Below are 244,902 nucleotides of genomic sequence, written 5' to 3' on the forward strand. Positions count from 1 at the left end.
TTAGTTTTCTGTCAGCTTCTCTAAAGATCCAGGGATAGAGTTTAAATTAAGGATACATTCAAGAGTACCCTTCAGGGGAGGAACTAGTTCTGCTCCGATTTTTATTTAGCGACAGCTGGAGAGCATTCTGAAAAATGTGCATAAGTTATGTAATTAGTCACTTAGGGCCCCTGGCCTCCTGTTAACCTGGCCCTCTTGAGAAGCAGTGCTCTGGGAGCAGCTGGGTCAGACTCAGTGCTGACTAGTGCCGTTGCCTAGCAGTCCCAGAGGAGCAGTCATAAGGGGTTGTTGCCGAGCAACTAGGGGGCCAGGATGGTGCATCATCCCCCATGGAGTTTTAGAGTAGTGCCCCCCCTCCCATGGACGAAGCAGTACGGTTTGGCAGGGGACGAAGCCTCCCTCAGAGGCACAGGGGTTGTTAGCAGTAAGTATTTGACCTCAGAATCAAAGATGATAACTTCTCTTCTATGAACATGCAAACACTATCTGGAATTACTGATGTGAACTGAATTAAACCTGAACTGAAAGCAAGTCAGGTAGCTGTCGCAGCTAGAGTTCATTGCAAATCCTTCTTTCTCCTTCAGGCCTAGTGGCAAGGTAAGGTTTCTGGGGAGTGGAAAAGTAATTTTTCTGTACACCTTGTGAAATATGTAACTTTCCCTATTAGTATTTAGCCAAAGCAAGTATTGGAGAAAAATCAGCAAGCTCACTCTGGTCTCGTAAGTCAGAAGATGATTCACCAGGCCCACATCTTATTTTATTTATAATTTTTATCCCGGTCCATAAGTGACTCTTTAGGAGAGTTGATAAAATGTCAAAACTAATCAGCTCTCATAAGAAGACTGAGTTCTGCTTTTAGGGTTTAAAGTTGCCAGTGTTGAGCAGGCCTTAAGATCCAGGCGCATATTTTGAAGGCCAAAATTGAGCTCTTTCAATATCTTGGAAGAGCACATGGTTGCATCAAAGGCTAACATGTGAAGCAGAGGAATGTGCATCTGTCAGAGTTGAAAAATAAAACACTGACCAGCTAGAGAGAAGTGATACGAACCTTATTTCCCTTCCTCCCACTTTGTTTCCATCTAATACTTCTGGCCTTGAGCTTTCACTGTTTGCCCGCTGCTGTGAGGACAAAGGGGGGGCTTCTTTGTTGTATTAGGGTCTGTATTCCTTGAGGGAACTATATTCTTTAAAAACAACAAGAACAACCAATTAAAAGCTTAGAAATTCCTCTCAAGAATTGCACACAGATTTTTGTTTGACACACATATATGCACACACACTCAGGTGTCTGAGCCAGTCAATTAGGGGACTACTTGGGTATTTATATCAATACTAAAGAGAAAATTGTAATGTTTCTCTGAGATACCTTATTTATAGCTACTTACCATTTAAAAGTGATCATTTTGCTCTTTTTACCATGTATATCATTGGTAGGAGCATTCGATTTATTTTTTTATAAAGTCATAGAAGAGTAGAGCAAATCTAAAACAGTAAGCATAGTGTGTACAGGGCTTTATTCTTCGAAGTTGTATGACTTTGATTAAGTACACGGCATTAAAACCTTCCAGTATAACTGTATGTGATAGGTAATATTATTAAGAATATTTTACGTGTAGGGAAGCGTAGGCCTGCCCAGAAAGGTTAAATAACCAGGCCAAATATACACAGCGAAGATTTATAATCAGAAAGTACGCCTTTAGACTCTGAGCTCTCCATCATTACAGACTACTCTGAGTACCGTGTTATTTCATGAGGGCAACCCAGTTGGTATTCACAACAGGCTTCTTTTAGGTTCTAATGATACAAGAGAATGCAAGAGAACGCAAACGATGAAATCATTTACATAACCAAGTTTGCTTATCTTATGCTATGGGCTTATAGTCCACAGAAGGAAGCCTTTTTAATTATGCTTCTTTACATCCACCCAAATTCTGTGAACGTGTAAGATAAATTCAGCAGACACTTGGCATTGAAGTTGTTTCTCTTCAGTATAAAATGTGAGGTATATATATATATATATATATATATAAAATGTGAGGTATATATATATATATATATATATATATATTTTTTTTTTTTTTTTGGTGTATGAGATGTGCAGGAATGGGAAGTGGTTAAAAGAAAAATCAAAGGAAATGAATAAGTGAATTGTTTTTGAATCAATTCTCCAAAAAATTCATATTTCATAGAGCTTTGAAGCAAAATAGTAAGTGTTAAGGACCTACTGTTTGGTCATAAGAGAAAAATAATATAGGGGAAAAGTTATATATACCAGCCAGGTTAGTAGTCCCAAAAATATTGTGAGGCGTCATGGTGCATAGTAGATCAATCATAAGCTTTAGAGTCAGAACAGAATTTGAATCCTGTCTCTGTGACTTATTCGCTATGTCACCTTAGGGGTAGGTGTCTCGCCATCTCTAAGCTTTGAAAAAAAAAGCTATGTGGTAGGTTAGTTGTGAAGATTAAATGGGATAAAATGCTACATGTCTAGCAAGGCTTATGACACAGAACACTTTTTATTAAATTTTAAAATTCCTTTGTCTCCTCTCCCACCCAGCAGCAGCAACACTGACAACGAAGTAAAAAGAGAGTTTTCCTGGAACATAAAGGATCAAGGGAATTTCACAGTGGGATTACTGGGGCAGAGTTTGTCAATTTTTTTTTTTTTTTAAGATTTTATTTATTTATTCATGAGAGACACAGAAAGAGAGAGAGAGAGAGGGAGAGAGAGAGAGAGGCAGAGACACAGGCAGAGGAAGAAGGAGACTCCATGCAGGGAGCCCGATGTGGGACTCAATCCCGGGTCTCAAGGATCACGCCCTGGGCCAAAGGCAGGCGCTAAACTGCTGAGCCACCTGGGCTGCCCCGTCAACATTTTTAAAACAGAGTTGGTCAACTTTGGAATTCGGCAAAGTTGCCCAATTCCTATATAAAAGCAGTTGTACAATGCAGGCAGCTCATTTTTAATTAGAAAACTTGGTTTTTGCCTTTTAAAAATGTTTATGATACTTGACTTGAATCTAAGAGGACAACTGGCTGTTTAACTTTTGTATTGACTGAATGGGAAACATGAATAGATCTCTGATTCTTAATCATTGTCATCTGTTTCTCTTACTTCATTCTTCAGCTACTGAGGCTTCATCCAAAACATGTTTAGTAATGTCTGATAAATTAGAAATAGGACATTTAGGTACAATTTTGGTTTTGGTGATTTGTGTGTATTTTTTATCAACTACTCTAGCTGTAACCCTCTCCTGAAATGGTCTGTGTCTCTTGTGTGGTGTCTACCGCATGGTAGACAACAATGATTGCTGCCTGAATGGGGGGATGAACCAGGGTATTTAGAATTTTACATATGTACGATAGCTACTCAAGCTTTTGCATAGCAGTTGCCAAGGATTTAGTTATTAGGTTGGTTTAAAAACTGTTAGAGAAATCAAGCATATATAGTAGGAAAAAATAGAGAATAGGTTGAGTTAGTGAGAGGGAAACTTAAGAGTAAGTAAGTAAAGGAATTTGAATAGAATAATGCTGATTTTATTGTGAAGGCTTTTTATAAATGAGTACATGAGTTTTCCATATTTTCACATTCATGGTATAAGTTCATCTTTTTAGAAATACATAGAGCAAGAGTGAACATAAAACATTTGCAAATCTTTATTTTGAAGTTATGATATATCTTGTTCCCATGCAAGTAAAGATGTGTGAATTTTCCATTCAGTAATCACTCATTGAGTACTTACAGTATGTCGTGCTAAGTCCTGTGGTTGGATGAGTAAAACATTGCCATTCAGGATATTCACAGGCTGCCAGGGAAGACTGTCACACGCAGTGCGTAATGTAAAGCTGACCATGGTCCATGCATTAGAGAGCTTTGCACAAAGTGATTTAGTGGCAGGAATTATGATTCATATTCCAAAGAACTTTAAAAAAGAAGCTGCATTTGAGTTGAGATCCTTGAAGGATGGCCCTGTGCCTGCTAGTGAGAGCAAAGGAGGATGTGCATTCAAGGCCGAAGAGCAGGGCGTTTTGTTTTTGTTTGTTTGTTTGTTTGTTTTGTTTTTTTTTTTTTTTATGGCCTGTATATGTAGTTCTTTTGGTATTTGTTGCTTGCCCAATATGGCCAAGGGGTTCAAACCAGAACATCTTATCACATCCGGTGCAAAGTCTCATGCATGGAAGGCCCTCAGTAAGTATTGATTTTGAGTTTCTGAATGAATAAATGAACATACAGATACTCCTTAATATGTGACAATAATTTTAAAAAATTATACTTCATGGAGGGTTATTTTCTTCATCTGATTATGACTATGCAATCCAAAGGAAAATTTAAACTTTGTAAACTCTGATTAACATTCATCTCACCAAATTTTAGGAAAATAGAACCGTGGGCCTTATTCCTATCACTTGGCCCTTCTCTCTATATACTTAATTTCTATACTTTCTTTGGTTTGTTTAGATGCATGAGTTTAAATATATCCCCCCCCCTTTTTTTAGTCTAAAATAAGAACTTCCTTGAACTGAGCCTTCAGTGCTGTTTATATATGAAGTGATGTTTGGGTTGATATTTTGTATTTCCTCTTTAGAAGCAAAACAGACTCATTCTGTTATACATATTCCACATTCTCCTGTTAAAACCTACAACACAATGATAAAGAATAGGCATATATTTCATATTGGAAAGTGACTAGTAATGTCTGGAGTGATTATCTGGGTTTTTTTTTTTTTAATTTTTTTTTTTATTTATTTATGATAGGCACACAGTGAGAGAGAGAGAGGCAGAGACACAGGCAGAGGGAGAAGCAGGCTCCATGCACCGGGAGCCCGACGTGGGATTCGATCCCGGGTCTCCAGGATCGCGCCCTGGGCCAAAGGCAGGCGCCAAACCGCTGCGCCACCCAGGGATCCCCGATTATCTGGGTTTTAAGGAGAATGCATTTTAACATTTGTGCCACAAATGGCAGTTGGGTTATTTTAGTTATGGTAGTTTTAGCCAGTTAAATTTTTTTACTGTTTTGAGCCCTTTCCCCTTTCTTTCCTCTTCAGATTCAGCATGTCTTGGAAATCCAAATATGTTAGAATATGATTCCTTTGGTATTTTTCCCCCTTCGGGAGCCAAAACAAAACTCTTTAGAACATCACAGTCCCAAAAGGAAGCTGCAAGACTTAAAAGTGTGATCACAGCTACCTTTTCTAGGAACCCAATCTGAATCTAGAGTTAACACACAAGAAGCACAGTTTTTATCTTTGCAGTTAGTTCTTCGGGGAAGGTAACAGCAGCATTGCATATTTGGTATTTTATTGTGTGTGATCACCCTTGATTCCCAGAGCAACGTAGAGAGATAAGCAAGACAAATATTTCCATCCTCATTTGATAAACATGGCTCTGCCATTTACCTAACAAGAAAGGAGATGACTCGTCAGAGTCAACAGGTGATAAATGGATGAGCTGTAACTAGAACTAAGGTCACTTCTGCCTTTTTATTACAGTCCCCCTGGGACTCTCTTGTGCTGGGTTATTTGTAAGCTATGAGGAAATATGGAAAGCAAAGAAAAGAGAAGAAAAGTGAAATTATTTGAAAACTACCTTAAAAGATGGCTAGCATAATACTGTCGGCATTTGGGAGACAAGATAGTTTATTTGAGATTAATCGTTCAGTATTTCCACTGTGTATAATTCTTTACAAATTACAAAGTTCAGCGAGTGTCCCAACATGAATGATATGTGGAATATGGACTGGAAGGGGCATGTGTCAAACCAGGGAGCCTAGTGAGAGATGTCTTAACATCTATAAGAACTGATGGGATAGAAGAAGGTGTGGGGCTGTGAGAATGGAATTGGAAGAGTGAGCTGAGGATCATTATGAGCCTGAAATAGTCAGAATTTGGTGGATTATGCAGGAGAGGGCAGAGGAGAAAACAGTAGATAGCACTGGACTCTTTTCTGCTCTGAATAACCCTTATAAAGTTAGCATATACAAGCATAGGAATATTGCTATTACTGGCCCCACACTTTGTAGAAAAAGGAACAGATAATCTCTGTAACATGAAGCATGGTGCTCTCATCTAGGACAAGTAGGCATGTACCATGTGCTCAGATGTGTAGACTTCCTGAGCAAAAGAGATCTGGTTTACCCAGTGAGCAGTTGTAGCCACCTCCATCGGGAGTATATGAGGAAATGAAAATAACCCAGTTGTTTTCTGTATTATTAGTTGTAAAACAGGGCTTTTGATATATAAATACGTAAAAGGATATGAACAGGAAAACCAAGCAAGTGGGTCGGATGCCTATTCACAGCAAATTTTCAAGTTACGTCTTGATGTCAAGGCATTCCATGTGGGCTGAATTCTATTTGGTTCGTTTTCTCTTCCAGAATTCCAAATACTATGGGGAAAACGATGTCCTTGCTCCTTGGCATTGGAATTCAAAGACAAACTGCTGCAGGGATTTATTGCTTTTAAAATCACACATTTGAGAAAGGTTGTCACTCAGCTAGTGAATCTATTTTCAATGGAAATTTAAAAAGCTGGGAAGAAAAACATATATCTTGCTATATTGTTGTTTTTACTATTTAGTAAGAGTGCATGTGACTGCTCATGTTACACAGTCTTAGAAGCAAAACAGAAAAAAGATTGCTCAGAATACAGTTGATGAGTTTGAACAGTGAACAAAATAAGAAGAAACACACTCCTCATTTATAGGGGAGTATTGAGCTGCTTACTCAAGGAAATTTATCCTGTTCCTGCTATAAATCAGAAGAGTATAAAAGAGAAATCAGGATGAGGAATGAAAAAATAACCATGTTGTTTTAAAATTGTGTGGCATTTTCTTGTTAAATTAGACAGTATTATTGCCCAAGGAACCATTTGTTCTTTTCCAAAAGAGACAAGGAATAATAAGGACATCTTTCCCCCATTTGTTTCCTTCAGAGGTCACGGTATACTGAAAGGCACTCGATCAAGAGAAATTTGGAGAAGCTGGAAACCGTCAAGCTATTGAGGCCACAAAGGGGGCAGAAAAGATAGAGGTAGGTATACTTTTGATCCCTTGATCCTGCTATTGAGGAGGTCCCTAAGAATATCTTTGTTACTATAAAGCCAGAGAACATCAAAGAAAAGATACAGTAGTAGGTCTTTATTTTAGAAAACCAGTCAATACGGTTTAATCGAAGCTCGATAGAATCTATTGTCAGTGTCAAATTAATAGCAAATAATGCCTACTGAGACCTTGAGATAGACATTTTCATCCTGTGTTTGTCAGAGACCAGTGATTAGTACGAGACTGAGTTTGGTTTGATATTTACATTCTTAGCTCTGCTTATTTAAGTTGTTCTTAGCCTACCAAAATATTGTTGTAAATGTATATATAGCCTTTAAAACAGAAGAGAAACCATTGTATTACCAATCGGGTCAATTCTAATCTCCTGAGAGGCCATAGTAAATACAAGCAAATATTTCTTGATGACACTGATTGGTAGACATAAATCTGAAGTACACCTTTTTTGAGAAACAGATTTCTTCGTGCTGGTGATATATATCTATATATCCATATATATCACATATTTCATATTTATAAATAACATATATGACAATGACGTATATATATATAAATGACACCCGTTTGTGCAGATGAATATGAATATATATAGATCTCTGTATATACTCATATGTATGTATATCTATATCTGTATATTCTTATATTCACCTACTGTGGGTCCTTTAAAGTGAGGCTGCATTTGTGTTGCAATCTTAATATTTCATGAAAATTCTGTTATGGTGGGAGGACTTACGTTTGAGGCCACTTCAGTCTCTTGGTGCTGCGTTTTCCCAGGCAGAGAGAGACTGACCCTCCTGTTGCAGTTCAGATGGCCCATCAGAAAACGTGGAGTAAGCTTCAGCTTGTGTGAAGGTTCTAACATCCACCTCCCACTCTCAGATTCCCATGAGAACAAAAAGCTCCAAGGGAACAGGAAAGAGTGGAAGACATTAAAATTGGTTTAGGCTCATTGCCTGGTTTTCTCGAAACCAGTACAACGTTTTTTAATAACCCGCAGTAGTTTCATGTAGACAGTGGCCATGTGTTCATTTTCATGTATTATCAGAACATTTTTACTTTTTCGTCCACTTTTTTTTTCTCGTCCACTTTTAAATTTATGACTGCAGAGAGTAACGTGTCTTAATTGAAATGTACCTTTTATTAAGAAGCAATTTCATACCAATAATTTTATCAAAAGCATGTGTCTTTCTATATATATAAATAACTAAAATCTCCATACTAAGAAAATATAGCAAATAAAATTGTAAACATTAATTTTATATTTAAGGAAATTGAGACTAATGTAAAATAATTTATTGTGTCTTTATTGTGGGTGGAGTGTATAGTGGTTTATAAACATAATCTCCTGTAATCCTCACAAAAACTCCACGTGAGAAAGGTAAGAAAAGTATGGTTTTTCTCTGTGATAAAAATGTACCTTGCCAAGTGCACACATTTAGCCAGTGGGTGGTGAAGTTAGGATTCGAGCCTAATTTTGTCTGATGCTTAAGCCTATGTTCTTGACCAGCTTGGCTAGGAAGATTTGGCAGGAGCTAAAATATTCTGTTTATATGAGCAAAGTATCTTGTTTTCATCAGGTATTATAATCAGTGGCTGAAAGTACACATTTTTCGGGAACACGTTATCCCATACCCAATGAACTCTACAAAAGAGATGAACATTTTTCTGATTCATTTAATAAAAAGTGTAACAGGGCAGCCCAGGTGGCTCAGCAGCTTAGCGCTGCCTTCAGCCCAGGACCTGATCCTGGAGACCCGGATCGAGTCCCACGTCGAGCTCCCTGTGTGGAGCCTGCTTCTCCCTCTGCCTGTGTCTCTGCCTCTGTGTGTGTGTGTGTGTGTGTGTGTGTGTGTCTCATGAATAAATGAATAAAATCTTAAAAAAATATAAAAAATAAAAAGTGTAACACTAAAAAACAAAACAAAGAAAATCCCCAAAACACTAATAAAAGGACAAAAAAGAGAATCATAGAAATTCATTGAATCAACTGGATATAGGAATACAGAAATAAAAAAAATAGAACAATACAACCAGTGATGTTTATTCTAGGAATGTACAAGTGATCCAATATTGAGAAATTTATTAAAATAATTTATTAGTCATAGGCTGAAGAATAGAACCCCTCCTTTTTATTTCCAAATAGCATTTGATAAAATGCAACTGTAAGAAAATACACATACATACAACATAGTAATTTAGGAATAGAGAGATATTATTAAATTGTGAAAAAGCAATTTCAAGAAAACAAATGTTTGAGGCTTACTGGGTGCCCAGGATCCTCATTTACAGTTAATATCATTCTATACATTCTAGCCAGTACAATACATTTTAAAAATGGCTAGCATTCTTACTGTATGTGCTAGAGACTGTTCTAAATACTTTATAAATATTAATTCATTTAACCTTCACAGCAATCCTAGGATATGAACTATCATCATTCTCATTTTATGAATCAAGAAGCTGAGGCCCAGAGAAGCTAAGTACCTTGACCAAGGTCACACAGCTAAGTGGTAGAGCCGATTAGAACTAAAGCAGTTTAACTCATGTGTCTTTAATCTCAAATTATATGGTGTGCTGCCCCTTAAAGGTTATGATTATTAGAAAAGAGGTGACATCTTTTTCACTTGAAAATACATTTTTGAGATGCCTGAGTGGCTCAGTGGTTGAGCCTCTGTCTTTGGCTCAGGTCATGATCCCGGGGTCCTGGGATCAAGTCCCTCAGCGGGCTCCCCACAGGGAGCCTGCTTCTCTCTCTGCCTCATTTCTGCCCCTCTCTGTGTGTGTCTCATGAATAAATAAGTAAAATCTTTTTTAAAAATTATATTTTTTACTAATAATCCCAAGAAAATTAACTGAAGAACTATTAGAATAAGGAACTTTGTTAAGTGGCCATACAGAAGATAAATATGAATAAATCCATTGACTTTTCTATAACAGCTAAAACATGATGAAGAAATCCCATTTACAATAGCAATGAAATATGTATATATGATTAAACTGTATAAGAAATGTGTAAGACTTAAATGAAAACAATAATAACATTTTATGGAGAAACACAAAATAAGATGTATGGTAATGGTGTTGGATTTGCCCAATTAATTTACAAAGTTCATGTAATTCCATTTAAAGACAAAGATTTTTAGAGAGATGTTAGCAAAACGATTATTAAAATTCATGTGGAAGAATGGGAAAGGACATTTTTGAGAAAGATTAATGAAGAAAGAATTTCATTTCCAAGTACTAAAAAGGATTACAAAGTTACAACTACTAAGACGGTATAGTACTTTTTACTAAATAAAATAGAAACTTAGAGGAACTACGCTTGAAAATTCCCCAAACAGATTTAAGCATATAAAGGTGATGTATTAAAAGACAGCATTTCATGTTGGTGGAGAAAATACCGACTATTACCTGAACACAGTTCCAGTAGTTGGTTAATATTAGGAAAAACTGTAAAGCTGGATCTTATTCATACCATATACAAATATCTATCAGATTAAAGAAGAAAAAACAGTGTCACACATCTGGAGGAAAACAGGTGGTCGAACATTTTTATAATCTTGTCTAATATGACATCAAAGGTGGAAACCATAATTGAAGCTCAATAGACTTGAATATGAACATCAAAACTTCTGTACATATAAGGAGAAAAAAGACTCAACCAGCATGCCTAACAATGTGGAATTTGAAATTTATTTTCTCTTGATTTTTTTTGGAATTAATAAATCAGCAGGTTCTAGCTAATATTCCAAATACACTACTCTCTGAAGGCTTAATAAAGCAGAGCCCATCCTGGAATAGTAGTCATTTGGTATTGTAATTGCTGTAGGCACAGAATATTACAGACATGTTTGCAGGGTGAATATATAGTATGTCTTAGCTAAAAATAAAGATTGGATTCTAGAGATGACCCAATAATGACCTAAAAATTAGAATTATTCCACCTAAAAAGGTCAACTAAATTTGAGTTATGCCATCCAAAATAGTAAGGGATTTCAGCCAGACAGTTTTAGAATTCTTTTTTTTTTTTTAAGATTTTATTTACTTATTCATGAGAGACAGAGAGAGAGAGAGAGAGAGAGAGAGAGAAGCAGAGACACAGGCAGAGGGAGAAGCAGGCTCCATGCAGGGAGCCCGATGTGGGACTCAGTCCTGGGTCTCCAGGATCACATCCTGGGCTGAAGGCGGTGCTAAACCGCTGAGCCACCCGGGGCTGCCCCAGTTTTATGATTCTTAACACATGCTGAGGCATTTCCTTTCAATAGAAGTTACTTAGAACATCATTGAGTAATGTTTGAATTTATATAATGTGTTAAAATCTATTATTTCTAATAAAAATGAAATCATTACAGTTTCTTGTCTTGGATTACGGTATAGTTGATAATTGATAATTGCAGAGGATGTCACAACGATCAAATTTGGAGAGAAGTATCTCCTGTTTTATTGTACAATATGGCCCAAGGAAGATTGTTTTCTTCCTCTCCCTCTAGAGTAGCTTTGCTCCTTCAATGTTGGGGCCCTAGAGCAAGTGGGAAAGCAAAATTCATTGTCATCAATGGACAATGAAATAATAATAATAATAATAATAATAATAATAATAATAATAATAAAAAAGTTTTACTTCATGTTAAATATCCCAGGTGATATCAGCTTGGACTATGACAATTCGCACTAATACTATCAAAACAGTAATTTTCTTTCCTGGAGGCTGTTAGAAAAATTGCTAAACTCTGAGCCCCAAATAATCTCATGAGAAAGAGGAACCAGCAGGCCCATGAACTTCCTGGTCTTTTTTTGTTCACATCCACTTCTTCTCAGAGTCTGGTCAATGTGTTGCTACCTGCCACTGCTGTTCCTCCAGAGGCCACCCCCTGCCCCTCATTCTGTAGTGGTTCCTTTGCTCACATGCACAGTCTTCCCCGCTGCTGCCTCTTCCTCATCTCTGGTGGCCTTTTCACTCTAGGGTCAAATAGCTCAATGTTCTGCACTCAGCCACCTTTCCTCTCCTTTCTAACCTGACCATTGCCCTTGGATCAGGTTTGTTTCTTCAACTCTCTTTAGTTACCAACTCTAAAGAGGCTTCTCCTTCTCTTACACAAGGGCTGGGACTGTTAATAGGTGGCTTTTTCTCTTGGAGGTCTTGGTCCTGGGGATTGGCTAACAGCTGTTATCAGTGTCCTTCCTATAAAAAACTTTTAGATACTCATGAAGTTATATCCTTGGAAGAATCATCCATTCATCCTGCTAGCTCATGAGACATGCCTGGAAATGTCTGAATCTTAAAAAAAAAATGTTTCAGCATGTATCTGATTTGTTCATAGGCATATACTTAGTATGTATATATTATTGACCATCCTCAGAGAAAAGCCTTAGTATGTATGTATTATTGACCATCCTCAGAAAAAGGCCTATAGAATGTTTTCTTCCCATAATAAAAGCAAAACAGAAGCTTAGCCACTTTGTGTTAAATAAGAGAAACAAAACCAGACAAGCACAACCCTAAAGATAGATAAATCTTGTTGATTCTCATGCTAGCCAGACTGTTATCTTTGAAGATTGTTAGAAAACTATCTGTAAGTGGTCAATTCTAGAGGAGAAAATGGGCAACGAAGCAGATAAAACAACCAACCAACAAAAGAGCAGAACCAACAGACACCCCTGTAACGGGGAGGAAAGAGAATATATACATCAAGTGGAGGTGGTCATTGATAGTTTCGTTTCACTTGTTAGTGATCAAAATAATAGTCATTTAATGTCCATGGTGTTTGCAAAACTCATTTTCTCACTCCTTGGTTCAGTGAGTATTTCCTGAGCACTTACCCCACTTACCCTGGCCAGGCACTGTCGTGAGCATTAACCATACCCAGTAGATGACACTTTGCAATTCCCCAGGGTCTGGGAACTGCCAGAAGGGTGAGGAGACCCAAAAGAGAGGCTGACGTTTATTTGGTAGTTTGGGGGGCGGGGGGTCCTGCAGATGACATGCTAAACTTTCTTCGGTTATATGAGGAATATCATCTATTCTGTATGATTGAGAAGGAAACTAGGTTGAGTGGACAGGAAATCAGAGGAAGACCCATTTTTATTTAATCAGAGAAAAGCTACCTGAAATAATAATAAGCTATCTCTGGTAATTGAGATGGTTCCAGAAGTTTGGTACTGGTAGGAATTAATATATGGGATGGTAAGGGGCTAGCGATGGAAGGTTAGTAGTTAACTTATCTCTGAGGACAAAGGTTCCAGGACCTGTTATCGAGATTGTTCTTATAGTAAGGGCTCCCCTGAAGACAATACACTTAAGGCCATTTTGGAACCTGGCCTGTCAGCTTTGCACTTAACTCCTAGATCTTGGCCAAATTTCCCATCTCTTGGCCTTAATTCCTACATCAGAATTTTGGGGATAGTATTAGTATTTATCTCATAGGACCATGGTAAGAATTGAATAAAGTAAGTGTAAATGAACTAATTTAAAATGTTTAGTCTATAATAGGCACTTGATAAATGGTATGGTTATAATGGGAACCTAGAGTCTTATCTTGGGCAACACTCGGCCTGCCTTAACAATCCAGAAAGTAAAAATGAGGCCCATTAATGTAGGAAGTCCCTTTTGCCCTATCCTGGGATTTATAAAAACAAAATCTTCCTAAAATGTGCAGTGAGAAATAGTAAACACACACAACATCACAAAACACATTGGGTTAGTTGTTGCATTTTGTTAGTGTTCGCTTATTATTTATCTGTTCTCAGATGCTCAAAAGAATCTTTTTTTTTTAGCTCAGTCTCTCTTTTTGAATTATGCTCCGGGATATACTGTCAACCTCTGTTAGATCAAAAAGGATCTCGGACAATGTGATGTGAACTGTTCAAGGAGAGTCTGCTTATGCACTTTGGAGGACTTTGAAAGTTGCTGGGCCTTTGTCACTACATTCCTGTGTTATAGTCATGTAGTTGACATCAACCATTGAATAATTTGAATTAACTTAAGAAATCCAAAAGAGGAGGGCACCTGACGAGATGAGCACTGAATATTATACTATATGTTGGCAAATCGAACTTCAATTAAAAAAATACGTGTATCTAAAAAAAAGAAAAGAAAAGAAATCCAGAAGAACCTCAGATGATTATACTACAGTCAGCTTATGCCCACATGAGCCAATAAAGCGATTAGTGATTGCCTGTACCACCAACTCAGCAGACTGGTTGACTGCAAGTTCTTTTTACCAGCTGCAATCAACAAACCATTCTAGACGCTTACTTTTCTAGGCCTTTGATTAGCTCTACCTTCTTTTGTTTCGGTAACCCGTGTTCTGCAATTTATATATTAAGGCATTTAAAGAATGCAGAGAATAAAATCATCAAAGAACAAAATCCACTCCTGTCTCTCAGAATGATCACATTTCATTTCATAAATATTTGCAGAATCTTTACTTTTAAGGAAATAAAAAACTACAATCAGTTAAATCTCCTTTCAGAAGCATCTGCATCAGTGTCTGTTGTTCCAATCCATTTTTTACTTTTACTCATGTATTTATGCAGCCATTTCAATAGTTAGTCTGGTTTGTGTTTTTAAATTTACAAAAATAATATCACACTGGTTTTCACAAAACTATGTTTTTGAGACCTACGCGTGTTATATATATATATATATATATATATATATATAGTTCTAGCCCTGTTCTCCCTAGTGAAATTGGTGTTTTCCTTGATGAGACATTTACCATTCAAATCTGGTGGCTTCCCTTACTCCTAAATCGGGCTCCTGGATGACAGGATGTTATTGCTGGACGAGTTAGGAGAAAACGTCATTCTAACTTACGTCTGTCTTCATGTGCTTGTCGACGCTGAGATCTTTTGAAAATGACAAAACCTACGCCGGATGGGAAGTCAGGAAAATGTAAATAAACTAAGACTTTCCCAGGCAAATCACAATGGAGAAATTAGCCCACAAATGAAAACCAAACCAAACCAACAACAATGAACAACAAAAAACAAGGCTGTGGGAGGTGAAATGACTTCCTGGATCACACAGCTGGTTAATGGAAGTCCTCGAAATACCCAGCCCAGATCTCAAATTCAAACAACTGCTTGGGGTAAGATGGACAAAGTTTTCCAGTCCATTGTTCTTTTCATCATGTTTTCTAATGTTTAAGAAAGACAGTGAAAAGATAATGGCTTCTTAGGGTCACCTCATCAGAAAAAATTCTGCTACCCTGTCTTCAGAATGGCTGGTTACAGTATGGCTTTAATCCACCATTTAGCAGAATGTGGCCAGGTAAATCAGCTTTCACTGGTGATCGGAGGTCATTCATTTTCCAGTTATATGTCAGCTTTGCTTTACCCTATAGTTTTCTTGTTAACAGCTGGCAAGTTAATGAACATGGCATGTCTGTTTCTGCAAAGTTTGGGTGTGCCAAGATTGTACTGGAAACAGAGAACTCGCTCCTAATTAGCCAGGGGTTTTCAGTTCCAACTCAGGTCTGTAGTTCTCTTCAAACAGGCTCAACCTCAGGTGCTCTTCACAGTGAGGTGGTATTGAACTAGTTCATTTATGGTACATGGAGTTAGGACAAGTAATTCATTGTTTCCTTTTTATTTCACTTCTAATACACCTCCTTGGATTAAAGGCTTGCAAGTAGTTTTTAAATTTTAACTTGTTTCAAATCTGTCGTTGTTTTTCCAAGATAATTTATACAGTTATAAGATAAATAAAACCAGTATTCTTGACTACTTGCCGGAAAGAAAACGTAATTGCTAATGTTCTCTATATAAATTACATGACATTCTGGAAGTGAAAATTTATCATGTGTTAAGTATCAAGTTTCATCTAAGTAGGTTCTTAATAAAATCATGTTAATTTGATTATTTTACAAATAAGTTCAGCCTGTAAAATTCTAATTTATGGATGCACGGGAACACATTTTTTATTAGTCAGTCTATTATCCTACCTTGTAAATAGCATAGAAATTGTAACTATAGTCATAAAAAAATAAAAATCCCTTGATAGGGAAGTGCTTGTCATTGTTTTAAAACACAATTAAACGGTCAAAGATATAACTTTTGAAAAGATGAAATCATTGTTCAAAAGCTGCACCTGACTTATTATTGTTACTTGTCTCAGATGACGTATCTTCACATTGCAGGAGGACGTCGTGAATATTTTAGTTGCTGGTCATTATTAAAGTCTTCAGTGTACGACAGACAGTTCCACATATGTGGGCATGGCGGCTGCAGGGTGGCTGAAAGGACAATGTTCCTCAGTCCTATCCACGTTGCCTACCTATGAAAGTTCCTCTTTGGTTTAGTTTGGTTTTGGTTCTATGTTATTTGTCTATTATGTGGAACATGGCTCAGTTTTGGGAACTGATTGCCAGGGGGCCCCCCAAATGAGCCACTTCACTAAAAATTACTAAATGTTAGTTTGAAAAGTCTGTTCTTAGTATTTAAATGCATATCATAGCTTAATCACATCAATTGCAATTTTAACAGTACTTCATATATTGTTTGGCTGTTTTGCTTGTGGCAGTTTATTTACTAGCCCACCGTAATGTGATTTCAGGTCTCCCTGACATTAGGTGGACATTTGGATAACAAGAACGATTTGGTGGAAAGAGCACTGAACTTTGGAAGTGAAATCTCTTTTTTTTTTACCTTGCTTTGCCACCTTCTGGCTGCGTAAGTCTTAATACGTCATCCAGAGATAGAGCACCTGCAGGGGATCAAATCACTGATTGCCAAATTTCAGGCTTGCTTGTGCTGTGTATCAGCTGTTTGTTCTGGGGCAAGTTACTGAACCTCTCTGTTTCAGGGTTCTCATCTATAAAATGGAACTAACAATAACATCTATCCTCTAGAGTTATTAAGAAGATTAAATTAACTGGTATTTATAAAAAGTCTTGGTGGCTATATGACAATTTAATAAAACTTTAATGTGATTGGACTTCATTGGGTTTGATTTCTATAAGAGTATCTCCAATTTGAAGACTATATCATTTTAAGTTTCTGTTTCTTGCTTTAGTTTCAACATCTTTAACTCATTAAACTTATACTATTAAAAACATTGTTTCTGTACAGAGTATTAGTGGCTCGGTAGTCCAACTTTGATGATTTTTTTTTGTCATTAAAAAAATGTTTTTGGGGCACATGGTTGTCTTGGTTGGTTGAGTGTCTGACTCTTGATTTCGACTCAGATCGTGATGTCAGGGTTAAAGTCAGGGTTGTGAGATTAAGCCCCACATCAGGCTCCACGCTCACCAGAGATTCTGCTGGAATCTGTTTTCTCTTTTCCTCTCCCTACCCCCACCTGCATACTCACGCTCTCTCTCTCTAAAGAAATTAAAAATAAAGTCTTATAAAAAAGGTAAATAAAAATTTTTTTAAAAGATTTTAAGTAATCTCTATACCCAGTGTGTGGCTTGAACCCACAACCCCAAGATCAGAGTCACATACTTCACTGACTGAGCCAGCCAGGTGCCCCTGTCATTTGTTTTAAATTAAATCACATATGCATAACTAAAAAACTGTTTTAAAATCTAGGAAAAATATCTATTCATCTCAAAGTTGTATACACTGTGACACCTCTATAACCGAGCTTAGAACCTTTTTTTTTTTTTGCATTGTGTAGACATTTTGTTTGTTTCCCTTCTAAAGGGTAAGTGTCATTTATTTCATTTTTCAATTTCTGTCTTTATTAATGTGCTATTGGATGGAAAGCTGTTTGGAAAACTGAATTTGATGATAGTTTTTTTTTACCTCTGTAGTATCAGTTGAAAATATTCCACTGTCTCTCAGGTTTCTTGAGTACAGACTGGTACATGGCTTCTATCTTTTTAAGCTTATCCTACATACATAGCTCTTTGCTAAAGAATTTGCAATATCTTTTAATGAAGCTTGAAGCCTATTAAATTGAAATATTTTGTAGGGCATAGAGCAGTCTAACATTAGAACAAGAGCTTGTTGGTAGATGGATGGATTAGTTTGTTTGTTTTTTTTAAAGACAGGACAGCCATGTGTACCAGAGGGAAAGAGGCTAGAGGCTATTGAAGTTGGAATTTCAGTTGTTGGGAGAAAGTCCAGTCAAGCTACTGGGCACGTTACCTAGGGAGGATGATGACAACTACAGGAGACTGTCCTGACAGGCAGGGGGTCGGAGTCCGGCAAGGTGCAACAGATGGTGTCCCAGCAGGTGGGTGTGCCACGGTGACACAGAGTCTGGAAGCAGGTGATATGCAGGCAGATAAACAGAGGAGGCTGATCACAGTAGTAGGGCCCCAGGGTTAGGGCTGGGGCTGTGGCCTGAAATTCAGACCCTGGGAAAACAGGGTAGACTGGTGCGCAGGCCCATTTTGGAGGGAATAGTGTGAGATGCAGGACCATCAACAATGGCTCCATTATGGGGGGGAGAGGGGAGAGGCCCCCACAGTAAAGAGGACTCGTGGCATCCTTACTCTGGGAGTTGTGTGGCCTGGAGGAAAGCTGGGAGCCAGGCTCGTCTTTACAGATGCTGACTTTTCTTAGAGTCCTTACAATAGACTCATGTGACTGTCTTTTTGAAAACTGTAATACTCAAGCATATTAATTACTAAACTGTGCTTTATTTCTAACGAATTAGATTAGAAGGCAACTCTGACATGATGAACCTTTGCCGTTGTTGTTTTTTGTTTTAAGGCTTGCAGTACCCTTCAGATAAGATTGAATTCCATGCAGTTGAAACTGCTCACATGGGGCCTAGGTTAAGTGAAACATACGGTATAGAGGTGTTATTATTCTTTCCTCTCCTTGGGTTTATTCTGAGAGGTCATATATCAGAGAAAAGAGATAAAATGAGAGGATTAGCAAGTAGCTGTTGGTTTTGGCAGAGCTTACTTGCAATGGAGGAAAAAAAATCGTGTAGAAGCTGCTGAAATTAATTTCCTTATGATGACACGGAGTGTTAACTGGCCTTTCCCTGGCTGTCATCATTTAGGGGAACTCAGGCCAATTTATATTACAGTGGGAATGTTGTGCTTCAAACCAAGACCTCTGATTCCAAGGACTAAAAGAGAAAATTGGAAATTGAGTCTTTTGTCTGTGTCTTAGCTTTTATCAGTTTTCTCTAAAAGTGTCCTGTTCCTTACATTTTGAATCAAGTCTTATGCTGATGCTATTTTCTGTTAACTTGGCTATTATGAAATTATGAAAAGCTTCAATCATTATTTCTCCAAGTACTGTTTTCAGTAGAAGAAAGCCCATGGCTCCTTCTAATAGATTTTCTTTATAAAGGTGAATAGTGTCTACAGAAACTTCGCATGTATTTATCAAATGAGATTGCTAGTTGATTGCTAACTGTGAGTGATTGGTACCAGTGAGGAGTGCCACCCCCATTTCCACCCCTTGATTCCTGGACTCGTGCATCCTAGCTGGGGGACAGAGTGTTATAAATTGAATGTTGATTTAGAGCACATGTAGCTTCTTGGAGGATCTTGCCAGAGTCCAGCCAGGTCCTGCTACCTCACTAGCATGGGGATGGTCTTCAGAGGCCATCCCACTGTTGTTCCATGCCACCTGCTTCAAAGTACTGGAGAACATGGCATCACCAGTGAGTGGGTATTGCTGGTCTTCATTTGCTGTGAACTCCTTGATCAGCAGAAATGTAGTGTGGAGTATTGGGACAGTAGATGAAACATTGTATAAGCCCATGGATGGCAATTTTGGCAGAAATATTGCCCATCGCAAAGGAGGCTCTATATCCAGAGTATCTGTTATGATAAGAAGAAAACAGTGCCCCTCCCACGGTGGAAGCAGATAGCTGGCTGAGCATTCTGGGGATGGTGCACTAGTGGAACTCAGTGTGTATGTCCTGAGTCCGATTGGGCACCCAGAAGTGGCTGTAGCCAGCTCGACCTAGTGCCGTCTCGTGTTGCTGAGCCCATGTACAATCCTCACCTCTGTTACCATGGCACCTATTGATGAGTCCATCGGGCAACGACAATAGTGGCTGGGGAAAGAGGCACAGCATCCGCACAAAGGTCCTCCTAATCCGTTTGATTATTAAAATCTTCCTCCACTGAGGTCAGCCTTTGGTAGGCATTCACATGGGACACAAACATCTTCCGTTTTTTGCCCACATAGAGTGGTCTGAGTGCCTCTATACCTCTTCCTCCAATTTCCTTTTCACCAATTTTCTAATCTTTTTCTTTCTAAATTACTGACCATTCAGTCAAAGCATTTGCTGCAGCCCAGGAGTCAGGACAGTTTTATACCTCTGGCCATTAGGCACCTGGTAGCACTGTTCAAGTGCTCCCCCCTGGGAGGATTTCATCCCTTCACCATTGTGCTTCCAAGATATCTGAGAAAGGGGGGCTGTGGTGCAAGAGCTGTCCACTTTCAGGTGGTACCTGCATACTGCACAGAAACACCTGGAAGCCAGGCCCAAGTTTTCTCTTCCACAGTGAACTAACTTTAGCGAACTCCTCATGAAGCAATAGGTATGGACGGGTAGAGATTAGGTAATGTAGCAAGAGTAAGGGCCATGGGCATTTGGGTCACTTCATCCTGTGATTTATTTATGCCTCCAGGGCCTGCTTGACCGTGGTCTCATACGTGCCTCTTCCAGTTGATCACCGGAGTGCTTCTGTGCGTGCCCAGCTTTATGGCTTGCTGGGTCAGACAGCAGCCAGTTTACAATACGCAGCTCAGATCTCATGGTAATTTGGTAGCCCATGATTAGGTGTTCATTTTCTTCTAAGGCCCCGTAGTAAGACAAAAGCTGTTTCTGAACAGGAAAGCAGGTATCTGTAGAGGAAGGTAGGGCTTTGTTCCAACGGCCTCAGGGTTTGCATTGTGATGTACCTACAGGGCTTGCCACATCTCCAAAAAGCATCCCTGCCGACCACTGGCACTCACGGGCTGGAAGAAAGATCCGCAATATGAATTTTGGTCAGTACGACATGGAGTGGGCCTCCCCTTCATTCAAAGGGTTCTGGGCCTGTAAACTAGGTCAAGGCTAGGAATTGACTGAGAGGTTGTGACTCTGATGATTCAAGAGAGACTTCTGTTTACTAGTCCTAGAACTCTTAGGCTTTTATTTTTTAAATTTATTTATTTATGAGAGACACACAGAGAGAGAGATAGGCAGAGACACAGGCAGAAGGAGAAGCAGGCTCCTCACAGAGCCTGATGTAGGACTTGATCCCGGAACCCCAGGATCACACCCTGAGCCAAAGACAGACACTCAACCGCTGAGCCACCTAGGGGTCCCTAGAACTCGTAGGCTTAGAGAGATCAAGTAAGTATTAGATTGCCCATCCACTGTCCGGGGACACCATGATCACATACCCAATGCCACTGGCTTCTCTCTGCAAGTCAGGCTATTCTAATTACTGTTTTGGCTCTACTGTCCGTTCTGGTAACCGTATCTACTTTGTCTCCCCTCCCAAATGTATTTCTCACATCACAGTGAAAGGTGTGTCCTTTGGGCCCTCTTGGGGTAGGTAAGCAGGTATTACATAATAAGCCAGTTTAACATTGGACATTATAGTATACAAAGGCAGTCAGTATACTATTGGCTTTCTGATTTCATTTAATGTTGGTCCATGTTTCTTTTTTATTTTTTAAGATTTTATTTATTTGTTAATGAGAGACAGAGAGAGAGAAAGAGAGGCGGAGACATAGGCTGAGGGAGAAGCAGGCTCCCTGTGGGGAGCCTGATGTGGGGCTCAATCCCGGGACTCTAGGATCACACCCTGAGCCAAAGGTAGATGCTCAACCACTGAGCCACCCAGGTGTCCCTTGGTCCATGTTTCAACCCACCAGCCAAAATGTTAGACCGCTTTCTAAACCTTGACCTAAAAGACTGAATCCAACATCTCTGCTTAGTGAGCCCATATCAATAAATTCATTCTGATATCTGACTTTATGATCCTGCTACAATTATCCAACAAGTTAGAAAAATAGTGCTTCTTCTTTGGTATGTAGCATACTTTCTCATGGGCCACATTTTGTGCTTTATTTAGATTCTGCTACAACAGAAGCCTAGCTATTGGTTAATTTAGAAGCAAAGAGGGGTGGCAGGGGTAGGTGCTGAGGAGAATCAGCAGTGTCTTGCAAAGCATCTACTTTAGGAGAGACTTACAAGTTTTTTTCAAGGAAAGCAGGCAGGGACCTCTTTGGATAGGAGTGGAAGAGTGGCTTCCACTGGCAAAGATGACTCAGAGGAACTTAGGGGTTTGAGATCCTCAACTTCGTTGGAATTTCTCATATGTCTGTATTTTTTTAAATTTATTTTTTATTTTTATTTTTTTTCATATGTCTGTATTGTAATTTTCAAAATCCCATTCTTTGCCAACCAATGCCCTCGCGTTAACAGATGTTCTGCAAGGTTGGGATTTGTGTTGTAATTTATCACCTACAGCTACAGGAGACAAGGGTTTCCCTCTGGGGAGACATAGAAGCTTTCAGGTCATTTATGCAGAGCTTGAATTGGGAATTTCAAGCCCCGAACTCATCCCTTTGTTTCCCTGTAAGTTCCTGCCAAGAGAGATATTATATGATCATAGTTTATGTGATTATGGAGGCTGGCTAGGCAAGTCCAAAATCCACACGCCAGGTTGGCAAGCTAGAAACTTGCAGCTTCAGTCTACAGGTGGAATTTCTTCTTCCTCAGGGAAACTTGTTCTGTTCTTTCAACTGATTGGGTCAGGCCCATCTAGATTATTGAGGATAATGTCCTTTGCTTAAATAGATTATATGCTAATTACATCAGTAGAATTTCTTTACAGCAGCACCTAGATTAGTGCTTGTTTCTGTTTTTTTTAAAGATTTTATTTATTCATTCACGAGAGACACAGAAAGAGAGGCAGAGACACAAGCAGGCTCCTCAAGGAAAGCCCGATACGGGACTCGATCCCAGGACCCCGGGATCACACCCTGAACCAAAGGCAGATGCTCAACCACGGAGCCACCCAGGTGTCCCTAGATTAGTGTTTGATTGAATAAGTGGGGACTATGACCTACATAGTGAACGCGTAAGACTGACTGTCCAAAGAGTTCAATTTTGTTCTTGATGACTCACAGCCTTCACACATATCGATCGACAAATGTAAATGATGTGTCCACAAGGATTATGGCTAATTACCCAAGCACAGGCTCTACAATTTGGTTTCTTGAAAAAGTTCTAGAAAAGGTTGCCTTTTTAGTCTTTTATTTTTCCTTAAAAATAGAATGAAGTATTGCAGCTACAATATTTTCTTTGGTAGCATGACATAGTGCTTCGTCGTCATCGTCGTCTTCTTCTTCCTTCTTTTTTTTTTTTTTTTTTTTTTTTTTGCAGAGAGGTAGCTGTAGTGGCTTTTCCTCAACAGATTTTCTCACTTTCCAGAAAATCATCTTATTTGCAGTCTGTGCCTATTAGTATCTTTAAATGGCTACACTTTAAAACATCCATAAGAGAGTGGGTCAGCAATGATCTTTGAGTCCAGGAGTCTTTTCTATTGTGTTCATTTATTGCTGCCTGTTGTGGGGCTGATTCTTTTTAACAGGTTTGGAATTTACTTTTGTTTGTCTAAGAATTCTGGAGTCTGAAAATTCCAGAAGGCTGGTCCCTGGATAGCTGAGCTTTCTCAATATGTTGTTTAAAATGTTTAAGATGTACTTCAAAAAAAGAAAGTTAACATGCGACTAAAATTGTATCTCTTCTGAGGAAAAGGAGCATATTCCTGAGGCAACATTTGGTTATCAATCAACAAACAAGGTGACAGGTTCCCCTGGATTGGTTTTTCCAGGTGACTATTACCTTTAGCCGAGCTCTTATGACTCGTTTACTTGGAATAATAATGTGTGTTAGGCCATTCTGACTCCTGCATTTGCTCTGGTGGCCAGAAGTCAAGATGTAAATTGCTCTGACAGGATTTCAGGTGCAATCTATGACTGTGATATTTTCGTAGGAAACCTTTAAGGGCAGCTTATTTGATGCTTTACAGTTAAAACTGGGGGGTGGCAGGGGAGGTGGCAGGGAAGTAGGAGGCAATGGGAGTAAGAGGAGTCTGATTCCAAATCATGTACTTCTCCCTCTATATTAAACTCCCTGTGTTTCATTTAGTACAACTGGAAAGGATTATTTGAAGGAAAAAAAAACCTGGGGTGGAGGGGCTGCTTCCTGGTAATCAGCAGAGCCCTCTCTTCCACCGGGTGCCTTTCCCCACCTCTATTTATGATCGGCAGGACATTACCTGTGTTTTAATTTAGACCGGATCATTTTAGTGCTTGAGGACAATCAGATTCCCTCCTTTGCCCAATCTCCAATCCCAATGTTCCGCCCTGGCAGTGTGACATAGTGTGAGGAATTTCACCTCTGGAGACTAGTTACCCCAGGTTTCAGATTCTTACTGTCTTTAGAGGTCAAATTTTCAAAACTGTGGTTTCCTTATGAAGAAAAATGGCGATGATTCAGAACATCGTGTTGGAATAAGTCATATGTGTGAAAAGTGCACGGTACAGGGCAGGTACTTAACAATGTGTTCTTGCTGCCCTCCCCTCTACTTTCTGAGCATAGAAGTGTGTACACAGAGGGTGGAGATGAGAGCTGTCATTCCAGACATTTCCTCCAGTCCTTCAACTGTGCCTCCATTTTGTATTCTAGATACAAACCCATAATCATTACCCTTTTACCTCTAGAATGTTGTTAGTATTAGCAGACTTTTACTGAAAGTCTGTGTTCAGGGTGGTTAACCAAGGCTAAGGAGAACCATAAATACCAACTGGCATTATGGTGTGATTGTGGATTTTAAGAATGTAACCTACATTTTGGTATTCTATTCTCAAACTCTCAAACAAGATGTAAGCCTTGTTCCCAGGTATTAGTGTTCTGTTTTTCTGTACTGATTTACTCATAACCTGTTGAGATATATTACATTATCTTTTAAAAAATTTTATACTCTTTCACAATTTTAGTGTTGGGAAAAGAAATTTTGATGTCTAAATACTTTAGATTTATTTTCTCATGTAGAAGAAAAATATGGCTCATGTCAGTTTACCTTTTTGTTTAGACTGCTAATATAGTCAGAGATTAATTTATTTTTATTTTTAAAATTTTATTTAATTTATTCATGAGAGACAGAGGGAGAGAAAGGGATAGAGAGAGAGAGAGAGAGAGAGGCAAAGGGAGAAGTAGGCTCCATGCAGGGAGCCCAACATGGGACTCGATCCTGGGTCCCCAGGATCACACCCTGGACTGAAGGCGGCCCTAAACCACTGAGCCACCCAGGCTGCCCTGAAATTTAAATAACTTTTGGTCTCCATGTGTTCTTTCCTGCGTTTCACTCAGTAACTTTAAATTCTTATATATAAATACCATATATTTGATAAAAATATATTGAGGGACTCTTAGGGCCTAAGGACTTGGAACAAAAGTGGAAATTACCTGACTTCATGGAGGGGTAGTAGTCTAGCAGGGAAGGTAGACAAAGAAGCAGGCGAATATGCAGCTACAAATTGTGATGAATGTTATGGAAAAAAGTGTAAATTGCTAGAGAGAATAGACTTAATCCTTATAGTGTTAAGAAAAGTAATTTAGTTTTTTAAAAAGGCTGTACAAGAAAATTCCTAGGAAAATAGTCATTGTAGGCTTGATTCTATCTAACAAACACTCAGGAAGAAACAATTATTTGTGTTTGGTCCAGCTATAGGGCTTTGAAACTTAAAAATCTAAGGAGGTACTTATTTTAGTATCTTTCTCTGTCTTTAATAGTAACTTGTCTTCATGGTATTGTGAGGTTTGTTTTCCCGGATGCATAATATTCTTAGGTTTTTTTTTTCTTTTTTTCTTGCTAACTAGGAATCTCAGATTTAACACCTGCAAATGTTTATACCTAAAAACAATAGTTGGTTATTGAGCTATTGTGTGTGCCAGGAGAATCTGACCAGGGTGATGTTTATCTCCATGAAATACCAGATCTGGTAAATCTGTTATATAAAAGACTATTGTGTTGTAGATATTATATCATCAAATTTTAAATGCTCTTTTAAATAGTAACAATAGCATAAACCTCATTTTTATTTTAGGTGAACATTAAGAGCTCCAGCATATTCCCAAATAATTGGAATCAGTTTATAGAGAGGTGAAATTTGCTTACTTAGGTTTTTTTTTAAATGTAGTGCTTGAATTTGAGAAAAATAAATTTTGCCTAGCTATTGTGGCAAGGAATTGCTCCTATAATGTTAAGAAAAGCTTTTTATCCACACTGACTTGTTGGTGCTGAGATTTGTCCCCATGCATACAGATCACCTGGTTGGTTCTCATTCCTTTGGCGCTCACTCCAAAATGCAGCAGGACCACAGAGCTAGAGCGTTACACTTACAACCAGTCAGGAGAAGCCCCGCTGGGAGGTGTAAAGGGGCAAGGAGGTTGATGGAGAAGCCATGACTCCAGACTCTTGGGAGTCAAAAAGAAGGGAAGCAAGGACATCCCTGAATTGTAGACATGGTACTGAAGGTGCAGAGGCAAAGCTGGCATGTAGGCAAAGACACGTCATTTTATCAGTGAAGACAAGGTCACTGGGACCCACACGTTTGCCTCATGGTACAGTTGGGGTATTTGCCACATGCGGCTCTACCAAATTTGCCTCACAGCACTGTCTCTGATCTCTCCACCTGATTTAGATGGTCTTGAGTTCTCATTTTCCCCTTCATAACCCTCATCAAAACTGTAAATTAGTAGGGTATTGTCTTTCTTGTTTCCTGCATTACCCGCCTCTAGGTTCTAGTTGTTCAGTACAGATTTGTTAAATGCATGAATGACAACCAAAGCTTTGGATTGGTTACTCTCATCACCAAGATGCTTGGAAATGTTAGTGTTGTTGTTGTTGTTTTCCCTTCAGAGCAATTATTCAGTTGGCTTGCAATTAGATATTGGTGATTGTTTACATCCAAAATGTAGCTATTCATCCTTACTTAGTATCACCATCTATGTTAATATTAATTATTTTTATTGGTACTAATCACTGATGTTAAGATGATATTTTGGAGCTAATTTAGCTTTGTTTTGAGGGTAGTATGTAGAGTTGGTAGTGAGGAGAATTTATGAGTGAACAACTGTAGAAGTATTTGGATTATTTCTTGTTTGGGGGATATCTGTATGCTGCTTCCTTCTTCATCATCGTTAAGTAAAAGCCTCTTGGATCTTTCTTACATTAATGTTTTCAACAAACTATATTGATATTTGTTGAGCTCTTTTTCAGCTGTGTGTTTTTAAGGTTTGAAAGATTAGGGAGTAATGCAACTTAAACACTAACTTTCAGCCACATCTCAAGGCACTCAAACAACCAATAAAAGTTCCTTCAGTCCAGCTTCACAGATGCAGGAATCTGCAGCCCTTGCTGGGGCAATTAAGGGACATGAGTAAAGATAAGAGGCTGGTCAATGATCAGATATGTGGTGATACGTATGATAACCCTAAGGAAATACAAATCGTTTTTTAAAAAAAGATTTATTTATTTAATTGAGAGAGAGGGAGAGTGCCAGGGAGAAGGGATAGAGAGAGAGGGAGAGGGAAACTCAAGCAAACTCTCCACTGAGCATGGAGCCCAATGTGGGCTCAGTCTCACGAACATGAGATTGTGACCTGAGCTGAAATCAAAGGTCAGATTCTTAACTGACTGAGCCACCCAGGTGCCCCTTAATGAGATATTTTTATGAATGGATTTGGTCAGCTTTGAATGTGATAAAACATGAAAAATGCAATATTTTTATTTATTTATTATTTTCATTTACTTATGCAGTAAGCATAAGGCACTAACATTACTAAGGACAAATGGAAGAGTTTATATTCCATGAGAAGGTGGAATGAAAACCAATCAGGTTACCACCAGTGGATTTCTTGTCCAGGAACTACTCTGGGTCTGTTATGGAAAAGAATTACAGAAACGTGTTAGTATTGAGTCCAGTCCAAACACACTAACCTAACCCTTCTGTCTTTATTGCTCTGATGTATGATTGAAATCACAGTGGCGAAGCTCATAGAGAAGAGGCTGCTCTTGGGGAGCAAGTTCGGGAATGGGTAAATTTTAGTTTGCCAAAGTTCTAGGAAACTTTTTATCCCCAGAAGACGAGAAGTACCAATAATATTTGGTTAGTGTGTTTGGATTGGACTCAAGACCAGAGGTTGACTCTTGACCATGGCGCTAACCAGCTTGTGGTTTGGGCAACCTCTCCTAATCTGTTTTCTCATCAATGAAGTGAGGTTTATCTTATCTACCTTCAGAATCTTAGGAGGACTGTGATAATAAGTCACATTAGTTATCTAGCATATTTAGTTGCTCAGTAGAAGCTATTTTTATTATATGTTTATGCCTTAGCCAGAGTACTACCAGAAATAGTGGAACAAAGTATGGAAAGACTGTAACTATATTTTTCTTCTTTGGCTTACTACTCAAAAAAAAAAAAAAAAAAGCCATAATAAAAACAAGCCTAATGATTGGAAATAAGGGGGAACCAAAATAACAGGCTCTGGCAGCTTATCCATAAATTGAGAATTGTAGTATCTGACTTATAAGAATGTTATAAGGATTAGGTGAATTAATGTGTGAAGGCTTAAAACCATGTATAGCACACAGAGGAACAGCTCAACAATATTATTATTATTAATTACATCATTGCTAGCATTATTAGTACTATTATTATTACTATAGAGTAGAGGTGAAGGTCATGCTCTGCAGTCAGGGAGAGCTGGATTTAAGTCTGTAAACTTGTTCAGAGGGCAACCTTGGGGATTTACTTAGCCTTCTGAACTTAGCCTCATCTGTAAAATGGAGGCGATAGTAGTTTGTCTCCAGTTGGCCTGTTAGAGGATGAAACCAATAAAATAAAGTTTAGCACAGTTCCTGGCACATTCAAAGCACTTGGTAATGTTAGATGTTTATGTTAACAATGATATTTGTTCACTTATTTAGCATTCTTTGACAAATTTTTATTAAGCACCTACTTACCATCTGCCAGGCTCTCGTCTAAATACTGGGAATGTAATGTTGAATACAATGGAATCATAGCCTAATGTTACTAAGATTTTATAATAATATATTTTTAAGATTTTATGTATTTATTCATGAGATCTGAGAGAGAGGCAGAGACATAGGCAGAGGGAGAAGCAGTTTCCCTGCGGGGAACCCAAGGCGGGACTTGATCTCAGGACCCTGGGATCACGACCTGAGCCGAAGGCAGACATTCAACTACTGAGCCACCCAGGCGTCCCTTTTTTTATGATAATATTAAACTATAACCTCTATTTAAAATTTTTAATCAAAGCAATTTATTTTCATGAGGAAAAAAAAACTAGACTTCACCAAATAGAAGTCATATGGACGTTAAATGAATAAAATGTTTTTATTTTATTACTAACACGGAAATAGGTACTTCCAAATACTTTTAAAAAATTCTTTTTTTGGGGATCCCTGGGTGGCGCAGCGGTTTGGCGCCTGCCTTTGGCCCAGGGCGCGATCCTGGAGACCCGGGATCGAGTCCCACGTCGGGCTCCCGGTGCATGGAGCCTGCTTCTCCCTCTGCCTGTGTCTCTGCCTCTCTCTCTCTCTCTCTCTCTCTCGAATAAATAAATAAAATATTAAAAAAAATTCTTTTTTTGGACAAGTTTGAAGATCTCTATTTCTCATTAGAATTTATTTACTCCATAAATGCACATAGCAAATTTAATGAGACTTTATATATACACATAAAATATACTTGAGTGTAGTTTTAAATTCCAAGCCATAGAGTTATTACAGTTTCAAAATTACTGGCATCAAGAATATTCAGCCGTTTCCATGCTGTTTCCCTCAGAGATTATGCAAAATTTAATTATGGTTTTAAAAGACATTGTGAATCATGAATCTATTGATAAATCAAACAACGTGTGAAATCATTCTGTAAGACCATTTGGCTGTTATATGATTTATCTATAGGTACTTGGCTTATTTTTTTTTCACACAAGCACTGAGTAAACTTTAACTTAGTAGAGGAGAATATTCTTATGTCATCCTTACAGCTCATGGAAAGAAGCTCACTGTTTGAAAGAAGTCATATTCTTAACTAGTATCTAAAATTCTAATTTAGTAGAATTACTGTCTCAACTTTTTTTGGGTAAAGTTGTCTATGTCTGGCATTGATTAAATGAAATAGCAAGAGGAGAATCTGTAAATACAAAAGTGAAGTAATTTGAAAATCTATTAGCTGAGGTATTTCTGTTCATACTATTTTTAGAGGACACAAATAAGGAAAAAAAGTAAGATGCAAGAACCTTTTATATAAAAAGACACAAGAGAATGACAGTCCGCAATAGAAGGCACTGCACAAAAGAAAAAGAGAAAAACATTTATCCTGTGCAGCATGATATTAAAATATTCTGAAAGAACATGAAAGTTAATTATGTACTTCAGTTTGCCTTTACAAATGAATTTTAGAGATGTCAAATTTCGGGATGAATGAGAAAGCTGAACACTGAATCATTTGCAGGTGTTTTCTGAACACTGCAGAACCCAGAGGACTCTGATGTGCATAAGAAAAGCCCCACAAAACACGATGGGTTTATCATATTTGTATGCACAGCATTGTTGTTGACAACACGGTCAAGAGAAAAGAAACCCAGTTGTGTTATGCATTGAAAGACAGTCTGATGTAAAAAGAACACTGGGGAGGAGCTCAGAAGACCTGAGTTCTAACTCGGCCTCTGCTCTATGTTTTGGCGACCTATACAGGAACTATGGCGTGGAGTGCCTCTCTTCTGAAATTAGAGGATTGAGATTAAAGAGTTAAATATATATTTTTTCTAAGGCTCCTTCCAACTCCAGCATTCCATAGCTCTGGGATCAGTTTTTCTCTTAGAAGCTAAAAACCATAGACATAGCCACGTTCTCCTTGCATAGACTTCATGGCTAAGAAAGCTTGCTGTATGTTTAGAAATAGTAATTACTGGAAATCATGAAAGGCATGAATATCTTGGAATAAATAAGCACATGGCTACTTACACCAAAAAATTCCTTTTCCATCAAGCACAGATTCTTGATCAAAATAAGATAAGGCATCCCGTTCCCTAGACTATGTTATGGTGTAAAGGATGGTTGTGTCTGTGATTAAGAGACCAAAGAGAGCATACTTTCATATGGAAATGTGTGGTTTCTTCAGGAAAATAGATTTGGAACTGAGTTGTAAATAGAAGAGAAAATCTCAGTGATTTGTGCATTCCTGCTGCCAGTATTCCCACCTATCCAAAACACCCCTTTAATAAACGTTTCTATATACATTTACACTTGTAGATAGGATATTCATATTAGACCTTTCTTCCTATCTTAGAAAAATAATCGAAAGGTAAAGAACACATATGAGATATGTTAAATGTGACAAGCTGGGATCCTTATTCTACATTCTCTTTTTCGATACAAGAATCAAGTTCAAGTTGAGATCTTTTTTTCAAAACTCTTGAAGAAACAGCTGTATGGATAAACGAGTGATATATTGCACATAAATCTTCCCTCTTATTAGTATTCACACTGAACATTAACATCCTCTAAGGATTTTTGCAATGAATTTAACTTTTTTTTTTTTTAGAGAGGTGGGGGGAGAGAGAGGCATGGGGTGGGGTGAAGGATGGGGGAGAGAAAGAATCTTAAGCAGGGTCCGTCTCAGTGTGGAACCTGATTGGGGCTGAATATCATGACACAGAGATCATGACCTCAGCCAAAATCAAGAGTTGAACACAACTGACTGAGCCACCCAGGTACCCCAGTAAATTTATTTAACTTAAAAAAAAATCTTTGTTGACATATAATTCACATACCATAAAAGTGACCCATTTAAAGTACACAGTTCAGTGGTTTCTAGTATATTCATGAACCATCACCACAAACAGCTTTAGACCATTTGCATCACCACACAGAGAAACTCTAAAGCCATTAGTGTGATTCTTCAGTTATCCCCAAGTCATTCCCCCCCCACACTAGCCCTAGGAAACCACAACTCTTCTTTGTTTCTATGAATAAGTGTATTTTGGACATTTGATATAAATGGAAATGTACATGTACTTTGTTTCATTTAGCCTAACTGTTTTCTGGTGTCATCCATGTTATAGCATGGATCAGTATTTCATTACTTTTTATTGCTGAATAACATTAAATGTTAAGAACAGACTATATTTTATTTATGCGTAGATAGGTTGATAGATAGTTGGGTTGTTCCCACTTTTTGTTTATGATGAATGACATTGCTGTGAAGCAGTGTTAAACTGTTAGGCCTGCATGAGTTTTCACATGAGTGTAGGCTTTTATTTCTTTTGCGTGTATACCTAAGAGTAGAATGGGCGAGTCGTATAGTAACGATGTTTAACAATTTGAGGAATTGGCAAACTATGTTCTAATGTGGCTACCATGCTAACTGGCGTTGGATGAGGCTTTCAGTTTCTCCATATCCTTGCCAATACTTGTCATTGTCCATAGCCATCCTGATAGAAGGTGGTATTTCATTGTGGTTTTAATTTGCATTTTCCTATTAGATAATGATGTTGCACATGTTTTCATGTGCCTTTTGGCTATTTGCATACCTTCTTTGGAGAAATGTCTATTAATGCCTGTTGCCCATTTTCTAAATTGAATTATTTATCTTTTATTATTTAATTGTAATAGTTCTTATATACTCTAGATACAAGTTGCTGATCAGATATATGATTGGCAAATCATTTCTTCACTTCTGTGGATCACCTTTTCACTTTTTGAGGGTATCCTTTAAAGCACAAAAATTTGGCTTTTTTTTTTTTTTAAGATTTTATTTATTTGAGAGACAGAGAGAGCACAAGTAGGGGGAGGAGCAGAGGGAGAAGCAAGTTCCCTGCTGAGCAGGGAGCCTGATGTGGGCCTCGATCCCAGGACCCCGAGATCATGACCTGAGCCAAAAGCAGACATTTGACCGACTGAGCCACCCAGGTGTCCCATAAAGCACAAAAGTTTTTAATTTTAGTGAAGTTCAGTTTATCTATTTTTTTCTTTTGTTACTTGTGCTTTTGGTGTTATATCTAAGAAATTATTGCCTAACCCAAAGTCATGAAGATTTACTTATTTTTCTTCTAAAAATTTTATGATGTTAGCTATTATATTTAGTTCTTTGATCCATTTTGAATTAATTCTTGTGTATGGTGTGAAATGGATTACAATTTCATTTTTTTTAAGACTTATATTTATTTATTCATGAGAGACACACAGAGAGAGAGAGGCAGAGACACAGGCAGAGGGAGAAACAGGCTCCATGGAAGGAGCCCAATGTGGGACTCGATCCTAGGACTCCAGGATCATGCCCTGGGCTGAAGGCAGGTGCTCAACTGCTGAGCCACTCAGGCGTCCCTACAATTTCATTCTTTTGCACCTGGATATATAGTTGTCCTGGCACCATTTGTTGAAAAGACTATTCTGTTGTCTTGACACTCTTGTGGAAAATCAAATGGCCATAAATGTGTGTTATTTTTCTAGACTTTCAATTCCATTCCATTGATCTGCATGTCTATCTACACATGTATATCTATATCAGCATCACACTGTGTTGGTTACTCTAGCTTTGTGTTAAGTTTTAAAATCAAAATGTGTGAGTCCTCACACTTTGTTTCTTTCTCAAGAATGTTTTGGCCATATTTCCTGCTTTCCAGCTGAGTTTTAGAATCCGTTTGTCAATTTCTGCAAAAAAACAAGCTAGGATTTTGATGTTGCTGATACTTGAATCTGTAGTTTGGGGAGGATTGCCATCTTAGCCATATGAAGTCTTTAGATCTAAAATCCTTCTATAAACTTTATATTTCTTTCTTGAATGGACCCATTTCAAGGTGGAGAAAAATCTCTAGTGATACCCTCCTTAACACTGCTTTTGGGTGATCTCTGTTTAATATTAGAAGGCATTTTTTTTTCGTCTTTGTTGAAGACACAATATTGGGAGGGGCAGCATTTGGTAGGAGTGATACTTAGTTTCAGACCAGACTGGTGAACTGAAATAGAAAATATTAAAGTTGTCAGCCTTAAAAGTAAATAACTATATTTAGGTTCAAAAACAACTGTTCAACATGTTGGAGGAGGTTTTAAAAATAATAAATTATATATTATATATATTAATTTGAGCAGAAAGAGTTAAGGCATGATAACTGGCATTTTAGATATCTGCAATTCTACCTATGGAAGAAGATGAAACAAAATGAAGAAAAAAAATAGGATGATATTATAAGGGGATAGACTTAACACAGTGAGCATGCTTTGTACATTATAAAAGGCCATTTTGATACATTTATTAAAGCATTATGTAAAAAAGATCATCCTATAATACTTGATATTCAGAATACATAATGACCGTCAAGCACTGCATGAGGCTCAGTGATTAAAATAGTAGTGTCATGTCCAGTATCTTCCACTTAACCACCAGGATAAAGGGATTAGAATATATTAGAAACATTCTTATCAACAAGGTTTGCAAAAGATGTACTCTTTCTGTCCAATTGCATGTAGTCCAAGTGAGGCTGTGGCACTATGGGCACTTTTTAGAGTTGACCTATTTTGCAACTGGCTTTCTTTCTTTCTGGTTTAAAAATAGAAGGCAGAGGTGTGGAGGCACATCTCTTCCATGGATGCAGTGGCAACTTAACATACAGACTAGTAGTAATAATAATGGCTAATAATTACCAAATGGTTTCTTTATAGAGTTGGTAGGATTATTAGTCTCATTTACTAATGAGTGCATTGAAGTTGAGAGAGGATATGGAACTTGCCCAAAGACACAGAACTCATTAGTGGTGGAACTAGTGTAACTCAAGGGTGTCTGGATCTAGACGCTGTGTTTTTCTACCTTTCAAGAGAAAAACTTAAGCGAGAATTACGAAGATTTAATTTAATGGCTTAATCTCTTAAGCATATTTCTGTCTTTTATCCTGATTGTGCCATTTCTTCTGCACTTCTTTTGCTTTGAAAAACTTCATGGAAATAGATACTCTGGTGATTCTAATACATCTGTTCATTTTTTTTTTTTCAGTGTGTTGGAACTTTTAAGCATGAGTAAGTGTGCTGACAGCTTGACATCTGTTAATACTGACAGGTCATGAGATAACACCAGGAACCACTAGAAACACAAGGTGTTAGGAGATACTTGGTTCATCTCAAGCTATTTTTACATATTTTAAAATCTAAGATCTGTTAGTCACGTCCTGATTTTGTTTATCCTTGGAATTATCTACACACTTAAGGATGCTTTAACTTGAGAAAAGTCTCTAATCTGAGTAAATGTGGCCTGTAAGAAAATTCTGTGTAGGCACTGTGGCTCCCTGGGTCAGCACTGTTTGTACCCATGCCTTCCAAGAGCAGCTGATACTCTTACACCATCCTCAGATCGATGCCCTAAAAAGGCTGCCATAACAAAGTACCACAAACTGAATGTTTTAAAAAGTGCAGAAATTTATATTTTCATAGTCTGGAAGCCAGAAGTCTGAAACCAAGGTGTTTGCAAGGCTGTGGTCCCTCCAGAGCCTCTAGGGGAAGACCCTTCCTTGTTTCGTCCAGCTTCTGGTAGCGCCAGGTATTCCTTGGCTTGTCAGTGCATAACTCGCATTTCTGCCTCCATCTTTCCATGACATTTGCCCTGTATCTCTGCATCTTCACATTGTCTTCCCTCTTTTTATGAGGACACACAGTCATAATGGATTAAGGGTCTGCCCTAATTCTGTATAACCTCATTTCAACTTTTCTAGAGATTCTATTTCCAAATCAGATCACATTCATAGGTACTGCGCATATCTCTTTAGGGGACACAGTTCAACCTGTGACACCAAATCTGGTATTTGTGACACTTGTGGCGTGTGACAGACTGAGGCCCATCCCTCAGAGAAGCACAGAAGTGGGTGGACTCATTCTACTAAAAATAAATGCGTCTCTTAGCAGTTAGAATGACTGAGTGCTCTTTCACCACCTCCTTCACAGAATGGTTGTATTTTCATGATGATGTGAATTTTCTCATATTTGAAGGGTCCCCAAGATGATGTTATTTCAACTAGCGCAGCATGATATGACAACAGTCATACTGCAGTGCAACGCAAATATCAACAACCACGAAATCAATAGACTGAGCAGATGATGTGACTCAACTAGCTGTGACAATCAGCAAATGATTGATGTGAAGAGCACAGCTTTCGGCAGCAGCTGCTTCACTGAGAATTGGTTTTAGTGAATCACCGGCAGCTGCCATTTTTCTCTGAGCCAGATAAATCCTGTTATTGGAGATGTAAATTCAGCTAGTAATAAATGTCACTGGCCTAAGTCTGAGGCACGTAGTCACTCTCACATTCAAGGAAGAGGCTAATTTTGACAACTATATTTTTGTTGAGTTTTGTCTCTTTTTTTTGTCCTGTCCATAACCTTGCATTGAATCTAATGTCTTAATGTGACGCATATCTAAATAAGCAAAGGGAAGCATATGTGAATACGTTAATTCATCTTCTAAGAAGCAAATGTATTTAATATGAGGAATTGTGTGGGTCTAGTAAACAACACTCTGGGAAAAAAGAAATCTTCATAAAAAGTGTATTAAGATTTTCCTTTGTTCTAAATTTGTACTTCAATAGCATTAACAGTATTTAGCTATGAGTGTGGAACTACGGTATGAGTGGTGGTTGTGAAGCCTGGTCTATACGGCCTAACGCAGTGGCCTGCTCCAAATACCGCTCCAGTTCTAGACAGATCATAAATTAGAAAAGTGAAGTTTTTTTTAGTTGACCCATATACCTGAATTATAAAAAAAAAAAAATTTCTTTAAAACGACAGTGACAACAGGCAACAACAGTGTCAAAAAGAAACAAGACTAGACTGCATCCCTTAGGGAAGATAAATAGGAAAACTAGAAATGAGCATTTCTGCCTAAGTCTCTTCACTGATGAACTGAGTATGAAGTCTTTACTTGGTCAGTTTGCTTTCAGAGATTGTTCTGACAGTTGGTGCTTAAGAGTTACTCTTGAGGGACACCTGGGTGGCTCAGTGGTTAGCATCTGCCTTTGGCTGACGTCATGACCCCGGGGTCCTAGGATTGAGTCCCACATCGGGCTGCTTCTCCCTCTGCCTGTGTTTCTGCCTCTCTCTTTGTGTCTCTCATGAATAAATAAATAAAATCTTTTTTAAAAAAGTGACTCTTGAAAGACCCTGCAAGAATGGATTTATCTCAAAATGCTATTTCAGAGTCTTTATTTTCCTAATATAATTCTAAAATCTGAAACTGACATTCTATATCTTATTTAGATAGAACAATCTAAATCTGCAGCATGTTAAATAGTTAGCAAGGATGCAGTGCCTTTTGAATAATGCTCCTCTAATATGTTTCTCTTTCCTGTGTGCTTTTCCAAGACTAGAGGAGAAGGAAATAGCTATAACTGAGAATATCAGGACAAAGTAGGTTCAAGAAGGAGACCTTTAGCCCAAGAACTAACAGAATCACAATGACACAAGAATCCATACTGATTTGAAAGGAAATGGAGGTCAGGAAGAGGAAAAAAGCGTTGGCTGGAAAGTCAGTTTTGTTAATGAAAAAAATAATTAAAGGACATTTGAAATTTTCTCAGACCTCTTCTGGCCCTATGTTGGTAATTGGTTATTTTTAAATTTTTTTAAAAATACGTATTTATTTATTTGAGAGAGAAGGCAAGCGCGAGCAAGCACGTGTGCATGTGAGGGAGAGAGGGAGGGAGACTTCAGGCAGACGCCCTGGTCAGCGCAGACTGGCCCCTCAGGGCTCTGATCCCACTGCCCATGAGATCATGACCTCACCCAAAACCAAGAGTCAGATGCATCATCGACAGCCACCCAGGTGCCCTAGTAATTGGTTATTCAGAAGCAATTTGATTTTAGATGAAGCTGAGTTTGTATTCCCTTCCCCCCACAATAAAAATGGCTCATGGTCTTGTGCTTGTCACTGAACCTTCCAAAATACAGTTTCTCATACAAGACGATCATTTGGTGAGCACTCACTACGTGTTAGGCATTATACTGGGGCCTTTTCAGATATTGTCTCACTTAACGTTCATAACATGTTCTGTGAGGCAGAAGTTTTCTTTCCACATTAAAAACTAAAGTTGGGGCGAAGTTATCCAAGTTATAGCTCTCAAGTTCTGGAGACAGCCTGGCTCCAAAGCTCATGTGCAGAGCATTATACTGTCTTTAGTATTAGAATGTCTCCCAGCTTTAGCCTTCTCTGACCAAACCTTTTGGACTGACTTCCTTCGCCCAGGGTTCTCGCCTTTGGCCCTGTCTCTCTTCAACACTTGAGAAGGTTTGTGTTGCAAAAGCCCTGAAAGCTCTCAGGCTATCTGTGCAGGTATGGGAACTGAAGTCCCAAGGGCTTACTGCTTTGTAGGAAGTCATAATGTCCATTTCATAAGAGCGTCTTGTCTTACCCAAAAGGGCACTAAATTATAATAATAATATGTATTTATATATCATTACATATTATAATATGTTTGCATTTAATAATTTATATGTTATTTAAAACTGAGGATCTATTTATTGGTCCTCCTCTTCCACTTTCCAACTGTTAGTCTAAGAGTCTGTGAAATCACTTTCTGGTAAATATGGGAGGATGGCAACACATTTTTTTTTCTCTGTTGGTAAATTTGTCTTTATTTTTTAATTTAGAATCAATTAATTAGGGGCACCTGGGTGGCTCAGTGGTTGAGCATCTGCCTTCGGCTCAGGTCACGATCTCGGGCTCCTGGGATTGAGTCCCACATCGGGCTCCCCACAGGGAACCTGCTTCCCTGTCTGCCTATGTCTCTGCCTCTCTCTGTGTATCTCTCATGAATAAATAAATAAAATCTTTAAAAAATAAATTCAATTAATTAACTCATAGTGTATTAGTTTCAGAGGTAGAGGCCAGTGATTCATCAGTCTTATATAACACCTAGTGCTCATTACATCACGTGCCCTCCTTAAAGTCCATCATCCAGTGCTGTCCTGAACTGCCTTCAAGGATATTGCTGTGCTGCTAAAAAAAAAAAAAAAAAGCTGGCTCCTTTGAACAGGTTACTGATCTCATCAAGGTGAGGATGGAGTATCTGGTATTAAAATACAATGCTAATAGAATGTCCTATAAAAACCGCTTTGAAAAAAAACGTGGTATATTTTCCACATATTTAGTTTTTGCTGCTCTTATGGGTTGAATTAATCAAGTTACGCTGCTATTCTTGAGACAGTATGACTTGGTGTCAGGCAGATGTGTGTTCCAACCTTGACACTCCTTGGTGTTGGCTCTCTTATAAGAACAGACTCTTTCAGGTGTCCAATAGTATTAATATCTCCTTTTGAGGGCTTTTGTGTGAGAATGTTAAGGGCATTTGGAAAATCATGAACACTCAGCAATTGTTAGCTCTCTTCCCTCCTGAGTTGGTATAGTCACTTCCCTATATAACATCAGTTTCATTGACTTTCTCTGTGGACATAAACACCCAATCTAAATATGCTAGTATGAATATAAGAGTATTGGGGTTAGTACTTACAATTTTATTCTTTTATTAACATTGAAATTACTTTATTAACTGTAATGCCTAACAGTGTTCTCTTTAGCCTAGTTATACCTATTAAGATGCTGTAAATCATTTGGAATGCCAAAGGCTTACGAGATGATTTCCTGATATTTGAGGATTGTGATATAAGCAAGAGGGTAATATAGGCTAAGAAGTTTAATGTTGTTGGAAAAATTTAAAACATAACTTCCTTTACTGAACACTAAGAAACAGTAGTAAGGAGGTAGAGAAAGGAGCTTTCCTAAATAATCAGAGTGGCTTTCAGTTTATATGTTCAATGCCAGGAATTTTGGAACCACACAAGCCACATCTGAGGGATGGGAGTGAAGCATGACAGTTCTGCATGTTGTATGCTGAGTACCACGAGACACAATCCTCTTTCCTGCCCCCGCCCCTGATACACGCACACATTCTTCTCTTATATCAACTCAAAATTAGAAAAAAAAAGTTTTTTGCCTTCAAGCTAATTTGATGGTGTACAGTAACTTTTGTTCAGATATTTTGCAACCATTTATAAGGAAGAGGTCATTTTAGGGCAAGCCTTTCTACCTTGGTTTCCTTGGAATATATAGTAATGTCTGGTCATTACATCTAAAAAGGGAGGAAGGTGGAATCCTACAACTTGAGGCAGTATTAAGAACTTAAATATTATGAAGCTCACGTGTAATGCTAGAAACAATAAGGGCAAAAACTAACCCCCATGCAGTTTAAAGACCATGGATAATGCGGTCACCATGTGAAGAGGAAAAGATGACTAACAGACTTCTCTTCAAAGGAAAGGAGGGGAATATCAATTCCTCATACAAAGGAATTGGTATGATTGGTTTCAGTGAAAATATAATGGTTAAGAATCCTGGAATTTTGATGTCCTTGGGTAGCTACAATGTACATTGTAAGCTAGGGAGAAAATAATATTAAGGAAAAGCTACTATCGTTACTGCCATCAGTCTGAAGTGGACGGTGGTGGACAGTGGAATGAAGAACAGAAATCTCTGGGCTGATGGCTCCCTAAAAAAATATCCTCCTGGGTGGCTGGCAGAGGTGAGGTGGGGAGGAAGAACTATATAAGAGCAGGGCACACCACGTTGTCTGAATACTCCGGAATGCTGGTGATCTTCCAGTAATTGAAATGCATGTAGCAAGTGCCTCAGATTCCCAAACTCTTATAGGGCACAGTGGACTTGCATGTTGCCAACTTTGTATTAACTTCAAAGCATAGATCTAGATCCACTGTGACTTAAATTGAGATCCAAAATGAAATTTAGATCCACTGTATCTTTGAGCATAACTTAATAAAAGTTGGGAGGAGGCGTTCATTTTATTTTGTAATTTCCACTTATGGACATCAGCCTCCTAGAAAGGAGAAAAACACTTCTGCTTCCACTTCCCTTTACTCCTCTCATCTCGTTCCTTCCTCTACTATGAGAATAAGGAAAAGAGAAAATGATAGAAGTACCTATTGCTTGTTTTTTTCTGTCTTGGGATTCTGGACATTTAAGTGGAAACTGCAGCATGATTAAGACCTGGCTTGTTCAGAACCCTGATCAATGCTTTCTTATTTCAAGAACTGTTTGCTTTAATTTCTCATGAGAACTTTAAACAGATTTAAGAAGTTTAGGCTACATCAAATCCCTTTTAAATTTGTTTGTCTTCTTGGATTAAGGTTAATTATTCCATGATTTCAAATCATTACCCTTTTGTTATTAAGATAAGAAACTTTTTTTTTTTTTTCCCCCTTTGCTGATTACTGCTTCTTCCTCCTGCCTTCTGGGAGAACACCTGTTACTCAGTTTTTGACACACTGGTCTCTCTGGGTCTGAGATTTTATCCATTCTCACTTTTTCAATTATGTTCTATACAAAATTGTTGAAATTTCCATTTTCAGTTTTCTCCTCTTGCCTGAGTCCCAGGCCCATAGTGGCAGTGACTCACGGCGCACATCCCCTGGACTCTGTGGGGACCATGTAAACGTCACCAGCTCTCCTCCTCATCTGTTATTTTGTTAGTGGTTCCACTCTCCTAGTTCCCTACACGTGAAACCTTGGAGTTGCTTTAGCTCACTGCTTTCCTTCGTTCACTACAGCTATCACCACGTTCCATGGATTTTTCCATTTTGAAATGTTTTTTAGATTAATTTCTATTTCTATCAGTTTGCCACTTATCACAAGGGGCAAAAATAACTGGATCAAACACCATGTAAGTTTAGTCCTGTGTCGTGTACAGCTCAGGGAAATGGCACAGGGGTGGAATCATGGCATGGCCATGTTAGGAATGCAGGCTCCTTCCATCACATTGCTTTGTCACCCCCAAAGTCTTGATTGTCCTTGTCTGCTTGTCAGCTCAGCACCACAGGCACAGACCAGTGTTCAAGTCAGGGGCGAGAGGAGACAGAGGCCACATTCCCCTCTCTTTTAGGGTACAACCAGGAAATGAAATACGTCACTTCTGCCCACAGCCCATGTTTAAATGACAAAATCCATTTGCATGGCCTTATTCAGTGCATGGTTCTGTGGTCCTTAGCATGTGCCCAGCCAGCCTTCCTATTTCTACAGAAGACAAGGGAAACTTTGGGAGCCAACCAGCAGCATCTGTCACACCTTCCTTTCTCCAACTTAACCGTCTTTACCCTTTGGTAGACCTTTATCGCCCATTGCCAAGATTATTTCTAGAGACTTTTAGCTAGATTTATAATTGGCTCACTATCAAACCACCCATACTTTCCTTTAAAGATCCACTTTTTTTTTTCTTATTTAACCTCTACTCAACAGCCCACAGCACAATGTCTCTGTTTCAGAGCTCTTCAAAATCTGGTCCCATTCTACCTATTTCTCCTCTTTTTTTCCAAAGTTCATGGATTCATTCATTTATCCAATAAATATGTGCTGAGTGCCTACTGTGTCAGACACGGAGTCATTTATTTTCCTAAACTAGTGCATGTGTGTTCTGTGGATGGAAAACATCTTCATGAAGGTACAGACTTTCTAATGTCACAGTGATTCATTTCTTTGAGGCTTGTTTTCACCACTGTCATGCTTGAGAGGTTAACTACATTTTAAGAACAGCCTTTTAAAACTAGGTCTTGCCGTTGAAGTGGCTAATGTGCTTTTAGGAATCAGCTGATGTTCACTTGGCACATTTCAACTTTCAGGTTTTTATGCATTTTATTTTTTTATTTTTATTTTTTTAATTTTTTTTATTTTTATTTATGATAGTCACAGAGAGAGAGAGAGAGAGAGAGAGAGAGAGAGAGGGCAGAGACAGGCAGATGGAGAAGCAGGCTCCATGCACCAGGAGCCCGACGTGGGATTCAATCCCGGGTCTCCAGGATCGTGCCCTCGGCCAAAGACAGGCGCCAAACTGCTGCGCCACCCAGGGATCCCTTTTATGCATTTTAGAACAATGATTTGCTTTTAAAAACTAAACAAAAATGGGAACATGCTTATTGAAGCAGCTGTAACTAGATTTAGTAGCTCATTGAAATTGTAAAATTGCTCAAATGCAAGCATGAACTAAGTAGTACCTCCTGTGTTACACTTGTCCAGTTGGGTATTTGTTCCCAAACACCATCACTTCATTTTCAGTCCTGCAGACGGAGATGTGAAGGTTTGCACCTTGTTTGGGCTTTGTCCTCCAGACTACATTTTCTTCTTTTTCTATAATCCTAGGTAACATAGACACAGATGTTTACTTAATACAACTAATCTGACATGATTTTTATATTTGCTCTTTACTCTTTCAGAGAAGTTGCTGGACCAGGTCCAGGTCTAGAGTGAGATATATGAGGCTGAGTTGTACAAATACAGGGTCAAATCTTTCTTTAAATTTTTGATGTTTTTTTTCCCTTTCATCGTAGAGTTTTTAAACTAATATTGATTTTTTTAAAAATTACATTAAAATATTTACCTTGATTTCTGAGGATTCGGGGACCTCCTGAAATCTCATGATTGAGGTGCACTGGATCCTTCTTCTTTAGTAAGTTATTTGTATGTCGATATAGCTGGCTGCTTGAGTCCTTAAAACTTTCAAGTTAGGAAGTATACATTTCAAAGAAAATAAATATTCATTATTTTATCAAACACCAGAAGTGAAAATTATCTTAAATGCCATTAAATCATCATAGTTTAAGTATGTATATGTACAACTGAGATCAGATCAGGATACACAGGGAAGCCACTCCATGAAAACAAGGCAGGGGCATTGAGAGGGATGATGCACAAGTGCCCAGTTTGAGTAGTTTTAGCTACTTTATTATAGTCTGTCTTGAAATGGCTGCTCCCATTCCATCTCCAGCCTGGTAACCTCATCTCTAAAATGTCAGTGCAGTCATGTCATTTTCAGACATGACCTTCCTCTTTGGAGGAGGAAGAAAAGAGGAAGAGGTGAGAGGGGGTAGAGTGGGAGCTGCTGTAACCAGAGCGGTTCTGCTTGTATCCATCTTCCCTGTTGGCCATCTTGTAAGGAGTCCAATTTGAAAAAATATATTTAAAAAATAGTTTGAAAATCACTGGACGAGATGATTCACAATTCTGAATGTACATGTGGCTCTAATATGATGGATTCCTGTTGGCCTACCTTCTCCTCAATCTGCTCCTCTTGTCAGGCATGCAAAAAACACCCTTTGGTGAGATTACTGCTTTCCGCCTTGGGTATCTCCTAGCCTTCATATGATCCTATGTTCTCTCTAGATTTATTTCTTTTAAGATTTTATTTATTTATTCATGAGAGACACACAGGGAGAGACAGAGACACAGGCAGAGGGAGAAGCAGGCTCCATGCAGGAGGTCTGATGAGGGACTCGATCCTGGGATCATGACCTGAGCCGAAGGCAGATGCTCAACCACTGAGCCCCCCAGGTGCTCCTGTTTTCTCTAGATGTAAAAGTCCCAAGAGAGACAGTAGAGAGAATTAGACCATGTGCAGTAGCAACGTCTTACAGATTCTGAATCTTGTGTTGAAGTTTAGGAAGAACATAATAGAATACCCAGTTATATGTTTTTTTTTTTTCATTTTAAATTTCTGTTAATGCATTTCACATATATAATAGCTATAATACATAACTTATATTAGTGTATTAGTATAGTGATACTTATAATTTATAAAAATAAGTATTTGTAAATAGGAGATGTATGCTCAAAATGATCTTTCTGTTGTGGTTGGGTCATGCCGCTGTTCTTGAAACCTTTTCAGAAATTACTGCTCTTTTGTTAGTAAAATTGTTGATAGTTGATGACTTACGTTAAGTAGAGGCTCTCCCAGTCTCTTAATCTTCAGCATATCCCTCATAAATCTAAATTTTGATGGATGTGAGTTATCAAAAATATGTATGGAATATTATTTTCAAAATCCCATAGGTATACTGGATTAACATAAGCTGCAAAGAGTTAGAGAGGGAAAAATAACTCTATCAACATACTATTTCTTTTTTTTTCTTGGTTCTAGTATAATGGGCAGAAATGGTGGAAATTCATAAAATGAAAACATTAGTATAGTAAAGGTATACAATAGGGATTTTTTAAGACATGCATTTAAAGACACATATGACAATATGTGTCTTTAGTTTTATCAAACTGACTTTAAACTGGGTTCCTATTTGCAGTTTCTTCTACTATATCTTTGCCAAGAGCTATATGCAGATGTTTGAAAAAATTAGGACTACAAAAGTATGTTTTCTTAAGCTTGTTTTTTAGGGTGAATATTTACATTGCATACATTTTGAAGCTTATAAATTTTTATTTTATTACTATTTCCCCCATGATCGTGTTTTCATTTATTTTTCTCTTCCTCTTCTCAGTTCCTTATATTTGGTGTGAACAAATTGGACTCAATTGAAGGGAAACAGTCCCAGATTCAGAGTGAGAGGAACAGTGAAAACCATATGGGAAGCTGGGTACAGGAACAAGGTTAAATAAAAGATGTCCATTTTTGGATTTTAAAATTCTTTCACAGTGATAAATTATGTACTCAGGAACCCCTGAGTCTGAAAAATACCTCATACACCTTGGCATTCAACAGATATTTATTTTATTCCTCCTACCATGTACAAAATGTTGTGCAAGAGGAATGAGTCACAATCAATGTCCTCAAAAGGCTTTAAAAAACTGTGAGGTGGAGATGGGAAGGCACTAATCAGAAATTTGTAAGTTCAGTAATGGAGATACACGTGAGTATTTCAGAGCAGAGAGGAAGGTACCCACTAGCCTGAGGAGATCAGAGAAGGCTTTCAGGAAAGGGGTGTGCCCAAGTTAACCGTGAATGGATGAATGTATGCTAGCCAGGGATGGGGAGGAGATTGAGGGCAAAGAACCTCAATCACAGGGACAGTATAAATAAGGCATAGGGGTGCCACTGGCTGGATATGACTTCAGAGCCTTAGGATTAATGCAGGTTGGGCATGGGTGAAAAGGAAGGAGAGGTAGACTGAGGCCAACTCTTGGAGGGCACTATACATGCTGTTAAAGGGCTTGGACTTGATCCTATAGGTGAGGGGATGGCTGTGAAGGGTTAATTATAGAATGACCATGGGCACATTTACTTTGAAATAATTCCATCTGACATCTGAGTAAAGAATGGGGTTGCAGGAAGCAAGAATGTGTACAAGAAGAGTTATTTAGGATGTTGTTGCAATAGGCCCAGGAGAGTAAATGGCAGGCCGGCTGAGGGTAGGGGGAATGTGGTGGAGGGAATTTGCAAAGCGCCCTCTTGCTTTCCAAACCAATGTGAATACTGATGGTTCAGAGATATGGGGCCCATTCCGTGAACAGGAATTATATGCACATGGTTTACCTTTGTTTCCAGGAGCAAGATGGTTAGATTCTATCCAGATGGTCCCCATTTGGGTAGTGGGAATATTGGCACAATGCCTCAGGGACATAAAGATAAAAAAAATTCTACAGTCATTCCAAAAGCATAACAAGTTTTTACAATTTCCCAGAGGTGTAGTCATGCCAAGTATTTTCTTACAGTAATTTTTCTATGGTTACAAGTATTGCCGTGATGGACAGTCACGTATAGACGATGGCTTTCTCAACCTGACATTAATCCCTAATAGCACTGATGTAGTAATTATCCACTGCATTTGGTAGCTGGCAATCCTTGGCACTAACACCTGTTATTTGAAATGAAGCCCTTTTGACTTTTAACAGAAATTTTATTTTTATTTTTTTATTTTTTTATTTTTTAAAAAAGATTTATTTAGGGGTGTCTAAGTGGCTCAGTCAGTTAAGTGTCAGCCTTCAGCTTGGATCATGATCTCAGGGTTCTGGGATCAAGCCCCCAATTGGTGCTTTCTGTTCAGTGGGTTATCTGCTTCTCCCTCTCCCTCTGTTCCTCCCCACTGTTCATGCTCATGTTCTCTCTCTCTCTCTCTCTCAAGTAAGCAAATAAATACTCTTTTTTAAAAAATAACTTAAGGATTTATTTATTTATTTATTCCAGAGAAAGGGGGGATGGGCAGAGAGGGAACCTTGAACAGACTCCCTGCTGAGTAGACTCCCCATTGAGCACCTTAACAGAAAATTTTATTGTAGAATAGGAGGTCCTGCTTTTCTCAAGAAAGCCAAGTCATGGTGTTTACCAGTTGTAACTCTATAAAAACAAAATGATTAAAATTTGTTAATCTAACTGAATTTATTCCTTTTCCTTTCTTAATAGCTTTTTCTTATTAATTTACAGGAAAGAAAGTTTATCAGAGTTTCTTCCTAAACCTCTTTGAAATAACAGCATATTTTAATCAGAAACTTGTAAGTATCCTTTTCTTCTTTATGTAGAAAATTAGATATTCATTTTGTGGAAGAACCAGCTCCTTCAGAACACTTGACAGGATATAGCTATACAATCTGAGTTGGCATGCAAAATTTGAATGAGAGTGAAGCACACAGAAAATCACCTCTCAAAAAGCAAAAGAAACTGACACCTCAGTCAGAAAACCTTCATCAAATCTATCTACAGCCAGTGAATGTTTGACTTATTTTTTGGCAGTTTCTCTTTGTTGACGTCATTTTCATTACTTTTTCCTCTTTTTGGAAATATCTGTGTGTCCGCATATTTCAGAAAGCCTGTAACATCAATAGGAAGGAAGAGGAAAAGGGTAGGGTGTGAACACAGGAAGGGGAAGAATTTGTATTCTGTTAAAAGCTACATGGCTTTGGGTGACTTTGTATTTTCTATTTACACTTTCAGTGAATTTTTTTTTTTTAACAAAATCAAAGCTAGGTCTCATAATAGCTAAGGTTCAGTCGGTTTTATCATATTTTTGAAATGCCCGTTACAGTGCTAAATCCCCAAACGGGGAATCAGGGAGACCCTTTCTGCTTCAGTTTAGCAAGAGGTCAAGACAAACACATCTTTTCACAAGCAAGTATTTTATTAAATAAATTGAGAAGACTCAATGAGGAAAAAGAAAAAAAAAAAAAAAGCTTTGTCCTAAAAATGTCTGTAGCAACAGCATTTAATACTTTATTCCCTGAAAGTTATTTGAAATCTAATGTAGTCCTGTTCTAGCACTAAGGCAGATAGTTGTCATACAGAGTCTAGGGCCCACACAGATTAATGAATCATTCAGGTAACCAAGGTCTGGAGCCGGGTGGGTTCTTCATTAGGTGGGTAAAACCGTAGCATACTTCTAGGCTTCTCGACACTAAATATTTGTGTTTGAAGGTTGTTGACTAGAAATGATGACTACCCTGGATCATTTTATGGCTCTAGGACATCCCTGAAACACTGTTGCTTAGTAGTTAATAGTCATTTTATCTTGGGTAATCTATGATTAGTATAATGACATTAACATTGGTGTAGTGGCTAATAAAACCAACCAATAGGAACTGAGACATATTTCTAGCTTGCTTCATCAGATAAGATCTCAGCAAATTGTTTAATTAAAAGGTGTACTAAAATCTTAATTATACATTCTGTCACAATATAGGTGGTTTCCTAGCTACATGACATTAATTTTTAGTTCCAATGTATCCATATTGTGAATCTTGCGTGTGTGAGCCAGTTACCTGAATTCTCTAATGGTTTAATTTATCAGTAAAATGAAATTAAAAATGCTTATATTGTAGGCTTGTATGGGGATTAAATGAAATGATGAAACAATATGATATGAATAATAATACTGAAATAAACCTATACTGCAATCATAATTTCCTATCTCTTCTATATTATTTCATAGGCTTTGAGGTTTTGCCCACAGAATGATTTCATTTGTCCGTGTATATAAACTATTTATAAAGTCACTGAAAGAATGGTGAGAAAGGAGATTTTTGGCCACATTCCCAGATATTTTTAACAAGCATCTCAGATAATTCACATGAACATGATCCACAGGCTACCCTTTGAGAAACACAAATTTTTCTTTTAAAAATGAGCCTTGAAGTAGTTGATTTATCAAATCACATGGGAGCTTTCTAAAAAAAAAAAAAAAAAAAAACATATTTGTAGGGCTCCATCTTGGAGATTCCAATTTGGCAGGTCTGGAACAAGGCTTTGGAAGTTGTGTTTCAAACAATTTTCCATGCTGATTTTGGTTTTGCAAACCACTGCTTTACAGCCTCACCATATCTCTTAACTTTCTATTGATAAAGCTTATAGCGTGCTTACTATATGGAGATGACGGGATACCATTATGGGACGGTGCTTCAGCTAGTCCAGTTCAAGTTCCAGGAGTGAAGAGATGAAGTAGGATGTCTGTATTTGTGTACATTAACCAGATTAACAGTCTTCTCTACTTTGGTTGTGTAGCTGCTTTAAGTAAATCAAGGCAAATCCACAAATTGTGGAGCCCCCAATGAGAAAGGACTGTTGGAGACTACCTAGTTTAAACCCTTTGTTTCACAGAGGAGGAAAACTAGGCTCAGAGGTCTGCTGAAGGCCATAGGGCAAGATCAGAACTAACACTTGGATTTCTATGCTCACCTCAGTTCCATTTCCACTGCAGTTGGTTGACTGTGATGCTGTCATTTCAATAATGTGCAGCCTGTGAAATCAGCTACCCCAGAGCTGGCTGTAGGCTTCCCAGGAGGCATAGAAAATCTGTATGAGCCAGCCTTCCTACCTAACTGTTCAGCTGTCTGAAAGTGACAGCTTTTTCCTTTCCATCTCCAATTCTCTATCCTGAATAACAAAGAGGCAAGAAGGCCAGGGAGGGCCTGAAGGACTCCCCAGGAGAGGCGGCCTGTTCTGGCAGTGACACAATCTTCTCAGTTGCCTTCCTGATTCTTTATCTTAGCCAGAGCCATCTGCTTTTTCTCCAACTCTCTATCTCTAGATGGCAGAGACATCATTGCTTTAGTCTGTCATTTTACTCTTGCATCATTTTCTAGTACTACTGTGTCTCAAGAACTGTCTCGGGCACCAGAGATGTAAAATGAAGCTAGCTTGGTCCTAGTTCCAAAAGAGTTTACATTATCATGGGGAGAGAGATCAGTATAAAAAATCTGCAGGACTGCTTCAGAGTGTTACAGCAGCCACGGCTACTACTCCCAAGAATCTTGGGAGAGGAAGTGACAGTGGTCTGTTTTTGAGTGAAAAAAATCGTTACCCACAGGATAAATATGCAACATTTTGCAGCCACATGAAGAGAATGTTTCCAGGGCTTAAGGAAGAGAGCTAATGAAATCAGAGATTAACAAGGTGGGTGTTGGCATGATGGTGGGAAAGGGACACTACAGCCTGTAGCAGACCTAGGTCTTCTGCTCATACTACCAACTCCAACCTATGTTACTTGCACCAGTCCAGTGAGACTCTTCAGGCCCCACTTGAGTGCTCAACTCAATTCATTCAAATAATGAAGTTCAAGTTGTAGGCTGTTGTATAGTCTTGGTAGACAGTCAGGTGGAGGAAAAGTGCCTCCCAGACAAAGTGCTATTTAAGCCAAAGCCTCAGTTTTTCAGTAGGTATTAATCGAGTGGAGAGAAGCTTTGGAAGAAGAATGCTCCAGCTAGGAGGAGCTCGTCCATCAGTGAAGGGAGTATTTCTGGGAGCTACAAGTCCTGAGTAGGGAGCAGTTTCTTTCAGCCACTGGACCACAAAGGAGGAGAACCAAGAGGCAAGGCTGGGATGTAAGCAGAACGTAGATCGTGCAGGGTGTTGTTAGTCATGCTAAGGAAATAGATGACTTTTTCTTGGCTTAAGGAGAATGGTTGAAGAGCTGAGACAATAAGATTTGCATGGCTAGCATAAAGAATGGAAGAGAAAAACAAAACTGATCATCAGTGAAGGGGATAATCCAATTTGGAGATGCTGGTGACCTTAACTAGGTTAGTGAAAGAGATTGAGCCCAGAACAGTTGGTCCATCAATTAAAGAGCTATTTAGAGAATAGAGTTTATATGCCTTGATGGTCATGGAGGTGAGGGAAAGGATGCCTGCTGGGCCTCTGACTTGTGCAACTGGATGGATATTAGTGCTGTTCATGGAGAAAGAAACTCAGGAGGAGGAACAGATTTCAAAAGGAATTCGAGAATCTCTAACATGAGGGGATGAAACTAGCCGATCAGTCCTGGGGCTCTTCATACTCACTGGCCTTCCACATGCTGAGAATATCACACACATTGTCACACTTAGTCTTCTCAGCTGTTGGAGATAGGATTATGTGCTCAAAAGATGTGAAAGCTGAAGCTCAGAGAGCTTAATGCCTTGTCCCTTAGATAATAAGTAGTGGAGCTAAAAGTTCAGATCAGAGCTAAACCAGGTTCATTTCATTCTAAAGCATGTGCACCTTCTATTTTATCACTCCCCTTTCCCTTTGAATCTGATACGTGTATTCCGTGAAAATAGGTCACTTGTAGAACACAAATAACTTTAGACTTCATGGATTGTTAGATTGAAGGCATAAACTCTACCTTCTAACTGATCATTATCTCTCACCTGGAATACTGCAGTTGTCTCCAAACTCTTCTGAATCCACTCTTCTTTCCCAGTCTGCTCCATCTGCTGCCACCAAAGTGATCTTTTAAAGGTCAGTTTTAATCATTGTGCTATTGCTTCAAAAATGTCAATGACTATCTATTGCTGTTAGGATGGAACAAACCCTTAACATGCCTCAATGATGTAGCCCCTGTTAACTGACCCACTTCGTCTTGTGCCACTTTCCACCTTCTTCTCTGTGCTTAGGCCACACTGGCCTTCACTCGTTTCCTGTGCTGTGTTCTTCTCCTCTGCATGAAATACTCTTCTGCCTCTATATCAACCAGCTAGCTTCTTTTCTTCATATCTCAGCTTATGTTGTCAATGAATCAGGTTCTGATAGACTCACAAAACAAACCACAGTTTGTTTTTTCATCTAAGACCACAATTTGTATTTATACGTGGATTTGTGTTCATTAGTTTTTTCTCACCCATTAGATTCCATGAAAGTAGTTATATAACTGTTTTGCCAGGCATATAATTGGCACTCAATAGATAGTTTCCAAGTCAATTAATAAATTTATAAAAGAATGAATGCAATCCTGGATTAGCTAAGTTATATTTGATTATTTCTTTGGTATATTATTATTTAGAATTGAAAAAAAATATTTTCTTTATTCCCATAAAATAAACTTAGTTTCAGTTATGTACAACATTGTTATTTAATATCTTGATGATATAGTATTTCCCCTGGTACTATATTATAGTTGTTTTTCCCTTTCTGAAGTCGATTTTCTTTCACATGATAAATGAAGCTAATTCTAACAGCATAGTGGTAATTACTGAATTGACATTTTTTGGATTAAACCAATTAAACCAAAGCAATTAAAACTTGGAAATGGCAACTATAAAAGAACGATATATCATCATTCAGTGTACCAATGAAGAATGGAAATGTGTTATAATTAGTTTGTAAATGTCACATCTTTATTGTACTTGCTAATTAAATGATACTTTTCCATCTCAGCCTTGCTGAAGATAATTTGGAATTTTCATGAGTGATATTTTGTTTTTTTCACTCAGAATGATTCTCTGTCATGTGACTATCATAGTCTAACAAATGAGGCTTGGATAAGGCCTAGTGTAGAATGCCACTAATGTGCCAGCCCTTAGCCCTCAAGTAGTGGTGGGCTTTCAGTGCTCAAAATAGGCTATCAGGACTCTGGACTGAACACATGATTGAGATGGATTAGGATAGAATATAGCATAAGAGATCTTTGCAACTTTGCAATCTATTCTATGGATATATTGCTGAGACCTCTTAGAATTGTCTGTGAACATTGACTATGGTTACCTAGCCTTTCAATCTTAAAGGGCCAACTGTAGGGATTAGATTACATGAGCACTCAACAAAGTTCTTTATCTTGAATAGCCTGTAATTCTACATCGAAGAAGGAGCAAATTGAAGATGGGTGGAAGAAGGCTTACATATTAGAGATGAAAGTTCCAGGAGGCAGTTTTTTTGGCCACTAGGGTGACAATTTATGATCTAGTCCAGCCTTTACCAACATGGGGATCTCGATCTCCTAGGATTCTATAGAATTATTAGAGGAGTCCACAAGCCATATATGTATCTGTGTCTAAATAAACACTGTCATATGTCATATATATATTAACATTTTCCAAATGTATATAGATTGTTATAAAAATGAGAATTAGCTGCTTTGAAATATTTATTTCATAGTACCTTTTCACCTGGTGTATATTTTCTCAGTCAGATATCTAAAAGATGTAGGTTCTTCAACCTTGAGGCATCATCTTGCATCAAACCTCAGTGAACTAGTTGTATTTCCCATTCTATGGGCTGTACAAACTTTTTTTCCCCCCACACCTAGTATTTCTGAGATTCTTCAGATTCCAGGACTCCATCCTGAGTGTTACCTGTTACTTTTCTCATCTGATGCTCTGGTTTCTCTGCTCACCACTTTCTCTGTTTTCTACGACTTTTTGATGCTACTGCAACTCTTTCTGGTTGAAATCAGACTCGGATTGTCCTCAGCGTCCTCTCTGTTGCCCAAAGCAGAGATATCATTAAGATGGTTGCAGTGCATAGTAAACTTTACCTGAGACTGGAGGATAATGTGAGGGAATTATAGTGCAGAAATAGGAAACATAGCATTAGATATTCAACATCATTACTACTAGAGTCCATTAATTATGTCCATTCATGGGGGTCCCTACTGGTTGGCTCTGTCCTTATTGTCCAGCCTTGTTTCAAGTGTCTACCCTTCTTCCACAGGCAGAGTTGCTTCAATATTGTCCTGCCTCCCTGGACTCTAGGCTAGAATCCTTCTCCTGAACATATAGAAATTAGTACATGTTATGATTTTATATCCTGGACGTTATTATGCAATTCAGACCCTAAAGAATACAACGTTAAAATTACAATAGTAAGTAACTGTTATTGTCTAAATATCATCATTCCAAGGTAGGATTATCATTTAATGAGCCTCCTCTACCCCAACAATCTACTTCCAAGCAAGAGGGCTTTCCAGTCAGAGGGATGAATGATCCTTTTCACAAAGCCTTAGAAGAACATGGATTGATGTCTAAGCATGGCACAAGGTCAAGATAGGACATGTCTTTCCCTAATAGACTTACAATAAGAAACCTTCTCCTAAGTAACATAAAGGTCTGGCCTTCATAGAATGGGGTAGCAAAAGGTCTAACTTCCTCTCCCACACATACCCAAAGGCTTGCCTTTTCCTATTGCAGATTAACATCCACCATGTCCACAGGTGATCTAATGTTTAAAAATGGTTTTATACTTGAAAAAATTAGAAATCATCATTATTGTAGTAGGATAAATGCTGGTCCAGGTGTTCAGTGACATGCTGTCTAGACTCAACTCTGAAATTAATAAAATCTCGCCATACCAGCAATCTGGTCTTCTTTTCCTCGTGTTTGGAATCAGGATTGTTTTGTTAATATAATTTTTGTTTGTTAATTTGCTGATAACCAAAGCTCCTTCTAGCTCCAAAACTCTCAGATATCCCCAAGTCACTTATGGAATGTCAATTGTTTTGTTCTTCTCTTGACTGTCTTCAGTAGCATTGATTAGTTTGGCTTTGCATCAATTCTATGAATTGTAAAATAAGAAAAAAAATTGGATTAGGTATGCTGTGATCAAAATCAGACATTTGAGTGTCTTGTGGAAAATGTTACATCTCGATTTTTTAAATTAGCCTATTGAAATATTTCCACATATCCTTAAAAGCAGAAAACATACTTATTAATTTTCACCCAGCCACTGAACTTCACAGGTCATTAAAAATGTGTTATGAAAAATTAGTCACTTGCCCCCCGGTTATAGATGGTGATAGAATTACGAATTGAATCCTATGTTTCCATCACTCTCCTTAATTTAAGAAATGAGAGTTAGCATTAAAATAAATTAAAGAGAGAGACTTTGTCAGAATACAGATATTTTAAAAATATGCTATTAAAAAGACTGAACATTCTATTTACAGCTATAATTACTGCTATGTATATGAGAAATAGAGATGAGAATATCTCAGTGTATGTTCCCTAGATAAATCTTGAGGCAAGTTACAGAAAGTATTAAAAGAGAAAGAAGATTCTTAGACTCCAAAGAGTTTACTGCATGCATTAACTAGAGGTGAAATGGCCGCTCAACTTGGCCTCAGTTGAATAGATGCCTGTAAAAAAAAAAAATACACAATGAAAATATTATGTTATGAATGGGCTAGCTTAAATTAAAAGTACATCAAAGAAACATGATATTTCAGACTATAGATTTAGAATTTACTGGGAAACAAGTTTTGAATTTTAATTTTGGCAATTAATATTTTAAAATATGAAGACTATTTAAGTTAACAGAAGATAAGCAACTCTGCTTTCCCTCCATGATTCATGGATGATTTGCTGGGGAAGGTCACACACACGTAGATAAGAAAAAAAAAAAACAACAACCCATGAACATTTGTATTGTTTTCATTATTTCCTAATAGGGGTTTCTGAAAATGCCAGGATGTTGCTCTCTCCATACAATGTAATGTATGATTTTTATCACTGTCCTGCCATTCCCAACATGCAAGGCTTCATAGTGTTTAGAAACCTTAGTACTCCAAGGTGGAGTATGTAGCTTAGAACTAAAGAGTCATCTTTTCTGAGACTAAAAGACCCAGGAACAGTCTCCTGGTGACACAAGAGTGACTTGCACAAGTCTACATTCTTCATTCAAATAAAACAAGAGCTATCATGTACATACTGGTTAGTTTTTCTTTAAACTCACTTTTTAGTGCAAGTAAGATATATTTTTAGTAAAATTTACCCATCTAGCTCAAAAAATTTTAGGTTTTGAGGTTATTGCAACAAATGCATCTAGTCCATAGGTCTTAAAAGTGAAACAACTTGCCTTATAAATGCTTATAATTAGAATATACTTTAATGACTACTTTTCTTGTTAGTTTCTGGCTGTTTTTTATGAGTGGAAAGTTTAGGTGGGTTAAAGCAGATTTGTAGGAAGGTAAAAGGAGTGAAAGAGGTGACAGCTAAAAGTTACTTCATTACCAGAGAGAAAACTAAAAGTCTAGGTTCTCCTGCCTACACTGCAAATGGAAAACAAAGGGACGTAGTCATTGAGGAAACATAACAAGACAGGGTCAAGGGAAACTGAGGCTCAAAGAGGTTGAGGAATCTGCCCAATGTTATATACTTGGTGGTGCTAAACACACAGATGTGACTGCTACCTCCCTGCCCCAACCTTAAACATAGGCAGAAGATAAAATACTGACAATTCAGGAAAGTCTTACACACACATACACACACACACACACCATCTTTCTCAAATAACACTTCTGTTAGCTAATTTGCACAAGTGCCACCATTAACGATGGGCTTCTTTGGTCTAAGACCTTGTCTGGATTTTTTCTTTAGGGAACCTCACATACAATATAATTCTGTGAACTAATTAAGCAAATATTTGCCAAGAGCTGATCTGAATAGGATGAAGAGGAAGAGGACACTGAAAGGTCTACAGCAGGAGTGGGGTGGGGAAAACAAGAGAAAATTGAGGAGGGAAGACTGTGAAGGGGGCAAAGCTGTTGGTCTGGGAGAGTTTGCAGTTGACCAGAGGCTATACTGATTATGTAATGAAATTGTGCTCTAAATGTGTTCTGATGTAGGGGAGCCTGGGTGGCTTAGTTGGTTAAGTCTGCCTTTGGCTCAGGTCATGATCTCAGGGTCCAGGGATCAAGCCCCAAGTTGGACTCTCTGCTCAGCAGGAGTCTGCTTCTCCCTCTGTCTCTCCTTCTCTCTCTCTCTCAAAAAAAACAGTCTTTAAAAATAAATACATATTCTCTGATATGATCGTGTAATGCTTGTTTCCCTTACGTCACTGCTTTCATATATTCATTCTCAGCATTTGTCCTCTTACAAGCAGCTGTTTTACATTGATCACCTTTCAAAATATTTTCTGATATTTTTATTCTGAAGATGCACATCTATAAATTAATGTCTCCAAATATTAGTTGAATTAAGTGAGATCTTCTTCAACCTTGCCTGTTTCTTAGTTCATTATTTTTTATGGTCTCTTTGAAAGACCCAGAAATATCTTTTAAAAAAAGATTTTATTTATTTATTCATGAGAGATGCAGAGAGAGAGGCAGAGACACAGGCAGAGGGAGAAGTAGGGTCCTAGCAGCAAGCCCTATGCGGGATTCGATCCTAGGACTCTGGGATCATGCCCTGAGCTGAAGGCAGATGCTCAACCACTGAGCCACCCGGGTGTCCCAAGATCCAGAAATATCTTGATCAATGTCATCCAGAATGCTCTGACCCCTCAGGCTGACTTTCCCAGGTAAATAAGCTGTGGAGAGCAGTTGTTTCTGCTATATTCAGTGTATCCATGTTTCCATACTTCCTTCCTCCTCAGCTTTCCCTGCTAGTGAAGATCTTCAGGACTGTCTATAATTACACTAACTTTCAGATTATTACAAATGAATCAGCTTTTTAGTATTTTCTTCAGTTATTTTAATTATGATGGATTTGGGGGAATTTTTTATACTAAAATTCTTCAGCATCCTTAATCAAATGTCGAGGGATAACAATGAGATATCTGATGTGAAATGGATCAGTGTGGCAGATTGACTTGAAATGTCTTTCTTGGTTCAGAAATATTGCCAGGCCTAGGGTTTAAATGAGCTAATGTTTAAAATGCCAACAGAGCATTTTCAGGTTTGATGACGTAAGCTTCCTGTTTGCTCAGACAGGATCTACAAATGATGTGGATTGCACAATCAGATCGATGTGTGGAGTTCAATGGGAAGGTATTCATTGAACAACTACTATCCACTGTCCACATGTAGAACCTATTTGTTCTTGTCTCCCAGGAGGTGTGATCTTCTAGGGGTAAAACAGTCACCCACACAGAACTTTTTGTGAAAAAAATATTAAACTTGTTTAGTGGTGGACTTCAGGGTCGACTATTGGAGTGAACGGTGAAAAAGCCTAGGGGGTGGCTGATATAGCCAAGGCCCTCGGTATATGTCTTGATTAGAGCAGCTCTGGAAAAAGTTAATTTTGTGATGTATTTCATTTTTAATCTACTACAGGAAAATTTGTAATAACCTTGGAAATTGGATGAATAGATCTCTCAGGCTATGCATATGCATTGGTATACTTTGCTAAAACAGTCATTCTTTTCGGTGATACATGCTGTTAGGGAAGCCCAATAATTTATGGACTTATGTTTGTGGGGTTTTTTCAGTGTATTGTTAGAGAACCTGACCTCACACCTTTACGACAATTCAGTCATTTCCAAATTTGTGTGGCAACGTGAATCTCCTTGAGTGCTTATAATGTACATGGTGTCAAACACACTGAGTTGGAGGTTCTAGTCTGTATTGTTAACAGACGACCCAGGTGAGCCTTATGAACAGGCAAATTTTGGAATCTCTAGTTTATCTGGCTTAAGATTAATTTTAGGTAAATTGGCTTTTTACCCACCCTTGCCCCCTCTCTTCCTATCTATTTCTCTCCCTCTCTTCTATCAAGACTTAAAAACAAACAAATAAACCTTAGCAAGAGCTAATTTGCTTTAAATGTACTTTTAGTTTCCAGCCTGGCATAAGTGAGATACATTTTTCCCACAGACCTATTTTTTTGGTCTTCTTTCCGCTATTTAATCAACAGTTAAGGTGAAAAATCTTGTTCTTCTCTGTGAAGTGGCTCATAAGACGGAAGAGGAATTAATTTACACTGCCTGGTGTCAGGATGCATTATGATTATGTTGACAAAGCTATAAAAAGAAAGTATCCAAAGCTTATTAAAAAATTCCAAAGAGGTCCTGTTAGAGCAGATGGATGAAGCAGAGTGCTTGATCATTTAGCAGCTACTGAGCTGAAGGATATTCGAGCCAAAGTGTACACAGCTAGGGCAGCTTGGAGAAGGTCACCAAATCATAGTTATAGCTTTCAAGGGGAAAGTTCAGAATTTTACAGTACAATGTTATAATTATTTTTCTTACTCTATAAAAATGACTAAAAAGCCTGGTAAATACATTGCAGTCAATAGTGAATTGCCTCCAAGAGGTCTTTTTTTTTTTTTGTAAGATTTTACTTATTTATTCATGAGAGACAGAGAGAAAGAGAGAGGCAGGGACACAGGCAGAGGGAGAAGCAGGCTCCATGCAGGGAGCCCGACGTGGGACTTGATCCCGGGTCTCCAGGATCACCCCTTGAACTGAAGGCAGCTGCTTAAGTGCTGAGCCCCCCCAGGCATCCCTCCCCTAGGAAATCTCATAGTGGATTTCCTTTGTTGTATTCTTTGGAGCTTCCTCTCATTTATAATCAGAAAATATCTTTCCACAAAATGCAAACCAGAACTACAATAGAGTTCAGGAAAAATAAACAAATAAATAGTCGAGAATTACACCCCCCCCAAAAAAAGTCTTACGGTTTCTAAATAAAAGTTTATATTGACTTCTTACTATTTTCATTGAATTCTGCTAATTGTGATGTAAGAAAAATTGGAAGGTAAAACTAACAACCTGAAAATAGCAGTAATTAATTTATGGAGAATTATACCACCAGCAATGGAAATTTGCTTTCATCTTACTCTGTGAAGGAATTTTGAGATCTCTGAATCTGTATGGTCACAAATCATGTAATTATACCATATATGTATATCATATAATAGTTACTAGAAGTCTAAAGAGAACAAAAAATTTTTATTCAGTGTGCATATTATTGCAATCATATGATCTTTGTTTTTAAGATTCAAAACAATGAAAATTTTCATATTAGACGAAGTGTTTGAAAAATGTACTGAGTTTGGTTCACCAGTATGGAAAATATGAAGTTCAAAGCAAGAAAGTATTCTTTTTTTTAAATTAATTAATTTATTCATCAGAGACACACAGAGAGAGTCAGAAACATAGGCAGAGGGAGAGAAGCAGGCACCCTACTGGGAACCTGATGTAGGACTCCATCCCAGGACCCCAGGATCAGGACCTGAGTGGAAGGCAGATGCTCATCGACTGAACCACCCAGGTGTCCCAAGAAAGTATTCTTGATAAAGTGATTCATACGTATGGTAGATGGTGTAGTAGGTGAATTTTAGGTGACATTTGGTCCCTAGCTTTATAATTCTGAACATTTCTATACTATCTAATCTCTCCTAAACTTCTAAGGGTGTGACTCTAGGAGGGAGGCAGTAAAATGAAATGATTAACCCATGTTTTGGAATCACATGTAACGGCTTAAATCCTAATTTAGAGCAAGTTCCTAATATCTGGAAGATTCAATTTTGTTTGCCTCATTTGAATTATGGATATAATTCTCACCCTATCTCACCTGACCCTGTATCTCTAACATTTGTGGGAAGGATTAAATAAAGTAAGGCATTATAAAGCAATACCTAGGTAAGTAAAGGCTCAATTAAGAGCAGCTGTTTCAAATGTGTATGGCTGATACTTAAAATAATCACTCCTTTACACTTCCTTTGATGCTTTTTATAGACATTGTTTGTTGTGCAATAATACAGGTTCACTTAAATTTCTGATTAGTTTTTTTCAAAGATTTATTAATTTATTTTCGAGAGACAAACCACAAGTGGGAGGGGCAGGAGAGGGAGAGAGAATTCTAAGTAGACTCCACGCTGGGTGTGAGATCTTGACTTGGGGCTCCATCTCACGACCCTGAGATCATGACCTGAGCCAAACAAAGAGTGGGTGACTTGACCTACCATAGCACCCAGGCTCCCCTGATTAGTTTTTTTAAATGTCAGCAAAAAGCCATAGTCTTAAAGGTCAAAGTTGTTTCTGAAAATAACCTTGCTTTTGAAAGAAAGGATTTTTAAGCTATCTATAACTGGAGAACTGGGAACAGACTTTAGAATGGGAAAGAGTATATGACAACATAAAAGTTACTTTTTGCTTCTGAGAAGAGAATTGAATGATTCAGTAGCTGGTGAGAGAGGAATTCAAGATGTGATGAGGCCCCCCTAGTATTATCTGAGTCTCTGGGAAGGTGCCCAGGATCCCAGTTCACTGGGTCGAGCTGGAGGGGAATTAAGCAATAGAAATTTGAATGAGGTTAGGAAATCCAAGTATAGATGGAACAGGATTTAATTCTCAGGGAAACATAGCATCTTAAAGAAGCTTCATATTTAGTAGAACCCTAGAAAGGTAGACAGACAATGGTGAGGAGAAGTGCCTCAGCAGATGAGCCACATGGAAGTTCCCAGACCCTCCCAGAGGGGTGCAGGAGAAAGATTGAAATGACCTCAAGAAAGGCACAGGATAGTTTAAATAGGCCATGGGCCCTAAATACCCCAGGATTGGAACAAAGAGGATGCAGATGTGTATACTTCTACCTGAGGTTCTGGTTATACATGAGACAATGGCAGTGGATCTCAGTGCACAATAGTGGACAAGTGGTAACTCCGTCACGGTCAGCGTGGTCACAGGACATCTGCACACCTGATGCCTGTCTTCCCTATACCTAAGACTCCCTTTCTTTTTATTTATTTATTTATTTATTTATTTATTTATTTATTTATTTATTTATTTATTTTTTAAAGAGATTCTTTTTTTTTTATTTTTATTTATTTATGATAGTCACAGAGAGAGAGAGAGAGAGAGGCAGAGACACAGGCAGAGGGAGAAGCAGGCTCCATGCACCGGGAGCCCGATGTGGGATTCGATCCTGGGTCTCCAGGATCGCACCCTGGGCCAAAGGCAGGCGCCAAACTGCTGTGCCACCCAGGGATCCCTCCCTTTCTTTTTAAAAAAATTTTTTATTTAAATTCAATTTGGCAACATACAGTATAACACCCATATACTCATGTATATGTGCTCATCCCATCAAGTGCCCTCCTCAGTGCCGATCACCCAGTTGCCCCAACCTCCCACCCTCCTCCCCTTCCACAACCCTTTGTTTCGCAGAGTTAGGAGTCTCTCATGGTTTTTCTCCTTCTCTAATTTTTTCTCCCATTGAGTTTCCCCTCCTTTCCCTTATAGTCCCTTTCACTATTTCTTATATTCCATGTATGAGCGAAACCATATGATGATTGTCCTTCTTTGATTGACTTACTTCACTCAGCATAATACCCTTCAGTTCCATCCACGTTGAAGCAAATGGTAGGTATTCATTCTTTCTGATGGCTTAGTAATATTCCATTGTGTATGTTTATGAGGTTCCCTTTCAAGAGAGAAAGGAAAGTGGGATTGGTGGTAGGTGTGTTAGTCACCTCCTATTCACGATTTCTACCTGAGGATTGTGGGGATGATAAACCCGTGACACCTGACACTGAACAGATGTGGTCAGATGCGATCAAGAGCTGTTTATTAGTCACATATACTCATAGTCATGGGCAGGAAGACACTTTAGGGCTACACAGGGAATGTACTTGGGAACAGAGTAAACAACCAAGGCTGTGGGAGGCAGGCTTTGTAGTATTAAGAAGGTGGCACGCCTCTGGATTCCTCTGGGAGGATATGATTGGCTTGTTTGGATAATCCTTCAGGCAGTCAGGAAACTGAAACCTGCTACTTAGGGATGAGCAGGAATTACGCATGGTCCCTTTGATAGGGAACGCTGTTTGGCAAAGGGACCTTATCCATGAGGGCAGTGTGAGGAGAGGAACTTGTGATTAGGCCATCTGAGGTGTATTTTTACCACATGTCAGAGCAGAAATCTGTGTGGCATTAGTGTAGGGAGTGGATATCCTCAGGGGTGGGCATGAGTTTTTTACTTTGTGACTTAAATAGTACTTGAGGAGCCCATTCGGCATCTCAAACCTGCTGCCTAGGACTGGCTATGAAGGAGCTGAAAGTTTGACTGATTGCTTTCTTCAAGATCCCAGTATTGTGCATTCTGCTCAGTGAAATGAGTGCCTTGGTCACTATTAGTGTATCTTGAACTCCAAAGGGGATAAGGAACATCCTAGTGAAGCTTTATATTGTAGTCTTCGTGTATATATGTAGAGAAATGGGTTACCTTGATTTTTATTTTGGGTATTTGTGAAGTGATTCCCAGAGTTCTTTACCCCAAAGGGGGCAACTTGTAAGCAATGTACAAAAATGTCCAGATGGGCCCAATTGTTATTATCTGAAGTATGCCAATCCTGCTGACCCTTGGGTTCTCATTTTATCAGAGACATTCTGATTAAGGGATAAAAGCAGCAGTTTTCCACTGAGTTCCATCATGTATAATGGTGGAGATATCATCAGTAAAATGTATGCACTCCCATTGCCGGCCATTCATTTAATTCTAACGGGCTCCCCAAGTAGTTGGCTCTGGTGAAGGCATGGGCCTCCACCAGCACTGTGGCATCTGTTGAGAGACTGAAGACAGGACAGGCCACCCCTTCCGCAGGTAGATTATATCAGGGGTCCCAGGTTTGACTATATCCAGTAACAAAGAAGGCTCAGAAGCTATGTTGAGCTTTTGGGGGTGCTGCTTTAATAACTGAAGGCGTAATGGCTAGCCAGCTGCAAAGGGTCACAGGCTTAAGGTTTATGAGAGCTGTATTTCCAGAAAAGTCCATTGTATGGCCAGTAATTGCCACTCTAATGGTATATAATACCAAGCCAAGAAAGGCTTCAGAAGCCCATGGGCAACTCATGGCCAGCAGACGTGGCCCAGAAACTCCAGGAGCCATGAAAGATGATTGCTGAAGCCCCTGTGGTGAAGAAGCTTCTGAGGGCACAAACTGGAGTGCTTGCTGATTTCAATTTAAACAGTGTTAGAGCCTTTTATTGGTGGGATCCCCCTTCAAAGTGGGCTAATTTGTAAATAACATTAGTGACATTAAATGAAATTTGTAAATGAAGTATATGCTACCTTCCAAACCCAAGAAAAGACTAAAGATGTTGAAGTTGTCTGAACCATATGAGTGCTGAGATGATCAATACCTATTTCTTTTTAAATTTTTTTTAAGATTTTATTTACTTACTTACAGAGCATGAGTAGGGGGAGGGGCAGGAAGAGAGGGAGAGAGAATCCCAAGCCGACTCCGTTCTGAACTCCAACAGAGCCAGATGCTCAATCTCTTGACCCTGAGACTTGAGCCAAAATCAGGAGTCAGATGCTTGACCAACTGAGCCACCCAGGCTCCCCAAAACCTTTCTTGATAATTTCAGGGCTGGAGCAACTGTCAAGTATCAAGTATCAAGTATCTTTCAGAGATTTAATGGATGCATCAAGGCCTTGCACTATGTGTGGAACAATGATTTATCCCCTTTTTATGAGCTCTTTTGTGACTATTTTGTGTCTTTCATGAGTATGTCAAACAGATAATGTCATACCTGTGCTCCTGGAGAAAAGTTAGTGTAGTTAAGATTTTGCCTATAAAGATTGTGTACAATGGCGAGGCTGTTGAAGTATCCCATCGCTATTCCTTGTAAAGGGGAATTGTGTCCCATCAGTGGTAAAGGCAAATTGTCTGAGAGTCTGTTTGAAATAGGCATTGAACAGAAGATATTAGCCAAATTTATAGTAGCAAAATATTTACCAGTCGCTGATTGGATAGAGTCAGTGATTTCAGGAATTAGGTTATTGGGTGTAGAGGTCTTAATGGGATGGGACCGTGGCATTACAATTGTAGCAATCCCCTGTAGGCCGCCATTCATGTGTTTGAGATTTAAGGAACAGGTCAAATAAGGCTGTAAAATGGAATAGCAATGGGATTAGGGAAGGATTCACTCATGACCTGTTACATAACAAGTTTTTAATCCTTGAAGACCTTGTTTGAATTACATTCAGTCATGTTAACTATTTTAATGGGGTGGGGAGAGTGAGGAGTGGGACATGGGTCATGGGTTCTTATTTTGTTAAACCAGTATGTGTTGAAAACTTAATTTTCATTTTCATTTTTTTTGGGGGGGGTGTCAGAGTGTCTGTGCCCACTATGGGATATTTTAGGGCAATGAGTGCTATAGCCATAGGGAATTTAAGCTACACAAAAGTTCTTGTAGTTAAAAGTGAGTCATACCTATTTGCCTTCTACCTAATATTCAGCAACCCCTTTAAGTAAATCCTTGATTATGGGGGATACCATGTTTTGGTTAAGACCAATTGGTGAATTTCTGCAGATATTAAAATTAATTCAGGGGTGCCTGGGTAACTCAGTTGGTTAAGTGTCCAACTCTTGGTATCAGGTTGGGTCATGATCTCATGGGTCATGGGATCTAGCCCTGGGTCAGGCTCCACACTCAGTGGGGAGTCCACTTAAAGATTATCTTCCTCTGCTCCCCCCTGCCTCAAATAAATAAGTAAATCTTTTAAAAAAAAATAACTCAGAACTTAGATTGTAAAGGCACACAAGCAATCAGTGTCCTTTTATTTTTTGCTATATAAATTTTTCTAGTAAATTTTGGATTTCCAATTAGGTCAAATTATGGACCTCTGTTTTAAGTTGTTTTTTATTGGTTTTCTCTCCTTGTATTCAGAATTATTTCTTTGTTTTATTTTTTTATTTATCTTGTAATTGTTGTTGGTTGAGGATGCTGCTGTCCAGTCCTCCCATATTTATAAGTTTCTTCCCCCAGAGAACCTCAAATCAGTCTGATCAGGTTGGGGGGTCTCCCCAGTAGCAATAGTTTATGGTTTGAATTAACCCCTTCATGGTGCCACAAGGGTGCCATGGGTGGGTTGTAGAGGATTAGAATCTTTGTTGCATCAGAGACAAGGAGAACAGAGTGGCACCAGGAAGGGTTGTGGGCCTACCACCAGACTTGATGGATAAAAACCTTCCTCTGCTGTGGCCTCACCTCTTCTGTCGTGTACTTCCTCCCCCCATCCTCCCCGTTTAAATTCCCCGTGAATATTTTAGGTTTTTAGGCACATAAAATTGCAGCTTTCAGTTTCTGTCTGCACAAATCACCTGCAGTACAGACATTTTGGATATTTATGGGGAAACATTCAGAAGCTTGGTAGCCTCCTTTGTAGGGGGTTGCCTTTTTATCCAGGAAATACCAGTCTTCCTGGGATCAAGGTCCATGTCCAATAAAGCCATTTTGTCTATGGCTTGTATGGAGACCATAAAGCCAATAATTGTAGGATTTGCCCTTTGGTGTGCTGGTAGGCAGCAATACTGAACAAAGCCTAGGTACATTGGCTATGAGTTTTGTTTTGGGAGAGCAGTTGAGTACCAATGTTCCTTCCTCCCCCTACCTTTTTTTTTTTTCACCAGCCCCTGGGCCACAGGCCACGATGGATGTGCACCTCGATACTCCTGAGGGTCAGGAGAGCGCAAGCAACAGTGGCAAGGGAAGCAGCGGCACAGGAAACCAGCAAGGTCACTACCCTTGCATGAACAACAACAACTGGGATGCCATGCTCAATTCTCTACTGGGTGGTGATCTCCTTTCTTTCCACAATCCTCACAAGAGGCTATCTATCTCTGGGCCTGTCCTGGAGGTGCACAGTTCAAACAATGTCTGTATAGCTTCCCTCAGGCAGCCGGTGATAGTCACCAGGCCAGACACGGTGATGTAGGCTGATCCTTGGTAAGCAGGGGCCACCTGCCAAACAGATTAAGCCCAACATCACCAGGTTATACTGGGGTACAGTGAAATAACAATTCTCATCTTGGGGGCAAGAGAGTTTTAGGGTGGGAAGGGATGGCAATGGCTGGCAAAGACAACAGAATACCACACAGGATGTGGCCCAAGCCTGCCAGAAATTAGCTGTTCCATCTCAGGCAGCCTCACCATATCACAGAATCAGCTGAGTTAACCAAGTGCAATGAATTAAGGCTGACCAGGTGTCCTTAGTCATAGTGGAGCATATCATGTGGTTTGGGACACAGTGGTTTCTGTTGCCTCTTATCCACCCCATTGGTAAGGGAGAGATTCCTGCCTTGGGGACCTGGGGATGGCTAAGCACACAGCACTTGACACTGTACAGGTGAGATTGATAGCTAATTATTAGTCATACATATTTATAACTCATGGAGAAGGATACTGAAGGCCATGCAGGGCCTCATAGGGATGGTACTGAGGAACAGAGTGAACAACCAAGGGACTATAGGAGGCATACTTTGTAGTAACAAGAGTGCGTGGTGCCTCCTGGTTCTTACAAGATGAAATGATTGACTGGTTTGAATAATTCCACAGGCTGGCAAAATCACAACTTAAGGATAAGTAGGAACTGTGCCTGGTCCCTTTGATAAGGAGGATTGTTTGGCCAGGGTACCTTATCCATGAGAGCAGAGTGGGAAGAGGGAAACATATTTAGGCCATTTGAAGCCCTCTCAATTTTCCCAGATGTAAGGGCAGCATATAATATTGAGCCTTAATTTTAGGCCTTACACCACATGGAGAAATGAATTCTGTGTATGATTGTGAATTGGTTGGAAATTTACCCCAGAGAGAATAAATTTTAATGTGGAAGTGAATGATTATACTTGAAATCAGAAGACTGTTTTCTTCTCTGAAAGAAAAATGGGGATCTGTGAGTTAAAATAAGTTCTGTTAAAGAATAATATATTTACATCATTGCATATCTTTTTTTGTTTTGTTTTGTTTTCTAAGTAAAATGAGTATCTTGCTGTTACTTGAGTAAGAAATCATTGAAGGGAGCCTGGCTGGCTCAGTCAGTAGAGTATCCAATTCTTGATCTCAGGATTATGAGTTTGAGTGCCATGTTGGATGTAGAGATCACTTTAAAAAAATATAAAACAAAACCCTTTGTCTCCACCACTATACCATGAAATAAGCTAGTAAACATTATTAAAAAAATTATTGAAACTTAGCTAGAACTTCCTTTTATGGAATAATAGAAGACTTAATGTCCTTTAGAAAACCTTAGTACACAACACTCTACAAAGTAGGATATATTTTCAAAAAAAAATGTAAGCTTTTATTTATTAATTTAGAGAGAGAGAGCGTGCACACACATTGGGAGCAGAGCAGAGGGAGAAGGAGAGAGAATCTTAAGCAGGTTCCATGCCATTTGCAGGGCTCAATCTCATGACCCTCTGATCATGACCTGAGCCAAAATCTAGAATTGGACATTTAACTAACTGAGCCACCCAGGTGCCCCCTCTTCAAAACGTTTTTTAAATGTATGCTTATGTTGGTAAATAAGAGAATGCTTCATAAGCCCTGAACAATGAAAAATCACAAATCTAAAGGCTTGTGAGTGGTGTACTCACTGAGTTCCCCAGTAATTCACAATATCTGTTTTTAAAAAGCCATGTTCTGGGGACAGGAAAAGAAACTTAGGAACCACTCAAGTTGAAATATCAAATTGAGTCCTCAGCATAAGCCTTAGGCTATGAAGAGTGACATGCTGAGTCGAAAGGTAATGTGGGAAAACCCTAACCTTCAAGGGAAGACAGTAAGGATACTTGCCTGTCTTGTCCTTGACTTGGGTGGAAAGGGAGGGAAAATTTTCCTGATCATTTATTACCACAGGGGGAACCTTATATAGGTTTGCAACTTTGTAGTCTGAAAATTTTCCTGCTGAGAATTTAAAGCTAATCAATTGGGTAGTGCTCCTAGGCCCCAGTGGAGGCAAATTCAGAGCCTATCTAAAGAAGAACACTTTAATTAGGGTCTCAAGTAATTTGAAGTAAAAAGTTTTTAAAAATATAAGTTTACAATAAAAAAATCATAAAACATGCAAGGAACTGAGCCACCATGAGATAGATTATACAGAAACAATATAATCAAGTATAAAGAATTCAGATATTAGGATTATTCATGCAGAATTTTAAAAAATAGACTTAATATTTTGATAGGATAAATGAAAATATTTAAGTTATGTATGCCCAAAGAACAAAATACTGTGTGATACAGTGAGGCAGACTTGAAAAAGAGCAAAACATACTGTCTAGAAATGGTAAATATAAACTAAAACTTGATGTGTAGTTTATGTAGCAGATAAGACACATGAGAGACCTAGTGAACAAGAAGATAGTTCTGAATATATTATGCAGAATACAGCATAGAGAAACAAAAGAGATGGGAACTATGAAAAGCTGAGAGACATGGTTAATAGAGTGTCTATCTCATGTGTCTATTTGGAATTCCCAAGGATATAATAAAGGATAAAAGGTAAAAGTCAATGAAATACCACCTGAGAATTTTCCAGAATTGTTACAAGTCTCAAATTCAGGAATACTAACAAATCTCAGGAAGGAGAAACAAAAAAAGGTGCCTAGGCACCTTGTATGACATTCCAGAACCCCAAAGAGAGAAATCCTCAAAATAAACCAGAAAAAAAAAAAAGACTCCACAAAACACCAAGGATGACAGATATACCATCAGTGTATTAGTCAGGGTTCTCTAGAATAACAGAACCAATAGGGTATGTATTTATTATAAGTAATTGGCTCATGCTATTATGGAGATTGAGAAATTCCACGATCTGTAGTCAGCAGGCTGGATAGTTCCCTTTCAAGTCTGAGGGCCTGAGAAGCAGAGAGCGAGAGCGTACTTTCCAGTCCCAGTAGGAGTCTGAAGGCAGGAGAGAGGCTGATGCCCCAGCTCCAAGATAGTCAGGCAGAGAGAGCAAATTCTTCCTTTCTCAGTCTTTTATTATACTCAGGCCTTCAGTGGTTCGGACGATGACCATCCACATTGGGGAAGGCAATCTTCTTTACTCAGTCTCTCGATCCAAATGTTAATTCCAGAAACACCCTCACAGACATACCCAGAATATTGTTTCAACAAATACTAGGCACCCTGCAGCTCAGTTGACACATAAAATGCTCATATTTAGTTGACATAAAATGCTCATATTTAGTTGACACATAAAATGCTCATATTTAGTAAACCTTTTAACAGCAAAAATGGAATAAAGTAGGATAGTATTGTGAAGTGCTTGTAGAAGGTAACCTTCAACCCAGGCACTTCCACAATCTCCTTTTAATGGCAACCTAGAATAGTGTCTCAAGATTAAGGATAAATTAGATTTTTTCAGACATACAGAAACCACTAATTCCTAAAAGGAATTTCTAAAAGCTGTGCTTTAGGGAAAAGGGAGAATTATCTCAGAATTGCAATGTGCAAAAAAAAAAAAAAAAAAAAGACCATTGTGGAAATACAGTAGTATTATGGATATAAAGAAAAATGTGGTCCTTAGAAATGTGGTCCTTAGATACATGCTAAAATATTTGATGTGAAACGTTATGGTATCAGAAGCTTCCTTTCAAATGGTTGACAAAAATAGTGTGTGTGTTTAGAGAGAGAGAGTGAATATAGCTGTTAATTCTTAAAATCAAATGGAGGTTACATACTCTTCTTTCGACTTACTGGTATGACAATATTTAAATACAAAATTCTGAGAGAAGACACTATAGCATGAAGTAATTTATTTAATAATCTTAGAATTTTGTCACAAATTATTATAAGCCCCACCTGTTTTTTTCCATGATCAACAATCTTCCCATCAATATCAATATCAGTATCAATATCAATATCTACTTTTCTGGCATTTCCTCTCTGTGAATCCTCCAAGATCACCAGCAATGGATCAATGACCACATCACCAGCTTTGCCCTTTTCACGAATCAAGGGCCCATATGTATATGTGCCTATTTCTGGAATCTCTGTTTTATTCTATCAATCCTTTAGCATGCTACACTAGCTTAATACCTAATACTTTGTAACGAATCTTTATATCTAATGACCTAAGTCCTTAAGCTTTATGAGTCTTCATTGTAAGTCTTTCTACCTTTTTCCTTCCTTTTTAAATAAAATGCTATTCTTGGGCCTGTTGCATTTACATATAAATTTTGTAGTCAGTTTATCACTCTTATGGTGGATTTGCTTACAGAACTTCCATTTTTAATAGCCTTTTAATAATACTCCTTCACATCAGTCTCTATTTGCAGACAATGCATCTTATGTACACTTTTATTATGTGACTTAGAAATGTTCATGATTCCCCAGTGTTCAGAGGAAGGAATACAATCTCCTTTAAAAAAAAAAAAAAGATTTATTTATTTATTTGAGAGACACTATGTGAATGGGAGGTGGGGGGGTTAGGGTCAGAAGGAGAGAGGGAGAGAAAGAGAGAAGCAGACACCCTGCTGAGTGCGGAGCCCAACACACGGCTTGAACTCACCACCCTGAGATCACGACTTGAGCTGAAATCAGGAGTATGATGCTTAACCAACTGAGCCGCCCAGGAGCTTCCACAATCTCCTTTTAATGGCATTCATTTTCTTTGCAATATGGGTTCCAGTGATGACTATGCTTCAACTAATTTTTCCAACTCCATATGGCTTAACATTCTGTGAGAGCTAGATGTTTCCTTTTCTTTTACTTGGAGGTTGCCTTTTACTTTCACTTCATGAGTTAGATTAAATTATTTCCCTTGGTTGGTAAGCCTTTTAATGTCTTTTCTATCTGTATGAATCTCCCCCTCCCAAATATTAGGGCCCCATGTGTGTTCCATAGCTTCTATGAAGTCTCAGTCACCCCAAAATTCAGTAGCTCTTTACCTTTTATATTTCATTTTTCATTTGTACCACTTACTAGAAGATATCAGATGTTGACTTCTGTTTTTACATTCCCTTTAATGTGCATGTATTTCATCTGTACAATTAGGTCACACACTCTTTCACAGTAAAGACCATCATTATGCATTCTGTGTGTGTCCCCTACTTTGGTAATTACAGTGTTTGGTCTTATTTCTTTAGAATTTTGCACTGGATAAGGGTGCTCAATAACAGTTGGCTGAATGAAAGCTGAGTCTTTTCAACAAATATTTGGTGAGGTGTAATAGGAGTAACGAATGAGGTGTCAGATGAAATGGGTTCTGGTCTTGCCTCTACTACTCCCTAGTTCCGTTGCTTTAGCCAAATCATTGTATTTTTATGATCCTCAGTTTTCTAACCTTTAAAATGAAGATAGTAATGACTGCCCGACAGTACAGAATTACATGCACTGAATCTCACTAAAGTGATTTAAAATGATGTATGCTCAACACATGTTTATGCTTTTTTTCATATAATGAAAATCATCATAGGAAATTTAGAAAACACAAAGTTCAAGGAAAAGAATAGAAATCATGTAAAATAACAGCACTTACAAAGCACTGTTAAAATTTTGGATATTTCCCTTATGTTTTTCTGTGCATCTATTTTGAAAATTATTATATATAACTGGTTTTGAACTTTTTTATTATGCCTATTGAATATATTTTAGACATATTTTCATGAAGATTCATTTTTTCTAATGAACTTATGTAACATTAAAGAAATATAGTAACAGAATTTATTATTTTTACAAAGGCTTTTGTAAAGTTAGATACATCCATATAAATAAGTTTACTTCTTAACTTAATCGTAGACAAATATCAATATACATAATTTTATGAACAATAATATTTCAATGGTATGACTTTTCTTTCTGAAGTTATTTGCTATTTGGTTGGGAATTTTTTTTTTTTTTTCCTAAGTGACCCAGAAAATCCTCAAAACAACTTTAAAAGTTTTGCTACTGTGATTTTGATTGAATTTCTTGCTTGATGAAACACCAAAATGATTTCTTCTTCTGCAAAGAAAAATAAAATACTGAAGAGGACTTAGAAAACAAATCAGAGCTTGAAAAAGCTCAATCATTTCCCCATTTTTCTCAGTTGGAAGAAAAAAAAAGATGAAAATTAAATCTATTCAAAAAGAGACCAAAAGACATCCCAAAGAATTTTTTTTTTTTTTTACTGATGAAATAGAAGAAAAAGATATTACTGGAACTTTTAAAGCTGTACACTTAAACACTTTAAAAAGCATCTACCTATAAATCAACTTTATCCAATTTAATTAAGGAAAAGTTTGTGAATGATTTCTGTCCTCAGTTATGTTTTTCACTTTTACCATTGTGTTTGAGCTTTTGGCTATGTCTATTTTACATAGTTGGTTTAAGCCCTGAAATGTTAGCTTTCTAGAAAATTTTCTTTTTTCAAACTTTCACTAAAAATTTAGAATTATGTTGGCCTTAAAACAATTATATTTTAAAAGATATGATCAAACAATTTATAAAAGATATAATAAAATGATATTAAATAAACCTAACATCAAAATATGGACATGTAAGATATTTATGTGCATCTGTGTAATGTAGCACACAAAATTCTGGATGGATATGCACCAGAATTATAATAGTGCTGTCACTGGATAATGGGTAAAAGGCAATTTGCTTTTTCTGCTTCTAGAAGAATTGTCATTTTTTTTCCTACAATGAGCGTGTATTATTTTCATATGCAGAAAAAAAGAATTAATTTTGAAAAAGAGATGTGAAAGAATAATTGTTTCATTCAGTAAGTAAACTCTATTAGAGGACCTACTAAGTGAGTGCCAGGCATGACTTAGTGCTACAGATATATCAATGAAAAACCTATAAAAACCTATGCCTACAAAACCTTATAAAATCCCATGCCTACAAAAACCTATGCCTTTGTGGAGCTTACATTGTAGTAGGGCGGATAGTAAACAGCAGTGAAATTGTAGTAAGTTGTAATGTGTGTTAAAGCTACTAAGTGCTACAGGAAAATAGAGCAAGTTAAGGGAAGTCAGGAGCTACAGGGAGAAGACGTTTTAAATGGAATGGCAGCCTTACTGAGAAAGAATTGTCTCAACATATTTTGTGACCCTCACTATATTGGGTCTTTATTACTCAGATTAAGAATTGTTTTTCAGGTGACATGACAAAACTGAGAATTTCAATCCTATTTTAACTAGTAATGGAACACACAAACATGGTTTGTTGCTGAAAGTATACAAACACTTTACCCTTAGGGAGAAACCATGATGGAATGGTGTGAGGGAGATGCAGGCTTCTGTGACAGGTGGCTTGTCTGGAACAGATGTTGCAGAAAGGTAGCCAACTTTGAGATATTTGTGTGGAGGGGATTCGGGGGGCAGAATGTAAATTTTTTATGCTCTTTTTCCCCCCTAAACACCAAGTTTCAGGAAATACCTCGGTGTTCATCTTTTCTTGTCTTTATGACTTAAAATGTCAGAGACTGTCTCTACAGCCAAATGAAAGGCCTACTTTTAAAAGGATAATCAATGTTTATAATGATAATCTATTATAGTGCCTATAAGTTAATATGATTGATTTCTAAACAAATTTCATTTGTGTGGTTGTTAACCAAGCACATTTATATCCATTGTTTGTTGGGTTCTAAGGTAGTAAAACAGGTAGTATTGTTCTACTTCTGACAAATGTGGAAATTTAATTAGCAGAGAAGTTAAGTGTCTTGTTGAAAGTCACAAGTTTATTAGAAGTATTAGAAGGCAATGCAAGATTCCGCTAAATGCTCACTTTTAGGTGACCAAACTTTCCATTGCTCCATTTGGTGGACTGCTTAATAAATATGAGGACTAATATAAGGGCAGTCATTCTAAGGGTGTGTTAAAGTAGTTCAGTAATACTATCATTGCTCAAAGCTCCACTTTGAAATCTTCACTTGAAATAGAATTCTTTTGAATATATGCAAATCTAAATTACTAAAGGAAGCTTTGAAAAAAAAACCTCAAGTAATTTCAGTGCAAAGAAATCGGTGATCAGTTGGGATAGTTTTTAATCAAAAACAGCTCACTATAAAATATTATGTTACATTTTAAACATAGCATAATTCTACCATTATATTATACAAGAGTATAAAGCGGGTTGCCCTGATGGAATCACAAAAATATTTTGAGAGGTAGTATACATATGTAGCTTCCTAAAGTAATGGCTTTGATGAATATGGTACACATTTACATACACAAATTTTCATACATTAGTAAAAATAGTTCTTTTGTATCACTGCATTTTTCCTTTTGAAGACAGAAAAACATACATAAGGTGTTTTTAAAATATTATTTATTTATTTATTCATGAGAGGCAGAGACACAGGCAGAGGGAGAAGCAGGCTCCCTGCAGGAAGCCTGATGTGGGACTCGATCCCGGGACTCCAGGATCATGACCTGAGCCAAAGGCTGATGCTCAACTGCTGAGCCACCCAGGAATCCCAACATGCATAAGTTATAAAAATTTTCTGAAATAAAAGTGTGCAGTTTAAAGTGTCCAAGCTTAAGCTATTGCTTTAGATTACCTTTACACTAGAGGCATAATTATGGGACTAATTTTTGTCATAGAGGAATCACTCTCAGTAAGAATCTTAGGCAAAGAAAATAAGCCCAGAGAATTAAGGGCTCTCTATCTTTCCCCTTGTTGAGAATGAAAATAGTAAAAGAGAATTAGTTGAAAAAGTTAAAACTATAGGATCTGGTCTGTTTAAAGTGTTAGAGGATTGCATATTTACACCAGGGAAAGTTGATAGAATTGTGACTTTAGGTCTGGCAGTCTGTTCACAGTTTAATGTTTATGAATCTTCTTCCAGAGAGCCAATGTCAAAAGACTGTACTATTCAGATGTCTTGGGTGAGGGTGATTCAAAAGAGTTTTCGCATTAACTTCTGCTCTGCATATGATCATTGATGTTCTCCACACCTGCAAGGCATTGTGTTTGCCACTAGCCTACATCTTGCCCCTAAAGCTATTTTATTGGTAATGTAATAAAATTCATTTTAATATTGATTAACTGAACGTTCAGTCCTTATTGAGAATATTAATAATTCAAAGCACATTCACTAGCTATGCTTGCCTGCCTATAATTTATAGGTATTGGCTATTAGTTCAATATTTATTAATTGAATTTACTAGGCAACTATGTGCCAGTCCATGTGCTAGGTAGAGGGATACAAAGACATTTCTATCATGATTATGTTGGTCAGATTAACTTCCCTTTTTCTCCTTCCTACTGATGTCTTTAAAAGTCACTTGACATTTTAAAACCACTGTCTTATTAAAAAAGGAACTGAGATTTTAGGACCTGCTTTGAACCCCCCTGCACAGATAGGTTGTGTTCACTCTGAGATGGGAATCCATTCTCCAAGCAAACCATATGATCCTCAAAATTATTTCATTTTCTCAGTAGTGCAAATTCAGTTCTTGGGCTTTTGTGAGCTTGGGAAGTCTTTGTGCCTTTTTTGAAATCTAAGAACACTTTGCATCCAAAAATGGTCAGGAAAAGGCAAAGATGAGACGTGCATGATTTGAAAGTAGTCACTTGGCTGGAATTTGCTCACTCTTTCTCTGGGACCCCACTCTACACCCTGCCCCATCTTGTCTTTTGGAACTAACCACTCCCTCCTTTGTGCAGGTGGGGGAGCTGCTGGGCATGTGGGGGAGCTGCCTGGCACCCAGCTTTTCCAGGTCTCCAGCTGGGGCAGGGGAAGTCCTTACTGTGGCAAATAGCACAGTGCTTTGCACATAGTCAGTGTTAAATACTTTTTGAATTGAATCCAAATACTTCCTTAAGTAGGCTCCAGTACCTGAATAAAATAAGAAAACAACAATTTGAGTCCATTGACTGGAAAGGAAAATGTGAAAAATACATGAGAATGGAATACAGGCAGGGTTTGAGGTAAACTGGGGGGATTGGGGGGATGAGAATGGTTCCTTCTAATTCAAGCTAAGTGCCCTTAGTTCTGATCACTCAGAAAGATAGAAATAAAAAGGTGAGAAGTAAAAGGCCAAAACTATGTCAGGTATAAGATAGAAGGGATGCTCTGCTACAACTTATAACCATTTAGAATCATGTTCATCTAAGGGAGAACTGAAAGTATCACTGTGTGTCCTGGATACCACCCATCACGCATAATGCATGCACATGCGTATGTGCTACGCAAGCTAATGTACTCATAATTAGGGAAATCTGTTTTGGAGGGGAGTGGGGCGGGGGGGGGGGTCATGAAAATGGCAGAAGAGTACTGTCTGAACTCAGAAAAGACTTTTTAAAAAAAGATTTTATTTATTTATTCATGACAGATACAGAGAGAGAGAGAGAGGCAGAGACACAGGCAGAGGGAGAAGCAGGCTCCATGCAGGGAACCTGGCGTGGGACCTGATCCCGGGTCTCCAGGATCACACCCTGGGCCGAAGGCAGGTGCCAAACCGCTGAGCCACGCAGGCGTCCCTAGAAAAGACTTTGACTCAAACTGGCTGTGTTATGTTAATGCATCACTGAAGTGTCTGGGTCTGTATCATTTACCTTTAATGGTCTTTTTTGGAAGCTGCAAGGGGTAGGGGTAGGTAGGCCTGTGGGAAACTAACTCCCTACAATCCTTGTGTTTTGGGTAGGTTGTCTAGCAGGAAACTAAAGAGTAGGATGACCAGTTAAATGTGATGACCCCTAAACCCCTCCAATCAACGGGGTTGTTGCATGGTTAGTGCAGTTAATCTTCTTAGCTTTATCCACATTAGTCCATATTATTATTCTAAGTGACCGTATCTTAGTATAACAATGTTACTGTGCCAGCAAGGCATTCAGATTTGCTCATTACTTTACCATGGAGATTATAGGAAAATCGATTTGACTTTATATTTAGTATTTTATAGATCAAAGTTGTCAAAAATTCTGCTTGGTAAAAAGAGCCTTCATGTGCCTACCAATATATGTTGAAGGGTCTGTTTAAATCATTGTCAGGCAGGAATCTAAGCACGAAAAATGGTATGTGTGTCAACAGACAAGATGTAGAATTTCCTTTGGTTTATACTTGAGGCACAGAAACTCCGTATGTGGAGGAATTACAAAAAAAAAAAAAAGGGAGGGTCTCTAAGTTGAAAAAAAAAGTTTTTATACAGGTATACATTTCATGTAAGCTCTGGTTGGCCTAAAATAGTCTCAGTACCTAGGTGAATAGATGTGTTAGGATTCCCATTTTTAGAGGTGGATATTTTTACTTTATTTCCAAAGAACAGGATCTGAGGTCAAGAAAAGTACTAAAAAGATCATAAAGTGTTTCATCTCACCAGACTGTGGGTTCCTCTTTGTAGCTCGTGGGCCTAGCACAGGGCCTGGCACTTAAGAGGAGCTTGATAAATGTTGACTGGATGAATAAATAAGTAATCATCCGTTTTGATGGTCCACATTATCAAGCAACTGTGATAGTTCTCTCACCTCATTTGGAAGAGGTTTTTATGCTCCAGAACAGAAAATGTTGCAAAAGATGAGCTGTAGGCAGAGAACTAAAGAAATCTAGCGTGAGGTTGTTAAGGTGATGAAAGCTGCAGAAAGATGGATGAGGAATTTGCTTATCAGCTGAGGCCAGTGTATGTCTCACTCTACCTCATCCTTTCTTTTGACCAGAAAAAGCGCTGAGTTTCCAAAATATATGCTCTTCCTTGTTACTTTAAGTGTTTTTTTTTCAGATAGCCTGACTCCTACCCCCAGAGAACTGGTTTAGTGGGCAAGAAGTTTATTTCACGTCTTACATGGAGAATGAGTTTCACTGTGGGCAATGAAGTGAGTGATATGGATCCAGAGATTAGAGAAAAGGTAACCGCCTCCTTGCAGTTTTGGAAACTCTAAGGAAAGGAAACTCGAGAAAAGCATGAGTGTGAGCTAAGAGGGTGGACCATCTCAGTTGGGGGAGAAAGAAGTTGCAAAAACTTCTGTTTCTGATTATGCTTATAACATACTAATACTCTTTTCTTAGCAGGCTCTTTTGAGCCCACTGGGAGCTGACTAGTGATTTTATATATATAAATATATACAAGTATATATGTATACATATGTATATAAATACATATACATAATGTGTATATAAGTGTATATACAGTACATATTATTGATATTTATAATATACATATTATTTATAATATGTATAATACATATTTTATAAAGAATAAAAGTATTCTTTATATATCTATATATATTACTTTTTTCCTCCAGTGCTTCATTTAGCTTGAACATCTTTGTCCTCTTCAGTTGTACTGGTGTTACATTTTCAATATTGCAGAGCTGCAGGTGCTGGCGTGTGTGTATATATGACTGGGTAATGGTCTTTTGTTAAGGCGTCCTGAAAATCGTGCATTTTCAAAAGAGATGAAAGGGCTGAAAATTGCATCACCTTGCCGGGGGCATGCAAGGACTTCTGCGAAATCTCCAAATGTCCAAATGGTTTCAGCTCCTGTAAGCGTCCACAGTCGACAAAGCAGAACTCATCCAGATTCCTCTACTAATTCTGTAGAAGAAAAAGAGGAAGAGTGGCTAGTGAGTCAGCTGCCATCATTAGCAAACATAAACATAATTAGCTTTTAAGCCCAGAAAACTAAAAGAACTTGGAAGTTAATCTCTCTTCTATGTTTATTAGTAGTATTTCCTCATCTTTCTATGGGTTATATATTTTTAAAATGTCACAAAGCATTTGAATAGAGCAGTTCTGTCTATATATAGTGTTGACCAAAAAAGGAGTCACTGAAAATTAAAGCAAACTGGCTTTTTTTTTTTTTTTTTTTTTTTTTTTTTTTAGAATTGGGTTCCAAGGAAGACAAAGAAAGGGGCAGAGTTATAAAGGTGGAAGGTTAGGAGTATGGTTTTTATTTAGGTCCTCTGTGCAAAGGAGGGATTGAAGTTAGGTTAACTGGGATTGGTTGTGTATGTAAATGAAGGATTGAAGCTTGTTAAACCGAATTGGCTCCTTTAGAAGTGAAGACCACAGATGATCCAGTTGCCATGGTGAGGAGGAAGTTACGTCCAGGCTGAGGGCCTGTGGCTCGATTAAAAGTTCAAACAGTTCAAAGTTTCTCTGCTGAGGATGTGCATAAATTCCTCCTCCCTTATGGCCTCCTAACCTGTTTTAAAGGAGGTTCTCTTAGCTAGACTTGCTTGCTCCATTTTGAAATCTTTTACCCAGTGTATAATCATCCCTCTAATCAGACCTATGCAGTCAATGTTGCATAGGACAATAAGGACAGACAGGTAAGACGACTTTTTTGGTACAGAGAGAAGCTAACTTACACTTAAAGATACACTATTTTTGGTTAAATTGTCAAAATGTGACTTTTAGGAACTTTCTGTGCTAGAAAATCTGTGTATTCATATTTTTGCCAGGCGAATGTGTTTCATTTCTTTTAAATTACAATGATCATGCATGCTTGTCATTACAAGTTAGCATAGAAAGCAAGTACCCCAAAACTGCTAATATTCTTTCTCCTGGTCCTTACATTTTTCAACTAGGGTTTTTTATCTTTTTTACAAAGTTGAAATAATATTGTATGCATTATTTTCCTCCCCCACACTGTAAATATTACTTTCGAAATTTGCTTCATTTTACAATTTGTCATGAACATCTCTGTAGGTAGATCTAACTGGATTTAGCACATTCCTTATAATACTGGTATAATGTTCCATAATATTATATATATAGTTTATTCAGCCAGTCTTCCCTTATGGGCTTTCAGATTATTTCCAATGCTACAGTAGATCTCCTTGCCAGAGAATTAAAAGAACCCATTTGCGAATCACCCTGTGGATTCAAATGTTCCTGCCAACCAGTGGTGTCTAAGTCACCAACACCTTCCGTCAGGAAGACAAGATGACGTTTCACTGTAGAAAGTTCCCTCTCCTCACAGCCCTGTATGACCCATCTCTTGTGGGGGACCCTGGCACCCTGGTCACTCAGCGCCGGTGTTGGTACAGGCTCTGAAAGGAAGATGGTCCTGGGAAGAGAGAGGGCTTGGAAATGACCAAGCTCCCAAGTAAAGCAGCCTGTTGTTGCTCGTCCTCCTGCACATCTAGTTGTGTTTCTGATCTTAAAATGGTAGTTAATGAATATAACTTTGAAATACTCATGTAAAGGCAGAAGCAGAACTTCCAAAATAGCAGCCAACAGCAAAGAGACCTTGAAATAAACTTGGGGACCAGAATTTCTTCTTCCTTGTTGATGGCCTACTCTATAGGCCACCTTTTGGAAGTTCCCTTTCAATATACAAATTCTAATTCAATACTTCTTTAACATAGACTGTCTTACTAAAAAAGTTTACTCTGTTTAACCTAAGACATATAGCACTGAAGTATTTTAAATAGTGTATCTTAGCATTTTTATATGTATCATTATCTTCAACTTTAAGATTGTGGACCATCAGGCCGGTGATAACCAAGGTATTCATAGAACTGGACCTCCAATCTTAGCATAGTAAACTTATTTGTGTGACACAGGGAAATGCTCCAGAGAAATAAGCACTTGATCATGGCTGTGGCATCTCGTGTGCTGTTAATTCGCTGAGGACAGAGTGGAAACCTGAAAATGGGGTCTTTTTCTAACTTGGTGTCAGGTGCTTCTCACAAGCTGTAGAGAAGAGATCTCTAATTGACGTTCATGTATCACGGGGAGGTGGGGGGCTCACTAGATAACCAAACATTCCAGCCAGAAAGGGACACCCATGAAAAGATAGGGAATCTCTCCCTCCCTCTCTCCCTCAAACACACACACACACACATATGTACATATGTGATTTTCCCGAGGTAAAAAGTAACGAAGGGCTGAATCAAAAGTAGCTGTTGTATGTCTGTCTATACATATCGCAGGGATTTGGAAAAATAATTTTGCGGTAAAACCTGCCATCTTGCCTTAAGAGTAAACTGAAACTGGATTTGCATGCCTGTGCCACATTAGCAGCTGGGTGACTTTAGATAAATTATTTAACCTCCCCGAGCCCCGGTTTCCACGTCCATGTAGTGAGAGTTATTCCTTACTACCTTGTAAGATTATTGGGAGGTGTAAAATGAGATAATAGATACGAAAATGTTCATGTTGTATTGAATAAATCTGATATTCCCTCTTAGGAAACTCAAGAGGTCTTTCAGTAGGAAGATGCTTGGGAGGGTTACAGGGATACACAGAAGGGCGGTGGAGCAAATAAAACCTTGTGAGATGTGAACAATGATGCCAGTAACCAAACATGGTTTCAGGGTTATGAAGAGTTTCTACATCCTTTATCTCATTAGTTCTTCACAAGAATACTGGGAGTCAGGATAATATCTTTATACCCATTGTACAGGGGAGGAACGAGACGCAGAGAAATTAAGTGAATTAGCCAGTATCACTTGCAAGCCTGTAATGGAGTGAAGCTCCCTTTGACTAACAGCCCAGCGCTCTTTACTCTGTGCTGTCAATGCCAGACGGTTGGCAAATACTAAACAGCTGGAAGTCTAATGGATTCCAGGACTGTGCCCGAAAAGCTCGCATTGTTCTCAAATTTTCCACAATTCCTGCAAAGATGAGCCTGTTTTGGCCCCAGCCAGGCCTATTCCTGGACTCCCGAAGCCCACACTACGTTCAGTGTGTGTTTCTTGGGTCCTCTGAACCAAAGGACTTGTGTTTCGAATGTGAAACGCTCTGTGTTTTGTGACTATTTCACTTTATTTTTTAGAATTTCCTGATTCGAAGTTCACCCATTGGAAGGGGCTCCCATCCAACTACAGGGAAAAGCTTGCTTTGCTTTGTGTAGGTCAAGACTCCCCTATCTCTGCCCGCAAGCACCACAGGTGATGGTCTCTCCATTCCTTGGCTGAGACTCAGCACATTCTGTGGTATGATGTTGCCTGTCCTCATGTGTATACCTTCTTTCTCCCCTTTGAGAGTACACGTGCCCCCCAAATGGAGACTATATTATTCCTTTGTACTTTGAGTACCCAGCTGAGAGCCTTGGACTTAATAGGTTCTCAATAAATGCTTGCCGCTGCCACTGCTGCTGCTTTGGAGATACTATTCAGCGTTGGCTTCTTAGGGAAGATTCTTTAGAAAACCTCATGTGAAAGAGGGTTCGTTTTAGAATAAACAGTATCTGCTACTTCTCGGCCTCCCTGTACGGTACATGATTTCCTGAGAATTCTTTCACAGAGACAATTACTAGAAAGATGAAGGAGGCTTGGGAGGCACTAGTAATGACCATGTCCACTTCAGGGCAAGAAAAGGTAAAACAGCTTCTACTCTCCTAAACACGAACAGGAGGCTGTTGAAAATGAGGTCTGACGGAAATGCGCAGCTGTCGCTGGGGGAAAACGCCTTTGGGATAAAGTTGAATTTCTTATTTCTAAAGGGTAGGAGCCCAGTGTGTTTCTTTGGGGCTTACAAGTTACAGTGATTTGGTTTCAGCCTGAACGGGCACCACAGACGATTCCGGCAGGCAGGGCCTCTACAGGAGTGGCCAAACAAGTCCGTTTTCATTTCCTTCCAAGCCCCAGTTTGGTGGATCCATCCACAGAGAAATAGAACAAAAGACAAGAGATTACTGCACCCTAAAGCATCCAAGTGGCTTATTCGGCTCAGGGGTTATTTATAGCAAGCTGGCTCACACTGAGCCCTTCCTGCTGTATTCAGGGAGTGTGGGAATGTGCTAATGGAAGCTTCGGGACCCTAACAGTAGACAAAGGTGCAGGGTGTGATCCGTGATTGGATTCTCAAGCCTGTTGTGGCTTTGGTCTGGCCATGCCTTTCAGCACCACTGTGAGCATTTACCTCAAAATAGGCTCAGCCTCTTCCTCACATGCACGTTCTATTTGCAGATGTTGCTATGAGGACAGATAGATCCGAGATGACTGATGTGGAGTCTGTGGTCAACAATTTTGCGTCCTCAGCCAGGACGGGCCGCCGGAACGCCGTGCCAGACATCCAGGGCTCGGCTGGGACAGGCGGATCCTCAGAGTTGCCCCTCAGCCTGGAGGCCCTCTCCGTGAAGGAAGGTAACACGCAAACTGTCCTCAAACCAGCAGGCCTCTCTCCTTGAGCAGTCCTTTCCTCTGGAACAGTCTCTCTTCCAACTAGTTATAAGTGCTCTTTTTTTTTTCTTATATGTTGACTAAGATCTCTCAGCTTTTGTTTAGGGCTAAGGACAGTTTTTAGGCTTTCTGAGAGAGTATCTCTCTTGATGTGTGTGTGCAAGCTGGACATTCAGGTAGCGGCTGGGCATGTGCAGTCATGCATAGTGCTAGTGATTGGGAGGAAGACGTGAACAAATATAATCCCTTCCCTCAATAAACTTAGAAATTTATCTAGAAACATTCAGAAATGAAATCGCTTTCCTCCTGTCATCCATCAGTCAACCACTTGGGAAGCTTGTGCTTCACTATAGTATTCTATAAGCCCTTCTATTTCTCATATCTAAGAAGAAGGTTATTATCAATTAAAGATGAGGACTTTAAGGTATTTGTATAAAAGGTGACCGTTCTTCAGTGGAAAAAGTTGAATTAAGGAAAAAGGGGAGCTGTCAAATCAATGAAAGAAAATCTTGGGTCTTTCTCCCCGTTGCTTACATACAGTTCATATAGTTTCCAGAGTATAGTCTTCGGGAAATAAATATAATGATCCTTTTAATTAATTCTCTAACAGAGAATTAATTTCAATTAAATTTTAAAGAAGCCTTTTTATTTAAAAACAGTCATGGGGATTAAAGAAACCTTCAGTTCCAAGTCATCACCAAAATACCTGTGCCTTGTGCCCCATTTTAGACGTCAAGGTGGACTTTAGGATGGGTGTAGAAATTTATTCCTGCTGCCAATGAGGCCAGAGTGAGCCAGCAGCTTCTGCACATCTACTCTACTCACGTAGGTACCAGAAGAAGGCTCTTAGTCCTTTCCTTTAGAACATTTTTTGTAGCCTGGCAGTTACAAGTGTTTCTGGTATGATCCCTGTGATTTAAGTATGTCTTTGTTTAGCCAGAGACACCTCACCTTTTCTCAGAGGTCGTTGCATTTCTTATGCGAGACCCTACAGGTAATAGCAAAAAAGTACGTACATACACACAAACTAGTATGAGATAGAAAAAGGGAAAGAAAGAAAATTTTTTTTAAAATGTGTGTCATGGTTTTGGCCTTTTCAGTTTGAAAGTGGAATGTGGCTAGCAGAACACGGTGCTACTTCTGAGGGGCCATCCTCAACCAGTGACATGGAGAAGCTAAGTTACTTATCCGTATGAACAGGCCTAATTAAAGTTTATATACCCCAAACACGCACCCAAAACCGTGATGCTTGTTGACATTACCTAGTTAAACAAAAGAGAAAAAACACACGGTAGGAGATTTAGTAGCCTAGTAGCCTTCGCCGCTTTGTTTTGGTCACTAGAGAAACCATTGTATGAAAGAATGTTGTTACTAGTTTTATGTTGTTACAGCATAAAAATGTAACTAAGTAAATTTGAAGATTTAATTGACTTTATTAAGGGATTCATGAATCATGTGGCTTCCCATCCAGCAAATAGAGGGGAACTCTGAGAAGTTGTGCAAGATGGAAAGTTCTTATCAGTAGGAGGCTGGGGCAGGAAAGTTACCAGCAAAAGAAAATAAAGGATTGTTCCAAGCGAGGTCCCATTCCTTTAGGGGGAAGGGCAAAGGGGTTGTTAGGTGGATTATTTGGTGGTTATTAGGTGAGTTCCCTCAGCTCTGTCCTCTTTGGTTTCTGTTTTTGTTGTCGTTGATAAATATTTTAAGTGGGAAGAACTCTAGGATCTCAGATGTCTTGCATCCTGAGTGAAATTCACCTGTCTGGAATTGGCCTAGCTCATCATCTGCCTTAATCTATGTCTTATACATTAATAATCACGATAGGGAGGATAATGATGCCCGATAGCATGTCAGCAAGAAGCAACAGAGGGTGGCAGGTGTAAATGTCACAGAGGGCCTTTTCTTAAGTCCCTCCGTCACTATGTATTGGATCCATCATTCAATGTAGTGCCCACCAAGTGCTAAGCACTATTCTAAAACCCATCGGCATAGTAAAGTCTTGTCATGGATCCTGTATCTCCAGTGCGAGGGGTAGGTTATAAACAAGTGATGGGTTCTAGCAGAGAATTAAGTAGGATGTTAAGGTAGAGTTACTGCGTGGCTTTAGCCTGAGAAGTTAGGCAGCCCTAACTGAAACCGGAAGGACAATGGGGTGTTTTGAATCACAACTGAAGGAAGCAGCAGACACAGGAAGGTCAGAGGTAAGCGTGGTCTTTGCAGAAGGAGCAGCTAGTAAAAAGCTCTGAGAATGGACATGCCTCCAAATCCTTTGTCTCTTTCCCTGACCCTCACCACATCACTCCTCTATTTCAAGATCACAAATGACATTGTCCCTGATGACATCAGTGGTCCATTCTTGGTCTCCAACCTGTGATCTCTTGGTTGGCAGTTTTGTCATGTTGGATCGTGCCCTTCTTCCCTAGGCTTCCTGGACACTCCACTCTCCTGGTTTTTTTCCTGCTTCACTGGCTCTTCTTCCCTATGCTGTTGTGGTTTTGTTGTTGTTGTTGTTGTTGTTTGTTTTGTTTTGTTTTGTTTGCTGTTGTGTTTTTTTTTTTTCATATCCCTTATCTCTTAATGAATTAGATGGTACCAGAACTCAGTCTTTTGGCATCTTCTCTATCAGTGTTCCCTCCTCTGGAGATATCATTCAATTTCACTGGGATAATATCATCTTCCTGATTACTCACAGATTTGTTATCTCTAGCTGGAAGCTCCTCTGAGTTCACACTCCTAAATCCATCTGCCTACTTGACCTCTCGACTTGGCTATCTAGCAGGAATCTCAAACTTAGGGGTAATAAAGAGACTCCAGACATTCTCCCTGATGCCTGCTCTTCCTGCCTGTTCCCCATCTTGGGGAATGGTAGTTTCACACTTCTAGTTGCTAGAGCCAAAACCTTGGAATCATCCTTGTCTAAGGATGAGAGACATATCATTAATTTTATCATTCAAATTTACGTCTAATTTATCAGCAAAAATTGTCAGCTCTACTTTCACATTTGTCCAAATAGCTGCCATTTCTCACTTAAAAGATCTGGTCACTTGGTACCTCTCTGACTCCTCCCTCTGCTCTTTTTCCTCCATACTGGTTCCCACTCCCTGCACATTGATGCCTTTGACCTTGCAGTTCCCTCAGTTTGGGTTGCTCTCTCCATGCTACCGGCATAGCTCACCCCTCACCTTCTCAGATCTTCACTTGCATGCCCCTCCTCCGCAGCCAATCCTATCTAAAATCGCAACCTCCAGACCCCAAGACCTCTTGACAACTCCTATTCTTAAATTTCCTCCATAGCACTTAGGACTCCTCACTTGCCACACATTTTACTTGTTTTGTTTGTTTCCCATATCCCTTATCAGAAGTCTTCTGAGGGCTGGATTTCTTTTTTTTTTCACTGCTTGGTACATAATACATGCTTAATAAATATTTTCTGAATGAAAGTTGAAGACCTGAATAGAGTCCATGAGATTTAACTTCAGAGATACCAGTGATGATTTCGGTAAGCACTTTTGGGGAAGCAGCAGAGACTTAATATTTTCATTTAAAAGGGAGACACAGAAGATGATACATTTTGAAGGATAAAAGACAAGACAGTGTGTGGAAGAATTGTGGTTGAAAGAAGGCCTTTGTTAGTGTGAAGTTGATCGTGACTTGAGGAAGTGAGGAGTCAAGAGAAAGGGAAAGTCCAGTGAAAGAGGGGAAGGATGATTGTCAGAGTCAGCTTCCTGATGAGGCAGGAATAGATAGGATCCCCGATCATGAAAGAGTAGACCTGGGAGTCTAAGCAGCACCAGGACCGGCTCCAAAGGTGCGCGGCAAGTGTGGTTGCACAGGGCCCTGGGCTCAGAAGAGATTCGCACTTGGTGTCATGCTCTACTGTTGCTGTCTTGAAGTTTTCCATGTTCTTTGAACAAGGGGTGCTGCATTTTCACTTTGCTCTGGGCTCCGATAAATTGTGTAGCCAGTCCCAAGGAGCACTTTTTCCATTGCCATAGGAGGGAGGGTAGAAGGGATACGTACAGACCATGGGGTTTTAGAGGTCTGGTGGCAGATAGTTGAGGGAGTTTTATCCGATGGCTTGAATTGTTTTGTTTTTTCTTTCCTGTGAAATAGAAAGTGAGATCATCTTCTAAGAGCAAAGGAGGTAGGAAGTGTGAGAAGTAGGAGAGAGAGTGATGCACTATAGAGAGGTCATTAAGGGGGATGGGCTGTGGAACCACTTGGCAAGGTCCAAATTGTGTCTCCATCACTTCCTAGCTCTGTGACTTGGAGCAAGTCAGTTAACCTATTTGTGCCTTGATGGACTAATATATAAGTGGAAATTGTAATAATACCTCCTCAAGATACTGCCTGGCATGTAACTATTCTGGAGAATAGGAGAGTAAGGTAACTAGGGGCATGTGGATTCCCAGAACTACCCATATTTCTTTTCTTTGTGTAAGGTCTAGATTGAGGGCAAAGCGTGTCTGGTTCAAGGAGAAAATGATCAGGGCACATTACAGAAATCCTAACTGTTTCATCCCAGTTATAGTATGAAATATATTTCACTATATTCTAGAAGTGGATGAAATTATGTATTTATTTTTTTAGATGTAAAAAAGAAAAATGAAGAAACAGCACAAAGTTGCTTGGAAAAGCCAAAGAAAGAAGAAAAATGAAGGCTTGGAAACTATCAAAAGTACTGAATTTCTGTACATTGAAAGACTTAGTGGCTCTGCTTCCCTGAGATGTTTGATCTGGTGGTAACTATGGTAACATTGCAATTCTAAGCAACATGTGTATATTAGATAATTTTGTTGTGAAGCTACTCACTTGGAATGCATCCATGATGTACAATGTAGGTTATTAAAAGGCATATTATTTCCAGATTGCACCCAAAAAAAGGTTAAGAATGTATGTCACTTAAATACATATCATTATCTATAAACCCAACAAAATCCACTGCTCTCTCTTTTGAATTTACTTAGCCAGATGTATTTTTAATTCCATTTTTATGGTAATGGGTAAATTATTACTTGGTAAATATAAAACAAACACCATTCATTTAAAACTTTATGGAATTTATAGGACATAGTGTTTTTTTGATGAGAAGGAATAATAGTCCGAAAGACATAGAGAATATTTGTTTTTAACCAAAAACGCACCATTTTCCCACCACCCTAAAGTGATTTGGAAAAATTGCAAAAGTTTGACAACCTAAATATCTCTAGTATGTTTCTGCTTGATGCGTTTTGCTTCTAGTCTATGCATACTGTGATTTTTTTCATGTGGACTCTTAGAACACAAAATTTGTGACAAATTGTTTATATGGAACATGCCTATTAAATGAATTCAGCTGTCTTCCTTAACTTTGGTGTATGTGTGTGCATATGTTTTTCTTTAATATGAATTACACAAAACACTTTACCGGTTCTTTTATACTGTCTTTTCTTATTCTTAGGGCTTTTTGTGTATTGTGATTTGTTTCTAAAACTATTTCCTCAGGAATGCAGACCTTAATTTTTATATATTTCCTAAAGTAGTTAACATAACACATAAATATTTAGTGAAAGTTATAGATAGAAATAGCAAAATACTTGCCTTTAATATATATTTAAGTATATATTTTAAAAGGAACAAAAACAAAACCAAAGTTTTAGTAAATTTTGATTTATTAGACATCTAGAAAAATAATAAAATTCTGAATTTCTAAAAAATGGACAAATGAATTTATTTTCATTTTCAGATATATACGCATGCAGTTATATTTTATTTGATTGTTGACTTAGGCCATGTCTGTATACGGTAATCAAATAAACTCTTCACTGTTCAAGAAACTTGGTGCTGAAACAAGTCTTCTTAATTTTATCTCCTAAAGTATACTAACTGAAAAATGGCAACACATTTTAAAGGGGGAAGTTAATAAACTTTGCAGTATGGATCACCTCCTACTTACTATTTCATTGACAAAGTCTAACTTAATATCTTGCATACACCAAGGAGGGTAGATTTCAAAGCACCTGATTGTTTTCTCAATACAAAAATTTTAATAAAAGAATATAAATTAATATCTTAGATGTAGCACTGAATTAATATTAATTAAATTAATATTCAATAAAATATATTACAGAGAGTGACGATTTGGCCTCATAGAGACATTTGGCAACGTCTAGAGACATTTAACTGATAACTAGAGTGGGGCCCGAGGAGAGAAAGCACTACTGGCATCTAGTGGGCAGAGACTAGGGATGCTGCTAACCTGGCCAGCATCCTGTAGTCAGGTGGGCAGGCCCTCACCGCAAAGGATTATCTGGCGATGCCTGTCGGTAGTGCTGAGCTTGAGAAACCCTGGAGTAGAGTTAAGCTGTTAAACACGAGGATTTTTTTTTTTTTTGTATTAAGCATTAGTACTTTATTGCCTACAGATTGTCAGATCATTCTTATTGTCCAAATGTTTAGCATTTATACAATAATTTCTTTTTTTTGGCCTGTGTGAATGAATTCTACACGTTGTGTATTCATTATAAAAACATGATGGCAAACATCAGATTGAGTCTCAGAGTTCCCCTGTTTTCTTAAATTTATAAAGGCTAACTTTCTGAAATAATTGTTGTTCATTTCCCTCATTCTTTTTTTTAAGTTTTGTTTAAATTCCAGTTAGTTAACACATACTGTAGTATTAGTTTCAACAATATAGTGATTCAACGTTTCCATACAATACTCTGTGCTCTTCACAAATGCCCTCCTTAATCCCCATCCCCTATTTCAACCGTCCCCCACCCACCTCCCCTCTGGTGACCATCAGTTCGTTCTCTGTAGTTAACAGTCTGTTTCTTGCTTTGCCTTCCTCTCTCTTTTCCCCTTTGTTCATTTGTTTTGTTTCTTAAATTCCACGTATGAATGAAATAATATGGTGTTTGTCTTTCTCTGGTTTATTTTGCTTAGCATAATACTCTGTAGCTCCATCTTTGTCATTGCAAATGGTAAGATTTCATTCTTTTCATGGCTAAGTACTATTCCATTTTATACATTAAATATACTTATATAAATATAAATAAATTTTATATAATTACATATATATATAATAAATATAGCACATCTTCTTTGGGCTCTTACCATAATGCTGCTATAAACATTGGGGTGCATGTATCCCTTTGAATTATTATTTTTGTATTCTTTGGGTAAATACCTAGTAGTGCAATTGCTGAATCATAGGGTAGTTCTATTTTTAACTTTTGAGGAACCACCGCACTGTTTTCCTCGGTGGCTGCACCAGCTTGCATTTCCCACTGGCCGCACCAGTGCAAGAGGGGTCCCATTTCTCCACATCCTCACCAACACCTGTTGCTTCTTGTATTGTTGATTTTAGCCATTCTGACCAGTGTGAGGTGATATTGTAGTTTTGATTTGTATTCCCCTGGTGATCTGTGATGTTGAGCACCTTTTCATGTCTCTTGGCCATTTGTATGTCTTCTTCGGAAAAATGTCTATTCATGCCTTCTGCCCATTTTTAAATTGGATTATTTGGTTTATGGGTGTTGAGTTTTATAAGCATGTGGGTTTTGGATCCATATGACTTGAGTTTGCATTCTAGCTCTGGCACTCACCAGCTGCATGATCTTGGGCAATTTACATTATTTCCAAGTCTCAGTTTTATCCGCTGTAGAATGATATTGAGAATAGTACATATCTTATAAGGTGAGTGGAAGTATAAATGACACAGTATATATAAAACACTTGACGAATGCCTGGTAAATAATATTTATTCAATAAATATCGGCTATCATCATCATCACTTTTATTCCAGATGCTTTTGCCATTATTCTCTGGTAGTGGAGGTGCTGGGCAGCTGGATTTGTTAATTTGGCTATTTTCTGCCTTCCTCTGTGTTTTCACAGACATTCCCAGTTCTTGGTGCTGGGAGAAGACAGTATAATAATGGAAATTGAAGATTCATAGTAATTACCACATTAGTGCCAGTTCAGATGTGCTAATGAGCTCCTGACAGGTGATGAGTATTATCCCTTAACAATGAGTCACCTCACTAATGTTTTATGACAGTTACTGCAACAAAACAGAATTTCGAGTATTTAAATGAGTGACTATGCTATGAAAATGTAGAAGAAAAAAATTAACAACTCTTTGGTCCTAGTATTATATGATATTTTTCTCTCCTTTAGAATTAGAAGACAAGAAATGAAACCATGTCCTTCCTCACTATTGCTGGTTATAACACACATTCCAAATGTACATCCTAAATACTTATTCATCACAACGCACACATACATGTCCCATTATATACATATTTATAAGTATTTTGCATTACAGAAGGTACCCAGCTTGTTGAATATTTACTAATGAAAGGATTTTTTTTCTGAGATGGAATCCAGACGAAGGAGAATGAGAGGTCAGTTATAAAGACAAAATTGAATTTGCCCACCAACTTTTTGAAAAAAAAAAAAAAAAATCAAGCTCTTTTGGGAGAACTTTTGCTGTTTTGTCAAAGACGGTGTCAACAAAACTATCTAGCTGGGGCTCATTAAAGCACGTCTCCAAGCCTATTTTTGTCATTGTCTATTTACAAGCCACTTGCTTTAGTCAATAGCTGTAAAGTCTTAATTAATACTGTCAGATAAACCAGGACAAGAGGGAATGATAAAGCTACAAAGTGGTTATTTGGAAAGTTGGCTATGAAAGAGGAGAAAACAGAACAAAAAAGCCTTCTGTGCTAAGAGATCTTTTTGTGATCTGGGCTGGAAAGGTTGGAACTGTCTCAGAATGGGAGTGACTACAGAGCAAAACATCTTAGTTGCAAAAGGAAATGGTTTTGCTAGCTTAGGTGGCTTTGGCCAGTTGGGGCAGAGGATGGTGGTAGAGAGTGGGGGCGGGGGAGAAGGAGAGAAAGAGAAGAGTTACCAAAGCACACTAGCCTATTGCCTTATCCGTGAAACCTGACACTTCAGATTCAAATTACAGTTCTGCCATTTACTGTCAAGACTTTGTTGTTTACCCTCTGTGCTTCAATTTCGTCCAATGTGTAAAATGGCAAATTATGGGAATATGCATGAACACTAGGAAAGTGCTAAGGAAAGTGCCTGATACAAAGACAAGCTGTTATCATTATTTTTATGTTTATCTTTAGTCTTAAGTTTTATTTTAAAGGATCACCTTCATTGTCGTCTGTAATCAACTTAGAAGATGGCCACCCATTTGGTCAGATTGATTGATTCTTTAACAGTTGAAGCATTTAAAATGGCAGTTTTTACTCTAAATATATATATATTTAAGATTTTATTTATTTATTCATGAGAGACACACAGAGAGGGCCAGAGAAACAGGCGGAGAGAGAAGCAGGCTCCCTGTAGGGAGCCTGACATGGGACTTGATCCCAGGACTCTGGGATCAAAACCTGAGCCAAAGGCAGATACTCAACCACTGAGCCACCCAGGTGCCCCTCTAAATCTTTAATAGTATATAATATTATTGATATTATAGTATATTGACTATACTTGAGAATGTTTTGCTTTCTCCTAGAGACAATATAAGCCCCAATGTAAACCTTTAGACTATCCTACAGCACAGTTTCAATAAAAAAGTTTTACTGATAACTGGACAATTTATATAATATGAAGGGATATAACAAGAGTGGTTGTGAAGTGGCCAGTCTTGTAAGTCAGAGCTATGATCCTTGATCCACTGCTCAAACCGCTTCAATATCTGATTGATAATATCCTCTAGATTTGGTTTATTGCTGGACAGCTGATGTATTAGTTTTTTTTTTTTTTTTAAGATTTTATTTGCTTATTCATGAGAGTCACAGAGAGAGGCAGAGACACAGGCAGAGGGAGAAGCAGGCTCCCTGCAGGGAGCCCGATGTGTGGTACTCATTCCCAGGACCGTAGACGCTCAACCACTGAGCCACCCAGGTACCCCAGATGTACTATTTCTTCCTTGTAGGATGCTAATGCTTCTTCATAAAGAATTTGAAAAATTTCACACCGAATATTGTCTTTTAGTTTCTTCTCATTATAACCCTTTATTTCAAGTCTTTTGTACAACACACCGTTATCTGCTTGCAGCACAAAAACTATATGAAAACCCGAGTTCAGGGAAGAAATCATCAAATAATTCATCAACTACTTTATCTTCATCTAAAATGGGGCAGTCATGCTCTTCATCAGAGCCCTCATATAACTGCCCTTCATCATATAACTGCCCTTCTCACGCTGCATCACCCACATTAATGTATTTCAGTCCTGATCCTTCATGCAAGTTCTTTGCCTAGTGTGGTTTTTCCAGCCCCGGATGTACTGGTGAGCAGGATGTTTGCAACATGGTCCTCACCGTGCTGCCTCCAAGAACCCCAAAAAGCTGTTGTTATTATTAATTACTATTATTATTATTAATTGAGCATAAAGAATGGTAGAGACTTTAAGGTAAATGTCTGTTCTTTTCTATGTTATTTTGTCAAAATATTCCTATTCCTCTGCTCTCTTTTCTTTCCATGAGCAGCACCTCTTTAGCTAAAACCAGGACTGATTAATCAGAATGGATTCCATTTTTTTAAAAGATTTTATTTATTTATTCATGATAGACATAGAGAGAGAGAGGGGCAGAGACACAGGCACAGGGAGAAGCAGGCTCCATCCCTGGAGCCTGACGTGGGACTTGATCCCGGGACTCCAGGATCATGTCCTGGGCCAAAGGCAGGTGCTAAACCTCTGAGCCACCCAGGGATCCCCTGGATTCCACTTTTTATCCAGAATTATTGATGACAATTCTTATTGAAAAATCTGAAGCTATTTAAAAACGGAAAAACGGAAGCATTGGCTCAAACAAAAGGCTAGAAAGATGTTTTTGCTCCCTTTTAAAATCCTAGGACAGATTTCTTATTATTGAGCACATCCCATTGGGAATAATGATAATAATATGTATATATATCAAATAATAATAATTATTACTATTATATAGCGATTCTTGGAGTGGTGCTTACTAAGTACTATAGCAGATCCTTCTGAAGCTTCAGAATAATGTTCATACAAAATAGTTGCTAATGTTTCTCATTTTATAGATGAAGAAATGGATTCAGGAAGTGCCTTTGGGAATTCACACAAAATAGAAAGTGACAACAGTGACCTGGGATGAGGCCCTCAGAGCCAGGATGTATCCTGCCTCTCTGGCACAGAAAGGCCCTCTGTTCAAACCATCTTTGCTGGTTTGAGTCTTAATAAGTTTATCTGATTTCCACTCAGGATTCCTAAAAAAATTTGAATAGTTGAATATAGGCAGATCAGCACATTAACCATCCTGAGGCGTTTATGTCTGAGTCCAAGGAGTTTTGTTTGTTTGGCATTTATTCATTCATTCATTTAAATTTTACCTTATTTATTCCAGAAAAGATTTTGTTTTTTTTTAAATTTTTTTATAAATATATTTTTTTAAATTTTTATTTATTTATGATAGTCACAGAGAGAGAAAGAGAGGCAGAGACACAGGCAGAGAGAAGCAGGCTCCATGCACCCGGGAGCCCGACGTGGGAATCGATCCTGGGTCTCCAGGATCGCGCCCTAGGCCAAAGGCAGGCGCCAAACCGCTGCGCCACCATGGCAAGTGCAGTTGCTGTTTAATTTGCATTAATTTGCAAGACTCTTAGGGACGGAAATTGGTGAGAAGCTTGTGGCTCTTTTGGGTGGACGGAAGTAGCCTGGAAATGAAGCAAAGGCATACAGGCTGAACGGAAAAGAAGAGAAGGGACCACACCCAAATTTGACTCATTTCACAGCTGTCCTGAGGCTGCCTATGACTGGAAAGGGCACGTTGATAATCTGTGGGAATCACAAAAATAATCTGTCAGGAACTAACATAAATCTCTTAAAGGTAGAGCCACACAGGCAAATGAAAGGATCTCCTTCGTTCTATGTAGATCTATTTCAGGCCTTGAATAATATTTGGCAGTACTGATGGCAGAGAAGCCCCTGAAGGTTAGGTGAAGGTCACCACAGAGCCTTCAGGGAACCATTCTTGGAGCAAGAAATTACAAAAAAAAAAAAAAAAAAAAAAAGTCCTGCCCCACCTTAGGGTGTACGAAGTTTACTTTGATAGCTCTTTGAAGGATCTCATGGTGCTCTAGATATATGTTTATTAGACATCCAAATATTCCAGTTTTATCATGAAATTTTCATCTGAATTGGATTTCTATTAGTGGAGAAAATTTACTTTTAAAATATTTCTCTTATTTGATAATATAAAGATTGTGGAGAACAATAGGAAAAAAAGGAGGGAGATGTCAATCAATGTGATTTGCTTGCAGAATGTTGACCTAACTTTAACCTAAATTATATTCTTTTGGGTAAATTATTATTTTTTTCATACGTAAGAATTACTCAGCGTCGACACTAGGTGGTGCTGGCACCACATTTCTTACTGTTCTTACAGGCTTGTCGAATTTAATTTCGTTTTCCTAAAGTTTCCAATCTGTTTTGTTTTGGTTTGTTTGGTTTTACCAATTCTGTTACATGTGTTGTTCAGGATTATTGCAAAAACAAATAAAACAACAACAGCAGCAACAAACAAAAAATAGAGTATTTCAAACACGATTTTTCTGAGACAGTTTTTGAAAGGAAATCATGGGCTGAGAAAATGTGCTGCTAGTCTCTGGCTATTGAATTTTGGGATACCCTATGTTCGTAGGTACCAAAAGAGGGTGCTCTAATACATCTGAAAAATGCTCTTCTTAGAAATAAGGCTACAACTTTTTCTTCCATGCAACAAAGAGTTCTTTTTCCTGTACAACAGGGTCGACTGGATATTTTCTTTTTTCTTTCTTTCTTTCTTTCTTTCTTTCTTTCTTTCTTTCTTTCTTTCTTTCTTTCTTTCTTTCTTTCTTTCTTAATTTAAGATGGTCGTGCACAAATGTCTTACTCATAAAATCAGGTTAAAACAGTTCTGAATTATCCACAATCTTAGACTCAGCATTGGCCTTTCATGTGTTTAAAGTTGAAAGTACTATTTTCAGTCGTGACTTTGAGACTTTGAAAAGCCCCTGGCAGCTCGAGCCCAAGTAAATGGCATATGAATATGTGGCTTTATTCTTGATTTAATTAAGAATAACTTCTATCACCTCAGAGTTTCTCCTTCACTTGGGAGAAAGATGGGTCTCATGAAAAGAGAATGTGGGTTAACTAAGGGATTATTCCTGGTCTCCCAAGGGCAGGAAGGGAAACAGGGAAACCTTTTCCCATAACTTTCCTTGCACGTTGTGTGGGAAAGTTGGCTGCACAAAGGGGACGCTGGCCAAGTCGTCTTGGCGAGGCCCCTGCTGGGAGTAAGAGGCCCTGGGCACGGCTTCTTGATACCTCTGGAGTGTTGTCACTGGACACAAGTTCCAGATTCAGCGACAGGCCACATGTGGGTGAGTGGGGAGGGGAAAGGAGGTAATGCTTAATAGGCATTAACAGTTAACACTTAATGTACATTAAAGACTGTTGCCAGGGCTTTGTGTGTGTGTGTGTGTGTGTGTGTGTACTTAATTCTCTTAACAGCACAACATATGAAAAAACAGGCCAGAGAAGACCTTGCTCAAGGTCACGCTCAAAAATGGCAAAGCCAAGTCTCAAACCAAAGCAGGTCGAATACAGAATCTGTGCTCCTAACCACTTATATCATCTTCTCGAAGGAGAGCACACCCGGTGTTTACTACACACCAGGTACTTTGCTAAGTGCTTTACCCACACCCACTGTCTTAATTCTCATAACCCTGATGTGGGCTTTATTGTCCCCATTTCACAACTGAAGAAATGGAGGCACCGGCCCATAAAATGTTTAGGATAATGATTGTGCTTATAAAGGCAAGATTTCAAAGCAAAGTCTGTTTAAAGAATACCCAGCAGAACTGAGCTCTGAGCTCCTTTCCCCTCAGATTCTCGTAGTTCCATCCAAGCCACCACCTCCAGGCTGACCCCCAGTCATGTTGCCTCTCTCTGGTGGCTTTGGTCGAGGCGTGGGGATGAGTTTCTTGTCACGGCTGGGGTGTTCCAGAGCTCTGATCCTCAAGAAGGAGAACAAGAAACACTCATTTCCTCTGCTGAGCATTATGTGCTGAGATAGAGCTGCTTTAGCACCAAGGCTCTGGGGCAACTTTAGAAGCCTCCTTCCTTCCTTCCTTCCTTCCTTCCTTCCTTCCTTCCTTCCTTCCTTCCTTCCTTTCTTTTTTTTTTTTTTTTGTTTAAAGATTTATTTATTTATTTATTCACGAGAGAAAGAGAGGCAGAGACACAGGCATGGAGCACACTCCCTGCAGGGAGCTGACGCAGGACTCGATCCTGGGTCTCCAGGATCACACCCTGGCCGAAGGCGGCACTAAACCGCTGAGCCACCCGGGCTGCCCAGAAGCCTCCCTTCTTGCCACCTCCAGCCTGCCCTCAATGCACGCCATCTCCCTAGCAGTCTTCCCTTCCCCCCCACAGCCGAGATGGCTTGGGTCTCCTCCCCACCTTTGTCTCCCTACCGGTAATTGGCAAAGTGAATGGTCCCACTCTGCCGGTGAGAACACCGCTCCCCTGCAGCAGTGGATGTTTGGGTAGTTGGTCAGGAGACCCTGGGAGGGTCTGTTGGGCTCCGGGGGAGGTGGTTCCATTGAAGGCTGTAGACTCAAGGAGCTAGCTTCGTAGTTACCTACTAGGAGGAAGTGAGGACCACAAGGCTGGATGGTTCCATCACCAGGAAATCCAAAACGGAAAGAAAGGGAGGTGCTTGTTCATTGACAGGTTCTCTGCAAATATAAACATTCTTCATTTCTTGGAACTTTGGCTTTCTTCGACGTAGAATGACATTATTTTGAAGTCTTCTAAATCTTACCTAACTCTGATAGTTTCTAACGTCCACGCTCCCTTTAGGAGATACTTTGAGAAATAAAACTGGCTGTCAGCAGTGGTCAGAATATATACCCTTAGCTTGCAAACAAGTCCATATTTTGGTTTTTATTGTTTTTAAACTTTTTTCTGGCTACTTAGTCCAGTTTTCCAGCTAAGACAAGGCAGGGCGGATGTATATTCAACAAATGAGTGATAATGGAAATGCTCAGTATTAATTGAAGAAATGATCAGAGTTTCCATAACAAGTAATGCTACCCAAAACTTTCACTTAATTAAATTGAGTGCCTTTCTAAAGCTACCCTCACTTTCCCTTCACTGTTTCTTCACGATGTGGAAATTGGCAGCTGTCCACTGACACACGTCTGAGTTACCCATATCCCGAAACACCACGTTACACTTCAGTAGGGAGCCACCTCATCTGTGTGGCCTGTAACCCTAAGGACATTCCGCTCCTCCTCTTAAGACTCTCACCCATTGACAGGGGCACCCGGGTGGCTCAGTTGGTTGAGCATCTGACTTTGGCTCAGGTCATGATCTCCTGGGATCGAGCCCCCCTGGGGGGAGGGGAGGGTCCCTGCTCAGTGGGAGTCTGCTTCTCCCTCTGCTCCTCCCCCTACTCCTACTCTCTCTCTCTTTCTCAAATAAATGAAAAAATCTTAAAAAAAAACACTTTCTCTTGAAATAATCTTTGACTCCTCACCTCATCTGGTCCTTGTTCTTAGGTCACTCTGGAATTTGAGGTCTTTGGCAACGATGGTCAGAAAAGAGAGGAGGGAAAACCACAGTGGCTGCCTTTGGGATGCTCTTTTCCAAGTATTATGTCCTGCCTCCCTGAATATGGGGCCCAGCTGTAACTGCTGGTCAATGAGGTGGAATGAGAAGAGCATCTCCGAGATGACCAGAGGCTGAGAGGAGAGAGAAATGCACATGGCGTATTGGGAAAGAAATGGACTGGTGCTGTTGGCATCATGGTGCAGAGAGTAGTGGGAGATATGGGAAATAGGATCAGCAATCAGATTCAGAGCAGATTCTAGAGACTTCGGGAAAGGCAGGCCGAGGCATCTGGACCCTGCCCTGTAGGCAATAGCAACTCAGTTAAGGAGGTGGCTTTTTGGTGGTTGTTTTTAGTTGTGAAGCAATAAGATGGAAACTATCAAACACCTTTATTTTAAGTCATGTACACGAAAACTATTTATGCTCTAAGTCAAATGAGAAATGGGTGGCAACTAACCAGAATCTGTCAACCACATCTCCAGTCAGAACCAGATCCGGAAGCTTTAAGAGACCTCAGTCCATACAAATGACTGCTCAGCAGTCACATTTCCCCCTCCCAGAACATTAACTTATTTCTTGCCAGTCTAGCTCACCCTAGCTAGCAATCTGCTAACCAAAGGGATTTCTCCTCAAATCAAAGTTCTTCACCCTTGTTTGTTTTTGGTGTTGCTTAAGAAGTTGCACTTCAAATGCCCTCAGCCTTCAGAGAAAGGAGGCAGATGTGGAAATTAGAGTCTGAACCACTGTTGTCTCTATTACTAAGACTTCCACATTTTAATAAGCTGGTAGCTTATTAGTGTAACCGGTAGCGTAAGTGAGCAGAATTCCCATATTTATGAAATATCTACAATTGGTTTTTAGTGTAAGCGAGCAGAATTTCCAAATTTACGAAAGGCCTGCAGTTGATTTTCAGCGTGAGCAGAATTTCCACATTTACGAAAGGCCTACAGTTGATTTTCTAAAAAGGAACAAAATAGTAACCAGATGGTAGTTGACAAGCCAACTTTAAAGGCAAATATTTGTTTTGATCTCTTTCCTAAGGGAAAGAACATTGGGATACTTACAAGAAGAAGAGGGGGAAAAAAGCAAGAGGAGAAGACATGCTAAAGATAATGTAAAAAGAGAAATGTAGGGGAGGAACTAGATATTGGAAAATTAGGGGAAAAAAATTAACCAAAGTTAGAAAAATAGAACACGAGAGAGGAAAAAAAAATTTAACTGCAGTTTTTGCACCAAGTGGTTGCCTAGGCAACTTAACTAGGAGTGGTTGTCTCTCTACTGAATAGTTGTGGAAAGACGCCCTGAATTTAGAGTCTGTTGGCTTCATGAGTAGCAGCTGGAAAGCAAATATGTTTCAGGCATTTGAGTTATGGGCACCATATATAACAAGAGAAGTAGTGGATTTCGGTGATTTTGGAGGGTGATAGAAGAGGAGCAGGAAAATTGAAATGCAGGCACAGTGAGAGTTTTGAAGTCAGATTAGCCCAGGATGGCACATTAGCATGTGTACCATCAAGTAACAAACTGAGGAAAAAAGTAAATTAGGAAGCAGCTCAAAGCCCACTTGGCAATGCGAGATCATCTTTCCTGATGGCCAAGGATGCTGTTGAAAAGCATTTTTGCATATAAAGAGTTTGGTAAACCTGAAGCCATGTAGTGGAGAGACTGAAAGATGTCACTCTTCACCAGTTTTTTTTTTTTTTTTAATTTTTTTTTTTATCTTCCATTCATAGGCAGCTCCTATGGATTCTGTTATCCCTGCTTTCTGTTTAATCAAGTAATGATAAAGAACAAAAATATTTTACAATGCTTTGCTCCCCCTATTTGAATTTGCCTTGCCTACAGCTCACTGCATTTTCCAGAAAACGTTAATATTACATTGTTAAAAATAAACCCGTCTCTACAAAGTGGTCCTTGTATTGGGGGGCTGAATTCGTGGTGTGTGTGTGTGTGTGTGTGTGTGTGTGTGTGTGTGTGTGTTTGGAGTCGTGTGGAAAGGGGTGTGGGGCAATGAGAGTAATAACGGCAGTTGTTTTCTGTAATGATTCACACCATCTCTTTCTCCTAACCAAAAACAAGAATAAAGAGTGTTGAGAATTGTTGCTGTTGTTTGGAAACATACTTGGCTTATGTCATCCCGTTTTGCCTTCATATGAACACAGGTTTCTATAAAGGAAACTTACAAAATGATATGCTATCCCGTGGGATAGAATGAATCCTAAAAAAAATAAAAAAAATAAAAAAAAAAGAATGAATCCTAGATCATAAACACTTATGATCATAGACAACAAATCAGAAAGGCATAGCATGAAATAAAGTTATCTTTGGCTTTTGGCGACTGTTTGAATTTCCTCCTCAGGAGTCCCTTTGCCAGTCATTTACCCCTCACTTTCACCTACTAGAGAGAAAAGCAAAATCTAAATTCACAGCAGGATTAGTAGCAAAGCAAATGTAATACTCAACCCTTGGCCACCTCTTTGGATTAAGGTGAAGATTTTCTCCAAACGAGGAATGAGATAGAGAAAGCCAAGAAAAGCCTGGTGGATTTTTGCTAAGGTGTATTTATTTTCTTGGACTAGGTAACACTGAAAAAAAAAAAGTCAAGTGGATATACTACATCTCTGCATATTTTGTATCATTTAGGCATAGCTTGTGTATGTATGCATACTTTTTTTTAGGTCTTTTTATGTTTTAGTTGAGCAAGATGGCTACACATTTTAATTTTTTTAAAAAGATTGATTGATTTGAGAGAGAGCTTGCATGCGAGTGCACGTGGCGGGGGGGGGGGGGGGTAGAGAGAAGGAGAGAGAATCCACAAGCAGACTCCCTGATGAGCCTGGACCTCCATCCCAGGACCCATCTGACCTTCATCCAGGCCCTGGGATCATGACCTGAGCCCAAATCAAGACTAGGCTGCTTAACCCACTGAATCCATCTGGGCGCCCTGCCATACATTTTAATTCTAAGTAAACCTCACAAAAGATTAAAAAAGTGATCTAATTAAAAAATAATGCTTGTAATAAAATAAATAATCTTGGAAGTTCCAATCTATTCTGGTATTATATAATGTCAACATAGTATATTTCTTAGCTACTGCCCTCCAGGCTATACTCCGGGAGTAGCAATTAGCTGAGCATGCGACCTTGATTCTCCTCAAATATTATGTGAAGGAATTGACCTAGATGCTCCTTTACAAATTCTCTTCTGAAAAAATTCTGTAGGTTTCACTACTTAGAAAGAATTCATTATATAAAACGAAAGATAAAAATAGAGCAAAATATTTATAATTATTTAGACAATATAAAAGAACTCAACGTGGAAAGCATTAGTATTCAAATTAAAAAATAAATAAGGGATGATACTGAAGCGGGAGAGTGAAGTTCTTGTCTCACGGAGTTGAAGAATGAATCTCAACAAAAGAAAGTGAATAAAGTGATAGAGTTTTATTAAGCGAGGATACAGGAAAAGCTCTCAGGGAGTGAGAAGGGTCCCGACAGTGTTGCCAGCCTGGGCCTCTTCTGACAGTCTTTTATTTAGAACTGACCGGGGGGCTTGTGGCCTGACCATTCTTGTGACGTCTTAGTTTGAGTAAGGAGTGGTGATAACATCTTAAATGGTGTCTTTGGGGTCTGGTTATTCTTTGTTGGTCACAATGTAACTGCCATAAAAAGACCCCACCTCTGACACCCAGGGCAGGGTCATCTGATTTGTTCCCTTATCTCTGGTTTCATTAGGCCTCAGCATTTCTGGGATTTCTGATCATGTGGCCGGCCCCCTAACTATCTCTTCCTACCTAGCCCTACTTGGCCTTTACTCAACGAGACTGTTTTGATGTATGCAGGTGGGTCATATAGTTGGGGGATGACTGCCAACATGTATCTTGGGGAATAGAGACAAAAGTTCCCAAAGGAATTTTTATATATTAAAGTAGACTTACCGGCTCCTGGGGGTCAGGCTAAGATTGTCTTCTGCCCTTAGCAAAGTGTCAGACACATCCAGGGAGTTGAGTCGCTAGAGGAATGTCACTCTACCTGTTTCAAGGATGCGTCAATGGGCTGTATGTAGTAAGGAAATTTCATAATTTCTCCTGCCTTTGCTTCCCACATCCACACCAGAAAATAGTTCACAAAGAAGGAAAAAATGTTTGAAAAAATAGTAAAAGAACATGAATAAAATACATGTTTTTATTTTTTATTTTTTTGACTATTGAATTAACCAAAATAAGGCAATATGGCATGGTGGTGAAGACCGTGGGTCTGAGGCAGAAGGACCCGAGGCAGCTGCTGTTGCCCTCTGAGATTGCCGGCCCTGGGCAAGTCTCCACTTCCCTACAACTCATAGAGAAAAACAATAGCATCTATTTCCTAGAGTGATTAATGATGATTTAAATGAGCTTAATGTGCTCAGCACAGTTCCTAGTTTATGTTAAGAGTTTAATCTTAATAAGTTATTGTGTCTCTCATGCTGGTGGAAATGTACAGTGGCGCAGACATTTTAATAAGAAATTGGATGATGTATTGATGAAATATTAAGTAGTCCTTAACATGCTTTAGCTTTTAATAACACCATAAAGTGGATCTAGCAATCTTAGTTTGGGAACCATGATGAATTAAATGTTCTTACATGGTCCTTTTAGTAAAGACTGTTGACTTTTAAGCTGTTTTGGTTCAGTACCTCATTTTATGAGAAGAATATTAATGCACACACACACAGATGTATGTATGTATATATGTATGCATACGTTTAAATCTGTATATAAAATTTATATTTGTATATAAGACAAAAAAGCAACAAAAATCTAAAAAACTCATCAATGTTGTTAAAAGGGTATATTTTATCATCATTGTGTAATAAATTCTATATCTTATTTTGAGAATTTGAATATAGGGGCACCTGGGTGGCTCAATTGGTTAAGCATCTGCCTTTAGGTCAGGTCATAGTCCCAGGGTCCTGGTATTGAGCCCCACATCTGGCTCCCTGCTCAGAGGAGTGTCTGCTTCTCCATCTCCCTCTCCCTCTGCCTACCGCTCCCCCTACTTGTGCTTTCTCTCTGTCAAATAAATAAAATCTTAAAAAAAAAAGAAAATTTGAACATAAAATTCTATCAAAGTTGAGAATTTATTTCAGGTGTGTTTTCCACAGGTAAATTAATTTTTTAAAAAATTTGGGGAACACCCACAGGCCTCTAAAATTCTTAGCTATACAGTTTTCAAAACCTAACCAATTGCAAGCTTATGCTTAAGTCAAACAAACTTAGTTATTTGCAAAAGTACTGACATGTATCACTACCCAACTGAATTATTTAACCACATTGTGTATTTTTCATAAAAGATTCTTAAGAGATTTTTCTATTTTCATATTTTGCAATAAATCTGTAATAACATAGTTAAACTACTTAATCTCTAAGAAGTATGAATGGTAGTAAGCAAAGTATTTTTTTTTAGGAACATGTTTTTTAACTAAGAAAATACCTTTTCTATTTTTTGAGCTACACATAATAAAACAAAACTACCGCTGATAAGAAAAAAATGCACCTATATTATCTATAATAGCTATACATTTCATAATATCTTACAGTTTTTGAGAATATATTCAGAATAAAACATGTCCAGTAATTAAGATACACCAAGCTTAAGCTTGATCATAGTTTTTAATATTTGGTGAGAATGACCATCTCTTTTAAAAGATGCCTTTTATAATGCTTTTATAACACCGTTTGCTTATGGTGGTTCTTAATACCTTTAAAGTAGTGAAAAGATTTAAATCTTTTTTTAAAAAAAAGCTTTTTATTTATTTATTCATGAGAGACACAGACTGAGAGAGAGAGAGAGAGGCAGAGACACAGGCAGAGGGAAAAGCAGGCTCCATGCAGGGAGCCCGACATGGGACTCGATCCCAGGACTCCAGGATCACGCCTTGGGCCAAAGGCGGTGCTAAACCGCTGAGCCACCTAGGCTGCCCAAAAGATTTAATCTTGATTTTCAATATACTGTTATGAAACACTTTAGTCGAATTACTATTTTTTTCTATGGCTTTTTAGTGATGAAGTAATCCAACTTGATCATTGGGATAACATGGTTTCTTAGGCAACTTGATTATCAGGATTTTAAAACTTAATGATTCGTTATTCTAAATTTGCTATTTCTAGTCAAGTATGTTTTTTAAAAAGAGAAAAATCTCCACTTTAACTCTACTTTACTATTTCTTACATATATGCTAATGCTCACAGAGATTGGTAAGCAAACATGGATTTTCACAAGTTTTCCATTTTTATTTTTCATAAAGATAAAGCCACTCCGGCATCCCCAGATATTCAATACTAAACTAGCTGGGGGAGGATCTTCAACGCACAGTTATTGTAGATTAACTTAAATTACTCATAATGCTCTTTGACTGCAAGAGGCAGGCACTCAGTTTGAATTTAAGCAAAAAGAATTTATTGGGCACCTGGGTGGCTCAGTGATTGAGCATCTGCCTTTGGCTCAGGTCTTGATCCCGGGGTCCTGGGATCGACTCCCACATTAGGCTCCCTGCAGGGAGCCCTGCTTCTCCCTCTGCCTGTGTCTGCCTCTCTCTTTGTGTCTTTCATGAATAAATAAATAAAATCTTAGGAAAAAAAAAGAATTTATTGACTCATGTCCCAAAGTGTAACTTCTGAAACAAGAGATCCAGGGCCTTCAATGATGCTGTTGTTCTCTGTCTATATTTCTTAGCCCTTAGTGCCTGATGTATCAATGGTACATTGCCTCCTTGCCTCTGTCTCCCTTGATTTTTCACACTAGGACTAAACACGTGACTGACAAGAAAGCCACCAACAACCCCAGACTCCTAACTTGCACCTTAAACATCGCACCAGGGAAAGAGACTGGTGTTCCCCATTAGTTCCAGCAAATAATTTCTGGGATACTTTGGTCAGTCTGAGTGGAGATAAGCTCCTACCCTGAGCCTTTCAGCTTCTAGAAAGGAGACACCTGGATGGGCGATGACTGATACGGGTTTTCCCCACTGTGGCAAGAACAAAGAGGCAAACACCTTATTTTCCTGAGTGTTAGAAATATTTTGTGATACTGCACACATTTTTTAAAGAACACATGACCATGGTGGTAACAGTGGAAGCTAAGTGATGATTAGTATTCTCTTTGTACTGGTGTGCGAGGGAACATTTCCGTATTAGTTAGGAAAAAGAAATACATGTCTGTCTTTAGGGACCTGGTGCTCCTAAATGCAGTAGCATGACTTATAACCCCACATATCCTCTCTCATGACTAACACCACAGAAGACCCAGGGAATCATTCTTTATGTGTACCATCCCCTAAAGCGTACAGGAAATGAAGGACTTGATGTGTATCATCCCCTAGAGCATATAGGAAATGAAGGACTTGAAATGAAGGGCAGCTCTGCCCAGCAGCCATGAATGTTTGTGGGCTCTTTCCTTGCTACCGTCAGAGACCAACGAAGCTTCCAGGGCAAGGGAAGATTTGAGCAGGAGAAACATTTAAGCCAAGAGAAAAAAAACCCAAGTGACTGGTCAAATTTTTTTTCTCACAGGTTAGCAAGCATGCAGTAGATGGTTGCATGACAAAAACTATCATTTCCCATGATCCCAGACAGTACTATTGCTTCGTTTCATGCTGCGATTTGTGGTTCTAGGCTTAACCATGAATTGTAACAGCATTCACCACACTTGCACGTGGTGGAGGAGTATTTCATAGCCTTGTGGAAATGTGTGGAGGAGCCTCATTTGATACGGGATTGGGAAGCTCTGAATGGAGAGCGTTCACCCACGGGCCCCTTGTTGCAGTTATTTACCCAACAGAAAGCAGCTTAGTTTACTACCCCAGGAGGAGGAAGGGAAATTCCGCGCCTTGCCCAGCAACAACCCCGCCAATGAGGAACTGCTGCGTTTCAGCCAACAAGTTGCCACAATCTTGAACACTTGTCTGTCTCGTGCCAAACAGCCCCTCCTAACCCCCCTTCTTTTCCTCTGTAAAAGGAAGATCCTCTCCCTTGTTCTCTGGGCTTGCACAGTTCACCATAATTTGCAGGTCCCAAATTGCGATTCCTTAGTCCCTAATGAACTCACTTTGCTGGTAAAGTAACTGGCTGTTTTATTTTTAAGGTTGATAGTAGTAGGTGATTTATAGGACTTTTAGATACAACACACATCGTGGTGCCAACTCAATTAGATGGAAACCGAATGCTAGATTTCTGATTGGTTTAAACGTTATTGACAGACGTAGCAAGATTTATGTATACCATATGTTGGCAAACCAAACTTCAATTAAAAAAAAATATATATATATAAAGAATATTGAGACTTATAAAAAAAGATTTATATGAATTCTAAAACTTAAGATGTTTAACATTAGTTAATTATGTTTAATGTGCATTAGTTTTTTGGCATTGGTTTTATACTTTTAACAGATAATGTTGGACATTTCAGAAGACAAGTGCTTGAAAACAGAAATATTGTAATTTTTGCTTTTTGATGTACTTTTTAGTGAAACTGTTCAAGCTTTGTACATACTGAATATAATTACATATTTTCTTTTAATCCTTTAGAATAATTGCTTCCGATGGAACACAAAATAGGTGAAAAGTCTTGGTTACTACAACCTGTATTTTGCTTAAATGAAGGCAAGAAAATAGGTTTATGGAATAAGTATATAATAATTCATAAATTGTGCTTGTGTTTGTTACTCATTCATATGTTGGTAGCTCATTAACGGTGCAAACATGTCTAATAATAACTAAATTCTTTTCTTTTTGATATTTTGCCAACTGTCACCCTCATGAAATCATAGAACCTAAATTTGACAATATGTGGGCCTCTGTTTTTACTTTTACTTTGGGAGGATGAACACAGAAAAGAAGCTTGGTTTAAATCTGGGTGTTTGACAGAAATTTAAGGTGTTGATAAAAACAGCATTGAAATGATTTAGTCAAAAAAAAAAAAAAAAAGAAATGATTTAGTCTAGGACAAGGCCCATAAGGAGAGAAAAATGAAGTCACAAAGTGGCTGATAAATGAGAGAATAAGGAAATAATGAAAGATGAGGTTTATGCTGAAGAGGAAACATGGTGGCCTTTATCCTTTTTCTGGTTTGGGATTTTGTTTGTTTTGTGGTTTTTTTTTTTTTTTTTTTTTTTTTTTTTTTTTGGTGCCAACTATACTATTACTTTGATTTGCCATTATCTGTTATATATAATACCTCATAATTAAAAATTCACACCACACATCTTCTCAGTGGGCTTAAAGCTTTGTGTGAAAATGCAATTATATCATACATGTGTCCACACACATATATATGATTTTTCTGAGCAGTCTAGTCTACAAGGTATCCTAAAACTGATGTCAGTCAATTCTACTTAATTTAAATTAATGGAGGATTTTTATTTTTGACCTCTGTGTGCCTTCTTCATCTGCAAAGTGGGTTTCATAATGGTTCCTACATCATAGGATTGTTTGTGAGAATTAAATATGTCATATAAAAAAAACTATATCAAATAGTGGCTGGTCTGTAGAAAGCTCCATATCTTGGCTACTACTATTATGACCTCCACCTTCATCCTTGCTGGTAGCCATGCTTTCCAGGTGATGAAGGGGGCGGGGGGGGGGGTTCCCATGGGAGCGTAGCAGGGTGAGATACCTCTTGTCCCCAGTTTTCATCACAACGGATGGCAGTACCCTTGCTGAGAAGTCCTGTTCCTCTAAGGTTTCCACTCAGGTAACTACCACATCTTGGCTACAGGCCTTTCTGGTTTCCTTTCACACTTCGCTATTTCACACTTAGCTATCACACCTCAACTCAGCATATTTAGCTCAGGAAAGTTCTGGGTCAGACACACCTACTTAGATAATGCAAATGGCTACTCTATTTTAACACTCCGCTCTGCTTCTGCGTCAGAAGGACCCTAACGAAGCTTGCCCTCTCCTCTCCTCCACCTGAGAACTGAGGCAAAAACTCTGTCTTCAGATCCTTCCAAATATGGACAGGATTTCGTTCTGTGCTACACCTCAAGTCTCAGCCGTGGGGAAAGGGAGCTGGGCCTCCCCAGTGACTCCCTGGCTCCCAAGCTCTCTGGCTTCCCTGCTCAGCTCCCATTCTCTCTCTCTCTCTCTCTCTCTCTCTCTCTCTCTCATCCCTCTGCCTCTGCTCAGGTCATCTTTATCTCCTAAGGGCCTTATAGAATCTGAAATCCAGGGAAGACTGGCTGTTGTTTACACCTCTGTCTCCAAACCCAAATTCTTTGACTTCTATAACTAAATATCTACTGCCCACCCCAGGTCTTTCCACTACACCCCCATTCCCTGCTTCTCTCTGTGGAAAAATCTCCTCTCCTGTGACTTGGCTGAACTAGCAAGGTGATTTACTCATTCGATTGGGAGAAAGGCTAAGGAGTTGATGATCTACTTTTCAAAATACTCTATTTTGTTCTAGGAACTCTGTGTTCTGAGAAAGAAAATTGACTTCTCATTGAGGTGGGTTTGTCCCTGTCTGCAGTCTCAAAAAAAAAAAAAAAAAAATGGGGACATGGTTTTTCCATACAAGAGCTATTTCACAAGAGGAGTGACTTCCTCATCAGGCAATGAATCCCATGGGCATTCTGGCTGACATTTCCTCCCCGGCCTCCACGGTTAAGCCCAAATAGTGGCTTCCCTCCGTGAGCAACCTCCTTGCCAGGCACTTTAAAGGGGAATTTCCTCCTTCCAGTGCCAGCCTCAGCCACTCCCGTCCCCCTTTGGCCTCCTCGGAGGACAGTGATCATGACACAGGCTGAAGTTGTCCTTCATGAATCAGCTCAGAAGTGAAGAGCTGGCTCTGCTGATAGCGAGGGTGCTTTGTACACTTTGCTTAAGCCTCAGACACTTTTGAAAGTGAAAGGGGACACCGGCTCTAATTGCACCAGGACAGTAGGTCTGAGCTGGATTAGTGTCTCTCCCTTCCAGTAAACCAAGCCTCTAGGGCACTCAGAGTTCACGAGGCCTCCAGTCTCCCCAGCAGGGTTCTCGCCCCCTCCACTCCCTCCACGCGGGGACAGGCTAGTCTTTGCCACCAGTGTTCAGGTCCAGAAAACGTTGGTCGAGCTTCGAGCTTCGGCGGCATAGGGTCAGGGGTCCCTCTCTGATTTGTTGAGTCTCCTTCCTAAGCCTGTGTGGTCTTTGTGTCTTTGTTGTTTATAGCTATGGTTTCTGAGTGTGAGCTAAGAACAAAATGCCATTTTTGCTTTTCCTAACGGCAAAGAAAAAGAGAAGAGCCTCCTCCGGACAAATAAATCCTTAGCAGGTGTCCCATGACAGTTCTTTCTCTGGGACTAAGTGGTTCTCTCTGGCTTTACAGGGGAGTCCAAACTCCTCTCCCCGAGCCAGGTCTGTCTCCTGACACCTACCCCCAAGCTACTGCTTGATGGCACATCTGCAAGGTACCTGGAGCTCTGTGTCTTGCTATGCTTTCATAGATAGGTTTGGCTCTAATATAGAGTAATGGGCTCTAATATAATGTTCACTCTTTCCTAGGTATTTTCCAGGGCTTTAGAAGATTGAATTTCTGTAGCAATTCAGAAGACTGTTGCCTCTTGTTTCTTTCCTTGCATAGATTCCCATACACCTTCCTAGAACATTTGAAGGATTCAGTAACTTGTTCACACTCAGAGGTTTATCCAAAATTAGTTTGACTTGGAGGTGGCCTCATTCTTACCCACCCATTCATTCCATCTCCCACCTCAAGAGGATCTGGTTCTGTCCTGCATGTATTTGGCAATACGTATCATGGGTGCATACATAACAAGACTCAGGTGCATAAGAAAAGCAACTTCACTTTTCTAAATTCAAACATAGCTTCAAACAGGAATTCCACAAAGCGCATCAAACCCTGATAATCTCAATTCACTCAAGGTTCAGTCTTAATTGATGAATACATCCTCTTTCTCAGAGGAAAATCATGCAAGTGTCTTCTCATCTTCTCCCATCCAACCCACTGGATTCCCTGCCTCAGTGTCCACATGCCCTGCCTTCTATTTCAGCGAGAGAACTACCCCCCCACCAAGGCCATTCCTTCACTGCACTGTAGTTCTCAGATGCGTCTACCCTCTCAAGGGCTTCTCCCCAGGGACTCTACCACTTTTCTTATTTCTCCCAGAGACCTTCAAAGAATTCAAAAGTTCAGCCTTTTTCAACTGAAAAGTGTTAGTTTTTTTTCTTTTTTTGGCTTTCCCCTTCCCTGTTCATCAGTGGTGACAATAGGTGCCTCGAAGTCTAGCTTCAAGCAGTGGCTCCAGCCAAAAGTCTTGTACTCTTTCTGGACACTGCCCTTGCTCTCATGTGGGACAGGGAGCATCAGCACCAGATGCAGGGGGGATGAGTGCCAATGTCCAAAGACGACTGAGACCAAGACCCTGTGATACCACCTTCATGCCACTTCCTTCCTCGCCCCTATCCTCTGGCACATCCATTCCATCCCGTCTTCTCTTCGGATCTTGGGTGAAACCTCATAGGGAAAGTAGAAGAGGGAATCCTTGAACTGGCTTAGTGTAGACCTAAAATGCCTTAATAATCACAGATTCTAATGAATTTGGAGAAGACTACAAAGTTTTCTGCACTTAGGTAAAAACGGGAAGTTGAGTTAGTAATCAAGTTCAGCTATAGGAAAAGAAAGACATAAGTTATTATTATTTCTAGTTCTAGACTACAAATTCATACCTGCTCTCTTTGAGGGTTCTCTCTCTTTATGTGACTTGTGGACTCTCTTTCCCAATTGGTCCCTCAAGGAAGGTATGTGAATCCCAGTGAGTCTGCAAGATGATTAAGATTCCAGAAAAAATTATTAGTACTCTTATTTATATTTCATTTTATATAAAATGAGATTTGCATGAATCTTTACTTCTTTATATGTGGATTGATACGGGCCCTTCACACGGGTATAATGTCAGTCACTTGTCATGAGATGTCCTGAGGGAAGGGTGCATGTGGTAGTCTAGTGGTAGTACCATTTTTCATTGCATCTCAGATTACTGTAAATTACTGGCTTGAATGTGGACCCACTTAAGTGGATTCTCAAACAATAGTATCTAGTTTTATTTAAACTAAACATTACAAAATGATTGGGAAAGTGTCTACAAAAATACTGAAGATTTAAGACAATGATAATAATGTACAACATTATAACAAAAGAAATGAGTGCTGATAATGTGTTCTATTCCTCATGCAAGTTTTTCTAAGCCACAGTCTAAGATATGAATTGGGAGCACGTAAATTATTTTAACAAAAAACTTGGCTTGAAAAGTTCACAACTGCAAGAAGACCACTTGAAATGTGAATTTATATTCATTATTACTGAAGAGGACCCTCACCCTTGAGCGTATATTTGGCCTCAAAATAGTAGCTAATGGTAATATGAAGCCATCTACAATTATCAAGACAGTATACAAAAATGCTATTTATTTTGTTTCATCCCCTTCTCTTCAGTTCAAATTTTTATGTAAAATCCTATATTAGCATGGCATCAATTATGAATAAATTAATAAATTATATATGAGAAGGACAAACATTTTTTAATGATGGGGTGAAAAGTAAAAAATATTTTGAGACCATTGCTCAACAGGACAGCAATGAACAGGACTGCTTCTAAATCTTATAAATGGTAGAGCTCATGGTACTTTGAGAAGTTTCTTAAGCTCCCTTGGGACCAACATCATATTTTGTTTTCTACTTGGGTTTTTCCTTTATAAAGTTCTGAAGCAGGGCCATTAGCATCACATACTCCGAATGAGTCTTACACCTTTCCATTCACTCATTCATTCAAACATATTAATTAAGCTCATCCTATTCATATAGTGTAACAGGACAGAGTCCAGAAGTTCTTCCTAAAAAAATCTCCAAATCAAGTAACCAGAATTCTTGGCAACAATTCCAAATTGTATTTAGCTGCCATCTTTCCCCACAGGGTGTCTGCCAACTATGCAAATCAAATTATAGGAAGAGGTTTGGCATTGCTCAAGCTAAAAATCTAGACATGCAAATTAATTCTAGTTCATCCCTAGGTCAAAAAATGATTTCAAACAAAGGGCTATTTTTCTTTCTTCTCTCTTCCTATTTTTCTCCTTTCAATGTGTTAAAATAATGTCACACGTGGCCAGAAGCATCCACTGTTGATCCAGGGTAAGCAGAGAATACAGGCTATGATAATAGCTAACATCCATTGAGTATGTCCTAAGCACTTTATTTTGTATTAATTCATTTAATCCTTACAAGGACCATTTAACTATGACTCTGCTCATTTTAAAGAGAAACTGAAGCACAGAGCAATTAACTGATTTAGTTAATTTTCTGTATAGTAAGGAGTAGAGGCAGGACTTTGCCTCTGACAGTCTGGCCAAAGAGCACATGATCTGAATCATTGTGCAATGACACTACGTCTAGCCCACTTATGGTTCATTGGACAGATGTCAATTTTTTCTTTCTCTTTTTTAAACATTTTTTAAAAAGATTTATCTAAAAAAAAAAAAAGATTTATTTATTTATTTATTTATTTATTTATTTATTTATTTATGGGGGGAGCACTTGTAGAGGGTGGAAGGAGGGGCAAAGGGAGAGAGAGAATTTCAAGCAGACTTGCTGCTGAGCTTGGAGCCCAACATGGGCCTCAGTATCATGACCCTGAGAACATGACGTGAGCTGAAATCAAGAGCTGGACCCTTAACTGACTCAGGAGCCCTTTTTTTTTAACTTTATTCAGATATAATTCAAATGCAGCAAATGTACCCATTAAAGTGTACAGTTTGATAATTTTCTCAAATGTATATACCCCAGTATCCAACAGACTAAGATGGAGTATATTTTCATCATCTTAGGTTTCATTACTTCCTCAGGCCCCTTTGCAAGAAATAATAATTGAAAGTTTCATCTTTATAAAATGTCCCTCTTTATCCCTAGTAAGTTTTCTTGTCCTGTTCTACTATTTTGTCTCATAATAACACAATCACTTCAGCTTTCTTAGATTAGTATTTGCATGATATCTTTTCTATTGCTTTTAACATATGTGACTATTTATTTATTTAATTTATTGTGACTTTATATTTAAAATAAACATTCTTGTACAAAGTACATGGGGGAAAAGATCTGTATATATATTTAATTCTATCGTGTCACTCTTTGTTTTCTATTTGTCCAGTCCCATTTGTTCTTTGTTACTTTTCTTCCTCTGCATCGGCCTTTTTTTGGGTTAATTGAAAATTTTTTTGGCATTTAATTTTTATAGCCACATTTAGCTTCTTAGGTATAATTCATTTTATTTTTAACTGTAAAAATATGGCTGAGAAATAGTTTCACATTAATTATTAAATTGGTCAATTGAATAGCTAGCTTTTTTAAGTGGCTCTTTTTGAAAACAATAAATATCTTAATTTGTTATGACATTCTGATTTTATTTAAATAGTCACTCTCTTGTTACACTGTTTTATTATGTATTGTTATATCTTCTTTATATTATTTTGAGTCACATATAATGCTATTATATATTTTATATATACATAGTTATATATATATTATATGTTATTATATCCAAAATGGATAAAATGAAAGTCACAAAATGTAAGAAATGAGAAAACGGAGGTTTTTGAGGAATGAGTCAGTAAATGTGGCTTCTTCAATGCACTACTTGTTTCAAAACTGATATGAACAATAAAGTGAGTCTTTGTTGGGCATTTTCCTTGATGATGACTAGGAATATTTTCTTAGCTATAAATACTTGAGCGATAACAGTGAGTTGAGCATGTATCTATCTCTATAATAACTTAAAAATGACTGTTTTCACTTTTTTGAGGTGATTAGCATATAGTTCCTCATTAAGTAAATAATCAAAATTTTAATAAAACTTGTTTTGAAACCAAATTTATGAGATTTCTGGGTTAAAGTTAGCTTTATTTACCAGAGAAACTCAAACACAGCTATTTAGTTCCTTTTCCCTTCCCCCAATTCTATCTGGGTGAGTGTATGAGGCTTATATACAGTGATTATTAACATAAATAGGTCCAAGATCTTTTAACTTCTCTGACAGGGTTTCCATGAAGTTAAATTTTCAAACAGATCAACATAATGTAGAAGTACCAAAGAATCCTAGGACATTTAAGAAATAAATGATGATGATCTAGAGTGACATCATCATTTCTAGACCAAGATTCAGTTGGTAAAATGGTTAGGTAATTTATCTAAGGAAAAGTGTCCAGAGAGTCAGTGGAAGAAACCCTGTGTTTTGAGCCTGGACTGTAATCTTTCAAAGTCAAAACAAGAAAATCTTCTCATAATAGGATCTTAATATAGGGCAACCAAAGATTATTATATTAATTTATTTAAGTACTGAATTTGAATAGATTTAAGATTAAAAGTGCTAATCCCTGGGTTATGGAGTTTTGCTTCATTTTGTCTTTGTTTTTACTATTTGTTCTATTGAAAGCTGTCTTGAAAGGAGTGAAAAGATTGAGGACACAGACTATATGTGGAAAGTAAACATTTTACTGAAAGAAGTGTCACACTTTTGGAAAAATGAAGCTAAAACCTATGGTCTCTACATGGAAAGACTGCATAGGATAATGATTCAATCCTTACTTGACAAAATTTATAAATTTTAACTCAATTCTGATCTATTAAAATTTTGAAAAGGAGATGTTCAAAGAAGCAGAAAGAATATCCTCTCCAAAAGGATTCCCAAGAAATCTTGAACCAAAGCATTACATCAATCTTTTATGTCCCATCACCCCTTTGATAAAAACTGCATGCTGACTCTTGACATTGAGTCAAAACAATGAATATTTTGTACATGCTTTTTTTTTTTTTTACCTGAGCACATCTTCCTTTCCCACACCCAACAGTTTCCCTTTAGAGAAGGGATGAATGTATGTATCTTTCCTATGAGTTGCAAGCCATTTCCTTAAAGCGTTTGCCATTGTTCCAAATTGGGATTTGATCTTGAGGATTCTGAAATACGTTTGGATAGCAATTCTTGATTTTGTCCCAGGGGCAGACGCAAGTCAACTAGGCTGTCAAGGTGGATGTATGCCATCAGAATTTACTAATTTATAAGAGAAATAAAATTATAAACTGGAGTCTCAAGTCCATTGCCTAATATAATCTCTTCCTGCAGACAAGCAACACATGAAAATGGTATAATAAGAATGCCTGTTGATTGATTTTTCAAAGAGAACATGTCTTCTACATTCACATATAATGAAAGCAGAGTTGAATCCCAGCAGAGTTGAATTCCCAGTTGAATCCCAGTTTTCAAACACTCTGTGACATTACTCTGTATTTATTTGGTATGTAAATGCTACAATGGAAGACTATGGTCAGCCATACCTCTTATAACATTTTCTGCATCTTTTCCTCAGATTGAATGTCTATTGTTTTTCCCCCTTATTTTTATATTTACTTATTTGAATTATATTTGATGAAAAAATATTGTTAGAGTTAGAGTTTGGGTTCTATTTTCATTTATTATATCAAGTGATGTGGTATTTTAATCTAAATACTGATGCGTGTAGTCAGGTATCGAAGGTTTTCCTCAATTATGATTTTGTTTATTCCATTTGTTTTGATGTCTATCTTAGTAATATCTGTAATAATTAGGTTGCATTTTCATTCTCTTCATATCTAACATTTCACCTTCACCATTCACAATGTCTCCCTGCATTCTGGACATTCTCTTCAAACAATATTATTCTATTTATTATTATCTTCTTGGTTGATATAATACCTTCTATTTAGTTATTAATTTCCTTAAGTCTTTTGATCACATTCAGCTTTGTTTGAACCTCAGTCTTTTCGTGGTGGTTTTCATGAGGCTACCTTTTTTATTTCAATCTGTTCTCTTCTTAAGGTTTCTTGCTCCTGTCTTAGAGAAGCCACTGCTACCTATTGATATGCCAGAAATATTTTTGTGTTTTTTTATTCTGTTTGTTTTGATAAATCATTTTTCAAGGATATACTCTTGTTCTCTGTCATCAGAATAATGACTACTCTTTTGTAGATATGCCGACAGATTTCATGCTTCGTTTGATTTTTACCTTCTGGTTTTTCTCTTTAAATAGAAAGAAATAATCATGCAGACTTGGCATTTGTTACAAACACTAAGAGTAGTGGTTTGGGTTTGTTTTTTTAAACTAGTCTTGCTAACCAGATAGTAGCTGGTAGAACTTACCCCTCAGATGGAAGAGCTCTGTGAACCAGCTGCCTTAGCTGGAGGATAGGTTTAATGGGATCAGCTTCCAGTTGTGAAACAAGTGTGAAATGAGTTGGAATATTCTTTTGTCCTCACTTCTTAGTTCTCTGACACTTTTGGGTATTACATGCAGGAAAACTATCATATTCATCATATACTGCTTACGTGGTTTTAGAGTATTTGTTCAAGATAATGGCACCTAGTATGCAGAAATCACACTTCTCGGGATGCAGTAGGCTTGCTATTCCCAACCCTTCTCTAATGTCAAGGAAGGAGAAGGAAAGTGCAGGAAAAGGGGACAGAATTATAACAATCTAAAATGTAATATTCCTGTCTGTGATAGCCAAGGAAATATGTCTTGCTGGGTTTCTGATTGGCACAGACCTAACATCCCATAGCCAGGAGACAGATGGTGGGGTAGATCAAAGATATTCTTGCTATATTTTAGGCTTTAAAGGACACACTGTATTAGATGGCAGAAGGGCATATTACCCATCAGCATACCCATTCATAATAAAAGTAGTTAGAAAACCAGGAATTTAAGGGACCATCTTTACTATAAAATGAAATGATTTACAAAAATCCTGGAAATGACATAGTAAATAGATGAACATTAGAAGCATTCCTTTAAAAATTAGGAATAAGACAATAATGCTTTTACCTTATATCTGGCTTTTAGTTGAACTTCTTAGCACAATACTATAAGAAAAATTATATCAGAGTGGAATAAGTTAAAATAGCATTATTTTTATATGTTATCATTATTTATTTAGAAAAAAATAACTATAGGTTGTTAAAAATAATAAGATAGTGTAGTGCGCAAGCTTCAAATCAGATGTTTCCCTAAATTGGCTATATTTTTATAAAATGGCAGCAAATCACCAAAGAATACAATTAAGAAGAAGATATTATTTTCAGTAGTTTCAGGGAGCCCCAGTTATCTAAGAATAAATCTATATAACATATGTACAAAAGACTTCGAGGGAGGGGCTCCTGGGTGGCTCAGTCAAGCATCTGCCTTTGGCTCAGGTTATGCATGATCTCAGGGTCCCTGGGATTGAGTCCCGCATCTGGCTCCCTGCTCAGGGGTGAGCCTCCTTCCTCCTCTCCCTTTGGCCCTTCCCCCTGCTCATGCGCATTCTCTCTCTCTCTCACTCTTGCTTTCTCTCAAAAAATAAATAAAATCTTTAAAAAAAAACAAACCCAAAACTGTTAGAGGGAAAGCTATGAAATATCATTACACAATATTGAAGGCCATATATATAAATATATATAAATAGATACATCATTTACATAAATAGGAAAATAATATCATAAAGGTGTCAATTCTTCCAAACTGATCTACAAAATAGATGCAATTCCATTTAAAAAAGAGAATTTTTAATGGATGTTAATAGAATTTTAGTATATATATATATAAATAAGGGCCATGAATAGTTAGGATATTTCCAACGAAGAATAAAAAGTTGAAGAGTCTTACTCTTCCAGATACTGGATTGTCACAAAGCTATAATAATTAAGATGGTTTAGGTAGAGGGATTAAGATAGTTTAGGTAGAGGGATTATAAAATTGATTAGTGGAATCAAATAGGATGCAGAGATTAACACATATATGGAACTTCAAAAATTACACAGGTGGAGTATATTTTGGGTCCCTTCTTCTTATGACATGTAAAAATATAGTCCTGAAAGTTAAACCCTCAAATGTTAAAACTTTAAAAGTCTTGGTAGAAAATGTAGATAATTGTCTTCTGAACCTGGGGTAGGCTATTTTCCTAAATAAGGCAAAACACATTGAACATAAAATAAAATATTAATAAATTTTACAATATTAAAAGTAAGAACTATCAAAATCTACATCAAAAGCTACATTTAAAAAAGTAAGCTACGAATTTGTAGAAGATATTCATGACAACTGTAGTCTAAAACAATTAGGATCAAGAATATGCAATAAGAAAAGCACAAACAACCTACATGATATTGGGCAGAGGATGAACAAATATGTCACAGAGGAAGAAACTATAGACCAATAAACACATGAAGAGATGTCCATCCTCATTAGAGATTAGGAAAACACAAATCGAGACAAAATTGTCCTTTTATATGCATTGGATAGGCCAACTTTAAAAAAACCCTGTCAATACTAAGTGTTGGGGAAGATGTGAATCTACTTGTGGGAGCCTAAACTGGTGAATCCATTTTGGGAAAACATTTTGGTGTTCTCTTCAAAATTGAAGGTCAATGTATGGCCCAAGAATTTCAGGTCAAGCTATGTATGGTTGGCTCACTTTGATCAAGATCAATGTTAAAAATGTATTAATTCTCTCTGTTTTCTTAAGAAGAAAGAATTTCCATAAAGCAGGTGCCAGGAGATTGAACTCCACGTGGAGATTTTGCCAAGACCCCCAAAGCAGCTTTTCTTTCTTTGCTCCTTTTGTTTCACTAATAAAAAAAAATCTTTATAATGGATTCTTGAGAGACCTTATTGTCATTAGTTAATACATAGAGGAAATAGCCCTGAAAGAGTGGTCAATTTATCACAGTATTTCCTTCTATTTATTTATTTATTTATTTATTTATTTATTTTTATTTATTTATGATAGTCACAGAGAGAGAGAGAGAGAGAGGCAGAGACACAGGCAGAGGGAGAAGCAGGCTCCATGCACCGAGAGCCCGATGTGGGATTCGATCCCGGGTCTCCAGGATCGCGCCCTGGGCCAAAGGCAGGCGCTAAACCACTGCGCCACCCAGGGATCCCACAGTATTTCCTTCTTAAAGCCTGTGGGTGCATTTGTATTATTAAAGCCATAGCAAAATCATAAATTGCTCACAAGTGTAGGAAAATTGGAAAAAATATGTATTAGTTGAATTATTTTTAGCACAACACAGTCTCCTCTCTATTCTTTCACTTTCTCATCTATTAAAACTGTCAATAAGCTGAGCAAATAATCTATTATTTGAAAGCAAACATGCTTAGATATAAATCTAATACATCTTAAACAATTAAAAATGGTAACATTAAATGTGTCAGTTTACAGAGTTATAACATCATCAAGTGGCTTTTCCTTAAGTTTTTACTATAGACACGTGTATAGCAACATTCTCTTGCTTCACACTGAATTAATACACAACCAAAAAATTATCTCTAAATTGCTGGGTCTTTATGATTTATATAAGATATGAAAAGAATCAGAATTACAGAACATATGCTTCAAGTTAAAATTAGTATGTCATCAGAAGCTTATATCTTATATAAAGAGTAGAAGAAATAAATGAGTATGGATGAATAATTTCAGCACTATGATCTATAAGGGGCTAAGGTGAATATGTATGTATAATACATGGGCCTTGCTTTCAATGACCTTACATTCTTGGACGATGAAAAAGAAATGGTTTATTTGTATTTTAGAGTAATATTTAAACATTCTATGAACTTTAACATGTTTTATTAAATGGGACGTATAGGAGTATTTTGATGTTACAAAATAACTTGGTCTAAGAACCTCTACCATAGGATGGTTTGCATAATGGATTAGTCATTTAGATTTAGCAAAAAAAAAAAAAAAAAAAGAGTTTATGAAAAGGTCATAGATGGGGCTAGCTGTAGGGAGTTGGTTCAAAGGCCCAGTTGGTGTCGAAAGGGTCTGGCCATATATGCTTTGCTTTCTCTGGGTTGGTTTCTTTGCAGGCTTTTTCATAGTGGCCTCTGGCATCTTTAGTCATGTCAGTATAATACCAAGTCCAAGTTAGTCCCTGACCCAAGTTTAGGGGATTCCAGACCAGCATCTGCCTGCCTACCTCACCAGATCTGTGCTAGTGCTCAGGCCTGCAGGGAACCATAGGATGACCTGTTGGGAAAGGGTGCAGGCCTAGGCTATGAGTCCTACCTGGGATGCTGGTCAGACTGCAGGCATCATTGGATCTATAACTTTTATTGTTTAGACATAACGGCATCTCAACCTCCCTTTGAATTCTTAGTCTGAGTCCTATAAATGTTAGGGGCAGGCCAGGTATAGGAAATGTTAGAAATTTCGTCTAACCTGAGGGTGGGAGAAAGTCATGTGAAGTCAGGAGAGGAACAAGATAAGATTTAGATTCTTTAAGATGGCTTGACTGTGCTATATTCAGCATAAAATCGGCTGCACATATTCAATGTATATACCTGATAAATTTTGACACACCCACGAAACCATTATCACAATCAAAACAATGAAGAAAATGAGGAAACAAATGCTTTTTTGTCTAGAATATATAGAGGACTCTATAATTCAGTAGCACTAAGACAAACAACCCAGTTAAAAATGGACAAAAGATTTGAACAGTCACTTCACCAAAGAAGATATACAAATAGCAGAGAAGCCCATGAAAAGAGTCTAAACACCATTTGTCACTAGGAAGATGCAGATTCGTATTTTAAGAGGTCATTCAGGCTCCAGTGTAGGGAAAGAATTGGAAATCAGGCATGGCTGAAGGAAGAACTGTTGAGACGCTGTTGCCATAGTGATGTAGGAATGATGGTAGGGTTTAAAGCCTAAAGCCAAGAAAGAATTCTTGAGACGATTTTAGTGCAAAAAGGTGGTTTTATTAAGGCATGGGGACAGGACTCCTGGGCAGGAAGAGCTGCAACAAGGTCCTGAGGAGGGGCCCATTAGATACTTTCAAATTGGGAGGGGGTTATGCGTAACGTAAGTTTTTAAAGAATTTTGGAAGCAGGGTTTCCGGGATCTTGAGGGAGCTAGCTACTGTTAGGAAAAGGTCATTTATTACTGTTTAGTAAAAATAGTCATGAAACCCTTCAGATATGTATCGGTGGGTCATATGCTTGGGGGATGACTGCCAATATGTGAGATAAAGGAAGTTTCCAAAGGAATTTTTAATTGTTAAATAATTTACAGAATCTGGGGTTCAGGCCTTAACCTCTTGCCCTTAGCAAAATATTAACATGGAGGAAAGCTGGGTTTCTGGAGGAAGGTCACTCTGCCTATTTTAAGGACGTGTCAAGGGGCTGTAAAGAATAAGGAAATTTAATAGTTTTTCTCCTGCCTTTGCTTCCCACATGAACAGGACTAGTAAAAGACGGTGCCTGCTTGACTGAAGATGGTGGTTGTAGAGACAAAAGGTGGATGACAACTGCACAAATATTCAGGAAGCAAAGTAGATAGGCCTTGACACTGACTTTGGTTTTAGGGAATAAAGTGTTAGAAATGATTCCAGGTTTTCTGGCTTGTGCAGTGGGGTGGCTGATGGGGCCATTCACAAACATGGTGAAAACTAGAGAAAGACCAGGTATGGGGAAAGATTACATTTCTGCTAACTGAGCACTTTTGAGGGATCTTTGAGGCATCAGAGTCTTGGAGCTGGCAGTGGAACAAGACATGTTCTGAGCTTTGTCTCTTGTATTTGACGGTGGGCTGAGGTTTAAATGCAGGGAGACAGAAGGGAGCAGGAATTGCCAAATCAGATCCCCCTGTTTCATCCCTTTGAAAACCAGGGAATCTATTTTTCATGGGGAGTCTGAATTAAGGAAAACAGGAAGAACCTCTGGGGGAAGGGGAGTTGCAGAGACCTCTCTGCTAAACACTCTACTTAGAACTCTTGAGGTGTGTTGCTATTTGGCGGGGGGGGGGGGGGGGGGGGGGGGGGGGAGGACCCTGAATCAGAACAAGTACAGCCAAAACTCTTCTGATTCCCATCGCTCCTCCAATTCCTGCCCTACCCGTGTTGGTTAACTCCCAACTGAGATACGGATGGTACTTACATAGACGTGGCCTCAGGAAATCAAAAGGTCCTACCGTGCAGGTCATTCAAAAATCTTATTAAATCATGTTATGTTGTTTTTCCACATGGATTCTATAATCTGTTGGAGAGAGAGAGAGAGAGAGAAAAAAAGAGCATTTCTTTACTTTGAACCTCATTAGTGAATCCTAACCATACTCCTCCTTCGGTCCATTTTCCATTTCAGTCTGGCTCTCGGATTCTTAGAAAGGACAATGGATCTTTAAATTCACCCAGTTTGCGTTGGGAAGAGGCCAAAGTTAGTTAGTATCCCATTGATACTCAGTCAGAGTAGCCTTCTAGCTGCACAATCCAGGGAAGGCATTTCCACCCCCACCCCTACCCCCCCTTTTTCTCGTTTGGCATATTCTAGCTTGTGTTTTGCCCTCCCCGTAAATATGAGAGAAAAGAAAAGACACTATTCAGCCTCCTTTGTCTGAAAAGCCTGGCATCTCAATGGTTTTCCTTAAAGGGGGTCCTCATTTGTAACCCACTTTGCCACGAACGGAAATCAATCTGAATGTCCTATTGTGCATCTTTTTCTTCCTGCACAGTCTGGCATCGCCTTTGCCAAGTTCTCGAGCTGAACCTAAAAGACCCTCTCTCATTTCCCCCATGCCCTGCCTCCAGCCCCATTGAATCCTTGCAGAGCTTTCTCAGCAGCAGGATTGTAGAGGGGGATAGGGAGGAGCTCGCCCTACTCTGCTAACCCAGTGGCCTGAGCCAATCACCGAGCGGATTGGAACCTCGCTTGAGCCCCCCCTTCCCACCCTCCCACCCCCCTTCCCCAGGGCGACAGCCTCCTGAGAAAGGGGGACACGGGGAGGGTGTGTTTGCCATTCAAATCCTTGGCTTTCTGCCTGCTTCGGCTCCAAATAAGAAGGCGGGAGCTGCTGCGGGGTGCAAAGGGGTCTTGGGCATTGCAGTGGCAAGAAGACCCAGAGGCCCCCCTCCTGTCTCTTGAACGGCCGTCGGGGCTACCGGAGAGGGCAAGGATGGTGGAGGCTTTCTGTGCTACCTGGAAGCTGACTGACAGCCAGAACTTTGATGAGTACATGAAGGCTCTAGGTAGGTAGAGAGAGGGGGGCTGTGCTCCTCTTAACCTGCAGCTTCTGTAGCTCCCACTAGATGGGCAAGTGGCCAGGACACATCCCACTGCCATCATCAAATGCTGGCCTCTGTGCTTCCCACAGGGGGGTTTTCAGGAGGCCTTCCCCTGCCTTCCTGCCTGGGGCTGAATAATGGAGCCACTACTCTGCAGGAGGCCAAGCTTCTCTACCTTTGTGTTTTCTCTCCTCTTATCACTGTGCATCCAGTTAAGCACCCGCAAGTCCTTACAGCTCAGGGGCTGCAGGTTCTGATTCAGGGGCTGAACGTGTCCTACTGACACTGAGGCTCGGCGGGCCTGGATTCCAGGATAGGAAAGCCGAGTCCTGCCCCCCGAGTTATTTTGGAAGTTGCCAGCTAACGGTGTTGCTTTTTCAGGTGTGGGCTTTGCCACCAGGCAGGTGGGAAATGTGACCAAACCAACCGTGATCATCGGCCAGGAGGGGGACAAAGTGGTGATCAGAACTCAGTGCACGTTCAAGAACACAGAGATTAGTTTCCACCTGGGAGAGGAGTTTGATGAAACCACTGCAGATGACAGAAACTGTAAGGTAAGGAGCTGCTCCTTCTCTGGGCTGGGGATGGGGAGCAGGGAGTAAAAGAGAGGTTCCTGACATCTCTCTTTGTTAGACGATGGGAAGGAGAGAATGTTCTGGGCACGTCAATTCAGGGAGGACGCCAGGATTCATTTTGCATTCTAGTGCGCACATGTTGTGTTCTGAACAGTGGGTACTGGCTGTCGCTCAAATCTCAAATCTCTTTGTCTCTCACTATATATATATATTTTTTTCATATCTGTATTTCAGAAAGCTAACAGTGTTCATTTAAAAACAAAGATTGCATTTTGTTTATTAGTCTCTCCGATGGCCTCAGATTGATCAGTTTTGCCTCGTAAAGCTTTGTTTAAAGAGTCGAGTGACTGGTCTGAGAGTACTTGTTCAGGATTCTCATTCCTAATAGATGACGTTTTTGCATTTAGATGCACCTATTTCAAGGAAATGTTAAATGAATAGAGTTTATATAACAATGACTCTACAAGCAACAGAGGATATGATACTAATAAGCGTTAATGGGATAATCAGTTGATCGCCATGTATTCAATTATGTAACTCCTTCAAAAACCACTTCACTTGAGTTTCATATCAGAAATCTAACCTGGACCTTTTGCTATGTTCTGCATTTTGTTGTCGGTCTCAGTCTGTTGTTAGCCTGGATGGGGACAAACTTGTTCATGTACAGAAGTGGGATGGCAAAGAAACAAATTTTGTAAGAGAAATTAAGGATGGCAAAATGGTTATGGTAAGTAATGGCAATCCCCCCTCTGTTCCCTCTTGCTGTGCACTCCCTGCTCCCACTTCCCATCTCCTTCTTTAATAACATTAAATCTGCAGCAAGACTCTCTGACCTAGGCTAAAACAGAAGAAATTAAAAATGTCTTAGCTAACTATACTCGGCTCTCTGCTTCTTTAATTATAGAAAAAAAAAAAGGAAAATTCTATGCAGCATAGTTTTTAAAAGTTGCCATTGACTAAGCTAAAAGTGTGAAAAGAATTGGTGCAGGATTACTGTGAATGTCTGAACCTCAAATGAAATCTAAATATAAAAATATTCATGGGGAGCTTGGGTGGTTCAGTTGGCTGAGCGTCCGACTCCTGGTTTCAGCTCAGGTCATGATCTCAGGGTCCTGAGATTGAGCCTCACGAAGGGCTCTGTGCTTAGCTCCAAGTGTGAATCTCTCCCTCTCCCTCTGCTCCTCTTCCCTCTCATGCTCTCTCTCTTTCTCAAATAAATAAATAAATAAATAAATAAATAAATAACATCTCTAAAAAAAATTCATGGAAATATATAAGAGGGAGTGATACAACTCTAAGAATATCGAGCTTACTGAATATCAGAGAAATTACAGCTGCTGTAATAAATAAGAGATTTTTAAACATTTTATATTTTAGTTCATAAAAGTTCTCTGAGTTCAGTGCAGATAATTTAGGTTATAGCAGAAAAGTGTAGTTTCTCCTTAGGGGAACCATCTTAATGTTACTTCTTTCCAGTCTTTCTTTTGATGCATAAGGTTGCCTTGTAAATATGACTGTTCAATACTGGTAGTCATGCAAAAACTATATGATATAAAAATTAAACTCCAGGGATGCCTGGGTGGCTCAGCAGTTGAGCGGTTGTGCGGTTGAGCGTCTTCCTTCGACTCAGGGTGTGATCCCAGGGTCCTGGGATGAGTCCCACATCGGGCTCCCCACAGGGAGCCTGCATCTCTCTCTGCCTATGTCTCTGCCTCTCTCTGTGTCTCTCATGAATAAATACATAAAATCTTAAAAAAACAACAACTCTAATGGTGGGGTAGTATCATAAACAGGGGAAAATTTTATGTTTTAATCTAACATCCAGGCACCTTTTTGTAACTGAGTAATGGTATTTTGATGACAGAGAGATAGTCAAATATAGCATTTTGGGGGTTTTTTCGGGGGGGGGGGATAGATTTACATATTCCTTCTAGGATAATGGACAAAGGGTTTTTTTGTTTTTGTGATTAAAGGAAATGGATTTTTTTTTTCTCTTCTATCTGCTGCAATCAGCATTGTTCTAGATTAAGACACAGGGCTTACATTATTCATGGTTCTTTTCATGGGTTCAAGTGGGATGGGGAACAGAGAGTCAGTTTTCCCTTTGTGTGAACAAATATTTGCCCACTTATTTTTGCACTGATCACCGAAAGAAAGGATTTATTTATCGAAGATTCAATCTGAGGTTCTCCTTTATGCTTTTCTCTCCATTTCCCCCCCCCCCCGCCTGAATACAGGACACTGGTAGCTCAGCTTTGGCATGCATGACTGGTCAGTCAAGGCTGAGTTCAAAAAAGATTAAAGTAATGGATGACAAGGGCACGCTATATTCTTGAAAGTCAAGTCAATACATGAAAATAATGGACACTAAACCCCCCTCCTAGGTTTGGTAAAGAGGATTTATGCAATTCTTCCAGTGAGATTTGACATAAAAGTCCATGTTCCATATTACACCTGCCTAGACACCTAGGTTCACATCAGCTAAAGTTCACACCGGCCAAAGCATTTGTATGACTTTGAAACAAGTCATTCCAAATACCCTTTTCTAAAATGATTTCAATTTTCTAAAAAGTCTTCAAAATGTATCTATTACGAAAACCTACTATAAACTCCATTCACTTTCAAAGCAGATGGCTATTTTGCTCCATCACCTCCTCGATAATTTGAGGCAAAGGAATTCTTTTGACCTGAATCTACTTAATCTCAGTGTTTTGCTTCATTTTACTTTTAGAGACATGAACAATGTGTACATGGCATTCACTCAATAAATTAAAAAAAGTTTCTTTCCTTTTTAAGAACTGAAGAGCTTATGCAGCATTTAGTGTCTGTAAATGACATCATGCTTTTGCATATAAATTATATATGATAATCTTTAGACATTTTAGCTTCTGTTATTCTTGTGTAAAAAGATTTGATTATTTTTTGCATCTTCCAGACTCTTACTTTTGGTGATGTGGTTGCTGTTCGCCAGTATGAGAAGGCATAGAAAGGCTCCTGATCTGGGGTTGGAAAAGCTCTACGGTTTTTCTGTTTACTCAAGTCTCAGTGTTATCCTATTACAGCATGGGTGATCACTAACTAGAAGGTTATCTTTGATGTGGAGGTGGAAAATGGTGCTTTAAAAACTTGTCTTAAAAACTTTTTACTGCCACTAGCCCAATTTTGATCTGCAAATCGATAATGTTTTATAATTCATATTAAAAATTTTAGGCCACGTTTTAAAAATAAAGAAATGAATACATTTTATAATTTCCCTTGGAATGCAAATCAAATTGGAATAAAAATCTTACACCCATAAGAAATTTTGTCTTTGTTTTTAATATTACTAATCTGGCCGGGAATTATACATTGGGAGGTTTTAGACAGAATAACCTTTCTTATTGTCTAAAGCAAAGGTGGAAAAGTAAGCGCTTTGTTTAAAATACTAATTAAAAAGAAATAAGCAGAAGCCTGAGGAAAAGTGGAAATGCCACAGATTTGGTTGAGACTTGCATAGAGAATTTGTGACAATTAAATTCATTGGTAAGAACCCAAAGGAGCCTTGTAATGGTGGCTTGGGCTGCTATTAGGAACATGTAGGCTGATAAAGCAAAATAATATACATGAAAATGTCTTATTAAAAGGTAAATATAGTCAAAACTTTACATAATCAAAATGTCATATAATTCAAGTTTCGTATTGAAAGGTAAATAGGAAAAGAAAGTCAATTTTATCCTGGATTATAAGATGTGTCTCCAGACAAGTACGTTGAACTGAACTATCAGTGAAGTCAGTGAGAGTGCTAAAATGGAGTGTGCATAAAAGGAACTAAGGCATTCAAATTCCTTTTTTTGGGTGTGTGTGGGGGGCGGCATTCTTGGAACTGAGTTGACCAAGAGAAGATAAATATCTATTTGTAGCCTATTAGTGTTTGCCTTTGTAAGTAGACACAAACAACTGTTACTCTGTATTTCATTGTTTATAAAATGCTTTTTATCCATTTTCCCAAACCAACAATATGAAGGCAGATAGTAGTATTTTTATTTTGCTGAAGGGGAAATTGAATATTGGGTTTACATGTCCACATTCTCATAATTAGTAACAATACTGTAAACTTTGTGATTTTTCCTCTTCATTTATTCTTAAAAATTGACATTTCAGCTTAAATATTGCTTGGGTGGGGGGTGGGGGGCAAGATCTTAGTTTCCCTGACCACTCCTTAGGAAATCTTTTTCTTCTGGGAAGGATAATAGGGTAAATATTTTTCAGGAAAAAAATATGCCATATTCATTTTGATTAGCCAGGTGATTTCAGTAAATTTCTATAAATTCATTGAAGGCCCAATTAACTTACAGAAAGAAGCATGAGGAAACTTACTTTCACTTACAAAATTCACCATCATGATACTATTATCCGACTATTGGATTACTTTAGTTACTATAATGAAAAGTAGGAAAAACTAAAGTACAGCTATGGGATTTAACATATGAATACAATTATTACTGAATGCCAACAAAGATTTTCTAAGATGACCATCCCTAAAAGTACAGTCAACACCCCCCTACACTTTTTTTTCAGTAGGATCCACACCCTGAGTGGAGCCCAATGTAAGGGCTTGAACTCATAACCCTGAGATCAAGAGCCAATGTTTTTTTTTTTTAATTTTTTTAAGATTTTATTTATTTATTCATGAGACACACACACACACACACACACACACACACACACACAGACAGGCTCCACCCAGGGGGCCCGATGTGGGACTGGATCCCGGGTCTCCAGCATCAGGCCCTGAGCCCAAGACAGGCGCCAAACCGCTGAGCCACCCAGGCATCCCCAAGAGCCAATGTTAAACCAACTGAGCCACCCAGGCACCCCATGCTTTCGTCTTTAAAAGCATGAAACACAACATTGAGAGAGTTTGCTCTGAATTGCTCAGACAGCTTCGTCTTTGCTTCTGTTGAAAGACTGATTTCTCTTGGTGATTCCAGCCTATGCTCCAGTAGAAACGCAGACTCTGGCCTCTCTGTCCTTAAAGATACAAGGCCAAGGATGGGGATTCAGTAGCTTTGGCTCATTATAATTAGGCATCCTGTGGGCATTTATTTGCATAACAACTGTCTCATGGAGTGAAGAACGGGGCGGGTTTTGGGTGGCCTCAATGAGAAACAAAATTCCAATTACAAAGATCAAGAGCTGCAATGGTGGACCAAATGCATTTTTCTGGGAAGGCAATTAACGAATATCGTTGCTTCCTAAATGTTTACAGGGTAGTTGCCAGTCATTTTTCTTCAAGCAGTATTCTGGCTCACGTAGTAATCAGCCAATGTCCTAAGTTTTCTGGGTTGCCCTTTTTGTTTTTAATATAGTTCATAGAACAGGGAAAATTACCGAGCCTACAGGCAATTTGACCAACAGGCCCTGGAAAAACGTTTGTGAAATCCCAGGGCCTACAAACTTGAGTAAAGGCTGTCTTGTGAAATCCACAGTTGGATGATGAGTAAGCCGTGGCCCCCCCACTGTCACATGTGCTTTCCCTCACAACAAATGACTCCTCCACCTGGGACATGGGGGCCTAGAAGCTCATGTCCAAGCTTAAGGGGAAAACCCAAAATGTTGGGGCTCTGTAGCTTTGCACTTCTAATGGAGGAGGTATAAAGGAAAACAAAAGAAAACAGGGAGTAGAAGGGAGAATGATGTTTCTACCCTTTGTCTTTTATAGGATTTCAAGCACTGCTTAGGATTCAACACGTGCGTGTGGTATTTTATTCCTAGGTTCTGAACTGCTTCACAATCAATTCACTTCCAGTAAAACTTATTGAAATAGGTGGGGGGGGGGGGGGGCGGGGGGCGTGGACCGAAAATTGCTATTTTTACACATTAAAAAAATCCTTTTCCCATCTTTGAAAACGTTTGGGCTAGAAACACACAAGTCATCGTGCTGTCCTTAAAGTCATTCTCTCTCATCTGTTGACCATTTTTTCCCCCTGTCCCTTCTCCTCCATACCTTTGAGGTGGCTGGCCTGAGAAATTCCAAAGACCATCCTGCCACCCCTGGGAAGCATTTTGCTTCTTGAAGGGCTCTCTGAGTGACCCTAAAACTGAGGCAGGCCCTAACTACGCTGGCAGCACATGAAACAAAACGGAAGCACCTTGATTCCCATTCATTGCAAAGCCCCTTTCATGTGGCCCATTAATTAAACCACGCGGGATATAATATAAGGTTTCCTGGGCTGGGAAACAAATACATTTTATAGCATCTTTTATGAGGCCAGTCATTCCGCAGGGTATTTTCCTCTCCGGAGGAATTCCATGTCCTGCAAATTGAAGCTGTGTGCTGGTGACCTTCAGGAGGCCAGCATCCTCATCAATGGCCAAAGAAGGAACCAAGAACCCGAGGCGGGCTGGGGGATCTCGGCCCCACTGTCGGGCCAAGTACCTTTGAAGATTCCTTAGAAGAGGAAGATCAAGAGGCTCTATTTCTGCTTCTCCGGCATCTCGGGGCCCAGACGCTGTCAACGAGCAACCAAGCAAAAGCCCTGGAACCTGGAGTCCCTGAGCCGAGCTCTCCAACGTCAGCATCACTGCAGCGTCACCTGGAGGGCTTTTTAAGAAAACACACCTGCTGGGCTCTTATCCCCCCCACCCCGCACCCCGAGTTTTCGACGGACTTGGCCCGGGGTGGGGCCCGGGAACCGTCACTCACTGCGATTCCCGGGGGCGCGGTCGCGGGACCTGCGGCCGGGGGAGGGCCCCCCGCTGGGGTTTGCCCGACGCATAAGAGGCCGGTGGTGGCCGCGGCGACCGAAAGTCCAGGAGCCCCGCGGCCCGGGGAGAGCGCACCTGCCGCCCCCGCCCCCGCCCCCGCCCCCGCCTCCCCGCCGCGGCGCTCCGGATGGCGCTGCTCCGCGCGCTCGTCTGCTGCCTGGTGGCCGCCGGGCTAGGCCGGCCCGGGCTCGGGATGCCGCTGGCGCCCGCCGGAGGCCCGAGCCCCGCCCCGACGGCCGGTGAGTCCCGGGGGCCGCGGGGGGAGCCGTGCGTGCCCCGGGAGGACGCAGCCCCAGGCCGCGGCGCGGGGAGGAGCGGCGCCCAGGGAGACCGGGGGAGCCGAGGGGACCGGGGAGACCGGAGGGACCGGGGGGACCGGGGAGACCAGGGACACGGGGAGGAGCGGGGGGACCGGGGAGACAGGGGGGCGCGGGGAGACCGGGAGACCGGGGGGACCGGTGGGCGCGGGCGACCGGGGAGCACGGGGAGACCCGGGGGCGCGGGGAGAGCGGGGGGCGCGGGCTGCCGGGGACCGGGGCGCGGGGAGACCGGGGGGCTCGGGGGACGGGGGAGCACGGGGGCACGGGGCGCGGGTGCAAGAGTGCGGAGGGATCGAGGGGCGCAGGGGGCGTGGGGATGCGGGGGGGCACGGGGGACCCGGGACGCGGGGGTCCGGGGGGACGGAGGGAGGTACCCCCGCCGGCGGGGGCGCGGGGGGGCACGGGGTCCGGGGCTTGGGTGTGCGGGGTCACGGGGCGTCGGGAGGGCGCAGGGGCCCGGGGGCGCGGGGCGTCGGGAGGGCGCAGGGGCCCGGGGGCGCGGGGCGCCGGGTGCGGGGGGACCGGAGGGACCAGGGGCCGGGGGGATGGGGAGGTGCCCCGCGGGCGGGGGCGCGGCCGGGGCGCTGCCGGGCCCGCGCTCTCCGCGCGTCTGTCTCCGGGGAAACCCGAGCGGGCGGCGGGGCGCTGCGCCCTCGCGGAGCCTGGGGAACCCGCGAGGTTCCTGGTCCCCACGGGGATGCACAGCTCAGCGGGACCGGGGTGACCTCTGCCCCCGTTACCTGGATGCCCCTGGGTTCCCCGGGAGTGGGACCAACTTTATTCTTTTATTATTATTTCTGTTAATTTTAAGATTTTATTTATTCATTCATGAGAGACACAGAGAGAGGCAGACACATAGGCAGAGGGAGAAGCAGGCTCCCTGCGGGGGGCCCGATGGGGACTCGATCCCGGGACCCGGGTCACTTCCCGGCCCCGCTGCGCCACCGCGGCTCCCAGCTTGATTCATTCTTGACCCTCGAATGCAGTACCTGTTGCAGCAGCGGCTGCCAAGCTGGGATGGGCCCAGCGCACGGGCATCACCTGAAGTGGTTAGGAGTGCGGGTTTCCAGGCCACCCCACACACCTATGGAATAGGAAACTCTGAGAATTGGGGTCCCACAACCTGCCTCACGAATTTCCCATTGTAGGATGCCTTTTGAGCCTTCGGTTTCAAAGATGAAGGTACCCCCACCTCCCTGAGTCCCTGGGAAAAGAATTGCTTTGTTAATTAGCGGGGCTAGGGGGGTGGGGGAGGGTTTTGATAGGTGGAGGTCTGTTTTGGGGTTAGGGCATAGCTGTCCCCAAAACACCGGCGCTTGGTGCCTAGACCCTCTCCTCTCCGTCGCTCTCGCTCTCTCACCCGCCTTTGGAAATGCTCTGAGAAAAGAACCTCCTCTTTGTCTGAGAGCCAAGTTCTCATGACTCAGCTGTCAGGCAGTTGAAAGCAAGAACTGTGAATCTGGTTTCCCAACTGTCAGTCATAACAAGAAGTTGTCCCCAAATACGTGTGTATGCTGCTTTCCGCTTTTAGTAAAGCTAGTGGTGTTTTTAGGATTTTGAGATAAAATGTCCCAGGGTGCCTGGGACCACCCAATGGCAAATTTGCTGTTTGGTTTTAAGGCTCTGATGGCAGAAGGCCTCGATGACAACTTTCTGGTGTCTAGGAGATCTTCACTTACAGTTCCCTGTTTTGATAGGGAGGCAGAGTCGCTTAGGGAGGGGGCAGGGGTGGGGTGACCCGGGTTTGAAGACCTGCCTAAGTGTTGATTCAGCACTTTCATTGGATATATTATTTTATTTGTTTTCCACTCAATGTGACGTTCTCTCTCCTCCTGACTCCATCCTAAATTGCTTCCTTTACAACACCCACCACGAATGGCCTCTGCTTCTTGGGGTATGTGTTTGTGTGTGTATGTGTGTGTGTGTGTGTGTGTGTGTAAATTCCCCGCCCTGTCAAGTCCCAGGGCTCAGAGGACAACTCAGAGAGACCTTACCTGGGTGTCTGTCTCCAACTCTTCAGAATTAGTACAGCAGGGCCTGCACAAGTATTTGGTAGGAACTGACATTATAAGCAAGCAAACAAAAATACCTGTTGGAAACAATAACCATGTGTCCAAACATCTAAATTATGGTTTATTAGGTTCTTTAGGATAAATTATAATGTCTTTAGATAAATTATAAGTTTTAGGGGGATAATGTTGAGCATTTATCTAGATATGTTGACAGCTGCATATGCACATACATTTGCAGAAATCTTGTTTAAGATTATCTGCAGAACAAGACAGAAATCATTGTGTAGTAAAAAGAGCTTTGGACTGAGAACCAGGGAATCTATAGCAGAGTGTGGGCCACAGGCCAGGTCTTTGGCCTTAGACACACACACACACACACACACACGCATGCACAGCACTTTATATATAATTTCACTAGAGGTGGGAGGTGAGGCCTCCAGAGGTTCATTATTCATAAATCCCAGGTTAAGAACCTGTCAGAGCTCCTTTTGGTTTCTATTTAAAGACTTCCTTCAGTGCATCTAAATAATTACCCCTCACTTATCTGTATCTGGCAATGCAATATAGTGGAAAGAACGCTAGACTGGAAGTCTGGACAGACTGGTTCTAGTTCAGCTTTCATTGCAGAGTCACCAAGTGACCTTGAGGAAACCCTGAAATCCTCCTGTGCCTAATAGAAAAATGTTTATTGAGGACCCACTCTAGGTCAGAAATATTCTAAGATGCTCAGGATATATAAATCTAGGTACTAGAGGTGTGTTCTTGATATGTTCCTAGCTTGGGTTTCTACAATTTTAATATATTTATTCTCTCACACTCCTTAGTTGTCACAGTACCTCATGTAGGTGTTGTCATCTATTTTACATGAGGCAAGTGAGACGGAAGGACGCTTAAGGGTGAACACACACACAGAGGCAAGCGGTGCAGGGTTAAGAGCAGCGTGGAGTCTGGGATTGTATCTCCTGAATCCCTATCTTGACTCTCTTGTGATTAGTACATGTGACTTGGACTTAATCTCTGTATGCTGCAATTCCTTGCCCGAAAAATGAAAACCATGATGAGTTAATGCAGGTAAAGCATGAAAAAAAGAAAAAAACAGTACTAAGCTAACAGTAAGTACTTGATACATTTTAACTGTTGCTTGGAAATGAAGAGGTTCAATCTCAATTTCAAGCTTGGGGTCAAAATAACTGTATAACTAGCATCGAGTTTACTAAATGCCTGGTATCTTTTAAGAGCTTTTCTTCTACTAAGTCACTTAACCCTCATACAAAACGCAGTCATAATCTTCCCATTTTGCAGATGAAACAAGACAAGATCACACAGATTAGTAAGCGGAGCTTGGGTTGATTGATTGATTGATTTAAAATCAGATTGAGAGGTGGGGAGGGGCAGAGAGAGAGAGTCCTAAGCAGACTTGGCCCTGAGGGTGGGGCCCTACATGGGCTGGATCCCATGATCCTGAGATCACGACCTGAGCTGAGACCAACCCACTGCACCACTGAGGCGCCCCTGCATTTAAAGTCGTGATCAGGGATCCCTGGGTGGCGCAGCGGTTTAGTGCCTGCCTTTGGCCCAGGGCGCGATCCTGGAGTCCCGGGATCGAGTCCCACATCGGGCTCTCGGTGCATGGAGCCTGCTTCTCCCTCTGCCTGTGTCTCTGCCTCTCTCTCTCTGTGACTATCGTAAATAAATAAAAATTTAAAAAAAAAATAAAAATAAAGTCGTGATCATCTCACTCGAGTCCCCACTCTTAACCGCAACACTGTACTGTTCTGTGTGCAGTTTATTATAATTTAACATTCTACAAGTGGTTAGAAATGCATGTTTACATAAAAGAAGATGTACTATATATTTTTATGCCAAGAAGGACAGCCTCCAGGTTGATTCCGAGCTATTTGCCAATCCTGCTCTGTGCGTTGGCTAACGTATGTCCAAGCTAAAAATACAAGTTGGAATATTCTCTGCACTAAAGAATAAAATAAATCTGGGCAGCCCGAGTGGCTCAGCGGTTTAGCACCACCTTCAGCCCAGGGCGTGATCCTGGAGCCCTGGGATCGAGTCCCACATGGGGCTCCCTGCAGGGAGCCTGCTTCTCCCTCTGCCTGTGTCTCTGCTTCTCTCTGTGTGTGTCTCTCATGAATAAATTAATAAAATCTTTTTTAAAAAAAGTAAAATAAATCCCTCTTGGCAAATGTTTTCAAATGGGGATGGAATACCAGGTAATTGATTGTAAAGACTAGTTTAGGTCTATTTGCTTCTGGATCTTTTGTCTTCCACTTCTTGGCTATGAAGTTCAATATGTTATAAACTTATAACAATGTTATGGAGAAAAAAACAGCCCAAATGTAACTTCCCTTTTGTACCTTAACAAATGAACAGTTTTCAGTGTTCTGCTGTATTATCCAGCTTTGGGTTCTCTTCAGGTGTTTGCTCACATACACACTCAGCTTTTATCAGCTTTGTCCAGAGAGATAAAAGTTCGCATTCTTCTTGTCTGCTCCACAGTCCTAGGGTAGCACCTGCTGCTATGTCACTTCTGACGTGTTTCTGATAAAAGTTAGTCATGATCAGAGTGAGCTCAAAATTCAAAGTGTGAAAAAGCCTCACTATGAAACTAATTTATTAGTTGTATATGAGAAGGCAGCCAAGTGGTAAGACAGTCCACGTAAATTCGCTGTAAGCAAACTGGAGGACTTTTCAAAATGGGGTTCAGATTTTGACCCTGCCATTTATTAGCTGTGTCTTCCTGAGCAAATTTCTTAATCGACCCAGCATTCACCTCGAAAATATGAACAAAGATTCTTACTTCAAGTGAGTAGTTTTGAGAATGAACTGAACATAGTATATTTAGTTTCCTTATTATAACACCTGGCACAAATGCTTAATGAAGAGAGGTACTACTATGAGTATTAGTACTGGTATTTCCTTCAATTAGAGAATCCTGTCCAGGCTATGACATGGGCTCTGGGTTTCTACCCATGGTTTCATACTCTTTAGCAAATGCTTTCCTTCCTATTATTAACATTTGATACAAGTGTGCACTAGATGTTCCTATATTTAGTACCTTTTAAGAGCTTCTGGAAATCCTTCTGTTGGCTTAAAGCTAGTAGTTAAAGATTTATATATATATATTTTCCACTAATGTTAACAGGCGAGGGTTTTCAAGTCAAGAGGAGTGAGATTTAGCCCCTGGTCACTGTGGAACCCTCACAGACCACATCGTGTTTCCACAGGAAGAACATAAATAAATTCTGAAACCCTAAATTCTTCAAGGAAGGAACTATGCTATTAAGACACAATATAATTTTATCAGTGATCTCCCAGAAGGATATCTCCCCATATTTCATGACGCAACTGAGTGTTTGTTGCGTAGTCTTTGTTAGGTAGTCGTGCCATCCCTAAGCTCATCAGTTCTGATATGTGTAAGTAACACATTTTAGTAAATTCTTCCTACTATCTTCAGAATCCTCACCTTCTGACAGGGAGGCATTGTATTTCCCTTCAGGGCAAATTGAAATTTCAGTTACTAAGGCTTTCCTCCATCACAGGGAGGACTATCTCTAGTCTGACTGTAAATACTTGTATGGACATTCCTAAAGGAGAGTAGATTTAACACCATTTCTTTACTTTTTTTTCTAATAATAATTTATTTTTTATTGGTGTTCAATTTGCCAACATACAGAATAACACCCAGTGCTCATCCCGACAAGTGCCCCCCTCAGTGCCCGTCACCCATTCACCCCCACCCCCCGCCCTCCTCCCCTTCCACCACCCCTAGTTCGTTTCCCAGAGTTAGGAGTCTTTATTTTTTTTTTTAATTTTTTTTAAAATTTTTATTTATTTATGATAGTCACAGAGAGAGAGAGAGAGAGAGAGGCAGAGGGAGAAGCAGGCTCCATGCACCGGGAGCCTGACGTGGGATTCGATCCCGGGTCTCCAGGATCGTGCCCTGGGCCAAAGGCAGGCGCTAAACCACTGCGCCACCCAGGGATCCCGAGTTAGGAGTCTTTAAACACCATTTCTTTTCTATTCCAACAGGACAGTTTTGGCATGTGACTGACCTGCACTTAGACCCTACTTACCACATCACAGATGACCACACAAAAGTGTGCGCGTCATCTAAAGGCGCAAATGCCTCCAATCCCGGCCCTTTTGGAGATGTTCTGTGTGATTCTCCATATGACCTTATTTTGTCAGCATTTGATTTTATTAAAAATTCGGGACAAGAAGCATCTTTCATGATATGGACAGGGTAAGTGATTATATATACACTCTTAGTTTCTGAATGCTTATCTCCGGTGTCCTCAGCTTCATTAGAATGCTGAATTCCTATGAAGATTAATTAGGTTTTAAGTTAAGAATTATTGGGGTTTTAGAAATGCTATGTCAAATTAATCATTAGATTACTAGAGATAAGGAAGAGGTCTCAGAATTTTTATTTTATTTTATTTTTCTAATACAGACTCTAGGAAAATGTTGATGTTAGCTAAGAGGTGACTCCACGCCTAGGTCAGTGTTTTGAGGTGTTTATTAATGTGATAATAGGTCTTGATCAAATAATTAAAGCAAAAGGCTACAAAGGGAGTTGACCTGTGATAGTAATTTTATAAACATCATCTGTCATTACAGAGTGACGAGGTCTATATTTCCTGTGCCTGCAGTAATGACCGTGATGCTATTTAGCCAATTTATACATTATAACTCATTTAGTCTTCACAATTGATGCTATTATTATTATTCCCATTTTACAGATGAACAAATGAAGGCTGAGCATCTAAGTAACTTGTTCAAGTGCACACAGCTAGTGAATGGCAAAGCTGGGACTTGACTCTAGGCCTGTTACCTGTGGAATCTGTGCTTTTAATTACAAAAATATTTGCCTCTCGTAAATCTTCAGTCAAGCAGTGTGATAGGGCTTGTGTTTGTATTCATATTACACAAATTTTTAAAAATAGGATTCTGGGTGGGAGAAAGGTAAATGAAGAGTATATCAACTCAACAATCATCTGTTGTTTTGTTGTGGAGGTGTGCATGATAATATGGCAAGTCATCATGCATAAGTCTAGTGACTTTTTATAGAAATTGATTTTGTTCTCAGGGCACTTGGGTAGCTCTGTTGGTTAAGTGGCCTTACTCTTGGGGTCAGGATCTCAGGGTCCTGGGATGGAGCCCGATGTAGGGCTCCATCTTGAGGATTTGCTCTCGTCCTCTCCCTCTGCCCTTCCCTGCCCCACTTGTGCTCTCTCTCTCTCTGTCTCTGAAATAGACATCTTTAAGAAAAATGGTTTAGAAATTGATTTTGTCCCTATGATTCTGTCTCCTTTTCAGGGATAGCCCACCTCATGTTCCAGTGCATGAACTCTCAACAGAGAAAGTCATAAATGTGATTGCTAACATGACAGCCACCATCCAGAATCTCTTTCCGAATCGCCAGGTTTTCCCTGCGCTGGGTAATCATGACTATTGGCCACAGGTAAATTTTTTTAAAAAACATTTTATTTATTTATTCATAGAGACACAGAGAGAGAGAGAGGCAGAGACACAGGCTGAGGGAGAAGCAGGCTCCATGCAGGGAGCCCGATGTGGGACTCGATCCTGGGTCTCCGGGATCACGCCCTGGGCTGGAGGCAGCGCTAAACCCGCTGAGCCACCTGGGCTGCCCGGCCACAGGTAAATTTGATTTCAACTTCCAAAACTGTTTAAAGGATTTTTCCCAGCAGAACTGTCAAAATTAGGACAATAAGTGGCTGATGGTGGGGCCTGGGAGTGGGGTTCATGGAGGTAGAGTGTGCTCTTAACAACTATAGAAGAAGGTAAGACAAAGTGCTCTGAAGACGTTAAAGTGACTTTTACTAACCCATAACAAATTACGTGTATTGTGAGTTTTGGAAGCAAATTGCCTAGTTTATGGATTATTGATTCCTGTTTTCCTTCATAATCTTCCTCAATTTCTACTTTCTTTTAAATAATTTTGTCGTTCATTCACATTTCTGTGGTAAGGTGAGCAAGAAAGTTTAATATTGACAAATGTTTACATCTAGCAGGATTTCTATCGGGTGTACAAAGTTCTCCATGCTCTGATCCATGCTAGATTATGATGAACAACAAAAACATAGCAAACTCTCCTAAGAACCAAAGAGGGAGGTTCCTGTTCAAGTCTAGTTTATCTAATTAAGATGTAATTCAAGACAGAAATCGTGTTCAGAATATTTCATGCCTGATGAGCTCAGGTCTCAACCTGTTAGAGGGGCTGTTTGTTATGTAGCCTGTACGTAACAATTGGATACCGGCGCTGGCTACGGGGTCCTGTCTTAGTGGTGTAGAATCTTAGACTTGTACCAATTCAAGAGATCTCTGAGGTTGCTTAGCAGTTCAGGGCTTGCAAACTGTGACCTGTGGTCCACATTTGGCCTGCCCCTTGTTTTTGTGAATAAAATCTTATTGGTACACAGCCATGGCTATGCTTTCTGTATTGCTGATTTTGCACTAGATCAGCAGAGTAGAAATGTGGCAACAGAGACTGTACAGCCTGTGAAATAATTATTATTTGGCCCTTTATAGGAAGAGTTTACTGAGCCTTGGTCTAGATCAATTCTTCGTTTTATAGATGAGAAAAATGAGGCCCAGAAATGTCACGTCGCTTGTTCATGTGCTCACAGTCGCTTAGTGGTGGAGCACATGTCCTGGATCTTTAGTGCTCAGTTAGACTGACATCCTTTCATACATCCCTTGTTCTTGCCAGGTTAACATACTCAGCATTCCTGAACACGGTATTTACTTTCATGCCTCTTTTTGTCTAGTTTTATCTTCTTTTAGAATACTTTTTCCATCTCATGTCAAAAGAACACTTACTGAGGGTTTCGATCACCTAAATTTTGAAAATTTGTCTTCTAGGATGAGCTTAAGTTTCAAGTACCTTCTTGGCACTGGCCTCCAGGCTTGAGATGAACAATATATTAGTCTTTGGGAGTCACCCTCTAAGACAGTGGTCAACCTTGTTATTGTTGAGATATTAGGCCACACCGGGCAGAGGCTTGGGGATGAACAATCTCTAGAAGCCAGAGGCTGCCTACATTGCATTTTTTTTTTAAAGATTCATTTATTTATTTTAGAGAGAGCTTGATGGGGGAGAGGCAGAGGGAGAGAGAGAACTTAAAACAGCCTCCTGGCTGAGGGTAGAGCCCAGCGTGGGGCTGGATCACAGGATCCCAAGGTCAGGACCCGAGGTGAAACCAAGAGTCGGCCTCCTAACCCATTGAGCCACCCAAGTGTCCCAGGCACCTTATTTTTATCTGCTTTAGGAGACAAGGCAGATTGGCACAGGGGAGAACACATGAAATTTAGAGTCGCATTCACTAGAATGCAAACCCCCATCCTGCTCTGCTCCTAATAGCTTGACCAATTTGGATAATTCACTTAATGTCCTTGACCCATAAGTCGTACATTTGTAAATAGGAGCAATAATACCTACCCTGGAAAGTTTTTGTGAGAATTAGTGATATTACGTGAAAAGGGCATGGTTTCCTACCTGGCACATACTAGGTCCTCAGTAAATGGAATGGCAGCTATTACAGCAATAAGCAGTGACATGGGATACACTTTTCCCAACTCCTTTGAGGATTTGTTTTATTTTACTTTTCTTTCTGTCTTCTTTTTTGTGAAGTGAAATCTTAAAATAATTCAAAGATATAGGTAATATCCAAATTCTAAAATATATCCTATGACATGTCCTGCTAGGGTATTTGAGCAGCCTCTATACCTTACAGAGTTAATTTTTTTTTCTCTTCCTAGCTTATGACTTTATATCTGAAAATCTTTCTACCATTCTACTTCCATCCTTCCCCCTCACCCCCAGTTTTGGAAATATCAAATGTAATGTGAAAGCCCCATGACAAATTCTACAGACTGATGGTTGAGATTGAATTCTAGTGAATGTTAGTAACAAATACATTAGTAACAAATCAAGCAGATAATTTGATAAGTATTATTTCTCCATTATAATCTCGTAAACATGCACATAAACATAGTTACATAAACATACATACACAGATGCATGTCCCCACCCATTACATCAGAAGTAGATATTAGTGTGGGCAGCCTGGGGATTCTTTTCAGTCGCCACCCAAGGAAGCAGTCTGGGCCAGGGTCCTCATTTACTCCTACGCTGGCAAGGCTGGTGCCACCAAACTTATGGGTGAGTCACTTCTCATTATACCTCATTTCTCGGCAGTGCTCATGTCACAGCCAGAGAGGACTGAGATGATGGCATGGTCCAACAGATAATTAGACATAGGAGTGATGGTGGAAAAACCTGGGATTTAGACCAAGCTCTGGAACTGCCCAGCTGTCCCTGGATGAATCATCTAACTTCTCTGGTGCTCATACTTCTCATATCTAAAATTGAGAAAAGAGTCCAGAGTAATTTTATATAATTTTAAGATTATACATGACCACACTGCTATGTTGCCATGGCTAACATAAATGGCCAACACTTTTAGGGTTTTGATGATGATGACGGTGACCCGTTTTTAATCAGAATTCAGATTGGCTTATAAGTCATTGTATGGTTTCAGACAGATGCCTCTGATATATGACACAATTTGAAAATATACTTAAGATAGTTAGTTCTAGTTAGAACAAGTTATTTGATTATTACATTCCCTGAATGTACTTCTATTTTCATCATGTATTAGGGATATATATTAGGAACTAATGCGACTTGGGTGTCATCTTGAAAAATAACTAAGCATTTTAGCTGATGCTGACAGGAAAACTTCTTTAAGAGATAGGTCTATATCACCAATATACAGAAGAATATGAGGAAGAGTAAAGAAAATGGCTTCAGTTTATTCATATAATTTTTTTAAAACAAAAAATAGGGATGATTACTTAATTTCACAAATCATTTGTGGATTCTTATTGAGTATGTACTTTCTTAAAGCTTTGGGTTTTTTTTCCTTCCTTAAAGCTTATGTCACCATAAAGATTCTTTATTATAATATGATAAAACAGGGCACACCTGGGTGGCTCAGCAGTTAAGCGTTTGCCTTCGGCTCAGGGCGTGATCCTGGGATCCGGGATCCGAGATCGAGTCCCCACATCAGGCTCCCTACAGGGAGCCTGCTTCTCCCTCTGCCTGTGTCTCTGCCTCTGTCTCTCTCTCTCTCTCTCTGTGTCTCTCATGCATAAAGAAATAAAATCTTAAAAATAATAATATGATAAAACAGGATGATAAAAAATACTTTATGGTAATAAAAATGTTTTGGATACATATTGTTTAAGAAATCAAAACCTACTGATATTCTTCAAATCAAAAGCATGTGGTTGTAACTTTTCATTTAGAAGTTTTATACTGGTGTGAACATTTCAGGGAACTTTGGTTAATTCTAAAGTCCTGAAGTTTTCTCCATTCCCTCAGCATGCTATACCAGGCCCTGCGTGTTCAGGCTCAAGCCTGCCTCTCTCTCTTTAATGAGCTCCCTCCCACATCCATCCTATATCCTGGCCAACCAGCACGGGAGCTTCTTTCTGTATACAGCACTGTGTGTGTTGGTGTCTGGGCCATTGCCTTTGCTCTGATGTCCTTTCTTGTTACCTTGAAATCATTATTCAAGGCCTGGTTAGCATACTCTCTTCACTTTCCCCCCGACACCATAGGCCAGACGCAATTGTTCACACTTCTATCCTCCTAGAACCTCTGGGGTAGTGCACCTTGCACATTTTCTTATAGGTGATTGATTACATATTTTTTTGTCTCCTTAAATTACAAATGCCTTAAAGATTAAAGTCCATCTAGTATTCATCCTTGCAATTCCAGATATCCAACCTAGTACTAAGTGTTCAAGTAATGTTTAAATTAGTTAATCCATGTGTCTTTAAAGTTTCAATGGTGGGTTATATTGTTTGTGACCAGGATCAGCTGCCTGTAGTCACCAGCAGGGTGTACAATGCAGTAGCAGATCTCTGGGAACCCTGGCTAGATGAAGAAGCTCTCCATACCCTAAGGAAAGGTAAGTGAAAGATTTATTTGTCCTTATTTTGTCTCTATTTTTATTCATGTTGTTTAGACTAAGATCTTTAATGTTTGATTGGGTGTGTGTGTTCATTCGGGATGTGCCCAGTTTATCTGGAGGCCCATAAGTCATGTTCGAAAGCTGAAGAGAGGCACAGATGGTGAGTGGACCCAGGGCAGAGAGCAGGTCCAAGGTCAGGTGCGAGCTCTGAAAGTACCGTGCAGCAGACCCGGGGGGGGGGGGGGGCGGTTCTTGTCACTGGCTCCCGGGTGTGAGTGGGGTTTGCCTTTAAGCCTCATCCTCATGGAGACTGTAGTAGCTCTGGATTATATAATATCTCTTCCAGGAGATCTCTGGAAAGGTCCAACTGTGTTCCCAGTCTCTGCATTTTATGTCTCGTGGTATCTCTCATCTTAACTCCCCAAACATGCAAAACTAGGAGTTAATGCATTAATATTTCTTTTCTAAAATTTGATACCTCATGGTTTAGTGCCAAAACACTTAATCATTGTTTCATCTGGATATTGGATACAACTGTTGTTAGTTCGATGCACGGAAATGCCACCACTCAACGCGGCACTCAGTAGGTTTTCAGTAAGCATTAAACCCGATTCTTATTTAATGACAACCTATGTACGTGTGAACTAAGTAATAAGAAATAAGTATGACCTTCCTGACTGGCTTGTAAATCATAATTAAGAATTTGTTTTCATAGTCACTGTGAATCTGTGTGTGTGTTTTTCTAGAGTCTGTCTTACATTTGTTTTTATAGGTGGCTTTTATTCACAGAAAGTTTCACCTAATCTGAAACTTAGGATCATCAGTCTAAACACAAACTTGTACTATGGCCCAAATATCATGACGCTGAATAAGACCGACCCAGCAGATCAGTTTGAATGGCTAGAAAATACACTGAACATCTCTCAGCAAAATAATGAGAAGGTATCCCAGAGACCAAAATCAAGGGATAAACAGGGGCTAAATTTGTGTATTTATTAACTCAAACGGGGTTTGGTATTATTAATAAAAGTATTAAAATAGAAGACATTTTTTGCATGAAACACCTTATGATCTAATCAACTCTACTGTGTTTTATTTTGCTTTGCTTTTAATGCTTTGAAGATTGATTGACATCTGTTTTTTTATTTAAAAAATGATGTGACCAAGGTCACAGTTACCATATATCATCAACAGTGCAGTTTAAATGAGTTAAATGCAAAGATATTAATAGTTTTATAATTTCATCTGTTTTTGGTGATAGGAGGGGTGGTATATTTGCTTTCTAAATTTTAATCAGTATACTTTCAATCTTGGGTATCTAAATGTCATTTGGTTATGATAAATATGCAGAAAGATTCTCATCAGTCCTCGTTGTGTTTCTTTCTCCAGGTGTACATCATAGCACATATCCCAGTGGGGTATCTGCCCTATTCAGGCGGCACCATGGCAATGAGAGAATTCTATAATGAGAAATTGATAGAGATTTTTAGAAAATACGGCGATATCATTGCAGGACAATTTTATGGACACACTCACAGAGATAGCATTATGGTTCTTTCTGATACAAAAGGTAATATGTTGTTCTGTTTGCATCTCCCCAATCCAAGATGCTAGAGCAAAGCAGTGAATATCCAGTAATTTTTATGATACAGCAAATTAAAAGTTTCACTAAATCAATCTGTCAGCACCAGATTTTTCTGAATTATCTTCTATGCTTGTGAGTCAAGGGTCTAATTCATATTTAGGTCTGCAATTAAGTTTCTCCCTATTTGTTTCGTGGGGCCACCATCATCTGATAGCTGTCAACAAAAAAGGCTCTGAAACCCTCAGCTCCCTCAACTTTTCTTTTAGATCCTCAAGTTTAGAGGAATATTGCTGTTTGTTGTTTACCTCTTAGACTCAAGTTTCTTTTGATATGACTTATTTTACCTTTCGGAATTTGATTAGCAAAGCACAATTTACAACTGGTTTAAAATATAACAAGCACTCAATTTTAAGTGCTAATCAACATTGTCTCTACTCAGAATTAAAAGAAAAAATAGAAGCTCTAGCATCAAACAAATAGTGATTACTTATTTGTAAAGATGACTTCCTCACGAGGACAGAAAATTGGGAGTTAACGAAATAGGAGTTCTGATTTTTAGAGTAGCCAGCCTGGAAAAAAAAATTTTTTTTTTCAGCAATTGGGGAATATTTTCAAAATGCATTACCTCTTTCTTTCTTTCTTTCTTTCTTTCTTTCTTTCTTTCTTTCTTCTTTCTTTCTTTCTTTCTTTCTTTCTTTCTTTCTTTCTTTCATTTATTTATGAATTTATTTATTTACTTGAGGAGGGAAAGAGATAGTGACAGAGATAGCAAGAGCCAGGAGGAGAGGGAGAAGCAGGCTCCCTGCTTTACCTCTTCCATCTACAATGAATAGGCTTGGTAAAAATGACCATTTTTTCAGCATATGATAGCTGTTTTATTCAGAAATTTAGTTCTATGACAGATATATGTATAAAAACATGCTGACACTAATCAGATTCTTAGTATGTAATTATTGGCATATTGTTCTAGGTAGGTGTACAGAACTAACTAGTTTTGTATTTGTGTATGTGTGCGTACTTGCAATAACTTGGATTTTGTTATTATTAATATTTTCAAATATTCCAAATATACTTAAAAGCAGAGAATAATAAAATAACCCCTTCCATGTACCATCATTTATATTTAACATCTATCAAGATTTTGCCACATTTGCTCTGTCCATTCATTTTTTTTATTTCTTTATTTTTCTCAAGCATTTGAAAGTGAATCTCAAGCATTAGATCTGTTTTAGCCCTGCATGCTTCTGTGTGCATTGCTAAAATATATGGATAACTTACATAATTATAATATGATTGACTTACTTAACCAGATCAACGATAATTCTTTGGTATCATCTGATACCAGATCATAATAAAAATTCTTCTAGTTTCTCAAAAGTGCCTCTTTATAGTTGTTTCAAGTCAAGATTCATCAAGGACCATGTCATTTGGCTGTTATGCTTGTTAATCTCTTAATCTCGAATTTGTTCATATTTTTAATAAAGTTAAGCTCAATTAAAAATATATGTTTATGTATGTATGTTTTGTCCAGGAAGTCCAATAAATTCTTTGTTTGTGGCTCCTGCTGTTACCCCAGTGAAGAGTGTTTTACAAAAACAGACCAACAATCCTGGCATCAGGCTGTTCCAGTATGATCCTCATGACTATAAATTACTGGTAAGTTGGCATAGTTTTAGAATTGACCCCATATTTATGCACGTCTTTGTAGTTTTCATTTGTTTAGTTGAATGTTTTCAGCTTAACTATGTAAGTTGTTTCTATATTGAAATCTCATGACGTCCTTCCTCTTTTTTATATTTGGCTTAACAGCACTTTCTAAGTATGGGTAAATGACGTCAGCCTTTGGGAGGTTGTTTCTGTTCATCTAAGGACTTCACATTTTTTTTTTTAATTTTTATTTATTTATGATAGTCACAGAAAGAGAGAGAGAGAGAGAGGCAGAGACATAGGCAGAGGGAGAAGCAGGCTCCATGCACCGGGAGCCTGATGTGGGATTCAATCCCGGGTCTCCAGGATCGCGCCCTGGGCCAAAGGCAGGCGCCAAACCGCTGCGCCACCCAGGGATCCCTTTTTTTTTTTAATTTTTATTTATTTATGATAAGGACTTCACATTTGTTTTGCACATTGGGAGGGCCTGATTTGTGGACTTGTATACATATGGAAACTTTTCACTAAGCTATATTTGTTCCAAATTATTCTTCTCTAGAACATAGCTGTGTAGATGATTGTAAACTCTGAAACCACACTCCCTCAAGAGTTGTTTTTACCTAACTTGCTGTTCCCAATCTATTCCTCTGTAAAACAAGGTTGAAACGAAGTATTACTGACCTCACAGAGCTGCTGAGACGATTACATGAACAAATATATGTACAGCACCTAGAAAAATGCTTGGCTTATAGTAAGCACTCAATAAATGTCAAAAAAATTTTTGTAAAGAAAGTAAAATTGAGCTGGATATTTATTTTTGAGACAAAAGTTCTCTGGAGCTTATATACGGCTCTACTTTAGATCAGTTTAACGTCAAAAGGCTGGGATTTTTGCTTATGAGTACTGCCCCTTTTAATTAATAAAAATTATATTAATATAATTTGAAAAGAATTTTTCAACTAAAGTCTCTATTGATGTAAATGCCTTTTTTTCTAGATAAATTTGATAGAAGTAGCTTTCTTATTCTGCAGAGTGTGTTTTAATGAAGAAAGGGCAAGGGAAATCAGATTTATTCATAAACATCAAACTAAACGAAATAAAACAGTTGACTGAATTATTTTTACAACTATTAGTTCCCTATTTTTGGATCTGAATGTCAGATACACACATATATACATATGTATTATATATGTGTATACATGTACATGTACTTGTGTGTGTGTGTGTGTATATATATATATATATATATATATATATGAAAAGATACCCTGACATAGCACTAAATTATTTTTAAAGATTTTTTTTTAATTCATGGAAGACAGAAGAGAGAGGCAGAGACACAGGCAGAGGGAGAAGCAGGCTCCATGCAGGGAGCCTGACGTGGGACTCGATCCCGGGTCTCCAGGATCATGCCCTGGGCTGAAGGCAGCACCAAACCGCTGAGCCACCTGGGCTGCCCACTAGATTATTTTTAAAAGTGCAAAACAATACAGAATATAACTTCATTTTTTGGAAAAGACAAAAAGATAGTAGGTATATATATTCTCAGTATTTATATTTGATTTGTACATGAAGTGTAGAACAACACACATACACGGGAGTGCTGATATATGTTCAGCAAGTTCCTCACTAAGGAAAAAGAACCACTTTCATTTATAGTGCCGATTTCCATGATACTCCCATCATGGCCAATTTTAAGCTGCTAAAGTGATGTCAATTAACTTTCAAGATTCCTGAAAATTTGGTAATGGGCTCTGTGAACTGATACAAGCTGCCCCCACACCACTGATTTATATGCAGCTATTAACAGTGGTTACTTCTGAGGTGTGTGAGTCAAAAGCTTTTTATTTTGTACATGTCTCTGTATAGTTTAGATTATTTTCTATTATGTTCCGCCATTATTTTTAATATGAAAAAAAGTAATATAGACTTTTCTGTCAAGACTTGTTTTTTAGCAAAACCAATTCTCATTTTTATCTAAAATGACTACAACTTTAAATTAAGAGTGTCACATAAATCCTGATAAGGACTCTTCTTGCTGTGTGGTACGTTAGATGCCAAAGAATGAACCAAGCTTTGTTACTGTTTTTGATATAGGATATGTTGCAGTATTATTTGAACCTGACAGATGCAAATCTAAAGGGAGAATCTAATTGGGAGCTGGAATATGTGCTGACACAGACCTACAACATTGAAGATTTACAGCCAAAAAGTTTGTATGGACTAGCAAAACAATTTGCAACCCCGGGCAATGAGCAGTTTATGAAATACTACAAATACTTCTTTGTGAGTTACGACAGCAGTGTAATTTGCGATGGGAAATGTAAGGCCTATCAAATTTGTGCAATTTTGAGTCTTGATCATATTTCCTACAAAGATTGCCTCAGACAACATTATATAAAGCACCATCCTTAAAGTATTTCACAGTTTGTAGAAAATGCAGCATTGTTCTGTTTCTGAGATCAGTTTGTGTGAATTGTTACATAAATCTTTGTGAGTTAGAGCGGGCAAGCAAAATTCCTAGCTTGGCTTTCTTTTTTATAATCCTCAAATGTAGATATTTGTAACACTTTAAATCTTTACTACATCGAATATATTCAAACTGTGCCTTACTAGAATGATGTCTGGATGTGAATATCTGATCTTCCAGTTTATATGCCTAATTTATACTCTTGTACACTCTTGAAATTACCATTTATACAATAAAGCAAATGATTTCTCCTCAGGTGTGATGAATTACTTTAAAAAGGGAAATTTTCTTTTAATTCGCTCTTGTTAAAAGCTCATGTGTAAACTGAGGTTCAAACTGTTTAAATCTCATGTGTAAACTGAGGCCTACATTGTTTCCAAGCACCAGCTGCTGTTGGAAAAACACCAACGTCTCATTGGTCTCATTGAGGCCATCTAGGGGCTTATGCAATACTATGGGACATGAGTTGCCGTCTTTGCTGTGTGAGTGAGGCAAAGTCCTCTCCACTTTAAGGAAGTCTCTTCTCTTTAAGGAAGAGAAGGTCACAAGTTGTGTCTATTGTAAGTATAGTACTAGCTTAAGGCCTAGATCCTAGCCCAGTGCCTGGCACTTTTAGTAAATAATTGTTGAAATGAATTGAAAGATACGAATATTTCTCAACGAAATATGCCAAGACGCAGCAGTGGTGTTTTCTTTGTCACAATACTCCAAGAAGGATAAATATGAGCCTTTATTTTGTGGGATTGTTTTTAGGGTTCTCCCAAGGATGCTTGCCTCTCAGCAGCTTCTCTCAAGCTGTTGTTTGCTTCCCAGCTAAGTGGGAGACTTCAAGTAGAAAAGAGGAGGAGGAGACGCAGAGATTTAGGAAACTTCAATACTTTGGCTAACTGAAGAGGACAAGAATCAGCAATCTGAAGTCAGTCAATAAGCAGAGTGAGACTCATTATCCTGTGATTGGTTTCACTTCGTGTAAGAAAAAGAAAAGTGACTTAAACATGTAAGATCTCATCATAATGAAACTCAATTATTCTGATTTCCAAAGGGCTGAGAACACAAATATTGCAAAGTAAAAACATAATATCTAAGAGACTATTGCTATTCATTAGGGAAATATTTTCTTAATTTTTAGGTTTAAAAAATAAATGAGTATGGTTGTTGGAAGTGAGAATGTGAAAACAAAGCAAAAATTCATTGTTATAAAATAATCACATTATTTCGATATCATCCTGCCTTCAATTACATTCAAAGTTGATATTGTCAAAAGGCTACATTATATATTTATATATTCTTACATATAAAGAAGTTAAGGAAGGGCAGAAGTTTTAAGGAAACAGGTTTGTGCTATATAAAAAAAAATTTTAAATGGCAAGAACCAAGGATGGTGTGCACTGACTCACAATGAGTCCCCACACTGGGAGTGAACAAGCTTAGGCTTGCAGGATCATGGTGGAGGGAATTCCTGCATCTGCTGGGGTTTGGGGCAACGAACAAGTAGGGTCCTTTCTACATTATTCTACAGCTTAAAATTTTTAATGCTATCTGTTAGTATTCAGGTTACTTTTCCCTTAAAATAGAAATAAATGGTTTTCCATTTCGGGCAATGTTTAGGGGTTTTTCTCAGTAATTAAATGAATTTCACCGTTCCAAAGTCAGAGCAATTTACAATGATTTATCATGGTCTATTTCAGATTATCATTAACCAAATCTCAAACTCAGCTGTCCAGTGCTTGAAAGGTCAATACAAGAGACAAGTGTTGATTGGAAAGGAATATGAACTTTATATTCAGAAGGCCAGCCACCTGAAGAAAACGCAGATTTTTGTCCAAAAGCCAGTTCTGAGGTTTCTGCCTCGCCCAGAGGGTGTTTTTTTTTTTTTTTTTAAGATTTTATTTATTTATTCATGACAGAGAGAGAGAGAGAGAGGCAGAGACACAGGCAGAGGGAGAAGCAGGCTCCATACAGGGAGCCCGACGTGGGACTCGATCCCAGGACTTCAGGATCACACCCTGGGCCGAAGGCAGGCGCTAAACCACTGGGCCACTCAGGGATCCCCCCAGAGGATTTTCAAAAGACAGGGAGTCGTTAATCAGTAAGGAGGTGCAGTGGCCTGAATCACTGCCTGACTCTATGTAGATCTCGTGGTGCCTACTTACAACTTTCAGTGCTTGAGGGTTGTGTAAGAGGTCTAATCCCTGTTCTGTGATGTGCGAGGGCTTTCTATTCGCCTTCTAGAAAGGAAAGTAAGGTTTATCAATTCACAAGGAGGGTTAGTAAGTCAATCATGCGAACTTAAGAACACCTATTAAAGACCATCAGGCTACTTAGAAAGATCACGGCAGCCTCAATTTCCCGCTGTCAATTTTACCATTCTGTATCTATGGGATTAAGGACCCAGGGCCATCTTCTGTAGCTTCTTCATGCTGTCGGAGGGCGTAGTCGTGACCTTGGAATGGAGTATGTTAATGCAGGCTTGAAGCATTCCTTTACGCACAACTGAGTTGACTTGCTCGCACAGTTTTGTTACACACATTGTAATGAGCTTAATTCCTATGTATACACATACTACTACTAGCATGAATCTAGTGAATCTTAATTTTAGAATGTCTTCTAATATGGACCTAAGTCCTGATGGTATCCAGGAGAAGGTGTTTGTGAACCAATTCCAACCTCCCTGGAGCAGAGGTGTATGGCAATCTATAGAGTTTGCTGCAGCCAAGTGGCTTGTTATCTGATTTTATCAAAACTGGTTTCCACTTCCGAGGAGCTATTGATATAAGCACAGTGAGACAAATTAGCCACACTATGAATTCCCCCTTACTCAGCTAGGATATAGTCTAGGGCCACATGGTTATCCAGGACAACTTTAGGGAATCTAATGATTTTTGTAAGGTAGCCAAAGATTTGGCGGTTTTGCGATGGTTGAGTTTGGTACAAGCTGCAAAGCACATGGTGATGGGCAGGAGCCTGCCACCATGGCAAGAACGTGTAACCAAGGAAATACTCATCCCCATAAAGGATATTGCCCTGGGAGGTCACAAGTCAGTCTTGTAGATGATTTCAGGGAACTAGCTCCATGTTTAGTCTCATTAACCAAGTGGAGGGAGAAAGGGATTCCTGGGGTGTCCAGGAGTAGGAAGGGTAAAAAAAATTTGTAATACAGTCTGTGGCCCAGGGGACTCCATCTAATTTGCAAGTAAAGACAAACCCATCCGGAGCACAATGATGGAAGGTGGAGTCCTTCTCAAGTCTTAGTGAGAATCCACTTACCAACAGGGCAGCTCAGTCCCTCCAATCTCTGCTCACCTGAACCTGGCTATGGATGTCATCTGTAGCCGAAAAGAAAACAGGGTTCTTGTTTACACATAAGGAGCTGGTCCCTTTTGGGAGATAGTTTCATATGATATCTAATTGGGGAATGCATGCCTATTTTCTGTGCTTTGAAAATAACCTCTTTTAGGATAGTTACTTAGAGGGACTATGAGACATTGAGGTGCTTCAAGATCATTTTGAGGGAATCCAGCTATTCTAAAACTATAGATTTTTAAGTTTTTTTTTTTTTTTTTTAAATTAAGTAATCTCTACGCCCAATGTGGGGCTTGAATTTGTGTACCTGAGTTCAAGAGCCACATGTTCTACTGACTAAGCCAGCCAGGTGTCTCCTAACCCTATGCGTTTTTATCTGGGCCTTAGCGATTGGGAAATCAATTGCCTTTGGAGATTTCTGAGGTGTTCGAAATGGAGTGGACCAAGGGTTCTCCATGGCCTAGCACCAATTGGGCTTTTGGATGACATATCCAACAATCAGTAGCATATGTAGTTGTAGCCAAAGTCTGAATTACCCATACTGGTGTCCTGTCTTTCCAATTAAAGCAAGAGAAGATGTGGTTATTATGGATCACAGAATGAGCATAGTTGTCATGGATTTCCTTTCCTAAAGGGGGATTTTAAATCCCCTCCAATAGGATGGCTTTCCCAGTGGGGGATTTCAGTGGCCTCTTTGTTGTCAGTAGGTGGAGCCCTCTTCATTCTGATGTGCATCTGTGGCTTTACCCCTGCAAGCTTCAGAGAAGTATGAGTGGTTAGTAAGACTTTCTAAGACCCTACCCATTTCTCAGCCAACTACTGATTGGGTCCTTAATTTTTCCGGGTCTTTAATAGTACTATGTCTCCAAGGCTGAGGGGATGTAGTGGCTCATCGGATGGATACATAAACCTAGAGAGGACAAATCTGGGCTAAACAGTGAATATTTGACTTAAATGTTTCACGTGTTGTTTACTCCTATTTTCACTTTCTTTGTCTAAAGGTGATGTCCCTAGAGCCAAGGCTTGACAGGGTCCATATATAATCTCAAAAAGCTTCATTTTAGCGTGCTTCTGGGGACAAGCCTAATGCAGAGCAGGGCTATCCGTAGAACCTTATCCCATCTCAGGTTTGTTTCTTGACAGCTTTTGGCCAAACCCTTTTCCATATATGATTCATTATTTTTTTCTGTTTTTCCTGTGCCTGAGGTTTCCATGAAGCATATAATTTCCAGTTGATCTGTAATTTACTTTCTGCATTACATCAGATACAAAGGCAGGTCAGGTCCATTATCATTCTGAATAGTATAAGGGAAACCAAACTTAGGAACAATTTCCTCTAGCAGGAGTCTTACAATGTTTGAAGATTTTCCTATTTGGGTATGAAAAACTTCAACCCATCTCAATACACTAGTAAATATTTAAAATTCCCAGTAGTCTTAGGCATTGGGTAAAGTCTACTTACCCATTCGCCTTTATGTTATATCCCTTGGCTTGGTGGATGGCTCTCAGTTTTTGATTATTCTTTGCACATAGAGGGCATCTCTGGGTGACCATATGGGCCATTTTTTATAGCGATGGCCCTTTGTTGTGCTTTGTTGTGCTTGACCTGAGACCCAACCCCAGGGACCATCTTCTGGGCATCCTGTGTCAATTTAGTGTTCAAATACCGTATATGACCCTTGTATCTGCTAAAAAGTCCATCAGTTGGTTGCCTACTGTCAACTGTTCCTGGGACTTCTGTGGGGAAATTATCAATGACACATAGGGAGCCTCAAGGCCTCTTCATTCATTCCTATTGACCCTTTATCCTTTTGGAGCTTTTTCCATATATCAGGGGTGCTCTGTTCAATGAATTTTACATTTCTGGGGACTCTGGGTCAATATGTACATTTCTGACAGGCTTGATAAATTCTTTCTAACCAGGCTGTTGGGTTTTCAGTTATTTCTTTTCTTAATTTTTGAATTTTACTCAAACCATACTAGAATCTCCTTATTCAAACGTGCCATGATGCACAACTGGTAATGCTCATGTTGAGGTCAACCCCTCTGCTTGGGGGGTTGGTTCAACATGGGACAACCAACGGGAGGGCAGTTGCTGGGTGTGAGGCCTGAACTGGGTCTTCACGATAGAGGTGCTACACTTTCTCATCTGCTTTGGGTAGTACTAGCCATCTTTCACTGGCAGTTAACATCATATTCATTAAAGCTGGTATGTCTGCCCAAGTTGGTTGATGGTTCACAAAAATGCTCGGAAAGAGTTCCACCACCTTTTGGGTGTCACATCTATAAGAGAGATTGATATTTTTTTCAATTCATTAAGACTGAAGTTGAAAAACGAGTATATGTCCAATAATATCTGAGCAGCTATTCTTGAGTATCAGTGCTCCCTAATGGGTATTGACTTGAAAGGATATTGCCTAGGCATCACAGTGAGTGCTCCCTGTCCAAATTGGGTGCTCTGTCAGGTCTTAAAGGGAGAGATTATCCCAGGATTCCTTTCTCCCATCCCATAGGATGGTGGGATCAAAGCCCCAAGAAGGGGAGAAGGAGGTGGAGGTAGGAGCTCTGGCGGGAGAGGGGAGAGAGTGGGGAGCAGTAGAGTTAGATTTGCTATATGTCCTTCCCCCTCCTTCTCTCTTTGTTTTTTATTTATACATATCAAGACATGCTTTTGGTCCTTCTCTTAGTCTTTGCGCCGTTAAGTTACTGTTTTCCCAGGCAGCATCTTTATGATATAAAGTTACGAAGGCCCGAACACAGGGTATCTCATCATCCTTTCCTTTGACAAAAAAACTCTAATTGTAAAATAGTGTAATATTTTAAAGGTCCATTTAGGGGCTCTCTCATCTGACTCTAGATGGAACATTGGCCCGGCAGTATTAAAATAGAAAATCTTCTTTTTCTTAGTCATGGATTCCTGGATATATTCTCTCAATTTATTCAAAATCCAACCCAATGGGGTAGGTGGCAGGGTAGAGATAGAACTTCTCATTACAGAAAACATGATAAACACAAGCACATATACACACTCCCTAAAGCCAGATCTGCCCTGAATCCTAAAGAAATTGTTAATTCAAGTCCTTAGTTGCTCTCAAATGTTGTGCCTTTCCCAGAACAAAGGAGTACAGACAACAAAAACAAAAGTGCCTGACACTTCACAAGAAAACTAAGTGTGCACTTCTGAGAAACTTACCTGGTCCAGAAACTTGCAGAAACCTGGTCACCTTGCACCAAATGTTCTTTTCCTTTCCATTCAAGTAAAAAAGCAAAATTGGCAGTTACTGCTGGTTGGGAATCAGCGGGCAATTTCCCCCGAGACAAAAGAAGCCTCTGCATCTGTGGGGACAAATCTCTGATTCCCTCTTGGGAGACCATCTAACCCCTGGGCTGCTAACCACTTGCGATCTTCCAAGTTATTACCTGGGAATTAAATGAGGAAGCTCTGGTGCACTGCAGCAGCCAACTACTTCTCTTTGGGATCCCAGGGGTCACTGGATGCCACAGGGGCATCAGCTCCCGGCTGGCTCACCAAAATTTGTGACTGAATCCCAAGTTCAGCTGCTTGTCCCCACCAAAGGTCAATCAATACTCAAGAGACAAGCGAGGATTGGAACATGAGCTTTATTCGGGAGGCTGGCCACCTGGGGAAAAGGATGACTCTTGTCCAAGAGCCAACCCCCCAGGTGACCAGCATCCCTGAATAAAGCTCATGTTCCTTTTCAATCAACACTTATCTCTTGAGTACTGACCTTTCCAGCAATCAGCAGCCAAATTTGGGATTCAGTAACAGCATGTTCAAATACAGAGTAAATTTTATAATGGCCATACTGAAATTTATCTTGATTTATCTCTGTTTATTGATTGTACTTTGACAAATTCATAAACTACATCCTGTTTAGATTTTTAAAATTGCTACCTTGAAGCCAGTTTTGTTGATGGGAAGGAGGGTTATAAAAGTGAGGGAAATGACAGATCTTAATAAGAGCCCCTGAGTTAGGTGGGTAGAGAGATTTAAGGGCAAAATGTACTTGTTTATGGATACAATACTAGAAATAGCTATTCAAATGGATTCTTCCCATTTATAATAGTAACATATTCGCATATTATGAGTTGGTTGGCTAAACTGAACAGACATCTCCCATCTTGCATGAACGCAATAGAAGAATCTGCTTAGTGGATTCAGCAGCCCTCCCTGTGTGGCCTTGTCCTAGGACAAGGTCTTCATCCAAACTCCTGAGAGAATTCTACAAACTCTAGACTCTTGGCAGGTGAGCATAGTATCCACCTTCCCCTGACTATTGGAGCTGTTTTATCCTCCAAAAGAACTGAATCACTGCAAATAACTACAGCGGGTCGGTTCTATAATATAGAGTTGAAGATGAAATTCTCTGTTGCTTAGCAATTTAGTTTGAGGCATATATCTAAGAATAAACCCTCAAAAATATGCAGTAAAAATACAAAAATATCTATGGAAGCATTGTTTGTGGTAACAAAAAGGAACCTAAAAACCAATTAACTATGCATCAACTGGAGAATGGATGAGTGAAATAGTATTTGTTCAGAAGGCGGAATATTATACAGAACTGAAAATCAACATTCTTAAATGTCACAAGCGTACCAATGAGTGAAGAAAACCAAGTTGCCAAAGGACAAATACAATACCATTAATATCAAACTTGGAAAATGAAGAACTAGGATTGCTTAGAGACATATATGTAGCCCACCAAAAAGAGATATGCTGTTAAATAAACATTATTAAATATAGGAATGTTGGAGGTTAGTGAATGAGAAAGTTGATTGAGGAGAGATAAGTAAGGGGATTGAAATGTGTTGGTAAAGTTTTATTTCCTAATGCAGTCAGTGGGTACGTTGAGATATGCCCTATTTTTCTCTGTACATTTTATATATGCCAAATACTATATTCCCCTTTGTAAGGGGAATTTGAAATCCAGCCTTTAAAATTGATTTGTTTTAGCTCTTCTTGGTGAATGATTCATAGCGAAAGCATGGAGACACTGGGAGTGTTTGAAGTAGTCTTGTTGAGAGGGGACTGTAGGTGGGCGAAGGTGGTGGCAGTGGAAAAAGTTGCTCATTTTGTGATAGATTTTGGAAGTAGAAACAGCAGGAGTTGTTGACATGGATGTAAGAGATGAAGTACAGAGAGAAATAAAGGATTCCTAGATTTGTGACTGGAGAAACTGGTAGATGGTAGTGTCACGAGGGATTTGGGATTGTGGGATTGCCAGGAGAGGTGAGGGCTGGTGGGGAGTGGGTGGGGGACAGAGCAACAGACTGAGGGTTATTGTGTGTTACAGCTAATGCAGGCTGCTGAAGAATTCATCTAGTTCATTAAATATTTTGTGATTCCAATCATCTCTTTAGAATTTTAGGGTTTCTTTTAAAAATAAATTAGTATCCTAAGAAAGAAGCCAGACCACCTTAGATAATACTAGTATGACTGTTTCTACAATATTTAAAATGTGTTAGGAATAAATATGATTGACTTATAAAAAGTGTATCATCTAGGCAGCTCCCAACTGGGAGTGCTTAAACCATTCTAGACTAATGTTGAGGACAGTTAGGGAAAGGAAAACCAGTATTAATTCTATTATTGATGAGCTATCAATTCTTTTGGTGGAGAATGGATTTCCTCAGGCTACAGAATCCCCAATTGGTTGCTTCTTCTCTGAGTAATTACATGAACATGCATGATGTCGGCAACTGCTCCATGAAATGTTGAAAGAAATAATGAAAAAAAAAAGAAATAATGAAAATATAAGGATCATATTGATTTTATAACTTTAATTTTTCAAGACGAATATTCTTGTTTTGCAAAATTGTAAATTAAATTAAATTTTACCAAGACTCAGCATCCTTACCTTTTAATAAGATGAATTCCTTTCTACCTTATGTATCTGTTAATTTAAAAAATGAAATCAGTATAAAACTTCTTTCTCTCATATTGTAAAAAATTCATCCCTTTTGTATTCTATTCTATGCATAAAACATTCCCTTTTGAAAATTCTGTGTCCTCAGACTGGTGATTTAGAAGGATGGCTATGGATGTATTCTAATTAAAATAGATGATCAGTTTCTAAGCACAAATGCAATTACCCATCTTCTTCACCTTTACTCACATTGTTCCTTTTCTCAGTTTACCCCCCCTACTCCATTTATTTCTCTTTCCAATATTATTTTTTTCTAAAAGACCCAACATAAAAATTGCCTTTGTCTTCAAAACTCATCTAACTTCATGTAGAATGAATCTTTTTCCCTCAGGACCACCTTTCACCTTATTTAAAAACACTAATGCTATTATCATGCCTCCTTTTTCTCTCATTTCCTCTCTTCCATTAGTTCTGAGAAGATGAGGGCTCTGCTTTACTCACCTTCTTATCCTTGTTGCCTAGCACAGCGCTTGACAATTAGGCAAATAAGCTTTATAATGAAGAAGGTTGAATGAATGAAATTGTATCTACCTTTGGAGATTTTTTTCCTCAATTTCTTGCTGCTGCCTGAATCCCTCGATGGATAGACAAAACTTACCATTGAGCAGAGATTAAGTTTTTAAGACGGAGATGTTTGGGTTGGGTAATACATCGACTGAAACTTATTTACACTAAAGAGTCATGAGTTGATTAGTCAGCCATCTTACATAACTGAAGGATCCTCATTCTGTTTGAGGCAGAGAGGATGGATTCTGGCACTGACAGGTCAGAAAAGGGAACTGAGAAGGGAGGTGGGGTTTTGAGACATAAGAAAAGAAGGATATCATGTGTTCCCACCTTTGTGGTACCAAGGAGATATAGTGAGTAGGAGGTCTTGCGGAAGTGATATGATAAAGTGATGAGGTCACAGCTTCTAGTTAGAGGCATTCAAGATCTGAGCCCAGCTCCTCCACTCAATTTGAATGTGGTCAAAGTAACTTCTCTGTAATTAAATTTAACTCATCAATTAAAGGTGAGTGATAACATAAGTTGGTCTGTGATGTTGTAGGGATTAAATGAAAATGTCAAGTGCACAGCTCAGTTTCTGGACATAGTAAGCACTGTATTATGTAAAAATTATAAATATTGGTATTATTGGTATTATTTTGAACATTATTTGTTGCTCAAAGGAAACGGAGTAGATTTGACAGGGACTTGGAAGGGTACAGAAAATGGAAGATGAAGTTAAGTGAAAACAGAACCTCACACTCTTCAGAGTTGCTCTGGGGAACATTCTGTTTATATACAAATCAAATCATGGCCATTGGGTTTTGCTTGTTTCTCTCCAAAAATACATGCGGGGCTCCTTCAATGCTCCAGGCACTGTTGTAGGTGCTAGGGACACAGTAGTGAATAGAAGAGAGAGTCCTGCCTTTGCGGAGCTTATTCTAGCGTGCACATTGGTGTGACCCACATGTGTGTGCAACTTACCGAGAACATTGATTGCCTTTGAACCACATCATACAGAATTAAAACTGATTTAGCAATTAAAATATTTTTAACAGGATCACCTTCGTTACAATGGACTTCATTCCCAGAGACCTAATTAGTGGAGGCTGTGACTGTCATGTCACAAAAGTGTCAAATACTGACAATTATGTTACAAAGATGTCCATCTGCTTCATGTCTTTGATTCTTCAGAAGAATCATGAAAAGTTTCTAAAATGATCACTTTGCCTAAAATAATGCTCAGTACCTCAACATTGAAATGGTTACCACAATACAGAAGAAAAACCTATTTCTGATTAGTCTATCAGGCAAATTTTATTATTTTGGTGATCAGCAGTGAGGTGCCTGTCAGACACTTACAAAGTCCCTTTTTTATGTATGTATCTTAAAAGCATTTGTTCTCAGATCATTCAGACAGCAATGTAATTAGGCTTGGAACAATGGAATTTTGTACTCAGAGCGTTTTGCTCCAGTGTGCATTTGTCTTCCTTCCTGCTAAGTCTGCAAATTGCTGCCAAGTGGTATCAAAACACCATAGCATCAGCCCAAGGTAGTTTCTACTCACCTGAACATTCATTAATCATCTTCCCCCTTAAAATCTAGTTGTAATCTTCAGCTGAAGTATGTGTGGTTTCTTATAATCCTGTACTTGTTAGGGAAAGGGTGGCAAAACTGATTTTAGAATTTATAGATCTTAAATTCCTTGGAAAATAAAGTCACTTAAAAATTTGAAATACCATCTACTCATTGTTATACATACATATATATATGTATATATATATATTTTTTTCTTTTTTAGAGAATGAGAGAGAGAGAGAGAGCACCTGTGTGCTCAAATGGGAGTGGGGGTGGGGATGGGAGGTGATACAGAGAGAGAGAGAGAGCATCTTAAGCAGGCTCACGCTCAGCACAGAGCTGGATGTGGGGCTCTGTCTCACAACCACTTAACCAACTGAGCCACCTGGTTACCCATACTTACTATTATACATATATTTGTTTTATTATTATATTTTAATGAATATGTTTGCTATGCCCTAAAGAACCAAAATCTTTCATATGGAATCTTTATACTTTAGAAGCAAAAGAAGATCTTTTCAATAAGAGTACTTTTAAGATGCTATCCATCTTCTTCAGCTGAGAATGAGAGTCTGGAGAATATTAAATTGTGGGCTCATTTGTAGCGTATTTATTTAAGTTACTCATATGTCCAACACTTATTTTATAGGAAAGGGAGGAGTGGATGCCTACATTTATTCATCAAACATTTTTTGCAAGATTTTATTTATTTATTCATGAGACACAGAGAGGGGGGCAGAGAGAGAGAGAGAGAGAGAGAGAGAGAGAGAGGCAGAGACACAGGTAGAGGGAGAAGCAGGCTCCATGCAAGGAGCCCGATGTGGGATTTGATCCCAGGACCCAGGGATCACGACCTGAGCCAAGGGCAGATGCTCAATCGCTGAGCTACTCAGGTGCCCTCATCAAACATTTTTTAATGTCTATTGTGTACAGGGCCTATTCTAGGTATAAGTGTACAAAGGTGATTGAATCATGAAACAAAAGGGAAGACACACACATAAGTGAATAATTGAAAATTTTTATACTTACCCCAAAAAAGCAGTGGTAATTATGTGAGATGATGGAGGTGTAGGTTGCAGTACTATCGCAGTATATAAATGTATCAAATCCACATGTACACTTTAAACTTCCACTACATTTTGGGTCAATTACATCTCAATAAGCTGGAGGGGAGGGCTATTAGGCTGAGAAGTTCTAAATTCAGAAATTATGCCCACCCTTACAATTCATATAACACATTCTGGGAATGGAGAGCATTAAATGCCAGTCTTTGTGGTATTTTCCTGAACCGTGATATTTTTGTGCTAATCCAGTGCTGCCATTGAGTTTTTTATTTTTTTTATTTTTTATTTATTTTTTTGGCCATTGTGTTTTAAAGTATATTTAAACCAAGAGTGGAGCAGAAACATTTTTAATGAAGCCTTTAAAAGGATTTACATTTAACTTAGTAATAAAACTTACTCTACTCTCCAAAAACCAGAATGGATAAATCTAATTGATTTGCTGTCTCATTTTGCCTGATTTTTCAGAATTACAAATTGCTTTTGTATTCAATTGAGAATTTTAACAAGGTTTCTAAAATTATTTTTGTTCTTTTGATAAATTATTTTGGAAATGCAGTCCCCCCCTCCCAAGTCCTAAGTTTCAGTGTTTGTGTTTGTTTGTTTGTTTGTTTTTCTTTTGCTGTGTTAGTTTTATATAATATCCATGTGGGCTTTTTCATGTCATTCCAACTGAGGTAAACCTGGTTCTGGATTTTACCAAGAGAAAGAAGAAATTTTTCTCATCTATAAACAGAGTTGCTAATAGTGCTTCACATAGAAAGTTGTTGCAATCAATTTTTTGTAGGACATGCTACAAAAATGTAGGTAAATAAAACTGAATATACATAACCCTTGATTTCATTCATTGTATCCTTGAGCGTTATGAACTGACCTAAGTCAACTTAGTCTTGGCTTCTTTTTGGCAGATAATGGTAGCCATCCTGAAATTGTTGGGTGGCAGGTTAAAATGAAAGCAGGTTTGAGTTAGATTATACCATACAGAGACATTTATAAAGTAAATGTTTATTAGTAAGGTAAGATAAAACAATAGAAAATAAAAACAAAACAAATATTTCGCACCACAGTTTATAGTCTCTAGAAGATACAGTTCATCCTCCTTTGAGGTGCTTTGAGTACTACCTGGAATGAACGGTTTCCTCTGGAGCCAAGTGCCAAAATTCTAGAAACAAGATATTTCAGTCCTGTAGCCTTCTCTGACACTCAAAAATCAGGGCTGTGAGTCACTAGCATCTGGTGCAAAATTTGAAGAGGTGCCAAAAAACTTAGTAGTCAAGAGAAATAATATTTTAAGTCAACATTTTAAAAGGTCAAAATGAATGCAAAACAATTATGAGCAAAAAGTAAAATTTTTAAATAAAGATGGACAATTGTTTGGTTTAAGTTTCTGCATTATTGTGCAACAGAAAAAGTCATTGCTGAGTAGCAAATGTTACTGGCCTTCCATAACAGTTTATGGAGTTTAACAGCGGCATCTGATCCCATCAGGCCAATGCAGGGTTTTATATACGGTTATATTTTTTATTATAGCGATTCCATTAACTTTCTCCATTTGGTTCAAAATATGGTAAGTGCATAAATTTTGGTAAGCACATAAAAGGGTGCACTTGTTTTCTCACTGAGCTCTGACTCCACTATGGCTGGACGGGGCACTACTCAAAGCCCTCATGAGTTCATTTTTGAGGGCAGAGGGAGAAGAATTTTAGTCTAAGGCATCATCCCTAAAGGCTGCTGATCTTTCTGGGCTCTTCTACTTTGCTTATGCAGTGGGAATGAGTGTCTTTTTAAAAAATACATGTATATATGTCTATGTCCATCCATTGATCCATCCATCTATCCATCCATCCATCCATCCATCCATCCATCCATCCATCCACCTTTCTAGCTATGCTAATTGAAATACTTTAAATACCATTAAATTAAATACCATTAAATACCATTAATTTAACTAATTAGCTAATTAAAATACTTTAAATACCATTAATTTAACCTTTGAGAGTTCATTTCCACCATCTATTGTGCCTGTGCACGTGCCATTGTTTCCACCAATAAAAACTCATTTTTGCAATTGTGTGAAAATTGTCAGAGGAACAGCTTCCTAATCGGAACTCACACTGACCACTTCCAGATCTGTATTCTTGATGGAAAGTTAGTTGCTCATTTAAGCATGTGAACTTTTCAATTACAAGTGGACTGGCCCTGGAGCTGAAGCTTAAACTAAGTTACGCATACATAACACAATGTCTCTGATGGGGTATTTTAAAGTAAGTCACTGTGCAACACTGAATTTTAGTCAATGTATTATTTGATCTGAAGTTGGATGGCATATTGCTGCTTACCTCTAGGCCAATTTAAAAATATGCCAAACATATAGACAATAGGGTTTTGTTTGACTTACGCTGATACCTTGTCTCTCCTATTTGGTTGTCTGAGATGCTAAAACACCATTATTATGGGATAATGCATAATTTCTTGGTAGTATTTGGGATCAGCCTACCTCCATATACATATTGTTTTTTAAGTTATTTGAGAGGGAGTGAGGGAAGGGAGACAAGGAGACTCCTCATGGAGCAGGGAGTCCAACACAGGTCCCTCCCTCTCAGGGACCCTGAGATCATGACCTGAGCTGAAGTCAGACAGTTAACCAATCAAGCCACCCAGGCGCCCCATGTACATATCATTTTTTTTTTTAAATGAAGGCTACGTCTCCCAGAGTTCTATGAACATTTCTCCTCCCTATTTCTTGCCTACTTATTTTCAGAGGAGGGGTGTCTTAGTCTAATTTTTTATATAAAGAGATAAATTGAAGATGAGGGAAGCTAGTATTCAGGTTTCTGCACTCTGGCTGGAGAAGGGTATATGCTTTGATTTCTGGTTGGTAAATACCTTGTGTTTCTGAGCCAGTGACAGACGAAGGGGTAGGGACAAACGTTTCTTTTCTTCTTTCAAGCCAGCAGTTTGCATTGCTTGATCGTATATTTTACAGAGATTGGTCATTGTTCTTCCCATTTGGTTATCAGTTCAAATACTTTCCAGATTCTCACAATAGGATGACTCCTAGTCCTGGTTAATTCACTTAGTCTTTCATCAAGTGTTTTTGGAATTTCTCCTTCATTCTAGGTGCTGTTTTAGGCACTGGGGATGTAGGGGCTTAAATTATTTTGGAGCCTTTTGATTTTATTCTGAATAAGAATTCATGGAGAAGCAGTATGGTGAACTGCCAGACAGATGTCATTTGACACTGAAGTCCAACCTAAAACCTTTTAGGCATATCTAGTGAACTTCAGTTTTTAGGGTGATTATCAGTTTAATCTATTCTAATATCCATAAGTTACCCATTAATGAGATTAAACATTTAAAATAAAACTATATGGCATTTCACATATATCCTCCATGGACCTTCAAAGTAATATACTTTTTTTTTTAGCACCTTAATATTTCAAAAGCATTTTAGCCTACCTGCCACTTTACTTATGAGCAGAGTTGACTCACAAAGATTGAGTAACCTCCCCAGGAGATATATCCAATTAAGTAAAGAAGCTGAAACTTAAACCCACGGCCTTCTGACTTCCAAGTTCAGGACTGTTTCCATTAAACTAGTCAAGTTTGTAGTTTCCAGGACTTTCCACAGTGATGCATGATTCACCAGGGTCACAGGACAACCAATAATAAACTCTTCTAGCAAAACAATTTTAGGTACATGTTTCACAACTGAGTCAGAAAGTGGATTTTTTCCCAAAATTGCCCGTTGGTATTTCAAAATGTTGTGTTTGTTCAGTAAGCCTCATGTCTCTCTCATGTTAGATTGTGCCAGCTCTGAGAGCTCAGCATCAGCACTCTTCAGATGCTACATGCCTTCTTGCAAAGAAACATCCATGGTTACTAATGAATTGAAAACACAACCAGCATTAAAGCTGCAGGATGTTGTCTTGACCAGTTTCTATTAAATGAAAACCTCCATTGTATATCTTGGTTTCCTTTTTCTCCCGACTGGGAGACATAATTTAGGAATCATGCAAGAAAGAGTTTATCCTTTTTCTATTGCTTCAGGGTAAGATGTAACCTTTCACGTATAAGGAAATTTTTTCCAATCTTGATTTTTATATATTAAATGCATCGTTACTTTTAATATGCTGCTAGAAAGCATTCTTTTATCCTTTTTAAACAACTCATTATATATTTAATGGGGTTCATTCAATTATCCATTTAACATAGTCTACTGAGCATCCATTTTATGAAGCTACAAAATTAAGTTCCTATACACCTGATTATTCCGGTTTATGAAATGACTTTCACGTTTCTGCACAGCTTCTGGGCCCCCAGAGCTGATGTTAAAAAAGGATCCATCACTTGGACATCCATCCACCAATCTTTTTGTTCAGAGGGTAAAAATCCTCCAACTGCATGAAGAAATAAAGGTTGTCCTTGTAAAACACACATCTACGCACACATATATACTTATGCCAATCTATATTATGTCATTATACAGAACTTTCTTAGGAAGTGATAAATACTATAACTGCTACAAACACATGCACTTACACACACATTAAGGTAACCCCATGAGAGAAAAGGCTTTCCACTCAAAGAGCATGTGAACAGGAAAGAAATACTTCTGTCTTGTTTTAGGAAGTCGGTTAAATTGCCTGTTCAATCAACAAGCATCTCTCCATATATCTAAAGACATAAAAATGAGAAATGAAAAAATCCAAATCTATTTTCTTAGTTTCTACCAATATAGTTTTTTTTTCAAAAACTACTGATATTATTTTTCAACCATCACATAATAATTATTTCCAGCAAATATCACTGATGGATATGAAAATGCTAGAACTAACGGGTGAAAGTTTGATGAGGGACAGTATATTGCATGATCACAATATATCTCCTGACAGATTACAAGTTAATTATAAAAACGAAAAGAGTAACTTTCTCGCACAGAAACCTGCCAGATGCCACCTTCACCAAGTCTTCATAGTTAAAGTCACTAACAAACAGGTGAGGGTCCTGTTGTGATTCACTAATGACACACTACTCCTGCCTGAGATGTGTAAATGGATGTGCACTTAAGGAAACATCAGACAAATCCACACTGAGAGACATTTTGTGAAACAGCTGTTCCATCCTCTTCAAAAAGGTTAATGTCATAAATGCAAACAGAAGATGAAGGAATTATTTTAGATAAAAAAGGAGGCTAAAGAGACTTGACACGTAAATGCAATCAGTGCAAAGTCCTGGATTGGGACAGAAATTTCCAAAAAAGAACATAATTGGGATAATTAGTGAATATGGAGAATGAGATGTATATTGTATAATATTGCATTCATGTAAAGCCTCAGACTTTGATAATTATGTGTAGTTATGTAAGAAAAGGTCCTTGTTCTTGGGATACACACTGAAGTTTTGAAGGGTAAAAAGTATGGTGTTTGCAACTGTCAAATAGGTCAGGGGAAAAAACCAACTGGCACACACGCACACACTCAAATACATATGCATAAAATAAAATGTGAAAAAGTCAAATAAAATATGAAAAAGTTAATCCAAGAAAAACTTCCAAGCTAAAAAACAGAAACAAAGCAAAAGTGAAACTCACTGAAACAACGATGGTTATGTTTCTTATAGTCTGGGGCCTGAGAAATAATACTTTAAACCAAGTGATAGAGCTTTGGGGCAAAACTGTGTATTTACACTCTTTTTACTTTCCATAAAGTCCCCCCCCCTTTTTTTATTTTGCTTCATGTCATCAACTATTTCTTAATTGTTTTAGGTAGCTTACAAAATTTTGCATAGAAGGCAACTTAATTATGTTTTCTTGAATTTCTCTCTCTCTTGCTATCCTCACCACTCAGGCAGATGGTTGTTGCTGCCCTGAAACAGGGTCCTGCTGGATTTCACACAGCACCAGCCCCTGCCTTTATGTCCTCTCTGTTCACACACGGCGTGTTTAGCATCGCTGGTAAGGAGGCTGCCTGAACCATGGTAACCCTGTAACTCAGTAAGCAGTGGAAAGTAGATGGATCATTCTTTCGAGAGGCATGCTGTGAGGTAATCGGCTTTCATTACAGGCTCTCCTCTCCTGGAGGTGATGAGGGATTAGATGCTGTAAAGCCTGGGTCGAATCTATCTGTTCTCCCAAAAGGCCAAGTTCGAGATCTGTAGGAATCAGGCCTTTTACTTTCCCATTTTCAGTTTCTTTCTGAGCCTGTAAAACGGATCACCTTTCTAGCATGGATTCTTTCCATTTTCAACCTCTCTTCAAGGCATTTTCATTCCTCTAAATGATCCTGAAAAAAAGTCTTTCTTTCTTTGCTATATTAACTCGGCAATGAGTAGCTGGAAGCTATGTGACTGGGAGCAACATTTTCCTGGGGAAAGAACAGCTTTTCCCATGCTGTCCTTTAAAGCGTAGAGGAGAAGGAAAATGTAAAGCTTTCTTCTGTGTATGCGGTTGTAATCACCTAATGTCTGCTGAAAAATCAAATACACTAATTTACATTTTCAAAATTTTAAGTTCTTAGTGATGAAGACTGGCAGGTTCTCATGAAAGAACTTATCCAGCACTACATGAAGAGTATTTTTATAAGATCAGTGACCTGGGATCTTCCTCATTTCCTGCTGCTTCTTGTTGCTATTAAGTTATTGTCACTGAAAGAACAACAGTGATTTAGCAACAGGGGATTTTTGTTGTACCTGCTTTCCACTGCAGAGTTGTGAGGCAGACTTAGTCAGCCCTACTGCATCTCTTTCACTGTCCAAGTCACTGCAAACATGGTTCCCTAAATTGTATTTCTCTTTGAAGCATCTGGAATTTTTTATTTTATTTTATTTTATTTTATTTTATTTTATTTATTTTAATTTTTATTTATTTACGATAGTCACACAGAAAGAGAAAGAGAGAGAGAGGCAGAGACATAGGCAGAGGGAGAAGCTCCATGCACCAGGAGCCCGACGTGGGATTCAATCCCGGGTCTCCAGAATCGCGCCCTGGGCCAAAGGCAGGCGCTAAACTGCTGCGCCACCCAGGGATCCCTGGAATTTATAATTAAATAGTAGTTTGCACTATTATTTGCAGGGGGAATGGTTGGAAAATCTGGCTTTTGTTGCAAATGAAGTAGCTCTTTGGCATGGGGATAATTATGAAAAAAAAATATCTTTGTCATTTGTAACAAGACATTGGGGCCTTACCCAAAAGTCCAAGAAATGGTTCTTTTTCTTTTCTTTCCTTTCTTTTTTTTCTGCATGTTTAACATTAGTTTTTGTTTGTTTGTCTGAATATAGATGGGAAGACTTGACATTCCCAATACCTATTCTAGCTCTAGGATTATGTAATCACAGCAACATTAGAGCTTGAAGAGAATATAGCTAAAGCCAGATAATGCTGACAAGAAATTTCCAGGGTCACTCTTTCTAAAAGTTATTTACCTAAGGAAGCACCTATGATATAGCCTCAAGATAGTCCATTTCTACTACCTCATTCATAACCACCTTCTTCCCATTTTTACAAAGAAAGATATTATTCTCATCTATCCAGGATCTTTCTATGGTTCCTGCCTTCCCCCACCCCTCTGCCCTGTGCCAAAATTTCCCACATCCAAAAATAAAGGGTTACTTAGAAATATTGCAATGTTGAAAAAGTGAATACACTTAATGACTGACTGGATAACAAATCCTGCTATAAGTGAGGTAGTTGCTTCCAATATATGGATAGATTTTTAGAGACAACGGAGATAGATTTTTAAAATCAACAGAGCATTAAGCAGCTGCTTTGAATGAATCCCTCTGGACCCAGCCTTGTGCCTCAACTCCTCAGGGTGGGTTCACCCCCAAGCAAATAGAGTTCCTGGAAAGGGAGTCCCATTGTATGTCTGGCTCCAGAATAGCCAGATACTGCCTGGATTCCTAATGGCATGACCCTCCTCCTTAATTGGCTTCCTCAGTACCAATAACTTTCCAATTCAGGCCTAAGAAATGTGCTACCTTGCTCCCTTCTGAGCTGTGTGGAGGAAGGAAAGGCAGCTGAGAGATTAGGGATTGGAACAGGTTTATAGCATGGCATTTTGAGGAGAGAGATGCAAAGTTGAGTCACTGTGGAGAACTGGGAAGGGAGGTGATGGGCAGCAGCCTGAGCCAAGAAATAGAGGATGAAGCTAGGTCATAGAGCTGAGTGCAGCCCACTTAGCACAGAGCCTGGGGACACCATGTCTTGCCACAATCTCTTGAGGGAATTTGATAGTTAATGCTCTTGAAAACATGGGTCATCATTGACACAGCAAATATAAAACAAATATTACCAGTAATATATAACCATTTACTTAATATTAGAAATCTAAGTTATTTCCAATGCTTTGCCATAACAAATAATGTTATAAGGGATATTCTTATACATCAACCTTGAATAGATTTATTTTTATTCTTTTCCTAGCACCACTTTCCAGAAATGGAATCACTGGATCAAATGATATGAAAAATTTTGGTTGATACCAATTTGTCTCCCTGTAAGAGTGTATATTCTAATTTCTACCTTCACTAGTAGAGTACACACTATACCAAATAATGATTATTATCATTTCAAAAGACTTTCAATCATATGATTGATGACAGTGCTATTTTACTATTCATTCCCTTGAATAAATCACTTTTGATATTGAGGAGTAACTTCTGAAAAAATCAAGAGGCAGGACTCTCCTGGATGAAACTAGAGCATGTTTTCTGAGGTGTCTCTTCGCCTCATTTTCATACACAAACTAAAAAACTGGCTGCCCCTGATGACTAGATTATGTGACTGAGTGATTGTTGATTCAAAATCCTGAGCCACCTTCTTCCCCCACCCTCCATGCCTCCAAGGCATTCCTCATTATTACACATTTGGTCTGACTGCAGTACTGCAGGCACAACTCCATCACTATGTAAAATCAGCTTCTACTTCTCAGTAATAGAACATTATTATTATCATTGCTATTTTTCTTGGTGTTTCAACAATAACCACAGGCTTTTAAAATAACCTAGTCTCGATTAATATATATAATCAGTGTTGAAATTACTCTTACACTTCGACAACATTTAAAATTCAGGCCCATATTGTTTGAAACTGTACTCTGTTAGGTTCCTAATTTGTTTTTGCTCAAAATTCTCTTTTTGACACTCTAGACCTAACTGCATATCCTGCCTTCTTTGATTATAGTGTGGCCTCCAGATGAAAATGTGACACATGTGATGATGTGTGCATATCTTCCAAAAGAATCATATGTGAAATATCCCAATTCCAAATCAAAGGGTAATTTTGACCCTTCAAGGCCAACTTTTAGAAAGTCTCTGGAATTCAATTTGGTTCAAGGCTTGGTCCCTCACCTTTGGTGGAAAAGCAGACATCAGATGTTAGCACCTGAGACTTTTCTACATTCGAGTCACTTAGCATTATGGACTGAAAGTCTGTGTCCCCTCAAAATTTCCCTGTTGGAATTCTAACTCCCCGTGCGATGGTATTAGGAAGTGGGTACTGTGTGGGAGGTAATTGGGTCATGAAGGTAGAGCCTCCATAAATGGAATTAATGCCTTTCTAAGAAAAGATAGGATAGTTTGCTCTCTTAATCTCCAACTACATGAGGATACAACAAGAAGATGACCATCTGCAAACCAGTAAGAGTTTTCTCACCAGACACTGGACCTACTGGCATCTTGATCTTGGAGTTTCCAGGCTCCAGAACTGGGAGAAATGAATTGTGGCTAAAGCCACATAGTCTTTGGTGTTTGGGTTATGACAGTCCCAATTAAGACACATAGTAAATTCCTCTTGTCTAACCCCTTTCTTATCCAGCATCTTTCTCATGGTTTGACTTCCCAGGTAGCTGGCATTCCTGCTGGCTAAGCTGATAAATAGTTTGACCTGCCTACTACTCACATTTATTTTTGCAAGTTAATCAACTGATATTTATTTTCAGTTAAAAAAATAGGTATCAAATTCCTTTAAATGTCTGATAAAAAATCTTAAACATGTTTTAACACAAAGAATATGTAGCAGAAATTTAAAGAACTCAGCTTTTGGATCTGGACTGCTGGGGTTCAGATCTCATTTCTGCTGCTCATTAGTTGTATGGCCCTGGTAAGTTTCTGGGCTTTGGTTTTCCTAATCAATAAAATATGATTAGTAATAGAATTTATATCACAAAATTGTTATATGTATTAAAGGAATGAATATTTATTAAGTGCTTAGAAAAGCATCTAGCAAAAGGCAAGCCCTACATAACCATAAGTTAGTATAATTAAATGAATTTGATAAATTATGTACACATGCAAAGAGGAATCTTTCACTTCACATCTCATTCTCAAAGTTTATATATCTCAGATCCAATCTTTTTTCATATCCTTATAGTAGGCTCAATGTTTTGTTTTGGTTATTCTGTTTAGCTCAATTAGAAGGAAATTGACATTTGTATGTTATCATCCTGGAATGAAACAAGTTTCCATATATGGATCTTACCAAATGTTTCTTCGAAAGAGTCTGTGAAAAAAGCCTCTAACTTTGTATTGCTGAAGGCTTTCAGAAGAGGAAGGTGATGACAAAGAGATGAATACAGCCAAGCAATACGTGCGCTACGTGGTGAGTGCTGGATGCACAGAAGGACGTGTAAGTCCTGAAGGGGCAAATGCGTGGGTAACAAAGGCAGGTACCCTATAGATATCCTGTACTAATCCATGAGGAGAACTGGTTCAGACCTCAGGGCCAGATTAAGTCAGAGCTGGTACATTTTTTTCCCATACAACCCATTTCTGAGATGGTCAATGATGTGACCGTAAATAATTTATGGAGTATTAACCGACAGTCTCTGCCCAGGAAGAACAGAATTACGAAATAGTATTTTAGATATCGTTTGAGGATCTTCGGTCAGTGTTAAAATTGGTTATAGTGTTTCCAACAGAAGGCATTTGAACTTACAAGAAATGACTCTTCCTAATGCTTACATGAGAAAATAAATGACACCCAAAGTATATGCAATTCAGAAAACTGTGAGTAGGGGATCTCTGGGTGGCTCAGTGGTTTAGCGCCTGACTTTGGCCCAGGGCATGATCCTGGAGTCCCAGGATCAAGTCCCACTTCAGGCTCCCTGCATGGAGCCTGCTTCTCCCTCTGCCTGTGTCTCTGCCTCTTTCTTCCTCTGTGTCTATCATGAACAAATAAATAAAAAATCTTTAAAAAAGAAAAGAAAACTGTGAGTAAATAACTGAGTCCACTGGAGGCCCAAGGCGTAACAAACACCATCAGCTCCAATGTCACCACACACACCACATCTCCCTTCTTCTTCCTCTTCCCCTTACTTCTTTGTTTATTCTGTATCTTGGCACTTTCCTGCAACTCCTGGAGTTAAACAAGCAGCACTTTCCAAGTGAGCTTCAGCTGCTGTTCCATCGGTCGTTCTCTGTGTAGGCCGCACAATGCCCGTTCACAGGGTGGGTAGTAATGTGGGAAGCCTTCCCCTTCAGCAGCTTCAAGGATCTCCTTTTCTTTCTTGCTTTTGAGATGCTTTGTCAGCTTCTGAATGCTGCCTCTCTGGTCGCCTTTGTAGAGACAGCTTGTGCTCAGATGTGATTTAGCTGTAAGCTGACTGCTGCTCCATGCGTGAGAGGAGCATGACCTGTTCGCGGGCAGCCAGTCAGTGCGCCCCCAGCCCGTTACATCAGCATCGCATGATGGGGACCTGGGCAGCACCAAACAGGCTCGCCTTGTTGCTTTTGCTGCTGTTTTGTTTTGTTTTGTTTGCCTTTCAAGGAAACACAAGAAAGCCTGGGAAAAAAAGAGCAAGTCTTGCCTGCTTTGTCCTTGAGAATCACTGAATCCACTGTAACAACAACTAAATATATATATATTTTTTTCATTGAGGTTCTAAAGTGAGAGGGGGAAGTAAAGGGAAACAAAAGATGAAGAAAAATTATGGTTTTGTGAGCAATGGTCCAGGATGTCAGCCCTGTCTGTCTGTTTTGATCCTTTAGTGACCCCTCTCCCCCTCAGAATTCCCTCCCCCCTTTTCTGGTGGTTGCATTAACTTTGATCTGGAAACGTATTTGTACATTAGCAGAGCAGAGACAAAGAAAATAATACCTCTGTTTGTTTGGGTTTTGTTTGATCAAATGAAATAGAATGCATCTTCCGGGTTTCTTAATATCTTGGGCAACCTGTCTTCAGACCTCGGATTACCTTGCTCACTGTGGATTGCATGATTTCAATGGAAGGGGAGCTGGTTCCCATTCCCTCTCCTGTGTCATTCCTCGTCCACGGCACACACTGGTCTGGGGAGGTGTGTTGTATGTGAGTGACACACTGGTTTTCTTGACGCTGCCACCTGAGGACTGTCTCATCGATGCTCTTCTTTCCCAGAGAACCTGGAGCCATAATACGCCCCATGTCCTACTGAAACAGTTATAGTAAAAATTGATGACCCATTTGGTTTTGTGGCAATGCGTGGTATTTTGGTTCTGAGTTTGAACATTTGATCGAGAAAGTTTTTAAAATAAGGAGCTTTGTTCTGTGGAGGCCCACTAATATCTCCATAACATGTGGACCAAACTCTTGAACGTGCTTCTTGCTGCTGCTTATCTAGGACAGAATTGCAGAAATCTCTTTTCGATCACATGGGGCAAACAACGGTGACCCTGCTGATGATACTCCTCACAAATTCAAGAGGAAAGCATCCATGTTAAAAAAAAAAACAATAAAGTCTCCTTCCTTATACTTCTGAGAAGAGAGATTACTCTTGTAGAGAACACTTGTCACAGTTATGAAGCAGAGGCACCAAATCACAGACCTCCAATCTTTTTGTCACTTTTAATAAAGCTCGTTTATAATATTCCCTTATGCATGTCTCCTCTCCCGGGGTAAGGGAGACTCAACTTTATCCCAACAACTGAAATGTTAAGGAGAATATAGTTATGTATAATTTAATACTATTCTGCTAATTTGATTACATAAGTCAAATAACATTCTTATTGCAAAAAAAAGTCAAAATGGAGAAAACATAAAGAAGGAAACTATCCCATTATTCCATTACTTAAAGGTAACCTCTCTTAATAATCTCCTCATTGGTTGGTTGATAGAATATTTGTGAAGGGGTCCTGGAGAAGCATCAGACCTGCCAAGTTGATCAGGCACTTTTCCTTTGCAGCACTTGTCACAGATGAAATAATTTCATTCTTTTGCGCGTGATTTTGGAGGGAGGGGCTATCTCTCCCTTGGTAATAAATATAAGCTCCACGGGGACAGGTGCTTTTTCTGTTTTGTACACTGTTCTATTTCTAGAACCAAGAAGGATGTCTGACATTAGAAGGCACTCACTAAGTATTTGTCAAATAATACTTTAATGAATGAGCATGAGTACAGTCTTATTTCTTTGAAGAGTCCTCACCTCATTGAACTTTTCACAACTAAGCAATTTTGCAGCGCAGTATTCAAAACAGCATCATAAACATAATTTTTCCCTAAGCTTGTGTGTGGGATTCTTTATATAAGGCTGCAAAAGGAAATGCTAAGGGTCTTGAACATTATGCTTTTGAGTGCTTAGTATAGGATTCCTTTGTGTTTGCTATTAGATGATTGTCTTGTTACTGCATTCCTCATATCATCCTTTTCAAGCTCTCTTTCTTTGGTCTCCATTACCATGGACCAAAGGCGTGGATGGATGGCCATGCCTCTCTTCAGCAAATACTTCTGGCCTCACTGATTTTTTGGAAGCCGCCGAACTCCTGCGCAGGGCCTTTGCACAAGCTGTTCCCTTGCCTGGGAGACCCTTCTGTGCTCTTCAGAGGATGGTGTCTTCAGCTCTGTGCTTGACAGTCAGTTACCCAAAGCAGGCTTTCTTGACGTGCTATAGGAGTTTATGTACATTTATCGCTGTTGGATATTTTAATTATTTTTCATGCATATGTCTGTTACCTCTGTTCCTCCAGTTTTTACCAGAATGTTTTCATGAGAAAGTGAAATTCATTTTATTCACCATGGTATCCATAGAGAGAAGAAATAAATTGGACAATGCTTTTTTTGGGCAACATTTACTAGACTTACATGCTCTACCATGTTATGTGCTAAATACTAAGACTTTGAAGATGACTATGAAGATGACTATGAAGATGACTAGAGGTACCCACACACGTCGATGGAGCTAGGCAAAAAACGGCACACGCTTCTAGGCTGATTTTGATTTAAGATAAAATAGCGAGTGCTGAGAAGCCAAACTATGTGTCTGTTCATGTCCCCTTTTCCCAAAAATAAAGTTTGTGAGACATGAATGTGGATTCGAGGTTCTGGAATAAGTCAAATGCCAACACTAAGAAAAAAAAATAGAGTAGAAACTAATGCATTTAATCCCATAAAAAGAATTTCATTAAAGTCATATATCTGATCATGAAAAGAGGATTTCTCTTGCCGATGGTAGGAGGCTTCATTCTGCAAGGGTAACATGAGGTTTATTCTGAAATGCTATACTAACGAAGTGACGGAAATCCTATCCACAGAGCCCTCGATAACGCTTTAATTTCTTCAAACCAACAAAATGGTGAGTGAATTTTATTAGAGGGGCAGGAAAACTTACAATAAATGAGCCTAAAAGAGAATTCTCTCCTGTATGAATACTTTATTGCCTAGTAGCTGTTTGTAACTCTTTACTGCCCTCGCCTGATCAATTTTAGAGATGCTGCTTCTCTCGGAGAAAATTAAACTCTTCCATCATTAGGAAAATAAATTTAGTCATTTCCTGGAATGGATAAATCTGAATGGCCTCTTTTCTGGGGGACAATACCTCCTATGCCTCAAATTGCTGTACATGTTAGCTTCTCCCCAGAATGAATAACAAGGAAAGAAACCACGGCATGTAATGAACTCAGAGCCGTGGGAGCTCCAGATGGGTAGTTCCTTCCCTTTCCAGAAGTATTGCTCTATCTCATTAGAAGAATTAGAGGTGGGAATAAATAAATTGAGTGAAGCTCCCTCCTGCATATTGTCTTCACACACAAGAGTCTTTCCTCTGAACTTGTCAGGAGTTAATGAAATCCCAGTAGCTCGAATACAACTTGATGGGAAGCGCATTGCTCTCCCTTCTAGCTTGCTTATGAATTTTTAAACGGTAGGTTGGGTGAGCAGGGGTCTTGTTTAATTTAGAATCACAGAATATTAGGCCCAAAAGCGAAGCAGAGGTAAACACACCTAGGGCCAGCCCTTGAATGAAAACGTGAGGACCCGGAATGCCAGACCGTGAAGGGAAGCTCAGAGTCACACATTGGAAAACAGAGGTTGACTGAACTACCCCTGATTCCTCTTCTACGCAGATCCCGCTACATCACCTGGGTTTGGAAAAGCCTCTCCTCATCTGTGTGTGGACCAGGGTGTTGGTTTTCTCCAGCTTCCTTCATTAAAACCTGAGTGCTGTTGTGCTACCATCTGGTGACAAGGAGCATGTACTACAGCTGAGGGCCGAGGTCCAGCCCATTCCTTGATTTTTTTCACTCAACAAACATTTATGGAGGGCCACCAACTGCCTGCCACTGCTCTGTGCACTGGTGTTTCAGCAGTAAGAACAACATATGATGTCCCTTCCCTCGTGGACTTTACGTCCCAGTGCGGAGAGAAAGACCCTCCACACACTAGAATACATGAGGACTGTGAGGACCAATGGACCAGGGCCGCAGGTAGGAGTGTGTGGGCAGGAAGTTGCAACTTTTAGTAGTGGGTTCAGGGAAGGCCTCAGTGAACATCACGTCTGTGAAAAGGTTTGAAGGAAATGAGGGAATCGACCACAATAGTGTCTGGGGGGAAGATGACCTGGGGAGAGGAAAGGCAAAAATGTTGAGGGGAGAGCATACTTCTTGCATCTGAGGAGGCCAGTGCAGGCCTGAGCTAAGCGAAGGGGAGGGCATAGGGCACAGGACAGAGCGGTGCAAAGGTTGGGGACCAGAAGGCCCTATGGGGCCTGGGGGTTGCAGCAAAGTTTGGCTTTTCTTTTGACGAGATAGGGGACTACTCAGGCTTTGTGAATAGAGCTGTGACATGAAGAGTCCTACGTTTTTTACAGGATTCCCGTGACCTCTGAGCTGTGGATACATCCAGGGCTAGAAGCAGAGAAGCCATTCAGAAGGCTGAGGCAAAGTGTTGGAGGTGAGCACCACGGAGAGAGTTACAGAGGGAAGATTCTGGACACGTTCTGAACTTAGAGCCATGATTTGATGTAGGATGTGTGCCCAAAAGACAAGTCAATGTGGATCACAAAATTTTTGACCTTAAGATGGAAGGATGGAGCCATCATTAAAATGCGATAAGGAAAGGCTGGGCCGGAAGCAGATTTTGAGGAAAAATTCAGAAGCTCAGTTTGGGATATTGTAATCTTTATATTTATATTGAATTATATAAAATTATATTAAATTTTATATTTATCTACATATTTACCACTTATGGTACTCTTCATTCCCTTCCATAGGGCCAAATTATAACCTGACTGGTATAATTTTCCTTCAATCAAAACTTTCTTTAATATTTCTCTTAGTGCACCTCTGTTGGTGACGGTTAACACTTTTCTTGGTCTGAGATAATCTTTATTTCGCTTTCATTTTTAAAAGTTATTTTCATAGGAGATAGAATTCTAGGTCGAGAGTCTTCACCTTTCCTTCTAATATATTCAGTTGCTTCACTGTCTTCTGGCTTTCATAGTTTCTGACAATTCTGTTGTCATCCTGGTCTTTGTCCTCTGAATTTATTAAACCTTTTTTCTCCAACTGCTTTTAAACCTTCCTTATCACCAGTTTGCAGCAATTTGATTTTGATGTGTGTTGGTGTGGTTTCGTTTATGCTTCTTTTTCTTTGGGGTTCTTTAAGCTTCTTGATATGTGGGTTTATAGTTTTCATCCAACTTAGAACATTTTTGGTCACTGTTTCTTCAAGGACTATTTCTAGCACTTCTCCTTTCTGGATCTCCAATTACACTGTGTTACCTTGCTTGATATGGCCTCCCAGGTCATTGCTGCAGTGTTCATTTTCTTCCAAAGTCTTTTTCTCTCTGTGCTTCAGTGTGAATACTTCCTGTTGCCTTACTTTCACCTCAATACGTTTAAGTTGACAGATCTTTTCTTTTGTAGGGTCTTATCTGTGGTCATTTCTTCTATATTTTTTTATTTCTGATGTTATCCTTTCTATTTCTGCAAATTACATTTGATTCATCCCTCATCATTTTCATGTTTTCTTCCACCTTCTTAAGTCTATGGAGTAATTCATTGTCTGCTAATTTCACCATCTTTGTAAATTCTGGTACTGTTGGTACTGATTGACTTTCTTCCTGGTGATAGATCATATATCCTACTTATTGGCTGCCTTTTTTTAAAAAAAAAACTGAAGACAGACCTTATGAATTTTATGCTGTTGGGTGCTAAATTTTGTTGCATTCATTTAAATAGTGCTGGGTATTGTTTTGGCATGCAATGAAGTTACTTAGGATACGTTTGATCCTTTCGAGGTCTGTCTTAAGATTTGCTAGGGTAAATCCAGAGCACCCTTTAGTCTGGGTCTAATTTGTCACCAACATTAAAGTGATACTCTTCTGAGGGTATTACCCAATGCTCCATGTATTACAAGGTCTTCCTCCTTTGGCTGATGGAAATATTAAGTGTTCTCAACCCTGTGTATGCTTTTCACTAGAATTTTTCTGCCTATTGTTTTTGGAAGTTTCCTTCTCCAATCTCAGTTTCCTTTCACCTACGTTCACATCAGTGCTCCACCAAGACTTGAATTGTCTCTGTGTAGCTCCCTCTTCTCTGGGATCTGCTTCACAAATTCTAGCTGCCTTAGACTCTCTGGACTCAAATTTCTGTCTTCTCAACTCCATTGGGCTCTGTCTAGGTTCCTTCTCATTGCTCTACAGCCTGGAAACTCTCTTCAGGCAGTTAACTAGGGCAAGCGTGGGCACACCTTGTTTGTTGCCCTTCTCTTGAGGATCACTGTTCACACTCCCTATTGTCCAATATCTAAAAACTTATTTCATATATTTCGTCCGGTTTGCTAGTTGTATTATGTTGGGCTGCTGGTGGTGGTGGGTGGTGGCTAAATCCAATCCCTGTTGTTTCATCTGGGCACAAAGCAGAAGTCCCGAGGGCATTTTAATTTTGAGACATGTCTGCTGAACATGCAAGAGAAGTTGTCAAGAAGGTGATGAGGTATATGAGATTGGAATATACATGATCCAGAGTGTAGATAAACATTTATAACATAAATTTATCACCTATTTCCTTGGATACTTTCCTCCCACCTTTGGCTCCAGCCTCCATATCAGAACTAAATTATTCCACATTCTATCCTATCAGGTCTCAACTAAGGAAGAGAGAAACTAAATAAGATGATATAATGTCATTGAGTCACTCTTTTCTGGTACATATTTATATGCTGATAAGGCCCACTCAGGGCAATCAATATCTTTGCCAAGGAAGTGCAAGCAGATTTTACCTAAAGTGCCAATTCCTGTCTATTAATAGTAGCTTCCTGAAGTGTTATGTGCAAAAGGAATCTGAGGCCATGCCCAGGCTCAGGAGGAGAGAATACCATGATTGATTACTAATTTCTGTTGTGGCAGCAGGAGAGAGAATAGAGGCAACTATACCATGTGTTTACTTCACCTGTTTTAGCATAACATAATAAATGGATATATTTGGGGCACATGACACACAAATGACACAATCTAGACTATCAACTCTTCTGCTTCCATTGAAAGAGATATTAATTAATTATTTCTGAGGAATAGCTCACTAGTACATTCTCCCAACCCCTAATTAGTCAAGAAAACAAATGCCTGTTTCATCTTCCCTAATGGTTAGAAAATAGAACATTTTATTATTCAGACCATTGGTAGTTTCATTTGACATAATGGAGGGTGGTACCAATAGGCAATAGGCTAAGGATACCTCTCCTCTGTGCTTTCTGTCCTGTTGGACTCATCACTAGGATCTCACTGTAGCAGGGCAATCTAAAAGGACAAACATAATTCTGTAACTTAAGAGTTAAGATTTACCTGTAACATTAGGACTAAACCTTCTTTAGATTATCCTAAGTTGTATATTCAATCTTGTTTTTGTTTTTTGAGAGGGGGAGGGGCAGAGGGAGAGAAAGAATCTTAAGCAGATTCAAGGCCCAGTGTAGAGCTCAATGTGGGGTTCAGTCTCACGACCCTGGGATCATGACCTGAGCTGAAATCAAGAGTCAGATGCCTAACCAACTGAGCCACTCATGTGTCCCTTTCAAGCTTGTTTCGAACAGTCTTTGGATACAGTAAGCTCTCAACGTGTATTTCATGAATGCATTGATATGGCTTTTCCACACCCTATTTCCATTAACGTGATGCTTTGGACTATGTTTAGGATTTTCCTTGGAGCAAAATATTGACACACTGGGCTTATCTCAAGAAACGGACACCTCAGCCTCATAAAAGCTTCTAACTAGAGCAGTTTTCTTCAATGAGGTGAACTTAAACTAGATGCCAGAGCCCATCATAACACAGAGGTTCCATCATTCTACACAGATCACCTATCATAATTCCTCCTCAGTTGACTCAAATAGAATGAGTTGCACAAGGGAATTGTGTTTGTGGTTCAAGTTTAGCTCAGCTTGACAAATATTTAATTAGAACCTACTGTGTGGCATAGTTTATCAACTTTAGTGTTACTGAGATTTTGGGTTGTCTAATTCCTTGCTCCACAGGGCCATCTGAGCACTGTAGGATGTTTAGCAGCACCGCTGGCCTCTGCCCACCCAAATCACCCATCAGTCTTGATAATGTTTCCAGACATTGTCCAGTGCCCCCAGAAGAAAATCGCTGCTGCTTGAAAATTATTGCTCTATACCCTCACCTTTGTCAATAAACCCTCCTTGAATGGTCTTAATCTAAGTATGACATCTATATCCTGTTGGAATTAGGGCTGATACACGGCTTGTGCAAAGCTGACTGAACTCAATACTCATTTTGTAAGGTACAAGTATTTGGTCTTAGAGTATTTGGTTAACTTCCGATTTTAAAAAGTTACTTTGTGTAGTAGAACGGGTGTTTGAAGAGCTAAATCTGGAATTAGGTGGAATGTCTAGTTAGCTACAAAAGTATTCAAGACATGCTACTAAAAATAGCTCAAATAAGCTTTCCTCAAGGAATGAAGGGGAAAGAGCTCTGCAGAGAGATGGATCCTCTCATCACCAAGGATGGTTGGAGAAATCCCCCACCTATTGTTCCCAATAAACTACAATTAGATTTGTTTACCTCTACAGCCTATGGATATAGTTATTTTTTATATGTAAAGTCTTTGGAAAGTATGGGAACAAAGGCCTAAACTAATTCATTGACAATAAGGATGGTAAAGAGGGGCTGGATTTCCAAAATAGTGAAGGGCAAACTTGATGTGACTTGATTCTTGCTTAATGTGAGAGTAAGAGACAGCGATGAGTCAAAAATGACTCATGTATTTGGTTATTCATGTAAAGTGGTGATTTTGCCAGTTAAAACTGGGAACTCCGAAGGAAGAGCATGGTTAGTGGTTCTCATTGTGTGTTTTCCAGATTAGCATCAACACATCACCTGGAAGCTTGTTAGAGATACAAATTCGGATGCTTTACCCCAACATATTGAAGTCAGGGACTCTGAGGGTAAGGCTTAGCAATGTGTTTTGACAAGATCTGTAAGCGATTGTGATGCTTGATAGAGTTTGAGAGCCTCTGAGATAAGGTAGTTATTTTCATCTGAGATCTGTTGAGTGTTCCAGAAAGACATTCAGGTGGAGATATGCAAGTGGCAAGTCACTCTCAATCTCACTGTGGTCAGCCACATGCATGTATTTGGGGAGGGGATGTGAATGAAGATGTCAGGCTTCTTCTTCTTTTTCCCCTCCCTCTCTCTTTCCTTAGGAGGAAACACTTCCTTTAGGAAAATGACACAAAAATGTGGTTGAGTGACAGTTATGGAGTTTATATTTCAGTCTAAAGGCTACTCTTTTCTTTCTTAGCTCTGGACTTCTGTTGACGGACTAATTGGTGGATTCATGGTCTACTTTCTTTCTACCACTGTCTTTTCTGTGCCTTACCTATAATTACTAAATGGCTTGAGTACTTCCTGTGCACAATTCTCAAGTAGAAGCAGGGATGTGTGCACACTTTAGAAGGTACTTTAGTGCCGTCTGGACTCATCACTAGGTGTCAGGAACAACTAAAGGATAAAGGTGGGAAGGGAGAAGTGGTGAGCCTGCCTGCCTTCTTTTTCTCCTTCCATCAGGGTTCTTCTTTACAGCCGTCAGCAATGGCCATTGGGCCGAATTGGCCCATGACTGGTTTTTATAAAAAATGTTATTGGAATGCTACCATGTCCAACAGTTTACACATTGTCTATGGCTCCTTTTTCACCATCCCGCAGAGTTGAAGAGCTGTGACAGGCATGGTACAAACTGCAAAATCTAAAATTCTCTAGCCTTTTACAGAAAAAGTTTGCTGACCTGGTTTGAGCCAGAGGTTCTCAAAGTTCAGCTTGTATTGGAACCCCAGGGAGGGCTTTTAAAACCAAAGTCCCTGGGCTCTATCCCTGGAGTTTCTAATTCAGTAGGTTTGGGGATACAGCCTGGGAATTTGCATTTCTTACAAGTTTCTGGGTGATGCTAATGCTGCTGATCTGGGGACCACATTTTGAGAACTACTGCTTTTGGTAGTAAATTTAAGCCCTCAGGACACCCATGACTAGATCAAAGTGAGAAACTACCTTAGCTACAAGTTCAAGGAATTGTTTCAGATTCTGTCTCTATATCAGCTTGGACTATCACTCTTATGAAACTCCATTTTCATCCTATGAGCGCTGGCTCAGTCAGAAAAACATGTGACTCCTGACCTGGGAGTTGTGAGTTTGAGCCTCATGTTGGGTGTAGAGATTACTAAAAAATTAAACAAATAAACTTAAAAAAACCACCACCAACAAAACCTGACAGACCTCTTATTGTCCTGAGATGAAATACATTGAAATTTTGGCATCCAGCTCTTTTTAAGAATTAGCAACTATTTTAATCAATATTTTTTTCCTTTGCTTTACTCCTGTATCTGTATACCCTCTTCCTATACTATATCAAATATATAGTTTTGTTTTGCTTATTTGAGTGACAGCTTCAAAGGAGAGGAAAATGATTTTTTTTTTTTTTTTTTTTACAAGTCAGAGACATGATGGCTTCAAGTAGAATTTAGGGAGAAGTTGAGATTGGGTCCAGTAGAAGTGGTGGTTACTTTCCCCATCCTGATGAGTTAGGCCTTTACAAGACTGGTTTCATTACTTTGTTAGAGGTACTGTGACTTACTGCTAAAAGCAGGCTCAATGATAAAAGCTTTTGTAATAGCCACCACTCAGAACCATCCATGTGACTGTTTCCTTCCATCCCTACAGAAATGTAAACGTGAGTGGCTGAGTTTACCTTGGGAGAAAAGCTTGATATAACTTAATTTTGAACTTCAAATTCATAGAAAGTAGGGGTATATGTTATTGCACGACCAGCTACCAATAAAGAATTATATCCACCCAGTTGCTTCATAAACATGCAATAATATTTCTCTTCCCCCTACTTATCAGGGTCCATGGTTCATGGGAGAAACCACCAACGAGAGTTTATAAGTCAGTTTATTTTTCCCACATTCTTTCTGCCTTGAAAGAAAGTAAAATGGGTAGTAGGGAACTCTGATTAACTCATCATCCAACTTTTAAAAAACACGAAAATTGATGAACTGTTTGAGTGAAGAGTAAGGAAAACAACTACCCAATCTATAAATTGCTCAGCCAGAATGAAGTATTACCAGCCACTTTTTAAATATGAAATGTACTAGTACTGGTTCCATCCATTTATTATAGATTTTATGCCTCAAAAATATTCATAATGTATTACAATGGTGAAGTTCATTCCTCACTGGTTTATATATTTAATATTTCTCCCTCAGAAGATTTGAACATGGCTGAAGGCAAAGTTATATTTCTCCTTGATAATAATAAAATAATAAAGTGTTACACATAAAGGAAGTTTACTCTGAATTTATGGCTGAAGCCATGCTGTATTTCATGCTGCAGTAATGATGCTCTTGCTCACTTGATATAGTGACTTCCTTTAGTATCATTACTCTTCTGTCTTAGGATCTGGTAGCAAAAAGTCATCTTTTCAAAGTTGGCGCATTCAGATCTTGATAATTCAAGGTGATACACTCTCAGACAAACAGATAACTCTGGAGAATACCTTAGGGAAACCAAAGATCTCTAATTACTGTGTTTTTGACTTAATATCAAATAGGTAACAATATGACTAATATAAAATGGCAGGGTTGTTTCTATTTAAAAATGCATTGACAGAACTATTCGATGATGTTAGAGGATAGCATGGTTATTCCAATTATACCTGGAAGGTAGTCAGTCCCTTGGAAAAGGTATGAGGGGGGGATCCCTGGGTGGCTCAGTGGTTGAGTGCCTGCTTTTGGCCCAGGGCATGATCCTGGAGTCCCGGGATTGAGTCCTGCATCGGGCTCCCTGTGTGGAGCCTGCTTCTCCCTCTGCCTGTGTCTCTCTCTCTCTGTGTCTCTCATGAATAAATGAATACAATCTTAAAAAAAAAAAAAAGAAAAAGGTACGAGGGGTCTTTTTTTAAGTGCTGGGAATATTCTGTTTCTCGATCTTAGTGCTTATTTCATGAGTGTATTTATTTTGTGAAAATTCATCATGGTATAGACTTATGATTTGGGTCCTTGATGTGTGTTAAATTTTAATTAAAGTGTTTATTAAATAAAGTATGATAAATTAGGGTAACTTAGAAAATCAATTCTGCTTTATTTATAGTTGAAATTTTCCTGTGTAAAAGTTACCTTTGAATTTAGAAAATATGCTTAAACTTTTGTTTATATTGCCCAAAGAAGATGATTATTTGTCCCTGGGCATACCTTCTACTAGTTATTGCCTTTGGGATTTGAATATTCCCGCTTGCTGCTGATACTACTTTTATTGTGGTATGCCCAGTTAGGACAGCTGCCCAAGAAAACATAGCAAGGGCTCCTCCTGCTTTTATAAAATTTGTTATAATATGAAGGTTCTTAGGAATGACCCTGAAAGATGCTGATCATACCTATTGCTCCAGCTTACTTCTGTTATTTGAAATAACATGTTAGGAACAAAACATGACAAATGTATGTATATATTGTATATTTTCATTCCATGATAGGATATATACATATAATATTTTCATTCCATAATATAGGCCTGGGACGGATAACAAGCACTATCCATTGGCATTTCTGGGGAAGAGTTTACCAGATACTGTCCTATGATCTTATAGCCAGCTGATGGCAGTTCACTACAGAAGTTACATGATCATTTGTTTGGCTGGAGATGGAAAAGCCCAGGGCAGGTGGGGTGATTGAGTATTTGGGTGGGAAGCATGCTTCACATTTTAACCGAGCACCACAAAACCTGCTACAGGCTGTCGGTGACCTCATTTTGGCAATCCCTTCACAAGGAGGTTAGTTCCTGCAGATTTGGGGAAAGGAGCTGGGCGGAGAGGTGCGGATGGCACTGGAGTTGGCTCTTGCAGGTGCTTGAGTGCCAGTAACAGCTCCTTGCCAGCATGCACGATTGGCTACTCCAGATATCCAGGCCAGCCAGATGGACAAATGGTGGAAGGATCTAGCCCCTAAAATTAATAAAACCATCAGATAGTAAATGGCATCTACAGCTCTAGATTGGATTTCTACAAATGAATGCATCTGTGTGCATTGAAGGCACGTATCCATGCATTAACATCCTTATACTTCTAATGCTAATACAAACATTTCCACAATTCCAAATATAAAAACAAAGTAGCCAAAATATACACATGAAAATATTATGTTGGCATAACATTTCTTCATTTGTTGACACTGAAATTTCTCAATGTGACAATTAAGAGTGCATATCAGATCCTCCTATCTTCTCTACAATCTCCATTCTAAAAATTATTGGGTGGAAATAAACACCTGCAGAAATTTTTATTAGCTTTCCTCAGAAAGTAATTTATCCCTTAATAATATGGCAGAGAATAGTTTCTCTGAAATAAGCTCATTGATTGTATTTTATAAATTATTTCTATAAGCTAAAAAGCAAAAAAAAAAAACCCAGGGGGTCAATAGATCTGATAGTCTGCAGCTGAATCCCACAGAGAATGCACTGGATATCTCTTTGTGGAGAGTGCTTCTTGTTTATAATCCACCAATGTATTTTCCCCATGAAAAGTAAGAGTATCCTAATTTAACCTATGGAAACAAATAGCCCACTTGCTGGGCTAAAGAGAGAATAATGAGATGGTGAATCTGGACCAATTGCTTGGTACTGGTTAAAAGTATTGATCCTTCACCTCATTTCAAATAAAATGAAGACCAAGAGTTTCTATAAATAAAAAGAGAACGAGTGCCTTGGTCATATCAGAAAAAAAAAATTAGGAATCAGAATGTTTGAACCCAGACTACCATTTACTAGTTCTATGACTAAGCTCATAGCCATTCTGAACATTATCTTTCGATCATTAAAATGAGTATAGAACTGCTTAACTGAGATAAGACAAGTAAATACAGTAAAAAAAAAAAAAATATATATATATATATATATATATATATATATATAGCTCCTTAGAAGCTCTAATTGTGATTGATACAGAAATACCAAGCACCCACTCTGCTCTGTGCCCTCAGACAACCCTGTGAAGCCGGCTGGAAGGCAGGGAGTGTGTTTGAGCAATCTGCTTACATGACAAAGCTTCCTTCACTTGAGAATGGATCAGCTTGAGAAACTGTTTTTAGAGAGACAAGCACAGAAAGGCGGGGCTTATTCCATAGGTTTCTATGGGGGGGGCAAAGAGGCAGGCATTCTTTAGCTCTTCCATTCTGCTCTGCTCTGCGTCATGTTTGCTAACCTGTCTCTATTAGAAAATAGAGGATGGCTGCCGCTGAGTACCTCAAACGAGAAGGAAAAAAGTATAACAATATCACCTGTGTTGATTATTTTGGATATAAATGAGCAAATCAAATCCTCTCTCTAGAGGGCGAAACAGAGAAGTATTTGACAGTGGGCGGTGGTGGTTAGGTGTGGGAGTTTCCCCGGGTGCTCCACCTTTAAAACAGGTCAAGGAGGCTGCACCCTGGGGGCTGAAGAACAAGTTTGGGTAATTCCAATTATTACCTAATGTCATCCTGAGTAGAAAATTAAAGGACATTGTTGGAAAATGCTCCAGATTCATATCTGTCTCTTGGTGTATGAACCTTTTGTTCCTGATGTATACATACATTGCTTGGGACTTAGCAGGGAGAGAGAGCCCCTTCCCCACCTTTCTCAAAAATTCCCCCCAAATACCATTTCTAGCATATAACAAGTGACATCTTTGACTATTTGGTCTCATCTCCCTCTTTCTTAACCTATTTCTAGGTTAGGTTGCTGAGAAGACCCTCTTCTGGACCGTAGACTCTGACTTCTCACGGTAGCCTCCCATGGCAGAAAGAGAACTGGGAAGCTCTCTGTGGGCTCTTTTATAACTATATGATATAATATGATATTATTATATTTTAGAGAGAGAAATAAGGAAAGGTAGAGGAAGAGGGAGAGAGAGAGAATCTCAAGCAGGCTCAATCCTCAGCACAGAGCCTGACTCAGGGCTTGATCTCATGACCCTGACATCATGACCTGAGCCAAAATCAAGAGTCAAGAGTCAGGCACTTAAATGGACTGAGCCACCCAGGCACCCACATGGGCTCTCTTAATAAGGGTACTAATTGCATTCATTAGGGCTCCACCTTATGACCTAAGTATTTCCCAAAGGTACCACCTCCTCATACTATCACATTGGGGATTAAAATTTTGACATATGAATTTTGGGGGGACAAATTTGGTCCAAAACAAACCATAAATTAGATTGCTGGGTCATATTACAATGTCTGACTTTATAAGAAACTAGCAAATTATTTTTTGAGTGGCTATATCATTTTGCATTTCCATCAGCACTATATGAGTTTCTCTTGCTCTGTATGCTCACCAGCAGGTGAGATATTGTTAGTGTTTTTAATTTTAACCACTCTGAGAAGTATTCAGTGATATCTCAATGTGGTTTTTAAAAAAGATTTTGTTTGTTTATTTATTTATTTGAGAAAATGAGCAGGGGAGGGGCAGAGGGAGAAGGAGAGAGAGAATCTCAAGTAGACTCCCTGCTGAGTACAGAGCCTGACAGTGGGCTTGATCTCAGGACCCCGAGATCATGACCCAAGCCAAAATCAAGTCAGTCACGTAACTCTGGTTAGGTATCTGTCAATGTGGCTTTAATTCGCATTTTCCTAACAGCTAATAGTATTGCAGGTCTTTTATCTTCTGTATATCCCTTTGGGTGAAGTATCTGTTCAATTGTTGGGTCTATTTTCCAGTGGAGTTGCTTTTAGTCTACTGCTGAGTTTAGAGAGTTTTTATATATTCTGAATCCAAGTCCTTTATTGAGTATTTGATTTGCAAATATCTTCTCCTAGTTTGAAGCTTGTCTTTTGCATTTTCTTGACAGTATCTTTAGCAGAATATAAGTTTTTTATCTTGATGAACTCCAGCTTATCGAGTTTTTCTTTTTGTAGATCTTGTTTATGGTGTCATGTTGAGAATTCTTTCCCTAACTCCAAATTATAGAGATTTTCTATATTCTTCTGAGAGTTTTATATTTTTATATATTACATTTAGATATGATACATTTTGAGTTAACTGTATAAGACACGAGCTTTAGGTCAAGTTCTTATTTAATATTTATTTATTTATTTATTTATTTATTTTTAGTGTACAGATGTCAAATTGTTCTCTCACTATTGAAAAGAATATCCTTCATTGAATTTCTTTGACATTTTTGTCAAAAATCTAATGGCCACACCTGTTTGGATCCATTTCTTGGTTCTCTGTTCTGTTCCACCTATCTCTCTGTCTCTCTGCTAAGACCATACTATTTTGATTACTGTACTTTTTTTTTTTTTTAAAGATTTTGTTTATTTACTCTTGAGAGACACAGATTGAGAGACAGGCAGAGACACAGGCAGAGGGAGAAACAAGCTCCATGCAGGGAGCCTGACATGAGACTTGATCCCAGGTCTCCAGGATCACACCCTGGACTGAAGGCGGGGCTAAACTGCTGAGCCACCTGGGCTGCCAGGTTACTGTACTTTTATAGTAAGTCTTAAAATTGGTAAAGTGATTCTTTCAAATTTATTATTCTTTTTCAAAACTATTATAGCTATTCTAGTTTCTCTGTCCTCCATATACATTTTAGAATGATCTTGTCTCTATACACAAAAAGCCCTGCTGGGATTTTTATTGGAATGCATTAAGTCTATAGATAAGTTAGGGGAAAATTGCTGTCTTTACCGCATTGAGTCTTCAGATTCTTGAACATGGTGTGTCTCTCCATTTATTTAGATCTTCTTTGGTTTATTCCATTAGCATTTTGTAGTTTTTAGCATATAGATCTGGAAAATGTTCTGTTAGATTTATACCTATTTCATTTTGGAGGGAGTTATTGTAAATGGTATTGTTTTTGAGATCAGTTTTCAAGCATGCATGGCTAGTATGTAGAAATGCCACGGATATTTGTGTGTTTATTCTGTAATTTGTGACCATGCTAAAGTCACTTGTTTTAAGAATGTCATTACAGAGCTTTTCACTTTTCTCCAGATGTGCCTATTGAAATTTTAACCTTTTCCCAAGGGCTTTCTTAAATACGAATCCTTTCTGAATCCTTTCCAGTTTCCCTTACCAGATGTGATTTCTCCTTCATTAAATATATAAGTCATTTTGTTGCTACATGTTCTATGTCTATTTTCCCTCATGTTATGGTGAATCGGATACTTCTCTTACTCCTCCAGTATAATTTGGGGATTGTTATGGTTTTAAATACTTTTAATCATGAGTCTATTTCTTCTCATCTGGGATATTGGGCAAGTTTCCTAATCTTTATGAACTTCTGGTTTCTTTTTGTTTATAAAATGGGAGTAGTAATAACTATTTTATTGGTTTATTGTGAGGATAATGTGTTGGAAGCTAAATAAATATTAGTTTCTTTTTCCCTTTCTCTGGAGTTACGCATTCTTGAGAACCTATTGCTATATACTTGCTTTAGTCCTCTGCAGTGCCTAGGATGGAATAGGCCTTTGTAGACATATGTTTAATTGTGTTGACAAAACTTAGCACCGGGTAAGACACACCATCTGTGCTTAGGAAGCTCTTGTCTTACAACTCTTCATTGTTTCTATGCCAAATTTCAATATTAAATGATAGTGAGGATCTTTAGGAAATTAGCCAAATTGCAGAATTAACATAAGTAAGCCATGTGGAGAAAAGTTATCTAAGCAGCTATTTAATAAACCAAGGGGAAATCACCATAAACTGGGTGAGAGTAAGGGTAAAGGAGGCAAGAGAAATAGGCAGAATAACCAAGAGTAAATTTAACAGCAACTGAAGAATGGCTGGTGTATTGGATGGACTGTGGGACTTCAGGTGGAAAGGGCAAGCGAGGGGGAATCACCCCCCTGAGATGAGAAAGGATGAAGGCTAAAGAGTAGTATCTCACCACCACTGGTCACTCTGGAGTTCCCTGGTGGGGTTGCGATTCTTGTTATTGCTCTCACTATGCTGCTCGGCCACCTCAGAGGCCCAACTGCAAGCATGCCTGTTGATGCACCACAAGATTAACAAGAATGACTTTAACATTCAGAAAATCACTTTCAGTCCCTTGATACCCATTCAAGTTAACTAGTGTCTTAGCTCAGGCTGCTGTCACAAAAGTACCACTGGGTGGCTTAAAGAACAAACAGTTACTTCTCACAGTTCTGGCTTGCAGTCCAAGATCAACCAACGTACCAGTGGATCTGGTGTCTGGGGAGGCCTCACTTCCTGCCTTGTATACAACCGCCTTCTCACCATCTGTTCACACGGCCATGGAAGAGATACTCTTTCTCCTTTTTTTTCTTACAAGTACACAACTCACATTCACAAGGGCTCTAGCCTCATAATCTACATATTCCCCAAAGGCCTCACTTACAAACACAATAGGGATTGGGCTTCAAGATATAAATTTAGGGGAGGGCACATAAACATTCAATCCACTGCACTGAGAAAGAACAAACTTTTGCATAAACTGTTGGCATCTAAATATTTATTAGCTGGGTTAATCTGTGAACCAAGGAAAAGAAAGAAAATATTGGGAGGGGGTCATATAGCATTAGAGACTATGTTTCATCTGTGAGTGTTTGTTAAGAAGCTTGTCTAAGAGCAGGTGACATTTCCAGGGGAGCACACAGGGCACACCAAGAAGGAGAGGGACAGCAGCAGGAAACTGCAAACACATCACTGAGACAAAGGTACGTTTAACTGAGTTTATAATGACTTTCAATGCAGAATTACCCAGGTGAGGATAGGAGAATATTGGGATAGGAAAATTTCTGGAATTTCTGGAAGATTATTAAATGATATAATTTAGATATTTAATCTCAGTACATAGATTGAAAAATACCCTCCACAAAGAATCACAAGCTTTGTTCCTAAAACAAGTTATAGTAATTTTATTTTTTATAATATGAGCCCGCCACATACTAGGCAAGATGTTTTCCAGAGCTATTGGAAATTGCCATGCTTTTCCTTTATCTCATCATTACAGGAAAGGGTATGAGGATAGTATTTTGAAAGTGACACAATCAATCTTTCCTTTTGGCTCCAGTTATGACCAAAGAGGGCTATAACAATGTCGTCTTTGGCAATGAATGCATGTGGCCATTTTCTAAATGCCATGCAGCAGCCTCAAGAATTACTGATAGACGTTCCAACATGCCTACTGGACTTCCTTTCTGTCATCTCTCCCCTTCCACATGACCAAGTGTCCAGCTGAGAAACACATACGTGCCTCTTGGTATGAGGCAGGTATTCTCAGGGGACCACCAACCCTGCTTTAACAGAATGTCTGCAGTTCCAGGAATGTGTGGCCAGTTTTAAACTGCTCAATTACCAGCTTAATCTGCTCTCTGCTAGAAAAAGCAAGGCTGTGTAAGAAGAATGTTTTTTTGGGGCACCTGGGTGGCTCAGTGGTTGAGCATCTGCCTTTGGCTCAAGTTGTGATCCCGGGGTCCTGGGATCAAGCCCCATATCAGGCTCCCCTCAGGGAGCCTACTTCTCTCTTTGCCTGTGCCTCTGCTTCTCTCTCTGTGTCTCTCATGAATAAATCTTTAAAAACAAGAAGGATTCCTGGGTGGCTCAGCTGTGTAGCGCCTGCCTTCAGCCCAGGGTGTGATCCTGGGGTCCTGAGATCGAGTCCTGTGTCGGGCTTCCTGCATGGAGCTTGCTTCTCCTCTGCTTCTCCCTCTGCCTGTGTCTCTGCCTCTCTCTTTCTCTGTATCCTCTCATGAATAAATAAATATAATCTTTAAAAAAATAAAAACTAAAAAGAAGAAGAAGGAGAAGAAGCAGAGAAGAAGGTTTACTGCTCACACTAAGACATCTAAACATTCACTATCCTAACAACATCTAGATCTGGGATATATCACATGGAACTGTGTGTCTTGATGCAGTCACATGTGAATTGTGTCTAAAGCAGTTTTCTGAGTCTAAAACCAGAGTGAAAGGCAACCATACAATACAATGGAAAGAGCTGAGCTGAGGACTTTAATAATGTCGAAATATGCAGTGTAGGGGCTTAGGTATCACAGTATCACAGTCTACACCCTGGGTTAAGAGTATAAATTATTTCTCTAGATCAGTGCTTGAGAGAGGGAACAAGTGAGGCTAATCTAAGCTTGGTGCCTTTTTTCTTTTTCTTTCTTTTTTTTTAGTGCCTTTTTTTCAAAGCTTTGGTTCAGAAGTGGGAAGACAAATCGGAAGGGCGTGGTTGTCAACATGACTTATTGAATGCTCCATTCTTTTCCCACTGAAGCAAAATGCGATTTTTTTTTAAATTTTAAAATTTTATTTATATTCAATTTGCCAACATATAGGTATAACACCCAGTGCTTATCTCATCATGTGCCCTTCTTAATGCCCATCACCCAGTCACCCTATCCCTCCACCCACCTCCCCTTCCGCACCCCTTTGTTTGTTTTCCAGAGTTAGGAGTCTCTCATGGTTTGTCTTCTTCTCTGATTTTTCTCCACTCAGTTGCCCCTCCTTCCTTATGGTCCCTTTCACCATTTCTTACATTACACATATGAGTGAAACCACATGATAATTGTCTTTCTCTAACTGACTTATTTCACTCAGCATAAATCCTTCCAGTTCCATCCATGTTTATATAAATGGTAGGTATTCATCCTTTCTGATGGCTCAGTAATATTCTATTATATTTATATGATATACATATATATGTATCATCTTCTTTACCCATTCATCTGTTAAAGGACATCATGGCTTCTTCCACGATGGCTGTTGTGGACATTGCTGCTGTGAACATTGGGTGCAGGTGTTCAGTCATTTCACAACACCTGTATCTTAGGGGTAAATACCCAGCAGTGCAATTGCTGGGTCGTTGGGTAGCTCTATTTTTAACTTTTGAGGAAACTCCACACTGTTTTCCAGAGTGGCTGCACCAGTTTGCATTTCCACCAACCGTGCAGGAAGGTTCGCCTTTCTCCACATCTTCACCAACATTTGTTGCTTCCTGTCTTGTTAATTTTCACCATTCTCACCAGTGTAAAGTGGCATTTCATTGTGGTTTTGATTTCTGTTTCCCTGATGAGAAGCATTTTTTCATGTGCTTGTTGGCCATGTGTAGGTCTTCTTTGGAGAAATGTCTGTTCAAGCTTCTTCACAGCATAAGAAACGGTCAACAAAAGTAAAAGGCATCCTAGAGAATGAAAGAAGATATTTTCAAATGACATATCAGAGATCAAGGGCTAGTATCCAAGATCTATAAAGAACTTATTAAACTCAACACCCAAAAACTAAACAATCCAGTCAAGAAATAGGCAGAAGACATGAACAGACATTTCTCCAGTGAAATGTGATTGTAATCGCATACTGACAGATCCCATATTTAGATCTGTGTGTCGATTTTAGTTTGTTCCAGTGATTTATCTGCCTGGTCCTATGCCTCTACCTCACTGTTTTAACTACCCTTTGTTACTCATTTAAACATGTTTATTTTTTATTAATAAATGTTTATATAACACCATGTGCAAAAGTTACTTTTAGTGATTTATAGTTATTAAATCATTTCATCTTCAAATAATCCTATGAAATGGGTTCCATTCTTGAATCCATTTTATAGACAGAGGAGTGACATAAATTCCACATCCTTCAACCCATAGTCAATGGAAATGTCAGCAACCACCACAAGATTTCTAGGATTTCCAAAGGATTGAAATTCTGATGGTAATTTTTTGGTCCAATTTTATGTCTCTTGCAAACTCTTAATTTCAATAGTATTTCCTTTCACGGACCTGTGCCTACTAGGCTAAGAAAAAACAACTATTATTTTTTCCTGATGTCCCTAAAATATTCCTATTTCCACAATGCTTTTCATGTAATAGTCAAGTTGATGGAAAGTTTTGCAAACTGAAATGTCCTTCAGTTCACTCTTGGGGATATGTGATTGTCTATTTTTTTGTTCTGTATTATATACCCTCCTCAAAGTCATAGCCTTAGAAGGTTAGTTTTGACATCTGAAGTGTCCTATTAAGGTAGCTGCCAAAATAGTAAAAGGTTCATCATGTCCTCTGAATTGAAATTATGCCAGCTCACTTAGGGGCAGAAACATCTGTAGTAAATTGTAGCCTTTAGTAGTAATTGACCACCTTTTCCTCCTCATCATTAAAACATTGCTTGTTATATTACATTTTTGTTTACTAAAACATAAACTCATAAGTGTTACAACAGGAAGAGATTTTGGATATCACATAGTCTGAGTTCTCTTTCGTAGGCCTGTAGTTCCCAACTGGGTTGCACATTGGAATCACCTGGGAATTTTAACAATTACCAATGCCTGGGCATACCCCCAGATATTTAGATTAAATAATTTTGGGTGGTGTTTGGCCATTAGAATTCTTTTAAGTTCCCAGTTGCTTCTAGTGTGCAGCCAAGTTGAATATCACTATTATAGGTCCAGAAAAAGAAATCTACACAAAGGCCAAATTATTAGCTAGGGACAAAGCTGGATTTAAATTCAACTTGATAGTTAAGACCAAGTTCTGTCATTCACTGTGCTATCTTGTGTAACTTTCCTAATGATTCTCTGATTCACTACGCACACCACTTGTATTCTGGGCTTAGAGTTCAAAGTGGTGGGTGCCAGCATGGTAGAAACCAAGAAGATATGTACATGTACCAAAAAGTCCTACGGCTTTTTTTTTTTTTTTAAGTGCTCACTCGTGGAATTCCTTACAACAAATTTTCTGAAAAATTTATTTACTTTCAATTAATATGAAAAAAGCAAGATTCTCTAAGCCAGGTGCATAAAGGGAAAAGAAGAGTGATGGAATGATTAAAATAGCACAGTTTTCAATATATAGAAAACCCCATTATATTAGTTTCCTTTTGCTGTGTAATGAATTGCTAAAATCAGTGGCTTAAAACAGCAGCCACTTAATAGCTCACAGTTTTGTAGGTTGGAATTCTTGTAGGACATGGCTGGATTCTCTGCTCAGGGTATTACAACACTGAGACCAAGATGTTGCCTACACAGAGTTCTCATCTGAAGGCTCTGGGGAAAAAAATCTTCCAAGGCAATTCTTAGCCATTTGTAAAATCCAGTTACTTTTAGCTGTCAGACTGAGGTTGTCACTTCCATGCCGGCTATCTAAGCTCCTAAATGTCACCTATGTTCTTTGCCACATGGTCCCTTCGATCTTCAAACCAATGGTGATATGATAGTCAATTCTTTTTTGCGCTTTGAATTTTTGACTTCTTCCTTTGCCACTTGTCAAAGAAAATGCTTTGTTTTTAAAGGGCTCTTGTGATTTGATAAGCCCCATTTGATAATCTCCTTAAGGTTGGCTGACTTGGGATCTTAATCACATCAGCAAAATCCCTTCACAATACCTAGATTAATGTTTGATTGAAAAATTGGAAAAAGTGTGTGTCTATCAGGGCCTGGGGACCTCGGGTCCATCTTAAAATTCTGACTACGGCATCCTATTTAAGATTCATACTTGGTTTGACAGCTTTTTATTCCATATTCCATCCTCAATTCTGAGAGCAGCGTTGCGGTTTTTGACAGACTTTCATAATATAGCGAATAAAGAGCAAATCTGTTGAATAAAATAAAGGAACCAAACAGCCAATCAATTTAATTCTTCAAATATAAGAAGTAATTGACCTTCATCCCCGACAAATGTTAAGGCAAGGAATTGTTTTCTCTTTATCAAGAATTTCTCATGGATAGGGACAGGAAGTGCATTCTGGGGACGGAGGAAACAATGCACAAGAAGGTGTAGAAGGTGAAACCAAGTGGTGCTTTCCAGGAACTTGAGGTAAAGCTATTAAGTGATAGAGGGACTTGAGCAGATTTATATTTTAAAAAATATCAGCCTGAAGCCAAGGGATGGGCTGGTTTGAGGGGAAAGGTTTGGAGGCTGGAAGGTTTGTCTGGAGGTCTCCAAATGGGAAATGATGAGGTGGTGGAGGAGGGGATAATATTTAGGATGAGAAATGAACAGGATTTACTGATAGATCAAAAGTGTAAGAGAAAGAGGGAAAGATTAGAATTCCCATCTTACGTCAGGTTTCATTTGGCTGTCTCCAGAAGGGTTGTAAAGGGCAGCTGGAAGTCTTTCTTGGTTGCTGCGTTTTGGGGTTGGGCTATTACAGGGAAAATAGGAAAGGAAAAATGAACTACAGCAACCACTTTGAGGGAAGAACACTTGCTCACTTTTCTAGAATACTGGAGAGAGCTCTTAGATGCCTCAGTACAGCACAATAGAAAGATGGCTTGCTTTGGCACCAGGCTTGGTTTGGAAGGCTTTGTTTACTTTCAAACGCCAACATTTTCTCCTTTTTTTCTGCCTTCACTCATCTGCACACGTCAGCCTCCTCCTATCTTGTGCCAAAAGAAACAACACCTAACGCAAATTGGTTACTTACATTAAGAACATTAACCATTGCCAAGTCCTTATCCAAGCCCTGATTTATTTGATCTTCATCACACCATTGTGAAGTTGGCAGGGTAGTAAAGCCATAAGGGAGTAATTATTATTATTACCCTAATTTTATACAAGGAAACTGAGGCACACCTAGCAAAATAGAGCATAAGGATTTGAGAGTCGAGTAATAGCCTGTCTGATTTTAAAGCCATGGGTCTTAGTCCCTAAATTGTACCTACAATGACTTCAAAACATGTAAAACACCATCAGCAAGTCAAGAAGTTCATTTTGTCATTATCAGCTATTCAAAAACACAAGAAACACACTTGTGCACCCTTATATTTAGGCACACACACATAAACAGGCCCAGTAATAGGAAGACCATGATTACTAGTTTTATTAACATTGCAATTTAACTTAGAGCTCCTGAATGCTGAGTTGAGCTGAGTTAACAGGTAGTATAAGAATTAAAAAGGGATTTAGTGTAATGAGGTAGAAATAGACTAGGAATTAGGAAGTTGAGTCAACGATTTCTCCCAACTTGTCTCCTTACCACAGACCAGCTCCAGGGCCCTGGGTTTGCAATTGTTCCTGTTGTATCTGGTGTCCACAGTTGCACAATGTGGCATTTCCATCCAGTGATTGCTAAGACCCCTTCTAGTTAAGAAGGCAATAACTTTATATTTTTATTTATATTAGTTGAAGCATGTGTGTATCTATTTCCTTTTCTCTGGTATTTATTTATTTAACTATTTGGTCTTCAATTACTCATTTTATTTTTGAAATCTAATTTTATATCTTAATAATAGTGAAATCATGGTGATAATTATGATGATAACAGGTAACATTTATGAAACACTAAATTCTAGGAATATTTACGAATTATATGTATTAACTTACTTTATCCTCACATATGTCTGAATAAGTAGGAGCTGTTACTACCCCCATTTTAGAGATGTTGAAACTGAAACACGGTAGGGATAGTAGGGAGCCTGTTCAAGATCCCACAGCCAGTTTGTGGCAGAAGACGAAGTGAGGTAATCTGATTCCTGAATTTGTTCTTTAAACTATTACATACTAGCTCTCAATATTTTTTTTAGGTGCCATAAATGGAGGGTTTACATGCTAATTAGTGGAGTTTACCTAACGACCCCTTAAAACTCTGTGGAATTCCAAAATAATCAAGCTGCTTTCCACATTTTAATGGTATGTGATTTAATAAATTTCTAACTTTCTCAACACACACACACACACATACACACATAGCATACCCTGTAGCCTATTCCTTATTTTATTTATAGTCCAGGAGACAGATAATCTCTAGGATATTTCTTTTTTTTTTTTCTAGGATATTTCTTTATGAGAAAAATATAAATGTCATATTTAGGGGGGAAAAAGCACATGTTTTTATGTTAAGGACATTATATCTCATGACTTGACTCTGCCTCTTGGGAATTTAATTAAAATAATAAAGCAGAGAGCATTACCATAGTTTGTCACATAAGTTTGCTAGCAGAATAGAAGAGTATAAAGTTAATCCCTTCTTTCCATAATGTTGCCTAATGTGCATTTGCAACCAGAAACTAATGATGCCAGCTGTATCAATAAGGGGCAATAAGCTCACTGCAGAATCTGCAGGATTGGCTGATTGTACAGCAGTGTTTCGAGTCTCAGCTGTAAAGATCTAGAAAATACACATCAGCACAGGAAGTTGCCTTCACTGTGGCCGGCAGTTACCATGGTTTCTGGGTCTGAAGGTAGGGCACTGTAGCCTTAGAGGCTTCTGAGTCCAAACCACTTTCTACTAAGGCAAAATACTAAATTGGAGTAATAATGTAGATAATTTTCACAAGATGAAACCAAGGTTCACCCCCCTCCAAGCCCCCAGGAATTATCTTTCTGGATAATAATTTTTAATCATTTGTGAATTGGCTTTTAATCATTTAATCACTGTCCGAGTAACATGCTGCTTGCCCCTCTTGGAACATGTGAATTAGCAAGAGGTAGACAGTGCTGTGCTTTTATTTAAAAAGGAACCCTTGCAGAAATGTCTGAGAATTTTGTTCTTCTAATGATATTTATAGGATTGTCCATATTCTTTACTATATACTAATTTCTTTTTAATTTTTTTTTCATTTATTTATGATAGTCACAGAGAGAGAGAGAGAGAGAGGCAGAGACATAGGCAGAGGGAGAAGCAGGCTCCATGCACCGGGAGCCTGACGTGGGACTTGATCCAGGCAGCGGGAGCCTGACGTGGGTCTCCAGGATCGCGCCCTGGGCCAAAGGCAGGCGCTAAACCGCTGCGCCACCCAGGGATCCCTCTTTACTATATACTAATTTTATATTATTATATATTTCATAATATATGTATGTATATTAGGTATTTAGACAGCTGGAACATAAGGACAAAAATGAAACATGATAGTCTCCAACTCATAAATATATTACTTTCCTAAAGCTTATGTGTAAATAAGTTGTTTAGGAACCAGTAGAGCATTTTTCTATAGAAAATAACTGTCTGGCTGATATTCTTTTTCATTTTTACTGCAGAAACCAGGAAAAATAGCATGTAGTACTAAATATGTTCTCATAGAGTAAGAGTGGTTTTTGTTGTTATTCTTAGAGGAGGGAATAGAAGAAACTAGAAACATTGGGGCTGGGTCTATGGAAATTCCAAGTTTCCTTGTACTTCCTTCTGCCTCTTTCTCATTCAGCTGGGCCCTTGGGTTTCTCTGCTCTGGGCACTGAGCTGTCCTGGATCTCCCTCCAGGATACCACATTCACATGAGCCCTAAGTTTTCACAAGTATTGTTCCCTAAGTGACCTATGGATTATTCTCTAAATTCTCTTTATTTTCAATCAAAAGCAAGCTGAAGACTGCAGAGTTGAGCATCCATTTCTGGATTCTCTATTTTGTTCCATTGATCTATGTATCTATTTCTGTGCTAGTACCATGCTGTCTTGATGATCACAGCTTTGTAATATAGCTTGAAGTCAGGCATTGTGATGCCCCCAGCTTTGGTTTTCTTTTTCAACATTCCTCTGGGTCTTTTCCAGTTTCATAAAAATTTTAGGATTATTTGTTCCAGCTCTGTGATAAATGTCAATGGTATTTTGATATGGATTTCAGTGTAGATTGCTCTGGGTAGCATAGACATTTTCACAATATTTATTCTTCCAATCCATGAGCATGGAATGTTTTTCCATCCTTTGTGTCTTCCTCAATTTCTTTTATAAGTGTTTTGTAACTAATTTTTGACAAAGCAGGAAAGAATATCCAATAGAAAAAAAAACAGTCTCTTCAATAAATGGTGCTGGGAAAATTGAGCAGCCACATGCAGAAGAATGAAACTAGACCATTCTCTTACACCATACACAAAGATAGACTCAAAATGGATGAAAGACCTTAAAGTGAGACAAGAATCCATCAAAATACTAGAGGAGAATACAGGCAGCAACCTGCTTGATCTCAGCCACAGTAACTTCTTGCAAGACATGTCTCTGAGGGGAAGGAAAACAAAAGCAAAAATGAACTATTGAGACTCATAAAGATAAAAAGCTTCCGCACAACAAAGGAAACAGTCAGCAAAATGAAAAGACAGCCTACAGAATGGGAGAAGATATTTGCTAATGACATATCAGATAGAGGGCTAATATCTAAGAACTATAAAGAACTTATCAAACTCAACACCCTCAAAACAAAATAATCCAGTCAAGAAATGGACAGAAGACACGAACAGACATTTCTCCAAAGAAAACTTACAGATGGTCAGCACACACATGAAGAAATGCTCAACATCACTTGTCATCAGGGAAGTATAAATAAAAACCACAATGAGATATCACTTTATACCAGCTAGAATGACTAAAATTAACCAGACAGGATATAGCAGATATTGATGAGGATGTGGAGAAAAGGGAATGCTCTTACATTGATGGGAATGCAAGCTGGTATAGCCACTCTGGAAAATAGAATGGTTCCTCAAGAAGTTAAAAATAGAGCTACCCTACAACCCAGCAATTGCACTATTGAGTATTAATTCAAGATAGAGTTGAGGTGAAACAAAGGAGCACATGAACCCCAATGTTCATAGCAGCAATGTCCACAATAGCCAAATTGTGGAAAGAGCTGAGATGTCCTTTGACAGATGAATGGATAAAGAAGATGTGATATCATGGAATATTACTCAGCATCAGAAAGGATGAATACTTACCATTTACGTTGAGATGGATGGAACTGAAGGGTACTATGCTAACTGAAATAAATCAGAGAAAGACCATTATCATATGATTTCACTCATATGTGGAATAGAAGAAATAGTGCAGAAGACCATATGGGAAGGGACAGAAAACTCAATGGGAAAAAATCAGAGAGAAAGACAAACCATAAGAGATGCTTAACTCTGGAAAGCAAACTGAGGGTTGCTGAAGGGGAGGTGGGTAAGGGGGTGAGGTAATAGGGTGATGGGCACGTGATGTGATGAGCACTGAGTGTTATATGCAACTGATGAATTATTGAAAACTATATCTGAAACTAATGACATACTGTATGTTGGCTAATTGAATTTAAATAAAGATAAAGAAAAATTATATAAGAAAAAAAACAAGCAAAAGCAAGCTGATGAATATAATTAACAAACACAAATTCAGATTTCTCACACATAAAGGAGTACACAGATTTTTTAGTAGGTTTTCCCCATGTTGACTTTATAATTATTATCACAATATTATTTTTAAAATCTATAAACATATTACCCAATATAAATTTTTAATGCTTATTGGTTTTAATACAAGTATAAATTATAGTCATAAAGCATTTATAAATCAAATACAAACGAAGCCAGAAAATTCAAATAACATTAATATTATATAATGAATGATCTTTGGTTGAAATTAAATAATTGATGTTGGATTTAGTAGTAGAAAAATGTTATTGATATATTTTTTTTTATTTTACTTGTTATTAGCTCTATTCTTCAGATTTTTGGAGATGAGATCATTAATTGTGTCAATTATATTTTTATTAGTTTTCCTTTTCAAAAGAAACTAATTGTTATTTTGAAGAGCCAATTAAGTTAATAGTGTATCTCAAAAGAAAACTTTGAAAAATATTATGTTTTAATACTAATCAGTTGTTCTTAGTTGACATATTAATTGGCAATTAGATGATAGTACTTATAACAACAGAATCTCCAAGGCATATCCACTCTTACTGGGAAGGAGAAGGGGCTACTGTGAATAAAGTTCTTTTGAATTTGGCAATTCTATCTCACTATGAGACATGCAATGACTCAGTTCTCTCATTGACTTTTTGCTGCTTGACCAGTAGGGAAAGTCTGTTCAAATCTTTGATAGGGATTCCCATATCACCAGTTCAGAGAAACTGTCAAGTATTTACAAGTATCTATGAGGCCATTCATGATTTGCTCACTTTCTTCCATGTGTTATATTTCTGACCCTAAATCCCAATTTTCTTTGAAGGCCTCTATTTTTTCTTTTTTCACTGTAAAATTTTACTGTCAGTCTTAGGCTATATTATAAACTGCACATGTAGATACTCAATGACTATTTGTCAAACTAATAAAGGTAATGGACAAAATTTATTAACACATCTAGTGTTACCCCATTGCTAAAGATGATTTTTTAAAAAAAAAATATTTTATTTATTTATTCTTGAGACACACAGAGAGAGAGGCAGAGACATAGGCAGAGGGAGATGCAGGCTCCTCACAGGGAGCTGGATCTGGGACTCGATCCCTGGACTGGGATCATGCCCCAAGCCAAAGGCAGGCACTCAATCACTCAATCAGGCACCCAGGTGTCCCACCTAAAGATAATTTTTATTCACTCAGCAGTTTACCTTCCCTCAGATTGAAGAATTTTTTTTCCCTGATGTTATGTTTGAGATCTTGTGATTCAGGGTTAGGCATATGGGCAGAAAGAGGGCTAGAGAAGCAAAGGAAGGTGGGAGCACAGACAAAAACCATTTGGTACCCGAATGTGGCAGAGCTTCCTGACAGCAGCGGGTAGAAAGGTTTTGGAGACTGACACAGTGTTCAAGAAAGGACAGACAGGCAAAGATTGTTTTAAGAAATGTTGCCATGAATTAAGATAAGAATTTTCTTTAAATTACTTTCAATGACTTGAGCTAGTAGGGGGATTTCTTTGAATTGTTAACTCTATAAAGATCCTTGCTGTGCCCCACCTCATAATCAGAGCGTGTGCACATTTATCCTTTTCTTAGACTAAATGGATTATGGATATGAATTTGTAAAACTTCATTGTATTTGGTTATGAATGATTGAGTAAAAAGGTGAGTATTTGAATGGCTATTCTAATTTTTAAAAATTATCAAGGAACTAAAGAAAAATTAGAAAAACATGTTAAAACACAGAACTCCAAGAATATAATAATTCCTGAAAATGATAGGTGCCCTCTAATTTTACCAGGGAGATTTTTCAAAGAATGCAGGGTACTGTCTGGGATGCCTCACCAGCTCAGAGAAAGCTCTCTGCATTCCTTAAGGGTGATTAGGGAAATCACCCCATTCTCCAGACCTAACACCAACTTTTCTCTATTCTTAAAATAGGCTTTTTCAATGGAGTTTAGCTTCTAGAAACTTTGGACTATTAATGCCTCCTGCAAAGGTCTAATTCTATGCTTCATACCAGACCCAGATGGAGCATGTTATATCTGGGAAAGTGAATAATTCACATCTCTGAGTATTGTACATGGTTTAGAAAGTTCCGATATCTTAATGGACTTAGGTTGAATTCAGGCATATTTCCTAGAATAGTGTTTCAAGTAAAATAGATAGAATTAGGTCTATTATGATGAAGTGATAAAACCTCAAGTATTAGCCTTCATGTAGGTTAATGACATGTCTTTCTGGGTGACAAGCATTAATAGTGGCATCACTGGCAAGATCCCTCGCCATTACGGAAATTGTTGCTAACCTCACTGCCTCTTTTGCCCATCTGTTCTTTTGGCTTCTTTGATCTCCACTTCCCCAGTTGCATTTGTCTTATTTCTGCTCATTTTTCAACTTGCTATACATCATGTTTTCTTAGGGGCACACTTGCCAACACCCAAGAATCACATGTATATTATTCGGATCCCTGGTAGTACATGTTTTATCTCAAGATAATTGGTAATTTAAAAATCTTAGCACACTTTAGTAGGCATACATACCTCATGATCTTTTTCACTAATGCAACTCTACTTTTTCATAGGCATCCTCACAGAAAATCTCGCACTGAGTAAAAACAACAGTTTTTTCCTGCTTCTTATCATTACTTTTATATTGAACATATACTTTTATTTCATACTTGTATTTACTTTTACACAAAATAAGAACCATTATCAACCTAAAAGGGGTATTATCAATATGAAATAAGTTTTAGGTATAGGCAAAAATGCATTTTAATAAGGTACCATGACTTGGAATAATAGAATTTAGAGATGAAAAAATCCTGAAGAATTGTTTGACCCAACCATTTACTTAATGATAGAATTTCCCCTACTTACAATACTTCTCCTGATGGACGACCACCTCACATCTATAAGACTATCTCTAATGAATTATTTTCTTGTAAGACATCTTATTCCACCTCTAAAGAGCACTGCTTGAAAGTCTTTTCTAACATTAACCCAGGTCTATTTCATCATAATTTCTAGTGATTAACTCCTGCAAATTCTCCTAAAGCTACTTCTAATAATTTGAATTTCTCAATAATGTGATCACCCTTCAAATATTTGAAGACAGTTCACATTTCTAGATAAAGCAAAGGAAATATCAGAAAATTAATGGGTGGAAGGAAACAAAGGCACAAATTGACTGAACCAAAGAAAGGAAAGGAATGAGACTCAGAGCAAGACGAAAGGCAAAGAGATAACCTGATGCACTGGACCCAAAGAATACGTGGGAGTTTTTAAATTCACGGAATGACAATTGACCTTCAGGAGGTGAAGCTGAGTGAAGCTCTGCAGCGCTAATTGGGATGTCTGAGGGAAAGCAGAATCAATCAGGTGGTTGGTGACTAAAGTAGAATGACCATAGGAAAGGTGAGCTGATGCCTTGGCAACACAAGGTAGATTAGTCCAACAAAAAGAGATGTTCTGTGATGATAATGGCTCCCCACAAGTTGTGATCACCTAGTGAGACCATCAGGAAGTGTTTCTTCCTCTTCTTAAAGCAAGCATGTGGGATGAGAAAGTGTCCTTACATAAATAAAGACAATGCATTTGTATTAGGACTACAATGTCCTATATTGATACTCATGGTTATTACTAACACACACATACACACACATATGCCAGCTGCCAGCAGATTGAATAGAGTTTTCTTCTATTTTTTTTTAAGATTTTATTTATTTATTCATGAGAGACACAGAGAGAGGCAGAGACCTAGGCAGAGGGGGAAGCAGCTTCCTACGGGGAGCCCAATGCGGGACTCAATCCTGGAACTCCAGGATCATGCTCTGAGCCACCCAGGCCTCCCGAGTTGTCTTCTTTACCAAGAACATGAGGGCAAGCATATTTGGGTGATGTACACTCTGAGTCATAACTAAGCTAGGCAAGCAGTGACATAGATCACACTACTCTGTACGTCTATATGTGTGACTATTTTCTCATTAAGGTCTTTTCTCAAGAACACCTTCTGTTTCCTTAAATTTGACAGCCAGCAGCTTAATACCACTTTAGTCTTTCTAATCCCCAGAAGTAGGTTGAGGACTAGAGGACACTGAAGACGTCTAATACAAAAAAGATCAGAAATCCCTGGAGGACTTGGGATTATTTAATTTAGGTTATACTTGGTAGTAGGTGGTCTAGGTGTTTATGATAGAGTGAACACTGGCCCCTGAGAAATATCCACATCCTAATCCTTGGAACCTGTAAATGTTACTTTAGATAGCAAAAAGGACTTTGTGAATATGATTGAGAATTTTTAGACTGGGAGATAGTTCTGTATTAACTTGCTGCACTCTAAACGTAATTCTTCCTTATGAGAGGAATGCAAAGGATCAGAGCCAGTACTAGGAAATGTAAGGAAGGAAACAAAAGATTCGAGTGGTGTGGTCAAGACAAGAAATGCAGGCAGCCTCTCAAAGTTGGAAGAGTCAGGAAACAGATTCTCCTCTGGAAACTCCAAAAGAAACAAGCTCTTGCAACACCTCGATTTTAGCCTTGTAAGACTTATTTGGGATTTCTGACCTCCAGAACTATGAGAAAATAAATTAAACTTGTTTTAAGTCCCTAAGTTAATGGCAGTTGTTACAGCAGCACTAGGAATAAATACCAACACAATATTCTGTATGTTTTCTATTGACTTAACTTCTTCCTATGATTCTAGTATAAGAGCATTTGTTTCTACATCAGATATTCTCAGGGTGCTGTGAGAGGAAGTAGTTTGGAGGACCATGCATTGAATCATACAATAGTACATGAAACTAAATTGTATCAGTCAAGGTCCATTAGTTGCAAGGATCACAAAGCAACTCTGACAGATTTGAGCAGAAAATGAATTTACTGAGAGGATATTGGGAACATTATTGACTGTGGGATTTGAAAAATAAAAAGAACAAGGAAGCCAGGCTAAGACCTAAAATTTTAGTATTTCTGATATGGAAAGTTTCCATTAGGCTTTTATTTTGTTCACTTTATTTCTAAGCCCCATCTTACACACTTGGTTTTGAGATACTGTTTACGTAAAATTTTAGTTCAGTTAATGAGACAATTACAATGATAGAGTGAAATTAAATTACACTTGCACATTTTGGTGGGGGGTGCTTCAAAGTCATTAGTGAATTCCATGGCACTCATTTAATGAATTAAATTACCACTGAAAACTATCATACCTAAGAATATTTATACTAGGGTAGGGTACAGCTCATTCTTTGCCTTTTCTCCTTTCTCCTATAATCTTTATTTAAAAAAAAAAAACAAAAAACAAAAAAACAGAAAAACAGGTTAGGCTGGTTTTATTTCTTCAACTACCTATAACTTTCCAACACATCTTTGAAAATTCCCCAGACCTTGAGAACTCAAACCTGTGTGTGTGTGTATTGGGGGGAGGGCTTGAGATTTCTTTTTCATTTTTTAAAACTTGTAATTGGAAAATGCAACATACATGAACAATAGCATTGTTAAATGGCTCTACCCTTTTAGGGAGACCTAATCATTTTCCAAAATCCCCACCTTCAAATACCATCACATTGGGGGTTAGGATTTTAACATATAAATTGTGGAGGCCGAGAAAAATTAAGGCCATCCCACCTAAAGTTTAGCATTAGCACAAGTGCAGCTATCTTAGGCCCCTGTGAATAAGAGCTGAACTTTATGGGAAAAACTGCAGAATGTCCTTAATGTCCTCGGCAGGTAATCGCATATCAGAAAGACAACAGAGCCCACCCCCGTGGTAGAAAGTCCCATATTAGAATGAGAACAGAGCTCAATGCCCTTGAAAGCCCCATATCAGAATGTAAACAGAACTTGAGAAATTCCTCCATCCCTTCTGAAAATCCCCTAGACCAGCCTATTAAAAAACCAGCTGTAACCCACTTCGGGGTCCAAGTCCCTGCTCTGCTGTGTCGGGTATACTTGGACCCAAGCTCGAGCTTGTTAATAAACCCTCGTGCATTTGCATCGGTGTTGGCTCCTTGGTGGTTTCTTGGATTCGCAATCTTGGGCACAACATAAATCTGGTGAAGAAGGGACACAAACATTTAATCTATAGGATTCACACCCAATCCATCAACAAAATATACTAAGCACCTACCCATTTCTCATCATTTCTGCTTCTACAACCCGGTAACAAACCACCATCATCTTGCCTCCGGATTGATGGAATTAAGTCCTAGTTGGCTTCATTCTTCCCATCCCTTCTTTATATAACACAATAGAGCCAGAGGATCTCATTAGAAAGAATCTCAAACCACTCCTCATTTGAAAACATTCCAATAGTTCCTATCTCATGCAGGGTAAATGCCAAAGTCTTTATAATGTTCCAGGAGGCTCTATTCAACATGCTACCCTGCTGTTTCTTTGACTTAATTTCTTACTGTCTTTTTTTTTTTTTTTTCATTTTGCGCTGCCATGTTGGCTTCTCTGCTGTTCCATGAATAGGCCCTAAGAGCTCCCACCTTAGGGCTTTGTTACTGGAATACTTGTCCCTAAAGTTGTCTTATGATCCATCTCCTCAGCTCTTTTGGGTCTTTGCTCACATTCCATCTCTCCAGTGAGATTCTTTCTTGACTCCCTATTTAAAATTGTACCTCCCATGTAGTCTCAAATTGTTTTTCCTAAACCTTCTGATAATCTTAATAAAATATACTTTCTGGTAAAACTCTTCTATCCACATAACCATAGCTTAAAAATAAAATTATCATTTATATAGTCAGTAAACATCTACTGAATGCATACCATGTATGCATGTATTGTGTGCTATGTTAGACTCTGGGTAAACTGAATGCATAAAATTTACTTCTTATCCTCCACCTACTGGCATCACAATTTTTGGCTCAAACATTAGCAATATTATCACTATCATTTCATGGATGGGAAAGTTAGACTTAGAGAACGTAAGTAATATTTACTCAAGTTCTCATGGTTATAAATAGAGAGGCAGGATTCAAATTCAGGCCTGAATCCTTATAATCTACATCAAATTTTTATGGAAATCTTCAATGGTGGATTTCCAGCTTTTCTGCCTGATGGAAAATGATATTCAATGTAGGTTTCAAAAACTTATTTGATTCCAAAAGTGACAAGAAAGACATTTTATTAGATTATTTTATTAGATTGGTATGTCTGATAATCCAATGTAAATGTAAAGTTATGATTCTTTTTTGTCTCACATTTTGTATCCAGGCAATTGCAAAAGAAGTTTCAAAAGTATTTCAACTACTGACAGACTCCCTGGAATTATTTATTTATTTATTTATTTATTTATTTATTTATTTATTTATATTATGGTTTTCCAAGGTGAAGTTTTCTTGGAAGGATAACTTTCAAGTATATGTGCAAGTTCTTTGTTTTCAAAAAGGTATTATTATTATTATAATTTTAGAGAGACAGAGAGAGTGGGAAGGGGAGGGGCAGAGAGAGGGGAGAGAGAGAATCTTAAGCAGGTCCCAAACCCAGCATGGTGCCCAAGGCGGGGCTCAATCTCATGAGATCACAAGCCAAAATTGAGTGTGATGCTTAATCGACTGAGCCACTCAGGCACCCTCAAAAAGGTATTTTTTTATTATTATTTTTTTACCATTACTCCAGGAAGGATTTTAAGAAGAAATAACTTAACTCTACTATTCATCATTACCAACTTAGGCCAATTAGTTTATCATATTTTTTCCATTTTTTAGTCAACTCAAGGAGAAGGAGAGGACAAAGAGCTTCCGAAGACTAAGCAAAAGGCTTCTGAAATATAATAGATCTTACCATAATTTTGACATCAATGTACATTTGTATAACTGGGTAGTAAAAAGATTAGGATCTATAATGTCTCAAAATACTTTTTTTCAATATTTTGGCTCAGGCTTTGGGTCAACCTTCTTTAGACTGTAGTGTTTTTAATAGAAAGAAAATGTACTCTTTTTGTAGCACATAGAATTTACTTATCCTCATTGTTTGCTCACCATGTTATTTTTAAGGTGGTCTTCTGCCCTTTCATATTTTTCTTGATCATCATTTTAAATAAAATAAATAAGAGTCCTTTCATTCTTGTTCAGAAACACAGACAAATACCATCTGTTCCTTGACTGTTCCAGGTACAGTGACCACCTATTGCTCTCCATCTGTCAGTTGTACATTTATCCATGTCATCTGTGCTCTCTGTTCGTTTTACACTTTAGGACACTGACAATAGTTTTCTGCATCTATTTTATAGTCAGTACAATGTAGAATTTTCATCTACAAATAAAACATGAAACTATAGGACAGTGAATATGGTTTTCTAAGTTTCCTGGAAGGACAGTTCAAGGAGGATTTCCAAAAATGATTGCAGCATAACTGGCATATGTATTTAGCCTTTCAGAGTGAATTGTTTTGATGATGGCACTCGTTGGATGTTTACTGTTCAGTAAGTTAAGCTTTAAAGCAGTAAATCTTCCTATTTTATTATTACAACTCCTAGAATAAATACTATAATAGTAACTATGTTAGATAAACCTGAATAAAGGTAGGCCTTTAAGTAACAAAAATTTAGTATTGTACCTTCTCAATTTTAAATAGCTTTTATCATAACATTAAAACTGTCATTTAAGCAATATTCATATTTAAAATTTTGCCTCAAAATTTAAGTTAAATGAAGCTAAAGGGGGGGTACCCTAAATATCATAGGGCATTTGACTATTTTTTAGGCTTTTAACAACATACTAAAATAATTCTGTTTGTCTTTATAGTTGAAGAAGTTAGCTAGAGATCTTAAAACAATTATAAAACATACCCTTACAGGAGTTCATAAAATAAAGGGTCCCATAGAAACTGCAGAATACAAAGTTCCAGGCTTCATCGTCCACAGAAACACAATTTAACTATGATATATGGACCAAATAACTTTATGAGAAGCCCAGAATCCAGTTTAAGGAATTGCCGTAGTCCCGATGAATACAAAACTGAGAACCATTACAGTAACATGAGTAAGAACAATCTCACTTTTCCTGTGTCAGCCTCTCCCCATGCAGCACATCTCAGTACTTGGGTAAGAGAGAATGGAGCATGCCTCCAAAAGCCAAGTCTGTTCGTGTACCACCCTAGGGTCCAGTTTCTGCCTCATTTCACTTGGAGAAATACTGTAATTAATGTAGTTTAGATGCTTCTGTTCAGTTAAAAACAAAGAAAAAGGGTAAGTAGCTTATTGTGGCTGGCACAGATCTGTAAGATGAAGAGAAGACAGGGGACCTGGGGCTTCTTTCCCTGAGGGAGGGTCTGGAGCACACCTCCACTAACTAATCCTAACCCTTCAGTGCTTTGTCTGAGGGGCTGGTTCCTGTCTCGCCCCACCCAGAGCTGGACAGAACCTGCATAGTTTGGTGGGCACAGCTAAGAACAAAAGGAAAGGACCAGCAGGGCTCTGTGAAATTGGGAGAAGGCACAGAATTTGAGGTTTCTCTTCACAGGAGAGGAAGGAGAGGAGGGAATGAGTGTGCCTCCAATGTCCCAGCCTAGCACAGTGGTCAGACACTAGAGGGAGCAAGACATTATGAGCTTCTGGGGAGGGGAAAAAAAAAAAAAAAAGGAATCCAGTAAATCTCCTTTAATTAGGAATCTACATACACAAGTGCAGAGTAGACGCTATCTACAGAAAGTATAGGAGGATCCCAGAGTCTCTGGATAGGCTGATTGCTGAAAGTAATTTTCTGTGGAAACTAGTTCATAAAAACTGGGAAAGGTGACTGTTCTTCCAAATTCAGACACAATGTCAAGCTCTAGGGAATAGAAAAAAATCAGAAAAACATAACACAGTCAAAAGAACAGGATATATCTCCAGTAAATGTCCCTGAAAAAAATGGAGATCTATTCATTGCTTGACAAAGAGTTAAAAATGACTGTTTTAAAGAGGCTTAGTGAGTTATAATAGAAAACAAGAAGGCAACTAAATGCAATCAGGAAAATGATACATGAATAAAAGAAGAGTATCAACAAATATTGAAACTATAAAAAAGGAACCATACAGAAATTCTGGGGTTGAAAAACATAACAATTGAACTTAAAAATAAACTAGAGGGCTTCAATATTAAACTAGACCATTAGAAGAAAGAATTAGTAAACCCAAAAGTCATTTGAAGTTATCCAGTTAGAGAAGAAAAAAAATAAATAAATAAAAAATAAAATAAAATAAAAAATAGTAAAAAAAAAAAAAAAAAAACATATAGGACACTAGACGCCATCCGAAGAACCAATATATGTATTATAGAAGTCTCAAACAAAAGAGAGAGAGTAAAGGGGCAGAAAGTTTATTTGAAGAAATAATGGCAGAAAACTTCCCAAACCTTGGAAGGTAAATGGGCATCCAGATTTGCAAAGCTCCAAAAGAACACTGAATAGGATCATTTTAAATAAATATATCTGGATACACATTATAATCAAACTGACAAAGACAAAGAATTTTGAAAGCAGCAAAACAAAAGTGATTTATTACATAAAAGAGTCCCCGTAAGACTCAATAAATTCTCAGAAGAAACCTTGCAGGCTAGAAAACAGTGAAATGCTATATTCAAAGTGCTATACCAAAAAAAAAAGTACTGGCAAACAAGAATACTATCTTTGGAAAAACTGTCTTTCAAAAATAAAGGAAAGATAAGTTTTACTGAGACAAACAAAAGCTGAACGAGTTCCTTATTTCCACACCGTCATACAAGAAATGCCAGAGGGACCTCTTTAGGTTGAAACAGTGGATGCTTAACAGCAACACAAATGCATATGAAAATATAAAACTCACTGATAAAGGTAAATATAGAGACAAATACAGAGTACGAGAACGCCGGAAAACTGTAAAGGTGGTATGTAAATTACTTTTAATCTAGTAAAAAGGTTAAAAGACAGAAGTATTAAGAATAACTATAACTACACAAACTTGTTAATAATTATACAATATAAAAAGATGTAAATGGTAACATCAATAACAAAGTATTGGGTGAGAGAATTAAAAGTTTAGTTATTGTGTGCAATAGAAGTTAAATTGCTTCAGCTTAAAATAGATTGATATGACTACAAGGTATATTATGCAAACTTCATGATAATGACAAAAAGTACCTATAAAAGATACACACACACACACACACAGAAAAAGAGAAAGACATCACAGGACATTACTTAAAAAAAAAAAAGAGTCACAAAGGAAGATAGCAAGAGAGGTAAAGAACCACAAAAGAACCACACAACAAACTAAAAAAATGAAAAAAAATTGGCAATAGTAAGTCTTTAATCATGTCAAAAGAGAATAGATTAAACCCCTAATAATGGCCATAGAGTGGCTGACTCTATTAAAAAAAGAGAGAGAGAGAGAAAGAAAAGAAAAAAAAAAGATCCAACTAAATGTTCTCTGTGAGAGACTCACTTTAGAGTTAAGGACACATACAACCTGAAATATAAGGGCATATGGACGCGTATGGCTACATAATACGTATGTGTATCAGACAAAATGACTCAAAACTGTCAAAGGAGATAAAGAAGGTCATGATGTAATGATAAGGGATCAATGCACCAGAAGACATAGCATTATCAATACATATGCACACAACATCAAAGCACCCAAATATATGAAGCAAACACTGACACAGCTGAAGGCAGAAATAGACGGCAACACAACCATAGTAGAAGATTTCAACACCCAACTTCCATTAATCTGCAGAACATCCAGACAGATCAATCAAGAAACAGAGGACCAACGCGATAGACCAAAGGAGCGAGTCTTTTACTGTTTCAATTCTATGGCCCTCCATCCTCGATATGCCCTGAGTTTTGTTTCCTGTTCTCTAGTCTTCGTGAAGAAGAGGAAATCAATGTACAAATTATTCCAATTCATATATCCATTGACATATGTCAATTAGACCAATGCATTGATACATTTGAGAAGATGTTACTTACAAGAAGGGTGAAATAGGTGCTTATTCAATCCTTTTGCTCGAAGGTTCCTAAAACAAAGTTCTAAAAGGAATGAACTACTCTGTGTAGATTTTGCTGTTATTTTTAAGAGCTTGAAATGATCTCATTTGTTTCTCCTTCATTGATTGTCATGTTCTTCACTGCTTTCCATCCAAGCTACTTTCGGCTTTTACTGAAAAAGTTGATTCATACTCATGGTGGAAGTAAAGGGTATTATTAGGCATGTCAAATCTGAGTATACACAGTTCATCAAGGATTTTTGTTCCAAAGTCATTTACTTTATCAGAATCAAATTAGAGAATTTACGCCTAACGCTTCAGTGTTAGGGCATAGATTATTCGACGGGAAACTCTATTGACCTTACAACAGCAGAAGTTGCAACATAAAAGACATAGGGGGTAATGAGACAGTCAAATGACATACTGGCATACTGAGAAACGTCTTGAGTCAGCCTAGGTTATGGAATGAAAAGGAAATTCCTTCTTTTAGGTCGATGATTACATTAGAACCCCAGGGCACTTCAATTTGGTTTTAGTATCCTTCAAGAATTACTTTTTTTAAAAAAAAATTAAAAGTATATTTTTCCTTCAGGCCATATCTTTAAACATGAAGCAAATCCTTGTTACTCCTCCCAGAAATATTAAACTCAAGTGAAAACATCTTTTTATTATGAAATCTATAAAAAACCCCACCTCTTTATGGGTAGGTAAGGGACACTGTCATACTTATAAATACATGTCTTTTTCTTTCAGTTTCCTGTTTTCTGTAATAAATTTAAAGTCAAGATCACGCTCTTGGTTGGCTGTGAAAGGGTAGGTCAAATTCCAGTAGATGAATCTGTTTCAGATTTGTGTTCTTAAGCCCTTGGAAAAAGTTTTCAAGGCACAAAAATACCAGTAAGAGAACTGGCTGCAGGATAAGGATTCATCCAGATATTGTATTTATTATGTAAGAAATGAAGTTGTTGCACTGTCTTCTTCACTTTATGATCTTTAATATCATCATGGGAAGATTAAGAAGTCAAGTTTTAGTGATTAAAGAAGTGGATGGAACGTAGTAAATGTATCTTAAAGAAAACACAGAAAATTGTAAATACAGTCTCAAGCGCTATGTATAAAAAATCCATATTTGACTATTCATAATGCCTCTCAAAATGCCTTGTTAAAAGGTGACTTAATGACTTTTAAGCCTTTTAACTGTTTCCTCTATGATTGTTCTTTTATGTCTAAGGAATACCCTCATATTGTTACGTTGTATGTTATCACTCTCACGTCTCATATTCTGATTTCTTGCATCGCTGGCTTATTTACACCATCTTATCCCCCTCCTTCATTTATTCATTCAGGAAATATTCACTGCGGCATACTATGAGCCAGATCGTAGGGACACAGCAATTAATGAGACACATAGGTCTCTATTCTCAAAGAGCGTATGGTCCTGTGAGGAGAGAGATGAGCATGTAAATGAGAAAATTTGGATGTTAGTGGGTGAAATGAAGAGAACAAAGCATGGTCATGTTAAGGAAAAAAGTGACTAATACAGCTTTATATAGGCGTGTCAGGGAAGGCTCTCTTGGAAAAGGTCTTCAGCGAGAACCAGAGCATAGAGGGGTTCCCTTTATACAAGTCTGGGTGACACGTTCCAGACTGTAGCGACAGCAAAGGAAAGACCCTAGAGTGGGAATTTTCTATCAATATAATAATGACCTATTCCATAAATGTTAGTATATTTCTATGCCTTAAACAGTTGTTTTTGTACCATTTATATCAGATAGCTTATACTCATTTCTCAATATCTAAGACAAGAATTTCAATATTTTCAAATTTCTTTTCCTTCTTTTTCATTTTAAGGTTTGTCATTTAAACTTTTAGATTGTTAATGTTAATAATACCTATATTATGCTCTGTGATAAAAATTAAGTTGTTCAGTTCTCCCAATAGTTAATTCTAAGAATTCAAAAGACAAGTAGTGCTTAATTAAATAGTAAAGTCTGGTTCTTTACAGAACCAGGTGTTTCCTATGAGCTTTGCTATCTTGGGTGTACAGTTTTTTGCTTTCCAGCAGTTTCTCTTGCATTTTTTCCCCTCCTACTGTGTGGTTTCTCATATTTTTATTTTATTTTACTTTTTATTTCTTTTTCTTTAAAAAATATTTTATTTATTTGAGAGAGAGAGAGCATGAACAGGAGGGGCAGAGAGAGAAGGAGAATGAGAATCTCAAGCAGACTCCATACTGAGCATGGAGCTCAACATGGGACTCAATCCTGGGACCCTGAGATCATGACCTGAGCCAAAACCAAGATTTGGATGCTTAATTGACTGTGCCATCCATTTTTTAAAATTCATTACCAAGTGTCTTTTTCTTCTATTTAAAAAAATTATTTAAATTCTAGTTAGTTAACATACAGTATAATATTAGTTTCAGGTGTACAATAGAGTGATTCATTATTTACATACAATACCCACAGCTCATTACAAGTGCCTTCCTTATATCCTTCACCTATTTAGCATCCCCCCACCTCCCCTGTGGTGATCACAGTTTATTCTCTGTAGTTAAGAGTCTGTTTCTAGTCTTTTTATTTTTTGATCTCTCTACCAATTAAGAATTCTGTGAACTTCCCTTTTTTTCCCTAGAGGCTCTCTTTTGAATGCTTATTGTCTTTGTTTGCTACCTACAACTATTGCATAACTATTATTTTGAGATTTTCCTTATTTTTTGCTCTTTATTCCACAATCGCCTGAATCCCCTACCTTTATCTTATATCAGTAGAATAATTTGAACAAGTAACAGGAAGCCACACCCAGATGACTTAAGTGATCACAGAAATCATTATCTCACACAGAAGGCCTGAGATTTGGTAATTTTAGAGTTGTCCACTTCAGCGACTAAATGAAAACAAGATTGCAATTGACTTTTCATCTTCGTGCTCTGCCATCCTCAGCACATCATCTCTGTCCAATTCCCTGGTTGCTGTCAGTGTGACAGCACGGTTGCCACAATTCTAAGCATCACATGTAGGCCACGGACATATCCAGAGTTTCTTTTTTTTTCTCTATTTCAGGATTAATAAAACCTTCTCTAGAAGTCATGGTCCAGAGTCCTGCTCTCATCTCACTCCCAAGCCAATTATTGGCAAGGAAAATGGAACTGGTACGATGGTTTAAATAATCAAAATTTACCCACAAGGTCGAAGCTAGGATCACCATTCCAAGATCATTTGGAAGAGAGATAGACAACCGCCCTGCCACCCCTCACCTCCCACCAAAAGCAGGAATAATAGAAAGTTTGGCTTTTGAAATGTGTCTGCTGCACTTTTTCTTGGCTGAGATCTTTGTTGATTACATCACATTGCTTTAAATAATGTCCTAAAGAAAAGTGTGTGGATGTAAGTTTTTTGGATTTCTGCGTGTGTTAAAATGTCTCAATTTTATCTCCAAAAGGATTGATAGTTATCTGATTTTGGACTCCTAGAATGAAAACACATTTCCTCAGAACTTCGAAGGGATTGCTCTATGTCTACCATGTCCCAGTGATGAGAACTTTCACACAGGACTTTGCAAGTGATCAATTTAATCCTTGGGAAGCTTTCAGGAAATACTCATCATTCTTGGTGTGCTGCAACTTCATAATGCGGTGTTATGTTTTCTTTTTTCTTTCAGAGCCGTCCATCCTCAAATCTAGGGTCTTTTATCCTACTTCCACTCAAGGATATTTGTTTTTTTATGGCTTAAATAATAGCTGCCTTCCCTTTTTTCTTTAGTTTTTCTTCCTAGAATTTCTAGTAATTACATGTTTGATGTTATGAATTGGTCTTTTTCATTTTTTATCTTTTCTCTCACATTTCACCTATTTTTGATTGTTCTGACTTCTGGGAGATACTCTCCATTTTATTATCAAATTCCTAGTTGAATTTTTATTTCAGTCATCATATTCTTAAGTTTCATGATCTTTTTAAATTTACCCTCTCATTTTTTCCTTTCTCTTTGTACATTTTGTTTTAGTTATAGACACAATATCTCCTCTAGCCTAAACTGCATTTACACTAAAGTCAACTTCTCTCATTATTTACTAATAGATAGTGTGTTTCCTATATTTCTGAGTTGACAAAAGGATTGAAAGTCTATTTCTGTATAGAAATAGACTGATTCAAGCAGAATGGAGTATGTTGTATAGAAGGATCAAGAATATATGATACACACTCACAATGCTGATTTTAATGGTGTGGTCTTGGGGACATCATCAAGATTTACCATTATCAAAATTGCTAGGATGCTGAATTTGTGTTAAATGTTCTGGTTTTCTTTCCCTTTCCTATTCAGTATGGCATTTCCCTGATTTTCTCCTCAAATTGGTTACTGCTCTCAATTGGCTTACTCTGAGCACCAACTCAGGCCTTTCTATCCCCAAAGTTCACCTAGTTTACATATTCTATTCTTCTTTTATTAAATCTGCCAATCTTTAGCAAGAAACATATCAAAATTAGCTGATTAATTCATGCATAGATATGAATGATTGATGGTCCAAAGAGAGGTCTTGAAAACTTAATAATCCTTAATTGACATACTGAGAAAGAAGAATATTTTTTGAGAGCCTTTCCAGGACCTCTTCTTTTCTCTAGGCAAAATCTCACAAGCTCTGTCTCAGATATATTAAAACAGTATTTGGCAACTTAATGTCTTAATTCCGAAAGAACTTTATATTACCACAAATGGTTTGTAAATGCATCCAGTTGCTATAAATCTGTATATACATTATATAGACAGTTATCACCATCCTTTGGTTTTAAGTCAGAAGAGTATATTTGTCTTTTTATGTTTTTCTTTTCTTTAAGATTTCATTTATTTATTTGGGAGAGAGACAGAGAGAGCATGAGCAGCAGGGAGGGGCAGACAAGCAGACTTCGTGCTGAGCAGGAAATCTGATATGGGGCTCAATCTCAGGACCCTGAGATCCTGACCTGAGCCGAAGGCAGATGCTTAACCGACAGCCACCCAGGCACCCCATCTTTTCAAGTTTTTTAAGATCCAGATGCAATTATAGCTAATCTCTATACAATAAAGTCTGCAGAGAAATAAAGTTAACAAGAAGTCATCATACCTGATGTCTTTCCTTCTCAAAAGCCTCTAGCATTGGGGCACCCAGGAGGTGCAGTTGGTTGAGCATCTAACTCTTGTTTTCAGCTAGGGTCCTGGTCTCAGGGTCAGAGATGAGTTCTGTGCTGGGCTCCGAGCTCAGTGCAGAGTCTGCTTGGGACTCTCTCTCCCTGCCCTGCCCCTCTCCCCTGCACTCTCTCTCTCTAAAAATAAATACATCTTTAAAAAACCCACAAAACTAATAAGCCATCTAACATTACTGACATAGGAGTGCATTTAGAAGCATGTACCTGGTTCAGTCTGCTTATTGTAGACAAATTGCAATATATGGGCCATAGCTGCACTGAAGAATAAAAGTTATGTAGCCAGAGCAGAGCTAGGTGAGTACCATGACACATAAGTGCACAGAACTGCAAAACTAAATGGTTTCCTTCAGTTGAACTTGCCCTCAGTTTACTCATTATCATGGAAACTCACACTTGCAAGTGTGGGAAATGGACTTAGGAATCTGTATCTGACAGTTGGAAGCCTCTGCTATATTGAGTCTGGACATGGGACTTCAGATGTCCTATCTTTTGCTAAGCGTCAGTGAAGACTGATTGCTGGATTAGACTGATGTTTTGGAGCAGTGTATCTGATGTTCTCAGATCCTGTGATTACACAGTCTGTGTAAGTGCAGACTTCTGCCATTTACGGTGTGTTTCAAAGAAAAATGTATTCAGGCAAATGCACACATCCCCAACTGTATTTGAATATAAGCACAAAAGAGAAGAATTATTGTATAATTTAAAGGATAAGAACTTTGTAATTGGACTTAGGCTTGAATATCATTTTTGTAATTAATAGTACGTACATTTTAGCAAGCTACTTACCTCTCTGAATGTCAGTTTCCTCATTAGCAAGAAAAGGACATACCAGTAATCTTATGGCAATTAAATGAAATAATTAATTGATGGTACTTCAGTCTCATCAGATAGTAGATTCTTAAAATGCCTAATTTTCTCCTTCTCTTTATCCCTCACAGGTTATACTCGGAAACCAGTCTTTTCTGGTGTTGCAGTTACACTGTTACACTTGTATACATAAATATACCCAATTAGGCACATTCTGATATAGATGTATGCTCTTAGATTTATTGGAGGGATTTGATGACCATAAACAATGATAACAAAATAGGTAGAAAGATAGGAAAAGAAAAGTTTCTTTAAAATGTGAGGATCAATGATGCGCAGTGAAATCAAGTGTCAAAAGCTGAATATTAACCAAAGAATCAAGCTTTTCTGTTACAATGCAAACATCACCAGGTATGTACTTTAAAAAGATAGATCTAGGTTTTCAGTTTGGAATTATTTTTAACCATACACGCTATCCATTTGCCTACCTAACCCATTTGTAGTTTATATGCTAATGTCATGCCTCTATCGCTGCATCACCTGGGACAACCCATTGCCTAGAATGGCCTTTTCAGTGCCTGTCATACAACTATAGAGTGGGAGATTTTAAAACGAGGAAATCTGTTGGTTGCTAGTGACAATAATGAGGAAGTGTCAGCAAAAGATAGAGAATATTTGTCATTGTTGTTATGGAAAGAGTATTAGTGCTATTGATGTTTTTTGAAAGAGTTGCCTTTCTTTTTATTTCTCCAAATTTTTATTTAAATTTCAGTTAGTTAACATACAGTGTGATATTAGTTTCAGGTGTTTGAGATGGTGACTCAACAATTCCATACAACACCCAGTACTCATCACGATGAGGGCGTTCCTTTATCCCCATCCCCCATTTAACCCATCCCTCTGCCCACCTCAGTCTTCTGGTAACCATGAGTTTTTTCTCTATAGTTAAGAGCCTGTTTCTTGGCTTGTACCCCCCACCCCAATGTTCATCTGTTTTGTTTCTTAAATTCCACAAAGAAGTGAAATCATATGGCATTTGTTTTATCTGACTGACTTACTTCGCTTAGCATAACACTTTACCTCCATCCACATCGTGGGAAACAGTAACATTTCATTATTTGAAAGGATTGTCTTGACATGACTCCCAGAAAGATATAAACCTAAAAATCATAGTTACGTGTGGTAGATAATCTAGTGGTACAGGATACTCACAATGTCACATGTGCACATATTTTAAAATGCTTAATTATTTCCAATTATAATTTTAGCTATAGTGGGCATTGAACTATTTTCTGATAACTCCTTTGCTAAACAACAACAACAGTTTACATAACTTTATGAGGTACTGATTTTGACTGATATGGTGGGAATTCCCACTTGAGCACAAAATAGACATTTTTACAAGTTGTAATTCATCCTAAGAAGAGTAAACAATGCATGAAAGAATTGACTTAGTAAGAAAGCTTAAAGTAAGAGTGAATTCTTCTCTATGGAACATCAGTTTCCTATGGAACTTTGGCATTTTGAAGATAACAGTGCAACTCCTTGGGTGATGACAAAGTAAAGATTAGATATTTTAAAACTGCAAGAAAGACCTTTGGAGATCTTGTCAACTTGGAAGCACTTGTGAAACAAAGCCCTGCATGGGGTCCAGTGAACACAGTCTGGAGTGGGATGACATGAATAATCTCGACCTCAGAAATGAACTTTAATTGGTTCTGTACATGGAGGGAACTCATGGAGGGAACTTACTACCAGAAAGCAGAGGTTCTCTCCTAACACATCCACTCAAACACTCTCCAGGATTTATCTTTCTTACCTCTTCTCAGAATTTGGAAAAGATTTTATAGCTTTTCAGTCATTTTCAGATATTAAAAAAAAGCCAAATGTAAGTCAAAATTCTAATTTTACCTACAATTTAATGCTGATCTCTTTTCCTTACTTCAAGCCTATCCCAAAGCTTAAGAAGAGGAAGAGGATGAGAAAGAGAGAGAGAGATTAGAGAGAGCACCCGTAGGTAAATACCTAAGATGAGGTGACTATTTAAGAAAGAGCCACCCATGGATGCAGAAAATTTCCCTTTAGTATGACAATAGAATGGCATTTATAACACAATTTGGAAAAAAAAAAGTTATCCAGACATTTCTGCTTAGATCATTAAAATGTAACAACTGAAATCTGTTTTATCCTTCTCAAACCATTTCTCCTGTGGCGTTGTGCAAAATGATTTAAATGAGTGATAATGAGAGCAGAAGGTTTTCATAGCATCCCAAATGTTTAGAATGTATATGTGCAAACATAAATAATACACCCTCATGCCTGCAAAATTGAGGTGTGGAAAATGAGAGCCTGAAGTTGGTGGGTGGTGATATAGATTGAGGTTACCCTGGAGGGAAATAAGACAAGGTAATAAATATTTATGTTCTTGATAAATATGTGAAGAATTTCTACTGTGGGTATATGGCTAAAATTGCTGTACTGAACTAAAGTTAGAGGCAACAAGAAATAAAAATATTTGAATGTGAATGATATTCAGTTGGCAATAGCTATTTTACAAGCATCTAATGAGCATTCCTTCCAGGAAATAAAAATTAGCGTTGATGTCATGATGCATACATATTTGAATTTTTGTGCTTAATGATAAATGTTTGAATTAAAGTTATTTATTTTCCTGGTTTTAAAAATCATATGTATTAATGTCCATTATATACAGTTAGGAAAAAAAGTTTAAGATTTTATTTATTTATTTGACACTGAGAGAGAGAGAGAGACAGAGAGAGAGAGACAGAGAGAGAGAGAGAGAGCACAAGCAGCCCTGAGAGTGGCCAGCAGAGGGAGAGGGAGAAGCAGGCTCCTCGCTGAGTGAGGATCCTGATGTGGGACTTGATCCCAGGACTCTGGGATCTTGACCTGTGCCAAAGGTAGACACTTAACTAACTGAGCCACCCAGGTGCCCCAGGGGGAAAAAAAAGTTAGGGATGCCTGGGTGGCTCAGTTGATTAAGACAGGAACTCTTGATTTTGGCTCAGGTTGCTATCTCAGGGTCTTGAGATCAGGCCCCCGTGTGGGGCTCTGTGCTCAGTGTGAAGCTGGCTTGTCCCTCTCCCTCTGCTCCTCCCTCAACCTTTCTCTTAAATAAATAAATAAAATATTTTTAAAAAATTAAAAATTAACATTACTTGGAGTCTACCTTCCAGAAATAACAACTTTATAAATAGTGCTACAATGAAAATTCTTGCACATATGCCTTAGGTGCTACTGTGGTCTGAATGTTGATGCCCTTCCCTCCCTCAATTCTTGAAATCCAACACACCCTCTGTGCTTGGAGGTGTGCACCTCTGACTGGTGCTTAGTCATGAAGGTGGATCCTCATGGATAGGATGGATTAGAATCCTTATAAAAAATATCCTACCAAGTTTCCTAGCTCCATCTGCCATCTGAAAATACCAAGAAACCTGCAGCCTGGAAGAGGGTCTTTATCCAGCCATGTTGGAACCTTGATTTCAGACTTCTAGCCTCAAGACTGTGAAAAATAAATGTTAGTCATTTATAAGCCATCCAGTCTGTGGCATTTTGTTATAGCAGCTTGACCACACTTAGACAGGTACATACAAGTTCATCATTGTTACATCTTTTGATGGAGTTGTACTTTTTTTTTAAATTTTTATTTATTTATGATAGTCACAGAGAGAGAGAGAGAGAGAGAGAGAGAGAGGCAGAGACATAGGCAGAGGGAGAAGCAGGCTCCATGCACCGGGAGCCCGATGTGGGATTTGACCCCAGGTCTCCAGGATCGCGGCCTGGGCCAAAGGCAGGCGCTAAACCACTGCGCCACCCAGGGATCCCCTGTACTTTTATTTTTATGTGTCTGTTCATCATTAGCTCCAAAACATATAAATGGCTTCAATCCATCTGTTGGGAAAAAAAATCAGATTGTTGGGTTAGGTTTTTGAAAGAAATCCACCTCTGTGTTACTGACAAAAGAAACATCCAGAACACTCACACACATACATACACATACATATACATACGTGTATGACACAGATGGAACATAAAATAACAGAAGAAAATATATTTTGCAAAAACTAACCAAAGGAAAGCCAAAGTAGCATGTTAATTTTAGACAAAACATAAATTAAGGAAAAATCCCTTAAAAGAGCTAATGATTATAATCAATGATTAATTATATGGATTTATTTTTGCAACTTATTTTGTGTTTTCTGCTTTTCATATTTTCCTTTCTTCCTGCTTCCCTGCTTTCTGTTCATTATTTCTTTCTATTCCTCTATTATTTTAGAAATTTCAATATTAATTTGGCATTTTATACATATTATACTAATGATTTTTTTTTTGAAGATTTTATTTATTCATTCATGAGAGACACACACAGAGAGAGAGGCAGAGACACAGGCAGAGGGAGAAGCAGGCTCCATGCAGGGAGTCCGACGTGGGACTCGATCCCCGGTCTCCAGGATCAGTCCCTGGGCTGAAGGTGGCGCTAAACCGCTGGGCCACCCTGGCTGCCCCTAACTATATATTACTAACTAATTATTTCAAACAGCTCCATAAGTTATGTACTTTTGATATGGTCATTTTATGGATAACAAAAGTGAGTTCTAAAGAGATTAATTCAATAATTAACCTACAGTCATGTAATAAATAGTAAAAGAACCAGAATTCAACCCAGACATTTTTGCTCCAGAGTCCATCTATGCTCTTCCTAATCACTGAGTTAAATCAGTGCCATGGACAAAATACAGGGTTTTGGACAAGGTTGTAGGGAGGTCTCAATATCACATACCATCACATGACATGGCAAGAAAGACCTGATTCAGAAGGTAGTATGTGAGCAGAGATTTCAAGGAGGTGAGGAAACAAGTCATAGAGGTATCTGGGGACTCTACCCAGAATTCTGGGTAGAAACAAGTCCTCAGCCTTGTGGTGGTAGCGACAAACAAGGAATCCTTGTGTCTGTGAGCAGGCAAAGATTCAGTATTGACAGTGAGCAAAAAAGACTAGGTCATAGAGTCTTACTGGTTACAAGAGAAATTTTTATTGGAACACAGCCACACCCATACATTTGCATTTTGTAGGACTAAACAGTAGAAGAGTGTATGGCCTCTTCAAAGCTTAACCTGTGTACTATTTGGCCCTCTACAGAAAAAAACTTGTGAACGTCTGTTCTACTCCACAGATGTTTGTTGAGTGAATGAATAAAACACCTAGATTTTGGTTCTTTATCATATAATTATATTATCATAGATAATAAATGTATATTACATAATAGGCAACTCAACTAAATTCTAAAGTAGGAACTGTGCCTTATAATTTCTTTATTACTCCTTTCCCATTTAACTTGGTGCTAAAGTATTTAATAAATACTTGAGTTGACATAAAATTGTTTAAATTATCTTAATTCTTACCCTACTGACCTGCTATAACCTTTTACTCCTAATTGGAGGCTTATATCAGAAGACAGGTATAAAGAGCTATTTGCGTGCAGGGTAAGTACAAGCTCCTTTGTGAATTGTGATTAAGGAGTCTCGGAGTTAATGAACTTCCTAAAATGCCTTATTAGCAACAGTTATACATAGGGAGTATCCAGTTCCATATGCCATAGTGGAGCTTTCTGTGTTAGATTTGTATGCTTCTTTTCCACAGAGGTTTTGGTCCATTTTCAAAGGTATGGACATTGATGGATTAAAAGGTAATATGACCAATATTTAAAACCATGCAGTCCTAAACTGCATGCTACATTGAAGCTGCTTAAAGTAGTGTAGCTTTTGTTTAAAAAGAAAATGTAGGTAGGAGAAATAAAAACAATTTTGTAGGAAGCTAAATCCATAAGTGAAGGGCAGTGATGTGCATTAAGTTGGAAAAAATATCTTTGATAATGTGTTCTGAGAGCAAAAATCTATAGTAGAGTTATAGTAGAGCTAGCTATCTCTTCAATTACAATTTTTCACTAGCTGTGTGGAAGTTTTAAAGAATCATAAACACTGCCTGACAACACACAAAATGAATAATCTTCTCTATGTTACACAACGGGCACCATTTGTATCAGTGTCATTTATCCAATGACTCCACAAACCATATAAACGATATGGTTCATGAGTGCACAAATCTTTCACAAGGGGGCATGAAATATTCAACTTTTATTGTATCAGCTTGAATCTGTTCTCCCTTATTATCTGGCATTAGTGTCCATCTGATGGACACTTTAGGACCTCTATGAAAAGGGTGGGGGTTTATGTCAGGGTGGAAGTTACTGAACCAATTGATTCCTCAAACTACAAGTGGTAGTCTGCAGGGCCTCATATCTCTCATGACTTTTGCATTTTGGCATTGTTATATATTATGTATACTTGGCTGACTAAAACCCAGGGTCTAGGCCATTGCCTACCATGTTAGTACATTTTCTTTTTGCTTTTATGTAAAAATTGCTGCCTAAATAGAACATGTCAAGTTTGCTGGGAGAACTTTCTTTCTCCTCATAGATTTGGAACATGAACTGTCAGCTTTAGAGCCTATATTCCTATACCCCGATTTTTATAATATAATGAACAACAGTTCTCTCAGGCATGCAAACTTAAAATTTCATTTAAAAAAATGGGGCTGAGGCATAGGGGTGGGAAATGACAAGGGATTTGTACTAATCTTGTTCCTGGGAACAAAGAGGAGGAAAAAAAAAAACACTTTTTTTTTTTTTTTTTTTCTGGCAGAGAAATTGTATTCTTTCCTTCTGGGAACCAAGTGAGATTTGTTTTTATCTTAGCAAACAAGAAACAGAAAGCTCTTTCCTTGATAAGTCTAAAGGTATGTGGAGAAAGTAGTACTGAGTTTCATTATACAAGTAAAAAAAAGGGTACTAATACTGAGAACTGGATGTGTGACACTGATAACATCTTTACAAACATCACATTTAATCGTGACAAGGACCTTACAGATCAGGTAACTAAGCTTTAGAGATAATGACATTCTCCGATTCATCCCATATGATTTGTTCTGCAACTATCAGAATATATGATTCAAACTTACATAGTAAGGATATACCCTGCATGAAATCCAAAGCTAAGGGTGAGCTTTAGTGTTGATGGATACAATTAACCAAATATGTTATCAAGGACTCTGGCCCTTGGTCTGTCTATGCAGTGATATACAGTTTGGGTTTCAACCTAGGGCCAGTACTTCCATGGTCCTAAGGTGCCTGCCAGTAGCAACTGAGCTTCGTGTTTCCTCATTCATATGTAGGAAGAGCGAGAGAGAACATCACCTCCGGAGGCTCTCTCAGAAGAAGGCTGACTTTCCTCAAACCTTCCAACAAGAGCAGCCTTTTCTTTGAATTTCATTGGCCTAAACCCAACTAATCTTATCACTAGCAAAAGGGATGAAATGACCCTTAGAGGAGTTAGACCCATCCCTAAAGCTGGTGGGTAGAGTCAGTGCATTGAGAATTAGGGCCTGAATGGGCAGAATTGATAAAGAAATAAAACTGAGTTCTGTTAGAGCTAGATAGTAGAATAGGAGGTCCCAATGCCTCCTTGTCCTTCAGAGACACTGAATGACAATACACAGACCAATTCCTTCTGTGAGAAATCTAGACACTAGTTAAGAAGCTCGTGTGCCCCAGGGAAGTGTTTCACCATGGTCCCCCCCTTCCCCTCTCCCTGGGGAAAGTGCAGCATGATTGGGAGAAAACTCCAAGCTTCAGCTTCTCCCTAGGGAGAAGATAGTATTGAGATACTTCCAACACTCAGGTTTTTCAGGAGCCTGCCCAAGGGACTGGCTTCTGTTTTCCCTGAATCTAAGCACTGAGAGCAAAGGGCATCAGGTTGGAGGCCTCTGAGAATATACATGACAGTTTGGACTAGAACACAGTCACTTCTCCGAGTCCCTACTCCCAGGCCAGTGTGAATAGGCAGGAGAAAAATCTCCAACTCTTTGCTTTTTCTTGGAGAGGAAAAGAGTTAGAGCATGCATACAATGTTCTAACTTTTCAGGAGGCTGCTCAAGGGACGGATTTCTGTCTTGCTTGTCTTGGAATGCTAACAGGACCAGGATACTCAATGCCTGAGGACTGCTGAGAATAAAAGAGATTTGTATGGCTTGTTGCTGCTGCAGAAGACAGAGGCTGAAATAGCTTGGTGAACTCTCCTTTTAGATGGAGGAAGAAGAAGATAAGAGTGGAACATGCATCCAAATTTCTAGCTTCCCAGGGGCTGTTCAGGGGAATAGTTTCCATCTTGCTTGAGTGGGAGTGCTGACAGGGTCTGGCACACTCTTAGAAACCTTGAGGCTACTGAGAACATAAGAGGGTGTTCTCTCTTTGTAGAGAACCTACAGTACTACAGACAGACAAAAGAAGGAACAAGAGATTATAAGCTGCTGAAAAAAGTAAATGGAAAATGCCTATAACTGAGAATTTACATACCCAAGTCCAGAGATGATGTATCAACAGGAAAGGTTTGAGAAGCCCCCAGAATCTGTAGTTGGGCTGACTGGTGAAAGTCTTTTTCTGTATGAAGCCAGTTTGTAAAGACTAGGAGATCTGACTGTTTTTTCAAATGTATAAATCCCAACACAAAGGGAAAAAAATCTTTGAAAACTGACCCTAAAGGCATAGAGACATATGAATTACCTGATAGAGAATTCAAAGTAACTGTCATTAAGTTGCTAAATGAGCTCAAAATAATCATACCCACAGCAAATGAGAATATCAACAAAGAGAAAGAAAACATTTAAAAAAGAACAAAGCAGATATTTTGGAGCTGGAGAATACAATAACTTCATTGAAAAATTCACTAGAGGATCCATTTAAAACTATCAAGTTAGGGGATCCCTGAGTGGCTCAGCGGTTTAGTGCCTGCCTTCAGCCCAAGGCGTGATCCTTGAGTCCCAGGATCGAGTCCCCACATCAGGATCCCTGCATGGAGCCTGCTTCTCCTTCTGCCTGTGTCTCTGCCTCTCTCTCTCTCTCTCTGTGTCTTTCTTTCTCTGCATCTCTCATGAATAAATAAAATCTTAAAAAAAATTAAAAAAACTTATCAAGCTAGAGAAGCAAAAAAAAAAAAAAAAAAGAAGGAAAAAAGAAAAAGAGTGAAGACAGTCTATGGGACTTATGAAATATATCATCCAGTGAACTAATATGTGCTTTACAGGCATCCCAGAAGGAAAGGAGAGAGAAAGGGCAGAGAACTTACTTTAGAAAATAATGTTGAAAATCCCCAAATCTGCAGAAAGAAATGGATATCTAGATTAAATTAGCTGAACAGACTTTAACTAGTATGATTTAACGATGCCTGCACTGAGGCACATTATAATCAACTTGTCAAAAGTCAAAGACAAAGATCTAATTTTAAGGGCAGCAAGATAAAAGGGATATGCCAAGTGCAAGTAAACCCTGCAAGACTGTCAGATTTGTCGAAAGAAACCTTGCTATTCAGAAGGATGGAATGATATATTGAAAATGCTGAAAGAAAAAAGCTGCCAACTAAGAATATTATATCCACTGAAACTGTCCTTCAAAAAATGGAGAAATAAAGGCTTTCCCAGATACACAAAAGTAGATGGAGTTCATTAGCGCTAGACCTGCTTTATCAGAAATGCTAAGGAGAGTCCTTCAAGTTGAAAGGAAAAGATTTTAGCAATACAGCAATACAAAAACATAGGGAGGTATAAAGCTTGCTGATAAAGACAAATATATAGACAAATACTAGAATACTGTAATACTATACTGGTGGCACATAAATTATGTCATGCATCTTTTGAGACACATTTCACTTAATTCATCTTATAAGAAGTGTTCTTCAAGAGTTCTGTGTAAGTATAGGACTGAATACATGTCCATTCTCTAATGCTAATACAGAACTCTTGAAGAACACTTCTTACAAGACATATATCTAAGCTGCTACTTGAAAGACAAAGTAAGATACATTGAGCACAGTGCTATTTCACTGAGTTAAGCACAGGATATGAAATTTGAAATAAAAAAGTATAAAAAATAGCTATAACTCTAAAAATGTTAATGGATACAAAGTATAAAAAAGGAAATTTGTGATGTCAGTATCACAAAATGTGTGTACAGGGTTGAGAAGTAAAAGAGTAGAGTTTCTGTATGTGATTCAAGTTATTATCAGCTTACAATGGATGATTATAACTATAAGATGTTTTGATGTAAGCTCCATGAAAGGGACGCCTGGGTGGCTCAGCAGTTTAGTGCCTGCCTTCAGCCCAGGGTGTGATCCTGGAGTCCCAGGATCAAGTCCCATGTCGGGCTCCTTGCATGGAACCTGCTTCTCTCTCTCTCTCTCTGCCTGTGTCTCTGCCTCTCTCTCTCTCTCTCTCTCTCTCTGTCTCTCATAAAGATATAAATAAAATCTTAAAAAACAAACCACGACTCCATGAAAATGCCAAAAAAAAAAAAAAGAAAGAAAAAAGACTATAGGAGATGAACAAAAGAAAATGAGAAAGAATTCAAAGCATATTACTACAAAATATCACAAACACTGAAAGAACTAGATAGGGGAAAAAAAGGACAGCAAATCTACAGGATAGAAAGTCAATTAATAAAATGGCAGTAGTAAATCCTTTCCTATTTGTAATTATTTTAAACACAAATAGATTAAACTCTTCAATCAAAAGACATGGAGTGGCTGAATGGATTAAAAAAAAGATCTAATTATATATTGTCTGGAAGACACTCACTTTAGATTTAAGGAGCTGAAAGTGAGGGGATGGAAAACATTTTCCAAGCAAATAATCACCAAAAAAGAGTAAGGATTGCCATATTTGTATCAGGCAAAAAAAAAAAAAAAAAAAAAAAAAAAAAAAAAAAATTAGGTCAAAACTATCACAAGAGACAAAGAAAAAAATATATTTTAAAGATTTTATTTATTTATTCATGAGAGACACACAGAGAGAGGCAGAGACATAGGCAGAGGGAGAAGCTGACCCTTTGTGGGGAACTTGATGCAAGACTTGATCCCAGGACTCTGGGACCACACCTTGAGCTGAAGGCAGATGCTCAACCACTGAGCCACCCAGGAGTCCTGAGACAAAGAAAAATATTATGTGACGATAAATGGGTCAACAGGAAAATAGAACAGTGATCAATATATATGCACCCAACACTAGAGCACCCAAAATATAAAGCAATTATTGCCAGAGAGATAGATAGCAACATAAGAAGATTTTAGTATCCTACTTTCAGTAACGAATACGACATCCAGACAAAACAAAAAGGAAACAAAGGACTCGAAAAATATGAGAGACTAAATGAATCTGATAGATATATACAAAATGTTCCTCCTAATAGCAGAAGAATATACATTTTTCTCAAGTACACACAGATATTCTCCAGGGTAGAACGCATATTCATTCACAAAACAAATCTTGATAAATTTATGAAGATGGAAACTTATACCAACTATCTTTCTGACTACACTGGAATTAAACCAGAAATCAATAGCTGGAAGAAAAATGGAAGGCACATAAATGTATGGAATTTAGATAATACACCGTTGAACAACAAAAGGATGAGATAAATCTAAAACGAAATTAAAAAATATATTGAGACAAATGAAAATGAAAACATAATATATCAAAACTTCTGGGATGTAGCAAAAACAGTACTAATAGGAAAGCATATAGTAGCATATGCCTATGTTCACTAAGAAGAAAGATTTCAAATAAACAACCTAAATTTATATGGCAAGACATTTGAAAAAAAACAAAAACAAAAACCCCAACAATCTAACCCCAGAGTTAGCAGAACAGAGGACATATTAAAGATCATAACATACATGAAATAAATAAATGAAAAAAGAATAGAGAAACAATTGAAAAAATCAATGAAACTGTGTTATATTTTGAAAAGAGCAACAAATCTAGCAAACATTTAGCTAGACTAAAGAAAAAGAGAGAGAGAAAAAACCCAAATAAATGAAATCAGAAGTTAAAATGGAGACATTACAGTAGATGCCACAGAAATAAAAAGCATTGTACATACTTCAATGAATAATTATAAACCATCACATTGGATAACCTAGAAGAAATGGATAAATATAACCTACCTATGCTGAATTATGAAGAAATAGAAAAGTTAACAGATCTTTAGCTACTAAAAAGATTGAATTAGTAATCAGAAACTTTCAACAACAAAAAGAAAGGAAGAAAGAAAGAAAAAAGGAAGAAAGAAAAAAGAAACTTTAAATAAAGACAAGCCCAAGACCAGATGGCTTCATTGACAATTTTTGCCAAAATTTTAAAGAAAAGTTAACACTAATTCTTCTCAAGCTCTTCTAAAAAAATGAAAGCGGTGACAACACTACTCATTCTACAAAACCATCATTACCCTGGTACCAAAGCCAAACCAAAAAAAAAAAAAAAAATTCAAGAAAATAAAACTAAAGACAATAACCCCAATGAATATTGCTGCAAAAATCCTCAGCAAAGTACAAGCAAATCAAATTCAATCGCATATTAAAAGGATCATAAACCATGACCTTTTGGGATTTATCCCAGGGAAGTAAAATATAGCTAAACCAATGAAAATGAATCAGTGTGATATACTACATTAACAGGACAGAGGATAAAAATCACATAATCAATAATGCAGGAAAAGTGTTTGATAAAATTCAACATGCTTTCATGATAAAAACACCCAACAATCTAAGAATGGAAGAATTTATGTCAATATAATAAAGGCTATATATGAAGAGCCCATAGCTAACATCATTTTGATGGCAAAACCTGAAAACCTTTAACGTCAGGAATAAGACAGTGATGCTCACTGTTAGAACTTCCACTCAGCATAGTAAATAAAAATTCTAGTTAGAACACTTAAGTAAGAAAAAGAAATAAAAGTTACCAAAATTGGAAAGTAAGAAGTAAAATCATTTCTGTTCACAGATGACATTATCCTATATATAGAAAACCCTAAAGACTAATTTTAAAAACCCCTGCTAAACCTAATAAATAAAATTGGGAAAATTTCTTTTTTTTTTTTTTTTTTTTTTTTTTAGAAAATATCCAGAGTTTATACATAGGGAAAGTAGGAACATTTAGATGCAATAACTCTTTATTTTTTATTTTATTAACTTTTATTTATTTATGATAGGCACACAGTGAGAGAGAGAGGCAGAGACACAGGCAGAGGGAGAAGCAGGCTCCATGCACCGGAAGCCTGACGTGGGATTCGATCCCGGATATCCAGGACCGCGCCCTGGGCCAAAGGCAGGCGCCAAACTGCTGCGCCACCCAGGGATCCCAAATTGGGAAAATTTCAAGATACAAAATCAGTACTAAGAATCATTTGTGCTTCTATATGATAAAATGAATAATCCCCAAAAAGAAATTAAGAAAATTAAGAAAACGATCCCATTTACAATAGCATCTAAAAGAATAAAGTAATTAAGAATAAACTTAATCCAGAAGGTGAAATACTTCAAGACATTATACAAATAAATGGAAAAACATCTGTTTTCATGGGTTGGAAGAATTAGTATTGTTAAAATGTCTACACAAGAGTGCCAAAATTACACAATTGGGAAAAGGTAATCTCTTCAACAAATGGTGTTGGGAAAGCTGGATTTCCACATATCTTATCTTTTGCACAATATCCACAGGTAGAAGAATCAAATCGGACCCTTATATCATATGTTAAAATCAACTCAAAATGAATTAAAGACTTAGAGACTGGGCCTGAAACTATAAAACACGTAGAAGAAAACATATGGGCAATGCTTCATAGCATTAGTCTTGGCAATGATTTCTTGGACATTACACCAAAAATACAGGTAGCAAAAGCTAAAAAACAAACAAAAATCCCCCCAAAACCCAAGTAGGATTATTTAAAATAGTTTTGCACAGCAAAGGAAGCAATCAACAGAGTGAAAAGGCAGCCTATGAAGTGGGAGAAAATATTTGCAAACTATGTATCTGATAAGAGGTTAATATCCAAAAAAATAATAATAATAAGTAATTCCTACAATTCAATAGTACAAAAACAAAAAAGCCAATTAAAAAATGGGCTAAGGACATGGATCGACATTTCTCCAAAGAGGACATACCAATGAACAAAATATATATTAAAAAATGCTCGACAACACTAATCATCAGGGAAATGAAAATCGAAAACACCTCCCACCTATTAGGATGACCATTATAAATAAAAACAACATAACAAGCCAGTATGGGAAGAAATTGGAACTTTTGTGCACTGTTGGTAGGAATATAAAATGACTGTAGCCACTATGGAAAACAGAATGAAGATTCCTCAAACAATTAAAAATATTACCATATGATCCAACAATACCATTTTGGGATATATACTCAAAAAAGTTGTAAACAGAATCTAAAAGAAATATTTGTCTTCCCATTTTCACTGCAGCATCATTTGCAATGGCCAAGATGTAGAAACAACCGAAATTTCCATCAGTAGATGAAAAGATTTTAAAAAGTGGTATATACATACAATGGAATATTACTGATCCTTAAAAAAAGGAGAAAATTCTGTCTTGGGCTACAAATAGACAAATCTTGCAGACATTGTATGAAATAATGAGTCACAGAGGAAAAATACTGTGTTATCTCCCTCATATGAACTATCGAAAGTAGGCAAACTTATAGAAGCAGAAGGTAGAATGGTGGTTGCCTGTGGTTGGAGGGACAAGAAATGGGGAGTTGCATCTCAGTGGGAATAGTTTTAGTCATACCAGGTAAAAAAAGTTGTAGTGATTTGTTGTATGACAACGTATGTATAGCTAACAAAATTGCACTGTACACACAAAAATTTAAGAAAGTAGATTTCATGTATATGGTTTTTTTTTTTTTTTTCCACTCTAAAAACAAAAAACTACTGAGTCCTCTTAGGAAGAAAGAAGGGACTTAGGATAGATTGTGGGTAAGTAAATAATGATGTTGGTTATACTTTATTAAATAGGATCTTTGATTCCTGGAGAATCAAGTCTGTAGGTCAGCATTAGTAATGGGAGGTGCTGGTCTGGGACCAACCAGTTTTCATTTAATATAGAAAGAAAAATTAATTTAGGAAAAAGAAATGTATGGTCTACTGAGAAGAATATTACTAACTACCACTTACTAAGTACCTACTTGTGTCAAATTCTTCGGTAAGCTCTTTACTCGTGTCACCTAATTTAACCCTCCCAAAACTCCTATAGAAGTAGATACAACTATGTCTATTTTACCTGTACAAATAGGAAGATAAGAGAGTTTAAGCAACTTGCTCCAACTAAGTAAGGTGTGGAAGACTTCAAGCCTGAGCAGCATAACTGCAGAGTCCACTCCCTTGAAACACGTGAGAGAAAACTAAAGGGGACTCTATTTGGAGAAAATCTACATTAGAGTTAGCCTGCCTTAAATGATTGACAAAATCACAATGATAGCTCAAAAGGAACAGAAGTACTAACATTGATTCACAGCATCTTGTGTGATCCCTTGAAGGTAAAGGGGAGAATGGGGAGCATTCCTGATGATTGTACTTGTTCTCTCCTGGTGTGACTCTAACTCAGATTCTTTTCTTCAGTGTTCAAGTGCTGTATGCTCCTGACTTCCTGACAAAAATGGAATTCTATTGGCCATAGTTAATGCAGAAACCATTGGAAACTATTAATATTTCCATTTTTCTCTCTTAACTTCTGCCTACTTTCATAGACATGAACTACAATTAGATGCTCAAAGGGGAGGCCATAAATCATTGAAGGTAGTTGACCTCACAGAAAGTTCAGGTCTGTGGGTCTTTAGAAAAAATAGGAAAAATTGTCTTTTTCCCAGGGGATGTTAAATCTCTTGTTCCAAGTGTTACTCTTGGGTCACTATGGGTGGCGGCAAGCCCTATGTTATACATCTCCATTTTTACTTCTGAATTCTTGTTTTACGTTCCTTTCCCTTTCCAGATGGTGTGCTGAGGGCTGTCCCACTACATCGCTGGGCAACCATAAAAAAAAAAAAAGTCTCTAATTATTTTCCTGTATCATTCTTTCCCTGTGTTGCCATGTAAGGGTCTCAAAATAGTTGTCCAATGTCACGATTTTCAAGGGCAAATTTTTCATTTTTCTTCTGAATATGTATTAAATTTGTGCATATTCTTGGTTTTAATTGTAAATTATTTAAAATGATACTCTCTTAGTTCTGTTTTAAAAATCTTAAATTTAAACTATGCCAAGCCATAGTATATAGAATTTGAAAATGACATATTCAAATGGTATTTTCTTATCATTTCCCTTTTCTGTATGGTTCTTGCCCATTGTTCTGAGAAGGAATTTTAATTTGGGTTTTTTTTTTTCTTATGCCTAATTTTACCTAGGACTGTTTGTTTAGTTAGATCATGGGATAATTTGACTACTTAGTGAACATTTTGGAAAGTGAAAGTTTTGTTTTGTTTTGTTTTGTTTTTGAAAGGAAATGAATTTCAGCAGAATGTCCAGATCTAAAATTCTAAGAGTTGTAATTGTAATCTTGGACTTTATCCAAACTACCTCTCCTGTCAGCATCAGAAGGAACCTTCTACTTGAATAATTTACCATCTATGCTCTCAAGTGTTTGTTTCAAAATCCTCTTTATTTTCTTTAAGTTTTTGTTATGGGCATTTTTCAAACATGTAAACATTAGAGAGAAGAACATAACGAAGTCCCAAATATCCATAACCCAGCTTCAATAATTACAGCCTTTTTTCCCCCATTGCTTTTAAAGTTTCCACCACTCTCAAATTTTTTCCCAAAATCGTCAAAGTAAATCCCAGACATCATGTCATGTCATCTGTCAATAATTTCATCTGCATAGAGCTCTTGTTAAAGAGTCAGGATTACACAAGGAAATATTCAAATGAATATGACAATCACACTTATTCCTCTAGATATGCTCATGTCCTAGGGAGTGGAAAGGAGACTTTGCAAGCTTTTGGTTCCCTTGAGTTACCAGTCCTAACTCAGGCACATATTAACAATGGGGTTCAGTCATGCACCTTAACCTCTGAGTCCTTAGTTCTTATTTCTAAGGGGAGAATTTTAAAATGTCTTTTACCTCAGAGACAAATACTAGGTTAAGAATGTAACATCTAAAGAATGCAAATTGGCTTTGTAAACCTCATATAACAAGGACGATTTATCAAGGCTTGATCATGTAAGCACCAAATAAATATGTGTTAAATGGAAGAAAGAATATGTAAAAATGAATTAATGTACAAGGCTGTATGAAAAGTATAAAGTGAGTCACTTCAACTGACATCAAGCAGGTAGCTATTTAGAAATAGCAATTGAATATATGGTGTATATAAAATATACCTTTAGACCATTTGACATTTTTTCTCTTTCATCAATAAAACACCATATAATCGACAAACATTTTCATTTAGATGCTTGTTATAATGTAGTAATAGCAAGAAAAGATGCTATGTTTTATGCATTGCTGCTTGCATTAAAACATCAGATCTTTGCATTTAGTTTACAACTTGTGTGTTTTGGGTGTATTGCTGCCTAATACGGTGACTAAATGAATCCTCTCACATGGGCTTTTAGAGATCACTGGGTGTTTGTGGTGAATACAGTGATTGACTGTTTGAGAAATTATGTTTTTCCCTAAATGTTTTTTAAAAAAGTAAGATTATTTTGGATTGGTTAAAGTCAGTTCAATTAGACACAAAAATGTTGAGTTTTTTTTTTTCTTTTTGGAGAGAACCATTTTTTTTGGTGGTTGTAAGGGACGAAAACGCCACGGGCACTGCCCTTTCAGAGCTTGCAGTCCTGTCACAGAGAAAAACATGAAAAAAAAAAAAAGGTCAGCTGCTAGACAGAATAAAACATGCACTTTAAGGAGGTAAAAATAAATTAGGACAAAGTAAGGAGCAATTAAATCCAGAGGAAAAGAAGAGTGGGAAAGAAAACAGAATGTTGAGCTAGTGGGTTGCAATTTGTATCCAGAGCCTGAAAAAAATAAAATATAAGGTAATGTATGTTCTTGCCCTGAGAGGCCATTAAAAAAATTGCACGAAACAAGTGTGTGGTCTGAAGAAATATACATAGATCTGTCCCTTCTTCTTTTTATCCACAAGCTCAAAGGAAGGTTGATAATAGAGTATTAGTGGTTGATAATGGAAAATGTTTTTTTAAATAAACATAAGAGGAAAGAGGCTTACAATCAGCAGTTTTTCTAAACGTCCTATATAACATCGTGTAATTAAACAGTTTCTGTGGGGAAAAAATGGCATAGAATTACAGTAAGCTTTTTAGTCAAGGCACCTGCTCTGATGGTTTTGTGTAAGGCTTACTGAGTTCACACTACCCAAAGAGCTTTCTCGGGCACCACAGTGGTTGCTCCCATTTTCTCACGCTGCAATATTCAATTGTCTGTATAAACCACGAAAGGTTTAGAACATCTAATAAATGGAATTGATGATATTTAAAGCTTTTGTTCTCACCATTCTAGAGCTATGTAACAAACCATGGAGAACCTGAGAATTTTATTTTATTTTTCCATTTAAAAAATGCATCTGAGGAACCTTTGAGTGTATGATAGCAGCATTTGGAGGAGGCATTGTGTAATTCTTGTTGCTATGAGGGATATGTCGATACCCAACACTTTAGAGAGTGTGCACTTTTATGCTTTTGCCCTGACAAATGCACACCACCTGGTTAAAATGGGAGAAGGGGCCTCTTCTGCCCCTGACCCGAAGACTCTTCTTAGTGCAATCTTCTTCCATGGAGAAGCCTGGGATCTCTCCCTGGCCACCAACACTTGCACCGAGGACCCTCTACAATTCCCCCTTCAGACCAGCTGGTCACTAAGTGGAATGGAGCAAGTCTGCTGGCCTGTGTCTCTTTTTAACTTGCTCACACATTCTTTGGGACTATCTTCAGCTTTCCTGGACTTCAATTCAGTGCTGCGCGACATACAGAGCACATCTCCTTCCTCCAGCCATCTTCATAGCTCCATTCGCCTAGACAGTGAGGGGGGAGGATCAAGCTTATTATACGGAGAAAGTCAATTGATTTCCATTCAGTGTGAGTCATGTTTGCTTTAATTGGTACATAATCAATGTCCATTCTACTAAGACAGTCAGTATGCTCTTTTGATGAATTGCTTTTAATTTTGCTCTGACAGTTTGTGGATAGATTCTCAAAGGTGATATTACCTTGCTCATCTAAAACTGGAAATTCTACATCTCGCCATATGGCAATGCTCTGACATTAAATCCTACTCATTTGAAGAAGTATAATATTTACATTTTGAATTCTTCATGCCAGCTTCTGTGTTGATCTAATCAAAGAAGGTAATGCATGAAAAAGTACTAATAATACACACAGCCAGAGCACAGGATCATTGAATTGATAAGTGAATTTCTATCTAAAGTTGAATCGTAGTGACTAGAATTGAATTACTAAGAGTAGATTTAAAAGTAGGTTTCAAGTCACCATTTATAGTAGAGACAAACTGTGTTCCACTTCAATTTTATTTAAAAATTAGATTTTCCATTCAGTAGCAAAAGCCCAAGAAACAAAGCAATTTATAAGGAGAGCGTGAAAGATATTTAGTCAAACCACCATGGCTTATAAAGATAAATATTTTTTCCATTACTCCCATTTTACACAACTGAACAGAAGTAAATAAAACATGTTGTTAGTTAGGCAGTCTGGTAAGCATTTGTACTTTACATATATTCTACTTACATTTAATGCTATTACCTGAGAAAAGGATTTTAAGTTTGAAAGAAATGTGAGAAGTCACTTAACTGAACCTCTTATTTCACAAGTGAAGAAAAAGTAGTTAAGTGATCTTAAATAACCTAGCCTAATAGCACAGCAAATAAGAGAGACATAACTAATATCTAGTCTCTTGACTCTTAACGAATGCCATTTCTACCATATAATTTATAAAGCTATTTCTTATCTGTTTTAAATCACTGCTATTATATTTTATTTGACATGTTTATTCGAGCTTTTGTATTCTCTGAGAAACCTGGTATATTCCCTAAATCAGAAAACCAAATAATGTTATTCATTAATTCAACATGATGTTATTCATTAATTCAACATGTATTTATCATACCCCTACAAGACAAAGCCCTTGCTAGTGTTCTCTAGCACACTAGAGAACAAGATAAAAAAGGAGGAAGTGGGCGATTGCACTAGAGCATGATGATGTGTGATAAGAGTTTATCATACAGTGTTATGAGCACAGAATAGAAGCACAGATCAATCTTGGATAGGGGTGGGTAGGTCTTATAATGAGATTGATTTCAAGCTGAGTCCTGAATGATCAGTAGTTGTTACCATGATAGCGAAGAAGGGTGCAAGAAGTATGTTCCACAATTGGGGAGCAGACTGTGGATCAGAGTGTGCAAAGACTCAGAAGCAAGACTGTGCAATACTCTTGCTTTCAAGAATGTGCTAGGAGATTGATTTTGCTGAAGCCAAGTGAATGACAAGAGAAATGAGTAGAGAAATAAGCCAGGATCAGATAATACCTGAACTTTAAGCTGAGAGAAAGAGAGAACTATTGAAGGGTCTTAAAGAGGAGATATAAAGTTCGCTCTAATCGAAGGGCAGGGGCTGGCACCCTTGTGGCCAGGGTGATCACCTTAGTACGTGACTTTCCTACTTTCAATCATGCAATAGCTCCCAACCTTCATAGAATGGAGTCTAACTAATATCCTTACAAAATATACAGCGATCTGCCTCTGTTTCTTTCACCCTAATGTCAAATTTCAGCCATACTGCAACAGAATGTTTCATGCTAAGAAGACTGGCTTCTGGGATATTGAAAATGGTGCTTCTTACCCGGGACATGTCTCCCCTTCCTCTTTGTCCGGACAGCACCTACTCATGCTTTAGGCTTCAAGTGAAGTGTCACTTCCTCCAGGAAGCCTTCCCTGAAATCTCCCAGTACTACTCTAAGCTGGTTTTTATCTACTCTGTATCTTCAAGACCAAGTATGTTATCACTGCCATACATTGTCATCCTATAACACAATTGCACTAAGATCCTTGGGTTCTTAAAAAAAAAAAATCAAATGTGAATAATTCATAAGTAATATTATATGGTAGAGGAATAATAAGGCTGGCATTGCTGGAAACAGAAGTTTCCAACAACTTCTGTTTCCAGCAAAATAAGTAAATACAAATTTACTTATTTTTCTCCCCACTGGCTATAAACTTGGCTCTGTAAATGCCTGTTGAATAGATGAATTGGTATAAAGCTGTGCTAATGAGACCAATACAAGGTGGTTACAGATAGGATGGAAGGCCTGACCAAGGGAATGGCAATGGCGTTGGTTGGAAGTGGATGAACTCTAGAACTGTGAAGGAGATAAGAAGGAAAATCTGACTGGACTAGAGATCAGTTGAGAAGGATGATGGCACAATAGTGGTTGATCTTCAGGCTTCTGGCTCGTGCAATGGCTCGATGGTACCAGTCGATGAAGCTGGGGACCCAGAGGCAGAGTACTTATGGAAGGCGAAGATGAAGACTTTCAGTTTTATGCATGTTGCAGTTTTAGGCCTGAAGGATCTACATGCAGAAATATGCTTGAGACTCTGGTAGGGGAGTCTGGAACTTCTCAGGGTCATTTGGCTAGAGAGGTGTGAGTCTTTGGCATGGGAGTGGCAGCATATGTGCACAGCGTAAGAGGAAGGGGCTGAGAAAGCAACCTTAAGGAATATAAATATAAAATAAACATTTTAGGGTTGGAAGAATAATTATGAAACCACAAAGATACAGTGAGGTGACAATAATTGTTTGTTGTGGGCTTTCCATATTCCATGGTGTCAAGTGCTACATTATATCATTTAATCAATCTGACAACAATGATGTCATTATATCCCTATTTCTTACATTCTCTTTCATATTTTGAAGCTATCAAGGTAATGTATGCTTTCACAAATTTCACAATGATGTAAATACATAATTTGGAAGGTAACTCTACATTCCATTCCATTAAAAACTTTTGGTCAAGTTTAGTTCATGTCCCTCTAACTTTTTCTACACTTTGCATATTTATATTGCTATTGATAATTCTTTTCAGGATTATGATCCTTTTGTGCAACTTAATTTTACCAGATGATTGCAATGGATTGATTAATGTTTTAAAATAGCTGCTTGGTATTTTATTGCATGGATACAGTAAACAATCCATGTAATGCTACAGTGAGCAATCTTTCCAGTGAGGAAAATTAGACGTATAGATAAAAATAGACTTAGGGTAAAACTGTCAAGGGAAAATGGCTGATAAATGGTGGAAACAGGTCTCAGAGAAACTGAATGCATATCAGATCTCAGAAGCCTAAAGACCACTTGCTAATATGACAAGAAAGATGGGGGTATTAACAGTGCAAATGCTACAGAGATTAAGTGATATTGTCAGTGACATCCACTAACACCTGGCAAAGACATTTTAATGGAGTAAGTCCGAGGGTAAAGTCAAGGGCAACTGGAAGAGGACAAGGATGAAATGGGGGCTTAAGCAGCTTTTTAAAAACTTGTAAAGGAGCGGAGAGGAAAAAGATAGTGTGGTGGTTAGAGGGGTTTGTGAAGTTGAAGAACCCTAGAAGTGATACCATTTGACCATTTGTTAAGATCCAAGGCCATTTTGATAGCTCATCAAAATGTTTTTCTTTGATTTGTAATTAGATGAATGCATAATAGAGTATTATCTATTATCTATTACATAATAGATAATGTAATTAGATGAAACATCACAGAGGATGGGTGAAAAGACAAAAGATAAAATATGAAATAAAATACTATACAAAATATTAAATACAGAAAAAAACCCAATATTAAATACTAAATAAATGTGTATCACATGCCTTGACCTGTATATAAAAATCACCAAAATATGTGTATGATTAAAGCAACTCCAATGTTTTCCTCTTTCTTAAAAGCTTATTATGAAACATTTAAGACATGGAAGTAGAAAGAATATCATGAGGAAATCCTTCTACCCACTAACATACTAAAAAAAAGTAGTAGTGACAAATTAAAGCTATGGTATCCCTCTGTGATCTTATCTCTCTGCCTCCATCCAAACAGTTACCAGTATTACGAATTTGGTGACTTCTCTGCAGAAGGCAAAATTTTTTTCTAAGAATAAATTTTCATTTTGTCATTTTCATGGAAATACGATGACAGCTGATAGGCATTAGTAAAATATCAATCTATTACTTGACATTATACATAATGCTCCATTTTGAAAAGGCTTAAAATATATTTTTATAGAGAAGGAGGTTGAAGCTACACCAGCTAAGTTAATTTTTATGTAAACCAGCCTGGGCAATATAGCAAAATATAAAACTTAGGAGATAAGCTAAAGCTTCTGCTCTCACTGATGCACCTAATTGCATTCCATTTCCTTATTCTCATAGTGTCTAATATAATATTTTATGCTTAAAATGATTTTTTTCCAGGTTAAGCCTCTTAGGCTGAAGCACCAGTCTTCCTTGGGCATTACGCAGTTCATTTGGTGGAAAGGATGTGCTGTTTCTAAAAGTGAGTCTCGCAGCAGTCAAGGTACCTGGCTAGTGGTGTGACGTGAGGGCAGATAAGATGGGACATTATTCCAGAGGCTCATCCCCAGAAATTAATCAAGCTCATTGCTCCTCTACATGATACTTCTCATCTATCCCATAATGTAAATCTTGGTCATGGGGTGCCTGGGTGGCTCAGTGGTTGAGCGTTTCCCTTTGGCTCTGGGCATGATCCTGGGGTCCTGGGATCGAGTCCCGCATTAGGTTCCCCGCAGGGAGCCTGTTTTTCCCTCTGTTATGTCTCTGCTTCTCTCTGTATGTCTCTCATGAATAAATAAATAAAATCTTTAAAAAAAACAAATCTTGGTCATATTATACCAGAGTACAGCTAAGTATTTCCTATAGAGCAGGAGTGTTTTTTTGTCTTATTCAGAGACAGCTTCAATAGTTTTTAGTGTTCAAAGTGAAATAGTTCAACTTTATGTTAATAAAGAGATGCAATTAATTTTACCGGATTACTTGTCTCCCCCTTTTAGAAGTCTCAATTACATTTGGATTTACTGATCATTTTTGAAACAAATATATAGTCTTTGATGCTCTGAAAGACCCATTTATTTTCTTTGGAGAGAAATAATTTTTAGTTTAATAATCACAAAACATCAAATCAACATAAACATCCACAGCAGCTCCTTTGAGACTGGCTCGCATCAGGTGTTGGGAAGTCCATATCAGGAAGATT

At 38.5% G+C, this 244,902-nt stretch overlaps 3 protein-coding genes, 2 long non-coding RNA genes and 1 pseudogene across 17 annotated transcripts; 3 read left to right on the forward strand and 3 right to left on the reverse strand.

Annotated features, from left to right (window-relative positions):
• The first annotated feature begins 269 nt into the window (after positions 1-269).
• Positions 270-89,337, forward strand: PKIB (cAMP-dependent protein kinase inhibitor beta). 11 transcript variants are annotated; one of them, XM_038526688.1, is made up of 7 exons: positions 330-597; positions 6,931-7,028; positions 47,262-47,329; positions 51,469-51,545; positions 66,152-66,256; positions 83,313-83,489; positions 88,116-89,337. In XM_038526688.1, the coding sequence occupies exons 5-7, from the start codon at positions 66,172-66,174 to the stop codon at positions 88,181-88,183; spliced, it is 330 nt and encodes a 109-aa protein (XP_038382616.1). In that variant the 5' UTR covers positions 330-597; positions 6,931-7,028; positions 47,262-47,329; positions 51,469-51,545; positions 66,152-66,171; the 3' UTR covers positions 88,184-89,337. The 11 variants fall into 11 exon arrangements, with proteins under 11 accessions (XP_038382624.1, XP_038382614.1, XP_038382620.1 ...); XM_038526686.1 differs by lacking the exons at positions 51,469-51,545; positions 88,116-89,337 and adding an exon at positions 84,255-84,372 and having other exon boundaries at positions 309-597; positions 66,152-66,313; XM_038526692.1 differs by lacking the exon at positions 66,152-66,256 and having other exon boundaries at positions 329-597.
• Positions 89,338-93,065: 3,728 nt separating this feature from the next.
• LOC100687864 lies at positions 93,066-98,752 on the reverse strand (annotated as a pseudogene).
• Positions 98,753-102,608: 3,856 nt separating this feature from the next.
• Positions 102,609-131,656, reverse strand: LOC111096205. 2 transcript variants are annotated; one of them, XR_005353864.1, is made up of 5 exons: positions 131,503-131,656; positions 131,236-131,400; positions 123,122-123,220; positions 111,852-111,943; positions 102,609-103,182 (listed from the first exon to the last, which is right to left on the reverse strand). It is a non-coding gene; the product is annotated as an uncharacterized LOC111096205 (long non-coding RNA). The 2 variants fall into 2 exon arrangements; XR_005353863.1 differs by lacking the exons at positions 123,122-123,220; positions 131,236-131,400; positions 131,503-131,656 and adding exons at positions 118,025-118,062; positions 121,745-121,888.
• On the forward strand, positions 123,943-128,119 carry FABP7 (fatty acid binding protein 7). Its single transcript, XM_038526685.1, has 4 exons — positions 123,943-124,206; positions 124,624-124,796; positions 125,443-125,544; positions 127,753-128,119. The coding sequence occupies exons 1-4, from the start codon at positions 124,134-124,136 to the stop codon at positions 127,801-127,803; spliced, it is 399 nt and encodes a 132-aa protein (XP_038382613.1). The 5' UTR covers positions 123,943-124,133; the 3' UTR covers positions 127,804-128,119.
• On the forward strand, positions 131,518-149,869 carry SMPDL3A (sphingomyelin phosphodiesterase acid like 3A). Its single transcript, XM_038526684.1, has 8 exons — positions 131,518-131,803; positions 137,938-138,151; positions 139,228-139,372; positions 143,813-143,909; positions 144,685-144,854; positions 145,302-145,482; positions 147,029-147,153; positions 149,242-149,869. Exons 1-8 carry the CDS (start codon positions 131,692-131,694, stop codon positions 149,557-149,559), a joined length of 1,362 nt encoding a protein of 453 aa, XP_038382612.1. The 5' UTR covers positions 131,518-131,691; the 3' UTR covers positions 149,560-149,869.
• A 174-nt stretch (positions 149,870-150,043) lies between these two features.
• On the reverse strand, positions 150,044-159,487 carry LOC119870787. Of its 2 annotated transcripts, none has more exons than XR_005353862.1 (5): positions 159,397-159,487; positions 158,797-158,832; positions 156,111-156,162; positions 152,918-152,940; positions 150,044-152,057 (listed from the first exon to the last, which is right to left on the reverse strand). It is a non-coding gene; the product is annotated as an uncharacterized LOC119870787 (long non-coding RNA). The 2 variants fall into 2 exon arrangements; XR_005353861.1 differs by having other exon boundaries at positions 152,882-152,940.
• Positions 159,488-244,902: the final 85,415 nt, after the last annotated feature.

The sequence above is a fragment of the Canis lupus genome, chromosome 1 (genome assembly GCF_011100685.1).
Source record: "Canis lupus familiaris isolate Mischka breed German Shepherd chromosome 1, alternate assembly UU_Cfam_GSD_1.0, whole genome shotgun sequence".
Lineage (NCBI taxonomy): Eukaryota > Metazoa > Chordata > Mammalia > Carnivora > Canidae > Canis > Canis lupus.

What these genes read in the sequence shown, in the direction of transcription:
- PKIB (XM_038526686.1), top strand. Translation starts at nt 66,172, where the DNA reads ATGGATGTGCACCTCGATACTCCTGAGGGTCAGGAGAGCGCAAGCAAC. An exon ending in CATGCTCAATTCTCTACTGG is followed by an intron (nt 66,314 to 83,312) that starts GTGGTGATCTCC and finishes TTCTATTTGCAG; the next exon opens with ATGTTGCTATGAGGACAGAT. An exon ending in GGCCCTCTCCGTGAAGGAAG is followed by an intron (nt 83,490 to 84,254) that starts GTAACACGCAAA and finishes GCCCCATTTTAG; the next exon opens with ACGTCAAGGTGGACTTTAGG.
- FABP7 (XM_038526685.1), top strand. Translation starts at nt 124,134, where the DNA reads ATGGTGGAGGCTTTCTGTGCTACCTGGAAGCTGACTGACAGCCAGAAC. An exon ending in CAGATGACAGAAACTGTAAG is followed by an intron (nt 124,797 to 125,442) that starts GTAAGGAGCTGC and finishes TGTCGGTCTCAG; the next exon opens with TCTGTTGTTAGCCTGGATGG. An exon ending in AGGATGGCAAAATGGTTATG is followed by an intron (nt 125,545 to 127,752) that starts GTAAGTAATGGC and finishes TGCATCTTCCAG; the next exon opens with ACTCTTACTTTTGGTGATGT.
- SMPDL3A (XM_038526684.1), top strand. Translation starts at nt 131,692, where the DNA reads ATGGCGCTGCTCCGCGCGCTCGTCTGCTGCCTGGTGGCCGCCGGGCTA. An exon ending in ATCATGACTATTGGCCACAG is followed by an intron (nt 139,373 to 143,812) that starts GTAAATTTTTTT and finishes GTTTGTGACCAG; the next exon opens with GATCAGCTGCCTGTAGTCAC. An exon ending in TCTCCATACCCTAAGGAAAG is followed by an intron (nt 143,910 to 144,684) that starts GTAAGTGAAAGA and finishes TTGTTTTTATAG; the next exon opens with GTGGCTTTTATTCACAGAAA.